At 37.5% G+C, this 238,448-nt stretch overlaps 2 protein-coding genes across 9 annotated transcripts; one reads left to right on the forward strand and one right to left on the reverse strand.

The window, feature by feature from the left end:
- Positions 1–1,190: 1,190 nt before the first annotated feature.
- On the forward strand, positions 1,191–202,262 carry GSK3B (glycogen synthase kinase 3 beta). 2 transcript variants are annotated; one of them, XM_045785098.2, is made up of 12 exons: positions 1,191–1,535; positions 58,489–58,682; positions 88,539–88,622; positions 117,370–117,480; positions 126,011–126,141; positions 129,557–129,663; positions 137,332–137,429; positions 159,535–159,630; positions 167,959–167,997; positions 170,695–170,881; positions 184,961–185,059; positions 197,822–202,262. In XM_045785098.2, exons 1-12 carry the CDS (start codon positions 1,448–1,450, stop codon positions 197,887–197,889), a joined length of 1,302 nt encoding a protein of 433 aa, XP_045641054.1. In that variant the 5' UTR covers positions 1,191–1,447; the 3' UTR covers positions 197,890–202,262. The 2 variants fall into 2 exon arrangements, with proteins under 2 accessions (XP_045641054.1, XP_045641057.1); XM_045785101.2 differs by lacking the exon at positions 167,959–167,997.
- Positions 202,263–205,550: 3,288 nt separating this feature from the next.
- NR1I2 (nuclear receptor subfamily 1 group I member 2) lies at positions 205,551–227,486 on the reverse strand. 7 transcript variants are annotated; one of them, XM_087861605.1, is made up of 12 exons: positions 226,927–227,484; positions 220,160–220,274; positions 216,537–216,733; positions 216,423–216,451; positions 214,922–215,140; positions 213,676–213,809; positions 212,066–212,253; positions 210,916–211,190; positions 208,867–209,009; positions 208,568–208,684; positions 208,104–208,209; positions 205,551–206,756 (listed from the first exon to the last, which is right to left on the reverse strand). In XM_087861605.1, exons 4-12 carry the CDS (start codon positions 216,440–216,442, stop codon positions 206,612–206,614), a joined length of 1,347 nt encoding a protein of 448 aa, XP_087717731.1. In that variant the 5' UTR covers positions 216,443–216,451; positions 216,537–216,733; positions 220,160–220,274; positions 226,927–227,484; the 3' UTR covers positions 205,551–206,611. The 7 variants fall into 7 exon arrangements, with proteins under 7 accessions (XP_087717731.1, XP_045641052.2, XP_087717733.1 ...); XM_045785093.2 differs by having other exon boundaries at positions 206,664–206,919; positions 216,423–216,733; positions 226,927–227,483; XM_045785096.2 differs by lacking the exons at positions 216,423–216,451; positions 216,537–216,733.
- Between the last annotated feature and the right edge of the window lie 10,962 nt (positions 227,487–238,448).

Here is a 238,448-nt window from a genome sequence, read left to right on the forward strand (position 1 = left end):
TCAAGCTTTTTTGCGAGGCCCGGCCACTGTGATTGGCCACTGCTGCCATTGTCGAATTTCTCCTCTAGCCAGCCACAGAACGAGAACCCACCTTCTTCTCGTTCGGCTATCTTCGGCATTTTTCGCTTTTTGGGCGTGGATTTCTAGCGACACTTTCTAATTGGTTTCTCAGTTCGATCGGCTTTTTCCGGGAGGAGTCGCAAATAATCGACGTCCGTGATTGGCTCTGCTCCGGCTTCGGCTCCGTAGCCGAAGCGGGCGGGCGCGGACCTCGGCCGGCGATTCCCAGACGCCTGTTACGCGGGTGGCGGGGCGCTGGGCGGTGTAAGGCTGGGTGGGGGAGGAAGGAGGCGGAGGACGAGTAGGAGGGGGGAGGGGGAGTGGGGAAGAGCTAAGCGGCTGCGCAGACGGCGCTCCTCACACAGAGCAGCCCCCGACCCGGTCGAATGCAGGCTTGTGCTGCTGCCGCCGCCACCGCCGCCGCCGCCGCCTCCCGGGCCGAGTGACAAAGGAAGGAAGGAAGCGAGGAGGAGCCGGCCCCGCAGCCGCTGACAGGGCTCCGGGCTGGGGGCAAAGCGCGGACACTTCCTGAGCGGGCACCGAGTAGAGGCGAGGGGCGGGAGGGCGGCCGCGCTGGTGCCGCGGACGGGGGAGGGGGCCCCAAGGGACGGAAGCGGTTGCCGGGTTCCCATGTCCCCGGCGTATGGGGAGCAGTCGAGGATCCGCTGCCTGGGGTCTGAAGGGAGCTGCCTCCGCCACAGCCGCCGCCATGGCCGCTGGATCCAGCCGCCGCCTGCAGCTGCTCCTGGCGCAATGAGAAGAGGAGCTGCCGCCACCGCCCGCCTCTGACTGACTCGCGACTCTGCCGCCCTCCAGTTCGCCGGGCCCCCGCCGTCAGCCCGCCGGATCCCGCCGCTGCCGGAGCCGCAGCGTTTCCCGTCGCATCTCCGAGCCACCCCCTCCCTCTCCCTCCCTCCTTCCCATCCCCCCATCTTTTCAAGCGTGAGACTCGTGATCCTTCCGCCGCTTCCCTTCTTCATTGACTCGGAAAAAAAATCCCCGAGGAAAATATAATATTCAAAGTACTTATTTTCAATCAAGTATTTGCGCCCGTTTCACGTGATATATTTTTTTTAAGACTCCCCCCTCCCTTTTTCCCCTCCAAGGAGAGGGAGGGGAAAGAATTGTATTTTTTTCCCCAGCCCCGAATCATCTATATGTTAAATATCCATACTGATCTGTCTTGAAGGAGAAATACATCGCTCGTTTTTTTTATAGCTGTACAAAAGGAGTGAAAAGCCAAGAGGACGAAGTCTTTTTTTTTTTTTTAATCTTCTTGTGGGAGAACTTAATGCTGCATTTATCATTAACCTAACACCCCAACATAAAACAAAAGGAAGAAAAGGAGGAAGGAAGGAAAAGAGGGTGATTCGGGAAGAGAGTGATCATGTCAGGGCGGCCCAGAACCACCTCCTTTGCGGAGAGCTGCAAGCCAGTGCAGCAGCCTTCAGCTTTTGGCAGCATGAAAGTTAGCAGTGAGTATCGATTTTATTTTACACCCCTTCTCCACCTCACCCTTAGAATAAGAAGCCTTAACTAACCAGGATCTTAAAATATTAGACCTCCTGATAAGAATAATCAGAGGTAGGGGAAAAGGGCAAAAACCTGTTTTCAGTCAAGGATGAGGCAGCTCCCTCTTTTCTCCTCCCATAACACCTCCCCCGGTCTCATTAACCTTGAATTGAGAGAATATGCTTTTTATTTGGATGATTTGATTTGAAACTTGTTTCTTTTCTTATACTTTTTGTGCTGTTGGTAGTCAGCTTTATCATGTGCTTGAGTATTTCCATGTTAAAATAGTGATGAAAGTATTTACTTGCTCATCCTTTTGAATAAAGAGAAGGACAAGACGATAAAAATCGTTATGTACATTTGCAGAGTATGTGTCTTTTTGGAATGAGACTTATTTAGCTCAGGTCTCAGGGGTTATCATAGTTTTGTATACTTTCTAGAAAGACTAAATGTCACAGTCTTCTAACATTTGTTTCTTGCTTGTGTGGCTACAAAGTATTTGTTCTTAATCCAGAGATGAACTTGCTCAGTACCTAGCATTCACGTTTGGAGGCGAGCCTTGAGTTCACCCTTTAGAGAGGGTCGGTGGGGGCTGGTAGAGACCCAGTAGCTGTAGTATCGCTTCAGGCATTGTTTTAATTGGACACATGATTTAATGTTATCTCTTAACCTTCCCGTTTTGACATTACCAGTTTACCACTATATAATTTATGTTTAATCAGAAGGTAACTAGGAAGTAGGTCCAAGTTTTGATTGAGGTTTGTATTGTCATGTTGCCAGATACTAAGTTGAATGTTAATTGTCACTGACTCATCATAAAGTTCGGTTTTGGGGTGCCATTGCATTCAGCACTTGTTAAATGATCTAGAGTTCAAGGGTCCCTTCTTAGGACTATGTAAAAAAATACTCTTGCGTTGGTTTCCTGCCGCATTTAGATAAAACAATGGGTTTTAGTTATAACAGTGTGAATTTAGACCTTTCTGTCATAGGTTTTGCAGAAGGCTGTAGTCCTGTATATAATAGGGGTATTTGAACTTGTGTTCAGGGTTGTTACTAGACTGTACTTTTGTCCCAGATTTGTGCTAAATAGTCTGTGTTCTTGAGGTGTTTGATATACTAAGTATCTACTGTTACGAAGTATCTCTATTTGTAGATATGTTTATATGGTATTTAGTGACAGCTTATTTAAACCATACTTCCAGAATTTGACAAAAATATCTACATTGTTTCCTTATTCCTTGAGAAAGGGGCACAATGAGGGCAAAGAAAAACTATTTTGTTGCCTAGGAGAAGGAGAGAACTGAAGAACCGAGATTTTAAAAAAATATATACATGCTGTTATGTGAAATTGATTATATCCTTAAGCAACCTAAAATTATCATTTTTATTGAGTTTAGGATTTCGATTCATGTTGGCTTTTGGACTTGACTGAAACAGGGTAGTCTAAGGTAGTAGCTGAATGGCAGATCAGTTTTAAAAGTTATTTATTATTTATTTTTGTGACTAGTACAGAATGCTGGGTATGTGAAGAGGGGAGCTGATGATGCATTTTTCAGAGAAGAGTCAAGCTTTCTAAGCACTTCATAGGGTCATTTGAAAGGAATATTTTAAAATTCTGGGGTAATTTTCAGCTATGATGAGGCAAATCTTATAATAGCTACTTAAGAGCCTCTTGTGGTACTGGAGTGTTTGTATGTTTTTCGTCTTGGTAATATAGTTTAAAAACCACTTGAAATCAATTTTAGGTAATTATTTTATTAGATCAATTTCAGAGAGCAAAATAGAATAGCTTATAATGTTAAGTTTTTGGACTTTCCATTTTGTTTCCGAGATTTTCTTTGAAAATGACTCCTTAATTCTTGGTAACGTTATTGACTGAGGATGGAGTAACTCTTGTAAAGTGCATAGGTTAAAGTGTTTAATTTTCTGTTCTCATATAGGTCAACTTAACATTTAAAAAACTGGAGTTCAATGCAGATTTTGTGTTTTTGACTACTTTGACTGTAAGGACACTTTAGAAGAAAAAGTATCATTAAACATTTGTTACAGTGCTACTGTTCTAAGGGACCCATGATCAAAAGAGAGATACATAAAGAAATTAAAGTCCTTGGCCTCCAAAAGCTTATCATTTAGTCATAGAGGCAGGTTATGGGACAAAATATGAAAACAATATCATGATTACTGCAAGATTACAAATACAAAAGAATGTTTTGTTAAGAGGGATGAAGAATACAGGGGTGGGGTGAGGCCTCTGGGTTGGAGAGGAAGGACTTCCTGCAGAGATGTGTTTTAAGACAGGTGTGAAAGGAGACAGTCGCTTGAATTGATAGAGAAGCATAAAGGATTCTGGATGGGAGGAATGGACAGAGGCACAGAGATGGTGATTTTTGTGTGGCAGGTAGATAATTTTTGTACTTACCGAGCAAGTTGGTAAATCTGAGTTACAGGGGCCTAAGTAGGAAAATAAGAGATAGAGTTTGGAAAATGTGTTAACCATAGCCGATGGAGGGAAGAGGGGGCCTGTAAGAGTTTGGTTGTGATTCAAGAGAGATTGGGATTTACTGTAGATTGGTGAACAAGATATCTGAAGGTGATTTGGGCAGCTGAGTTAATAGATAAATTAGAGCCCTTTCAGGGAGATAGTAGGGTATGTTGTGAACATGAGGAAGTATAAAATAAAATGTGAAAATGGTATGAAAATAACACATTTGAGAGAGTGTGAATGAGGAACTGGCAGGACTTTGGATTGGATCGAAGGGGAATATTTGGGAAGGAGTCAGGAGTTAAAAATAAATTCTGATGTTGTTGGTCTGGAAGACTTGACCGCCGAGTTATATTGTCGATTGTAATGGGAAAGTTGAGAAAGTGCTGAGATGAGAAGGTAGATGAGTTCACTTTTTAAAAATTTAATGTACAGTAGGTTCCCTTGAAGTTCAGCAGACAGCATTTGGTTACTGGAAATGATATTTAACTTTGCAGTCTATTAATTGCACAATTTCTAATTTTTCTTCACCTAAAAATATTGGGTTTATTTTTGGGAGCAGTAAACTAATGGTTTTTATTTAATGCTTTCTGTTAAAGTCTTAAAAAAGAAAGTAATTTTTTATGTAGGTTCAAAAACTTCACCCTTGACCCTAGTTGTAACAGTTCCGTGGTAATTTATCAAAAACCAGTGGAAATATTTTTTGGACTAAACTGTGACATAAAAACTTTAGGTATTTTATTTTTTATTTTTTTAAAGATTTTATTTATTTATTTGACAGAGACAGAGCGAGAGAGCACAAGCATGGGGAGCTGCAGGCTGAGGGAGAGGGAGAAGCAGGTTTCCCGCTGAGCGGGGTGCCAGACGTGGGGCTCTATCCTAGGACCCTGGGATCGTGACCTGAGTCGAAGGCAGATGCTTAACTGATTGAGCCACCCAGATGGCCCCAAACTGGATACTTTAAATAGCCTTTAGTTTAATCTTTGGTACGTTTAAAACCTGTTTTTCATAAATAATGGTTATTCTTAGGTAAACTTTGCACTTAAAATAAATGATAATAATAATAGTAGTCTTTATTTGGTTTGTGAAGGTTGAGTTAAGCATTCATCCCAATTTTGTTTGTTTATTTATTTTAAAGATTTATTTATTTAAAGAGAGGGAGAGCACAAGCAGGAGGGGCAGAGGGACAGGGAGAGAGAAACTCAAGCAGCAGAGGGCAGAGCCCGAAGTGGGGCTTGATCTCACAACCCTGAGATCAGGGCCTGAGCCCAAACCAAGAGTCAGGCCCTTAACAGACTGCACCACCCAGGCGCCCCACTCATCCCAAGTTTAAATCATGTATTTAAATTGTATATTTGAAATATTTCTTTTTACTTAACTATGGTGAAACCAGGGTTCTCTTTTTGGTTCACATTCAGACCCAAGTAAGTAAATGTTAGCAGCTATACAGTTCCCCCTGTAGCTTTGTAATATTTTATTACTCAAAGTTTTGAGTAATATTTTACTCAAAAAAGAGAAGGTAAAAGACTTCCTGTGGTGATTTTGGTTAAAATATTAGTAATAAATCCTTTTGGTGTACTGTTGGAAAAAATTTAGCTAATAGGCTAGGTTTAATTTTTAAATACAAGATTTAGAAAGAGGAAAGTAAATCAGTGAGTATCATTTATTTCCTCATATAAAACTTTTTACATCAGTTTTTTTAATGAAGAGAGAATAATTAATAGTAGTTGCATATTATTGTGCAGTATTTACTCATATTGTATTAAAACCAAAAACTATGTGGCAACTTAAGCGTTATCCTGTTCCCAAGGGAGTTTAACCTCCTTGTGACATCTAAAAATTAGCTTATTAGAATTTAGCCAATTTCTAGATCATCCATGTTTATGTGGATGAGAGCTCATATATGAGACTGAAAGCCTTACTCTCATTAAGTTTTCATTCTTTTCCCGACCAGACCTTTCCAGAGTTGTTAAAACACTAATACTTTCATATAAGAATTGCATACTCTTCTTGTTGCATGCATCTGTAGAATGCTAATTGTGAAATGATTATAAGGTACAAGTACTAGGACAAAACTTTAAGGGAACCCAAAGATTCATAAATCGATTTATGGCTGATTGAGAATGGCATTGAGAAAACGAGGTGACATTCATTTCACTGGCGTAGTTCACATGAAAATCAGTTCTTGTACTCTGTGCTGCCTGTCCCTTGTTTTGGCCTTCGGTTGCAGGTGTGAGATACTGTTTTGGAGAAACAGCAAGGCTGGTGAAGCCAGAGTTTTTTAAGTGTCAGCAGCAGATTCTGAGACTGGGGGAGCTCTGTTTTTTGCTTTATGTATGGAGAATGCTGTGAAACAGACACATGCTGACCTGATGCCACAGTTTCATACTTTTTAATAAGACTCATGGGATTGTGGGATAGGGATGGGGATGGGCAGGCTGTAAGTCTGTGGTGTCTCTTGTGATGCTCCACCCTACAATGGAGAATGGAGGGACAGCATGTGGGTGTGACTGGAGTATATGCTGGTACTAACAGGACCAACTGATTTCCCAGATACTGTTCTAAAAACATAATCATTGTAAGTACATGAATTTGTTGGAACAGTTAGCATCATTTTCTAGCATCTTTTTGGGCAGGGGGAGTGGTGGAAAAAGAATCTTAAATGATTTCAAGAATAGAGGTATTTTTATGGTTTACTGGTTTTAGAGTAGGGGTTGCAGTCTTTGGATTGTAATCTTGGTTTGTACAAATCTTCCTTGGTTATGTGAATTGTCTTTGAAATTGACTGAATGTGATGTAGAAGTGTATATTCAAATAAAGACCTGTGTGAATAGTATAAGGAAAAACCGACAATAGAGTTAAAGGAGAAAGCTTACTTATTTTTCCAAAAGTTTCTACCGTTAAATTGATTTTAAAAAGGGACATTTATTTTATTCTATTACTGAGTTTTCTGTTTTTAAAAATAAGTTAATACCCAGCACATAATGGACATTCAGAAAATTATTTCAATATATACTGTATCTGTAATGTGCTTGGTCTGGTATAAAATATAAAGATAAAACTTTGTAGATTTGGATTCTTAGTTTACAATCCCCCTGCCCCCTTTTGCTTATGTTTTAGGGAGAAAGGTCTACTTTTAAAGGGTATGCAAGTTAAAATTTTGTAAATAGTTGAATCTTATATTTTTGTATTGAATGGTTTTCTCAGAAGCATTCTGGTTTGATCAGATTGAGGCAATGATGTATTTTTTTGGTTTTCAGTTCTGCCAAATCAACTTTTCCTTTTGTCTCCAGGGTGCCATGGCCAACAATGGCATAAAATATAAATCCCTTAATGTGTTCTCTTTTCAACAAATTCTGGAGTCATTAATTTCTTGATTGTCCTTTGAAATTAATTTAATAACATTTCTGATAGAAGAGGAACTGTTTTTCTAGAAACTTGTATTTTAGATGGTGGTGAAATTTAAATGAACTTACAGGCCTAGGATTGAACAGCCGTGCCCGAAAGTCAAAAGTCAGAGAGATGGGTAGGCACGCAAAAATATTAGTAACACTGGTACAAAACACTAACGTTAGGACTCTTTTTCATTATCATGTGAAATCCTAGGCTTTTGAAGCTAAAAATAAATAGGTTACTTTAATAGAAAGTGGCCACAGATAGTGTGATTGACATGTGATATGTCTATTGAATATTTACTGTGTTCTAAATAAGCATTCTGCCAAGTTCTTTATATGCAATATTTCATTGTAATCATTACAGCAACTCTGCAAACTAGCTAATATATTATCCCCACTTTATAGATTAGGTAAATGAAATTTAGAGAGGTGAAACAATTTACCCAAGATTACTTGGACAAAAAAAAGTTGCTTTGCTAGAATTTAAACCCAGGCATTCTGATTCTAGAGCTCTCGCTCTATATTGTATATATTATAGAGAATTGTAATGCTGTTACCTGTTACTTGGATTCCAGAGGTAAGCTAAATTGCCTTTTGCTTTTAGGATAGTCTTTCATTGCTAATTAGTGTATGTGTAAGACTTTCATGATTAGGGGCGCCTGGCTCAGTCGTTAAGCGTCTGCCTTCTGGCTCAGGGCGTGATTCCAGCGTTCTGGGATCAAGCCCCCCATCAGGCTCCTCTGCTGGGAGCCTGCTTCTTCCTCTCCCGCTCCCCCTGCTTGTGTTCCCTCTCTCTCTGGCTGTCTCTCTCTGTCAAATAAATAAATAAAATCTTAAAAAAAAAAAAGACTTTCATGATTAATACTGCTTTTAAAATTAGTTTCAGGCATGCCTGTTAGCAAATATAGTACTTAAGTATTTAAAGTTATATTGAAAAAATGGTCCATTCTCTTAAGATTTCAGGAAAACTTAAGACAAACATGAAAATAGAAATATTAGGGATTATGCCGGTCAAAAAAGAAAAAAGTAATATATGGAATTTTTTTAATGTTCAGAAAACTGATTTTTTTAATTGAAAAGTAATGATCATACGTAAATCTGGTGTATTTATGTTTCCAGGTAGTATTAGACTGTGATTCTCCAAATAAGCTATTATTAAGGATTATTACTTCTGTCTCTTTCTATAGGTTGTGAAGTGTTCTGAGTGTTCTCTTTCTCCTTTCAGTATTTGACAGCAGACTTCATGAGTATATATACGTGTGTGTGTGTAGATTTGTGATGTTACGTATATACAATTAGTCAAATGTCTATTGGACATTTGTTATAACTGTGAGGCTTCAGGGTTTTTTGTTATTGTTTTTGTTTTTTTAAAGAAGAATAGCTATGCATCAACGTGGAATTGCGTTTTTTGGAAAATTGCCTTTTTTGGAATTGGTTTGTATTTGACAATCAGGAAGTAAACTAAAGAGGTTCCTGAACATCTGAAATCCCCAGACAAATGGTGCACTTTGTTCATATGTTTGTTTTTAGGCTGTTATTTACAATTCTTTATTATTATTTAACACATAGTTGTAATTCATTCAGTTGTCTGGTTTTTTAAAACTGCAAATTAGAAGAGAATGAATGGATACTGGTATTAAGCATTACACCTCCTAAAAAGAATAGAAGGAAAAGCAAGCATATTGGGATTACTTAGTGTAGGCTTACAAGCTCCAGGGGAAATCACTCTGATAATTGTTCAAAATGTTGACCTAGAGAAGTTTAAATTATATCTCTTTTAAAAGGGCAGGAGGATACCTGGGGTTCTGTAATAACTTCTCACTACATCAAACATTCTCTAATTTGTTGTTTACTGAAGTGATGAGGAAGAGAAATGGGTCATCACTGGTTGACCAACTTTATTTGCCTTCCAGTGGTATGGATAAAGGTTCTGAAGTTTTTAGTATGCTAGCCCAGATACGTTTATTATCCAGGAACAGCATTTTATCTGATTTAAGGTTTGTTGTCTTTTTTTCTTTTCTTTTGTGGTATTATAGAGTTGCTGTTTGGATTTTAACCTGCTCATAACTTCTATCTGTGGAATACTTGGAAGGCACTGCATAGGGTTATTAAGCTTTTTTATGAATTATGATTAGCTACTGGTAACTTTATCAAACACACTTAAGACCTATTAATGAGAATTTGAAAAGGTGGGTATCCTAATTGTTGATCTGAAGAAAAAGGACAATCATGGCCATCCAATCATCTTTTGGGAGTCTAAGAAATTCTTAAGGGCTTTATTGGTTAGTATAACTAAAAAATGTTGGGTGTTTTCGATTTCTTTCCAAGGAAGGGTAACCTAATCTTAAAAATGTGACTCCTTTTACTTTTCCTAATTCCATAAAGTCAGTTAATTCTTTTTTTTTTTAACTGCTTTTATTTTTTTATTATTTTTTTAGAGAGTGCACGTGTACACAAGTAGGGGAAGGGGTGGAGGGAGAGAAAGACTCTCAAACAGACTCCACATGGAGTCCCACACGAGGCTTGAGCTCAGGACCCTGAGATCATGACTTGAGCTGAAATCAAGAGTTGAACGCTCAACCAACTGAGCTACCCAGGCATCCCAGTTAATTCTTTTTAATGGATTAACCACTTTTTCATGACATGTGTTGAAGTCCTTGAGCTGAGTCAAATTGCTCCTCCTAGATTTTTAAGTCTGTAGAGGCATCATCTGAAGAATTTGTGGTGCTGGCGTAAATACCTGGCATCAGACTGCCAGTATTGCAGGTGTATTTGCTGCAGTTCCCTATTGGCATTTCAGTTTTCACACTATTTATTAAACTCTAAAGGGAAGGGGGAAACTTTGAGTTGGTAGGGTTTCAGTAGTAGTACATAACTGTATGCATATAGGTATATCATATTTATATAATTATAGCAATAACCACAATATTACTAATTGGATGCTGTATGGTAGACAATTACATGCTAGTCTTATTTACATATTTTGCTTTAAAAAATGGAATTTACTCATGTGATTAAAAATTTTCAAGGTTTTTAGTGATGTCTTTGTCTTGCTCCTGCTTTTTAACTACCAGTTCCCTTCCTGGAGACAGCATCCCAGTGTCTTAAGATTCCTTCTGTAGATACTCTGATTCTTTACATGTTATTTCTATTATGGAATTATATTTTGTGTATACATACCTAAGTGAACACAGCTTTAGCATAAGAGTGTTAGAATTAAAACAATTTAAATCAATAATTCTAGAAAATTGCTAATGTTTTCCTTTATAGTAGGTTACTAAGCCCTTATTTTACTGAATGTGAGTTAGATGGGGATTAAGTGCAAAGATGAGAGAGTGCTTCTCTTGGTAATAAGTAAAATGCTGATAGTCACAACCGGTGAATACTTAGCACGTTTAAAATATTTCCTACTCTGTATTTGAGAAATGATCCATAGCGTCAAGTAGGTATTATCATTCTTGCTGGAAGTAGTTGTCATGGTAAAGAAAAACGCAAAGGAAAACTCACCTTCTCCTTTAACTTTCCATTTTTCTAACATCTTAGATGAGAAAAACCTGTTCTCTTGAGAGATCAGAGGCGCAGAGTGCGTCAATGTCAATGAAGCCTGTGCCTTTTACCTCTTTAAGAGCGCACGGTTTCATTCTGCTTCTAAACCAAGCACTCGTTAGTCTTTTAAAAAATTTTTTTTATTTTTATAAAATAGTACATTCATACGATTTAAAGAAATCAGATTGTGCAGAAAGTCTTATGGAAGCCACTCTTTTCTCCTTTCTATTTCTCATAGGCAAACTTAACTCTGACAGCTGTTTTTCCCTATTAGTTTTTGTCATATTTTTAGTTAGTATACTTTTACCTATTTGTTAAAATTACTTTTTGATATTTGTTTTCTCATTATGATAGATATTATTTATTCTCATCGCCCTTTTGCTAGCATGCTAATATATTATTTTTAGCTAAATAATTCTTTAAATTACTATTCAAATGATTAACACTCAGTATCTAGACACTAAGCAGTATTCTTAACAGAAGCAGATAGTATGCAGTGATCACATAACCTTTTAAAAACGGCTTTATTGAGATATCGAATGATATCTCATACCATAAGATTTATTCATTTAAAGTGTACAGTGGTTTAGTATGTCTACAGAGTCGTGTAGCTATCAACTAATACTAGCACATTTTTGTATGTGCTATCACCCTGTATGCAATGATAGTCATTCCCCACATTCTCCTTCCTCTCAGCTCTAGGTAACTACTAAACTACTTTCTGTTTCTATGAATTTGCCTATTCTCAACATTTCTTATGAATGGACTCATACAATATGTAGCTTTTGTGACTGGCTTCTTTTATTTCATATAATGTCTTCTATGTCCATCTATGTTGTAGCATTTATCAGTACTTCATTTCTTTTTATTTTTGAATAATATTCCATTGTATGGAATTGCCATCATTTGTTTATCTATTCTTCAGTTGGTGGGTATTTGGATTGTTAGCTACTTTCTGGCTAGTATGAATAATACTGCTATGACCATTTGTGAACAAGTTTTTGTGTGGACATGTATTTTCTTATCTTTTGAGTATATTACCTAGGAGTGGAATTGCTGGATTGTATGATAACTGTTAAATATTTTAAGGAACTATCAAACTGTTTCCAAATCGGCAATCACATTTCCTTGCTTTTAATTTTTTTTTTACAGTTTATTGTTTCCATTTTCTTTTTTCTTGTACTGTTTGCAATTATCATAATCTTGATTTTTTTTTTTACCCCTCAAATTTTATCAAGGATTCTCTAGATTCTACTCCACCCTTTGTCCTTTTCCTGGAGTCCTCATCTTATTGCTGAGATCTGGCTTGGTAGTTCTCCAGGCTCCACTGTATAGCTGTCACCCTGACTTCATTGCTCTTCAGGGTCCACTCCTATTTCCCTGGATGCCATGTCTTTGTATCACAAAGTACTTATCTTAACATAATCTCATGACATCAGCCAGCAATGCCCCCCAAAATTAACTGCTTGGTAAATGTATCTAGAAAAGTTATTTGTTGGTTGTTTTTTTACACATTTGCTCCAACACAGTAGTTAAGCTGACACACATTTTTGGCATGTGTCTCATCTTTTCAGTGTCTAGACACTGAGGCATAGATGTTTGGGAGGTTACTTTATATCATTATGATCAAGTGATTACCATGCCATCATGAAGCGACAGCTAAAACAAGTACAGCTAAAACAAATATAGAAATCTGAACAATACTAATGCTAGACAATTGTTTAAGCCAGAGCTATTCAATATAATGTAAGCCACAAATGTGAGTCACATATGTAATATAAAATTTTCTTTTTTACATTAAAAAGAGTAAATAAATACAGGTGAACTTAATTTTAATAATATTTTTATTTAACCTATTGTATCCACAATATTATTTCAACATGTAATCAATATAAAATTTACTAATGAGATATATTACATTCTTTTTTTGGTACTATATCTTCACAACCTATTTTACATTTATAGCATATCCTAATTTGTAGTAGCCACATTTTAAGAGCTCAGTAGCCACATGTTGCTGTTGGTTATCCTATTGGACGGTGTAGGTTTAGAATTTTGTCCAGGAATTATGTTATCGTGTAATACTGTTGTCAGTCTGTTCAATCATATAGTCTATTTTCAAGGAACAGATAAGATGTATGTAGTTTAAACATACTTCGTTGATATGTCCTATTGCTTTGTTTTGTTTTTAGTCATGTCTTCAGTTAACTTTGAAATTTTATACCACATTAAAGGAGGTTGAGAGATTTATGTTCTTCAGAAAGGTGCTTGCTATAGGAGGTAATGATTTTCCCCCATGTTTTAGCACAACTATTAAAATGTATATTGAATTCTTATTGGTATGTTTGTTAAATGTTGTCATTGCCATGATTGTCCTGAACCCAATGGAATCTTATTAGTCTAAATAGTCTTTATCATACATTATTTCCCCTTGCTGTTTCAAAGACCTGCCCAGCTTTCAGAGACTCAAATGCCACTTCAACCACTTAACTTCCCATCCATGCCTTACCCCAAGGCATGAAATTCACTTGCATGTAACTCCTGTAGCACTCTCTATCACTGTTATATTCTGCCTTGCTTGCATTCTGGTTAACTTGTTTTGTCTCTCCCTAGGGGATTTTAGGCAAAAGGAGTATTTTAATTATTTTTGTATTTCCTGCAATGTGGAGCACAGTACCTTTTAAATTGGGTCACTTAATACATGTTTGAGTTGAAGGCAGTCTGTTACGGTAGTTATGTGTATACTATGAATGGTAGTTATGTGTATACTATGCATAGTAGTTACACGGTATAGAGTTTCCAGGTCACCAAACCATCACTGTTATTTCTAGGAACATTTAAGTTTTGATATAAGAAATTAATTTATAAAGTTAAATACGAATTTTTTAAAAAGATTTTATTTATTTGAGAGAGTGAGAGTGAGAGCGTGCGCACGCACGAGCGGGGGCGGGGAGGGGGAGACAGAGGGAGAAGCAGACTCTCTGTGGAGCAGGGAGCCCAATGCTGGCCTGATCCTAGGACCCTGGGATCATGACCTGAGCTAAAGGCAGATGCTTAACTGACTGAGCCCCCCAGACGCTCCTAAATATGAGTTTTTATTTAAAAATGAAGGAGCAATACCAGGGAAGGGTTAAAGACACAGAATTATAGACACTTTATACTATGTGCTTAGCACTGAATGGCTCTGAAACCTTTGGATGGGTAGCTGAATGAATGAAAGAACTTGGGTGCTAGGTTTCATTGGTTGGTGAGCACAGTACCTTTGAAACATTGAGCCTGTCCAGCCACTACAATACCCTTAAGCCTTCCAGGATTTTATTTGGAGTGGGTGAGGATAAAAGAGAAGATTTAGATCAAAGAAGTCTGACAAATCAATTTTTAAATTTTCACTGTAGCTTATCTACAGGAAATAAAGTGAAGAGACAATATTTAAATATTAACAGGCCCTTTCATCATGGATTACTTAGATGTCTAATCTGTATTATGGGGATTTATGAAAACTTTAATTTTTATAGGGCTTCTTTTTGTGTCTCTAAGATAATATTTGTTTGATATAGTAGTGCATATTAGTATATCAGTTGAAGAGAGAGAAATATTTGGGCTCTCTTGCTAAGTAATCCAACCTCGTAACTAGCTGTAAAATTTGGCTGTATTTGGTTTTGAGAAGTCATGTTGTCATAATAATAATTTGGATTCCACTGATCAACATGGTATCTGCCTCTGTGACTAATTGTGTACATCGTGAGATGTTTGGCTGGTTTTTAGACATGGAAAAGATTTGTTTTCTCTGTAACAATTGTTTGGTATGCCGTCCTTGAAATCCAAGAGGAGTTACTAAAGAAGAAAGTATAGTTCTATTTAAATTCAGTCGAACATCAGGGATAACCTTTCTTGAGAGACTTTTGAGACCTTAATATTATATTTTATTTATTATTTATTATTATTATAAAATATTATATTTTTCCTCTCATGAGCTTCTAGATACATTAAAGAGTGACTGTGTACATTCAAAGGATAGAGGGAATGTTCTAGTGTTATATTTCTGCCATAGTGGAGGATGAGTACCTAGTAGAAAATAAAGGGTGTGTGTCATGACCTAAAACTGGAGCAGATGGACCAATTCCTGGGGTCCTTAGAAAAGGAAGATCCCAAGAACCTGAGGATTCTCTGACTCTACTGCCTTGCATATAGCATTAGTGTAAATTGTACAGCATGTCAGCTACCAGCATTAGTTTAGGTATAAAATATTGTTTAAAAATCCAGTGTCCCAATTAAAAAAATCTTTTTATTTCTCACATATACCTGAGAAAGCCTGTGTACTTTCTAAAGTTTAGGGAAGAGATGAGCAAAGCTGTTGTGGACCATGACAGTGAGGGTTGGGAAGAAGTTAATTAGAAAAATGTTTATGGTTATGATGGATATTGAGTTTCTGTGGATGCTGTATTGATGGTACCCCAGATCTTAGAACTAGAGTAATTCAGATTCAGTTGCCCTTTGAGTATTTGCTGTGTCCCAAGCACTATCCTTTCATTTAACTTTCATAATGCTTTGAGACAAAAGTATCTCCATTTAATGGATGAAGAAGCTAAGTTAAAAATATTCTAATTGCTTTATTCAGGATCTTATAGGTAGTAGAGAATAGGTCCAGCATGTTGAACTCAGGACACCAGACTTAACATAAAAGAAAAAAACTTTTGAGAACTTACTATGTCATTGTACTGTACTAAGCCATTTATTTGTATCTCATTCAGCCTTTACAGCACCTGGTAAGGCAAATGTAGTTTATAAATGAGTAACCTTGAGGCTGAGAGTGTCTTACATAGCCAGCAAATTTTATCATCATACTTTGAATTTGTTCTCTTAACTCCTGCACTGTGTTGCCTTTATAATTTGGAAAGAGAATAGAACAATTGTGTAAAATTGGTTGAATTAAGGTTTCTGTGGATAAAGCTTTGGAACTTTCACTTTTTATAATGTTTCTTACCAAGAAGAACACAATTGTCAGTCGCGTACAAGTAAAGTTAAAATTTTAAATACCTTTTTGTGATAAAACTTTAAGAGCAAATACTTTGCTTTCAAAATTAATACAGGCTATCTATAAAACAGTGGCTATAAGAAATGGGTAAAAAATATAGTTGAAATCCATATCACAAAGTCAGTGTTGAGCCAGATCCCCTTATCTTTGAGGAAATTGAGGTTTATAGTGGTTAAGTAACTTTCACCAAAGTTTTAGAACCAGCAGATGGCAGAGCCTGTATTCCAATTTAGGTAATTTAGGCTAAAGCTCTTATTCTTAACTGCTTTTCTGGTCTAAGAGAATGTGAATGATTGTGCAGAAATGGAGCCTTGCTACCTCTGGTAACTTGAAGACAGTAATCTTAAGCGCAGATAACACATCATAGTTTTACTCAAGGCAAAAGTGTTAGACTTCACCTGCTTCCATCCTTATTATTTCCTGTGGTCATGTATCTCAGTATTTTTCTTGTTGCTTAATATTATTCTTGAACATAAAGATTCTCTTTATCAAGTTGGCACTTAATAAATGTTGAATGTTGAAAAATAAGTAAATTTAAAACAGTCAGTCTTAAGTATAGAGACCAAATTTTAACACATCCATTGATAATCATGTTTTTCTTTTTAAGAATTTCTGTAGTTTTTGAGAGTAGTTAAATATTAATTTAAAAGGTTGATTTAAGATTCCCCTGACTTGGAGAAAATTTTCTGTGCTTCTGAGCAACTTTTCTTAGTTGATGAGTGTTTTAAGTGTCAGATTATAATGAAATCCTGTGATGATACAAAATTCAGATAGAGTATAATTGGCTCCTACCCTCTGCCTTGTCCTATTGCCCGACAGTGAGGCCAGGTACACATTTTGTTCGTAATAATTGGTTTATTTCATACAATTCTGGTAATTGAAAACTGGTATATGAATTTTTCCTTTCTTGTCACCTTTATTCTGTAACTGGAAGACTATTGGAAAAAAAACATTTTCTGTTAACTTTCCAATAGTAAGTCCTGTTTTTCATCAGTTAGGTTTTTTGGATCATACTTATTAGAGGATATCTGGGTTTTAAAGTACAGTGTTTAATAAATGGAGTATTTATATATCCAGAAGGCACTTCTTTGCTGGCTTGACTGTACAGAATGAAGGCAGGAACTACATAGTGGATAAAAATGACACTAAAGGGGTGCCTGGGTGGCTCAGTCGTTAAGCATCTGCCTTCGGCTCAGGGCATGATCCCGGAGTCCTGGAATCAAGCCCCACGTCATGCTCCATGCTCCACTGGGAGCCTGCTTCTTCCTCTCCCACTCCCTCTGCTTGTGTTCCCTCTCTCGCTGGCTGTCTCTCTCTCTATTAAATAAATGAATAAAATCTTAAAACAAAAAAACAAGAAAAGAACACTGAAGAGCCAAAAGAGCTATCGTAGAATCTGAAACAAAGTTTTGGGTTTTTTTTTCTTTACCCTGTATGTAATTCCTTTGGTTAGTGTTTCCTACACTAATTACTCTAATTGGTGTTATGCTATAATAAATACTCTCTGGCCAGAGAAGTTTAGAAAATGTAGCTTTTAGGATCCCTGTATTCCTTGAATCATACTTGGAAGCCCTGCCTTTGGTATTTGGATCTTGCTTTTATTTTAGAAGAGAGGGAAGGGAGCCAGCATTTAAAAAGCATTATTTCATAGGGCCTAGGTAATGACTCCATTTTACAGACAAGGAACCCAAGGCACTTCTGGAGGGTAGAGGACACAAAATTATTCACAGGGCAGAACTGGGAATGTCCAGTGTTACCGTCTAAGCCCGGATCTCTCTGGTTCCTAAATCTTTGCTCTTTTGACTTTACTGTGCTACTATGTGATTGTAATGAACTTCTGGGTTTTACTTAGAAACAACAATTTAGCAGTAGTACTAGGAAAGAGTATAAACTGCTCTATTTAGGGAAGAAGGAAAGGAGAATAAATTGACTAGTCGAAGCATGTCCTGCATCCTTTGTTTTGCATACATGAGCTCCATGTCTGGGAGGGGAAGGTTTTAGAGAATACTCTGTAAATTAAAGTGCTGTTTGAGTGAGATTTGATACTGTCTTTAGGTATGTATAGTTTTATATCTATTTTTGACATCATAAGGTTAGAGCCCTCTCTTTGATCAGTTATAGTGAGCTTAGACAAGTTATTAATTTCAGTTACATACCTTTCTGGGTGGTTGTAAAGCTTAAAGGAGGTAATTATGAATGTCAGGTGCTTGGCACAGTGTCTGGACATGATCATCTTAGCTGCTATTATTAGTAGTAATAAAAATAATAAAGGCTTAGATGTAGGTTGTTACCTCTCTGTATCTGTTGTATGTTTATTATTTTTTTTAACAGGCATGTGTAGGGTGGTCATAAAGAAAGCCTCCAAATCTTTTTTTTTTTTAATTTGAGGAAAAATCGTCGCCAGATGCCTTTTAAGGTAATGGAAATTCCATCTTGAATGTAGTTATAGTGCATTAAGAAAGTTACAGTTCCCATTAGAGATCTGGCATTTTCAATGAATACTAGTTGTAATAAGTAGATTTTGGCCTAATGCCCATAATTTTTTTCTTTTTCTTTTTCTTTCTTTCTTTTTTTAATGTGAGATGTATATTTTAAGTTGATCCGGTGTCTGTGTTGTCAGTCTTTTTAGACTGCATATTTTTCTTCTGAAAACTATTTTTGTGTAGTCTGTATTTCAGGGACAGTTTGGTTTGCATTGACCATTAGATTATTAAATGTTTAACTATGATGGGCACACCAGAATACTATGGAATGTGAAGATCTTTCTTCCCCCAAAAGCAGGTGTCTGCAGTCTCCTTTGGTAGAATTAAATGGCCCGAGTACTCCCTGAAAATGTGGGTAACTATTTAGAACCATTCAAAACCACTAAGGCTGTTATTAGCTGTGAATTGAATTAAGCAGAATACTGTGTTCTTTTCCTTTAGTTTTGATTACTTCTCTATTTTGATGAAGCTGGGGAAAGAAACTCCTCCCCCCGCCAGAGTTTCTTCTTCCTTCCTCACTTTTTATTTACTGCTTTGAAACAGCCAGGATCTTTGGGGGCTCTAAGAATATCAGACAGTTTTCACAGCTTGAGGCAGAGTGATTTTCATGGGAAACCTTTTCTTAAAAAGTAAAATACTCTTTGTCCTTGCCAGGCATTCTTAAAGGAGCAGCCAGCAGCACCTCACGGCTTTTTCACTAACTAGAATGAGGGAAGGGGAGAATGAATCACAGATCCTTCTTTCTCCTTTTCCTTTTATCTTTTCCCTTTCCACTTAGCTCTTTGTGGGTACCGAACCTGGCTTCTAGTAGAATGGGGGTAATTTTCATTAAATTTTTTATTTTTAGGGAACCTAGTGTTCCCAAACAGGTGTTGAATATTTTTTTCCATTTTGGGGTGTTTCTTCATAAATTACTCATAAATTAAGTAGCTTTGATTATATAAAAGTAGATAGCGTTATGTAATGAACCACCATATATCCATTTCCAATTTCTGTATTATCTGTATGTGGTCAGTCTTAATTCACCCGTACCCTCACCACTACCCAGCATACTTACAAGGCAAATTTCAAACATCATGTAATTTTATTTTTTGGCAAATCTCTCCAAGGAAGCTTAAAATAAATAACATAACTACAGCACCGTGATTCTACCTTTAAAATATTTAAAAAATTCCTTAGGATAATCAGATTTCTAGTCATTGTTCACATTTCCTGATTGTATCTTTCTTTCCCTTAAAATAAAATTTGTTTGTTTGAGTTAGGACCCAAAGCAAGGTCCATACATTGCATTTGGTTGCTATTTTTAAATTTCTTTACAATTGGTGTTAATTTTTCTTTCACTCTTTTCCTTGCCATTTATTTATTGAAGAAATCAGATCATTTGTACTTTGGAATTTCCCACATTCTAGATTTTGCTGATTGTATTCCTGTGGTCATTTAACACATTTACACATTACCACATTTTGCTGATTGTATCCCTGTGGTCATTTAATAGAGGGGATGTTCATCTAATCCCTCCAGTGTTTCCTGTAAACTGTTAAGATTTTTTAATCAGATTACTTTATTAGATGGTGCTAAGTATCTCTTATTACATAATATCAGACTCTGACTCTCTTTTGTGATATTACGATCGATCACAGTAGGGGTGTATCCTTGTCAGCCTGGTTCACTATCCACAGTAAGGTTCCTCGTCAGCCTTTCATCTAATGGTTTATCAGTCATTGATGATTATTATATAGATCATGGGTTGGCAAACAGGCCAAGTTGCGCACAGGCCAAATCCTATTTGCTCCTTATTTTGTAAATAAAAGTTTATTGTAATGTTGCCACAATAGTTCTGTTATGTATTGTCTGTAGCTGCTTTTATGCTACACAGGCAGAATTGGTTGTTAATACAGAGGCTGTATGGCTTGTAAAGCTTAAGATATTTACTGTCTGATCGTTGATAAAAGTTTGCTGACTGGGATCTAGATCATCATATCTAGCGGTGGTGATATTCTATCATTCCTTCTGTTTTATATGCTGGAGTTCTATAAAAAAGAACATTTTAAACCTCAATTATATGATTATTCTGAAGAACAGCAGAATCTTTTCCTACTATTCGATAGAGGTGGCCAGCGAGATTGTTTAATTTTTTTTGTACCTATATGAACCCCTGGTTTTGAATATGTTTGATGTTTTAATCTGTTGTAGTATTCTTTTTAATTTTCAGGTTGTCCCATTTTAGCCATAGGAGCCCCTTCACGTTGATTCTGTATCTGTAGATATAACCTCAGTAATCTTTGGTAATTCTGTTTTCTAGTATAACAAGATATTTCAGGCTAGTTTCATGTATCACCTTCTTAGATCCACAATCAGTTACTTCTCCAAGGGGTTCTGATTCCTATTAGTGATAGTATTTAAAGGCCATAGTGTGGGTCTTTGTTGCTATGGGCTGATTGTTGTTTCTAGGCCCTTTTAGTGGACAGAGCTAGGGTCTTTATGGATATGTGTGTGTGTTGGATTTTTTTTTATTGTGGTGAAACAATACGTAACATAAAATTGATCATTTGAACCTTTATTTATTTAATTATTTTTAAGTAGCCTCAGGACGTGGAGCCCAACATGGGGAAGAGAGTTGGACGCTTAGCTGACTGAGCCACCCAGGCACCCCCATTTGAATCATATTAAAGTGTACAATTCAGTGGTATTAAGTACATTCCCAGTGTTGTGTGTTCATCACCACTATCTTGCTCTGGATAGTTCATATAAATAGAGTTATACAATATGGGCCTTTTGTGTCTGTCTTCTTTCACTTAACATAATGTTTTCAAGGTCATCCATATTGCAGTATGTATCAGTACTCCATTCCTTTTTACGGCTGAATAATATTCCATCGTATGGAAAACTACATTTTAAAAAAATCTGTTTAGTTGATTGGTATTTGAGTTTTGGCTACTGTGAATAGTTTGTGTAGGTTTTTGTTTGAATGCTTGTCAGTTTTTTGAAGGTATTTACTTAGGAGTGGAATTGCTGGGTCATACAGTAATTCTGTGTTTAGGAACTGTCAGTCAGTTTTCCACAGTGGTTGTACCATTTTGCATTCCCACCAGCAGTGTATGAGGGTTCCAGTTTTTCCCACAACCTCTCCAACCCTTGTTGTTTTCCATTTTTTGATAATGGCCATTCTGGTTGGTGTGAAATGGTACCTCATTGTGATTTTGATTTGCATTCTCTTAGTGACTAATGATGTTGAGCATCTTTTCATGGGCTTCTTGGCCTTTGTATATCTTCTTTGGAGGCATATCCATTCAAGTTCTTTGGCCGTTTTTAAATTGGGTTGTCTTTTTGTTGTTGAATTGTAAGGATTCTTTAAAAATTCTGTATCTAGACATTATCAGATATATGACTTGAATATATACTCCCATTCTGTGAATTGTCTTTTTTTCACTGTCTTGCTAGTATGCTTTGATGTACAAAAGTTTTAAATTTTGAACTCAAATGCATCCATTTCCTTTTTGTGCTTTTCATATTGTATCTGAAAAAGCACTCCAGATTTACCCATGTTTTCTTCTAAGTATTTTATAGTCTTATTTCTTATACTTAGGTCCCTGATCCATTTTGAGTTAATTTTTGTATATGGTGTGAGGTAAGGGTCCAATTTTCCAAGTTCCATTTGTTGAAGAAGCTGTTCTTTTCCCATTGAATGGTCATAGCACCCTTGTTGGCAATCAGTTGCCTATAGATAGCTGGCTTTATTCATGGACTCATGACATATATATACTTTTTTATGCCAGTACTACACTGTCTTGATTACTGTAGCTTTGTATTAAGTTTTGAAGTGGGGAAGTTTAAATAGTCCAATGTAGTTTTTTTAAGGATTATTTTGGCCGTTCAAAATTCTTTGTGGTTCCATATGAATTTTAGGATCCTCTTTTCCATATCTACAAGAAAGCCTTTTGGAGTTTGGATAAGGGTTGTGTTGAATCTGTAGATTGTTTTGGGTAGTATTTACATATTAATAGTATTAAGTTTTCTGACCCATGAATATGAAATGTCTTTCCATTTATTTAATTCTTTAATTTCTTTCAGTAATGTTTTGTAGTTTTCAAGTCAACCTCCCTGGTTAAATTTATTCCTGTTGCAAACTGAATTGTTTTTAAATACCCTTTTCAGATGGTTTATTGATAGTGTATAAAAATACAACTGATTTTTGTGTTGATCTTATATTCTACAACTTTGCTGAATTTGTTGTATGATTGAGAAGAAACACCATAGTTTGTACCAATATTTCCAAATCTGATACCATTTCAAGAGTAAGAGTTTAATATTATAAGATTTTTGCCTTTGACTTTTTTAAGCTTTGTATCTATAGCTCTTTTATGCTAAAAATCTTGAGAATAGCGCATTACTTGCTTGACTTATATATACATATTAGTGTTGTTATTTTGAGATTGTTGTAGAAAATGGTTGCTGCAAACAGTTTAAGAATTCTTGCATTTCATATAAATTCTATTAGAGATTTACAGTCAAATTACTATTCTAAAATTATTTGAGGGGTGCCTCCATTGGTTGGGCATCCAGCTCTTGGTTTCAACTCAGATCATGACCTATAGGTGGGGAGATCAAGCCCTGCATCAGGGCTCCACGCTCAGTGGGGAGTCTGCTTCCCCTAGCCCTCTGCCCTTCCCCCCACTCACGTGCGCACACATACATACACTCTCTCTCTCTCAAATAAATAAATCTTTAAAGAAAATAAGTAATTTGAAATGATTTCTCTCCGAGTTTAGAGCACCCATTTGATATATAGTTTCTTTTGTTCATTTTGCTGTCAGTTTTTGGGAGTAACTTATTTTCCTTTTGATTTAATTTTGTTTTATAATTATGTAAAATATTTACATTGTTCCAGGGGCGCCTGGGTGGCTCAGTCAGTTAGGCTTCCGACTATTGATTTCAGCTTGGGTAATCATCTCAGGGTCCTCAGATTGCCCTATGTCAGGCTCTGTGCTTAGCAGGGAGTCTCCTTGAGATTCTCTCTCTCCCTCTGCCCCTTTCCCTCTCACTGCATTCACTCTCTTTCTCTCTCAAATAAATAAATCTTAAAAAAATTTTTTTTACATTGTTCCAAAACCAAAACTACAATATGGAGTATAATCAGAACAGTCAGCTTTTATACTTTCCCTCCCCTATAGGTAACTTTTTTTTTTTTTTGGCCCCATAGTTAACCTTTCTTATTTGTTTTTGGTTATTTAAAAAAAAAAAAATATATATATATATATATTCATATTTCTCTCTTCATAGATAAAATTTATAATGTGTTTAGCATTTTGTATTTTTTACTTAACAAAAATCCCAGAAATTACTTGTAGTATATGAAGCTCTTCCTTACTGTTTTGTATACCTGCATAGCACTCTGATTTTTTATTCAGGCGGTTCCATATAGATGGAGATTAAGGTTTTACATAGGGAAATTTCGATGGGACCAATTGCCCAGTTCTTCTGGCACTGAAACTTTAAAAAGTATTTTATTTTTCATTTTTATCATGAAGATATTATTTTACCACAAATAAACAGTATAGAAACCATACAAAATAAAAAGTGTGAAGTTTTCTGATTCCCATCTGCCCAGTTTCCCTCTACTCTTATCTCCAGGAATTACTGCTAAGTTAGTTCAGCCATTTGTCAACATATCTACATATCACAAATGGTTTTTAAACAGAATTAGGATCATATCATGAATATTCTGCAACTTCATTTTATTATCATCAATTGAGCTTTAAATTTGGATAACAAAAAGAGATTCCTGGGTATAAATAAGACTTAAAAAATAGTTTTAGGACTTTTTTTTCCTTCTGTTTCATTAACACTAGGTAGTATATTTTGTGTGTGTGTTACTTCCTAAATTTTCTGTATTGTAATTACTGCTCTAAATCCAAAAAGTAGTAAAAAAAAAAAAATCAGAAAGTAGTGTGTGTAGTCAGATGTTATTGTTGTCATCTGTTGTGGCTTAATACTAAAAGTGAATGTAGGGGCACTTGGGTGGCTCAGTAGTTGTCTGCCTCTTGATTTTGGCTCCGGTCATGATCTCAGGGTCCTGAGATTGAGCCCGGCTTCAGGCTCTGTGCTGAGTGGGGAGTCTGCTTGTCCCCTCTCCTTTCTCCTGCTTGTGCTAGTGCGCGCGTGCTCTTTCAAATAAATAAAAAAATAAATAAATAAAATCTTTAAAAAAATACTAAAAGTGAATCTAAATAAAGTCAGGACACTTATTAACCAGGCTGAATGTAGGCTTTGTAAAAATAGGAAAAAAATTTGCCTTTCTTGTTCATTACTGGGTCCCTAGCACCTAGGACAACAACTTGTTCCTTGTTCTTCCCACTCTGTACTTGTTTTATTTTCACCATATAAATTATAAATGGATGGTGCTATACAAACTATTCTGTGTTCTTTTTTCACTTGTTAACATATCATGGACATTTTCCATGTCAGTTCTTAAGTCTTAAGTGTTTGTTCTGTTAATGTGTTAATGGAGATACCGTATGTTATATATTTAGGTAGTTTCAAGACTTTAATTTGAACCATTTTTCCCTCTTAGACTTGGGCAGTAGTGCTTTGTTTTTAAAATATTAGTGGAAGATACTAAGTTGGGGGTTATTATGGAGTGAAAGTATATAACTCCCTTTTTTCAAGTGTGTAACATAAACATGTATATGTAGAATGGCAGTATATGTAACATACCTTAAACAAATCTAATATGATTATTCCGACCATGAATGTTGGAGTAATTCACTTTGAAATATTTTGACAAGCAATTCACATAAGCAGAAATAATAGTTAACATGTTAAAGTGTTTATTTTAGTATAGTTGACAAAACACAAAAATAAAATGAGAAAAAATTGTACCCCTTGCTCCCCAGTCAAATTGGCAAAGCTTAGGAATATAATAGTTGGTGACAAGGGTTTTGGGAGTTGTGCTGCTGAAGAAAAATAAGTTTGTACGTTCTTTTTGGAAGGCAATTTGCAGAATTTCAGACGTTCTACTTCTAGGACTTTATTTTAAGGGTAAAAATTAAAGACAGGCTCACAAATTTAGATATATCTGAATTTTATGAACATTTTAATCCTGGGACTAATAATACTACTTAAATAATGCTTCCCCATGCCTTACTTTATATTTATTTTATCCTCTCAATAATCTTATGATATTCATGCACTAGGATTAAAAATGATATGACAATATTTAACACGGATATAAATTCATAATAAGAATGTGTGAAAATAGTGCATTACAAAGGAGGCTGTGAAGTGTGATTGCATTGACTGCGTCCAAACTGAGACTATTCTCCAAAATATTTATACTTGTACTTCTGTATTGTAATCTGTTACTCCAATATGTTAATTTTATTCTTTTTGCTATGTTTCTTTTATGGTTTTCTTCAGTGAACATATATTGTCTAACAAGAAGCCCAAGTTTTTTAATAAAGGTCCTTTGATTTTACAGGATTTACTTCAGGATTTCTGAACACAGCATTCCCTAAGTACCTTTAAAAAACAATTCCATTGGTAATATTTTAAATCTGTAAGTAACTTTAATCCTAGTAAGGTTTAAGAGCTCTGTTGCTCTCTGTGACTTTATGATTCATCCCAGGGATTTTGCGTTATTAAGTATATTTCTTTGGAAATAAGAAGAAGGAAGTGAGTGGATGAAACTTACTGCAAGATTGCTTTTTTGAAATCAAAACTGTTGTTGAATGTTAATTAGCACCACAGTTTTGTGTGAAGGCTTTTGGACTGAGTGATAATGAGACTCATTATTGGAGAGACAGTGTTAGGTGTTCCAACATCTCCACATTTACTCATCCCAGTGCTTAAGACCAACTATATGCTAGGCACTCTGCTAGACTCCTGAGGATACAAAAGTCAAATAGGACAGATTTTTAGTAATGAAGAGATGGTAAAAATGTTTGTTTCATACTGGTTTTCCTAAGCTTGGGGTTTCCCAAAAGGCAGGAGGATTTATTTTCTTGGGTATTTTTGGGTTTGATTTAATTTAAATTGAAAGTGAGAAGGAGCCATTAACTATAGAAAAGATACATAATTAGAATGTAATTTCTTTTATAGTGTAGCTTTCATATAACTTGCTATTCAGTTAGAGTTTATATGTATATATGTCTTTTTGAAGGAATTAGCATTTATTGAGTATTTATCTTTTACTTTTAACATGGTCCTTATGACAATCCCATGAGAGAGGAATTATTGTCAGTATTCAGTGAATAAGAAAATGGAGTTTTGGAAAGGTTAGGTGATTTGCTTAAGGTTCACAGCTTAAGAATTGTAAATTTTAAACCAAGTCTGTTGATGCTAAAGTCCATAAACTTTTTGTGATATTTGTACCAGAGAGAGAGAAAGCGCAGGAATGGGGGAGAGGGGCAGAGGGAGAGGGAGTGGGAGAGAATTGGACTGCCCCCTGAGTGCAGAGTTTGACTTAGCTCCATCTCAGGACCCTGAGATCATGACCTGAGCTGAAACCAAGAGTCAGACGCTTAACTAAGCCACCCAGGCCCCCCATAACTGCCTTTTTAAAAACCTATATATCAAAGATATCTTTCCATATAAATGCCAACATTTTAAATCTTCAAATAATAACTTATCTACATAATGGGATGCTGTAATATATTGTTATCCTCTTCTTGGTAGACATTTAATTGTTTCTAGTTTTCTCTTTTGCAGTTATAAATAATGTTTCAATAAATATTCTTGTAGTAGACCTTTGCACATGTTTTTATAGAGGTTGAAGAGTACATACACTTAAGATTTCTGATCCATGTTGCTGGATTGTCTTCTGAAGAAATTATTTAACTGTGTTCCTAACAGTAATATATGTGGTCACCGATTCTATATTTTTGCTGAATGACATATTGTAATTTTAAAACATCATAGTTGATTGGATTAGTTTTAATTTATGTTGTTTTGATTACTAAGTTTGAGGGTTATTTTTCTACATGCATATTGGCCCCTTGTCTATTATCCTGTTTTCCCTTAGTTTTCAAGCCCTCATTTCCATTTTGGAGGGTGTTTATCTTTTCCTTAGTGATGGAAAGAGCTTTTCATCTATGAATACTGTTAACTCATTGTTGTATGTTCGAAGTACTTTCCCCCAGATTATCAGTTTTTCTTGTGACTTTGCTTATGTTTATTTTTGGATGTATAGAAGTTTAAAAAATTTATGTCAACATATGTGTTGATATTCTAGCTTTGGGAATATGCTCCCCAAACTATATAAGTTGGCAGTTCTCAGATTTTTTGGTCTTAGGACCTCTTTATACTCTTAAAACTATTGAGGACCCTGAGTGTTCATGTGGATATTTGTAGATATTTGCCACATTAGAATTTAAAATTGAAAAATTTATTAAATATTTATTAATGTATTAGAAATAATAAGTTTTTGCATGTTAACATAAACACCATTTTTAATGAAAAAGAATTATATCTTTCCAAATAAAAAGAATGGAGAAATTTTGTATTTGTGTACATCTACTTCCCTACCTTCCAATTCATTAGCGTGGTTGGTCCTAGCAGTCATACCACTTGCTCCTTGTTCTCTGTTTTGGTATATTTATGTTTTCTTAGATTCCTGATGCATCTCCAAAACCCTGACTTCAGTTTCACAACCTGTTGCCCCAAAAACTTAAAGATGTTTTATTCATGTTGATTGTGGCATTTTACTCAAATACTGTTTCCTCACCAATTATGAAAGGGGTGCATGATCATTGTAGGAAATTTAAAATGTATATAGAAGCATAAACAAGAAAAGAGTATTTTGTCACATTGAATATGCAGAGTGCTGTTCATATGCTGTTATTACTGTACTTTGATGAAAGTTATTTTAATATTGAAAAATGCTATCAAGTTGAACTATACATAAATTCCTACTCCATAGTTAATAAATTATATAACTTTTGATATATTGCTTAGCTTCTTAGGATTCCTCACTAGAGTTAGGTTTACTACTCTTTGTATGTTTCTAGCTACTTTGGATAAAAAGAGACATGGTTTCCCCGTCACTGTTTGTAGGTTAATGAAGGAATATACATGTTCTGTGATAAGTATTACTATAGCCACAAGTAATTACTAATATTATGGGAGAGCCTAAAGAGGCTATTCTTGAGAAATGATGGGGGAACAAAGAGAAGGGAGTGGATTTGCCAAGATCAAGGTTATACAGTCTTCCTACAGTATTTGATTGGCTATCTGGTAAGAGACGGAAGGAGTCAAAAATGATTCCCAGCTCAATGACTGGGTGGATAAATGTTTACTAAAATAGTATGTCCCACTCCCAACAAAATAAAACTCCCTATACATCTACATTTTCCGAGGCTCTATTCTTTTGCTTTCTAAGATGAAGTTCACTTGTGGTCATGTTGGATTTGAGGGGCCTGGAAATACTCAGATGGAGGCATAAAGCTGCCAGGAGAGTGGTGTGGGCTAGAGTTAGCAGTATAACATATGCAGTTGAATAGAGATTAAGATCCTCTTTTGAGAATTCTTTTTTTTTTTTTTTAAAGATTTTATTTATTTATTTGACAGAGAAAGAGACAGCCAGCGAGAGAGGGAACACAAGCAGGGGGAGTGGGAGAGGAAGAAGCAGGCTCCCAGCGGAGGAGCCTGATGCGGGTCTCGATCTGAGGACCGCGGGATCACGCCCTGACCCGAAGGCAGACGCTTAATGACTGATCCACCCAGGCGTGCCTCTTTTGAGAATTCTTAACAGGAAAGAAGGCAGCCAGGGACCCTCTTGCATTTGAGGGTAGGCAAAGGAAAGTGAATCTAGCAAAAAGTTGTCAGAAGAGCGAAAACAGAAGGGTGGTGGTGTAAAAGGCAACTGACCAGAATTTAAAGAAGGAAGGGAGAAAGGGATCTGAAATGTTAAATCCTGCTTAAAAGGGCAAATAAGACCTGAAAATTGTTCATTAGATTTAGGAATAGGAGGTATTAATGACTTAGACAAATACAGCTTAACTGGGAAAGCTGGGTACAGAAGCTGTTAGCAAAGAGAGTAGAGGCAAGGAAATGGAATATAGTGAGTTTTGGCTACGTTTTGAGAAGCTTACCTATGATGCTGACAGAGTGGACAAAAACAGGGATTTAAGATGTTTATGTTCTAAGGAAGAAGAGAGACTAAGATTGAACGGGGAGATGGGGAAATAATGTCCTTTTAAACTTTCTAGAGAAATGATTTCAAAATTTTTTGTTTGCCTTTTTGTAAAACTTGTTTTAAAAGATACATTTTAGATAATACTGAATATGATTTTTGATACCTTCTTATGATACTTAAGTTGTCATGAATATCAGTTACTTTACTGTTCTACTGGAGGATTTAAAATAGCCTCATTCTAAAATATAACAGTTAAGGGATATTTAATCATGTGGTAGCTTTTTAATAGTCAATTTCATCTTTTCCTTGTGCACATCTACTCCCCTACCTCCCAGCTCATTAGTGTGGTTGGTCCTAGCAGTCATACCACTTGCTCCTTCAAGTGTGTGCTTACCTAAGTAACTGTGAACTGGGAAATCCATATTACCAATTGTTAGGGTTGTGCTCTCAATGAGATTACTAATTTTAATCCATAGGTTATAAAGCAGATCTGGGAGGTTGCTTCTATAAAGCTTAGTCTCTTATATGGTTTTTTGCTGCTGTGTTTCATTTAAAAAACGTACTGCTTTATAGTTAGGTTGCTTTAGAATCCTAACTCCCAACACTTACCAACTCTGAACATGAGCAAATGACTTTCAAAACTTGGCTTTCTTCATCTTTAAAATGACAATAGTACTTACCTCGCAGAACTATTGTGGAGGTTAAATGGTGTAATCCCTGAAAAACAGCTTGGCACAGAGTGGCTAGATTCAATAAATGTTAGCTGTTAATTATTTTCTGTCTTCAGGGTTTTGATTTTATAAGCTTGATGTTCCTGGTAGTCTTTGTGATTAGAGGGCTGTTACTATATTTGAAAAAGGAATAGATTCAAGTAGAGTCATACCATAGATTTTATATATATATGGGAGGGCAGTGAGAATTTGTAGCATGTAACAAGGAGATTTACTTCCTGGTATAGGTTGGTTGGTTGGTTGGTATAGCTGCTTAGGGAATGTTTTTCTTAGAGGCATTTGGAAACACTGTATTTCTTGAGGTGGTTCTGTAAGCGCTTAATTTTTGGATTGAATACTAAAAAGTATTTAAAAAAGGGGGGGGAGGTAAAAGATGACCTAAAATTATGGTATCGGATATTTTACTTGTGTGTGTAGGAGGGTAGGGGTTGTTGTAGACTAGCTATTTTAGGACAGGAAATTAATTAACCTGGTGAGGCTCTTGAATATTGCAGGCTTAGTATCAAAACTACTCTGTAACCTGTAATTTAACCTAGGGCAGTACTTGGAGGTCAGGAAGTTAGGTTTGTGCTGTGGTCTGAGAAAGCCCTTTATTCACCTTTTTTTTTTTTTTTTTAAGATTTATTTATTATTTGAAAGAGAGTGTGCATGGTAGGGAGGGGGCAGAGGGAGAGGGAGAGAGAGTCTTAAGCAGATTCTGCTTCAAGTGCAGAGCCTGACCTGGGGCTCGATCCCACGACCCTGAGATCATGACTGGAGCTGAAACCAAGAGTCAGATGTCCAACTGACTGTGCCACCCAGGCACCCACCTTATTCACCTTTTTATTTGAGACTTATATGCTTAAAATAGAGAGTGAAATTATTTAGGATATTTGATAACCATCAATTTAGTCGTTCTTTTCTTCTTTCTATCAAATGAATTGTACTATTCTTCTAAACATTTAGAGTCCTGTTGAATCAGTACCTTTTTGGTATAATAAAGCATTAATGAATGGAAAATCCTGTTTTCTAGCTTTTGTGAATGTAGGAGTACATTTGTAAGGTTGCCCTTGCCATTAAACTTCTTTAACACCCACAGACCCCCTTAATAAAGGAGAGAAGCATTTAGTATGTTTAAAAATAGTAAACTAAATTGTTTTCTTTTGAAAATTTCCCTGGGTGTTTTAATGATGTTTAAAGTTCATTGCTGCTAAACTCACACAGGAATTTTGACTTGTTTTAAATGCCATAAAAACAAATTTTATTTTTATTAATAACTGTGTTAGCAAAAAGGCCATGTTAAATTCAGGAATGATTTTAAAAACTAAAGTTTTCATTGTCTTTTTTTAAAAAGTACTTCCTATATGTAAGTCTCGCCATGTCTGCAGTCATACCAAATGCAAATGATTCATGAGTGCTTTATTTCTTGCTTTGTGTACAAAATTATCCTCTTAGCTATAGGTAGAGCTGGCATTGGCAGTAATAGGTCAGTGATTTGACAATTAACGCACTGCTGGTTTTTTGTTGAAGGGAAAAGAGATGAAGTCTCTGTCATTTGTTGAAATATGTTAGATGCCTGCAAGTTGAGAAAATGATTGATCATACTGTTTGTGGGAGGTGTTTAATTAATATGGCTTAGTATTTTTTATTTTTGACTTGCAAATAAGATTTTATTTTCTTGTATTTAAAAGTTGCTCTTATGGTATCATGCTTCTGAAAATTGAAAGTCAACAGTAGTAGCACCTGGAAAATTTAGAAACTCTTGGAGAATTTCTTTACTTAAACAACAACAACAACAACAAACCATAAAAACTCCAATTTTAGTTAGTTATAAAAATACCTCCCCTCTAAGTACAGTCAGTTGCTTTCATGTGATAGTTGTTTTCCAAAACACACCATGTTATCAAAAACTGCATTTATGTTTTTAATGGTTTTAAGATGCTGTGATTTTAGGGGAAAGGGTGGTGGTGGTTTAGATCAGTTTTCAGATTCCCAATCACAGAGTAGTCATAGGAATTTAATAATTAGGTTTCCCTTTTCTCTTTAAGTTACACGTGTGTATCTATAAAACCCAAACCACAGCGAACAAATTAGTATTTGATGACATAAATTTAGCTTTTATGCCAAATTAATGGTCTTTTCCTGTCATCAGTATTATTATTAGTATATGTTGGCTATTGATTTGTAACAAACCATTCTAAAACTTAGTTTAAAACAACCACCTTTTTTTATTGCTCATGAGTCTTTGGGTCAACTGGGTAGTTCTGCTGATCTGCGCCAGGCTTAAGTGATCTTATATGGGTTTGCTCGTATTTCTTGTGGCTTAGCTGGTAGATTGGCTAAAACTAGCTTGGCTAGGGTAGTCTCACTCTCATGTCTGGTGGTTGGCTGGGTGTCAGATGGACTAACGGGAACTGGGCAGTGTGTCTCTAGGTATCCAGCACACTGGCTTGGACTTGTTTCCTGGTAGCAGAACATATTTCTAAGAGAGAGGTTATGGAAGCATGCAGGAGTTCTTGAGGGCCATGCTCAAAACTGGCAAACTCATTTTCACAGCTTTCCATTGGCCAAAGCAGGTCATCAGTCCAGTTCAGATTCAAGAGGTGGGGAAAGACTACAAAGTCACTTTGCAAAAGGTGTAAATGTAGGGAGACCTGAAAAATTGGTGGAACTTTTGCATTCAATTTCCCACATTTAGTATAGTGGTTTTTTTCAATTACCCAATCATATACTTTTTAAAAACCCTTATTAATGATAAAGCGTATATTCACTCCACTGGGTAGCTGTGCTATACCTACAGCAGCTTTTGTCTTTATTTCTTTTATAGTTACAGCTTCCCTATATAATGCAGATTGGGTTCCCTAATTAAACAGTTAAGAAAACTGAAAGAGATACATAAAATTGTCTTCTGCTGGCTATTTTAATCTGATTAAGTTTTCTGCCTTTCTTGAAGCCTTTTAATAATCTCGTTTCTCATAGTCTATTCAGTTTTATTTCCCAGTGTTTTGTTTTCTGGCTTGCTCACGGATTTTTCTCCCTGTCATTTTTTTTTTCCAATTGAGATGAAATTGTTACAAAAACAACAAAAAAAGAGCCACTTTAAAGTGTACAGTTCAATGGTATTTACATTCACAATGTGCAACCAACACCCTTATCAAGTTCCAAAACATTTTCATCACCTCAAAAGAAAAATCTGTATCCATTAGCAGCCACTCTCCATTCCCTCCTCCCACAAGCCCCCCGACAACCACCAATCTGCTTTCTGTCCCTATGGATTTACCTGTTCTGGGCTGTCACTTGTTTTTAACCACTGTGCATCTGTTTATGTTCTTTCTCTCTAGAGTATCCTAAATCCTATTAGACTTCTTCAGTGTTGGCCCACTGATTTCTTCCTCCTCACAAATACTGTATCCTGTAGTTAAATTTGGCTGCAGTGACCCTTAGTACTGCACTACTGAAACTCTCTTTGTCTCTCAGATTGTTTCCTCTCAGTCTTTCCTGTAGGGTGGGGGGAGGGGGAAAGGCCCTCCCCCATAGTTAGTATTTGGACCTCATCCCTTTGTTCTTAGTCTTCCCACCTTCTTTCTCCCTCAGTGATCTTAACTGCTACTGTAATGACCCTAGATCTTTATTAACCCAGTTCTCTTCAGAATTCCAGACCTGCTGGAATTTCCACCTAGGTGTTTCCAATCTACTTTAAACTGAACGATAAAACTGAAATAATTTTCTCTCCTCACCCTTTCTCCTTCCTTAAACAAAATGAAACTTCAGTTACTGCTCTTCTTTGCAGTCTCTATCTTGGTAAATGGGACCATCATACATAGAGATCCTTGGGTTTGTGCCTAGGAATCAGAGTTTTTTCTTCCTTATGCCTGATTCTCTACCTGTAGTCATTCTTCAAGTCTACCGCATCCCTAAATCTCTCTGGGATGTCTATTCTTTTCCATTTCTATAGCCCTCACTTTAGGACCTTATCACTCTGCTTAGACAGGGGTTCACAAACTATAGCCCACAGGCCAAATACAGCCAGCTGCTAGTTTTTGTAGATCAAGTTTTATGGGAATAGAGCCTTGCTCATTAGTTTAGGTATTTGTTGTCTGTGGCTGCTTTTATGCTGAAAAGATGGAGTTGCATGTTTGCAACAGAGCCCACATGGCCTGCAAAGCCTAAAATATTTACTGCCTGACCCTTTACAGAAAAGCTTTGCCTACCCTTGAACTATAACTGATTTTCTGTCTCTAGTATTCTCTACCCTTCTCTCCCACCCTAGGTAATATTCAGAAGTCTGATCATACATCCTCTTGCATGAATCTTTTATTTACTATTCATTCCTTACAAAATAAAGTTTAAGACCCTTTCTTATCATAGCACGAAGTCCTTGCCTACTAGAAGTTGACATTTCAGATTATTCTCTGCTTTCTTCATACCTTCTGCAGCTTTTGCTGTACTTAACATACATGTTGTGCAGTTGTATCAATTTAACAGTATTCCCCTAGTAGACTTGAAAACCAACCTTTTGCCAGACCTGGAACCAGGCACTGAATACTCCTTCAAGAAGTGTTTGTTGATCGAATGGATTGGTTACTTTTCTATTAGAGTCTTCCTAACTAGTCTGCCAAGGCAGAAATTAAGTCTTTTTTTTTTTCAAAAAAATTTTTTTTTATTCATTTGACAGAGAGACAGCCAGCGAGAGAGGGAACACAAGCAGGGGGAGTGGGAGAGGAAGAAGCAGGCTCCCAGCGGAGGAGCCTGACGTGGGGCTCGATCCCGTAACGCCAGGATCACGCCCTGAGCCAAAGGCACTCGCTTAACGACTGAGCGCCCCAGAAATTAAGTCTTAAACTACTTTTACATCCTCTAATTATATCTAAGGAAATATTAGTTTCATAGTAGGTACATGCGTGGTTAAAATATTGATTTGAATTATCACCTAGATAAAGTGAGAAGGCACAAAGATTCCTTTTGGGGAGAGTTTGGCATTCATCAAAGTGAAACTAGCTAAGCCCATTGAAAAGAACTTGATTTGCCTTAATTACCAACTTTTCCACCTTGTCATATATAGACATTTTTTCCCCTCTGTACTTGAGAATTTGATTTTAATTGAATACTTTTCTGCCATCCATTAGGCATCATATAATCTCTTCTACACAGTACATTTATAAGGAAGGATTTTTAGATGGAATGTATTAAGTACTTTTATTCTAAAAGTACTGAGTTAGTCTGGGTGTAAATGGCAACAGAAATAGATTGTTACTCTTGCCATTAGCCGTTAGCTATCTGTATTTTTTCTTTACTGGATTAGTTTGCCTATTTGTGTTTACCTAGGTGCCAGTCCTTGGTAGGATTCCTAGCAGCAGCAGCAGCAGAAGTAACAGTAATAGTCGTCACTTGTCTAGTGCTTTTCATGTGCCAGCTGCTGTTTTAAGCACAATATATAGGTTAATTCATTTATAACCTGTGAGATATATCTTCTTATCACTATTTTATAGATGAGCAGCCTGAGGCATAGGGAAGTGAGGTAAATAAACTTGGCTAAGATAATATAGGTAGTAAGTGGTACAGCCAAGATTTAATCCCAGTTGTCTGGCTCTAGACTACACATTCTTGGTCACTATGCTGGATTTTCTCTTAATGGATCATGGAATGATTTAAGTGCTCAGTTCTTGCATTCGTTACATTTCTTTCTAAAACAGAAACTCTGAGTGGGATTTTGGGTCAGTGGGGAAAGGGGGAAGTACTAAATGGTTAAAAATAGATTTTTTTTTAAGATACATATATCCCGCTTTATATTTACCATGATTAGTTGTAGACTCCTTTATATTTACCATGATTAGTTGTAGACTCCTTTTTAGCACCATTCCATTTTTATCTTTTACTGGAAGATAAGGCAAGAGTGTGGTTTGCCTTAACATGTATGAATATAGTAGATGTTTATTAAATGATCTTTCTAAATGATCTGGCTTTAAGCAAAGAACTGTGGGGCAGTAGAGGCAAACACATTACAGTTGGAAAGTTAAATATATACAATGAAACAAAATTATGTATGTGGTTCTAGAAGATGTAATTTTATTTAGTGTGAGGATATATAGTCCCTTGACCTCTAATTATATTGTGGTAATTGAGAGGAAATCATCATTGGAGCTGGGTGGGGTTGGTCTTGTAGATGTTGCTTTTAGCAAACTTAAAAAAACACTTGGAGGTATAACTTACATATAGCAGATTGCATAAAGGCTAAGTGTACAGCTCAGTGAATACCCTACCCCTCAGATCAAGTGAAGTACAAAATATTTTCATCATTGTCGAGAAGGCTCTCTTATAGTCCCTCTCAATCAATAAATACCTCACCCCTTACCTTGCTTAATTTTTTGAAATTGCATTTATTGCCACTTGGTATGTATTAGTTTGTCTTTCCTGCTAGAGTATAAATAAAGTTCATGAGGATAGGGCCTTGATTTAGTTCTATTCCATTGCTCAGCGAGTGCTGGACATACAGTAAATGTTCAGCAACTATTAGATTGCTATAAATTAATTGAAAAATACTTGCTTGTCCACTACATACCATGTTATGTGGTATACAGGTACTGTTTTATGTACTACGTATTGAGGGTAGATGATGAATTATAGTTTTCTAGGAAAAGACTTTTGACATTGAGCATGATAGTAAGCCAATTTTAAGATAAGGAAATTGAAATTGGGTTTGGTGTGTACTGGCCTTTGCTCACGTGAATGTTAGGAAATAATGGCAGCCTATCTATTGGATTGCCTTCCTGAGAGTATCTGTTTTCTTACAGTTATCTCAGATTCTTAACTTACACCCTTGGTTTTCTCTTCAAACACCTCAAAGAGTTGCAAAAGACTAAATGCTCCTGTTTTTGTGAAGAGGGAATTGTAATAGAAAAAGCATTGGTTTATTTAATCAGGTAAGGCAGTTTAGTTGTAGTTTAAGGGTCTTTTGTAAGTAGAGGAGTTATGTGGTTTAGAAATCTTTTTAAGTTCAAACTTACATTCATATAGAGCAGATAGAAATTTTGAGCTGAAAGTGACTAATATTCTGGTTCATGCTTTTGTCTCTCAGGTTTAACCCTCTTCTTTTACATTTGAGGAAACTGGGGTGCAAAGAAGATGTGTAATGTGCTTGCTTAGTACAAAGCAGCAACCGAACCAGTCTGTTTACCTCAAAAGTTAAAAGGTTCTTTTGCATCATGTTGACAGTAGAATCATTTGGGAGTTTTTGTAAACATACGTGTCTTAGGGTCCAACTCCCAAAGCTTTTATTTTTATTAGATTTGGAATGGGGGTTAGGCATGTGTAATGAGATAACAGAAACAAAGCAAAATAAAAACTGAAACCGTGCTATCCCCTCAAATTTTAAATAATGAATTAATTTTCCAAGTGATACATGCTCTAGTGGCTTAGGGCCATTATGCTATAATGCCTCTTTTTTCTTTTCTTCTCTTCCCTTCTTTTCTTTCCTCTTTCCTCTTTCCCTTTTCCTTTCCCCTCTCTCCCTCCCTCCCTTCCTCCCTTCCTTCCTTCTAGATTTTATTTCTTAGACCAATTTCCATTTTACAGAAAAACTGAACAGAAAGTACAGAGAATTCTCATACACTCCCCCCTCCCCACACAGTTTCCCTTATGGTTGGCATTTTGCATTGTGTGGTAGCATTTGTGAAAACTGATGAACCAATACTGATACATTGTTATTAACTGGAGTCTATAGTTTATTATTCATAATTGCCATTAGGCTCACTCCTTTTGTTGGATAGTTCTGTGGCTTTTGACAAATACCAAATGTTTTGTATCCTTCATTGCAATATCATTCAGAATAGTTTCACTGTCCTAAAAATCCTCTGTGCTCCCCCTATTCATTCTTATCCCCCCATCCCTGCAGCCACTAGTCTTTTAAGTATCTCTGTGGTTTTGTCTTTTCCAGAATGTTATGTAGTTGGCATGATATAGCTTACAGCCTTTTCAGGCTTCCTTCTTTGACTTAGCAGTATGCATTTAAGGTTCCTCCATGTATTTTTGTGCCTCGATAGCTTATTTCTTTTTATTGCTAAATAGTATTCCATTGTATGAATATACCAAGGTTTGTTTATCCTTAGACTTATTGAAGGACATCTTGGGTGCTTCCACATTTTGACAAATATGAATAAAGCTACTATAAACATTTGTGTACAGGTTTCTGAGTGAGTGCACATGTTTTCAGCTCACATGCATAAATATCTTTGAGTGCAATTGCTGTATTGTATGGTAAGAGTATGTTTCATTTTGTAGAAAACTGCCAAACTGTCTTTCAAAGTAACCATACAGTTTTGCATTCCTATCAGCAGTCTGTGAGAGTTCCTCTTGTTCCACATTCTCACCAGCTTTCGGTGGTGCCAGTGTTTTGGATTTTAGTTATCCTAATAGGTTTGCAGCGGTAACTCATTGCATTTTTTGTGCATGTGGTTTTTTTTAAAAAAAGATTTTATTTATTTATTTATTTGAGGGAGCAAGCGTGCACATGTGAGTGGGGCAGGGGGGAGGGGTAGGGGGAGAGGGAGAGAGAGAATCTCAAGCCGACTCCCCGCTGAGCACAGAGCACTAAATTAGTGGTCTGTCTCTTGTTTATTCACATAAGAAAGTGTTTTAGAAATATTTTGAAAAGTGTTGAAAATTATAACTTTTTCAAAAATCCAGACCTTCTGTTAAATTTCTTAGTATTCTGATCCATGCAATTTTGCATTTTAAGATATTTTGAAACTTTACCATATCCTTTTATAATAAGGATTATTAAATCTAATATTAAATGTAGTTATATTATGTTTGAGATGAGTTGTGGGGACATTATTGTGTATTAAAAATACAGATTGGGCAGGTCTTTTTTGTGTTAGCTGTATGGTTGTGGGTAATCGCATTCATGTACTGATTTTTTATTGGTTCTGTAGTTTATATGTTTAATATGGTTAGGATATTATTTGTGTATTTACTTACTTACAAATTATGGTAAGTGTTTTGAAGGAAAAGAACGAGTTACTGTGAGAGGATAACAGAGGAAAATGACTTTAGATTTGGATAAAGAAGTCGTCTCTGAGGAAGTGACTTTGAAGCTGAGGCCTAAAGGGTAAAAAGGAATGGGCTAATGGGCTAGAAAAAGAACATATTAGGTAAAGTGAAACATCATATAAGAAGTCCTGAAGAGGCAAAGAGCTTTGTGTATTCGATAAATTGAAAGAAGTCTAGTGTGACTGAATGATAGTGAGCAAGAGGAAGAATGGTATGAAATGAGAATTAAATTAGATCTTGCAGAGTTTTGTAAAACATTTTGAAGCCTTTCAAGTGTTTTGATCAGAGGAATGAAATAGACAGGTGTTATTTATTTATTTATTTATTTATTTATTTATTGCGAGCATGCATATATGAGGGCAGGAGGGGAGGGCAGAGGGAGAGGGGGAGATAATTTTAAGCAGGCTCCATCCAGTGCAGAGCCTGACGCAGGGCTCAGTGTCATGACCCCTGAGATCATGAAACCAAGAGTCCGGTCTTTGACTGACTGAGCTACCAGGCGAATACCAAGTGAATGCTGAAGTGGGAAGTGGATTATAGAGGTCCCTAAAGGTTGAAAGAATAGTCTGGGCTACCGAAGTAAGTTGGAGAACCAGCAGGTCTCAAATGATAATAATTTACCAAATATTTAAAGTTCTGGGAATGCCTAAGATAATTTGGAGGAGAGTATAGAGGCAGAAGAGAAAGGGAATCAGGATCAAACTTAGAAAAACTCCAACATACAGAAGTTGGTAGAAGAGGAAGCAACATAGGGCCTCAAGTAATTAGGAGTGTTTGTTTTTTTTGAGGATGACCAAAGGTCCTGAAATGGCTGTAGGGAGCAAGGGGGACATTATTTTGAGATGTGTGGAGGAATTGAATGACCTTAGCCTTTGTGGAGTTTATGAAAGTAGTGTCCTTGAGGTAGTTATATTTTCCTTAAGTCCTGAAGGTGGAATATGCTGGTTACAGACTGGTAATTGAGAGGACATTCTAGAAGAGGTAGGGTTGAGGAGTTGACTCAGATAAGAAGGCGGTATAGAGTAGACGGAGGAATATATAATAACAAATGGGAAAGGTTTGCATTTTTGGTGAAGCCTCAGGTAAACAAGGATATGACATGATATATTTAGTCCTTGAAGTCTTTTGTAGGCTGGAGAGATCTATGGCCTTAGTGGTGGGACAGTTTTAAATAGTTTGTTGGGGGAAGAACAGTTTTTGGTGAGGTAGGTCAGCTTTAGCAAGTTCCACTTGTGATGTGATGAGGCTCTGGGCTGGCCTCTTTAATCTTCCATCTGCTAAATAGTAATACCTCCTTGACTGTTTTAGGATTTAAATGAACAGTCACAGGCATTTCATAAAAGTTGAATCTGAATACAGAAACAGCGCTTTAGGAAATCTTTTAGATATACATCATAATTCATGATTTATTAAGCTTATTTTCTTGTCATTGTTTTCTGTATTAAGTACAAGAATCAGTGCTTAACACTGACCGTGAATAAGGTACTCAATCCATTTCTTCATAATGCTTTTATGCTCAATTTTAGAACTTAGGATAAATCATTCAGGTAGTAAACATTTCCTCATTTTTACTTTTTTTTTTTTAAAGATTTTATTTATTTGTTTAAAAGAGAGAGAGACAGCCAGTGAGAGAGGGAACACAAGCAGGGGGAGTGGGAGAGGAAGAAGCAGGATCCCAGCGGAAGAGCCTGATGTGGGGCTCGATCCCAGAACTCCGGGATCACGCCCTGAGCCGAAGGCAGACGCTTAATGACTGAGCCACCCAGGCGCCCCTCATTTTTACTTTAAATAGTTCCTTAAGCATGCTTGAAATTTTTTAGAACCAGTGAAGAAATTTTAGATTATATTAATACTTTAATGAAAAGAGTTAACTTTTTAGAACTTTAAACAAATTCATCTTTAAAAAATTTATATAGTTAATTGTAGAGAATTTGAAAATTACAAAGAGGTACAAAAAAGAAAATAAAAATTTACCTGTATTCTCACTATCCAGAAAAAGCTCCTGTTTACTTTTTGGTGTATTTACTTATGTAACATTTGTTTTCAAAATCAGGATCATATAATACATATAATACATAACCTGCTTTTTCATGTAATCTTATATCATGAATATTTTCTTACAACTTCCTTAAGTATTCTTTGAAAATTTAATTTAATTTAATTTTTAAAAAGATTTATTTATTTATTTGAGACAGAGAGCACAAGTGGGGAGGAGTGTCAGAGGGAGAGGGAGAAGCAGACTCCCCACTGAGCAGGGAGCCCGATGCAGAGCTCTATCCCAGGACCCTGAAATCATGACCTGAGTCGAAGGCAGATGCTTAACTGACCAAGCCACCCAGGTGCCCCAAAAATATAATTTTAATGGCTGTTAAGTATTTTGTTCGGTGTAGACATATATTTACCTAATGATTCTGTTATTATTGGGCATCTAGATTGGTCCCAATTTAATGATACTATATATAGTGCTTCGTTGAATATTTATTACATAATTCAATCATTTTTTCTTAGTTTTTGATTACTTTTTTCCCCCCATCATATTCCTAGAAAGGGAAATACTGGGTGAAAGGCTTTGTAGTTTGTTGTTGTGACTACTGCTTTTTAGGAAAATTATACTTAATCAAAGCAGGCTCTAATATAAAACAGGACTTCACATTTAAGAGTATATGTATATGTACATATTTGTGAATATGACATTATTTATCGCTCTGTTCCAACAGTGGTTGATTTGTGTATGGACTTGGAGACCCCCTTGAATAGCAAGTCCTTACAGGGGCTCTTTGGCTCATATTGAAAACCATTACTCAGTTTTCTCCTTATCTACACCTTATCTTTTATGTCTCTTGCTCCAGCAGATACCTTCTTCTTGTTCCTAATACTTCCTTCTTCAGTGACATTTTTTTCTAATATCCTTGCTTGATATTTGGGAACTATGTTAAGGCATTTTTAGCAGTTTTTAGATATTAATTAGATATTAATCCTCCAACACTGAGAATAAAATTGTAAACTGATAAAACCTTTCTAAGAACTCAGTTGGCTTGAGCTAATTGTGTTTGAGAATGCCTAGTTTTATTTTGAGTATTTACTTTAAAAAAATATTTGCTAATTTGCTAGGTAAAATATGGTAGGTATATTTGGGGGTGGGAAGAATGACTAAAATAATAAGTTTCTTCTTTTCACCCTGTAACTGCATAGAAATTGGAAGGTGAGAACTAGGCTATAAAACCCAGTGTTTGAAATTTATCCTCTTCATGTACTGCCATAGAACTGTACATTTTTAGAGCTGATGGGGAAATAAAAGTTTATATTTTTTCAGTTCACAGAGGGTAACTGAGGTCTAGAAAGGAGGTTCCTTGACTTTCCCAAGGTCATAAGCCAAACAGTGGTAGAAAAAACTTGGCCTGCTTTTTCATAACTAGTCTTGTTTTTCCATATATGTCCCCTCCTTGCTTGTAGGTGACTAATTTTTTTTGTTTTGGATGCCTGATAGAATCTTCTTTTATCCATTTAACCGAGATACTTTGGTCATTCTGAGTCAGTTCTTCTTGGTATACACTGTATCTTTTTGTCCTGTAGATACAGTTTGCTCATTTTCAAGGAGATTTGTATCCTTGAATACTTTTTGTGTTCAGGTGTTGACGTCCATTCTTGGAACAATAATTACCATTATGTTCAATCGTCTTTGTTCTCTACATTTATTATCATCTCCATTATTTTAGTTTCTTCATTGAGTGCCTCTGCATTATGTGACTTCATTTCTTCTTCATTTCTGCATGTATTTTTCACTAAGTCTCTTCTGTCCATTACTGTCTAGTTTATTAGATCTCTGGTTGTTTTGGTAAGCTAAGAAACAAATTGAGAACTGTGGTAGGCTGAAAATGGCCCCCCAAAAGATATTCATGTCAGGTTCTAGCAACCTGTGAATGTTACCTGATTTGGAAAAAGGGTTTTTGCAATCTGGCCCCCCAAAAGATACTCACATCAAGTTCTAGGAACCTGTGAATGTTACTGGATTTGGAAAAAGCGTTTTTGCAGATTGCAATTAAATTAAGGATTTTGAAATGAGATCGTCCTGGATTATCCAGGTGGAATCTAAAGTCAACTGAAAGGTGTCCTTAATAAGAGGTACACAGAAGAGAACTGACACACAGAGGAGGAGGCTCTGTGACTACGGAGGCAGAGCTTGGAATGATGCATCCATGAGGCCACAAGTCAAGTAACATGGACAGTTACCTGAAGCTGGAAGAGACAAGGGATGGATTCTGTCAGCCTACAGAAGGAGTACAGCCCTGCCAACATCTTGATTTCAGACTTCTGGCCTCCAGGACTGTGAGAGAATAATTTCTGTTGTTTTAAGCAGCCCACTTTGTTGTAATTTGTTACTGCAAGCTATAGGAAACTAATACAAGGACCAAAACAATTTTCTTTTTTTTTTTTTCCTTTTTCTATTGTTTCATGGCCTTTGTATTGTTTTATTCATTTTGTGTTCTTACTAAGTTCTTTTGTAGCACTGAACTCTCAGAAGGAATGTTTTCTTGCCCTTCAGATGGTTTTCTTCCAGATACAGTTTTTGGTTTGGCTTTTGCATGTTTTTCCTGTAGTTGTGTTTGTGTCAGTGTTTTTGACTTTCTTATAGTTAAATTGGGTAGCTCTTTGTAGATCTTTTGTTGTGATATAGTGTCCATCAGTCAGTTCTTCCTCTTTTGCACCTTATTTTGGGTATCTTTTTGATCTAAGAATGTGGCTATTTTTTTAATTTGCTTCTCTGTAGCCTGAGGGGTGTGGTAGGAAGGTAAATAGAGAAGTTCCCTAGCCTGTGCGGTCCTTTCTGCACATCTTTTCCATCAACCAAGCCAGGGATCCATCCCACTTTTGTGGGTTTTGTTTCTTCTCTCAACTTAGTACATTAACCTAGGAGATGGGGCCTTTCTGCCTTTGCTGAAGTTCACTGGCTTTTTGGGATACAAACATTAGCCTTAGCCCCCCCCCCCTTTTTTAATCTTAACAGCTTTATTGAAATATAATTTACATACCATAAAGTTCACTGATTTAAAATATACAATTTGGTTACTTTTAATATATATACACATACACACACAATACAGGGTTGTACAACCGTCACCAGAATCTAATTTAGAACATTTTCATCATCCCCAAAAGAAATATCTTAACCCATTAGCAGTCACTCCCCATTTCCTCCCCATCTGCCTCCCCAGCCCTAGGTAACCACTAACTTACCTTCTGTCCCCATAGATTTGCTTATTCTGGACCTCATATAAACAGGGTCATGTAATAATATGGTCTTTTGTGACTGACTACCCTTCTTTTATTACCATATTTTGCTAAACTCCTTCAATGTCTTTCTTTTTCTGTGCCTTTGTTATTTTTTCCCACCTCATTGTCTCCAGGCCTGCTTCACACTTTTCAAATATCAACTGAAATATCATTTTTTCAAGGCAACCCAACCCTGATTAGATTCTAGATCCTTCATCATAGGCTTCCTTGCATCTTGTAATTCTCTTTTATACATTCTTACCTCAGTTAATACATAGCTGGGCAATTATTTGTATAAATAATATTGCTATTCTTACTAGGCTGTAGGTCCATGAGAGAGGGAGTTTAATAATTTATTTTTGAGTTTTCACAATCTAATCTAGGGAGAAATAAATACTTGGGTGAATATATTCAGGTGCTCAACTCAGTGGAAGGGGAAAGAAGTTTTCAGAGGAGAGGGTGGATGTATGTGTATTAACTGTTCATGTGGGAACACTGTTCATAGTTGAAAATGTAAGCTGGAAACTTAGAAATTAGTGATTAATTTGGCTTTGTGTATGTGTTTTGGACAGATACATTAAGAATTGTCTATTATACTCTCCCAGAAATATGAATCTGGGCAATTTCTTATTATAGGAAAACTTAAGACTCTCAGTTCCAGGTTAATTTCTGGAGTCTACTTATGTTGTTGTTCAGGTTATCTGGAATATTTGCTCTACCCAAGAAGTCGAATAACAGAACTAAAATATCTCTTTTTTATTTGGTTCAGTTTTCCAAGGGCGTTTGTAAGTTATCAGATCCTACTCTCTTCTTGGAACACAGTTAGTTTCAGGAGCGTGTTGCTTCACTTGCTTTGATGGATATATTAATGAAATTGGTGAAGTTCAGCTGCTGTTATGGACTTCCGAGCTTCACCATTTTTCTTATATCTGTCATGGTGCTTGGATTGTTAGGTACATTTGTTCTCTTCTCCCTTAATGTTTACTTTGTTCCTTTTTAGGTAATGTGGGTACTTGGACAGAGGAGCACAACTATGGGTTATGTGTTTGGGGTCTCAATTTAGGGTAAATAATATTTTTCTTCTTGATGGAATTCAAAGTGGCACTTTAAGAGTAATGGATTAGATGGCTTTCTATTGACCTTGTTGATCTGTAGAACTATTTACTATATCAAATCCCTGAAGCCTTAAACTGTATCTACTATAGAACTCTTCAGTGGGTATGTAGTTTCAGTTTTTATAATGGCAATTGGTTAGAAAATAGGATGGCTCTACAGCTAACTTTATTTAGTTTGTAACTAACTTTCATTAAAATATATTTTATCTGTGAAGCACAAATGTTTACAGAATGGAGGGCTATATTGGATGGAGTCTTGGAGGAGCTCAACTTGGAAAAGTTTTCAGTGAATTGTTGGTCCTGTTATTTGCCTATGTTTACATCAGAATATTTTTAAAGATTTTTATATTTTTATTTCTACACAGGAGTTCAAGTTCATTTAGTAATCTGGGCATCCACTAGTATTTTTTCCTGTTTGGCTTTTTCTTAGAAGCAGGTTGATACATTATAGTGGTAGAGTCGACCCTTGGAATTAGAACAGCTGTTTTAATGTGGCCTTTCTTATTTGTGATCTCTAATAAATCTCTTAACTTCTTGGAGCCTTAGTTTCCTCATCTGTGAGATGAAGGTAATTTCATGCACTTCACAGGATTGTTAAGATTAAGTGAGGTTTTAGTGAAAATAATTGGTAAGGTACCCAGCTCTATAATATTATAAGAGATACTGAACCCAGATTTTGAATAAATACTGAATCTGGATTTTATTAATAAATAAATTCTCTTTGAACAGAAATCTCCCATAAACGAAGGGGCCTTATTTGTCTTACCCATTTTTTGTGACCCTAATTCCTTGCACAGTCTGGTACACAGATAGCGCTTATTAAGCATGTGATGAATTAATCAATAATGACAATGTATTTGAACAAAAAATTCTATCGTATCTTCTTTCCTTTCCTTTCTCAGGATTTTTGAAACTTTTTTATCATCCTAATATTCACCATTAACATGAGAGAATACTTAAAAAATAGAAAGATTATGCATGGTATAAACATATATGCCAGAATCAATAATTTACAAAGCCACAGAGGAGTGATTTATGAAAGTACAAGTACTGGAAGTATAGGATTGCATCTCTTTCTCTCTCTTGCTTTCATTTTAAATGGAACTCACTTTTCCACTGATTTTCTTTTAACATAGCAGAAGCATTGTTGGAGGTATGGTTAAAAAAAGGAATTTAGCCAGCAGTCAGTGTTAGCTGACTCATGCTGGTCCTGTCCTGGTTTATCATTGGGTCAAGTAGGTAATAGTAGGAGGTGATAAAGACCATCTGAAAAGGCAAGGTTAGGAATGTAGTCATTTTCCAAGGATGAAAGTTCTTTGTTCAGAGAAAGTGTCTCCTACCTTTAAGTCCTCTCTACTTCTGTCACTTGAAGTAATGAGTCAGCAGTGTGGGAAGTACTCTGCCCTGGCATGGGGTGTACCCAGCATACTCTTCTATGATCCACTGGCAAGAGGATTGGCCATACTTCCTAGGCAGTGACAACAGGAACCAAGACTTAATATAGTCCCACTGTGAGTGTAGGACTATGTCATTCCAATGGCCTTTAACAGAGCCTAGTTAGCATCTCTTCTAGCAGAGCTTTGTAGGAAGAAATGCTAAGCGGACTCTGCTTTGTGAATTTACCCAGTTGATCTGTCAGTACTCTTCCGTGGAGAGATGGGCCTATGGCATGTCGTTTGCCCTATTTGAGCGGTACTGCTAGGTTCTCTAAAGTCCATCTTTACAGGGAGAGTATTAGGGGATGTTAAGCTAGTTTTTAGAGGGAGGAAGAGGGGGCAAATACAAAAACCAATATGGATTTGATTCCAACTGATTAGAATCAGTGGGGATGATGTTATTTAATATGTTTTTGTCATAAGCATATTCCTAATTAACTATAAACGTTGCATCATTACTCATATAGTTGTAACTGGAAGCTGAAAAATTAGTTAATCACTATTTGAAAATGTGTGTTGCCTCTTGGAGAAATGGAATTAATGACTGAATTCATACCTGGCTATTTTATTTTTCATTGTTAATAAGATTCTTATAAAGCTCTTAGGAGCCAACCTACCTCATTTCCACTTTAACAGTTAAATAAGTTAAAATGTAATATTTTAGGTGTATTTCCCCCCCAGATTATACAGAAAAATCTCAGCCTGTAAACAGATTGTCTTCTAAAAGTTCATCAGTTGTTTTGGAAATAAGAACATATTTTTCCTTTGAAAGTTTTGTTAAGTATGCAGAATAAAAATGAGGTTCCCAGGTAGGCTGTCCTACAAAAGCCTGAGTCATAACTTAGAACTTAGCTCAGATATCTACATATTTAAAGTGAAAAAAAATATTGCATATTATAGTAATAAAAAAAACTAACCCCCCCCCCCAAATTAGCTTTGAAAAAATTATCCTAAGTGTTGGTACTTGATCGATAAAGAGATTTAATTTGAAGGAAATAAGGAATAGAGAGAGACTTACATGAGGCTGACAGATCTTTCTGGTTATTTTCAGGAGCTTTATAGGTTGATGGCATTGGCTTTTCAACTCATGGCTTTTCTCTTAACTGGTATAGAGCAGAAGTGCTACCCTTTTGCTTACCAGCTGTATTTAAGGTTATTATGATTATTGGATTATTTTAGCTCTTGAGTGGAATGAAGAGAGTAGGGAAGAGGAAAAAAAAAAAAGTTTCCTCTAAGATTTGAGGGAAAAAAAAGGTGGAGTAACCTAGGATGTTGCCTGAGGTGGATTTAACTGGCAGAAGAATAATGCAAGTTTAAGGGAGGAGAGAACATAACAATTTGAAGACTGGGGAGAGAAGATAATAAGAAAGGGTGGTGGGTTAGACATCCTTGTATTGGTCAATTGCTGGTCCTGGTTATCTTTGGAAGCTGTTCAGAACTGGGTGTGAGGAACAGTGCGCTACTTTGGTGTTTATATAGGCATATATTTCAGAGTTAGTTTTTTGTGATGTGGGACAGCAACCACCACCCAAATATTATATACATTTGGAGTATTTTTATTTATTTTTATTTTAAAATTATTTTATTATTTATTTTTTAAAAGATTTTTAATTTATTTGAGATAGAGAGCATGCAAGCAGGAGTGGGGAAGCAGAGGGAGAGGGAGAAGCAAACTCCCCGCTGAGCAGGGAGCCTGATGCAGGGCTCTATCCCAGGACCTCAAGATCATGACCTAAGCCGAAGGCAGAGTATTAACTGACTGAACCACCCAGGCGCCCCATTTGGAGTATTTTTAAAAAAAGTAAATCCAGTTCTTCCTCCTCCTCATCTTCCTCCTCCTCCTCTTTTCCTCCCTACTCCCCCTTTCCTCCTCCTCCTCCTTCAACAAATATGCTCTATTATCTTTAAACTTTTGAGAAGTAAAATAATGTAGGTTAGCCAGATCAACAGGAGATTCCTAAAACTGTGTGATGTAGAGAGATTTAGTCTTCATATTCCTTTTTTGTTTATTGATTAGAAAAATCCTGCTTCCCTGCTTTTTCAGTTCCCAATATTTCCTATTTAGAGTAAACCAGGCCAGATAAATAAATAAAAGCAGGGAACATTCCTTGTATTCCTGCAAAAGTAGAAGCTGTTGGTAACCAGTGGATTATTACTTTGTATTCTGATACATCTGTTCAGGTACTTAGTTAAATGTATGCTGTCAGTTCATTGATTTGATTTTCCTCAGAATTCCAGCTCTTCTTTTACTCATTTTAAATTATTTGTCTCATGGAGCCTTATATCTCAGGCAAAATGAGGCAGTTTTATAGTATAAGATATTTTTGCAGTACATATTAAAAGGTGTGAGGACATTTACTTAAAATGTGTGGTTATATTGGACTTATTTTTGTGAATTTATTTTGAAATAGAAATAAATGGCTTGGTTTGCTTCCATTTTTATAGGTATTGCAAAGTGTACTAAACTTGGGAACTGGTTGAACTGGGTTGTAGTTTTCAATATCATTGTATAACCTAGAGCAATTTTACTTATTTTTTGAGCTTCAGTTCTCTCTTCTCCATTTAGTATTGGTTCTCCCTCCCTCAGAAGACTATTGCTTGGATAAAGGGAGGTAATAAACTGTAAAGTGATTCACAAATATATTATTTGTGATGATGATGGACGGTGATGGTGTACGGTGATCAAGGTTGGTCCCAGGGAAAATTGTCAGATATGTGAATTTGTTTTTACATTTGCTTCTCAGTCTGTTGAATGACCCAACCCTTTTGAGAGGTGACTACAGAGTCCTCCTGTGTCATCTTAGAGGAGGAGTTAGAGGTACTTACTTTAGTGACTTTCAGACCTTTAGCAGTTTCCAAAGTATAGTGGAATCCTGTAGGAATTTGTTCACTTATAAATGAACAAATATTTTACAGCCTGTGTGCATAAGGCATAAAAAGGGGCTACAAGCAACAAACATGAGATAAACATGATTGTTGCCCTGATAGATTGAATATTGTTAAATTGTAATTGGTAAAGCATGTAGGACCTACCTAGAATAAGCAAGTCTTCAGGGAGAGAAAATAAATCCCATCCTGCCTTCTTCCTCCCTACCACTGTTTGAAATTTAACAGAAAATTTTAGATTAATAACCTCCACTTTAAAATGCATATAAAATGTATATAAATTTGTATGTTGTGCTATAGGAAAAGCAATTTGGATTTGGGGGTGGGGATAACTTTGGTGCATAGGTTCAGAGGAAAGCAAGACTGAGCGAGCTGTTGCATTGCACAGATTTGGGTTGTTGGAAGGCAATATTGAGGATGAAGGAGGTGTGTGTGGTAGGCTGAAAACAGACCTAATTCATTAGAAAAGTTGTTGAGTGATGATTTTAATATTACACTCAAAGACTAGAATAAAATATATCAGCTCTGTTAGAGCTTGTTTTCTGGCTTTCTTCTGGATTTGTCGCTGCTTAAGACTGAAGTGGATAGAAGTGTGACCACTGGATCAGTGAGTCATTGTGTTTTTTAAAGTAATTACTTGTTTCTTTTGTCTAAGCATTTGCTATTTACTCTTTGCATCCATCTATAGTATACTATTATTTTTGGTAATATGGTAAACTTCCTCATTAAGAAAACTTTAAATATTCTGCCTACTCCCTCCACCTCCAAACTGGGCAGTTTGAAATCAAACAGGTAAATATGTTTCAAACTTAAAGATTCTCTTTTTTAAAAAGATTTTATTTAAGAGAGAGAGAGTGGGTGTGGGCATGCTAGAGCACCTTGGGGAGGCAGGGAGGAGGAGAGGAAGAAGCAGACTCCCCTGAGCAGGGAGCTCTACGCGGACAACCAGGTTCAACCCTAGGTCCCGGGGGATTAAGACCTGAGCCGAAGGCAGACGCTTAACCTACTAAGCCACCCAGGTGCCCCAAAACCTAAAGATTCTAATGTAAATCCTAAAAGCTGAAGCTCAGCTCTTTACATACATGCTGCAAAAGCCTTTTAGACTTTCATGGCAAATAAACCTGTTTCTAAAATGCATCTTGATATTATTTCAAGTGAGGGCTTAAGACCAAGTGAAGTATTTATTCATTTTGGGTTTGGTTTGATTTTATTCCAATTCACTAGAGTTAGAAAAAAGGAAAAATATACTTGATTCTATTTCATGGCTCATAAGTAAAATAATATTTAAGTTCAGGCTGTTGAAAATTAGCAGGGTTCATTCTGGTTTTGGTTTGGTTTAAGGTAAAACTTGTTTTTTAAGAGACTATAAAAAATTGAGTCAATTAAAATTAGTTCAAAAGGAATATGTAAATTTGAATTAGAACTTTTAACTATCTCATAGATACTTGTGTCAGAACCTTCTGTGAAGTATTTGAAATTTTCAGTTTTGCTGAAAATAGAAAAGTTGATTTTAGGACCCCAGCTCCTGTGTATTGTTTTTATGGCATGGTCTCAAAGCAAAGTAATGTAGTAGGGTATAGGTTTTAAACAGTTCTGAATCCTGTGGGTGCAACTTGTTGAAGGGAGTTACCTTGGGTAAATTATCAAAACTTTTTGGACACTTTAGTTTCTTCCATTTGTTAAATGATCATCATGAGTATGTCACAAGGTTATTGTAGGGATTAAATGGTATTATGGTGGTTGAAACTGCATTAAGAATTAGGGGGGTAGATGGGGTGCCTGAATGGCACAGTCACTTATGCCTCTGACTCTTGGTTCAGCTCAGGTCATGATCTCCAGTTCGTGAGATCTGTCCCTGTCCATCTCTGCACTCAATGTGGAGTATGCTTGAAATTCTCTCTCCCTCTCCCTGCTCCTCCCGCTTGTGCTCTCTCTCTCTGTCTTTCTCTTGCAAATAAATAACTATTTTAAAAGAAAGAATTACTGGGGATGGTTATTAAAAATGCAGTTTTCTGAGCGCCACTGCACACCTGGTGAGTCTCTCTGGCAGTGAAATTCTTCATTTTCAGTAAACTTTCCCAGGTGATTCTTGTCTGCTGTGTGTGGTTCTTACAAACTGTAAAACAGTACTCAGAGAATGTACTTACATGTAGGGGTGTCCGGGTGGTTCAGTCAGTTGAGCATCTGACTCTTGATTTTGGCTTGGGTCATGATCTCAGGGTGGTGGTATCAAGCCCAGGGTTGGGCTCTGTGCCCAGTCGGGAGTCTGCCTGAGATTCTCTCTCTCCTTCCCCCTCTGCCCCTCCCCCTACTCACACATGTGCGCCCACCCTCCCAAATAAATAAATAAATCTTAAAAAAAATATGTTCTTACTTATAAATTGATGTACATTGAACTTCAGACCTCAGAGGTGTTCCCTATCCCTGAAGGTGAACTTCAGATCTCAGAGTTCTTATCCATTGCTGCATATTGATGCTTCAAAGAAACCAAAATTATTTGGAAAATTGTTATGAAACATACTAATTCTCCTACCTTTAAGTGTGGCAAATTAGGTCATTTGTTTTGGCTGCATGTTGTCACTATATTTCCAGTAAGCACTCCATTCTATTTTACTACTGGTAAAGCCATTCTATATACCTTATCCCTGGGGATTTGTAACTGATCAATGGCAAGCATAAGAAAAAGTAAACACACTGCTTAATGTTTAGCATGAAATAGTTCCCAAATCCTAACAATTGTGCTTGAGTAATTCTACATAAATTCAACAGTAAACTATTGCCGAGCACCTGCATTGTGCTGAACCCTGTGCTAATAAGCACTAGGGAAATGTAAATGATTCAGATAATGTTTGGCTTTCCTAAGAGCTCCTTAGTCAAGTGAGGGGCTCAGACTCTTAATAATTATAGAACGTTGTGATAAGCACTGTAGTAGGGCATGTGCCAAGTGTTGAAAGAGCATAACAGGGCAAAAGAATGTTTTTTTTTTCCTATTTCCGTGGCCAATAATCAAAGTTCAGAGAAACTATAATTTATTGAGCTTCTCTGTGGGACACGCACTTAAAAAAATGCTCAACTTTTGTTATTTAATCATTACAACATGCCCTATGAAGTAGCAGCTATCTCCATTTTATAGATATTAAGTAGTAGAATATGTGATTCAAACTTTGATAAGACTTCAGAGCCCATATGATATCATTATGCCTCTAGCACAAAAACTTGACTTTTCCCTGCCTCTCCTTTTGTTTACTCTTCCACCCCCAAAGGAAATTTATTAATTCTTTGTTTTATTTTTCCCAGTCCTTTACATAGAATCATGTAGAGATGAATGGTGTCTAAGGGGAAAGTCTCTGCCGGAAAGATTTTTATCATATCAAGGTTTCATAGAAATTGCCTTAAACTATTTATCCTGCTGTTGATCATTGGGGTTGATTTGGCTGATTGAGCTGCTTGATTGGCATTCCTTTCTTTCATCCGTCTTGCTCCATGGTTGTGAGCAGATGCACTCTGGGTAGAACTTCCGGGTCATAGAGTAGAGTCCCTATTGTTTTTTTTTAATTTGTCCAACTCTCATTCTGTGGACCTCAGTTCCTTTTTATATGTTATGATTTTGCTTATTTTTATGTTGTTTTCATGTTTTTAAACTGTCTTGTTTATTTTGGGGAGAACATCTTGCCTTACTAGATATTCCTTAGCCAGTTACTTTAGAGTATTTGAACTTTGATATCAAAAGAAAATTTGACAGTAGTCAGTGTTTCCCCTTCAGACAGTCTTAATCATGCTTCAAAATGAGGTTCTTTTTGATTCTTTTGAGTAATTTATATATTTCTTAATAGAGTATTTGCCGTGGTGTTGTTAAATATAAGTTAAATTAGCTCTTTAAGATAGAGAAACAATAGGCAGTGCGTTTACCCTACTAATGCTGTTGTTTAGATAAAAAACAGCAACAAAAAACTTCTTAGCAATATTTCGTATCTTCCTTACAGTCACAGTGGTGTGCTAGTTTCTCTGTGCTTTTGTTGCAAACTTTTTACTTTCTGTTATTTCTAAATGGAGTGGTTATTCTTGAGTTAAAGGAGGATTTTTAGACAGTCATTATTGACTTTGTTCAGTTTGTGTCAGTAGTCTGGCTTATTAACAACTCTACGAGCCTCAGAGTTAAAAAGTGTTGTAGTTGTTGCTTAGTGTAACATTTGTTCCTCTCAAGGTGAATTGGTTTGAGGAGTGACTTCAGAAGACTTAAAAGATGTAACCACAAGGTGTTGCTTACAAGGTACAAACCTGTGTTTGAGAGATTGGGTACTAGCTCACACATACTATTTTAGGATATGCCTAAGGCTTTTAAAAAATTATATTCTGTATTTAGCACCTTCAATAGAAAATGGTTATTCTGTTGCATATCATCTTTCTATTGCTTTATAAGGAGTCTATTGTTTATATATTTAAGATTTAATTCTATTTTCTAATTATAATAGGAAATTTATATTCCCTGAGTGAATTTTAATTGTAATGGAGGATCCCAGGAGTCCTCCGGTAGGAGGCAGGGCCTCCTGGAGCTGAGCTGTTTCCACTGTTCTGTTGTACCTGCAAGACAGTGGCGTTTTTTAGGAGACAGTTTTGTTGTAATTGGTATAAGACTCACTATATCATGTGTTCTGGGAAATTTAGTATTGGGCAGAGTGGTAATTTTTTTTTTTTTTTAATGAGGCAGATTTGTTATTTCCAGCTTTTCATGAGGATTTTGGCCTGTTGGGAGCAGTGCTTATAATGCTCTCTTGCTAAGATCCAAAATTACAGTTTCTAGTAGCAGATGTTAAATTGTTTGAACATCACAGAATCGATTATTTTACATTTTTGTTTTCCCTATGCTTTTGCTTTGGGATAAGTTTCAAAATCTAAGGTTACCAAAGTATTTTTGGAAATAGCTCTTTAGTTATTAATAAGTGAATGATTGAGGCCTGAAAACTATAACAGATTATCATTTATTCTCTTATTTCTTACTGCTTTGGGGCTGATTTTTTTACATTATATTTTCAGAAACATATGCTTCGTGGGGGGGGCAATAGTATGTGAAGTGTTTCAGCTGTATTAGGAATATTGTAAAATATAGCAGAGGCAGTATGAGGCAAACGAGTTCTTGCTACTTAAAACTATGATAGTGAGTAAGTTAAACTCTTAGTTTTAATTTCTGTATTTGCGTAGTAATGTAATAATGTCTTCTGCATTTATTATGAGAGTAGATGAAACAGTGAATTGGATGGTTCTTTATACAGCGAAATTTTATACAGCTGTTTTATTGCTAAATCGGCAAATTACAATGCCAATTGGTGACATGCTTTTCCTTGGCACACTAGCTGCTGACTATCCCATGTGCTAATATTCATGCCAAGTCATCCCCAGTGTTATCTTGCCATTCTTTACAGCTCTGCTATTTCAGATCTGTGATGAAGCAGTCTGAAGAGCTTGATAATTTCTGAATAAAAATTCCAGAATGCTTGAGGTAGAAAGCCTGAGAACCATTGTTCTTAGTATACTTAGGGATTTCATATTAGTAGGGAATATAGCCTGTAAGAGTTCTTAGCAGTTTCTGAACTGCTCAAAAGAGAATGGAATAAATCTTTAATTTCTGCTAAGTCAGTAAGTATACTTTTTTTACTAAATGTACATGAGGGTGAAAGGATTGGTCCTTGTCCACATCCATTCGCAATTTAAAATTAAGAGGCCTTAAGAGTGTCTTCTAGTGATAGCATCTGTAGAATCTGTTTATCTTATTACCCCGCTTTAATATTTTTGCAGAATTTTTTCATTTATGCATTATAATTTATGTGTGAGAAAAAGCATAATTAGATGTTAGATGTTGCCTGGGCTTAGTAGTTGAGGTTGAAGAGATTTTAAGTCTCAGGGTTTTTTCTGATGGATACCTTTCATAGCTGGTTCTTGAAGTCCTGTTTCTGAAATGCTATGGTTTCTTTAGAAATGCAACCTGAGAAGACAAGTGGGGGAAAGTCATTACACATGCTTATGTTGTTTTAAGTTCTCTTATAGAGTCAAGTACAAAGCTGTGGCTACTGTTTTCTTTGTTGAAATATGGTTATACAGTAGAAAAGCATAATTTTTGTTTATACCTCAGCTTTTGTTTCTATTAAAATTGTGGAATACAACAGCCATTCTTAAAATCTGTTTATTTATTTTAATTAAAAAATAATGATGCTCTGTTTTGTGAATTAGACCGATGAGATTTTATAAGCAACTTGTCCAGGGGAATTATTAATAATTCTTGAAATATGTACTTTTTGGTGATATGGTTTTGACTTGGATGATCTAGGGAAGAGTCAGACTGTTGAAATCAATTCTGTTTTTTATTTTCTTTGGGCACTTGGATGATAAGAAAATGTATTCAATACCTTGGATTTTATTCTTTCTGAATCCAACCTTCCTAGATCTCTTCATTTAGAGTTTTAGTTCAGAAAACTGATTCTGTCTTTAGAGGAATGTTACAATACAAGTAGAGATAGGTTTATTTTATAAATGAAGAAGAAAATAACTTATAGTAAGGTTTATAGTCAACCTGAAAGGTTGTAGTTAACATTAACATGTTCAGAAATGAAAGTAATATGGAATATTTGGGGAGTTGAGCATGATGATTTAGAACTGAGATTCGATTAAACTAGGTTTTGCAAATATATTTGAGATTTATCTTACTAGGAAGTGAAATGTGAAGGGATCATTTGAAAACATCGAGAACTGCTATATATGTGTGGGCTTCTGCTGGGATTTGCATGCATTTCAAGTACATATAATAGTGTTATGAAAAAAATGGTGTTGATAAGATTAGAATTATCTTTCTACAAGTGGTGTTGGATTTGTGCTGTCATACCTGTTGGGTGTTATACCTTGGAACCAAAAACATACATATTTAAGGTAGTTAACCATGCTATAATATATAATATAGACTGCTGGTAATTCACCTAGCTCTTAAGTAGGAATCCTTCATTGCTTTTGTGTCTGTCATGAAGTCTGCCTTATAAGCAGTAGAATTAATCAGTCACAGGTATTGCTTATTGGTTTTTGTCTATATTAGTACCTCTGTGAACGAAAATAGCTATACACATTGGGTAAATATGTCAGTAACATTTGGACATTCATTTATCTGGTAATTTTATATTGGGGAAAAACTCAAACCATTGGAAAATGAGATTATTATATTTTTCATTCTTTTATATGTGAGTTACAAATGAATACTTCATAATCTAGGCTTGGTATCTAGAGCTAAAAACTACATTATTTTTTCTTATATTAGGTTAGTATGAATTCAGTTAGCATCATAAAAATGATAAAATTGAAGAGTCAAGAGGGAAAAAAAGGGAAAAATGCAGTTTAGTCAGTGAGCCTAAGGACTTATACTGAAAATTGGTTTTAGATTTCTCAGGGAAGAGAGAAGCACAAATCATCATTGCTACTGCACAATGATTGTACTCACTAGAACCTGTATGTATTCTGAAATCACTGAAAGAACAATTTAAAGTTCTTTAGAGTCAGGTTCTAGGTAGCGTAGTATGGTTTAGAATAGTTTAAGAATTTGGAGAACAAGGTGACTGTGAACCCTGCCTAGTCAAGTAGGTTCTTGAGCTTGAATTGAGGAGTCTTTGGATTGTTACTGGGAGGGGAGGGAAGGTACAGAAGGTAAGGCAAGAGCCATTGAGTGGACAGAGACCAGAGAATGTCAGTGAGCTACTTATGAATGAGGTTCAATTCAGAATGGATTTGGTTTTTCTTTTGTGTTTTACAACTCTTACCCCCAGTTCACACTCCATATTCCTTTTCCCCGTCTGACCTTTCTCTGAGAGGTATTCTGTTTTCTTAAAAAGAAATAATATGGCAGAGAAGCAAAAACTCAAAGCCTTCGCTTCCTAAAGGCAGAGTGGTCTGAATAGAGTCAACATATTTAGATATTTTCAGTTGCACATACTGTATTTTCAAGTAAAATAAGGAAACCTAGGGCCTTTAGAGTTGAACGGGTAAGGATTCAAACCCTGGTGGGTCCATCGTTCAACTTTTGACTTTGAGCAAATTTAACATTCTTTCCATTAATTTTGTATGGGAACAATACTATATACCTCATGGGGTTGTTGTTTTCATTAAGTGAAGTCATATAGATAAACTAAGCATGATGCCTGGTCTACACAATGACCGAATAAATGGTGGTTAAAAAAATTAATTATAATTGAAACAAATAGTTGAAGTAATTTTATATGATAAACTAAGATGAACATTTAAAAATAATTTGTAGTTAAGAATGTAGTTTACTTTGTGTATACTTCGGCAGTTTTCTCTGTTTAATTCTTTACAGTTCTCATTTTTGTATTTCATCTTTCTTTTAGGAGACAAGGATGGCAGCAAGGTGACCACAGTGGTGGCAACTCCTGGGCAGGGTCCAGATAGGCCACAAGAAGTCAGCTATACAGACACTAAAGTGATTGGAAATGGGTCATTTGGTGTGGTATATCAAGCCAAACTTTGTGATTCAGGAGAACTGGTTGCCATCAAGAAAGTATTACAGGACAAGAGATTTAAGGTAAGACCTTTGGTATTTCATGTATTTTGTTTCTATCAATAGATGTAAATGAGTATTTTTTTCATGCATTTCTCTTTGCTTCAGATTTCATTTACTGTGCAAATTTATTATAGAGACTTTATTTTCTGTTTTGTATTTTGTAGAGATAACGTTTACTAAAGATTGTAATAGTTTTGAACCACTGCTGAGTGATATATGATTTTTAAATGTTATGAAAGTAGATTAAAATTTCTTAATTTATACTTTTAAAAAGTCACCTGATCTCATTGGTATAGGAGACCAGAGAAACACTACCTGTGGTGTTTGATCGTTTGAACAATTGACTATACTTCCTTATCTTAAAATTTCCTTTGAATCTGTGATGCAACACCATCATTTATTTTTTCGCAAATAACTCTGACTTTTCTTTGCTATTTTCTTATGTCTTCCATCCGTCTACCCCAAGAAACCAGCCATCCCCACAGTTTTCGTTTATTTTCACTTTTTATACTAGCTCTTTACGGGATCCTATGCATGAATGTTCAGAGAGTCAGGACACCTGGGCTCTAATGTAGGCTTTGCCATTAACAAGCCAAACAGCTCTGTTCCGTTTTCTACTTCTCCCACCTGTGCAACATTTTACTGAGAGTCTCCCCTGTGCTAGCAACTATGCCAAACTTGAAGGGCTATAAACATAAATGAAATGATCACTCCTCTGAAACAGCACACAGTCTACTAGCTGTGTTCTCTAGAATGTCTCAAACATTCTAAAGAGGTTTTTTTGTTTGTTTGTTTTTGTTTTAGAAAAAATATTCTTACGCCTTTTGTCTTCAGTTCTCACTCTCTCCCCTAAGTACTAGTACCCTGTTGCCAAATGCCCATTGGATCTTGATTTGTTGTCTCAAATTGGCAAGGCTTCTTATCTAAATCTGACCTGACTTAAGATCCAATGGAAATCCTTTCCTTTTGGTTCCCATTCCTTTTTGCTTTTTCCTTCTAACAATTTTGTCATTCACCTTGTCATTTAGGCTTTTCTATTCTCTCATACCTCATATCTAGTTGTTCCCATACTTCATTGATTTTTTTTCCCCTCACTGCCTTGATGATCTGTGACTTCTTTCCCTTTTTTATCACTACTATTCTAGTTAGTCCCTTGCCATCATTTGGCTTACCCACTAGTAAGACTCTGCATATCTTCTGCATATCAGCACTAGAATAACCCCACAGTGCAGTTTGGTCATATTGCTTCCCCTACACACAATTCTTCTGTGGTTCCTCATAGTCTAGAAAATAAAGCCTGCTCAATTTAGTAGTGCGTTCAGGAACTTCCACAGTCTTGCCTTAACTCCAGATACTCAGCTTTCCAAACGGTCTTTAGTGAAATATATTGGTTTTTATGGCCTCTTTGCTTTTATTTAGCTTCCTTTATCACTCCCATTCTCTTGCTAATCTAAATCTTGTGCACAAGTAAAGACCCTTGTCAGATTGCTCCTTTATAAAATTTTTCACATGATTTCAGCCAGCCTGTAGGATCTTGTTCTAAATTCCTTGAACACTTATTGTCCATAAACTAGGAAATTCCAATTTTTTTTTCATGACAAGGACTCCATTTTTATTATGTGTATCCCAGGTGCCTACACATTGAGTGTTTTTTTTGAATTAGTAGTTGATGATAGCAAATGCTTAGCAAATTTTTGTTATATGTTCAGGGATTTACTAAGATTTTTACATAAGTAGTTTTATTTGCACCTTATCATTAGTTCTGTGAGACTGGTACTGTTATTATTTGGATAAGAAAACCTACGCACAGAGATTATAAATTAACTTGCCCAGGGTCACACAGTTAGCAAGTGGAAAATTGGGCAAGTATTTGAATCCAGGCATTCTGACTCCAGAGCACTTTACTAAACATTTTATCATCACTGCATCAGAACAGTGGATTTTGTTTAGAAGGTATTTGGTTAGTTCTTCTTTTTCTTGCTCTTTTTAATTAAAATTTTTTCCTTTGGTGTGATTAGGTTATTCCTTTGAAATGCAGTTTGGTTCATTTGTTTCTGTGTGTATCCCTTCTTAGAATGTTACCCCTGTTCTTGACTTAATTAAAAAAAAATTATTTATATTTTCAGTCTGTGAAACACACTAACATGGTTCCAAACATCACAAATATACAAATGTCGTTTCCTCTCTGTTCCGTCTTGTTTCCATTCACTCCCTCTAGATAGCCAATCTCTTTATGATTTGCTTCATTTTTTTCTGAGTTGCTTTTGCACAAATGAGTAATTAAGTATAATTTTCTTGTCTTTTTAGCGTAAAAAGTAATATATTAGGGATACTCTTTTGTACTTTGTCTTTTCTCTTAACTATGATTCTTAGAAATCATTACATATCAGTTCAGAGATTTTTCTCATCCAGCTGCATAGTATTTCAGAGTTCATTCAACCGTTCTTCAATGTATGGATATTTAATTTCTTTTCAATATTTTGTAATCTGTAAGAGGGCTGCTATGAAAAACCTTTTCATATATATATTTTTAATTAGATGTGTGTCTTCAGGGTAAATTAAGAGAAGTAGACTGCTGAGTCAAAACATAAACACTTACATAGCTTTGTTTGATATTGCTAAATTCCCCTATATAAGGGTTGATCCAATCATCATTCTCTTCAGTAATATGAGTGTCTATTGCCCCCCAGTGTGGACAACATGCATTGCCTAACTTTTTCAATTTTTGTCAATCTGATAGGTGAGAAGTGGTAGCTCATTGTAGTTTTAATTTATAATCTTATTATTATGAATGTAGTTTAACATCTTTTCACCTGTTCAGGGTCCATTTTGTTTGTTTTTGTGAGTGTTTGTGAATTGTCCTTTTTTTCTTTTTTCTCTTTTTGCCCATTTTTTAAATGGGCTTTTGGCCTTTTCCTCTCAACTCTGAACAGTTTTTTATTTTGGATTTAGCCTTTATCTGTGATATATGTAGTATTTTTACTTCATGTATTCTATTTTTCTACTATATGAAAGTTTCCCACTACCCCATGCAGTCATATTTATTGTTCTTTTCTTTTATCATATCTGGATTTTAAGTTATAAGTAGAAAGTGTTTCCTTATGGAAAGCCTTTTCCCCAGGTTAAAGAGAAATTCATCCACATTTTTTTCTGGTAGTTACAAGATTTCACTTTTTACATTTAAACTCCCTGATCCATTTAAAGTTTATTCCTGTTCATGGAGTTTATTCTTATGTATGGTATGAGTTTTTGATCTAATTTTATCCTAACTCATTAACCAGTTAGTTGCTCATTATAGTTATTAAAAGGTCTGTCTTTGCTCCAGTGACTTGTGGTGGTATTGTTATTATATGCTAAATTTCCACATGTACTTGGTCTATTTCTGGACTTTCTGTTCCACTAGGTCATTTGCATATTCCTATGTCATTATACCACCCTGTTTTAATTATAGAGCTTTATCGTATGTTTTAATGTCTCTTCGAGCTAGTGTACCCTTGTAGCCTTCCTTTTTTGTGTTTTCTAGCTATTCTTGAATGTTTGTTTTTCCATATGAACTTTGGCATCACTTTCACTAATTCCATAAAATAGCTTTTTGATATTTTTAATTGAAATATCATTAATTTATAAATTAATTTAGGGAGAACTATTTGTGATGTTGAATTATCCAGGAATAAGAGATATCTTTCTGTTTGTTCAAGTTTACTTTTGTGTCTTTCAGAAGTATTATTATATAGGCTTTTGACATTTCTAGTTAAGTTTATTCCTAAATATTTATTGCTTTTGTTGTGATTGTATGGTTTTGTTTTTGTTTTTATTTTTTTTCTTCTACATGCTAAAAAGTGGTAAGTTCAGTTCTTTCCACTGTATCACTTTCCTTTGTGAAACTTAAGTATTCTTTGTTCTCCTTGCTGAATGTTAACTATTTCCAAAAAAAAATAAAATTTGATATATTGGCCAATTCATTTTTCTTATTATCATAAAATAGTAGGAATTTTTATGACAACTTAAAATTCTGTAGTTTCACTTTTGTGATTTACATAGCTGCTGCCTAGGATCACATTAAATAATTATGTATTTCCAAAAAAGGTTGAAATAGGTTCTTCTCCTTCCCCAAAGAAATCGTCCTGCTGAACCTGCTAATATCAATGAGAGACAGTTTGTTTTGGTGAAAAAATGAGAGAGAAAATGGTCAGAGACAAAAAGAAAACCAAGAGTAATTATCCTTGCATACTAGTCACATAAACTATATCTAAGACACTGAGCTTTTCTATTAGGAATTTTTGGTATAATAAGCTTCATTTCAGTAGTGTTGTACGTATGATTTGAATGCTTTTTTTTCTTCTGTGAGCCATCATACCATGGCAAATTACTTAAACAGAAATTAAATTACTTCACTTGACTGGTTTGGAAGTGCTTGTGATAGAAAATGCTTTTGTGGTTTTGTAGGGGTAAAGTCCAGCTAGGTACCTTATGTAGGAGACCTTGATGTTAGAGCAGGGAGAAGATTAATCAGATTAGTCCCCAAAACTATTGACAGTTGTTGAGACTGGCTTTTCCAATCTGAAAATCGGTAAGTTGCATTTTTAATTAATTAGTGATCTTAGCCTCATTAACTATTAATTTCAGTTCTCTTTTGAACTGAGTCATAGGTTTCAGGTCTCCTGCTTGGTTTCACTTGTTCTGTGGTTAGGATATGGGGGTGGAGATGTGAAGTGTAACTGTCACCTATTGTGAATAGAGAGTGAATAGGGCCCTACTTTTAATATATACCATTTTCGAGAACGAGGAGAGAGAATGCCTGGTTTTGATCCTTGGGGTTATTATTATTCTCTGCATGGATATTGTGGAGACAGCATAGAAGAAAGAAGACCTTGGTTGTTCACTATTAGTAGTTTTGTAAGCTAGAGCATATTCATTAACTTTATGAGCCTCAGTTTTAGCATCTGTAAAATGAGGATGCTACTACTACAGCAATGCCCCAGCCACTGTTTGGCACAGAAAAGAACTCAATAAATATTGTGTTCCCTTTTTTTCTCCAATGTTGTGTGAATCAAATGAAACAACGTATTATGAGAACATTTTCTGAATTTTGAAACTCCTCGTAACTAAATTCTGGTTTTGCTTTTAGGCATCTGAATTACTGCAAATGGCTATTCACTTTGGATTTTTACCTGTTTTACTTAGTCTTAAATTTGGTAATCTTTTTTTTTTTTTTTATGTTTTTTTCTTTTTTAAAGAGGGATGGGGGAGTGGCAGAGGGAGAGGGAGGATCCTAAGCAGGCTTCATGCACAGCTCAGAGCCTGACGTGGGGCTCGATCTCACAACCCTGAGATCATGACCTGAGCTGAAATCAAGAGTCAGACACTTAACTGGCTGAGCCCCCCCCAGGTGTCCCTAAATTTGATAATCTTATTTTGAGGCACCTAATTGTTTATATTTATATAACTATTTTAAGTCATTTGTGGAAAATCTGTTTCCTGATAAAACTGGCAAACAACTTGAAAAGAAATAGTAATCTTTATTTATGCCATATGGAGTTATGTTCTTTGGGTCATAGAAACTTGTTATCAAGAGAAGCTAAAAACCAAGTCTTAGCCTCTGTGGAGGAGAGAGGGAAGGACAGTAGGTAGGAAAGATTTTATACTGCTATGCAACTCTAAGAAGGTTAAAGCAAAACCAATGAGGAAGTCTCAACCTGAGGTTGAATCATCAGAAGAGTACAGTGTCTCCTGGGAAAAGGTCTCCATTAAATATGTCTGCCATGCTTAGTCATTTTCTGGAACAGTTCATGGGAAGCTTGGCATGGCTTGGACAGAGGAATGGCTTGGAGAGCTCAGCAGCTGGGGTTGTGGGTTAATGATGCTCCTTGCAGTGGGAGATCTGAGAGGCACATTTTCATAATTACTAAACCAAGCCTTATAGGGATAGAGACCCTTTTATGCTACTTTCCCTAGTGTGTAGGTACTGACTAGTAAAATATTTTTTTAATTGAATTGAATTTTTAGAGCTTGTACAAAGGTTGCTGGGGAAGAGTTCTGTTGATTTTTCTTTTAAAATTATATATATTTTTATTGTATCTATTATTCCAGAGACACAAAAAATGGAGGTGTGATATTTGTGGTCTTAAATGTCCTTTTTCTGGCTTTCAGTGGCTTGAGTGAATGAGAAATAAAGCTTAATATAAGGCAGCCAGAGTAATTAGGCAAAAAAAAAAAAAAAAAGGAAAGAAAGAAAAAAGGAAAGGCATCCAAGTTGGAAAGGAAGAAGTACAACTGTCACTATTTGCAGATGACATGATATTATATATATAGAAACCCTAAAGACTCAATCAAAAAAACTTTTAGAACAAATGAATTCAGTGAACTTGCAGGATACACAAATCAGTACACAAAAATCTCTTGCATGTCTATACACTACTAATGAACTATGAGAAAGAGAAATGAAGAAAGCAGTCTCATTTACAGTTGCATTAAATCCTAGGAATAAATTTAACCACAAGGTGAAAGACTCAATATTGAAAATTATAAGATAATTATGAAAGAAATTAAAGAAGACACAAATAAATGGAATGATAATCTGTGCTCATGAATTGGAAGAAATCAATTTTGTTAAAATGTACATATCACCTGAGGTAATCTACAAATTTCATGCAATCCCTATAAAAATTTCAGTGGTATTTAAAAAAAAAAGATTGATTTGAGAGTGAGCACGAGCAGGGGAAGGGGCAGACAGAGAGGGAGAGAAAGGGAGAAAATCCCAAGCAGACTCTGTGCTGAGCACAAAGCCTGATGCGGGGCTTGATCTCATGACTCCCGAGATCACAGCCTGAGCCAAAACAAAGAGTCGGATGCTTAACTGACTGAGCCATCCAGATGCCCCTGCTATTTTTCAAAGAAATAGAGCAAATAATCCTCAAATTTGTATGGAACCACGAAAAACCCTGAATAGCCAAAGCAATCTTGAGAAAGAAGAACAAAGCTGAAGACATCCTACTCCCTGGTTTCAAATTCTACTACAGAGCTGTAGTAATCAAAACAGTATGGTATTGGCATAAAAAAAAAGATACATAGTTCAATGGAACAGAATAGAGAGAGCCCAGAAATTATGCATATGTGGTTAATTAATCTATGACAGAGGAGCTGAGAATATACAATGGGAGAAAAAAAGGATAGTCTCTTCAATAAATGGTGTTGAGGAAACTGGAGAGCTGCATGCAAAAGAATGGAACGGGATCACTGTCTTACACCAAACACAAAAATTAACTTAAAATGAATTAAAGACCTTAACATAAGGCCTGAAACCATAAAACTTCTAGAAGAAAACATAGTAAACTCCTTGACATAGGTCTTGGCAATAGGTTTTTGAGTCTGACACCAAAAGTAAAAGTGAACTAAAGCAAAAATAAATAAGTAGGACTACATCATACTTAAAAAGCTTTTGCAGAGCAAAGGAAAGGATCAACAAAATGAAAAGGCAACCTACTGAATGGGAGAAATGCACTGAATAATATCCCATTGTATCCATGTACTGCAGTTTGTTCATTCATTCACCTATTGAAGGACATCTTGGTTTTGGCAGTTATGAATAAAGCTGCTGTAAATATTCATTTGCAGGTTTTTGTGTGGATATAAGTTTTCAGTTCATTTGGATAAATACCACGTAGCACAATTGCTGGATTGTATGATAAGAGTTTGTTTAGTTTTGCAATAAATTGCCAAGCTATCCTCCAAAGTGACTGTACAGAATGATTTTATATTTCCAGCCAGCAGTGAAAGAGATTTTCTATTGCACCACATCCTCATCGGCCTTTGGTGTTGCCTGTGTTTTAAATTTTAGCCATCCTAATAGGAAAGCAGTAGTATCTCATTTTAATTTGCAGTTCTCTGATGATATATGATGTTGAACATCTTCTCATATACTTGTTATCTGTGTAACTTCTTTGATGAGGTGTCTAGTCAAGTCTTTGCTCATTTTTAATGGTTGCTTGTTTTCTTACTGTTGAGTTTTAAAAGTTCTTCATATATTTTAGATAACAGTGCTTTCTCAGATATGTGTTTTGCAGACATTTCTTTCAGTCTTTGACTTGTCTTTTCATTAGTAGAAGTTTAAATTTTAATCAGAAGTCCAATTTGTCAATTTTTTCTTTCATAGATTATGCTTTTGGTGTTGTATCTAAAAAGTCACTGCCAAACCCAAGGAGACCTAAATTGTCTTCTATGTTGTCTTCTGTGTTTTGTAGTTTTGCCTTTCTATGATCTATTTTAAATTAATATTTGTGATAAGTATAAAATCTGTGATTACATTCATTTCTTTGCATGTGGCTGTCTAGTTATTCCAGCACTATGTTGAAAAGACCATCCTTTCTTCATTGAAATGCCTTTGACCCTTTGTCACAGTTCAGTTGACTATATTTGGTAGCTGTTTCTGGGCTCTATGCTTTGTTCTAGTGATCTATTTGTTTGTATATCACACTGTTTTTTGTTTTTGTTTTTGTTTTTGTTTTTACTGTAGCTTTATGTTAAGTCTTGAGTCAGTTAGAGATAGTTTCTTGATTGTTTTTCAATATTGTGTTCTCTGTTGGATGTCCACAAAGTAACTTGCTGGGATTTTGATTGGGATTGTATTGAATCTATAGATCATGTTAGGAAGAACTGACATCTTGACAATATTAAGTCCTCCTATTCATGCACATGAATATATTTGTTTATTTAGATCTTTGGTTTCTTTCCTCAGAGTTTTACGGGTTTCTTCATGTAGATCTTATACATATTTTGTTGGATTTGTATAAGTATTTCTTTTTGGAGAAGTGCTGAAGTAAATTGTATTGTGTTTTTAATTCTAAATTCCAATTGTTCATTGCTGGTGTATAAGAAAGCTTTTGACTTTTGTACCTTAAACTTGTACCTGAAATCTTGTTGTGATCACTTATTAGTTCCAGCAGGTTTTGTTGTCGATTCCTTGAGATATTTTTACATAGACAATCAGGTCATTTGTAAACAAAGATAGTTTTATTTCTTCTTTTCCAATTTATATACCCTTTATTTTCTTTTTCTGTCTTACCGTATTCTGTACAATCTTGAATGGGAGTGGTAAGAAGCCTTTTTTTGTCTTGTTCCTATTCGTAGTCAGAAAACACCTAGTTTCTTCCCATTAAGTATGTTAGCTGTAGAATTTTGTAGATGTTCTTTATCAAGTTGAGGGTGTATCCTGCTGTTGTTGGGTAAAGTTTTCTGTAAATATTTATTAAATCCAATTGATCAATAGTGTCATTCAGTTCAGCTATGTCCTTACTGATTTTCTGCTTGCTGGATCTATCAATAGCTGATAAAGGGGTGTTTAAGTCTCTAAGTATAATAATGGATTTGTCTGCTTCTCCTTATGATTCTTTTTATTTTTGCCTCAAATATCTTGATACTCTTTTGTTAGGTGCATACACATTAAGAATTGTCTTCTTTGAGAATTGATGTCTTCTTCATCATGTAATGGCCCTCTTTAACCCTGATAATGATTCTTGCTCTGCAGTCTGCTTTGCCTGAAATTAATATAACTACTCCAGCATTCTTTTGATTAGTCTTCGTATGGTTTATCATTCTCCATCCCTTTACTTTAAAAAAATTTTTTATAAAAAATATAACGTTAAACTTACCATCTTAACATTTTTTCTAGGTTTGTTGGTTTTTGGTGAACTCTTTCTCCCCCAGCTTCATTGAGGTCTAGTAGACAAACAAATTGCATATATTTAAAGGGTACAGTGTGATGATCTATGTATACATTGTGAAATGATTGCCCCAGTCAGGTTAATTAACGTATTCATCACCTCACATAGTTTTTTTGCACATGCATCTGTGGTGAAATTACCGAAGATCTACTCTCTAAGCAAATATCAAGTATATAATATAGTGTTATTAACTATAGTTACCATGTTGTATATGACATCCCCAGAATGTTGTCTTCTTTTTACTGAAGACTTTCCATTTTCTCCACTCCCCCAGCCCCTTGTAAACACCATTCTACCCTCTGTTTCTAGGAGTTCGACTCTTTCTTTCTTTCTCTTTCTTTTCTTTTTCTTTTCCTTTTTCTTTTCCTTCTCCTTTTCCTTCTCCTTTTCCTTTTCCTTCTCCTTTTCCTTTTCCTTTTCCTTTCCAGGATTCCACATGTAAGTGAGTTTGTGCTTTTATTCCCATTGGCAATCTGAAGTTTTTAAGTTCGATGTGGTCTCATTTGTCTGTTTTGCTTTTAGTTGCTTGTGCTTTTTGGTGTCCACAAAAGAAGGAAATCCTGTCACTTGTCACAACAAGGTTGAGCCTTAAGGACATAGTGTGCTAAGTGAAATAAGTCAGTCACCAAAGGTTAAGTACATTGCCAACTCCAGTGTACTGAAGCTCTTCCCCTGTGTTTGCTTATAGGATTTTTATACTTTTAGGTTTCATGTTTAGGTCTTTAACTCATTTTGAGTTAATTTTTGTGTGTGGTGGAGGTAAGGGTTCATCTTCATTCTTTTGCTTCTTGGTCCAGTTTTTCCAACACCCATATGCTTAAGAGACTGTCTTTCCCCCATTTTATAGTCTTGGCACCATTGCTGAAAATTATTTGGCCATACATGAGGGTTTATTTCTGGTTTCTTCTGTTCCAGTGGTCTATATATTTGTTTTTATGCTAGTTCCATACTGTCTTGATTACAATTGGCTTGTAGTTTGTTTTTAAATCAAGAAGTATTAGATTTTCAACTTTGTTCTTCTTTCTCAAGATTGTTTTGGCTATTTGGGGTCCCTTGAGATTCTGTATAAATTTTAGGATTTTGTTTTTCTATTACTGCAAAAAAAATGCCATTGGAATTTTGATAGGGACTACATTGAATCTCTGTATGGCTTTGGGTAGTATGGACATTTTAATGTTATTAAGTCTTCTGAGCTACAAGCATGGGATGCCTTTCCATTTATTTCTATGTTCTTTGATTTCTTTTGGCAGTGTTTTATAGTTTTCGATGTACAATCTTCTGCCTCCTTGGTTAGTTTTTCCTTAAGCACTGTATCCTTTTTGGCACTATAGTAAGTGATTACTTTCTTTTTTGACTGGTCATTGTTAGTGTATCGAAGTACAACCAGTTTTTGTCCATTTTGTATCTGAAACTTTGCTGAAATTGTGTCTTCATTGTAACAGGCTTTAAAAAAAAGTCTTTAGGGTTTTCTACATATAAGATCATCTCCTCTGTGAACAGAGATAATTTTGCATCTTTTCCAGTTTGGATGCCTTTTGTTATTTATTTTTCTCGTCTAATTGCTCTGGCTATTATTTCAAGTACTATGTTGAATAGTAGTGGCAAAAATGAGCATCCTTGCCTTGTTCCTCATTTTAAAGGAAAGCTTTCAATTTCAGTTTTTCACCAATGAATATGATGTGAAGGTGGGTTTTTCATCATATACAGCTTATTATATTGAGGCAATTTCCTTCTATTACTAGTTTGTTGAGCATTCTTATCATGAAAGAGTGTTGAGTTTTGTTAAATGCTTTTTCTGCATCAGTTGAGATGACCTTTTGGTTTTTGTCCTTTATGTTGGTAATGTGGTGTGTTTACATTCATTGATATTTGTATGTAGAACCATCCTTGCATTTCAGTTATAAACCTTTCCATTGCAAGTATAAAGTTTGGTTGTATAATCATTTGGTGTATAATCATTTCAGCGTGCTGTTGTTTGGTTTGCTGGTATTTTGTTGATGATTTTTGTATCAATATTCATCAGGAATATTGGTCTGTAGTTTTCTCATTGTGTCCATCCTTTTATTTTTAAAGTATATGTCTTTTATATAAATGGGTTCCTTGTAGATTATATATAGTTGGGTCTTTTTAAAATTCATTTCTGAATTTTTATTTTTAAAAATTGAGATATAATCGACATATGACGTCATGTAAGTTCTCTGTCTTTCCTGTTGGTGTATTTAAGTCATTGATGTTCAAAGAGATTTTTGATATAGTTGGAGCATATTTTTGCCATATTTGTTACTGTTTCTATTTGTTGTCCTTGTTTCTTGTTTTTTCTTCCTCTCTTTTTCTGCTTCATCTATTTTTGAGCATTTTATATGATTCTATTTTTTCTCCTCTCTCACAGTATCTATTATACCTTTTTAAACCTTTTTCAGTGGTTGTAGTTGAGTCTACAGTGTACATTTACAATTTTTTGAAGTGCACTTTCAAGTAACACTATACTCTCTCACAGATAGTGCACTTACCTTACGACAGAGTATTCCTAGTTTCTGCTTCCCATTCCATATAACACTGCTGTCATTATTTTCACTAATCCATAAACTATAAACACCGAATACATTATCTCTGTTATTATTTTGACCTGTTGCTGCTAGATCAGTTAATTCTCTAATGCTCTTGCTTTCTTTACATAGATAATAGATTTCTTACCTATGTCATTTTCCTTCTTTCTGATGAACTTTTTATTTTAACATTTCTTGGATGCATGTCTGCTGTTGACAAATTCTGTCAATTTTTGTTATCTGAGAAAGTCTCAATTTCTCCCTCACATTTGAAGAATAATTTTACTGGGTGCAGAATTCTAGATTGGTTGTTTTTTTTCTTCCAACATTTTAAACATTTTACTTCACCCTGTTCTTGTTTGCATGACCTTTGAAGAGAACTTCAATGTTATTCTTACCTTTGCCTGTCTATGCGTAAGTTTTTTTTCCCCCTCCTTTGGCTTCTTTCAAAATTTTTTCTTTGTCTTTGATCTTTTGCATTTTGAATATGATGTGCCTAGATATAGATTTCTTTGGTATTAATCCTCTTTTATGTTTTTGAGCTTCCTGCATGTGTGGTTTGGTGTCTGATATTAATTTTGGGAAATTCTCATTTGTTGCTCCAGTACTTTTTCTGTTCCTTTTTCTCTTCTTCTTGTGGCATTCCCCTTATGCGTGTGTTACAACTTTGTAATTGCCTCAATAGTTCTTGGATATTCTCTTTTTCATTTTTTTTCTCATTGCATTTCAGTGTTGGAAATTTCTATTGACATTTCTTTAGGCTTTACTGATTGTCCCCTTGGCCATGTCCAGTGTATTGATCAGCCCATCAGAGGCATTGCTAATTTCTCTTACACTGGCTTTGATTTCTAGCATTTATTTTTAAATCTTTTTAAAGTTTCCATCTCTCTCAGCTTACATTACCCATCTGTTTTTGTGTGTTATCCAGTTTTTCCATTAGAGCCCTTAGTGTATTAATCAGTTGGCTTAAATTCCTAGTCTGATAATTTCAACATCCTCAATATGTTTCAGTGATTCTGATGCCTTGCTATGTGTATTCACACTTCGATTTTTGTCTTTTAGTATTCTTTGTAATTTTGTGTTAAAAGCTGGATATGATATATTCAGTAAACATTACTTAGGTAACACACTTTTATTTTGAGTTTTTGTTTATCTGGCAGGAGTTAAACTGTGTTTATTGTTTGTTGTAGCTGTATGTGTCCGAAGCTGCAATTTCCTCTGGTGTCTCTCTTATTTTTTCTCCTGTTGTTTTTGAATTTCCTGAGAGACTTCTTAAATAAATTCTGAGACGTGCATTTCTTTCCATTGTGTTTCCCCATTATTATAGAGGAATCCTATTGATCTGGTGGTAAGGTGTGACAGGAGAAAAAGTGTTCTGTAGTCTTAAAATCAGGTCTGAGTCTTAGTGATCTGTGCTGTGGGCTTGACCTTTATAAATGCTTTTCAGTTTTTTGCTCCTCTTCCTCCCTCATGGGTGAGATAAGAAAGATAGAGGGGGCTGAAGTTTTATATCTTCTTTCTTGCACATGGAAAGCTAGATGAGGTTAGAATTGGGTATTTCCCTTTCCCCACTTTTAAGTTTAAAGAAGGCTAGAGTTGGGTATTTCTTTCCCCCCAGTTCAGTTAGCTTTGGTAGAATAGTTTTCCTTGAAGGCAGGTGTTAAGAACAGAGTACTCTGTGCCTGTTTTATAAATGGCTACTTTTCCTCTTATCTGCTTCCAGCAGGTTTTCCCTAGATCTTCACTGTGAGTATCTGGTAGAGCTCCTAGAGATAAAATTGAGAAAAGCATGGTGGGGCCCTCTCTAGAACTCTTAACTCCCAGACTTGTTCATAACGCTCCTTTATCAATTACAGTTTTAAGTTTTCCTCTACTGGTACTAGCTCTGTAGGCAGTTTCTGCTCCTGGGCTTCTGTTCCAGTAAGCTGTAATTCTGTGTATCTACCTGTCTGTCTCTAGTTTTTAGGGCAGTGGTTTGCCATGTGACCTCAGTTCTTTTGTGGATTTAAGAAGAGTTGTTGATTTTTCCGTTTGTTCAGCTCCTTTCTTGTTGTGAAGATGAGAGGAATGACTCCCAAGCTCCTTACATACTAGACTGGAGACCAGAAGTACTTCCTTTGATCATTTTATTTGTCTTTTTATTGTTGAGTAGAGTTCTTTATTCTGGATACAGATCCCTTATCAGATAAATGGCTTACAAATGTTTTCTCCAGTGGGTAGGGCAGTCGGTAGAAGCCTTGTTGGTCATAGCACGGATTTTGGCTTTAAATCTCTTCAAAAGGGGGAGCCACTGGAGGTTTTAAGCAGAGAATCCCATTATCTATCTTATATTTTTAAAGGTAAGATCACTCTGCCTGCTTTCTTGAATGTAGATGGAAGGTTAACAGAGGGAAGCCGAAAGACCACATAGCTGAGCAGAGGTATGCTGAAAGACTTACACTAGAGGTGGTGAGAAATGATCATTTCTTGGAGATGCACGCACACACACCACACGTATTTTTATATTCAGATAATTGTAAATACAGCTGCAATTGTAAGAAATAATACAGAGATCCCATGTATCCTTTGCCCAGTTTCCCTCAGTGGTAACATCTTGCAAAATTATTATAGTTTAGTGTCACAACCAGGATATTGACATTAATACAATCCACCAGTCTTGTTGAGATTTCCCCAGTTATACTTGTACTCATTCGTGCATGTGTGTGTGTACTTTTATACAGTTTTATTACATATGTAGTTTTGTGTATTCACTAGAACAGTTCCTTCATCACAGGTATTCTTGTATTGCCCTTTTATAGCCATACCCATTTCTCTCCTTGCCATTCCTCCACTCTTAACCCCTAGTTTAAACCCTTGCAATAACTAGTAATCTGTTCCCCTTATCTATAATTTTGTTATTTCAAGAATGTTATATCAATGGATTCAAATACGGTATGTAACCTTTCGGGATTGGCTTTATTTGCTCAGCATAATTCTCTGGAGATTCATTAAAATTGTTGCATATATCAATAATTAGTTTTTTTCTTTTTCTGAGTAGTTTTTCATAGTGTGGTATATTATGGTTTGTTTATCCATTCACCTGTTGAAAGACATCTGGTAGCTATTCTGAATAATACGGCTATGAACATTCATTTATAGGTTTTTATGTGAACATAAATTTCCATGTCAGTGGGGTAAATGCCTAAGAGTGCAATTTCTGGAATCTTGGGGATAGACACACATGCACACCCATATTTTTAAGATTTTATTTTTATGTAATCTCTATACCCAAAGTGGGGCTCAAACTCAAAAGAGTCTCATGCTGTACTGGCCAAGCCAGCCACATGCCCTTTGGATATATTTTGAAGGTGGAACCAACAGTATTTCTTGACAGATTGAGTATGAGGTCAGAGAGAAAAAAGATTCAGGATTTGAAAATTTTTGACCTGCACAGTTGGAAGAGTCAAATTGTCAATAATTGAGATAGGATATGGGTCGAGCAGGTTTAAGGAAGATGGAATTTTGCTCAGGACATGTCAAGTTGAGATGCATATTAGACACAGAAAAATTGACATGTAGTTAGTTGGCTGAAAGTTTCTGGAGTACACAGGAGAGATCTAGTCTATAAAATTGGGAGTCATCAGCCTTTAAAGTCCTGAGGCTGGAAGAGATCATTGAGGTAGCTGAAAAGAGGTAAGACACCAAGTTCTGTTTACTCCATTGTTTAGAAAATAGATTAGGAAGAACTAGTAAAAGAGTGAATTTGGCCAGGGAGGAAGAGAAATTGTGGAGAAGGCATTTCAGAGAGTGACCAACTGATCATCTATTTTTGTGGAAGCCATAATTATAGCAGATAGGCGTAATCCCTGTAGTAACCTGAGATTTTAGTTGGGTTGTTTCTGGTGGTATATGGGATGATATGTCTCCTTTCTAGTTTCTTCTTAGGAAAAAAAGGGGTTTTGAGTTTTTGTTCATGTATTCAGAAAAGCTAATGGTCCCAGTTGCTAGTTAATACCCAACTTACTGTGTATGCTTTCATGAAAAAACTTTTAAATTTAATGAAGAAGTGTTCTTTATCTTTTCAAAACTCTCACATCATTTTTTAAAAACTTTTAAAAAATTTAATTATTTGACACACACAGAGAATACAAGCAAGGGGAGCAGCAGAGGGAGAGGGAGAAGCAGGCTCCCCACTGAGCAGGGAGCCTGATGCAGGGTTTGACCCCAGGACCCTGGGATCATGACGTGAGCTGAAGGCAGCCGCTTAACTGACGAGCCACCCAGGCACTCCTCACATCATCTTTTTTTTTTTGATACCTCTAAAGGCACTTAACGTTTTCTGTTATGTGGTATCATTATTTGATATTTGCATACTTGTCTCATTTTGAATTGTAAGTGCTTTCAATACTGAGGTCCTGCTTTATTGTCACTGTATTCCTCAAGCATATAGTAATAAATGAAGTTGATGGAATTGAGTACATTTTGTTGTGGTAGTTAAGAGCATGGGTTTAGGACTCTGACACACCTGGGTTAAATCTTGTCCCTCCTCTTTGCCAGCAAATTCCTTAACCTCACTATGCCTTCACCCCTTTTCTAAGTGGGGATTGATATTGTTGCCTAGTGAATTGGTTTGTGGAGAGGATTAAATGAAGTCAGGAAGATAAAGCTCTTAGCAGGGTTCCTGGCTCTTGATTTTCAGTAATCCTGTAGTTGTTGGCACCATCATTGTTATGCTAATAATAGTATCTATTATATTGACTTTCAAAGATACAGAGTTAAAGCAGTGTTGCATTTAAGTTACTCTGACTTACATGCTCAGGCCTCTGAAAACTAAGCATTTAGGAATCCTCATATTTATATTTACTTCAGGCCATATTAGCTGGCTGGGAATAGAAGTCCGTTAGGCTCTCCAGGTGTCCCTTCTGTTGTTTCCCTTTCCTTTCCCCTTTCTGTGCTGGGCAAGTTGCTTGTGGGACTGATTGGGAAAATTTGCATGCATGAATCCTGTTTATTATTCCTATAAAATCGGGATTTCTTTGTAGAAAATTTTAAGCCTGCCTGAGCAGTGTATATTTTATAAATGTAATTTACAATTTAGGTTTTTATTTATATACTATCTAATTATAGTAATGTAAAAAAAATGTTATTGTAAATTTCCAGAATGTTACTTGATACTAGAAAGTCCACTCTGTATATGATATATGCATATAATATATATTTTTTATATATATCAATGTATATATATACTAAGTGTGAAAGAGATTGAATATATAAGGAACTTTCCTTGGCTTCTAGAGCAAGAGATGCCATCTAGAGATGGCAAACTGTGCACCTGTTGACTATTTTTGTAAATAAAGTTTTATTGGAACATAGGCACACCCATTCCTTTACATATTGTTGTTGACTGCTTTTCCACCACAACTGTAAAGTAATTGCACCAGAGACTATGGCCTGTAAGCCAAAGTATTTATAGTCCGGCCCCTTATAGAAAATGTTTGCTGACCCTTATTCTAGGGTGTTATTTTGGTGGCTCATCTTTTACAGCCTTGCTCATTCTCATTTTCTTGTATGATTCCTTTTCATCTGTCTGCCTACATGTTGATATTCTCCAGGATCTTCTTGGGAATGTCTTACCTGTCTTGGGGCTTTTGTGATACCACTGTCCAGGTTATACGGCCTGACCAGTTTATTAGTGTCCTTTATAGACTTCTCTGCTGCTGGAGACTCTGGCTACTTATTTTTCTTATTTTACAGGCAATTTTATCTACTCCTGTGGCTTTAAGAACCATCTAGACCTCTTGCTAGAGGATAAGATGAACATATCAGCTTGCTTTCTGGACTTTTCCATTTCTGTGTCCTTCAGTCATTTCAATAAACGTGTCCCAAACTGAACTCATTCCTTTCCTCTTCCATAACAGTGAACTCTACTGTCATGTTAATAGTCACATGAGTCAGAAGCTTGATAGTAATCACTCCCCTCCTTCCAGTTACCAAACTAGGAGCAAGTGGTCAAATAACTGTTGATCTGCCTCTCAGTTGATCTGTCGTTCTCTTCCTCTGTCTTTACTTTTTCTACTTCAATGCAGGTCCTAATTTAATTTATCTTCTCTTCCTTAAAAAAGATTTTTTTCATACCCAGCAATCTTCCCAAATCAAATCTCTTGTTAGAGCAGATCAGTGTTTCTTTATGGCTTGTAGTATTCAGACTTTTTAGACTTTCCACCAGGCCCCTTTCCAGAATTTTTCAAGGTACAAATAAGCAAATTTTTCTTAGGTCCAATCCCCATTTACCTGTAGCACTTTCCGAGTGAGCTAGAGTTTTCACCTTGTATTGTAATTGTTGAGTTGGCTTACCCATTAGAATATGAAATCTTTAAGGACTATGAATTTTTACACACTCAGAGTCCTGGCTCTGACGCATATTTGGCTTCAAAATAATTGTTGTACACATGGAGTTATTTTGAGATGATATTCTAGCCAATTGTAGGGTCTCTGGGGGCCATCTGAATTTACTGTGTAATCAAAGGTTTAGAGATGGATTAAACAATTTTTCAGTCCTAGTGTGATTAAAGGAAAGGGTGATGGAACTCTGGCTTTTATTTTAAAAGATTTTGTTTATTTTATTTGAGAGAAAGAGCGCATGTGCGCATGCGTAGAGAGAATGGGGGAGGGAAAGAATCTCAAGCCGACTCTGCTGCATGTGAGCCCGACATGAGGCTCCATCTTAGGACCCTGAGATCATGACCTGAGCCAAAACCAAGAGTTGGACGTTTAACTGACTGAGCCACTCAGACACCCTTGGATAGTCTTTTTTTTGAAGAAGAAGATGTGTTTCAGAAAAATAGCCTTTAAAGCAAAACTTTAGAAGTCAGTCCTACTTTACTATATTTTATGGAAGTGGAGCTTTCTATGGTAGGAAAGATCTGGTAGAATGAAATTTGGTGAGGAAGAGAAGATGATAGCCATATGCTGCCTATCATACATCCACGGTATTATTAAGTTTGCTGATTGTTACTTCACCTAAAAGTTAGCTTTTCCTTTAATGAGCTTGACATAAGGGTACATAAAGTACCCTTTTGGGAATCCCTTGACTCAGTGCTTCTGGAAGGTTATTTTTTTCCCCTTTTCTTGAAGTGTGAGGTGTCAAATGATGTAAAAATGAATGTAGCCTCTGTCTATTTAGAGGAGGATATATGTTAATGACTATTGGTTAAACCAAAAGGATAACTTTTTTTTTAAATGTGGCTTTTAGGTTTTCTTATATCGGTGTGCTGTTTATTCCATCTTGAGCAGTTATTTTGTTTTTTTAGATGGGAATGGTAAATAAGAATTTAGTTTACCTATAATTTTTTATCTTTTCTATATTGGAAAAATATTACCTTTATATAGACAGGTTGTTTTTCTACAATGGATTTTAAGTTTTTAATTATGATCGTATAGTAAGAAATACGTTTTACATGCAACCCAGTGCACAGAAAAATAACAAATAAGTTTGGTTAAAAAGTCCAAAATCTCGATATAGTAAAGTCCTTATTCTTTTTTTTTTTTAAGATTTTTTTTATTTATTTATGTGACAGAGAGACAGCCAGTGAGAGAGGGAACACAAAGCAGGGGGAGTGGGAGAGGAAGAAGCAGGCTCCCAGCGAAGGAGCCCGATGTGGGACTCGATCCCGCAATGCTGGGATCACGCCCTGAGCCGAAGGCAGATGGTTAAGGACTGAGCTACCCAGGCGCCCCAAAGTTCTTATTCTTTTCTCTTCTCCTTACCACCCCCTTCTCAGTCCTGATTGTCTGAACCCACAATTTGGAAAATATGGGTTTATAGTAAGTTGTAAGGTAGAAGCAATTACAGAAACCGGGAATTTACTCTGTGAAAGACAAAGTAACCAGAGTATTGAGAGCTCTGTGGCTGATACACGAAGATATAAAATTCAGCTTTTCCTGTTAGGCATTTATATAGTGAGTTAGTTGGACAAGTGCTGTGGGTGTGGGTGTGTATGTTTCTCCTATAGTCACTGCAATGTAATACCTGATTTCTATAAGGTACTTTTTGAGAAGTATTCTTTTATATAATGCCATTGAACTCTAGTTTGAAGAAGAAGAAGAAAAAAAAAAGAACTGAGAGAGTATTTAATAAATTCCAAAATATTTCTAGGTGCTGCAGGAATTTAGAGATCAGAGAAGATTGGTGAGTTGGAGCAGCTGGGGATGGCCTCGTGAAAGAGGTGGGAGTTATATAGGAACTTTAAAGATGGGTAGAATGTGTGTAGGTGGGAGGGAGGGTGCAAACATTCCAGTGATGGTGTGATCAGTGGCTTAGAATTGGGAATGAAATAATAGAGTGAGAAGTGGAATCTAGTTATGATCACATTGGTTATGAATGGAAGTAAGATGAAGCTAATAAGAAGGAACTAGAATATGAAGTGATTTAGACTTTATCTGGTAGGACATGGGAAAATCTCTAACTCTCAGAATTTACTTTGTCTGCTAATAACATTACCACTCCAGATCTCTTTAGGTTGCTGTTTGCGTGGTGTATCTTTTTCCATCCTTTACTTTCAGGCTGTTTGAATCTTAAGTATGTGTACTGTAGGGATGCCTGGGTGGCTCAGTTGTTGAGCGTCTGCCTTCAGCTCAGGGCGTGATCCCGGAGTCCTGAGATCGAGCCCCACATCGGGCTCCTCTGCTGGGAGCCTGCTTCTCCCTCTCCCACTCCCCCTGCTTGTGTTCCCTCTCTCACTGGCTGTCTCTCTCTCTCTCTCTGTCAAATAAATAAATAAATAAATAAATAAATAAATAAATAAATAAATAAATAAAATCCTTAAAAAAAAAAAAAAGTATGTGTACTGTAGAAAAAATGTAGCTGGAGTTTTCTTTCTTATCCAGTCTGACAATCTCTGCTTTTGATTGTGTGCTTAATTACATATTTTGTAGTTTTTGTTATGATTCGAATTACCTCTGTCATGGTGCTCTTTATTTTGTTTCTCTCTCATGTTTTTGTTCCTCTGCTCGCATGTATTGCCTTCATTTTTTAAGGTACCGTTGTAGGTCCAGGGTTGGTTTTTTGTTTTGTTTTGTTTTGTTTTGTTTTGTTTTGTTTTTAGTAGTAGTACAAAAATTATTTTCTTAGTGGTTGCTTTAGGAATTACAGTGTACATTTCAGTTTATCAGTCTGCTTCAGGTTATACTAACTTAATACCAGTAAAACATAGCACCCTTCCACCAATACAGCTACTTTTTTCCCGTCCCTCTTTTCCTACCATTATTGTCATGTGTGTTACATCTATTTATGTTATAAACCTAATAATATACTGTTATTTTAATTGCTTTATTTAATATGTGTATTTGGTGAAATTAAGGGGAGAAAAGAAAAAATATATTTATACAGTCTTTATATTTTCTTAATTATATTTACCATTTCTGGTGCTCTCATTTCTCTTTGTAGATCAGATTATCTCCTGATGTCATTTATTTAATGCAAGTCTGAGAAGCTTGCATTAGTATTTTTTAAAGTCAGGTCTTCTCCTGTAGAATATTCTCCACTTAAAAATAAATCGGCGGGGGGGGGGCGCACCTGGGTGGTTCAGTTGGTTAAGGTCTGCCTTCAGCCCAGGTCATGATCCTGGGGTCCTGGGATCCATCCCCACATTGTCCTGCTGCTTGCTCAGCGGGGAGCCTGCTTCACCTCTCCCTTTGCTACTCCCCTGCTTGTATGCATTCTCTCTCTCTTTCAAATAAATAAGATCTTTAAAAAAATAAAAATAAATCTGTTAATGTATTTTTCCTTTCACATATGAAGAATAATTTTTCTGTATATAGCATTCTTGGTTGACAGGATATTTAGTTGTTTATTTTTTAAGATTTCATTTTTTCATTTGAGAGAGAGACAGAAACAGAGAGAGCACAAGCAGGGGAGAGGCAGAGGGAGAGGGAGAAGCAGACTCCCCACTGAGCTGGGAGTCCAACATGGGGCTTGGTCCCAGGACCTGGAGATCATGACCAGAGCCTAAGGCAGATGCTTAACCATCAGAGCCACCCAGGTGCCCCAGGATTTTAAAATTTTATCTTATTTTTTTGCCCTCTGGCCTTCATCAGTCTGATGATTAGTCAGCCGTTTATTGTATTATTTTTTCCATGTATGTTATAAACCATTTTTTGTTATTTCTTTCATGATTTTCTTCTTTATGGCTTCAGTTCAAAAGTGATGTGCCTAGATGTGAATCACTTTGTATGTATCCTTTTGGGGTTCATTTTGCTTAGGGTTCATTAAGCTTTATGGTCAGCAGATTAGTGTTTTTCATCAAATTTTGGGAATTTTCAGCAGTTATTTCTTCACATATTTTTTCTCCTCCTTTTTCTTTTTCCTCTTTTTTTTGATGCTGCCTTTGTACATATGTTGGTAGGTGTGCTGTTATCCTACATTAGGCCTTTGAGGCCCTGTTCATTTTTCTGCAGTCTTTTTTTCCTTTTGTTCTTTCAGTTGGATAATTTATTTCTGTTTTTAAGTTCACAGATTTTTTTTTAAATGTCATCTCAAATCTTATCTTGAGCCCATAGTGAATCTTTGACTTTGTTACACTTTTCAACTTGAGTATTTCCAGGTTTAAAAAGTTAGTATTTCTTTATTGAAATTTCCTACTTGCATAATTGTTGTATTTTTCTTTAATTTTAATATATGATTTCCCTTAACTCTTTGAACATATTTATTCTATATTTTAAAAAAGTTTCCCATCTTTATTGAGATATAATTGATATATAACGTTGTGTTTGTTTAAGGTGTGCAACATGTTCATTTGATGTACTTACATATTGCAAAATGATTACCACCATACCACTAACTAACATGTCACACCTTATAATTACCATTTCTTTTTGTGGTGAGAACATGTAAGATCTGCTCTTTTAGCAACTTTGAAATAAACGGTATGGTGTTATTAACTATAGTTGCCATGGCGAAGGTGAGATTCTCAGGACTTATTCATGTTATAACTAGAAGTTTGTACTCTGACCAACATCTCCCCTTTTCCGCACTCTTCAGCCCCTGGTAACAACCCTTCTTGTCTCTTTGTGTGAGTTTGGATTTTTAGACTCCACATATAAGTGATATATGCTATTTTGTCTTTTTCTGATTTATTTCACTTAGCATAATGACCTCAAGGTCCATCCGTGTTGCAAATGTCAGGATGTCCTTCTTCTGGCTGAATGATATTCCTGTCTGTCTATGTCACATTTTTTTAATCCATTCATCTGTTAATGGACACTTAGGTTGCTTCCATGTCTTGGCTATTGTGAATGATGTGCAGTGAATATGAGAGTAAGGTGTCTCTTCAAGATAATGGTCAGATATATATACCCAGATATATACCCACTTCTGGGATATATATCCAGAAGTGTAATTGCTGGATCATGGTAGTTCTGTTTTTAATATTTTGAAGAACCTCCGTACTAATTTTTGTAGTAGCTACATCAATTTAATTTACTACCATCAGTACACAAGGGTTCCCTTTTCTCCACATCCTCACCACCACTTCATCTCTTATCTTTTTGATGATAGCCATTCTAACAGGTGTGAAGTGATATCACATTGTGGTTTTGATTTGTATTTCCTTGATGATTAGTGATGTTGAACACTTTTTCATTTACCTGTTGGCTATTTGTATGTGTTCCTTGGAAAAATGCCCATTCGGGTCTTTGCACAGTTTTAATTGGCTTGTGTTTTTGCTGTTGAGTTGTATGAATTCTTTATATATTTTGGATATTAACCCCCATTGCATATATGATTTGAAAATATTTTCTCACCATTACATAGGTTGCCTTTCATTTTGTAGATGGTTTTATTTGCTGTACAAAAGCTTTTTAATTTGATGTAGTCCCACTTTTTAATTTTTGCTGTCAAATCTAAAATATCATTGCCAAGACCAATACCAGGAAGCTTATATACTCCCTATGTTTTCTCCTAGGAGTTTCGTGGTTTTAGGTCCTTATGTTTTTCAATAGAATAGCTGCTTTGTATTCTTGTCTGCTAAATCCAACAGTTGTGTCTACCTAGACTCACTTTCTATTAGCTGTTTTTTTTTTTTAACCTAAGAGTAGGTCAGCTCTTTCTGTTGTCTGTATGTCTCACATTTTCTTTTTTCTTTTCTTCCTTTTTTAAAAAAAATTTTAATATTTTTACAGTTGGACATTTCAGATAATATATTTGTAGCAACTCTGGATTCTGATTTTTTTTTAATCTTCCTGAAGGTTGTTATTTTGGAATTTTCCTTTTTTTTTCTTTTTTTGTAACTTACCTGCATCTAATCTGTAGGATCTTTTACCTTCACAGTTTGAATCCCCTAAATTCTGTGTTAAATTTTTTTATTCTAACTTTAATTTTTTAGCCTGATATTTTTCAGTGGCTGACTATGTCTGCATAGTTTAGTGGGCAGGCAGTTATTGGTTAGAGATTGTGCTCAAACATCTTGAATTTACAAGGCTTCCATCATTTTTTGATGATTCTGTACATGGGTGGGGGCGTCCATTTAAAATTTGGCCAGTTTTAAGTTGGCCTCAGCTTTTACTTTCTCTGAGGCCCTATTGGGTTTCCCCTGCATAAGTGCACAGCTTTTCAGTCAGCCAGGAATATGTGGAGAGCTTATTTAGCCCTTCTGTGCATCTCATGTCCAGGATCTTCCTGTTAAATATTTTAGTGTTCTGCCGAGTCTGTCATTTTCCTCAGCTGGGACTTTATCTTCAGGGTAACGGAGCTGTGAGCTTTCTCACTTTGTTTCCTATCAGATATGCCATTTTTACTGCCAGTGCCACTGGACATGGATTTTTCTCTCTTTTCTAAATGATGGTAGCTCCCTCTCCAGGCAAAATTCCTGGTTTTCGTGCGCAACCCTGCCTGGGTAAAACCTTCTCAATCTCTGAGCTGGGCAGTGGTGGTTGGAGATGGAAGCATCCCCTGGCAAAAAGGCCACTTATCCCCATTATCCCACTTCTGGTGTCTAGCAGCTTCTCAAGAGTAAATGCTACTTGATTTGTTGTCACCTTTGATTTCCAGAGCCTTGAAATGGTGTTTTCTACAGTGTAGTCCTTTAAAAAAAAAAAAAAAAGTTTATTTATTTCGAGAGGGGGGAAAGAGAGAGCTTGTGCCCGAATGTGTGGGTGGGGCAGAAGGAGGGAGAGTCTCTCAGGCGGACTCCCCACTGAGCGAGGAGCCCGACCCAGAGCTGGATCTCAGGACCCTGAGATCATGACCTGAACTGAGACTAAGAGTCAAACATTTAACCAATTAAGCCACCCAAGCACCCCTACAGTGTAGTCCTTTTTATAGGTGTTTTGAGGGGGAACGGATTTATCAATCTCTTTATTCCACTGTAGCTGGAAATACTGCCTCTTTTTAAACTTTCTAATTTCTTACACCTTCCCCTATGTCTTCCAAGCCCACCTTAATTCACTCTAGTCAGGCTTTTGATGCCACTGTTTACTGAAGCCACCTTTGCAAGTCACTGGCATCCTGCATTTACCCTTTCCAATGATCAGTTTTCTCTTTTCATCTTAATCAGCCTTTCAGCACCTTTTCACATAAGCGGTCACTGCCTTTTTCTGAAAACTTTTTTAAATTGGTTTTAAGATAACCTTCTCTCCTATTTTTCATCCTACTTCATTACTTCTCCGTGTGATCCACTTCTTGTACCTCTGAATATTTATTTATGTATTCTGGTCTAAACTTCTTCTCTAGGTGATGCCATTGGGTTCCCTTGCTTTAAGTTCCCTTTATGAAGATGACCCTCAGATGCGTATTTCCAGCTTCAACTTCTTCTACCTTGAGCCTCACAGTATTTGCACTTGGATGGCCAGTAAACATTTCAAACTTAATAGATGAAAACAGAAGTCTTGAACCACTTTCTCCATCAAATTTATTCTCTCAGTTTTTAGAATGATCTTTTTAAAAGGGTAAATCAGATTATGTCATTTTCCTGATCAAAATGACATTGGCTTTCCTTTACATTTAATATGAAACTCAGTTTCTTACCATGATTAAAAGAGTTTATAATTTTGGAAAACAGTGTGGAGGTCCCTTAAAAAGTTAAAAATTGAGCTACCCTATGATCCAGCAATTGCAGTACTGAATATTTACCCCAAAGATACAGACGTAGTGAAGAGAAGGGCCATATGCACCCCGATATTCATAGCAGCATTGTCCACAATAGCTAAATTGTGGAAGGAGCCAAGATGCCCTTCAACAGATGACTGGATTAAGAAGATGTGGTCCATATATACAATGGAATATTACTCAGCCATCAGAAAGAACAATTATACAACATTTGCAGCAACATGGACGGGACTGGAGGAGATTATGCTAAGTGAAATAAGTCAAGCAGAGAAAGGCAATTATCATATGGTTTCACTCATTTATGGAACATAAGAAATAGGAAGATCGGTAGGAGAAGGAAGGGAAGAATGAAGGGGGGGGGGGAGAAGGGGGAATGAACCATGAGAGACTATGGACTCTGGGAAACAAACTGAGGGCTTCAGAGGGGAGGGAGGGTGGGGGATTGGGATAGGCTGGTTATGGGTATTAAGGAGGGCACATATTGCATGGTGCACTGGGTATTATATGCAAATAATGAGTCATAGAATATTACATCAAAAACGGGGGGTGTACTGTACGGTGACTAATATAACAAAATAAAAATTATTAAAAAAAAAGTTTATAGACATACCCCCTGCCTGCCTTTTCTGAACTTTTCTTCTCTTCCTTTACTCAGTGTGCTGCAATCACATTATTCTTCTAGCTTTTTCTTGAATATGTCATGTCCACCTCTAGCCATTTACATTTGGAGGTTCCTATAAACTGCAGTGCTCTTCCCCCGTATCTTCACGTGGTTGTCATCATCCTATCATTCAGGTTTGCGTTCAGATCTTACCTCCTTTGTGAGGTGTTTTCTGACTTCCCTATCCAAAATATAGCTCCTTGTCTATATCATGCTCTGTCTCCTTAAGGTATGTGAAAATAATACTGCTTCTTCCTCACTGTCCTCAATAGACTGTAAGTTTCATGAAGATAGGAACTTAGTTTTGTTCACTGCCATATCCTTAACATTATGAATGATGCCTGGCATAGAACAGGTGTACAATATTTGTAGAATAACGGTGTTTTTTATGGAATTAGTATTTCATTAGTGAATTAATAAAGAATGACTTAGAAACAATGGCTAGGCTTGTAATAGTTGTATATTTAAATGCAGTCAGGCATTAACTTTGCCTAATGTTGGCATGATTAATACTTATAAATGTTGCTCTGTGAAATTTATATTTTAGACCTTTTAGGGAATTTTAAGATGAGAAAATTTAAGACTTTAAAAAGAATAGAATATGTCAAAAGAGTAAGGGTAGATGAATATTTAGGTCCATGTATTTGCTTCACTTATGCATTCTTTCTGGTAAAATATAGTATGCATAAACTTATATAACTTCTGTTATCTGAGAATTTAATAGTTCTCTTTTATAACTTGGTTAATGAGTCTGGAAAAAGAGCTTATTTTAACATAGTTGGCTATGTTGAAAAACAATCTTAATGTCTGTGTATCATGAGAGCAGAGTCTTAGCTTACTAGCAGTTCTTCCACAAAACTGGCTATATAGATGTGAACTGGCAAAGTATAGACATACTTCCAGACTTAGCATCAGTTTAAAATGCAAATAGACACAGTTTTGAAGTTGGTAGTTTTTTGTGTTCTCCTCTGTCACAGTTAGAACTCAGAATGTGACTTGAGTTATCTTTATTAAAGCAATTATACTGTACTGAGTTTTTGTTTATTGCTTCAGCTATAAACATTTTATAACAAGTAATGGGATGAAAGATTGATGTTCTATAAAAGAATTTTTTTTTATTTTTTAAAAAAGATTTACTTATTTGAGAGAGAGCACGAGTGGAGGGAAGGGCAGAGGGAGAGGGAGAGGGAGAGAGAGAATCCTTAAGCCGACTTCCCACTGAGTGCAGAGCCTGACGTGGGGCTCCATCCCAGGACCCTGAGATCATGACCTGAGCTGATACCAGGAGTCATCTGTTTAACCAGCTGAGCCACCCAGGTGCCCCTATGAAAGAATTTTAAATATCACTGTACATGAACCCAGCTCTCACGGTCAATTTAAAGGGATAGAGGAAAGTCCTTTCGAGTTTCCAGTTTCCCTGAGATGACATGCTAGAACAATTATAGAGACAGTTGAAAGTTTCTAGAGGAGGAGAAACGTTTGCATATTTCTGGTACCATCTTCTAAAAACTGGAGCCCGCTCTGCTCTAGGACAGTTCTGCTTTTTAGGCTCCTCATCTGCTGTGCAATCCTCAACCCCTCTTTTTTTGGCCTTTTTTCTGACCATAAAGCATTTTTCCTTGCAGATTCCCAGGTATATAACTTTATGTTTTGTAGCTCTTCCAGAATTTTGAAATTTTATATTTCCTGTCCATATAGCTAGTACTTTGTAATATTTTCTCTGTGTTATGTAATTTGGCCTTTATTTACTGGACTTCTGATAGTCAAGTATACTTTTGGAATTTATCTTCTTTGTTAATATATACTCTGCACATTTATTACTGCAAAAACTTATGTTGTTAAGAAGTCATCGTATTATTTAATGCTTTCTTTTCACGAAGAATGACATAACTTTGAAATTCCCCAAAGGAAAAAATGATTTGTGTGGTCTGTAAATTTGTCAGGACCATACAATTTCTAGTATGCCATATTTTAACTTAGCAACTGAGCCCTTCTTATGGGCTCTCAGATTTTTTTTTTTTTTACTGTATCGTGGAAGATAGTATGGCTTGTAAGAGCTCTTTGCACCCAAATTCATTTGTTTAGTGAGAAGTTAGATTTTTATTATAGTTGCGAAAGATTACAGTAGTAATAGCTCATTCCAGATATCTCTTACATACTATACACACTGCTTCTCAAACAGTGGTGAAATATTAGTTTTAAAGATTTCCAGTTCATCGAAGACTGATATTTTTGTAAAATATAATACAAATCAGTTACTAGAAAAGTGAAATTTAAAAAAATACAAAATATAGGCCCCATTCTTTATTATAAAATTCACAGATATGAAATTATTCTATCAAATTGCTATAAAACATTCTAAGTACTTATTCTCAATTTCTGTAGTTATCTTATTTCAGAGTAGTAGAAAGTAGTAGACTAGTAACATAGACTAGTAACAAATAGGTTGCAGGTCAGCATTGGTCTATAGGCCATACTTTTTATTTTGTTTAAAATTTTTTTGTTATTTTTTTAATTTTTAAAAATTTTAATTGAACTATAGTGGACATATAATATTAAATTAATTTTAGGTGTACAATGTAGTGATTCAACAGTTATGAAATTACCATGATAAGTGTATTACAGTATTATAGACTATATTCCCTATGCTTTACTTTTCATCCCCATGACTTATTTTACAGTCGGCAGTTTGTACCTCTTAATCCCCTTCACCTATTTTGCCCAGGCCCCTACTCCCTAGACCATAATTTTTAGTAACATACCCATAGCCTGCTCTTTGTAGTGTTTAATGTAATGAGATCTTAGAATCTTAGTCAATATGGTGAATAGCATTTATCCTTTAAAAAATATTTTCATGTGTTTCCTTTTCAGAACCGAGAGCTCCAAATCATGAGAAAGCTAGATCACTGTAACATAGTCCGATTGCGTTATTTCTTCTACTCAAGTGGTGAGAAGGTAGGTCTTGCAGAAAGTGTGTACTGAATATTGTGATAGACTTGTTATTCTTCTAAAAATAGTCATCATTCTCCACCCCACCCCCCACCCTAGCCCAACTAGCAGAACAGTTTTGCTAATTAAATGGAAGAATTCTAAAACACAGGCCATAGTGATTCTGAGCTCAAGATATAATCATTGAATATCATTAGTTATATCAGAAATTGTTTATGAAATAATAAAGGGAATGAATTTTTAAGAATTTTCTTTTTTTAGAATATTTGTCTTTAGTTCTTTATATATATACATACATATTTTAAATCTTCTGTGTTCCTTATGTGCTTCTGGAGCCCCATGATAGTTCCACCTGTTCATTAGAGGTGGAAAATGATGTCATTTTAAGTGGAAGTATTGGAGGGAAAGGGGCAACAGGAATGGTTAGGACCAGAATGAGACTTAAACATAAGGAGGCAAGTTTAACCTATTTTTGGCAAGGGAAAAAGTTAGAAAGGTATAATATTACAGAGCTTGTTGTAAGTGGTCACTATTTATGATCATATTTAATTTTGTGAAAGCAAAAGATAATTAAAGGAGACTTTGTGCTGTGCATTCCCGTCCCTTTTTGTCTTTCTGTTCAGATGATGAAAGTAACTAATGTCGTTGTGCTCACTGGAGTTTGGAAGCACAGAAAGTCAGTTTCTTCTGTTTTACCTGCTTCTTTCTGCCTGTTCACTCTCCTTTCTTCCCAGATTCAATATTTTCCTTACATTTTTTACTTCATTGGTTTGGGTGAGAAGGCAGGGCAAATAATAAACCACTTAATCTTTTTGGCTGAACAAATATGACTTTGGATAAGTCCATTTGATATTTTGGACCTCAGACTTCTGGTATATACTATCTAAAGTTCCTAAATCCATAATTCCTCTTGATTTCTAAGCCCGGTATTCTTTTTACTTCATATAACTATTGCCCAGTGTACCAGTGTTTAATCATTTTCCATTAAATTTTATTTAGATTATTTCCTTACAAGTTCTTTTTTTCATGTCAGAGCCTGTAATATGGGAAGGTACCTATGTATTAAGCCATGATTGTGATATACTTCCTGTAGATACATAAATGTTAAATATTTGTATGTGTTTGTGTCAGTCATAGCTAATGTTTTAGCAACTGTAATTAGCAAATTGGCTCCTTAGTGACTCTTGTTTCTCAGGTGCTTGTATCAGGGACTGTAAGCCCTTGTAAGTATTTGAGCACTTTTGTTTCTAAAGCACGTTATGAGGTTCATGCTACCTTTTTTTTTTTTTTTTTTAAGCCTAGCAAACTGCCTGTTATGTCTTTAATCTTATCTGTTTTGACATGTCTTTACTTTTTCCTGTCCCTTCCCAAATAAAATTATGGAACATCTGTTATGTTCACAGCACTCTTATAATGGAATTTTGCATCCTCATGACTTTTTGTTATTAGATGCAAGACATTATAATACCCCAGGGAGGAAAGTAAAGGTCAGAATTATTTGTTCTGTGAACCACTGGATTACATGGAGATTGGCTTGCAAAGGCCTCCTTACAAATCACCTAAACATTTTCTCATGATTACTTTATTTATATAGCTTTCCCTGTATAGGAGACACTGTTTTTAGTACTTTACAAACATTAACTCATTTAATGCTTACCAAGATAAAGAGCAGAAAAGGAAGAATGTCAAACTTTTGAATATAAGACTCTATTTGTGGCAGCATCAAAAGGTTTATCTAGTTTTGGTCTGGTGAAAGCCTTGATCACAGTCTTTCCTCACCCTCACTTAATCCTGCCTTGGGAGTGACGGTGGACTGTTATCTGTGTACCCCAGAGGATGGATTTTCCTCCCTGCTGCTATTCAGAGCTGCTTATCATAAATGGTCTACAGATACAGAGCAATTGAGAAGACATTAAGGGAGGTTAACCAGAAGGACACTGAACCTCTGTCTACTATGAAAAAGAAATGTACTTTCTAATGTTTTATTTATCTCAGAACTTTCTCTTGAGCTTTCTAAATTTTCCAAAGTGAAAAAAAAAATTCCTCTTAATTTTGGATAGCTTTGTTAAAAAAAAAAAAATAGAAAGAAAAGTTGTGATATATTGCTGAAAATAACGATCCTTCCTTAACAAAAAAGAAAGGTTTTCTGAACATATGCAGAAATACACAGGTTCAGGACCTCCCATAATCTTCTAGCCACCAAAAAAATGATCTCTTCTTGCCCTACTCATGGTCTCTACTTCCGTTCTTCTGAATTGTTCTGGCAGGGCTGACATCACTCAAGAGACCAGGTAGTAAATTAATATGTCCCATATGTGAAGATGGGTTCAGCTCTCGAGTTGAGAGCTCAGGTTTGTAGTTACCTGTTCTAACTCTTATGAGTAGGTTACTGAGAATGAACTTGGAACTATGTTTTAGAAAAGGATCTAAATGTCTTAGGAAATTCTTACAAATCTTTAAAGATGATTTCTCTCTGAATATGACAGTCCTGTATTAGGTAGGCATTTTTCTAACAGAAGCATTATGTACTGCCTATATGTATATATTAGAAGAGTTTGGGGGGAGGAAATAATAATAGTTCGAGATGCCTCTGGGACATACAAATAGAAATTCCCATTAAGTAGATGCACGTATGATTTCATAGGTGGTAGTCTAGGTGGCAGTGGGGAGTGCGGTGCTAAGTAGAGAAAGGATACTGACAAGATTGCTTTGATGGAGTTGTGTAGCCATGTGGTAGAGCTCTTAGGAGTTCTGGGAGAAGGGAGAAGGGATGTTTGAAACCAGGACAGTAAAGAGCCAGCAGTAAGTATTGCCTGCTGATCCTAGGATGTGAGAACAGTCTCCATTTGGGAGAGCTGCAAAGAAGCCAGTGCCTTTGGGTGGGATCCAGGTTTTTGTCTAGGGCAAAGCAGTAAAAACAACAAAAAAACCTCTGTGAAGAGACTGGGATTCAAAACTCCATGAAGAGTTTCTTTTCGGAGTTGTCAGAGAGCTTAGGGGAATGTCCGGACAGGAAATCAATGGTCAGAACATGAGCCTAAAGGAGATGTGAGGAGGCAATTACGGGGACGATTTTAGAAATTGTAAGGAGGAGAAAGAGAAGAATTCAGTGTTTCAGGATTATAAGGGTGAAAGACTTAGTTGATGTATATGGGAATATTTCATAACTCTCTTATTGTCATCCTCATCTCTCCCTCTCTACCATTTTCTCAGTCTCTTCGATGCCTTTGTCTCTGTTTACTTTCTGGTTTCTGCTTCTTTCACTCTGGGTTCTGGGTCTCTATCTCTTGGTCTTTGGTGTTCTGTCCCTCTCTTTTGGTCTATGTCACCCCCTCAGATTTCTTTTCCCTCTTCAACTCTGGTATCTGTCTCTCTCTCTCTCTCTCTCTCGTTTACTTCCTATATGGATTTCAACCTCATTCTCTGGGTTTTCTGTACCCCTCTTTTATTGGGTTTCTACCCATTTTTCTTTGAATATCTGATCTTTCTGAGTCTTTGTATGAATTCTCATCTGTCCTGAGTGACCTTCATTCTCTTTCTTGGTGTTTCTTCTTTCTGAACCTATATTACTCCCTTTTTGGAAAATTCTAAAGAAGAAAAAATTTTCACTCACTATCCTGACTTTTGACTTCTACATTATCCATCTATCTGTCTATCTTATTTCATTTGTACATGTTTTACATAGTTGCATGAGTAATTATTTATGACTTATAAACTTTGAAGATCTCATAGAATTTTCCATTTTGCCTCATAGTATTTATAGTTATTGGCTATATAATATTCCATTGAGTTTTTGAACTGCATAATACTCCCTAACAATTCCCCCACTGTTATTTTTAATTTTAAAATGGTAGCTAAGCTACCCCAGGGCTTCATCATAATTTTTGTCTGTAAGCACTCTTCAGCTCTGGGTGAAGTAAGAGTAGGATTACTGCAATATTTGGCAAATATTTCCACTGACAACAGATTAACTGAAGGCTTATGTCTATTTTGGTGAACTTGTCTTTATTTTGCTCCACTCTGCCATTTTAAAGACTATTTTTCTTTAGGGTTTGTAAATAATCAGCTTTTAGCATGTAACTGGGGAAAGGACTAACCAGGGTAACTAAAAGAAGGGGGAATTAAGTCAGGACAGAGACCAGAGGTGTGACCTAATTATAATTAGTCTTAGTCATAGTCTTCTGGTTTGAATTATTAGTGTTTGCTATAGTAACTAGAGCATCTTGTAGTCAATTAGTATACTTTAGATTACCCAGTAGGTTTTAGTAACTCTGATTTAGTTCAGAAAAATTAGCACTCTTTCTCCTTGACCAGACAAAAATGGGGATTTTTGAATGTTTGGAAAGTCTAGGCTTATGATACTTTTGTGAGTTCTGAGTTTGTGTGTTTTTTCAATATCAATATTTGGCAGTAGAAGCTCCTTTTCCCCTAAACAAAATTTTATGAAGAACCCTATTCTATAAATAGAACAGATAAAAAGCAAAGTTGCTTTGGTTGAAACTAGGGTATGGGACCAGCTGACATTGTCTTTGCTGAGTTGCACCTCACCTCTGCTAGGATTCTGAAGGACGGATATAGTATGTAAACCACATTGTGTCTTTACAGGAGCCTCAAATTTTATTTAAATTAATTTTTTTTTTAAGAAAAATTTCTGTAAGTAACCTTACATGTGAAAATATTTTACCTGTGTTCATCATAGATTGATTACTTGAATAATAAAGAAATAGCCTTCCTTAAAAAAAACTCTCATCTACTTGCATGAGAGGCAGTAAATAGCAAGAATGACAAACTGATTTCATTCCTCATACCAACTTTGTTCTATTGATAGTAACTGTGTAGAGGGCTGTGTGCAGAAGCAGAAGATTCTACCACTGCTTCTGGGATCAGAGAGAACAATGCTGTGCTTGATTATGCCTATTTGTCACTAGCCTTGGAGAGGAAAGGGTAGGGGTGAATCTATTCTGAAAATTAAAGAACTCTGGCTTTGTAGCTTGGTTTACATCCCAGTTCTGCCACTTGATAGCAGTATGACTAGGCAAGATACTTACCTTAGTAAGCCTTTTTCCCCTTGTCATCTGTACAGTAGGGATTTTGTTAGAAAAAAAGTATAATAATGTTTAAGTGCTTTATCGTAGCACTTGGCATATAATTAACACTTAATAAACATTAACTTACTACTTTACAAATTGTTATTTAATAATAGCAAATACATATTGCACTTCCTATGCATCAGATATTGCTCTCAGCACTTTACATGTAATTATAACTCACTTAAAACTTATAGCCGCCCAGTGAAGAATGGGCACTGTTATTATCCCCCGTTTTATAGAAGAAACAGGCACTTGTAGTTAAGTAAGTACCTGAGAGTCATACAGCTACTGAGTGGCAAAGTTAGGAGTCTGGGCAGTCTTTCTCCAGGGTCTGTATAGTATGCTGTACTGTTTAGCATAGAATGTCTATTTCTCCAGGAGCAGTGTATTAGAAATATAACATTTAAAAATAACTCAGTAATTATTGCTAAACAAGGAGAGGTTGTACAGTGTCTACTTTGGAGAATTTTTAGAAAAGAATAAATAGCCTTTTGTTTTAGGACAATAATAGTAGTAGTAGTGATGATAATAGCCAAAATTTGTGTGATGCTTACTGTACACCAGGCATTAATCTAAACACTTAAACTCTTCTGTTTTTTTTGGAATAGCTTGTGAAGAATTGTTAATTCTTTATATGTTTGTTAGAATTTACCATTGAAACTATCTGGTCCTAGACTTTACTTTTTTTAAGTTTTTGATTACTGATTGATACAGTCTCTCCTTCTTACGTAGGTTTGTTGAGGTTTTGTATTTTGTTTTGAGTTAGTTTAATATTTGATGTGTTTCCTTGAATTTGTTGATTTCATGTAGGCTATCTAATTTGTTGGCACACATTCGTTCATAGTATTCTGCTTTGGTCCTTTTTATTTCTGTAAGGTCAGTAGTAATGTCCTCATTTTCAGTTCTGATGTTAGTTTTTTGTGTCTTTTTTGTCAGTCTAGCTAAAGGTTTGTAAGTTTTTTTGAGCTTTCGAAGAATCAGCTTTTGATTTTCTTGAATTTTTTTGGTCTCTATTTTATTTGTTTCTGGTCTATATTATTTCCTTCCTTTAGCTAGCTTTAGGTTTAGTTTCCTCTTCTTTTCTAGTTCTTCAGGATGTAAAGTTAGGTTATTGACTTGAAATCTTCTTTCTTAATGTAGGCATTTACAGCTCTCAATTTCCCACTGAGTGCAGTGAAGATAGCACTCAGAGGGTGGTATGTTGGATTTTTGTTTTTATGTATCCCAAGTGTATTCTAATGTTTCATTTTTCAGAGTGTGTTGTTTAATTTTCTTTGTCCTGTTGGTTAGAGTGATGTTTATTTTCCACACATTTGTTATTTTTTTCCTTCTGTTATTTATTTCTAGTTTCTGTTATGGTTGGAGAAGATACTTCATATGATTTCATCCATTTTAAATTTATTGAGATTTGTTTTGTTGCCTAATATATGGCCTATTCTGGATAATATCCAATGTGCACTTGAGAATAATGTGTATTTTTCTGTTTGGGGATGTAAATATAGATAGATAGATAGATAGATAGATAGATAGATAGATAGATAGATATCGTTTTGGTTTATAATGTTCAGATCTTTTATTTCTTTATTGCTCTTATATCTAGATGTGCTGTCCATTATTGAAAGGGTGTATTAAAGTCTCCATCTATTGTAGAATTGTCCATTACTTCCTTCAATTCTGTTTTTGCTTTATATATTTGAGATTCTGTTGTTGATACATTATATGTGCATAGTAGTTATATCTAAGTGATGAATTGACCTTTTTATCAAAATATAATGTCTTGGATGCCTATTATTTTTTTTTTTGCCACTGCCCCAGCTAGAACCTCCAGGACAAGGTTGAGAAGAGATGAAAGCAGACATCCTTATTTTGTTCTTGATTTTAGAAGGGAAAAAGTATTTAGTCTTTCTTTTTAAGTATGGTGTTAGCTGTGGGTTTTTTATAGATGTCACTTATCAGGTTTAAAGCAGTTCCCTTTTATTCCTAGTTTGTTTAGCATTTCATGGAATGTTGAATTTTGTCAAATTACATTAATTTTTTGAATGCTAAAACCTACTCGGCATTTCTGAAATTAATCTCATTGGGTCATGGTGTATATTCATTTTATACATTGCTGAGTAGTAGTTTTTTAGAGGAGTTTTGCATTCATAAGGGATATTGATTAGTAGTCTCTTATGAGTCCATCTCCCCCCCCCTCCCCACCCCATGATGGTTTTGGTATCAAGGTAATACTGGCTTCTTAGAATGAATTGGGAAGTGTTTTCCTCCTCCTCCTCTTCTTCTTCTTCTTCTTCTTTTCTTTTCTTTCTTTCTTTCTTTCTTTCTTTCTTTCTTTCTTTCTTTCTTTCCTTCCTTCCTTCCTTCCTTCCTTCCTTCCTTCTTTCTTTCTTTCTTTCTTTTTCTTCTTCTTCTTCTTCTTCTTCTTCTTCTTCTTCTTCTTCTGAAGGTTTTTGTGAGCTGGTATTAATTCTTTCTTGAAAGTTTGGTAGGTTTCTCCAATGAAGCCGTCTATATACTGGGGTACTTTCTGTGAGAAGTTTTAAAATTACTAATTTAGTTTCTTTACTTGTAATAGGTATATTTAGATTTTCTGTTTTTTCTTTTGTCCACTTTGGTATTTTGTCCATTTTATCTAAGTTATTTTACTTATTGACACGAAGTGTTTCATACTTTCCCCTTATTTTATTATTTTTTTTATTTCTATAAGGTCAGCTGTGATGTCCCCTCTTTCATTCCTGATTTTCATAATTTGAGTCTTTTTTTCCCCCTCGGTCAGTCTAGCCAAAAGTTTGTCAGTTTTCTCGTCGTTGTTGTTCTTGTTGTTTTATTTTTATATGAATCAACTTTTGGTTTCATTGATTTTTTTTTTCAATTGTTTTCCTGTTCTGTAAATCACCCATTTCTGTTCTGTTCTCTTTTATCATTTCCTTCCTGCAGTTTGCTGTGGGTTTATTTTACCCTTTCTTTCCTAGTTTCTTAAGTTAAGATTCTTGATTTGAGATCTTCTTTTTAATGTCACTGATTGGTCAAAGGTTGTACTTTGAGTTCCCTTAGCCAGTTATATTTTTATCCTTTACTATTGCATGTGTGAGTGACGTGGGTGCCGCTTCTCAGTTCTAAGAGTCTTGAGGGCGCCTGAGTGGCTCAGTCGTTAAGCGTCTGCCTTCGACTCAGGGCGTGATCCCGGAGTTCTGGGATCGAGCCCCACGTCAGGCTCTTCCGCTGGGAGCCTGCTTCTTTCTCTGCCACTCCCCCTGTTTGTGTTCCCTTTCTCTCTTTGTTAAATAAATAAATTAAATCTTTAATTAAAAAAAAAAAAAAACCAGAGTCTATATTTGCCACAGATCGAACCAGCTACGAGTGGCTTAGAATTTCTCCTCTGATTGCTCCTGAGAAGGTGCAGCCTTGGGCATTCACGTTCTTTCTGACTGCCAGGGATGAATATGATTTTATTTCCTGGAAGTTGCTCTTGGATCAGAGTAGCTTATTGTTCCGTGTTTGATTTGAGGTTGCTTGTAAATCCCTTATGCCAGTAATGCTTTTACTCTGTGTTGATATATCTGTGTACAACTTGGGGAATGCTTCAAGTCTCCCCCACATCCTGCACAACCTAGCACCTGTGCATATCCTTAATGACCTCCAGAGATGACTGTTGCCAGGTAGGCTCTTTTGGCTCTCTCTTTTCTTGTTTCTCTTCAACTTCTGGTGCCTTGCCTATTTGCAGGGACCTACCCATCCTCCACAAGGATCCCCATTGTTTTTAGACAATGCCCATAGGCATGACGTTTTCCCTACTGTGTGACAAATAAAAGTCTCTGTAGGCAGAGCTAGCCTGTCTTTCCCTCTGGACAGAATCCCTATTCTACTGCACTAGAACTCGGTGTGAAGACTCACTTTTTCTAGAGTAACACCCCCACTTTATCAGTGGGCAGTGGAGGATGGGCAGTGGCAGCCCCTGTTCTTCAACCTTGCCATTCCCAGCATGGGCGCTCTGCTGTATGAGCAAGTTAAAGGTGAGACTCTCAGGTCCCCAGCCTGCTATGCCTGGAGTAGAGCTTCTGACTTACTTTTGGGGAGTGGGTGGGGAAAGGGAGACACAGTCCTCTTGGCTCTGCCCAACTTGAATAGATCTTTTGCATCTTGGGACACAGCCTGTCCCTCCCGGGGTGAGACCATAGCCCCAGACTAGAGCTGAGAGGAGAGGAAGCTACCCATCTTATTGACCATACCTGTCTGGAGTAAGTACTGAATAGAGCTTCTCAGACATGGAAGTAGGATATTAGGGTAAGGGAGCAGGTCTTTACTAAAATGCCACAGACTCTTGCTGTTCTTATTGAGATTTGTTTCTTCATTTGCTGTATGCCCTTATAAAAATTACCAGATACTTCAAATGATTGTTTTTTATTCATTTTACCAGTTAAATTTTTGTTCTGCTGAGGAGACCTCATGTGCTCTCTACTCTGCCATTCCAGAAGTCCTGCTCTCCACTTTCTTTCTACATTTTGTGGACTGCTTAGTGAAGTTGTTATGCTGGGTAGAAAAAATGAATAAAATAGAGACTTCCAGCTATAGTGGGTGCATATTGTATTGTAGAGGGATAGACTGAAAAGTAATGATTGAACATATGCTGATTGTCTTCTGTTTTGTTTACTTCATCAGTAAATAAATTTTAAGTAAGCACAATAAATTAGTACTATTGTACTAAAATATTATAAAACATATATCAAAATAGATACTTAAAAACATCAAATAAATATAATATACCATATATATGATAATTTTTATCAGATTCATATTCTTAGAGATATTCTTTTGATTACTGTAGAGATTATTATATAATGTCTTAAATCATGAATAAAAACACTAAACTTTTTGTCAAATCTTATGATTCATAAAGTGCTTTTTTCTATGTATATTTTGCATTTTTCTCATTTAGTCATCTTGGTGCTTACAAGGTAGGTAATAGTACTATTTTATTATAAGTTTATCTTTGAGAATATCAAAGTCTAGTGTAATTAAATAATTCGCTCAAAGTTCCATAGTTAGTAACGAACCACAGGAGCCAATTTCAAATGTAGACTCTTCATCTATAAAGTCTGTGTTCTTCCAATCACCTACTCTCTCTGGATTCTTGAAGTTCATTTCGGTTTACTGGCACTATATAGTGTTTTACGTACAAGACGAAGTATAAGGTTTGTTTAAATGAGTTTGAAAAAGACAGGAAAAGAAATACACTGTAGAATGACACATGGAGTAACAATTATTTGGACTATGAACCGAAGTACTATAGAGAAAAGGAATAAATTATCCAGAAGCGTCAGCAAAGGAATTACGTAGGAGAAGTGATACTTATTCAGGAATTCTTTAGATAATAGGTATGTGTCAAATTAGAAGTAGAAGATGTTCAAGGGCACCTGGGTTAAGGGTCTGCCTCAGCTCAGGTCATGATCTCAGGGTCCTAGGATCGAGCCCCACTTCGGGCTCCCTGCCCAGCAGGGAGTCTGCTTCCTCTCCCTCTGCCCCTCCCACCTCCCTAGCTTGTGCTCTCTCTCTCTCTCTCAAATAAATAAATTAAAAAAAAAAATAGATGTACAGAATGTTTGAAAGGCTTGGTGAGGTTAAACAACATAGTCTGTGTAGAAGAAATACAAGTATTTTGAAATTTCTGGTACATAAATTATAGGAGTATGGTGATAGTAGTGGGAGGTGAGGCTGGGGATGTAGAAGTGGGTTCTTAAGTGATTGTTTGGGTCAAGTCAGCTCCCCTAGATGAAAAGAATTTTTTGTTGTTATTTTTTAATTAAATGAAATCTCAAGTTACGGAAATGGTGTACATATAGAAATGCTGTACAGAGTTATAGCTAAGTGTATACATGGTCTGGTTTACAAAATACAACTCCATTTCTTTTCCTTCTCTCTTACCTTCCTTTGTGAAAATCACTGATAGCAGAGAATTTTATTTACAGAAATAAAAAGGTTGCCTAAATAACCCCAATTTATTTCTTCTTTAAAATTGTATTCTATTAAAGTGGTATTTTCATTCTGTATGAACATTTTGCTGATGAAATGCTGACATTTTAGGTGAGAGTGAGACCTAGAGAATGAATATATAGGTAATGTAAAATTCTTGAGGTAGATGAATTATCAAGACCTCTTCATGAATTATAAAGGTTATAATACCAAATATGATGATAACTGTTGTTTGCTTGAAGATGTAAATCTAGGAGTTTCTTTTGAATATCAATTACCACCTTGTTTTTATATTATTGTAATATTTTAGTGACACTAAAATATTATTACAATGCATATTGTAAAAAAATTGAAATAACACGGGACGGGTAGATAGAAGTAAAATCTTTACCCTGATCACTAAATCCTCAAATCCTTCCTATAGAGGTAAATTTCCTGTATGCAAACATATGCCACATGTTAATGTAATAATATTCATATCATTTTTAACATGTTGCCCCTCTTTTCCCCAAAATATAACAATATGGCATTTTATGTCTATATGCACAGACACTGCACCCAATTTTCCCCTATTGTTAACATATTAGTAAGGTTACATTTATTACAATTAAATCAATATCAGTACATTATTATTAACTAAATTCCATAGTTTATTTAGATTTCCCTAGTTTTTATCTAATGTCTTTTTTCTCTTCCATGATCCCATTTAGGTTACCACATTATGTTTAGTTAACTATGTCTGTTAGGCTCCTCTTGACTGGCAGTTTTTCAGACATTCTTGTTTTTGATGATCTTGACAGTTTTGAGGAGTACTGGTAGGCTGCCTCACTATTGGAGTTTGTTTAATGTTTATCTCATAATAAACTGGTTATTTGGAAAAAGTCCACAGTGCCATTTCATCACATCATATCAAGGGCACATAGTATCAGCACAACTTGTAGCTGTTATTATTAGCCTTGACCACCTGGCTGATTTCACATTTTTCAGTTTTTTCCACTGTAAAGTTACTCCCCCTACCCACCCCCTCTGCATGCTCTATCCTCTGGAAGGAAGTCACTGTGCACAGCCCACACCTAAAAGGGAGGAGTTCGTTCTCCTTAAGAGCAGATTGGCTACATAAATTATTTGGATTTCTTCTGGTTAAGAGATTGTCTTTTCTCCCCATCTTTTAATCTTTTAGTCATTAATTTATATCATGTGGACTCATTTGTTTTATACTTCGGGTTATAATTGAATACTATATTTTATTGATCAGATTGTTTCAGCTTTGGCCTTTGGGAGCTCTTTTCAGTTAGCTTCTGTGCTGCTTTGGCATATCCCATTAATGTGGGCTTTTGTTTTGTTTTGTTTTTGAGCATGTCTTTACTTCCTGGCTTGTAGATTATTATTAATTTCTTGCTCTCCACAAATATTCAACAGTCTTTGTGTGTTCATATGAATAGACACACATTTTCATACACGTGATTCCTAGAAATGGCACTGCTGAGTTGAGTTGGATGTCCGTATGTCTTTGCTTTGGGATGAATATATTAGCCCATTGATTTCCCAAAAGGTTGTAAGAGTTTGGGTTTTCACCAGAAGTGTGTGACGGTGCATATTGGACGTGGCCCCATTCCAATACCTAGTTTTCTCATACTGAATTTTCTTTTTTTTTTTTTTTTTAAGATTTTATTTATTTGACAGAGATAGAGACAGCCAGCGAGAGAGGGAACACAAGCAGGGGGAATGGGAGAGGAAGAAGCAGGCTCACAGCGGAGGAGCCTGATGTGGGGCTCGATCCCGTAACGCCGGGATCACGCCCTGAGCCGAAGGCAGGCGCTTAACCGCTGTGCCACCCAGGTGCCCCCTCTCATACTGAATTTTCTTTTCCAATTTGATAGGTGAACAGTGGTAGCTCATTGTTATTTTTATTATGTATCTTTAATTATGAATGGGGTTACATATCTTAATTTTTATTGGCCATTGGTAGGACCATTATTGGCCATTTGTTTATGTCCTTTTTCAGTTTTTTTCTGTTGGAATGTTACTCTTTTTATATTGACTTACGTCATAATTAATGAGCTGTTTGTATTTTAAACAAAAATTAGTCCTTTGTCATATGTAAGCAGAAATATTTTTGCTAAATGTCAAATTTTTTTTAAAGATTTTATTTATTTATTTGACAGAGATAGAGACAGCCAGCGAGAGAGGGAACACAAGCAAGGGGAGTGGGAGAGGAAGAAGCAGGCTCTCCCAGCGGAGGAGCCTGATGTGGGGCTCGATCCCAGAACACCGGGATCACACCCTGAGCCGAAGGTAGAAGCTTAACGACTGAGCCACCCACGCGCCCCCACTAAATGTCAAATTTTTAAAATTATAGTTGACATACAGTGTTATATTAGTTTCAGTGTACAACGTAGTGACTCTTATATGCACTACAACATGCTCACTACACCTGTCACCATACAAAGTTATTACAATATTATTGGCTATTTTATAGTTGAAGTTTGTACCTCCTTATCCCCTTCACCTATTTCACCTGTCTCCCCATTCCCCTCCCATATGGCAGCCATCAGTTTGTTCTCTGTATTTATGAGTCCATTTCTGTTTTGTTTGTTCGTTTGTTTTATTTTTTAAATTCCACGTTTAAGTGAAATCATATGGTATTTGTCTTTCTCAGTCTGACTTACTTCACTTAGCATAGTACTTTCTAGGCCCATCCATGTTGTCATGAATGGCAAGATTTCATTTTTTTTTTTAATGGCTGAGAAATATTCCATTGTGTATATGTACCACATCTTCTTAATCCATTCATCTACTTATTGATGGACACTTAGGTTGCTTCCGTATCCTGGCTGTGGTAAATACTGCTGCAATAAACATAGGGATACATGTATCTTTTTAAATTTGCGTTTTCATTTTCTTCAAGTAAATACCCAGAAATGGAATTGCTGGATTGTATGGCAGTGCTTTTAATTTTTTGAGGAATCTCCATACTGTTTTCCACAATGGTTGCACCAGTTTACATTCCCACCAACAGTGCACGAGGATTTCCTTTTCTCCACATCTTTGCCAATACTTGTTATTTCTTGTCTTTTTGATACTGACTGGTGTGAGGTGATATCTCATTGTGGTTTTGATTTGCATTTCCCTGATGATTAGTGATGTTGAGCATCTTTTCATGTGCCTGTATGCCATCTGTATGTCTTCTTTGGAAAAATACCGATTCAGGTTTTTCGCCCATTTTTAATTGGACTATCTGGGTTTTTTGGTGTTGAGTTGTTGTATGAAGTCTTTATATATTTGGGATATTAACCCCTTCTCAGATCATTGCATATATCTTCTCCTGTTCAGTAGTTTGCCTTTTTGTTTCATTGAGGGTTTCCTAGTCCCAGTTGTTTATTTTTTCTATTGTTGCCCTTGCCTGAGGAGATGGATCCGGAAAAATTTTGCTAAGGTTGATATCCAAGAATGTATTGCCTATGTTTTCTTTTAGGAGTTTTAATGATTTCTGTAAGAAAGTAGTTTAGTTTCATTCTTTTTCATGTCCAGATTTCCCAGCATCATTTATTGAAGAGTTTGTCTTTTCCCCAATGTATATTTTCACCTCCTTCATCATAGATTAATTGACCACATAGGGCAGGTTTATTTCTGGGCTCCCTGTTTTTTAAAACCATTGATCTATGTGTTTATTTTTGTACCAGTATCATACTGTTTTATTAAAGCTTTGTACAAAGTACAGTTTGAAATCTGGGATTCTGATACCTTCAGCCTTATTCTTCTTTATCAAGATTGCTTTGGCTATTCGGGATATTTTGTGGTTCCATAAAAATGTTAGGATTATTTCTTCTAGTTCTTTGAAAAAACACTCTTGGTATTTTGATAGAGATTACAGTGAATCTGTAGATTGCTTTGGGTAGCATAGACATTTTAACAGTATTCATTCTTCCAGTCCTTGAGCATGATCTGTCTTTCCATTGTTTGTGTTGTCTTTAATTTCCTTTATCAGTATTTTATAGTTTTCAAAGTACACGTCTTTTACCTCCTTGGTTAAATTTATTCCTAGGTATTTTATTCTTTTTGATACAATTATAAATGGGATTGTTTTCTTAATTTCTCTTTCTGCTACTTTGTTATTAGTGAATAGAAATGCAACAGATTTCTGTATATTAATTTTGTACCCTGCAACTTTACTGAATTCATTGATTCTAATACTTTTTGATGGACAAAAATATTGTCATTTTTAAAATTTGGCTCTGGTTTTGTTGTTGTTTTCTCAGAAAGTAGTGTAAAAGTTTTACATTTTTTGTGATCTAATTGGCATCATTTTCCTTAATAGCTTATAGATATTTTGTCCTCCAAGATTGCAAACACACTCATGTTTTCTTCTGGTAGATTTAATTAAAAAAAAAAAAACTTTTGATAGTTTGGTATTTATTTTGCGTTAATGGTGTGAGATGAGGATGAAGCTTGCCATAATCTTGTTGTATGCCAAGTATTTATCTCCCTTTCCCCATCCCAAGCAAAAGAATATTTCCCTTTTCCTACTCCACACCCACTTTATTGTTAGTGTTATTCCCATCTCTAGCCAGCCTGGCACACATATTGGAGAAAAGGTATCTATTTTCAGGTTTTTTGTTTTTTGTTTGTTGGGGTTTTTGCTAGTCCAAGTTCCCTCAATTCTGAGGAGAATCCTCGGCTATCATGATACTAGGTTGAATGTCTTATTGCTGGGTTCTATGATATGCTGCTTCATATCCCATCACATTTTTAGAATTATAGCATGATTCTACTTAAAACTGTAGCCTCGAGTAATTTTGTTTCTTTGACCTCAAAAATCATCTGAGGATAAGAGTGTAATAGTAGTATCTGTTATCCAAATGTAGAATGAAGTTGTTCCAGTTCTTGTTTAATTGTTGTCAAGTGTGATTGAAATATTGTTATTTAAATTTCTTCTTGAATGAATACTTTAGAGTGAAGTTCATAGAGGAGTGGTTAAGAGCAGCTAAAGAGTAGTTTATTAATAGAAGTGATAACTAGGAAAACTGAACCACTGAGAGAAAGACTCCCTAAATTGTACCTTATGCAATTTTTTGGAGATTTTTTTTTTTAAAGATTTATTTATTTGAGAGAGAGAGAGCATGAGCAGGGGGAAAGGGAGAAGCAGACTCCCTGCTGAGTGCAGAGCCTGATGTGGGGATTGACCCCAGGACCCTGAGATCATGATCTGAGGCAAAGGCAGATGTTTAACTGACTAAGCCACCCAGGTGCCCCCAAAATGACATCTTTTAAATGTATATGGTCATTTACACTGTGCCTACAAAATGGACAGAGCTTCTCTATGGTTCTAAAGAAATTGCAAGTTTTTGGTAAGAAATGGACTGAATAAACAAAGTATGAGCAAAGAGATAGGTTTATGTTAATCTGCAAAGTAGTAGTCTAAATATCATTTAAGCCCCCCATATTTCTCATAGGGTAGTATTTTAGTATTTCAACCTATAGCAGACATGGTTTCTTTAATCTTCCTTTGAGGTATTCTGCTTTGTTAATATTATAAATAAAATACATTGCCTAAAAATGGATATCATCAATATGTCAAATGAAGCCTGAACTGTGCAAAGCAGAGTGGAATTATCTTTACTGATCCGAACACAGTACTTGAGCTGTAACCTAATATTGCACTAAGGTTTTCATTAACTGCAGCTCAATGTTGAATGCCTTTTAAGTTCTCTTCAGTTAACACCTCTCATTTATTTTTCAGCTGAATTACTGTCAAGTCTTATCTGTCATTCTACATAATAAATTGATACTCTGAGTTTAATCATAGGGTTTTGTATTATATTGAAGGTTTGGCTTAGGTTTCCAGACTATTAGAGTTCTTTAAATTCTTATTTGGTCTTCCATTTTAAGCCATTCATAGGTTTGTGTCACTCTTTGGTGGTTATGTTAAAGTCAGAAATTATAAACTGACTGCCAAATTTATCCCCTGGCGTGTTTTATTTGGCTAGCACATTCTGTTAATATTTTTATGAATTAGGATACTTTTAGTTATGTTTTGTACTGTCTATCTGATTTATCAACCACTACCCCTTACTGTACTACACACTTTGGCTTCACACATTTACATTTGTTGCTTAGCCAGTGAAGGCATTTGCTTTCGCAACCCCTAATATATGAAATCATTTGAAAATATTGATTGGGACAAGAGAAGGACAGAGCTTGTAGTCCTACAACTGGAAACCTTCCTTGAACTTGACATTTATGTTTTCAACTTTTTATTCTTCATTTTTGGTATGATTGTTTAGCAAATGAATTAAATTATAATACAGTGCTATACTACACATCTTCAGGTCATTCATAAATATATTGTGATTAACTTTGTCAAATGATTTATTAAAATCAGGTTTCTTGATTTTCAGCATTTGTGTTAATGATCTTTCTGAAACCCAGGACTAACCATTCCTTCATTTCTCTGTACATACCCTTCGGTACCAGTTTGGTATTCTATTTATGTATTCCTTTTAGTAGACCTCATCTTCGCTGGGATCTTCTTGTCTAAATCTTGATCTCTGAAATTTTCTTCTCTTAGCTTGCAGCATTACTTTTGCTGCCTTTAGTTCTGCGTATGACCTTATTTCTTATTTTACAAGAAGGAGGGTCATCAGACATACACTCACTTTACTTACATTTCTTTCTAACCTAATCGCTTATTTTAGATGTACAGGAAGAAAAACGTGGTATCATTTCCTTCTAAAGATGATAACTGTGAAAATCTGAATCTTTACAATTTGCCAGGTAATGTGCTTAAAGAGCTTTTTATAGATTATTATAATCTCAAGACAGTCTTTTAAAATAGATGCCATTGTTAGCATAATTTTTTTTATTTTAATGTTTTTTTATTATGTTAGTCACCATACAGTACATCCCTGGTTTCTGATGTAAAGTTCGATGATTCATTAGTTGCGTATAACACCCAGTGCACCATGCAATACGTGCCCTCCTTACTACCCATCACCAGTCTGTCCCATTCCCCCACACCCCTCCCCTCTGAAGTCCTCAGTTTGTTTCTCATAGTCCATAGTCTCTCATGCTTCATTCCCCCTTCTGATTACCCCCCTTTCTTTATCTCTTTCTTCCCCTACTGATCTTCCTAGTTCTTATGTTCCATAGATGAGAGAAATCATATGATAATTGTCTTTCTCTGCTTGACTTATTTCACTTAGCATTATCTCCTCCAGTGCCGTCCATGTTGTAGCAAATGTTGAGAATTCGTTCTTTCTGATAGCTGAGTAATATTCCATCGTATATATGGACCACAACTTCTTAATCCAGTCATCTGTTGAAGGGCATCTCGGTTCCTTCCACAATTTGGCTATTGTGGATAATGCTGCTAGGAACATTGGGGTGCATATGGCCCTTCTCTTCACTACGTCTGTATTTTTGGGGTAAATACCCAGTAGTGCAATGGCTGGGTCATAGGGTAGCTCAATTTTTAACTTTTTAAGGGACCTCCACACTGTTTTCCAGAGTGGCTGTACCAACTTGCATTCCCACCAACAATGTAGGAGGGATTCCCTTTCTCCACGTCCTCTCCAGCAATTGTTGTTTCTTGCCTTGTCAATTTTTGCCATTCTAACTGGCGTGAGGTGGTATCTTAGTGTGGTTTTGATTTGAATTTCCCTGATGGCTAATGATTTTGAACATTTTTTTCACGTGTCTGTTAGCCATTTGTATGTCATCATTGGAAAAGTGTCTGTTCGTATCTTCTGCCCATTTTATGATTTATTTGTTTCTCGCATACTGAGTTTGAGAAGTTCTTTGTAGATCTTGGATACCAGTCTTTTATCTGTAGCATCACTTGCAAATATATTCTCCCATTCGGTGGGCTGCCTCTTAGTTTTTTTCACTGTTTCCTTGGCTGTGCAGAAGCTTTTTATCTTGATGAAGTCCCACAAGTTCATTTTATCTTTTGTTTCTCTTGCCTTTGGAGATGTGTCATGAAAAAGGTTGCTTTGCGGGGTGCCTGGGTGGTGCAGTCGTTAAGTGTTTGCCTTCGGCTCAGGGCGTGATCCTGGCGTTCTGGGATCGAGCCCCACATCAGGCTCCTCCACTAGGAGCCTGCTTCTTCCTCTCCCACTCCCCCTGCTTGTGTTCCCTCTCTCACTGGCTGTCTGTCTCTCTGTCAAATAAATAAATAAAATCTTAAAAAAAAAAAAAAAAGAAAAAGAAAAAGGTTGCTTTGGCCGATGTCGTAGAGGTTGTTGCTTATGTTCTCCTCTAGGATTTTGATGGATTCCTGTCTCACATCGAGGTCTTTCATCCGTTTGGAGTTTATCTTTGTGTATGGTGTGAGAGAGTGGTCAAGTTTCATTCTTTTGCATGTAGCTGTCCAATTTTCCCAGCACCATTTATTGAAGAGACTGTCTTTTTTGCACCAGATGTTTTTTCCTGCTTTATCAAAGATTAGTTGCCCAAAGACCCGAAGGTCCATTTCTGGGTTCTCTATTCTGTTCCATTGGTCTATGTGTCTGTTTTTGTGCCAGTACCATGCTGTCTTTGTGATCACAGCTTTGTAGGACAGCTTGAAATCCGGCAACGTGATGCCCCCAGCTTTGTTTTTCCTTTTCAACAATTCCTTGGCGATTTGGGGCCTTTACTGGTTCCATACAAATTTAAGGACTATTTGTTCCAGTTCTTTGAAAAATGTCCTCGGTATTTTGATCGGGATAGCATTGAAAGTGTAGATTGCTCTGGGTAGCATGGACATCTTAACTATGTTAATTCTTCCGATCCATGAGCATGGAATATTTTTCCATCTTTTTGTGTCTTCCTCAATGTCTTTCAAGAGTGACTTATATAGTTTCTAGAATATAGATCCTTTACGTCTCTGGTTAAGTTAATTCCAAGGTAATGTATGGTTTTTGGTGCTATTGTAAATGGGATGGATTCCCTAATTTCTCTTTCTTCAGTCTCATTATTCGTGTATAGAAATGCAACTGATCTCTGAGCATTGATTTTGTATCCCGCCACATTACTGAATTGCTCTATAACTTCTAATAGTTTGGGCGTGGATTCTTTTGGGTTTTCCATATAGAGTATCATGTCATCTGCGAAGAGAGACATTTTGACTTCTTCTTTGCCGATTTGGATACCTTTTATCCCTTTTTGTTGTCTGATTGCTGTTGCAAGGACTTCTAGTACTATGTTGAATAATAGTGCGAGAGTGGGCATCCTTGTCGTGTTCCTGATCTTAAGGGAAAGGCTTCCAGCTTTTCCCCATTGAGAATGATATTTGCTGTAGGCTTTTCATAGATGGTTTTTATGAGATTGAGGAATGTACCCACTATCCCTACACTCTGAATGGTTTTAATCAGGAAAGGATGCTGTATTTTTGTCAAATGCTTTTTCTCCATCAATTGAGAGGATCATATGGTTCCTGAGTCTTTTCTTGTTGATATGATGTATCACGCTGATCGATTTGCAAATGTTGAACCACGCTTGCATCCCAGGTATGAATCCCACTTGGTCATGATGGATAATCCTTTTAATGTACTGTTGGAGTCTGTTAGCCAGGATCTTGTTGAGGATTTTGTCGTCCATATTCTTTAGGGAAATCGGTCTGTAATTCTCCTTTTTGAGGGGGTCTTTGCCTGGTTTGGGGATCAAGGTAATATTGGCCTCATAGAATGAGTTTGGTAGCTTTCCTTCTGTTTCTATTTTTTGAAATAGCTTTAGGAGAATAGGTATTATTTCTTCTTTGAATGTTTGGTAGAATTCCCCAGGAATACCGTCCGGGCCTGGAGTTTTGTTATTTGGAAGGTTGTTTATCACTGACTCAATCTCTTCATAATTAATTGGCCTGTTTAAAAAATCAATTTATTCCTGTTTCAGTCTTAGTAGTTTATAGGATTCCAGGAAGGCCTCCATCTCTTCCAGATTGCTTAATTTATTGGCATATAGCTGTTGATAAATGTTTCTAATAATCCTTCCAATTTCATTGGTGTTGGTCGTGACCTCTCCTTTTTCATTCATAATTTTATTAATTTGGGTCCTTTCACTATTCTTTTGGATAACTCTTGCCAGTGGTTTGTCAATTTTATTGATTCTCTCAAAGAACCAGCTTCTAGTTCTGTTGATCTGCTCTGCTGTACTCCTGGTTTCTAATTCATTGATTTCTGCTCTAATCTTGGTCAGCTGCTTCCTCGTGAGTGGATTAGGCCTGTCCCTCTGTTGCTGTTCCAGCTTCTTGAGGTGAGAATATAAAAACTGCATTTTAGATTTTTCTGTTCCTTTGAGTGAGGCTTGGATGGCTATGTATTTCCCCCTTAGGACTGCCTTTGCAGTATCCCATAGGTTTTGGACCATTGTGTTTTCATTCTCGTTGGTCTCCATAAATTGTTTAAATTGATTTTTGATTTCCTGGTTTATCGAGTCATTCCTGAGCAGGATGGTTCTTAGTTTCCAAGTGTTTGAGTTTCTTCCAAATTTTTCCTTGTGGTTGAGTTCCAATTTCAGAGCGTTGTGGTCTGAGAATATGCAGGGAATAATTTCAGTCTTTCGGTATCAGTTGAGACCTGTTTTGTGACCCAGAACATGGTCTATTCTTGAGAATGTTCCATGGGCATCAGAATAGAATGAGTATTCTTTGGTTCTGGGGTGTAGTGTTCTATATATATCTATGAGGTCCAACTCGTCGAGTATGGCATTCAAAGCTCTTGTTTCTTTGCTGATTTCTTGCTTAGGTGATCTGTCTATTGCGGATAGTGGAGGGTTGAGGTCTCCTACTATTAGTGTATTTTTATCTATATGTCTCTTTATTGTGGTTAAGAGTTGGCTTGTGTATCTTGCTGCTCCCCTGTTGGGGGCATATATATTTATAATTGTCATATCCACTTGTTGGATACATCCTTTAAGAATAATATAGTGCCCTTCTGTGTCTCTAACTATAGTCTTTAGTTTAATTTCCAATCTGTCTGATATGAGAATTGCTACCCCAGCTTTCTTTTGAGGTCCATTGGCGTGAAAGATGGTATTCCATCCCTTTACTTTCAGTCTGAATGTATCTTTAGGTTCAAAATGAGTCTCTTGTAGACAGCAAATGGATGGGTCATGTCTTTTTATCCAATCTGCAACCCTGTGGCGTTTATGGGAGCATTTAGGCCATTTACATTGAGACTGATTATTGAGAGAGATGATTTTAATGATGCCATGTTGCCAGTAAAGTCTTTGTTTTTATAGGTTGTGACTTTCTTTTCTGTATCACTCTTGGGGCCTTTTTACTTTTATAGAACCCCCCTTAATATCTCCTGTAGGGCTGGTTTCGTGGTTACGAAATTGGTCAGTGACTGGCGATTCTGGGAGGTCTTTATTTTTCCCATCAATTCTGAATGACAGACTTGCTGGATAAAGGATCTTTGGCTGCATGTTTTTCTCTGAAAGAGCTTTAAAAATGCCCCCCCCCCAACCCTTTCTCTCATTCCAGGTCTGTGTAGACAGGTCTGACGTAATTCTGATACCTTTGCCTTGGTATGTGAGAAATTTCTTTGCCCTCGCCGCTTTCAATACTGTATCCTTGGATCTAATATTTGTGAAATGCACTATGACGTGACGTGGTGTAGGTTTGTCGTGGTTGAGCTTGGGAGGGGTCCTCTATGCCTCTTGGACACGAATGTTTGTTTCCCTTGCTAGATTAGGGAAGTTTTCAGCTACAGTTTGTTCAAATATCTCTTTTAGACGTCTACTCTGTTTTTCTCCACCCCGTTGGGGATGCCGATGATTCTTACATTGGAACGTTTCATTGAGTCAGTAATCTCCTGTAACCTACATTCCTGAGTGTGGATTGTTTTGAGTCCAGATTCTATTTTAGCTTTTTCTTCTACTAACCCATCCTCCAATTCGCTGATAACGTTGTTCTGCCTCATTCACCCTGGCCGTCAGAGCCTCTAGTTTTGACTGCATTTGGCTCATAGAATTTTTAATTTCTGCCAGATTCGCTCTCATTTCCTCCCTTAGAGATTCTATATTCTCATTAACATTTTCGTTAATACTTTTTTCAAGTCTACACATCATCTTGACCATTGTTACTCTGAATTCCATTTCTGATAATTTGGTTATATCCATATCTATTAGTTCTTTGGCAGAGGCCACAGACTCATTGTCTTTTCTTTGCTGGGGGGGATTTCTCCTTCTTGTCATTCTGATGAGGAGAGGTTGCGGGGTTGTCCAGAGGCCAAATTATTGACCAGGACCCAGGCCGTGCGCCCTTGTTTTATAGGGATCTTAGGGATGTGGGCTTCTTGATTTTTCAGCCTGTCTTCTGGCGAAGGGGCCTGCCTTGCCGATACTCAGGCAACCCTGTTTGAGTAGAGTCTCCGTGTCCCCTGCGAGGGGGGATGGGGATTGGCACACTGTGAGCCGGTATTTCCAGGCTTTTGTTCTCTGGCGGCTTTCCCTGGCGGTTTGCTGTGCCTCTTCTGAGAGTCAGAGCAGCAGTGGCCGAATCTCAGCCTCTGTCTCAGAACAGAGGGATCTCGGACCGTTCTCCACTGATGTTCTGGCCACTTTAACTCTGTTTCTGTTGGTGATGCTCAGCCCTGCAGCGTCCCGGGATGTGTGCCCCACACCCGGCGTCCCAGCCCTCACTTCCAGGGCTGGCGCGTCTCTGTCCTTTGTGTTTCTAACACCGCCAGCTGCCAGCTGCCCCCGTGCTCTGAAGCTCCGGCCCTCAGTCTGGTCGCTCGCGTTCCCCAGCTCACGGTCTCAGTCTGCTGTCTCGCAGGTGCCGTTGGCGAGTCCACCCGCTCCCCCGTGCAGGTGGCTACCGCTTCCTGGCGCCCGAACACGGCGGCTCCCTCCCCCTTCCGTTTATCTTCCGATATCTGTGCACGGTTTCACGGCTCCCTGCTTCGAACCTCAGTACTCAGCGCTGGAGATGTTCATTTGTAGAGATCCAGATGTATCTTCCTGCATCTCAGGCTGATTCCGTGGATATTCAGGCTGGTCTGGTACCTATCCAGCTCGACTCAGGGGACCGGCTGAAAAAGGGGTCCCCTACTCCTCTGCCATCTTAACTCCCCTCCATTGTTAGCATAATTTTGTAGGAAACTGAGTCTGAAAGAAGTTAAGTAACTTGCTTGTGGTCACAGAACTTGTACTATCAGAGTTTGGCCTTACATACTTTGTGCGACTAATGCTAACCTTGCCTTTTAATTGCACTGTCTACTACTCTGTGTTCTTGTTTCTCATTTCTCATGATGTTTTAGAACATTGCTTTATCAGTTATCCCTTTTCTTTCCTTTCTTATCACTTTATTCCATCCTTTTATTCCATCCTTATCCATTCAGCCTACAAATAAATTTGGGTCTCTTTTAGCCATTTAAAAAATAAAATGAAAAACACACCAACAATTCTCTACAGTCTCTCTTCGATTTTGCCTCTCCTCAAGTTACCAGCTCTGGGCTTTCTTTTTACTTTCACCATGAGGGATTTTGTAAGAACAAACTAAATTAGCTGCCTCGTATTCCTCACCTGTCATCTGCACACTCTTGATCTCATTATAGGTTGGTTGCTACTGACACCATGGTCTGAAACTACTCTTTCCAGGACCATCACTGAACCATGATATACCAGATCTAACAACCTTTTCAGTCCTTATCTCCTGCCAATGAAACACTTCGCTGTTCCACATCTCGTCATTATTGAAATTTCCTTGCTAAAAAGCAAGGCATTAAAAAATGCCTCTTAGTTCTCTTTCTTAGTCTTTACAAAGTTGTCCCCTAATGTAATCTCCTTAAGTTTGTGTTTTCCAGGATTCCACACTCAGTCTTTTCTCACTCTCTTACTGTACACATTCTTCTGAGGTGAGTGAGGCTGTTCTCATCGTTTTAGCTATTGTCTAAATCTCTAGACATAACTCCATTCTTCTTTTCTTTGTTCTGACTTGACCTGTGTTTCTAGCTACCTGTGGAGCATAGCCACCTAAAATGTTCTGAGATCCGAGATCCATTAAGTAAAAGTTAAAACTTTTTCCTTCACACCTTTTTTCCTTTTTATGCTTTCCTTGTTTCCTTACCTGCCCAGTCGCCCAAGTTTAGAGACTGTTTAATTAATCCAATTTTTTTGTTTCTCAGGTTCTCTATTATTCTGATGTTTAGGTAACCAATATACCTGCCCCTCCCAACCTCCCTTTTCTTTCCGTCCTTACTGCCTAAGCCCTAGTTTAGGTCTTGGGTACTTGCAGGAGGTTTCTAGAAGCTCACACTGTTTTCACTGTCACCTTCCGTCTTACCCCCTCTCCATACTCACTTTTCATAGTGCTGTTTGAGTTAAAGCAGACCTGTAAAACTGCCATCCTAATTCTTAAATAATATTCATTGCTTTTGAGCTTAATTTATTCAGCAAATATTTATTGAGTGCCTACTGTGTGCTAGGCAGTATTCTAGGTGGAGAAGAATGGTGAACAAAACAGACAAAAACCTTACCTCTCATTGAGCTTAGTCTAGTTGGGGGGAAGCAGCATTTTCTATGTGGTTAGAAAATGATAAGTATCATGGGGAAAAATTAAGTAGGGAGGGCAGGTAGGAGTGTGGGGTGGAGAAATTGGGGAAAGCCCAATTAGGGAAAGCCATCTAAAGCAGTAACATTTTAGCAAAGATTTGAAGGAGTTGAGGCAAGTGAGCAGTGTGTATATCTGAGGGGGGAGAACATTCCAGGCTGAAGGAGTGATCAGTATAGAGGCCTTGAATGGGAAAGCCTGCCAAATGTTTTCAAGAAACAGCAGGAAGCTATTGTCAGTAGAGATGAGCAAGCAACGGGGCAGCAGTAGAGTAGAGGACAGAGAAATAAGGAAGTGTGTGTGGAGGACCTTGTAGACGACTTATAAGAATAAATCTTGATGAGGTGGAGTGGAAGAGCTGGCATCTAACTTCTGTTTTGTTGATATGGACCAAAGGGGTAAAGGTAGAAGCAGAAAGACCTTTTAAGAGGACATTGCAATAATCCAGGTGAGCAGTGACGGTGTTTCAGACTAGGGTTGTAGCAGTGACGATGGTAAGGAATGGTTGGATCCTGAGTAAATTTTAAAGGTAGAACCATTAATACTTTTTTTGGTGTATGTATATGTGTGAGAGAAAGAGGAGGTTGGGAATTATGATTCTAAGGTTTTTGGCCTGAGCAATGTCAAGTACACAATTTGACATACTAGTCTGGAGTTAAAGTCAGAAAGGTCCAGCGTATATATGAATTTGGGAGTCATCAATGTAGAGTATTATCGAAACCACCTGACTGGATGAGATCATCACAGGAGTGAGCTTACATAAAGAACAGAAATCTGACTGAGCCCTGGGATCCTCCATTCCTTAAGAGAGAAAGGGTAATAGAATGAGCCAGAAATGGAGAGCAAGAAGAGCGGTCTTTGAGGTAGGATGAAAACCAGAAGAATATAGTGTTTTAGAACCCAAGTAAAGCAAGTATTCGAAAGAAGGGAACATGATCCAACTATGTTAAATAGTAGTGCTCAGTCAAGTAAAAAGGAGAGATAAGATGATGACTGAAAATTGACATTGGATTCAGCAACAAGGAGATTACTGATCTTAAGGAACAATTCTGGTGGAGCAGTGGTGCTGAAGTCTTATTTGGAATAAGTTTCAGAGAGAATTAGAAGAGACTGGTATTGGGGAATGTCCATTTAGACACCTTTTTGGAGGAATTTTACTGTTAAAGGAGAGCAGAAAATATGGTGGTAATTAGTGCAGTTAGAGTTTTCTTTTTAACGATGGGAGAAATAACAGTGAGTTTGTGTGCAGATTGTAATGCTCCCACAGAGAGAGAATAATTAATGAAGAGAGATAGGAAAATAACTGAAGTGTTGGTTGTGATTAGGAAAAGCAGAATAGTATCATTGTTTTTTACATGTAGCAGGGTTTACCTTAAAAAGGAGCTTAGTCACTTTATCCCTAGTTAGAGAAGGGAAGGAGGAGCATATGGGGTTAGATGCTGTAGATAGGCACATGTAGTGGTACAAGCAAGGTCATCAGCTGAGGGTGAGGATGGGAAAACAGGTATTGGAGGCAAAGTAAAAGAAGAAATGAAGTACTTGGGGAAAGTGAATAGAGTAGGCAAATATATGATTGTTGGGCCAATTGAATTTCTTGATGATGAATTTACTGTGAAACCAAGCAGCAGTTTTTGTAGCCGTGTTCAGCAGTTTGGATACAGACATGGAATAAATAGGCAGCTGGATTTAACCAGGGTTGTGGTTTATCAAACAGGTATGATATAAGAGAAGGATATATGCTAGAGCAGACTTGGCACACTTTTTCATAAAGGGCCAGATAGTAAATATTTTTGGTTTTGCAGGCTATGGTCTCAGTTGTAACTACTTGGCTCTTCCCCAAAACAGCCATAGACAATACTTAGATGAATGAGCATTGTTATGTTCCTATAAAACTTTTTTATAAAAACAGGCAGCAGGCCTTTGTTGTTGTTTACTGACCACGTGTTAGAGAATCAGGGTAATGGTAGACCTCGTAACTTAAGCTGGATATGGAGAGAAGAGAGGAGAATGTGGAAGAGAGAGGGATAATGAAAAGGTAGTAGAGTCAATGGCATGCCATCTCACTAAACTGTTTCCTGAGCTCTGCTGTTTTCATTGACCCCGCATCTTGAATGTAGTTTTTCTATGCCTTAAATGCTCCTTTCATACTCAATTTAGATGTCGTCTCTTTTATACCTCCACCTTTACTTCCTCTGCAGTGGCTACTGACATATAGAAAATGCTCAATAAATGCTGAAAATTGAAATTCTTCACTTCATTTTGGTAGGTAACATGATTTCAAATTGAGAAGACTGTGAAAGTTTGTTTACCTACAGATTTTTCCCCTTCAGTAGCCAATCCTAGACTTGAAGTGATTCTCAACTTTGTTTTCTGCCTCAGTTTACCTATATTGTTCACATGAACAGAGTAAAGGTAGCGCTCTATTCCTCTTTCCAACTTGGTATTTAGTTGGAATTCCCTTCTTTCTATCTACTGATCTTGGATTGGTGTCTTTAGGCTGCTGAGAAAGGATGTTTAAACATATGACCTGCAATAAACTTGTGAGTATGGTAACTCGCTGCCTTATTATTCTTTTTCTTTCAATTACTTGTAGAAGACAAGTGGTTATTCTACTAATTATAGACTATCAGATAACCAGAGAATCTTTTTTGTAGAGGTTAGAGAAATTTTGAAGAACATCTAGTCCAATCATATTCTAGTTGAAGGAACTGGAGCCTGGAAAGATTAAGTGTCTTGCATACATTAGTTAGTGGAAGAGCAAGGGCTGGAAATCTTTGCTCCCAATTTAGTATTCACTCTACTATTATGACAGCTTTCCTGATAGGATATGAGGGTACTGATTCTCAAACTAGAAAATAGGAAATTTTGTGACCGGTGAGATCCTCTAAAATCTAATTACCAAAATAATAGCTTAAATATAATTGGGAATCTTAGCAGATTGAAATGGCTGGTTTTTTCCATGAAATTATTAGTAAAAAGGTACAGTAGACTTGTTTTTACTATTATGATTATATTCTGAATTAATTTTGTATAATTAAAATTGAATGCATGAATCTTAAAAATGTGAATAAGTGAAACTAAATGTATAGAGATTTTACTCTGGATATTTAAAAGACTAGTTTCTGATTTTGTTTTTCTGTTTGTTTTTAATAAACTCTTTCAGAAAGATGAGGTCTATCTTAATCTGGTGCTGGACTATGTTCCGGAAACAGTATACAGAGTTGCCAGACACTATAGTCGAGCCAAACAGACGCTCCCTGTGATCTATGTCAAGGTATGTAAAAGTGGAGCAATTTCCCATTTTAAAAAGTACGTAATATGAGCCAAGGAATGTGCTGAATGTGTTTTAACTGTATTATTGCATATAATGCCAGGGAGCGAGGGGAGCTGCGAAGTTGGTATTGCTAGAGCTTCATTAAATTCTTGTATAATTTTAAAGTATAAAACCTTTACCTTTTAAACTTTCATGACTCTCATATTAAAGATATCTTGTCATGTTCTGAAAAGTGAATTTTTTCACAGACATTTGTGGATTTTAATTTTGCTGGCCGTGACACCTTTTTATTTAATTTCTAATACCCTTATTATGGCATAGACTGAAAAAGGAGCAGGCATTATCATATAAAATTATAAAATATATATATGATCAGATTAAACATTATATTGCCATTTATAGATATACCATAACTGTAGCTAAAGTTTAAACTTTCTATAATTTTAAATATGTACAGACTTTATGAAGTTGTTACTTAATTTTTAGTACCTAATGTCATCTGTGAAAGAACTCATAAGAAAGTGGCTAGGAATTTATCCAGCATAATTCTGATTAAAGTTGTGATTGCTGATTAGAAACATTGTTGTCATTTTTATTGTTATTAGATTGTTCAGATCTTTAAAAAGAATTTTATTGAAGTATGGTTGACACACAGATTACTATTTTTTAACTATGACATTGTGAAAATGAGGTGTTAAGTTTCAAAGTCTACCTTAATCTAAATATAATTTTTGCATTTTATGCTTTATGGAAATGACTCTAGAAAATAAAATGGCATTGACTAAATGTTCTCAGATTGAGTATTAAATTTTACTTAATAGTTAAAATTTTTAACTTTATAGTAATAAAATGGGTACCAAAGCAGAAATTTGGTAGCTAGATAATTATGACAAGGAGTCAGGATTCCTATTGAATTCAGTTCTAGGAATTTAAAAATCTGATTCCAGTATAATTTTATTTGGACTTATCAGACTTGGTTGAGGTTGGTGGTTAAATTGATCATAGTAGGAACTAAAAGACATAGTTTTTGTACTACATATTTACTTTAGTACTTTATTTTGGTTTTAAGATAGTAGGGTCCTATTGAAGGGTAAACTGCACAATAGAATATCCCTTTGAAGTCCCTAAATCTCTTAAAGTAATCTTTGAACTTCGCAGTTTAGAATGGTGATGGATTTATGAAGCAGAAGAAACCCTAGATTTAGTTCCTGAAGACCTAGTTTCGAGACCCAACTTTGCCACTAAGTTAAGTGCTTTGGGGGAGTTACTGATCTATTTTCTACTTAGCTCCCATGTTGATAAAATTGTACTTGTTTCTTTCCTGCTCACAATATAGCACTGTTGTTCTATAAGGTGAAATTAACATAGGAGAAAACATTTTTGGGACTGTAAAATAAAAGTAATAGATCTTAACACTAGATTAAAAAACGACATGTTGTGGACATTTAATAAGAGGTTCACAGTGGCTAGACCAGTTTTTTGTTTCAACTCTAATTCAGCAAACAAATGCTGATTGCAGAATAATGTGAAGCTTAATAAAATATTTTATTCCTCTTCTAATAAGGAGAAAAAAAGATTACGCAAATAACTGTAAAGCAAGAAAAAAATATAGTGTTATCAAAGTGGTTAGATAGGTCATATTCTTTTGAATTGGCAAAATTCCCAAGAGAGGGTTGTTAGTAATATCTCTGTTGAATCTACCCTTCAAGTTTACTTACCTCCTAGCAGATCTGTATTGCTCCATAGCTGAGCCAGTTTTCCCACCACTTAACATAAAATGTGTCAAATGATTTTCTTTTCCTATATCTGTCTACAAAAATTTTAGTTGTTTCAGGATCTTTTCTTTGGTCACTCTAAACATTTGTTTTTACTATTAAAGATTTCACATAGAGGGGCGCCTGGGTGGCACAGCAGTTAAGCGTCTGCCTTCGGCTCAGGGCGTGATCCCGGTGTTATGGGATTGAGCCCCACATCAGGCTCCTCTGCTATGAGCCTGCTTCTTCCTCTCCCACTCCCCCTGCTTGTGTTCCCTCTCTCGCTGGCTGTCTCTATCTCTGTCAAATAAATAAATAAAATCTTAAACAAGAAAAAAGATTTCACATAGAAATAAAAGAGAAAATGGAATAATGAACCCCCATGTACCCATTATACAGTTTGAGCAATGGTCAGTTCATGGCTACTCTTGTTTCATATATACCACCATCTACTCCCCACTTCCTTATTTTGAAGCAAATCACAGGTACTATTTTCATCCGTAACTCTTTCAGTATATATGTGTAAACGATAGGGATTTTCTTTTTAAAAGCTTAGTTTCGATACCATTGTCTTTACCTATACAAATAAATAATAAATCATTAATACCATTAAATATCTACTATTTTTATTCCTTGTGTGTGTGTGTGTGTGTGTGTGTGTGTTTAAGTTTCTTTGTTAGAATTGGGATCTAAGTAAGGTCCATGTATTATAATTGGCTGATGGATGTCTAATGTTTCTTTTAATTTATAGACCACTCTCTCTTAAACTCCAGTATTAAAGAAACTGGGTCAGTTGATGTGTAGTTTCTTGGTCTGAATTTTGCTGATTAGATTACTGTAGTGTTAGTATGTTGCTCTGTCTTCTGTATTTCCTGCAAATTCGTGATTAGATACATTTTTATAAAATTCAAGACTACTTCGTATGTATTGTTGAGTGCTTTCCTAAGGAAGAACATAATGTCTGTCTTTTTGTGATGCTTGTAACCATTGATCATTGCCTAAATCCATTAATTTATCAAGGGTTATAAAATATGGATATTCTAATGTTATTACTCCTTAATTTATAAGCTGGGGGACGCCTGGGTGTCCTACTTGGTTGAGCATCCAACTCTTGGTTTCGGCTTCAGGTCATTGGATCCACCCTACATTAGGCTCTGCTCTTCACGTGGAGTCTGCTTGAGATTCTTTCCCCTTTCCCTTCTTGCCCCCCGCCCAACTCGCCCTATCTCTCTCTCTCCCTCTCAAATAAATAAGCAAACAAATAAATAAATGAAATCTTTAACCAAAAAAATTTATAAGCTGATATAGTTTCCCATGTCAACTATTTGATTACCCCGAGGTGCATTTTATATAATAAATACAGGATATATATTTGATTATATCCCTTTATTTACCAAAGTTTATAATAATTAGTTGGTTCATAACTTCCTCCAGAAGTGACCAACAAGGTATTTTTTGTTGTTGTATGTTTGTTTTAAAACTTTAGTCTCAGTAATCTAATGTTTGATAGCTTCTTCACTTTCTAGCATGGTAGTATTCTAAGTTCATCTTACACATTTTTCCCCAGACTTGGAATCACTCTTTTCTTCAAGGAGGACCTTACTCTTTTAGTGAGAAATGATATTTAGGGACCACAGTCTGGATGTTAGGAGTGGTAATTGCTACAGGGTTGGTTACTCTTTCTGGGTTTTTTAGTGGACAGAGCTAGAAAATATTTTGATAATTTATCTCAAAGGTTAATATTTATTGACATTGCTCATTCAATATTGGGGTGTTTAACAATCTTACATCTAATATTTTCTTTCTCTTACACTAAAAAATTCCATTTTTCAATGATAGTATAATTATTTGTTCTGTCCTACACTCTATGTACAATAGTCTTAGAATAATAATACTGACACTACCACCACCAAGTGAAAGTAATTTGAGATCTCTTTGCATTTCTTTTTATTCCCGTGGTATATTTTATTAGGTATGAACAGTAAAATTTCTACCCTAAAAAAGCATTGAGTATTTCTCTCTGTGATTATGCCTCATTAAGCTTTTTAAATTTTTTTATATATATTTTATATATTTGAGGGAGAAAGAGAGGGAGCACGTATGAGAGAGCACAAGTGGTGGAGAGGAAGAAGCAGGTTGCCCATTAATCAGGGAGCCCGATGTGGGACTTGATCCCAGGACACTGGAATCATGACCTGAGCTGAAGGCAGACATGTAACCGACTGAGCTGCCCAGGCGACCCAAGCTTTGTTTATTTCATTTTACTTGTATTATAGATTGCATTCAAAAATTTTTAAATTAATGGGGTGCCTGGGTGGCACAGTCAGTTAAGAGTCTGACTCTTGATTTTGGCTCAGGTCATGATCTGAGGATTGTGAGGAGCCCCACATCAGGCTCCCTGCTGGGCATGGAGTCTGCTTAAGATTCTCTCTCTCCCACTCCCTTGGGCCCCACCCCCTCTCAAAAACATTTTTTAAATTAATTTTACTTTAAATTTTATGTCAACAGTAATATAAAATATTTACATAGTTCCAAAGTAAAATCTACAAAACGAGGAATACAGTCAAATAAGTTTAACTTTTTTTTTTTTTTTTAAGATTTTATTTATTTGACAGAGATAGAGACAGCCAGCGAGAGAGGGAACACAAGCAGGGGGAGTGGGAGAGGAAGAAGCAGGCTCATAGCAGAAGAGCCTGATGTGGGGCTTGATCCCAGATCGCCGGGATCACGCCCTGAGCCGGAGGCAGACACTTAACCGCTGTGCCACCCAGGCGCCCCAAATAAGTTTAAGTTTTATACCTGTTTCTTCTACCCACCCTATTTCTTCTCTCCCCCAGAGTTAAATATTTAAATTTTTTATAGTCCTACCATTTTTAAAATAAGCAAATGTATATAGTTATTCCTCTACCTCCTTTTTATGTAAATGGTTACATAATATGTACATTTTCCTCCATCATACTTTTTAAAGTTAAACATATATTCTGGAGGGGTGCCTGGGTGGCCCTGTCAGTTAAAGCGTCTGCCTTCAGTTCAGGCCACGATCCCAGGGTCCTGGGATCGAGCCCCGCGTTGGGCTCCCTGCTCAGCGGGGATCCTGTTTCTGCCTCTCCTGCTTCCTCTGCTTGTACACTCCTTTCTCTCTCTCTTTCTCTCTCTAATAAATAAATAAAATCTTTATATATATCTATATCTATATCTATATATATCTGGAGATCACTCTTTATTAATATAGATACACAGCTATTCCATCTTTCTTTTTATAGCTGCACATTAGGGTATTATATGGCTGTATCCTAATTTATTCAGCTGGTCACCTATTAATGGTGTATTGTTTTCCCTTCAGGTGTTTTTGTTTTTGCTATTACAAATAATGTTGTAGTGAAGAGTCTTGTTTTTTCTGTGGTTTGTTTTGTTTAAAACATTCTATTTATTTTTAGAGAGGGGGAGGCATGAGCGGAGAGGAGGGGCAGAGGGAGAGGGAGAGAATCTCAAGCACACTCTGTCCTGAGTGGGGAGCCCAACGTGGGGTTCAGTCCCTGGATCCTGAGATTATGAAACCAAGTCAGATGGTCAACTGACTAAACCACCCAGCGCCCAATGTTTTCTGTGTTTTTGACAGCATATATTTGGAGGAGATCTCCATCCTGGCATCCTGTATTGTAAAAAACAAAGTAAGGTTATTGTGCGTACTGAAGTCGGCATACAAAGAAAGATCTAACACTCCTTTTTCTGCTTTGTGGGAAAAGGATGGTTCTTTTATATAATCACAGCCCTTCCAGAGTCTGAGCTGTTGGCCTGTTGTTCTTTTACGACACAAATCTGTTCTTATGTTTAAGAGTCTAAAAAAGATAAAAACATTATCTGAAATTGATAAGTTGATCTCATTCACTTATTCATTCTACCTAGTTTTATAAAAACTATTTTCTGTGAAAAATACTGGATTGGGAGATGGAAGTAAAAGCAATAAGCACATATACTCTTGCCTTCATGGACCTCACCATCTAATAAGGACTTGTTTAGCGCACATGTCATCAGAATGGCAGCTGCAAGCCTTCATAATTGTTTGATGTCCACTTTTTCACTTTTTCTGGAGAAGTTGAGTATATTATTGTTTCAAACCTTTCTTCAGTTTTTATAGTACAGGTCACTTTGTAGTTGATGGTGGTTAATATACAAGTTAAGACGTTTTTAGCACCTTTGCTTTTCGATGTGCATCTTTTATAACTAAGTAGGTTTCAGAATTCAAGTCTGAAACAGATGCCAGGAAAATCATCATTGTGAACTTGAATTTTTTTTTAATTGAAAAGACAGATTTAAGAACATGGTCCAAATGTACAAGAAACCTGACTGCATTTTTGTGAATCATAAACAGAATTGTTATTTTGTTATTTGTTTTAAACAGGTTTAGTAGCAAAGAGGAAAGAACATTGGACTGAGTTAGATTTGATAACTTTATAACTGATCAAACTATTCATTGGGCTTCAGTTACCATGCCTATAAAAATGAGGATAAATGTGCATCTCACAGAGTGATTGCAAGAATTAAATAAACAAAAGAGTAAAACAGGGTTGGTTTGACAGTACATATTAAATAAATCTTGAATTTCAAAATGTGCTAAATATCTCTTGAGTTTCTAAGAGTTTATCATTCTTATTTTTATTTAGTGATCAAGCTATTTAATGGTTACATTTTTACACTTTAATAGAATAAAAATATGAAAAAATACAGAAATCATTATTAAAGAGGTATACTTACCCAAGCCACTATAGAATATTTAGTATCTGATTTGGATAAATTGCTTAACTTCTGTGCCTCAGGTACTTTATATGTAAAATAAAAATAATAGTAGTACCTATTACATAAAGGTTAAATGAAAATACATGCACAGCACTTAGAATAGTGGCTGGCACATGATAAGTTATTTTTCTTGTTATTGTTATTGCTATCTTTAGAGTATAGAAGGCCTCTCCATTTTCCTATAAATATGCTTTTACAGAGTCAAAAACAAAATAAAGAGATATGAAATTGTATATTTCTTCTTTATCTTTTCAAAAGATTAAGTGAGGAGAATGGATACAGAGTAGATCTTTCAGATCAATGAATGTAGTAAAAAGACACCTCAACCTTATTTAAGCTCTTAAGCAATTTTGACAAAGAAAACATTTTTTTCCCCACTGATTATTGCTGACCCAGAGACATTAGTGCCCTGACATAGAGTTAGTAAAATCTCTCCTTTAGTAAATTAATGCCTCTGAACTTAATTTCTTATTGGAGCTTATTTTCTTAATGGTAGTAAATTAAACTTTTAGAACTCTCAGAGTAAGCTTTAGGACTTGGAGATAGATTCTGTGAACAATAATACCGTGATAGAATTAAGGAAGCTTTTAAAGAGTTATATGGATACCTAAATCCCTTAATTCTAACTTTGGGGACAAAATGCTGACCTTATCGAAGATCTCATTTATACATTTTACATCATGCTTCATTTTTAAAAAGACAAACTTTTCCAGCTTTAGTTCAGTATAACATTAAGGATGTACTGAAATTCAGCTGTATGTACTGAAATTCAGCTGTCTATAGTTTTCATCCATGCCTTTTTGAAGGAAAGTAGGCCTCATATTAACTTCAAGAAACTAATAAGTCTTAGCAGTAGCTCTGAAGGTGCCTTCTATCAGCACTTCTTCTGAACTTTGACTGTCTTTGTCGTTGTTTTAACCAAGATACTGGTTACCTTGATTTGGATCATTTCAAAAATTCTTTCTGTGATATATAACTTTGAGGTAGAGGTCAGAAGGTGAGTAGTCAGAAAAATTTAAACACCAACCTTAGGATAAACAGGTTTAAGATATACTCACTTTCTTCATAGAGTCCCTGTGTTCCCCAGCTAGAGTCTGAGTCTCTCTTCCATGCAGAGTCAGTTTCTTAGTGTATTTTTTAAATAATAGAATTGAAATAAATATTCCTTTAATTTGATGTCAGTAATCAGCAAGGATGTGTTCCTAAATGGCATTTTGAAGTCTACTTATTTCTGAAGGATAATACAGGAAGAGTGGTATAGTCACTGATGTCTTAATAGATCATTGATTATAGATTTTCTCAGTTCACATGTGAGTTTTCTCAGTCCCCTGTATCAATAAGCTCTAGGGCTGACATCTCAGAAAAATACTGTTCTAAAGATGAAATTGTCATAAAGAATGGTGAACTTAAAAAAACAGAAGACTTGGGGCACCTGGGTGGCACAGCGGTTAGGCGTCTGCCTTTGGCTCAGGGCGTGATCCCAGCGTTGTGGGATCGAGCCCCACATCAGGCTCCTCCGCTATGAGCCTGCTTCTTCCTCTCCTACTCCCCCTGCTTGTGTTCCCTCTCTCGCTGGCTGTCTCTATCTGTGTTAAATAAATAAATAAAACCTTTAAAAAAAAAAAAAACATAAGACTTGGCTTCTAAACATTGTTACTTGTTAGCCACATGATCTGGAATACCTTTCTGGGTTTTCCATCTGTATTTTTTTTAAAAGCCTGTCTTAGGAGGCTTGAGGTAAGGTGTCAGTAAAATAAAAATTATAAAGCGCATTGTGACATTTCCTTTTTTAATTTATTAAAGGATGGTGCAAATATAACATGGTTAATGCAACTTTAATTAGCTAATTAATATATAAATGACATGAAACTCTTGAAGATTGAGTGATGTTCTTTTCTGAAAATCTGTTACTTTATGTACTGCTTAAGGATTCTGACTTATTTGGGACAGAGTCTTCAATTTTTACTGTTTTTTTCCAGTTGTATATGTATCAGCTGTTCCGAAGTTTAGCCTATATCCATTCCTTTGGAATATGCCACCGGGATATTAAACCACAGAACCTCTTGTTGGATCCTGATACAGCTGTCTTAAAACTCTGTGACTTTGGAAGGTAAGCTAGCTTTCTTTTCTTCTCCCTTCTTTCACTCCTCCCCAGTCCCACCCCCCTCCTACTCTATATGCTCTTTTAAAACTATATGCCTTTCACAATATCAGTCTAAAAATATCATAGTCCTTATTCAGGGAGTATGCACTAGTTACAGATTCTTGTGAGAGTAGTTTGGTAAATTCTGTCAGAATTATAAATATGTATTTTATCTAGCATTTTAATTCGTAGGAATTAATTCCTTAGAAATACTTTAAAATAGTGTATATACAGAGATTTTTATCATAACATTGTTTATAAATCTCAGTAGGAAAATGACCAGATAAATTATAGTGTGTACACATTTAATGTAATACATGCAACTGTAAAAAGAGTGAGGTTTTCTATGAATTTAAAAAGAATGTAAGTAAAATAAAAGGAATGATGTTTAAGAAATATTAAATTAAAACAAGGTCAAGACTATATAAAGTATGTTCCTTTTTGTGTTTTAAAAACATAGTATAGCCATGTGTATATAGATATATGATTATTTATTTCTGGAATGATATGTAATAAACCCATAACATTGACTGCCCCTAGGAAGGAAAACTGGGGGTATGGTGTGGTTGGGAAACTGCTTTTTCATTGATGGTACTTTGTATTGTTTGAATTTTTTATTATGTGTTTATATTCCTTTCTTAATAAGAACTAATTTTTTTAAAGGTTTTGTTTATTTTTTAGAGAGAAAGGAGGGGAGAGAGGATGCCAGGGGGTAGGGAGGGAGAGGCAGAGGGACAGAATCTCAAGCAGATTCTGATCTGAGCCGGGGGGCCCAAGGCGGGACTTAATCTCACGACCTCGAGACCATGACCTGAGCTAGAACCAAGAGTCTGCTGCTCAACCTGCTGAGCCACGCAGGCGCCCCAGAACTAATTTTTAAAAAAATATTAGCATTCGTTACTGCATTCTTTTCACTTCAATGTTAACCTTAGTAGCAGTGTTTTCTTCCTTTTTCCTCTGTAATTGAGTCTTTTATTCTCCTTTTCCGCAAAGTCCAGTGCACTTTGTTTTCTTAAACTAATTCCTTGGTAATATTATTTTGTGTGATAAGACTTCATCCTCTTTATCTTCACAGTATTCAGCATCTTGTGCTTCTTTGATCTATCCTTTCAACATGAAACCAAGCTTATATCCTCATGTAACTCAGTTAACCTTCTTCCACCTAGGTTAGTCTCTCTCTTCTGAGTCCCTAATACATTGCCATATAACTTGGATTCTCTCCAATTTTTTTCATCCTCCCAAATCCTTTTCAGTTCAGCTCTTTATAGATATTGACGCACATCTCCTAATATCTCTATTTCCACCTCTTTGTAATACTTTTGTATCAACCCACAGTTTAAATTTTCGGTTTAATGTAAGATATATTTTCCATAGGCTGTCTCTTGAGTGTGTCAGAGAAACAGGCACATGTGCTCTGTCAGAGTCAATTCTTAGTCTCATGATGGTGTGCTCCTTCAGACCATCCCCTTTTTACAGTTAACTGATCTTAGACACCTGTTGTAGGATTCAGCTCATTTTGCAGGCTATAACTCTTCCTTCAACTATAAGAAAAGCTGAAGGATATTAAATCAAAACCCTTACCTGATGCATGAAACAAAGTGGACATACTGCTGAAATCAGATGAGTTCTATTATTACGGGGGTTCCCCACTGACAGTGACTGACTAGTATGAACTGTAAAAAGACTGTGAGACATCAAGTTTAGTGGAGTTTCTGTTCTCACCATAGTGTCAAAACACTGCTGCTATGGACCATTTTATTGGGACATAGGAATTGCTTTTTTCTAATATATTTAGAATAGGGATTTCAGTTCTATGATAACAGGTCATTTTTAATAGCTCCAATAAATAACAAAGTTGCCTTTGTTTGTTTGTTTGTTTGTTTGTTTGTTTTTAACAGTTGGTTTGGGCAAGTAGGGTTTTAGATACACTTTAGATTCCTAGTGCCAGTTTGGTGGTGACTTGAACAAAACAGTATTACTCTCTTCTAGTGATTTTTTTTACTGGATGAAACAAGGCCTAGAAGTAGCTAAAGGGCTAGCTTGGCTTTCTCAGAACTATCTGTGGTCATTATATTGGATGCTGTCATCTTTCAGAGGGTGGGATGTACGTACCTTCCAAACTCATCTGAAGAGAAGAAAAGTAGCTTCATCAAGTATTGAGGAAATCTACAGGGTGTGGAGTTTCCAATATTACCTTCTTTATCTTAGACTGAATTTTCTGACTATATATTTGGCATCTGTCTTGGTAATACAGAAAACCCTTTATAAAGTAGAAAGGCTTAATCACTTAAGCTGAAAAGGTATCTTAATATTCATGCAACCTAAAAACAAGGATTGATATTTATTAATTTATAAAATTGGTGCTGTGTGTCAGTACTTGGGGAGAATGTTTAAAAATAAACTGCCTCCCCCCTTCAAAACTTGTAGTGAAGGAAGAAAGAACAGGTTAAGGTGAGGGTTATCATTGACCAGAAATAAATGGAAGAAAAGAAAGCCCAAACTTTGAAACCTTTGTGACTACTTTCATTTGTCTGTACTCTGATTTCCTGTACCTTTACCTCAAAATTTTCCCCTTCCTTGTTACTTATGTTCTTACTATTTTGATTTTGTTGTTTGTGTTTATTGCCTGTATTTATCTTTGCTGTCCTCATATACCAAAGTAGTTAGCTTTTACAGGAGTTTATTTCAGTGTATCTTTAAATTATCTTGAGAGACATCTTAAAAGAAACTGATCTTAATTTACTTTAATGTTTAAAATACATGCCACAACGTATTTTGAAGAAAAGTTAGATTAGAGAACATGTAACTAAATTTACAACAGCAGAGTTAGAATTCAGAGGCTGTGAGTCATCTCTGACCTACGGGGAGGAGATTGTATACTGGGTAAGCCTTGGGATGTTTACTCTGGTGCAGAAGTCAAATTATAAGAGAGTGATTAATTTCTGTTAAAAACAAAAATCGGGTAAGAAGTATTCATTCTTATATTATAATCCTTTACTGTGCTTTTTGGTGGGTGGAGGTACTTGTTACTTTTCCTGCCCTTCCTTCATATTTTAGAGGTAGTATTCAAGGAACAAAGGATAACAAGAAATTCAGCATTTGTCCTGTCCTTTTATGACTTTCTATCTCTTTTTCCTTAGGTAACAGTTGACAAATGCATTCTTTAAAAGCTACCGTTTTGGGCTTTTTTTAATTACTTTTATGTTTAAATTTTAAGATTCTTTTGTCAGGTAGTTATGGTTCATATTTTTCTTTTTTGCATGTTGTGTGATTTAATTGTGTGAATCTTAGATAAATGTTTAGTGTTGTGAATGATAGTTTAGGTTCTTTTAAGGTTTATACTTAAAGAATTTATGCTTTTTTTTTTTTTTTTTTTTTTTAGTGCAAAGCAGCTGGTCCGAGGAGAACCCAATGTTTCGTATATCTGTTCTCGGTACTATAGGGCACCAGAGTTGATCTTTGGAGCCACTGATTATACCTCCAGTATAGGTAAGTACTGAATACGAATGTGATGGCTTGCAATTATTACTTACATCTTGTTTTTAGTAATTTAGTATTACTAGTCTATACTTCCACTTAAATATAAAAATAGGAATGACCTAAAGTCTATTTCTCCTTAAAGACTGATGTACAAAAATGTGTAGAGTATTTTAAATTTCAAGTCTCAGAATTTAAGGTATATTTACCATTTCATATTAAGGTTTCTGGGATTTTTCGAGAGAATAATAAAGCTATTCCTTTATGATTGCATGGTTCCACTATGATTATATTTGTTTTTAACATAAAATTTCAAATAAATCCTAAGTGTATCTTTTCTTTTTTAAAATTTTAATTCTCCTGAAATACTAACTTCTGAGCTTCATCCCTAGTTGGAGAATTTGCATCCATATGTTAATGATGAAAATGATAGGGTGGCCATATTGTTGACATTCCCACTGTGCTGTCCCAGTTGGTTATTTACTTTTAAGTCAGGTTAGGGTTAGGTTATCATTGACCAGACCATCTGACTTTTTCATTTGTTTGGCTAAACCCACTGATTCTATAGAAGTCTTCACAAAAGATCTTTAGTAATAGCATGAATTGAATAGGGATGATTTGCTTCAGTCTTCAGTAACCTCCTCTTCTACACCATTTTAGCCCACTAATAGAAGTGAACATAGTACTGTCAGCTGCACATCAAGAGTAAAGCTAAGAAAGGAGGAGCAACCTTAGGCTAGGTGTACAGGTGGATGTCAGAATTATTTTATTGTTATTTACTGTTTCTGAAGAGAATTCCTTAGTCCAAAAACAGAAACAAGAGCATGCAAATACCAAACCAACCAACCAAAAAGAACGACCATGGTTACAGAACACTAAGAAAAACCAGAATGTGGACAGTTTTTCTCTTTTAATACCAGTGGAAATTATCTGATATGAACACAGGCCTCTAAACAGAAACACATTACCATTTTTATTTTGTGTAAAGGACAAAATGCCCAAGAGCAATTTGATTTGTGCCGAGGGACCCACAGTTTTACCCATCATTTCTTTTGCACCATCAGTGCAAATGTCAATACAGTGAAAAAGGTAGATAACATCTTAGTATTCTTATGAAGATAGTTTTACCCGTTAGGACCTCTGTAAAGGTCCAGGAGGCCCAGGGATCTGCAGACCATACTTTGAGACCTGCTATACTGGAGGATAGAGAGTATAATCTCGTGTGTGTGTGTGTGTGTGTGTGTGTGTGTGTGTGTGTGTGTGTAAGTGTGTGTAATGCTTAAAGTTTCATCATGGCTGTTACATAGCCTATGTTAAGGGACAAATGAGAAATAGCAAAAAGGGCATTTTGGCTGGAGTAGAACTAGATTTGAGTTCTAGGTTTGTTACTACTTAGCTAAGCTATGAAGTGGAGATTGCTAACAGTTCTACCTATCTGAGTGACCGTGAAGCTTATATAAAATATTAGTGAAAGTACTATAGAAATATAAGATGGCATTCGTTTCGTGCTATTTGTTAACTTGACTCTCCGCAAGAGCAAACTGTAGCCCTTTATCTTTGGAAATGTTGTTGGATTTTTCAGCTGCTTTATATTTTATTCAAATATATGATACTGATCATCTGCATACCAGACATTGGGTGAGTTTTGCCAGGGTCACCTAAAATAAATGCAGTTTGCTTCTTTTTAAAAAGTCATGACCATATCATCTGACACATTAATAAGGCATGTTTATCAAAACTTGTAACCTGCTTAAGAGTGCATTACTGCTATAAATGTCCATATGCCTTAGCAGTTCTTTGGAATCATCTCGCAAAAGAAGAGCATTTTAGTCCATTTCGTCTATTAGGAATCACTTCTCTGGATATTATGAGTGTCTGCTTTCCAGTAGCCTCTTTTGTATGCCTAACACCAGAATCTGACTTCCTGGGCTTAGGACTCGCCATATGCCACTGATTCAACTTTGGTCTTTTGAATCCTAATAAGCCTGGATTTGACCTCCCTTTTTAGACTTGGATATTTCCTCTCATGACTCTGTATGATTTGTAGACAGACAGAAACAAAAGTATTTAGAAGTGTACTAATGCAGATACATTTTAGAAATATTTTTAACAGTGATGTTTGAAATGAAAGAGTAGTGGTTCTGAGTAGATTATTGTCCTATTTGGATATAACCAGAGCTCAGGCTGATGGCTCTGATTATATTGTCTTACTGAGAAATGGCAGAGGACAAATGGCTTCTTCAGGACAAAGAACTGAGTTTATAGACCCTCGAAAAAGCAGTTGGTTATTCTCTGACAGTGAGGCATTTATTCAAGACTGTGGTCTCTTGGTTGGAAATTGAAATTGGGTTCCAAGCCTAGCTCTGCTATTCAGTAGCTTTACGTTGGACAAGTTCCTGATCTTTATTGTGCCTCAATTTCCTTATCTGTGTATTAAATATGTTAAAGTAAATGGTCTTGAAAGATCACTTTTACCAGGAATTAGAGTTAAGTATGAAGCAGAACACTGTTTTGGTTGAAATCCCCAAATAATCAGATAAGTCAATGGGCCAAAGTGCTTATTTTATTGTACCTCCTGTTTTATTCTATTTGGAGAGTATCATTCATTTGTCCCATTTAGTATGAACAGAAGATATTTTGGTATCTCCCAGAGAGTAAATGATAAATACCTTGATTTTTGTAGTTTGCCTGAGTTTTAACATTGAGGACCACTTATATAGTTGCCTCCTGAATTTTAGGATTATTAGTCTGTGGCAACCACTAAGCAAGTGTTCTTCAATTGTTTACTCCTTGTCTCCCATATTTGTACCTAAATCCAGCCTAAGAAAGTATTTCCCATGGTTTTTTAATGAAAATTTAATTATTTCCCTGCAGTTTTTCCAGCCTTGTCTTCTGAGATGAATTATTCTCTGTTATAGAGGAAAAAAATGAGTGAATATTACCTTCCATCTAATAGGCTAGGTAAAGGCATATTTTTAAACTTAGATCAAAATAAAGCATTTACATTAATGAAGATATATATCTTTTCCACTTCCATCGTAAGAGTTAGTATTACTTGGCTTTGAATGAAGTAAAGTTTTCTTAGCAGGTTTCGATATTTGCTTCATTTAGCAATTACCTAGTATATCGAGGAGGGCTCTTTTTGGTCAGTGTTTGTTTATCATTGCTTGGAACTGGACAAAATCAACTTGAATTTCTTAAATAAATTTTTTGTCATCATTTTCCTATGTCAGTAAAAAGTTAGTCACTGGAGCAGGGATTTCTAATCCCTCTTGATAGTGCATCTCACCGTATCAGACCTCTTAAATTATTTATTGACCCCATGCCATTCACCATTCTTCTCCTTTCTTACTGGTAGATGAGAAAGCCCAGCAAAGATTTATGCTCATCTTCCGAAGCACTTGATTGTTGGTTCATACAAAACCCAGGAATCTCAGGCATCCAGAAACAGAAAATTAGCCTTTCGTTGCAGAAAGTCTTAATGATGGGCTATAAATAGATCAACCATATAATTTAACTTCTTATTTGGTAATACTTTTCAAAGAGAAAGAGAATGCTATTGGTAATTATCCCAGGACAGTAAATCTAAACCAGGACTGTCTTGGGTAAGCAAGGATTGTATACTTTAAATTATTTTTCAATTAATTAATTAAATTTATTTATAAATTATTAAAACTTTATTAATTAAATTATTTTAAAAGTTTACTCTCAGGATTGAGGCATCCAGTTTGACTTAAAAGTGAATTATTTTAGGGGTGCCTGGGTAGCGCAGTCGTTAAGCGTCTGCCGTCGGCTCAGGGCGTGATCCCGGCGTTCCGGGATCCAGTCCCACATCGTGTTCCTCCGCTGGGAGCCTGCTTCTTCGTCTCCCACTCCCCTGCTTTTCCCTCTCTCGCTGGCTGTCTCTCTGTCACATAAATAAATAAAATCTTTAAAAAAAAAAAAACTGGATTATTTTGTTTGGGATTTTTTCCGTAAAATGTTTTAATTTTACAACAAAATAATACACTGGCAGGCTCATATCTCACATTCCCATCCAAATTTGGACTTATTATCCCTCAACTTCATTTTTTTCTTTCCTCATCTGTATTTCCAATTTTTTTCTCTCTTTATCTTGCTGCTTGGTTTCTGACTCTGCTTGCTTTCTGACTCTGCTTGCTTTCATGTACCCTGATACTCGTTCTCACATCTCTTATTTTCCTTTGCTGTCATGCAGCTCTTCTTCTTTTCCCAAACCTCCTGTCACCTTGTAATTTTTTTTTAACATGAAAAATTCATTTATTGAAAAACTAAGTACAGAAAACTTCTAGTTGGCTAAAATAAGCAATTCACACTTAAATAAATTTTATTTTATAGATACTATATATAGTCAGCTTCTTATCCAAATTACTACCTGGATATGCCATAACAGCATCAAAATTTACAGTTTGAAAATTAATGATTCTCTCTCTAGTCTTAACCTTGACCTCTTCAAGTATTTTCCCTATTTTTGGTCTTTTTTAAAGTTTTTATTTAAATTCCAGTTATTTAACATACAGTGTAATGTTAGTTTCAGGTGTACAATACAGTGATTCAACACTAACATACAACCCCGGTGTTCATCACAAGTACACTCCTTAAATCCCATCACCTATTTGACCCATCCCCCCCCCCACTTCACCTCTGATAACCATCAGTTTTTTCTTTGTAGTTGGAGGTCTCTTCTTTGTTTGCCTCTCTCTCTTTGCCCCCTTTGCTCATTTGTTTTGTTTCTTAAATTCCACATATGAGTGGAATCATATGGTATTTTTCTTTCTCTGACTTATTTCGCTTAGTGTAATACTCTCTTGGTCCATCAATGTCTTTGCAAATGGAAAGATTTTTGTTCTTTTTTATGGCTGAGTAATGTTCCATCATATATATGTATATATGTGTGTATATATACATGTATATGTGCATACGTGTGTCTTTGTGTGCACATCTTCTTTATCCGTTCATCAGTGGTTCCATAATTTGGCTATTGTAGATAATGCTGCTATAAACACTGGAGTGTGTGTATCCCCTTGAATTAGTATTTTTGTATTCTTTAGGTAAATACCTAGGCTGCAGTTGCTGGAACTTGGGGTAGTTCTTTCTATTTTAGACTTTTTGAGGAAACTCCATGCTGTTTTCCAGTGTGGCTGCACCAGTGTGCATTGTTACCAGCAGTGCAGGTAACACTTCTTTCTCCACATCCTCGCGGTCACCTGTTGTTTCTTGTGTTGTTTTTTTTAGCTATTCTGACAGATGTGAGGTGATACCTCATTGTAGTTTTTGATTTGTATTTTCCTGATGAGCAGTGATGTTGGGCATTTTTTCATGTGTCTTTTGGCCATCTGTATGTCTTCTTTGGGAAAATGTCTGTTCATATCTTCTGCCCGTTTTTTAATTGGAGTATTTATTTTGTGTGTGTGTTGTTTTATAAGTTCTTTATATATTTTAGATACTGACCTTTTGTCAGATCTGTCATTTGCAAATATCTTTCCCATTCTATAAGCTGCCTTTTAATTTTGCTGATTGTTTCCTTCGCTGTGCAGAAGCTTTTTATTTTGATGAAGTCAAATTTTATTCTATTTTTAAATAGTTATAACTATTTATTAGTAAAAAAAATAGTTTATTTTTGCTTTTGTTTACCTTGCCTTAGGAGATATATCTAGAAAGAAGTTGCTATGGCTGATGTCAAAGAGGTTACTGCCTATGTTTTCCTCTAGGATTTTTATGGTTTCAGGTCTCACATTTAGGTCTTTAATCCATTTTGAATTTATTTTTGTGTTTGATGTAGGAAAGTCCAATTTCATTCTTCATGTTGCTCTCCAGTTTTCCCAACACCATTTGTTGAAGAGACTGTCTTTTTCCCATTGGATATTCTTTCCTGCTTTGTTCAGATTAATTGATCATATAATTGTGGTTCATTTCTGGGTTTTCTGTTCTGTTGATGTATGTGCCTATTTTTGTGTAAGTACCATAATGTTTTGGTCGTTTCAGCTTTATAATATAACTTAAAGTCTGGAATTGTGATGCCTCCAGCTTTGCTTTTCTTTTTCAAGTTTGCTTTAGCTATTTGGGGTTTTTTATGGTCCCTACAAATTTTAGGATTGTTTCTTCTAGCTCTGTGAAAAATGCTGGTGGTATTTTGATAGGGATTGTACTGAATGTTGATTTGGGTAGTATAGACATTTCAACAATATTTGTTCTTCTGATCCATGAGCAGGGGATGTCTTTTCTTTGTGTCATCTTTGGTTTCTTTTCTCAGTGTTCTATAGTTTTTGGAGTACAGATCTTTTACGTCTTTGGTTAGGTTTATTCTTCTGGTTTTTGGAGCAATCGTAAATGGGACTGATTCCTTAATTTCTCTTTCTGCTATTTCATTATTGGTGCGTAGAAATGCAACAGATTGTGGTACATTGATTTTTTTTATCCTGTGAGTTTACTGAATTCCTTCATCAGTTCTAGCACTTTTTGGTGGAATCTTTTGAGTTTTCTATATGGAGTATCATGTCATCTGCAAATAATGAAAGTTTTAGTTCTTCCTTGCCAATGTGGATGCCTTTTAGTTCTTTTTGTTGTCTGATTGCTGTGGCTAGGACTTCCAGTGCTGTGTTAAATACCAGTGGTGAGAGTGGTTATCCCTGTCTTGTTCTTCACTATAGGGGAAAAGCTCCCAGTTTTTCCCCATTGAGGATGATATTAGCTGTGGGTTTTTCATATATGGCCTTTATTGTGTTGAGGTATGTTCCCTCTAAACCTACTTTATTGAGAGTTTTTATCATGAATGGATGTTAAACATTGTCACATGCTTTTGCTGCATCTATTGAAATGATCATATGGTTCTTAACCTTTCATTAATGTAGTGTATCAAGTTGATTGATATGTGAATATTGAACTGTACTTGCAACCCAGGAATAAATCCCACTTGATTGTGGGGAATTATCTTTTTAATATATTGTTGGATTTGGTTTGCTAGTATTTTATTGAGAATTTTTATATCCATGTTCATTGGGGATATTGTCCTGTAGTTCTCTTTTTTATTGGAGTCTTTATGTGGTTTTGGTATCAAGATGATGCTGGCCTCATCAAACGAGTTCAGAAGTTTTCCTTCCTTTTCTTTTGGATTTGTGAAATAAAATTTATTCCTCTGTGCATTTAAAAATTATAATATATTTAAATGCATTTTCCATCAATCATATTACAACACAAAAGCCAACCATTTAAGGCTTAAAATTTTTTATCAGAATGCACATTGGTTTAAAACTCTATGTATAGAGATTGAACCCTTGTTTGTGGCTATTTTGTAAGCACTGCCAGTGTACAGAGGTTGTATCACTTTGACTTATTTTAAGTTGTGATAAGTAGATAATCATGCCCTAAGTGTTGGTGCTATAATCCCTTGTCTTGGTTGTTGAAGATTTGAACACCTGATATTTGATAATTAAATGGACTTAACCCTTTGTTAGAATTTTCTTACTGGCCTTGTTTCCTCTTTGGTAAGTTTAACACTTTAGGGATAATTTGATGACTTTCCTCCCTTGGTTTTGGATTGTGTAGTGTTTTGCTTGTGATATTTACCCTGTGATCAAAGTAAAATTAGGAAACATATACGAATAGTTTTCAATGCAACTTAAGCTACAAGCATTAGTAATTCTTGTTTTCTTTTCTTTACAGATGTATGGTCTGCAGGCTGTGTGTTGGCTGAGCTGTTACTAGGACAACCAATATTTCCAGGGGACAGTGGTGTGGATCAATTGGTGGAAATAATCAAGGTGAGAAGTTTGAATCAGAATTTTTGAACTGCAGTGAATTTTGTTGTTATTCTAAGAATCCATATCACCCACACCCATGAAAAGCTTTAAAAATGGAGAAAGTGATCCAGAGTCACATAAAAAGGTCAGCTATAGAGGAAGTATAAGAACACAGCTTTTTGGTTTCTAACTGAATTACTCTTCTGTTATATGATCCTATAAAAGGTATTTTAGATACCTGATGCAAAAAAAATGGATATATCTGTTATTTAAAGTACTTAAAAGCCGTAAGATCGCTAAAATGTATATAAACCAGATAAAAGCACAAGTTGTGTGTATTTTTGCTCACTATGCTCTCTGCTCCTAATATTCTGCTGAGCACATGATGCTTATATTTTTCAATATGTAAATATTTATAAAATTAAAGAATGACTGTCTATTGGTACAAGCAGACCACTAACAGAAGCGGAATTTCGACTTATGTGTTTAATATAATTTTATTTATTAGATCTTATCAGCACTTTTATTAACAACACCAGATTTAAAATATTATTACCTTGGAATTAATATTGTCTCCTAAGAATGCTAAGGCTGAGATTTTAATTGATTTTTAAATGTAATTTTTAAAAGTTTTTAATATTTGAGACCTTAGAGTTCCCACCCCCTTAAAAAAAAATCAAGTGTCTGTATATTTAGACCACTAGATTGCTTCATTCTACGGCTAATGTTTGTCCAAAGCAACAACACATGCTGTCTTTTGGGTTTTAGTCTTGATTTTCTAAATATTTCTTAGAAATGTAAAATTGAAAATCTCCTTAGAGGTCATGTAGTCCAATGCTCCAGTCAATGAAAGAACCATTTTGGTTCTATTCCTGGCAGATGGATTTCCAGTGTCTCCTTAAATTCTTCCAACATCAAAGCACTACTTTAGGATTCAGTCTGCTCTGTATCTAGACACCTTGAATTTAGTTTTTCTTTGCCAAACCATAACTCCTCAGTAGCTTTTATCAGTTGCACATAGGACTATGGTTACGATACTTAAAACTCCTTGTGCTTCATTCTATAAAAATATGTTACTTTTGGTGGGGTGATTTTGCTAAATATTAATGTGTGCAAGTATGGTTGAAAAGACCAGCGTGTGATCAGAAATCTTCCTTACTATTCATATGATTCTTTTATGATTTGCACCTGAGACCTCTGTAGTATTTGCAGTCTTTTTGGTGTAACCATCTTTAGTTTCAAATTAAACTTTAACCTTTGTTCATCAGATCTACTTTCTGATTCCCACACTACACTCAGATCTAAGTTCAAATAGTTTGGTCATTTGGTTTCCTAAAAGCCCATTCCCCATTATTCAAATTAATATTCTAATTCAGGGGTTGGCAGACTTTTTCTTCCAAGGGCTACATAAAATATTTTAGGCTTTGTAGGCTAAAACACAAATCAAGGATGTCATAGAGATATGCCACAAAAGAAAACAAATTTCCGCAGATTTTTCATTGAGGAAATTAAAAATACAATAATTGAGTACAATTTTTTTGTAATACAAATTACTAATTAGATTAGAGTTCCTTGGAGGGGGACTGTAACATTTCTTTTAATTGGGGTTCAAAGTTAGTATTCTCTATCATGAAATTGATTGCAGATTATTATCTGTAAAATCAATTCTTAGTTCAAAGGCCCAACAAAAACAGGAGATTGGGCCATAGTTTGACCTATACTATGGTGCAACCATTCAGCATTTCTTTTATACCCAGGCTTTCACTTGACGTACTTGAGCTCACCATACTATAATTCTCTGGGCATATTGCTCTTCTATTTGTCATTTATGTTTAGCTTATTAGAATTGTGTTGCTTTTCTATGGGTTATAGTTTAGAACTTTGTGATGATTTATTCTTTGTCACTAATTTCAGTTCATACATGATACAAATGAAATTATTCATGAAGCAAAGTAGCCATCTGTGATAAGTCTGTATCCCATGCTTGCCATCATATCTTATAAACCTTTATATCTAGAGCTTTTTGTACCACCACTGTTATAATCCTTTTAATTCAGTTTTCTCCTTGGTTTGTACTTGTTTAATAGTAGAAACTACCAGTTTGTTATTGATGGTTTAAGACTTCATTTTCATTTAGGGCTTATTGTTGTAAGTTGTCCATGATCAATTTGTAGTAGTAGACCAACTCTAAAATAAAACACTCTTTTCATTTATGGTTATCTTGTCATCTTGCATTTATATGTAAGGAACATAGTCACGACCCTGGTGTAGTTCCAAGATCACTGTCTATAGATGTTTTGAAGGTGATATGAACTAAGGGAATTAGGATCCCAAGGCATCTTGATCTGTTTTACAGTTTTAAGCGTACCTGCCCAGAATAAATGAAATTCCGGTATTAGTTTACCACCCCTTTGGTGACCTGAAGTTTATACATTACATAGAGGTTAATAGACAATTTGTTGTGGTGTGTGTGAGTAGCATGACTCTAAATCTTATTGCATGGAGGTTAATAAACATTGTACAGGTCTTGTGTATGTGTTTAATATAGCTCTAAAATCTTGTTGATCCTGTATTTCTGTTCCCTAAATTTTAATATCTGTGACGTTTCATTGAAATAAAAATTCATAACTAGTTCTGATGTAACTGTTCTAGTCTTCTTGACCTAAGTTGTAAATTAGAAAAGAAGTTGTGTAGGTTAACTTTCAAAGTTAAGTGTTGCTAAACACATTTTACATCTTAGATATTGTCATTATTGCTAATTAGGAGTTCAAGAATAGATTTGAATTTTACATGAAATATGGTCTTGTGGGTGCCTAATTCAATTCTCAGTTTTTTTTGAGGTGATAGTAATTAGGGAATCCATGAAAATCTGTTATTTTCTGATACTTTCTCCCTTTAAAATTTCATGGGGATTCCTTTGGAGTATCTGGAGATAGCTGAACTCCCCAGTAAAATACTCTTCTCTCTGAATCTGAGTTTATGCAAAAAATGAACAGTCATCCAGCAGACTTCAAGTATTTTATATGTGGTAGATTTGCCTCATTACTGTATAAACTTTCTGAGCAGGGACTTTTTTTATTGTTGTGTTTCATTATCCAAGGGCACCAGAATAGTTTCCAGTAAAGATTTAAATTGAATTAAGCTGCAAGACAATCCTTGTTCATTCATGAATTTGGAATTACCTAGGAATTAATAAAGTAAGTTGTGATTGTTCTATATGTTCATTAAATTTTATTGGCTCAGATGTCCATGTCCATTTTATAAACTGAGCTAACTTCATCTCATTCTAACCAGCCTTTTTAATTTCCTCTCTTCCTACCCTCTAATAAGAAGACTTTTACAAAATATTTGGAATAAATCCAATAATGTTATCTTGGAATAAGTTAAAATTATAAAGCAGAATAGAATTGAAAGTCTTGAAAAATCATTTCTAAGCATGAAGTACACTTAACTTTCTGAGGTTGATTTCATAGATAGGATTGTTAGATCAGGATTTCATTATGCCAGGGACTTCTCAAATAAGATTTTTTTTTTCTTTATAACCTCAAGAAATATCTGATGTGGTTTCAGATATCTGATGAAAAATACAGTATTTTGGGAGACTCTCTACCAGGAGTTTCACAAACATAGGTTCAGTGACATAGCATTGTCCTCTGGCACCTCTGCTATCAGTCATAGCAATACAGTTATTTAGAAAAGAGTCTTCTGAAGACTTGGAGGAGGTAGCTTTTTTTAATGGCAATAACTTTGTTTTATGATTACGCTGTATTTTCTATGCTCCGTTCAGAAGACTGAGAAGACACAGGCATAAAATACAAAGAAAAGAACAAAAACAGTCACTGTTCTGGCACATCATGAAAAATAACTTCTATAAATATTTTTATATCCTTTTCTGTGCATATATATGTTTAAACAAAAATCTGTTTTGTAGACTTTTTTACTAAGTCATTTCATTTCTCGTAAGAAGTATATTTTGACTTAAGTGATTTTTGAAAATGTATAGATTCTGGTGTATGATCGTATTCTGAATTACATAATTGATATTGAGAAGAATAGCATTGTGAAGGTAAAGTGATATATTACTGCCTTGAAAAGAAATTACAGGATATATTTGAGTTCTCAAAGATTTGATCATTAACTTACGTAAATGACAAATGTACCCTGTATTCCCCAAATGTATTGAAGTGGCAGCGCTCTATGAAGCTCTGGGCCTGGGAATGCTATAAATTTTACTAATAGTTTCTTTTCCCCCTCCAAATTCTAAAATACAAATTTCAAGTAAGGAAAGGTGAACTCAGTGCAAAGTTCAATTTCTGGATTAAAATACCACAAAACTAAAAGCTTGAAAGAAACCAATTTTTTTTTGTAGAATTTCAAATTTTAAATTAATTAGTGTTCCCAGAGATATTATTGCCTTTATTTATTCCAGAAACATTTATTTATGCTTAGTAATAATTTGACCATTGCTCTCTAATGGAAGAGTTTTAGAGCAGAATTAGAGTCGCACCTCTTGATGGTAGAATTTCGGTGTAGCTTCCGTAGTTTTAGATTTGGATATATCTCTTTCAGAAAAACATGACACTAAACATATAGATACTTAAATTATTTGTAGTAATAAAATTGTTATAAGACAATTAAAGTTACTTAATTTATCTTGTAAAGCAACTTTACTAAATTGTTGTTTAATTTAGCAATAATTACTCAATTTAGATATCTGGCTAGCTAGCTAGCTCTTACATAGGTTAAGAGCTAATAAAATCTTATCTCTGATAGAAGTTTTATTTAAGAATTTGAAAGTATTCCTACTTTCCTACATTAAGATCCAAATAATCTTTGATTATGCTATTACAGCTAAGTAGATGGAATTCATTTCTTATGATGCCTATCAGTAGAGAAAGATTTAGAAGAAAAAAGTTTTAGCAGTGGAGAGTGGAATTAAGGGGCGAGGAAAAGGAGAGGATTTTCACTTTTTATTGTTCTGTGATGTTGATTTTTTCAGTCTTTTAGTAGTCACAGAAACTATGAAAACAAAGATGTTTTCAATTGTTTTGTTCTGGAATCTTTTGTTAGCAAACAAAAACATACTGAGTTAAGAGAGCCACATTTTATTATAAATGCTTGTCTAAATAATTGTTTTCCTGGTCTTCCAGTTTGACTGATTGCTGCTTATAGTATAATTTAAACAAAAAGATCAGTGATTACTTGGCTTCTCAAAAGTCTCCATTTTCAAATATTGGGAAACTACTGCTAATCACAAAAGCTGCCACTCATTGAGACTTTACTTTGCATCAGGCCCTGAGCTAAGCACTGGACATACAATACCACTTTAATCCTTTCATTAATCCTAGGAAAATGATGATGATTACCACCACCACCATATCCGGGAGAGGCTGGGTGATAGAAAAATTCTATCTGATTCATCTTTAGTAAATTGGTGTCCTCTGCTTATGGAATTTTATAGCTCTGGGGAGAAAATACGATCCTTATGTCAACTTGATATCCAGAACCGATTGAACCATATTTATTATATATTGGTGTTAAAAAAAAATGTGATCACGAACTAAAGGAAAAAGCCCCTAAATCTTATTGTAATGAATATACCAGATCAATTTGAGATGTCATTTGGACTAGGTCTAATTGTGCTTCATCTAAAGTAATCAGTTATAATGGGAGATTTCTTTGCTTTCAGGTACAGCTCAACCTTAACTTTCACTATCTTTGTTTAGCAAATGTTTTAGATTTTCAGTTATCCTATCCCCATATTATGGCTTGTTCAGCACCTGTATGCATACACTCTTCTTCCCTGGCTTAACATTTTCACTATCAAATAGTCTCTCAGTCAGAGCTTTAAGATATTAGTTAAACCAGAGTTTAATAAGTATAAAAAATACTTATTTTCCTAAGATTTTTGATGGATCCATGATGTGTTTTTGCTAACGTGAATTTGGAGTTTAATCATATGTTACCTGGTGACATTTCTTATATTATAGAGCTCTTGTGTTGGTAACAGACCATAGGAACAATATATTAAATTTAATTCTGTCTCTTTTTTCCACTTTCCAGAACATCTGAGTATACCCCGTTATATGTTGTTATACACTTTTACTTGTAATATATATTATATGTAATTATAAACCAAATATTTGATTCCTTAATTCATTCTTTTATTATTTAAATTTTTCCATGTCTGTTACTGACTGGAGCAGCAATTTTTAATAACTTTTGGATCGTGGACCACTTTGCAAATCTGTTTATAGCAATAGACTGTCCTCCAGAAAAATGCATACATAGCAGGATTTTACATACAGGTGATTCTTGGGCTTTCTAAAGCTCATCCAGGAACCCTAGGTTAAATATCCCTATACTAGTACAAGGTACTATGGTTACTCTTTTTGGTGACTGTCTACAGTAAATATGATGTCAGCATTTTTTAAAGTAAGTGAATGGGTAAAGGAGGCATTTAATAATTATTTTAATGTAATTGCTTGTCTGCATTTTTACATTAAGTAATGTTTTCTATAGACCAAGAGAAACATCAGTTTTAACTTACTACTATGAAATTTTACTGACTCTACAGTAACTTACTCGTCGTACTTGGTTAAATCTCTGTGCACTATAGGTATGAAAAGTGGTTTCCTGGCAATGTGACCCCATTCATCTTTTGACTTGAGAATGACATCTATTTGAAATCTTTACATTCCCCAGAACAAGCAGTGTGAGATAATTTAATAAGTTGCCAGTAGTTTTATTTAAAGAAATTTTTACACACAAATGAAGTTTCATGACATTGTCACCTCAAAACCAATTTACTGATAGTCATATTTTAGGATCTGTGTCAAAAAACCATTCATAGGATTACTCATCTTGGGACATAAGTACCCTTCACTTAGCAACTGCACATTCTTATGCACAGTTGCATTTTTAGTTCTTGTGTGTATTTGCTTAATCTCAGGGCCCTGGTGTAGTATATTATTTTTCTTTGGCATAATCTATAAAGTATGTAAAGAGGCAGGTGAGAAATGGGACAGGGTCAGAAATCTTTCAGGTTAACGGTATTCATAATCCAGACCCTGATTTCAAGACCAATGTTTACTGAGAAATCTCTGCTTCCTTTTTTAGCAAAAGATGAGAAATTTTGAGAGCAATGATTCTTAACAGTTGAGCAGTGAAAAACATAAAAAGAAACACTGGAATCTTGGAGAGGGTCATTTATAGTTTGTAAAAGTGTACTGAGTGCTGTATCATGTTTTGTTTTATTGATAACATGATAGAAAGAAAATATGAAAAAAATCACTGTAGTGTTAGTGATTCTCAAAGGAAGCAAGAGTTGGGTGATGTGTGAATAAAATATTTACATGTCTCAGGGCGCCTGGGTGCTCAGTTGGTTAAGCCTCTGCCTTAGGCTCAGGTCATGATCTTGGGGTCCTAGGATAGAGCCGCATCTGGCTCCCTGCCCAGCAGGGAGTCTGCTTCTCCCTCTCCCTTTGCTTCTCCCCTGGCTTATGCTCTCTCTTGGTCACTCTCTCTCAAATAAATAAATAAATAAATAAATAAATAAATAAATAAATAAATAAATAAAATCTTTAGAAAATATATTTACGTGTCTCGAAAGGGGGTGTGATATTTTAAAAGTTAGAGCAATAAAGTGGGTTTTTTTTAAACTGAAGAGATTCTGATCTCCCCCCTGCCCCCATCCCCCACCACACATACCACTGCCACCCCTTTCCTTTCTTTATTCCTTTGTTGAGCATACTACTTTGGTTGAGGGAAAAAAGGTCTTTTGACTTCTGTGAGTATGTGTCAGCCAAGAATGACTGTTATACTTACGTTCAATAGTTTGCTTAATCAAAATAGCTACCTTTTTGGGGGAGGACGAGGGGCCTTGTTTCCAAGTATAAAATTTTATTCAAGAAATAATGAGAGTCAAAGCAATCTTTAAAAAGCATAATGAAACTGGAGGCATTGTACTTCCGATTTTAGAAACTTATTATGTAACTCTAGTAATCAAGACAAGTGCATATACAATGGGATAGTATTTGGCTATAAGAAAGAAGGAAATCCTGCCATTTTCGACAACATGGTTGGATTTTGAGGGCATTTCCCTGAGATACACCTGGCAGAGAAAGACAAATACCGCATGGTATCACTTTATGTGAAATTAAAAAAAAAAAAAAAAGGAAAGAAAGAAGTCAAAATCATAGAAATAGAGAGTAGAAGAGTGGTTTCCAAGGCCTGGGGAGTGGGGAGAAATGAGGAAAGGTTGTTAAAGGGTACAGACTTTCAGCTATGAGTAAGGCCTAAAGATCTGATGTAAAACATGATAACACTGCATTATTTAATTGAAATTTGCTAAGGGAGTATAACTTAAATGTTCTCACCAAAAAAAAGATGAAAGTGTGTGGTGATGTATGTGTTAGATGGTAGGAATCCTTTCACGATGTATATGTACATGAGATCACCAGGATATACACTTAATGTCTTACAAATTTGTCAGTCATGCTAAAAAAAAAAGAGGAAAAAAAAGACATAGTGGCACAAGCATAGCCCTATAGATCAATAAATTAGAATTGAGAGTCCAGAAATAAACCTTTACACTTATGGTGATAAGACAAGGGTTCCAAGGCAATTCAGTGGGGGAAAGAACAGTCTTTTTAGAGCTTGGAACTAAATATCCATACGCAAAAGAGTGAAGTTGGACTCCCACCTCATACCACATCAAAAAAATTAACTCAAAATGGATCAAAGACCTAAAGGCAAGAGCCACAACTGTAAAACTCTTAGAAGGAAACCTTTGTGGCCTTCAGTTAAGCAGTGATTTCTTAGATATGACACAGAAGATACAAGCGATAATAGAAAAAAGATACATTGAACTTCATCAAAATTTTAAAACTTTTTCAAAAAAGTTAAAAATCCACAGAATGGGAGAAAAATTTTACAAATCCTGTATATTATAAGGGACATTCAGAATATATAAGGAACTTTTACAACTCAACAATAATAAGACAGCCCAATAAAAAAGTGGGCAAAGAGTCTGAATAAACATTTCTTTAAAAACATAAAATGACCCGGAAGCAGAAGAAAAGATGCATAACATCCTTAGTCATTAGAGAAATGCAGATCAACCATAATGAATACATCATGTTCATTAGGATAGGTAGAACAAAAAGACAAACAATAACAGTGTTAGTGAGGCTATGGAGAAATTGAAACCCTTATACGTTGCTGGTGGGACTGTAAAATGGTGCAAACCAAAAATGGTTGGCTAAATGTTTAAAATATTAATCATAGAATTACCATATGACCCAGCAGTTCCATTCATAAGTCCGTACCTCAGAACATTGAAAACACATGTCCACACAAAAACTTTTACACAAATGTTCATAGCAGCATTATTTATAGCCAAATAGTGGAAACATTTCAAATGTCCATCATCTGTCGAATGGATAAAGAAAATGTCAAGCACAAAAGGCCCCATGTGTGTGATTCCATTTATATGAAATGTTCAAAATAAACAGATCTGTTTAGATCTGTTAGGCAGAGGTAGATTAGTGGTTGTCAGGAGCTTGGGAGGAGTGGGGAATGAAAGTGATTGTTCTTGAGTACAGTGTTTCATTTTGGGGTGATGAACATGTTATAAAATTAGATGACAGTGATGGTTGTACACCTCTGGGAATATACTATCAAACCACTGGGTTATATACTTTAAAGGAGTAAATTTCATGATATGTGAAGTATATCTCAATAAAGATGTTATTTTTAAAAAGGAATACTGGCATCTATCTGTGTAACTGTGTTGCTAAGGTAGCTTTGTTGTTTCCACCATATTTTAAGGAAGGCAATAAGCTCTGACCGTAGTTTTGCAAAAGACTCTAGAAGACTTCTTATATTTATATGTCTATCCCCTGGCTTCCAGAAGGGGAGGGGGAACATCAAGTTAAGTGACAGATGGTGTAAGAGTGAATGGACTAGAGCACAGACACATAAAGGGACCCTCCTACACTAGTTCATTCTCCCTAGGCTGAATACTTTAAACTAGCCACGTCATTTAGTTGTGTTCAAATAACATGATAACTTGCTGCCCTTTTCAATGAAATTCTCATGAGATTTAAAAATACGTGCTGCTCTTTTTACGGCTTTTTATTCCTTGCCTTTTGGAATTTGGAAGGGAGAAACATTGCACCCAAAAACAAGGGTTTCTTATACCAAAATTTCAATCATATATTATAGGAAAGACATAGAAATTGGATAAAATCTACAAATGTTGAAAGTTAAGTATTACAGTGAATTTTTTTTTAAAGATTTTATTTACTTGAGGGAGAGAGCAAGCGAGAGAGAGCACGAATGGGGGAGAGGGGCAGATGGTGAGGAAGTCTGCTGAGCAGGGAACCCAACATGGGGCTTGATCCCAGGACCCCAAGACCATGAACTGAGCTGAAGGCAGACGCTTAACTGAGTGAGCTACCCAGGCACTCCTACCTAGTGGATTTTAAAAAGGAAAACCTTCAAATTGTAGGGAAATGCCAGAGGAAATGACATTTTATGTTAGTTTCCTGGCAGCAAAAATGTAGTGATTCCAATATCATTAGAATACTGATATTTTGAAATAGAATAGTTCAGTGACGTGCTTTCTAGTTTTTAAATCAGAGACATTTGTCAAGCTTATGGTATAGGCAGCCAACCTGAGAGTTACCAAAACTGAAAAACAGTTCTTTTTTGCAGAAGTGAAGATGTTTCATTATTCAACCATGGTACATATAATCTCTCTTGCCTCTATGTTAATTCAGTTTTTATCCACTTATTTAAAAAGTTTCATTATATATAGGCCTAGCCATGTGTCCCTTTAGTCTTTCAGGGTGCATATCACTTTAACTACTACTGTTGTTTTTGTTAGGTGCTGGACTAGAACATAGAGGGTCCTTGCTCTCAGCGAGTTCAGAGACTAAGGGAAAGAGAGGAACAAAGAGTACAAAGTATTCTGTGTGGAGGTAGTGCTGTCTGGAAAGGCATCATAGGACAGGTAACAAGCTAAATCTTGAAACATGAAAAGATATTCACCATTTAGAGAGAGGAAGGAAATGGAGGACATATGTATGAATTTGGGCAGATGCTTATTGGAAATGGTTCTGTTGTGTGTTTATGGTTTGAGCTTAAGGTTCTGAATTGTGGGTATAGTAGAATATGAGTTTAGTGGAGCAGAGAAGGCTAGAGTTGTGGGCAGTGGCCCGACCACATTAGCCTGTAGGTGATTGGAAACCACTGCAGATTTTTAAGCAGAAGAATAACAGCTTTCTAACAGGATTTCTTTTACTTCACCCTTGCTCTTAAGGCTGTACATGCAGCCTTCTATTGCTGAAGTTTGGCGACCTCTGGTGTTGAGCTATTAAAAATAAAGCTGTGAAAACTGTTTTCTTAGCTTTTGTCAGATGATTCCAGCTTTATGTCTTTGAAGAAGTAAATCCTAATTCCTAATTTAATATTTGTCAGTGTCTACATACATATGTAACTAAATGAACGAGAAAATGTTAGAACAAATGTGGATGGGACCTGGGTACAAATGAAATGATGAATTTAACCATGCACGGCATCCCAGAGGAGTGTGACCGACTTGATTTCTGATTCTTTGGATCTTTTCACCACCTAACCCCTCATGATCTAGGATGATGGGCCAAAGAAAAGGTGCTTTTTTGCAATAAATGGAAAGGTCTTATTCTAATAATAGCTAACTGAGAATATATACTTTTTCCAATGGTGTGATAATTTTTAACATCCCCTCCTTTTTTTAAAGAATATATTTTTTAAAGATTTTATTTATTTATTTTACAGAGATAGAGACAGCGAGAGAGGGAACAGAAGCAGGGGGAGTGGGAGAGGAAGAAGCAGGCTCATAGCGGAGGAGCCTGACGTGGGGCTCGATCCCATAACGCCGGGATCACACCCTGAGCCGAAGGCAGACGCTTAACCGCTGTGCCACCCAGGCACCCCCTCCCCTCCTTTTTTTAATTGTGTGGACTATCATACTTACAGAAAATACATACAACATTTATATGCAGTTTCATTTCCTTTAAGTCGAGGAACTCAGTTTTGAGGAAATCCAGAAATAAGGTTTTGTTTTTGGGTTGGTTGGTTGTTTTGTTTTGTTTTTTAAGTATATCTGTAGTCTAAAAGTTTGGGGGAAAATATTTTTCTGTCTTTTAAAATTCAAGGGAACTCTAACACTTGATTTGTATCTGAAATGATGAGGTCCATTTCAAACATATTTTTTAATCCATAAAATGAAAAGGTTCAATTTATATAATTTGAAAGATTCCAAATACATAATTCAGCTGGAGTAAATCAGGTAGAAGTATACTCTTCATAGAGTAAGTCAGGTAGAAATACACTCTGCATATAATAAAACATAATATAAAACCTAAAGATATACTCAAATAGAAATAGGACAGTTTGTTAAATTGTCCTATATTTATTATGTTGATTACAGATAGTGATGCATTTAGAATCTTTGCTCTTCATAACCTGTCAGCCACTTACCTTTCAGCCTTTAACATTGCTTTCCCTCCATTATCCAATTCTTAGTCTCTGTCAACACTCAGCTGTTACTTTATCCAAATCAGGCCATTTTCTACTTCACACTTAGTGTGTAGAGAATATGCTTCTGACTCATTTACTTCCTAGACTCCTTACATAAAATCAGCTCTTGTCTTTCCTTCCAGAGCCTTTCCTGAATCCCTTCCTCACTCGTGCAGGGTAGCACTTTTACCTCACACGTATCTACACTTAAACTTTGTTGTACTGATCTTTGCAGATTTTATAAGTCTCTCTGCCCTAGAGTTCTTTGAAGATAGAAACTCAGTAAATGTCTTGAATGAATGAATGACTTAAGAGGCTGATCAAAAATCTTTAAATGCCTGTTGATTGTCTTACCTTTCTTACATTCCTTTGCATCTTAAATCATACCTTCGCTTTCTTCAAGACTATTCATATTGTATATAAAATAATTCTGATTGTAGGGTTTGATATAGACTCTGATACTTTTAATGCTAGCCTTAACAGAGCAACATAAGAAAGATAAACATCTGGTATTATTTAGTGTAGTAAATGCATCACAAATTACATAATGGTCTGTTTTACTTTTTAAATCAATATCATCAGGATGTAATTTACGTAAAATAAAAGTAGCTATTTTAAGTATTCAGTTTAATAAGCTTCAACAAATATACATAACCACTGTCTAATTAAGATTTAGAACATGTCCCCCACCCCAAAAATGTTCCTCTGTACAGCCTGAGGTGAGTAAACATCCCAGTGTGCCCAGGACCTGAGGGCTCTTCCAGAATAGCACCAGGCAAAACCAGGACAGTTGATCATTCTGTTCATGCCCCTTTGTAGTCATTACCCCATCTTCTGTGTCAGGTGACTGTTGGTCTGCTTTCTGTCACTACAGATTAGTTTTTCCTATTCTATAATTTATATGAATGTATATTTCTTTTGTATTTGGCCTTTTTAGCTCAACATGTTTTTGAGATTCATCCATGTTATTGCTTGTATCACCTGTTTATTCCATTTTATGCCGGGTTGTATTCTATTAGAACATATCACAATTATTAATTATCACAAACACGGATGTTTGACTCTGGTTCTTAGTTATTACAAGTAAAACTGCTATGAATGTTTGTTTATAAGTCTTTTTGCAGGTATGTGTTTATATTTCTCTTCAAGAAAGGACTATGACTAAAGTTGCCTGTCATGTAATAAGTGTATGTTAACTTTATGAAAAGTTACCAAATTGTTTTCCAAAGCAGTTCTATTTTTCACTCCCACCCACAACATATGAGAGTTCGTGTGTTCTACATTCTTATCTACACATGGTATTCACATTAATTTCAAGTATAGTCGTAAAATTACTGTTATAAATAGGAAATGACCCTCTTTATTTTAATTTCCTTGCCCTGAAGTCTCCATTTTCTGATATTAATGTAGGCACTCCATCTTTCATATGATAAGTGTTTGTATAGTATAACTTTCTGCATTTTAACCTGGGTGTCTTTATAGTTAAAGTTTATTTCTCACAGACAACATATGCTTACTGTCTTTTTTTATAGAGTCTTAACAATTTCTGCCTTTAATTGGAGTGTTTAGACCATTTACATTCAATGTAATTATCAGTATGGTTGAGTTTAAGTATTTTACTTTGATATTTATTTTTCATTCCATTTTTTTTTCTCCTTTACTGCCACCTTACGGATATAATGAGCCTTTTTTATTTCCCCAATGGGCAGTTTAAGCTATACATCCTTATTGTATTTTTTAAGTTATTCTAGGATTGAAAATAGGCATGTTTATTTTATCACAGTCTATAAATAATAATATACTACTTCACATATAAAGTAAGAACCTTGCAATAGTATATTTCTATTTCCCCTTCCTGTCCTTCATGTTAGTGTGTAATACATTTTACTTCTATAATACTTTTATAATACTTTGTTATTGTTTTGCTTTAAGCACTCAGTTTCTTCTGAAGAAATTTAAAAGCAAGGGATAAATATACATTTAGCCACATATTTACTGTTTCTGGTGGTCTTTATTCCTCTGTATAGGGAGGAATCCTCTTCTTCCATCCTGAAGTACTTTCTTATAGTGAAAATCTGATGACAAACTCTCTTAACTTTTGTTTGCCTGATAATGTCTTTTGAAGGTTTTTTTCACCAGATATACAATTTCTTGGTTTCCAGCTTTTCTTTTAATTTCATTCTTTAGAACAGTCTCTAGTTTCTTCTGGCTTGAATTGTTTCTGATGTGAAGTCAGCTGTCATTCCTATTGTTGATACCCTGTGTATATAATGTGTCTCTTTTTAGAGTTGTGGGAAAGATTTTCCCTTTATCAATGGCTTTTACTAGTTGACTATAACTCCGTATGGTATGTTTTGTATTGTACTGCTTGAGATTCATTGAGCTTTTCAGTGAATTTTCATCAAATTCGGAAGAATTTCAGCCACTGTTTCCTTAGTTTTTTTGCATTTGTTTCCCCGTTGCCCTTCTCAGACTTGAATCATATGTACATATGTTTTTCTGGCCTTTTTTACCTTCATGCTTCAGCTTTTTAGTTTGTGGTGTTGTTTTTAGATTATTTATTTATTTATTTTTCAGTGGGGGGGGGGGAGAGTGCACGAGCCAGGGGAGGGGCAGAGGGAGAAGCAGACTCCCTGCTGAACAGGGAGCTGACGTGGGACTCAATCCCAGGACCCCGGGATCATGACCTAAGCCAAAGGCAGACGCTTAACTGACTGAGCCACCCAGGCACCCCTATGTTGACCGTCTTTAAGCAGTTATGGCTCCCAAAGTAATTCAATAAGAGCAGTAGTTTCTGTAACTTAGGTCTTACAATAAAAAAAATTCTTGCAGTACATTTGCAACATGGATGGAACTATAGAAGGTATTATGCTGAGCGAAATAAGTCAGTCAGAGAAAGACAAATACCATATGATTTTACTCGTGGAATTTAAGAAACAAAACTGATGAACATAGGGGAAGGGAAGGAAAAATACAATAAGATAAAAACAGAGAGGGAGGCAAACCAGAAGAGGCTCTTAACTATAGGGAACAAACTGAGGGTTGATGGAGGAGCGGTGGGTGGAGGGTTGGGGTGACTGGGGGCCATTAAAGAGGGCACTTGATGTAATGAGCGCTGGGTGTTATATGCAACTGATGAATCACTAAATTCTACCCCTGAAACTATATGTTAACTAAATTGAATTTAAATTAATAAGAATTAAAATTGAGATAGAAATTCATGCTACTTACAATATGCACAGCTATATTGCCCACCATTTAACGTTCAAACCAAGATTTTACACATGTGAAACAATCACAACAGACAAAAATATTAAAAGTTGTGTCCTTCATATTGCACATATACTTAAGCATGAGTAAGCATGGGATTTACAGTGAAAATCTACAATTCAGACTGAAAGTGATTTATCAAAATTGCTAAATCATAAGAATTCTTGCAAGAATTTGTAAAATAAGTTTGAGATTTGTTAAACTTCCTAATTTTCTTTAGCTAATTAGATGCTTGCATTTCTTCATGTAATTCTTCTGTTGCCTTAAATCTATAATATTAACAGTACACAATATTCTTTTTATTAAGTTGAATTATTAGATATGGGTAGATTTTATTTAAATTATGGAGGGTTTTTGTTAAGTCTGTTTTTTAAACTTACAGCCTTGTGATCTTATAAAATCTTAGTATATCCTGCACAATTCAAAAGGATTTAGATTTCATCTTATGGTATAACCAGTGGAGTTTAAGAAAATGATTTTTTAAAAATTAGTTTTAAAAAATCTTTTCCCTGTTTTTGCCCTTAATGTTGGGTAGACTTTAGGAAGTCAACGGCACATGCGTTTGAATCCCATATTTACAACTGACAAACTGTAGCTTTGAGAAGTCAATTTACCTCCATCAACTATAGGTTTCTTTTAAGTGTAAAATGGGTAACCAAGTATTATAAAGTTTAAATGAGAAAAGAAGATTGATATACCTCACACAGAGCCTTTACATACTGAGTGCTCCGTAAATATTTCTTCTCTTTGTTCTCCCCTTTTCCTCACTGTTGGACCTTTTGAAAGGAGAACTTAATATATACTGTTTCTGCTTACTTATTTCAGGTGATTATGGTCTGCTTGTTCTTTTCAGATGATTATGGTCTGCTTGCTCTTTTCATGGTTGATCTCACCATGATCAGAAAGGAAGTCACTTCCTGGCCAGATATAGTGAACACCTTTATTTTATCTGAGCTAATTATGTCATAAGTTACTCAACTCTCTGTCCTTTAAATGTTTACTTTCTTTGGCTTCCATGGTATCATTGTCTATAGAACTTCTTCCAGTTTCTTGGACTTCTGTCTCTGTTTTCTTTTTAAATTTCTCTTTTTCCACATATTTGTGTCCTGTGGGTCCCCATCTTTAGTACTCTTCTCCTTCAACCTGCTTTACCTGTTACACACTTTTGCAGCCACCTAGCATCTGCACATCAGGTACTACCAAACCTGTTTTTCTACCCTCAAGCCCTCTCCCAAATGATATGTCCATTATTTATCACTTAGTTCTTCTTGATTGTCTTAAATATTATTTTCTCTTCCAGCTCTGTGCCTTCATGCTTAATAGCATCAGCATCTTCCACAACTACCAAAATTAGAAATAGAAATTGTTCATTTTGCAACCAAGTCCAATAAACAGATTCTTTGATACCATCTCCTAAAATTGGTTTGCCACTGATGAGATTTGAATTACGTCCTAGCTCTGGCTCTAATTAGTTCTGACCTCTGAAAAGTTGCTCCTTCTGGGCCTCAGTTTTTCTTATCTTTAAAAATGTTTGAACTAGGTCAGAGGTTGGCAACTAGGGCCTAGGAGCCAAATGCACTCTGCTACCTATTTTTATAAATAAATTTTTGTTTACAGCTGCCTTGTGCTACAACAGCAGAGTTGATTAGTGACTGAGGCTCTATGGCCTACAAAGCCTAAAGTATTTACTCTCTGGCCCTTTACAGAAAAAGTTTGCTGACCCCCTGTTCTAGAGGGTCTTCCATTTAGTTCCATCTCTATTAGCCAGCCTGGGAAGAACCTGGTTTTAAGATTTAAAAAAATAATAAGAAAAAGAATAGAGAAATGATTATAGTAGTTGAGTATTTGGCAAGAGAAATTAAACATAGAAAGTCCTGTGACATTAGAATCTTTGTTTTCCCATCTAATGGCCTTAATGATTCAAGATCATGTGGCTGTAACAAAGGAATAAGAAGATCTCCATTGCTGCTTTGTGGTGACAGACTAATTTATTTGGTTAATTGTTTTAAATGATTGATAGTGTATAGATCAGAGATTCCATTTACTGGTTAGTAATTAGCTTCTTAAAAGTCACAAATACACGTATTTTGAAAGAAAAGGACACAGTTAAACTCTGACCATCAATCAGAATTATAATCAAGAGTCTTTTTGATATCACTGTTTGTTGAAGCAGATTATTTTCCACATGTACATACTGTGTATATTGAAGGAAGATTCCAAGTATGTAAAAAAATGCTTAAATAAAAGTCATAAATATTTAACCTGAATTATATATATGCTGACATGTGCTAATGTCTGCAGCTGACTTTGAAATGTATCAAAAAAATAAGGTGGATTGATATATGGATAGATGGATGGAAATGTGATGAACCAAACATAGTAAAACAATCGTGGAATCCAGGTAGTTGGTATAAAGGAAGAGGGTTTTCACTGAAAAAAAAAATTGTGACTTTTCTCTGTGTTTGAAATTTTTCATTTTAAAATTTTGGGTACATGTTTAAATGTGAGTGGCTGTGAGACATGAATTTAGGGAGAAGATATGAGAGTGAAAACACACATATACACCTTATTAAAAGTTCGTATTAAGTAAACCTTGTGTATATTGCATATGTTTCTCAGCTGTTTTATTGTGTATTTCACAGATATACTTCAATTGGAAATATCCTTCTATTGGGAATGTTCTTAGGATGTAATAAAAAACAATAAGAATTATAATATTCACTTCAAGTAGTGTCCTGCCTTTTTATTATACAGTTTGTAACTTGAATTCTCTCACATAGCCCCTATCAGAAAGTTAACCAAAGGGCTGATAAGTCCATGTGATCTCTGTCCATACAGTAAAAGGATGCCTTTACTAATGGACATCATACAATTCTCATTTTTTTAGCATTCTTACCAACTTGTGGGGAGTTAGAAACATGTCTTGTGTTAACAAAGTACTGAATAAATAGAGGGGGACTGCACAGCAAATACTCACTGATTCAAAAGTGGGCATTTCTTTTTTTTTTTAATTTATTTTTTTAATAATAATTTTTATTATGTTATGTTAGTCACCATACAGTATATCCTTAGTTTTTGATGTAATGTTCCATGATTCATTATTTGTGTATAACAAAAGTGGGCATTTCTTAAGTGTCATTTTGTTTATTGTGATATATGTCATAATCCAAAATATATTAAAATGTGTTCAGTGTAAAGCACAATAATAAGGCAAATATCCGTGTAATTATCACTCATACTAAGAATTAGAGGAATTACTTAAGTCCCATCCCAGTCACAATCTCTCTTATATCTTCCTATTAAGCTGAATAATCTATACTTGAATTTTTCTAATAAATATTCCCGTGTCTATTTTTAGTTTTACAATTTTACTATATTTACTATACAATTTTACTAAAATATAGTTTAGTCTTGCCTGTTTTTAAGCTTTATATAAGGCAGTCCTTATGTATGTATTTATTTATGTATGTATTTAGTATGTATTTATTGCTGAGTGAAAACTCACCATTTTGTGAGATTCATCAGAAGGTATGTGTAGCTCTGCTTCATTCATTTTCATTGCTAGTTAGTGTACCATTTTATGACTACACTACAGTTTATTTACTAATTCTACTTTTGGATTTTTGCTTGTGCCTGTAGTATTTTATTATGAACAATGTTGCCTTGGATATATAAAAAGTTCCTCTAGACTAGAGTATATACCTTAAAATGGAATTGTTAAGTTGTAGAGTCATTGAAGGTATACATTTTTAAATACTCATTTATTCATGTCAGTGCTGTTGGGTTTTTTGTTCAGCAGTTAAAAGAATCCAGTGGGGTTGTATTTGGGGGGTAGAATTATTGATTAGCTCACTCTCCCTTTTTCACTCCTCTCCCTCTTTCCCAGTACATATAGACACACACACAGACACACAAGCGTGCACACACACACCCTTCATCAAGGGGTAAAATAGGATGTGTCTGCTTTATTATTTAAAAGTAAAAATTAAGATTCCTTTTTAGCCTTCATATTTTAAGTGTGAGATTTCCTGGCTTAAAAGTGTCTGTTATCTACAGCAACAAAGGCCAGAGGCTTCCCTTCCCAATACTAGATAATACCTTGCTCCTCTCTATAAAGCTGGATTTCTGCTGCTGCAAGAAGGAAGGGAGATACGTGTTTCCAGTGCCCAAAAGCAAGCTCTCCACAGAATGATGTGTTATAATTTAGATTATTTTTATACATATTTTCTTTTCTTTCCAGTAAAATCAGGGGTTTGCTCAGAAATTGTCTTTTAGAGATAAAGGTCAGTTTATAGTTAACTAGATTCCTTTTATTGACAAATAATACTACAGCTCTATAGCTCAGAATGTCCTTTCCACTTATCTTACTTAAACTTTATGTATTCAGATATTTAAATGATTCCTGAAAGATGTAATTGGCATACAATAAAGTACACATACTTAAAGTATACAGTTTGGGAAGTTTTGGCATATGCATGTACACATGAAACTACCACCATGAAATCAAGATAATGAACATATTCCTCACCCCCAGTAATTTCCTGGTGCTCTTTGTAATACTTCTCTCCAGCCTTTCACTATCATGGCTTTTCTTTCTGTTGCTGTAGACAAAATTTTCTAGAATTCCATATGAATGAAATTATACAGTAGGTGCTCTTTTGGGTCTGGCTTCTTTACTAGGTATAATTATTTTTAGATTCATCCATGTTCTTTTTTTATTACTGAGTAGCATTCCATCGTATGGATATACCACCATTTGTTTATTCATTCATCTGTTGTGGACATTTGTGGACATTTAAGTTCTGCTTTTTGGCAGTTGCAAAAAAGATGCTTTGCACATTTTTGTTAAAGTTTTTGTATGAACATATGCTTTCATTTTTCTTGGGTAAATACTTAGGAGTGGGAGTGATGGATGTATGGTAAGTATATGTTTAACTTTTTAACATACTGCCAAAGTGTTTTCTAAGGTGCCATACAATTTTACATTTCCACTAGCAGTGGGTGAGAGCCTCAGTTGCTCTACACCCTCACCAAGGCTTGGTATACACAATCTTTTTTTTAACTTTATTCTTCTGAGTAGGTATGTGGGTGGTGTCTTACGGTTTTAACTAGCATATCCCTGTTGATAATGATGTTGAGTATTTTTTCATGTGCTTATTTACTATCTGTGTCTTGGGTAAAGTGTCTAGTTATAGCTTTTGCCCATTTTGGGGGGGTTGTTTGTCTTTTTGTTTTTGAATTATAGGAGTCTTCTGTATATTCTAGATAGAAGTCCTTTGTAGAATGTATGTTTTACAAATGTTTTCTTTCAGTCTGTAGCTTGCCTTTGTGTTTTCTTAAGAGTGTCTTTTGAAGAACAAAACTCTTAAAATCTTGATTAAGTTCTGGTTTTAGTGAATTCTAGAGAATTAGAACCAAAGAACAAACAAGCAAAAAAATCCCTGAAATTCTTACTTTGCCCTGATCACTGGTTGCTACCACAAATCAAGTACTTATTACATTACACTCCTTTTGTGTCACTATTTTTGAATTGTAAATGTCTGAAAATTTTAACATTTTATATCAGGCTTTAAAATTATAAAGATGAGTAATATATGTCATCTTTCTTCAAAGTGCTCATTTTTAGTAATTAATGTTTCTTCCCATCATCTGTCTTATGCAGTCAGTTCTGTATGCTTTCCTTTGTCCAGTGCATACTATATCTCTAGAGGCAATGAAGTAATCAATATATTTTTATCTTGTATTATATTTATACTTTTTCCCACACACAAACATGTGAGTTCATTATAACAAGAAATCTCTTGTTCTTTGTATTCTTCATTTGTCATCGCATAGTTCCTTTACACAGGTAGCAGTCACTAAATATTCACTGATTGAATGGAGTTATTGATGACAGTGTCTGAGTAAGGTTCTCCTGATTAATTTACTGATAATAAAACCTTTGGCTATACTTTACTAAATGAATAAAGATCCCATTTCAGATGCCCATGATTGCAATAGATGGTTTTTCTCGATAGAACAAAGATGTTTGATTTTTACTTGAATGTTTTTAAGTGATCTTTTTTTATAACCCTGGTTTAAGATGATTATCATAAAAGTCTGTGTAAGGTAGTATAGCATAAGATCTATAGTCAGTTAAAAATCTTTTGTGAAGTCTGCTCTATTTAATGCGTTACAGACTTCATGACTTTGGAATTCTTTTTTCCAATGAAACCAATACATTAAAACGTAAAGACTGTATTTGTAAGTATATATAAAAATACGGCAATAACTTGCTTTCTCTGTCTAGGTCCTGGGGACACCAACAAGGGAGCAAATTAGAGAAATGAACCCCAACTACACAGAATTCAAATTCCCTCAAATTAAGGCACATCCTTGGACTAAGGTGAGTCAAAATGAGTTTTTTAAAAAGCAATTAACCAATAGTTAAACTTGGGTTTCTCATTGTTCTTAAACTGAACTATTTTGGTACTAGATAGCTGCCTGAGTAAAAGTACACTGCAGTTCTGCATGTAAAGATAGTTGGGAGGTTGTACTTTAGTGTTTCATTGGCTGTATAGTTTTGTTCCCACTGATTTCCTGTAGACCGTTTTCAGCCGGGGTTTTTATTTGTAGGTTGAGGACCTTTAAAATATAGAATTTCATTAGGAGTAGTATTGTATATATAAATTTTGACTACTTAAAAACTCAAAAGTTAATTTCTTTACACAGTTAGTAGTGCTTACTCAATATCATATAGCATATGAAAACATGTATTTCATGTATTTTCTTTATTCTTTTTTGAAACAGTTTATAGGCCTTATAAGTGATACTGTGTGCATTTTTCTTCTTTTGTTTGCCTTCCTCTTGGTATTTTGGGAGGGGAATAAAAAGATTTGATCTTGCTTGGAGTATACATTGAAAGCATCAATATGTTAACGGGATGTCATTAGCCATTGGATAGCCTGACCAATTCTTAGAGCATAGATGGAACCAATTTGAAGAGCATAAGTACTAATTTACCAGAAAACTTTGTTTTTTGCTTTGATCCTTAATTGAAATGATTTAAGAGAGCTTTTGTTTAAAATTTTTTTCATTTCAGTTTAATTTGTGACATTAAGGGCAGAGAACAAAAAGTCTCATTAGGGCTTATTGCTAGAGTGAATCTCTAGCATCCTTATTCTACAGATTCAGAAACTCTGGTCAGAGATACCAAGTGACTTATTCTAGATTACATAGGTGGCCATGACAAAAAACTAGGATTAAATTTCTATTCGTGTGTGTGTGTATGTGTGTGTGATGCCAGACTTATAGTTATGTACCATGCACCTCCTCTCATATTCACTTATATTTTTGTGAGTTAATAAATTTAGTTCAACTCTTGTGTAGTTCAAGCAGAGATTTTCTGTACTGAAAAAGGTACATATAACAGTTTGTTTTGAGCATTGATAGGTTCATTTAATTGGTTATAGATCTTTTATAATAAGAGGTGAAATAATTGAGAGCTATAGATGAAATAGTTTATATTCCCAGGTTCAAAGTATGTCTTTTTCTCTCTCTAAATTGTATTATGATTCTAGTTACTTCCTTCAAGTTCTCACAATCTTATTATCTCTCTTCATTGCAGAAGATCCTTTTATTACTAATTACTTATCAGAGACCTTGGTATTTTAGTTCCATAATTATAAGTTAGCTTTCACTGACCATGATGTTGCCTTCCCCACCTCACTTAAAATTTATAATAAACACTCGATGTTCTGAGATAAATCATTCTTTGATCTTTACACTTAAAAGTATATTTTGAATCTCGGTCAGAAGGTACTTAGGGTCTCTTACCTGGCTCTAAATTCAGAGAATCCTAGGTGGCCTATTGGGATTTAAAGGTTGAGTTGCAGTTTGAATCCACTGAAGTTTTTATAAGTTAAAGTGCTTATAAGTGATTTGTGGTATACTATGATTTCAGTCATGTTAAAGAAAAAAAACAAAGACAATTCTGTATAATGAATAAATATAGGAAAATATTCCAAAATGCTAATGGTAGTTTGGGTGAGAAGAATGTAAGTGATTTTATTTTTGTTTTGCATTTCCATATTTTCATTAATAAGTATGTCATTTTTATGAAGAAAGGAAAATAAAGCTCTTTTTTGGTGTAATCTAAGTATTCCTCACATGCTACCCTTAATATAGAGTATCCGACCAATATAATGCTGAAAATGAGGTCATGAAATTTTATTTAACAGTCCCTATCACTTTTTTTTTTTTTTTAATATCAAGACTGCTACCAGTATTAGTGTGTGTCATAGTCGACATCCTCCCCCCGCCCCTGGATTATATCTTTTCAAGTATTAGCCAAGATGGAATGTGAGGAATGGTAGGTTATAATTAAAATGCAGTCAATAGAAGATTTGTGGTCAATTTGTATGCTTTGCTCATGTGGATTCCTGATGTTTTATATCTTACACTAATGCTCTTCAAACTTGAATAATCTACACAAAGCCCTTTTATTTGTTTTATTTAGGCTTCCATTCCTATTTCATGTGTAGAATGAGGACTCCATTCTCCCACCTGTTTTTCTGATGAAAGTACTGTGAACTCTTCATTTATATAGTGTGCATTGAAATAATTTGATTTTCACTTGGTACAAATATATTTATTATATAATAAGCACACTTATGTTAATTTCTCATTAGTGTACACAGCTAGGTTGATGTTATTGTGGTTGTAAACATAAAACCAAATTCAGAACAGAAATTCCATGGTACTGTTCTGTCATCTGGATGAATCTAAATGATCCAAGATATGCTTATATTGTTTTTTAAAATAGGTTATTATCAAAATGAAAATACAAAATTCTTAATTTCTAGAAGGAACACAGCCCCCTCTCCCCTCTGTTATGATAGTAGACACCAACTTGAGAGGGCTGTCTTATGCTAGGCAGCCAATGAAGTTATTTTTTAAGAAATACATACTACTTTTCTCTAAGAAAAGAGCTTCTTGCTCTTTGAGGGCAGGTAAACAGAGTCTGGAAACATAAGCTGTTTTGCCTTTATTTTGGTCTTCTCGTAGAACCCACTTTAGCCCCATTTCCTAAAGCTGTGGACATGTGAACCCTGCTTCTCTGTGCTGCAATGTAGTACAGCTGTATCCCCAAGGATAGGAAGCTGGTGTACTCAAAAACATAGGCAGACATAAAGATCAAGAGATAAAATGTCTTCCATGGAAACATTGAGGTGAAGGGATTCAGGTGTCTAGGAAAGATAGCAAACAGAAGAACTAAACAGTGGGATGAATCTAGTGTGGTTTATGGCAAGAATCTTGAGAATTTAGAAATCCAGTCAGTTGCCCTTAACTATTACTTAATAGCCAGAGTAATCTAATTCATTGATAAAGGAAACTGGTGCTAATGTTTTGAAACAGGGACTGTTATTGGATCCAGTATAGGAGGATAAAGACCTTCTGCATTGGTGTTTACGCTGTAAACTTCAATGAATAAAAAGCCAGAAAGAAAGCAAAACAAATGATGCATAGGAAATTTGAGAAGTAAATAGAGATGGAGATTCATTTGGCAGAAGAGAGGAAGCTTAAATTCTGCATTTAGTATATGGAGGTATGGTTAAATCACAGTCTACTAGGTATGAAGTGAGGATCTAGTTTGAGTACTGCTTATACTCTTTGTGCATCAAGTTTTTTCTTTTGTAAGGTAGTAGTTAGCTACTGTCTTTCTGATTCTTTTGTAATATGCATATAAAGGGATATTTTATTTTAGTTTTAAATAAATATAAAGATCCTGCCTCCAGTATAGTTCTATGATTTGTCTTATCTCCACTGCCCTGACTTTAGGCCATCGTCATATCTTAGAATTTGTTAAAACAACTTCCTAACCAATTTCCCTCTTTCAGTTTAACATCTTTTATAATCCTTATTGCTCTCAAAGTTAGTTTTCTTAAAAGCACATGTAATACTGTCACTCCTACGTAAAAATCTTCTCTGTTTACGTATTGCCTTTAGGAAAATCTGACATAATGTGCGTATAAGGACAAGGGTGATTGTATGTTCCACTTAATGCTTGTTCAGTGTAATTATTAATTGAATGCCCTTTCACTCTCAAAAGTGTCCCATTTCTGGGTAAAGGTTGTATAGTCATTCTATCACTTACTGTTTCTGTCTTTTCTTTCCAGAGAAGCAAGAGGCTTATTCTTGTCCTGTTCCTAACCTTTCTAACCTCTTATTTTTGCCCAGAGAAGCCATGTATGTTTCTTTTTTACTAGTGTCTTCTTTTCACACTTAGAATGACCTTCTTCTTCTCTGCTTACCAGATCTTAACCTTTTCTCAAGACCTCAAATCTTAGTTCTCCCATGAAATACTTTCTAATTATTTGAGTTCTCCATGATTAATTCCCACCATGTAACTCTTATAATACCTTCCAAGTCATACCATATGTATTATAGCAGTTCCTAATTTCTTTTTCATAGTGGTAATAATAAGATGGATATCAATTACTTTAAAATGTTTGTTACTAAGTTTTTGGCATACATGATAAGTTTATTTAATAGTTAAATACATGTTAAATGTTTATGGGATATGTGGGACCATAGATTAAGTATCCTAGAAAGCAGTATCCACAAGTCAGTCCTTACATACTCAATTTCTTAGAACAGTAGCCACATACTTGAAAATGAATGAATTTAGTACTATTTACAGCTAGCTAAGAGTAATCAGGAAGTTGAAGTTGAGGTCAGTTCAGCTGTTAAGGTACCAGACTAGACAGGACAGGTTATATTTATTATTCTCTATGCTTAAAGCTAAACATAAAACCCTACTATACTTATTTTTTTTCCTACTAATTTTTTAAGACGTTCTTTATAATCTTACCTTTTTTTCTGAGCCTTTCAATACAAGATTTTTCACTTGGTAAACTTACCTATTTCAACTATACATATTTATAGTTTAAAAAATGCCTTCAGGGTGCTGGGTGGTTCAGTTGGTTGAGCTTGGTTTCGGCTCAGATGGTGATCTCATGGGTTGTAAGGTGGAGCCCTGCATTGGGCTCCATGCTCAGCACGGACTCTGCTTGAAGATTCTCTCTCTCTCAAATACATAAATCTTTAAAAAATTGTTTTAATAATTAGAAATGTCTTCAGAGGGGTCAAGAGAGCACAAAACAAAACTTGTCAGACTTCTTTTTTGCAGGTAAACTCTATCAGCCTTTTCTGGTTTTGCTCACATGTGCTCCAGAAAGCATACAACTATGTTGGGACTTTAACTGGTTCCTAAGATTGTACTTGTCTGTTTTGTTCTATTGCTTAGGTAAATTAGTTTCTATATTATTACTTAACATCCCTCGACCCTGAACATTCTACTAATCCATTGTCACTTGTCTCGTTAAATACACTGTGTTCTCTACTGAATTTTCTACCTACATCTTTGTTAGTGTTAGAATGATCACTTTTCCTTGTCTAACATTTATTTTCCTATGTGAGTAGACTTCCTCACTTTTCTGGTTGTACTGGCTACAATCCCATTTCTTTGCTGGGAACTATACACTTTAAAATCTAGCTACTTGGGTGGCTAATTCCTATGTAAGAGGAACAATATAAAAAAGAAAGAACACTAAGGTTTAAGTTTCAAGATCACTTGTGGGGAGCAGAGGGATAGGGTTGGGGTGGATTAAAAAAGAAAGCAAAAAATCTGCTTTTAATATATCATTTGTTCCTTAAAACCCGTATCTCCTATGTACCCAGCACTGTGCCAGATACTATAAAGGATGCAAAAAAAAGTAAAATATATAGCCCTTGTTTTTGAAAAGCTTACAGGCGATATAACTGACTCAGTTGAAGCAAGTATTGAATAATATAACATAACCACATACTTGATTGTGCTCTGTAGGTGTTCAAAGGTGTTTCACATGCAGTAGGTCTAAGTCAGATCTCCAGTGAGGGTAGTGGAGTAAAAAAGGAAGCCTCCCTAAAGGTGATAGAAGGACTAGGTGGGGTGGGCTGTTGAAGGAGGATTTAGATTTGCTTAGATGTTGGTAAGGTCAGGAATTGTTGTAGCCTAGGGGACTGTCCCTTAAGATGAGGAGGTGTGGATGAAAAGAAAATGTTCCTATATTCCTAAGAAGGTCAGTCTGACTATAGTAACTATTTTATGAACAATAAGAGATTAAATTGAGTAAGTGGACATTTGGTAAATCAGACTTCTATGTAAGCCTGCAGTACTATTTTATTAGTGAATGAAGTTAGAGGAGGAGATTACATTGCATAGTTAACTGCTGATATCAACACATATAATATTTATGTGTAGTAGAGTTCAGGAAAACTCGGTAAGCCTTTTAATAAGTACAGATGAAATTTATTGAATGCTGGCTCTGTTGTGGCTAAGGAAAGGATGTTTGTGTTTCTTATGAATTATGTACCTCGTATCAGCTGTTTAGTAGACTTAGGTTCTTTTTGTAGCTACTTAACCTGGTTAATTAACATACTATTCAACAAATCCATGGCATTGTCTCACTTTTAATCCTGTATTTAGGTTTACAAATTGCAAATAATTTTAGATGATTAATCCATTACTTGAGAGCCAGCATTGGGGTTGCTCCTTAAGAGTTCATGGTTTATCAGTTTTTAACATTGGGTGTTTGTGTATTTTGTTTATAACCAGAGAACAGTGTCTGTTTATTTATCACAATGAAATCTAGGGAGCAGTAGCTGTTCGGAACTGGCACAGCACTTGTTCTGTGTTCTACTTAGATTATCATTGCCCTTAGGTATTTTACATTGCTCTGGTTGGCTGTTTAATACAGTAGAATTGTTGAGAGCTGATGCTGCAAGAATCAACTGTAGGCCTTGATATTGTATATATGATTTGCAAATGGTAATTTTAAAAGGCTTAAGATTCAGTCGTAACAGTTAGCTCCAGGTTGAAATTTGATACTGATGGCGAAAGTCTGTCCTAGGCCATGTAAGGGGAAAATTGCCTCTGTCATTTTTGAGTTATCCAAATGCAAATTTATTTTGAATAATTCTTCATTTAAGGACTCATTTGCATTTGTTCAATACCATAGAGACTTTCTTTTTGAAAAATGAACTGTTTCTCTTAGTTTCTTCTATGGACTAGTATTTGTGGTGACAGTTTGTTTCAATTTAAGAAAATGAGTTGCTGCACAGGTGAGGTAGTATTTGAATCACTTAAAAGTTCATGTCAGTGTTTTGGTTCTTTTCAATTTTTCCTTTCTGTTCTCTTTCTTTCTTTTGTTTATTTATTTATTTTTTGCTTTGTTCTGTTTTGTTTTATTAATTTTATTTTGTTTTTAGTTTTTACAGGGGGGTGTTTTGGGCTCTTCATGGCCTTGCTGACATACTTGGCTGGCCATATTTAGTCTGCGCACTAATTGTTAGTTGGCCCAGTTGAGTCTTACTTTGTGCTTTCAGTTTTTTTAGTCTCGCTTTCTATTTTTGTCCACCTGACTGTGTTTTAGTTCATGAGAGATTTTTATTCTGATGGGCCGGATTTTAATCCGTGTACTAAATTTTAGTCTGCAGACTAAAAGTAATCCGCGGATTATTTATTTTTGCAAAATATTAATTCCCCCACTGGAAACTATCCTAAAAGAATGTTAAATTCTCTTAGAATAGCCAAGGGAATTCACAGCTACTGGTGAGTTCTGCCATTTTTTGTTCTCAATACCTAGACATAATAGATCCTGCTACCTCCCTTGCATATTTGGCTCCGTTGTGCCTAGGTGTTGGTGTACATTACTATGCATGTCACCTATAACTGTGACTGTCCCTTAGTTGTATTGTTTATTGTATATATTTTTTGTTTAGCTTTTGGTGGGTGAATTGGGCATATTTGCACATGGAACTGTGTTGAATTTGTAGTGCTCAAAGATACAGGATTTTTTTTCAGTGAGTTTTTCCAAAAAGGAAAGAATGTTCTATATTTATTTTTACTAAGTAATGGGTGCAAGGGTATGAGGGGGCAAAGCCCACAATAGAAAAAGTAAGTTATACCCGCACTCCTGAGGTGATATGTCAATTGCCTGAAGAATCCTAAAATAATGAGAATGTCAGCAAATATCTTTTAGCAGGGAAGTCAATCCAAAATGGAGAATAATCCGCGGTGGCCTGATCCTTCTTAGCTCACACAAATTGAAAATATCTGGCTTGAAATCTGTAGTAATATAAATTAAATCTATTTATTACTTTCCTCTCATCACTAATAATTAAGCAAAAATGTTTATACTGTCTAACTGGAATATATTAATAGATAAAAATTAGCATATTGGGAACGGATATCTTTAAAAGCAGGCTAATATGCCCCCTCCCAGCCATGTCAATGGATGATGAATCCAGGTCGTAGAAGACCAAACACTTTACTTTGGGAAGTTTACTTCTAGATTTCATTTTGATTTTAACTTTTTTTGGTTTTGTATTTTTTTAATAAACGCACTGGCATTGGAACATAATAAATTAAAATTAAAATGTTTCTTTATTGTGCCTCACCATTGCGCAATCAAAATTTTTTTTGCATACACTGTGGTGAAATAATTTTTAAAACTTGGACTTGCTACTGTGGAGACTGATGTTTAAAGTTTATAACTGTATAAACATTTTCTATGTCCCCCCCCCACACCATGGATTTCTTATAACACTGGATATATTTTTCCTTGCTGGACTATTCTCTTTTGGATTGACTTCCCCTGTTTGGATTATTTCACTGCATTATCATCTTTAGGATTCGTCAGGAACAGGACATTTCACCTCAGGAGTGCGGGTATGTACTTAATTTTTTTTTCCCAAAATTTCAGGGCAAGTCTATAAAACTAGGGGGAAAACTTTTTTTAGAAAGGCTAAACCGTTATTCATTCTAGAAATGTAATAGTAAAAACAATGTAGGTAGCTGTGATTTTTTTTTTTTTTTAAATCCACTGTGTGGGATAGGTTTTATGTATGGTATATTTAGATTATCAGTCTCCTGAGTGGTTTATTAACATCTAGACTGAAGTTTAGGAACTGTGGGGTTTAAAAATTATTTTTACAGGAGTAAATAGTATCAAAGATCCACAGAACTAAAGGTTCTGAATGTTAATTTAAATGAGTAAGGATTAAAATGGATTAGAAACTTCGTTATTAAAAGCCATATTTCCGTTGTTATTGGTTTCCTTTTCTTTAGAAACAAAGATAAGTCAGAAGAGCTATTTTCTAGTTTGGCCTGTAATTTTTTGAAGTTGCATGCTACCACAAACGGTCACAAATCTGCAGCTTAGAAGACACTGGGCTTTGACTCCACATAATTTCCCACTTAACTTTTATCCATAGAGTACTAAACCAAGGCTTTGCTCATCAGGAATCTCTCAAAGGGTTTAAAATAATAATGGCTATTTTTTAAAAGGCAGATTAAGTCTTGATTTTAATGTGGGCTCTTAGAATGAATTCTTCTCTATTGTTTTTAACTCTTTGATTCCATGAGTTAGGATTCCCTGGCAAAATGGGCTAATATGTGTCTTAGTGCCAATATGGATGGTTACTTGTAGCCAGTAAGATACCAAATGGATGTGGACAATTTTTTTTAAAAATAATTAGAGATAAGCTTACAATAGTAGTTTATTAATAGCTTTAATACAATATCCTCATTAATGTAACATGAAATTTTTTCACTTAAAATACATTCACTGTCCAGCTACCCTACATTTGAATGTTGGCAAGAGATATTTATTACTACTTTTGGTGGTAGTTTTAATTTTAATTTAATTTAATTTTAATTTAACCCATATTGGTGCAAAAGCATTTTTCCTTAGACTAGCTAGCAAAATAAATCCATATGCTGTGAAATAAATACAAACAGCCCTCAGGGATCAAATATGTCGTAATGCTTAATATTTTTGTGAAAAATTTTCTGAGTTTTCCCACTGATTATTTTCTTTTACATTTGGAGTTTGATTATGGACCTGGCTAGGAAGCAAGAGAGGGAAAAATTACCGAGAACAGTGGAAGATCTAAGCATTTCAAATAATACAGTACCTTTAAGGTTTCCTTGACTGAGGTGAATCAGATCACTCAAAAGAATAAAGATAAAGCAACTTTTGACCATACAGAAGGTTTTCTAATATAGTCAAATAAATAATTAAGGTCTTTGGTGTTCTGAAACAAATTCCTAGGATCCTACTCAAACCAGTTTCTCAATTTCCATGGAAAATATCTTTATTAATAATAAACTTTGTGTAAAAACAAAAGAAAAAAAAAAGGTTTTCACTGTAGAAAGTTCTCTTATAGCCTCTTGAAAAGTAATGAGCTCTGTAGTAGTAACTAGTTCTGCTGCCTTCAGCCTAAGTGATAGTCAGATGTTATATGAGCCATTCTCATTAGGAAACCTTACTCCCAGTCTCCTCCATCCTCATCACAATCTACATGTCCTTCCCTCACTATTTCCCTCACTTTATACACTTCTGCCTCTCTCTTATATGTCTGTCCACTACCACTACCACACTTTGTTTGTTTTCCCCATCAAGGGATATATGTTTCATTTTTCTTTAGTTTCAAAGGCTTTCTGTCCATCTGTTTATGTTTATTTCTGTTTTTCCCCTTTCTGCTTTTATTCTTCAACTGTCCATAATTTAGAACAAAATTATTTTCATAGTTTTATGTATCGATTTGGAGTTTAAGACATAGATGTGTAGAAAGCTTTCTATTCTTTTAAGCAGACTAATTTATTTGCATTTTGCTTCAACACAGCCTTCAGTTGACTTTTTCTATGAGTTAATGGCGCTTAATGAAAAGTACATTTCTCTCTTCCTAATTAAGACCCTAGAATATTCATTCAAATGAGGGTAATCTGGCCATGTTTGTGATAACAGCTGTTCTTTGAGAAAACAGTTTTGGATATTTTGTCAAGTTCTGGGTATTCAAGAATTTCTTCAAATAAGATGGGCTCTGTTTATTGAAGAGATAATACCAAATCATTAGCATTTCTAGACCTAAAGTGAATAGCTTTTCTTTTTCAAAAATACTGATTGCCAAATTTGAGTAGTGCTGTCCGCTACTAACAATTATTCTGCTAAAAATCACACACAAGAGGCAGCCTTTTATTCTATTGCCACAGTAGTCAAAACTTTTAGAAAATTTTAATATTCTTCTAGTTATGCCTTCCTCCAGAACTCAGCCTTTCTCTTGTGCCTATCATATCATATTTTGTGTACATATTTAATTGTACTGCTCTATGATTAGCAAATGTAGAATTTTTTTTTAATTTCCCCTAGTTTTTTCTCTGAGTTTTTCTCATATAGTTCGTAATTAGCTGTTCACCCCAGTGTGGTGAATCATATGGAGTTAACTCTTTTCATTCTAGAAGGTTCTTTTCACAAATGCAACCATGTTGTTGTACATGGTGGGAATTAACTCATACTCAAAAGATAATTTGCTACAGTTCTTACAATAAAGCATTAATTGTTCTTTGCCCTTTTTTGTACTGCAGGTCTTCCGACCCCGGACGCCACCGGAGGCAATTGCACTGTGTAGCCGTCTGCTGGAGTATACACCAACTGCCCGATTGACACCACTGGAAGCTTGTGCACATTCATTTTTTGATGAATTAAGGGACCCAAATGTCAAACTACCAAATGGGCGAGACACACCTGCACTCTTCAACTTCACCACTCAAGGTAATTCCAAACACTTAGTTTTGTTTTTTACCATTTCTGAGAAAGCTACATATGTGTGTGAAGTGATATTCTTTTAATTAAAATCTGATAGGACAAAAGTGGACATGTTAAGTACTTATACAGGTAGGAAACATCCTTTCTAACCACTTATTAGGCTACTACTTGTATGGTTTTGAACAAAATAGTGGCAGATAAAATTTTTCCAGTAGAGGTAGCTTTTCTCATTTTTGGCAGATTATAATAAATCTTGGCACATGAGAAGTAATAGAGATTTCACTATTAAGACTAATGTACAATTTAACCTTCAAGTTTGTATTTGAAACTTAGAATATTAGCATTTCTTTTACTTTCCAGGATTTATATCAAATTTTTTAAACATGGAAATAAATTGGTGGCTATATTTGTATAAAGCCAGATATCTTACAAACAGAAGGAAAACTGGAATTCTAGTACTCTCTTTCTTAGAACTTACATAAGGGATGTAGATAGGGAAATTCTCTTGCCTTCTGGGGCTTGGCACCATTGATGCTGCTGAGAAAATGTTGAGAGGGAAAACGGAGTTTGTGCACTGATGGTTTCTAGGGAGAGTCATTATTTCTTAATCACTTTAGTGTTTGCTTTTCTTTCCTCTCTGATTCAGACCCTAAGTGATTCATTTAATCAACTACACTGCCTTTGATGCTGATTTTCTTCATAAACTGAACATTAAAAGTATGCAATTTCCTATAGATAAAACAAGCAATAAATAGCCGATGGATTGATTAGCAGCTTAGTCAAGCTAAAAATATAGAAGGGAGATGGAGAGCTTTCTGTGACCAGGAAATAGATATATTTCCTTTATTCTAAGATGAATTTTCCTCCCATATTTAAACTTTTCTAAAATTGAAGGTGGGAAAATGCATCGCTTAAGTAGTAGATTTGGAAGACATGAGTTGCTAGTAAAATAGACTTGGATGATTCCATTGACTATCATCTTATGCAGTCAATAACATGTGACTACTAGCAGTGCTGATATAGTCTTAAACTACATTCATAAAGGAAAAATGTTCAGATATCCTGGGATTAATTCTATTTAGGGCTGATCAGAAATCATTTGGAATGTTGTTTTAGGTCCTGGCTACACCATTTTAAGATTAACGTTAATGAATGGCTAGTAGGGTATACAAAGGAACAGAATTGACAATAGATCCTGGGAAAGTGAAGACTTAAGGAGCTTTTGAGACTGGTCTAAACATACCTCATGAATAATCTTCTAACGAAAGGTGTAGACCTGTATTCTTTCTCCTGATCATAAAATTGAAAATAGTAGTAGCAGAAAATTAGAGAACAGTACGTATTTTAGTTTATTATACAAACCTCAGCCCCTGGCATAGATCTATAGAGACTAAATAAAATTATTGATTCAATGAAGTTTTCACTTGTTTAACAGTGAAACAAGTTTTTGTTTGTTTGTTTCCAAAATACCGATCTTTATATCGGGAAAAAGCTGGATGATGTCAAATGTTATAGATAAGATTATTCCAGTTTGGCCATAGGTTAGACTCTTTTAGAGCAAAGATTCTATGATTTTGTATCATTAAGAAAATAAGTTTTATTTTCAATTTTTACTGCTTTGTTTTAATCAAGAGTGGTGCATATGTATTGAGGAAAATGTTGAAAATGCAAAAGAAGTATAGAGAAAATTAAAATCACAGTCCCCAAATAATCACTTTTTAGCATTCGAATTAATCACTGTAAGATTTTATAGTGTAGCTCTTTTCAGTCTTTCCTCTAATGCATATACTGATAATCCTTGAGTATAAAGTGATACTCTACTTTCCCATTAAGAATATCCCAAAAAGGTTTCTTTTGGTTAACTCAAATGTATTTAAAATTATGCATTATAGTCTCTCATGCTTAACTGAGGGCTTCAGAGGGGAGGGGGGTGGGGGAATGGGATAGGCTGGTGATGGGTAGTAAGGAGGGCACGTATTGCATGGTGCATTGGGTGTTATATGCAACTAATGAATCATCGAACTTTACATCAAAAACTGGGGATGTACTGTATGGTGACTAACATAATATAACAAAAAAATATTATAATAAAAAAAAGATGATTTCTTTCTCCAAAATCTATACAATAATTTCTATGCTTACTTTTGTTTTATCTATGAATACAACTTCAACTATGAAATTCAGTTCAATATTCTGTGTATGTCAGGTAGCAGAGAAGCATGCCACAAATCCTTTGTATTTCTCTCCTATTTAGCTGTGAAAGGGAAAAGAATAAAATTTTTAAATAAAAAAATTATGCATTATATAAAATTAATATTTAGAAACTTTACATTTTTTACCTCTCAAATTTCGTAAAACAATTTTATTAATACTTTTTATATGTATCTTTTATATCTGTGTCTTTGTCATAGTAGAGCTGCATTTTGAGCTACCATAAATTTTTTTATTTGAAGCAGTTTTTGAGTCTATATGAGGCCACCACTGGAAATTCTACAAGTATCCATTTTCATAGGTTGTTTTGTTTTTGTACTCTAGGTATCTGTTTATTATCTGTACATATAACTATCTTCTGAGTTGCTTTTTAAAGTGGTCTCTAAAAGGCTGTGTATCCAGTGACATGCAACACTTGGCAACTGCAGAATCTTGGCATCAGAAACTAAGTTAATGTTAAATTTATTTGTCTCCCTTTTTTTAACCAGTTCTGTCAGGTGAACTTTAGAGTTTCCCAAACCAGTATTGATTGTGGTTTTATTCACACTAAGTATCTTCTCCAATAAGTACTTTGTTTCTCAAAATACATGAATCAAGGAAGCCTTTTGTCAAGTAAGCAACTTGGTAGAACCCCAAACACAACAAGATATTTATGCTGGATACATTTTGGAGAATAATTCTCCCTATATTCAGACATATTAGGTATGTACTCTGTAATGTATGTGTTAAACATTTTATTTAATCAGATTTTAAAATCCAGGATTCCGGGGCGCCTGGGTAGCGCAGTCATTAAGCGTCTGCCTTCGGCTCAGGGCGTGATCCCGGCGTTCCGGGATCGAGTCCCACATCAGGCTCCTCCGCTGGGAGCCTGCTTCTTCCTCTCCCACTCCCCCTGCTTGTGTTCCCTCTCTCTCTGGCTGTCTCTGTCAAATAAATAAATAAAATCTTTAAAAAAAAAATCTTTAAAATCCAGGATTCCATTTCAGTGCTCATGTGTACCATTTTAAAAATAACTGCGTTTGATTCTTTAGTCATTGACTAATAATTTTTCATTATTACTAAGAAAATAAAATTTTAAAAACAACTAAATTTGTTTTTCTATGAATTTCTAAACTTTTTTGAAAACTGAGAATTCATATAACATAAGGTGAGCCATTTTAAAGTAAGCAATTCAGTTTACTTAGTATATTCACAATGTTTTACCACTACTGCCTCAATCAAGTTCCAAAACATTTTCATTGCTCCTAAAGAAAACTCCATACCCATTAAACAATCAGTCTCCATTAACTCCTCCTCCAACCCCTGGAAACCACCAGTGTGTTTCCTGCTTCTGGACTTAACCTATTCTGGATATTTTATATAAATGAAATAATATCATGTGACCTTTTGTGTATGGCTTCTTTCACTTAGCATAACGTTTTCAAGGTTCATCCATGTTGTAGCGCTGTATTAGTATTTTATTCCTTTTTATGGCTGAATAATATTCCACTGTATTATGTCTTAATCAGTACAGGCTCCTGTAACAAAATACCAGAGGCTCTGTGGCTTAAACAGTAAACATTTTTATCTCAGAGTTCTGGAGACTGGGAAGTTCAAGATCAAGGTGCTGGTAGACTCAGTGTCTGATGAGGGCCTACTTCCTGGTTTGCAAATGGCTACTTTCTTACCGTATCCTCATATGGTAGAAAGAGATTACCTCTCTTGTTTTCTCTTACAGGGCCACTAATCCCAATCAAGGGGGTTCTACCCTCATGACCTAGTTACCTCTTAAGGGCCCCATTTCCAAATACTATTACATTGGGGAGTAGGACTTAAGCATATGAATTCTAGGGGGGTACATTCAGTCCACAGTGTATGGATACACCACATTTTTGTTTATCCATCATCTTTTGATGGATATTTGGTTTGTTTCTACCTTTTGACTATTGTGAATGGTGCTGCTAGGACCATTTGTGTACAAGTATTTATTTGAATACTTATTTTTAATTCTTTTGGGTATTGCTGAGTCATATGGTAATTCTATGTTTAACTTTTTGAGGAACTGCCAGACTATTTTCCACAGTGGTTTGCATGTTTTACATTCTCACCAGCAATGTACAAGAGTTCCAGTTTCTCCATATCCTTGCCAATACTTATTTTCCTCCTCTTCTTCTCCTTCTCCTTCTCCTTTTTTTTTTTTTTTTAATAGCCATCCTAGTGAGTGTGAAGTGGTGTTTCATTGGGCATTGTGGTCCTGAGTTTATTGCAATATAATGAATCATGACCTGGTAAATGTTATTTACCTATTCTATAGTAAATTACACTCAGACAAATGGACATGAAAATAAATTGGCTTAGATTTTAGAATATGGTCTTGAAAATATTGGAAAGACTTGTGAACAGGCAGTTTTCATATTGTAAACTAATAGAATCAATAACTTTAATGTCCTTGAAAGTCCCTAAAGATTTTATTAACTTCAGCTTTGACACGTGCCTTTTAAAGTAAAGGCTCAATTTGAAGAAGAATAAATAATGTGGTTCAAACTTTATACATGTCTGATATTTACATATTTTTAAAAGGTGTGAAGATTGTTTTATTTTGAGATTTCAAATTGTTATATTTGCCCAGAATATCAAACATAACTATGGTTTTCTGTATGTCTGGATGTACATATGTATCTTTGGAGGACTTAAAGAATATGTATATATTTGGATTTGGTGTGTGTAGATGTAGTATGCAATCTCTACAGCTCCAAGTATTTCTGTGACTCTGCAAGCAATGAAAAGGATGTACATGAATGAACTCTGTAAATATGTCCTTGAAATTATTTTCCATAAAACTAAATGTATTAAATTGAAAGTTCCATCATTTTGAGAGATAGCCCTTGTTTTTTAAGCATTAAAATGCCTTATCTTAGCAGCTATTCTGAAACTGGGTTATGATCACCTGTAGTACTTTCTTCCTTTCCTTCTACATCAGTAGTACACTTGAAAAGTGTTTCTGTGTAAGGGCACAGCTGTCCAGGAAAGAAGTATTATTTGATGTTGTTATATTTGATCCTCTATATTCTGATTTTGGATCAATGCTTCCAAATGATGATCTTGTTTACCAAGGCAAAGATGTAACTGTTGTGCAGATACAACTTCAAAGCACATATTACTTAATTGCAATTAATAAATGATCAGAATAAAACTGGGTAATACAAGAGTTTGAAAAAAGGAGAATCAATCACCCAATTGGTTGTATAGCTAGAGAGAGTCCAGAGATAAGAAACACTAAGGGTGGGAGGGTGTTAGTCAAGTTCTGCTATAAAACACTCCTCCATCCTCACAAATTTTTGTGAAGTCTGTACTAATCCCCCCCAAATGGAATAAAGATAATTCCTTGACTGCATGTAGTAGGTACTTAATGAATGTTTGAGTGACACATGCCACTTTTAAATAAACCCAGTGTTGATTCATGCAACCAATATTTATTAGACATTTCTAATGTTCTTTATAGTTGCTGTTAGTGTTGGGGTTTTTTTGAGAGAGAGAGAGAAAGAGAGACAGAGATAACGAGAGAGCACAAGCCAGGAGGAGAGGCAGAAGCAGGCTCTGCACTGAGCAGGGAGCCCGATGCGGGGCTCAACCCCAGGACTCCGGGATCATGACCTGAGCCTAACCGACTGAGACACCCAGGCGCCCCTAGTGTTGTTTTAATTAGTAAAGTAAACCTACATTTTGAATAGAACTATGAAGATTAAACACTTGAATAAAACACAGGGTTGTATTAAGGTAAAGCTTAACAACAAAGCTAATTGCACTTTGATGTTTATTACTGTGCCATGAGTAATTAGCTATAAATGATAATTAGTATTACACTCATATAATTAAAACAAGTATTTCTGTGATGAGCTAGAGGAGGAAGAGAGATGAGCAGATATGAGACAGAAAACTTGGAGATCCTTTTGACCTCCTGGATCCACAAGTCAGGTTATCAGATGTCTCATTTTTCTGGCACTGGTTCTTCAGTGTTCTGGGACCCCCTGACTGATACTGTCTGCATCTAGACATTGGAAACCTGGACAGACCTTTGGCACGCCCTCTTTTCCTTCGGTGTTTGGATCTCAAAGGTGGGACATAACTGAATCAGACCTTAGGAAGCAGGTGGAATCAGGAAATTCCAACAGGGATCATTATTTTCTATATTCACCAATTCCTTGCCTATTCCAAGGCTGGAATATATTGGGAAATAGGTTGCTTTGTATGTTTAAACGTGAGTCTCCCATTAATCCCACCACACATTCCCAATACCAATTTTCTACCTAATTTATAAGAAATTCTGCCAAGTGAAGTTATTTTAGCAAACATTATCCCCTGAGGGCAAAGGACAAGTTGGGAGTTGAGCAAAGATGAATAGAGATTATCAAAACATTAAAATGATTTAGTTTGAAGATTACTGTTTTATTACTTAGTTGGGTTATCTTGAGGGATTGGTAGATTTGTGGGGATATATAGAGGAGTGGTGGCTTATTGGCTGGACCAGAAGAAGGGGGAACTGCTTAAATGAGAGTTAAAATAGGATGTTTGAGGCTGCCAGAGAGCACCATGCAAACTCAGGCAAATTGGATGTCTTGGGGTAAAACGGCAAGAGTATCTGCACATGAGGAAAGCAGATGAAATAGCAAAGAGGTTCCAGAAAGCAAGTGAAAAAAAGGACAATAATAGAGAAAACAAAAAAATAGGGGAAAAGGGGTGCCTGGGTGGCGCAGTCAGTTAAGCGTCTGACTCTTGGTTTCAGCTCAGGTCATGATCTCAGAGTCCTGGGATCCAGCCCCGAGTCGGGCTCCACACTTAGCATGGAGTCTGCTTGAGATTATCTCTCTCTCTCTCTCTCTCTCTCTCTTAAATAAGTAAATAAAATCTTAAAAAAAAATAGGAAAGGGATCAGAGAGATTTTATTTTATATGTTACAGAATAGGACGTAATGAAAATGGAATTGAGATTAAGTTGGGGATAAGCAATAAAAGCAAGTGTTCTAGAATCCCAGTTCATCAATGGGTTATACTTCCTTCATTTGAAAGCAGATTACTTATTTATAAAACTTGTTATATGGAATTAAAAATTTTTTTTAATCATTGTAAGTCATTATCATTATTTAGGGGGTTCCATGATCTTTGTAGCAATGAATTTTAAACCAATTTTCCTGTTACAGAATAGTGATACACATAAATATGGTCAGCTACCTGCTTATCTGCCTTTCTATGTCCTGGGCAGTTTCTTTTAGCCTCCCTTATCCTTAGCTACATCTAAAATGGCCACAGTAGGGGCGCCTGAGAGGCGCAGTGGGCTAATCATCCAACTCTTGATTTCGGCTCAACGTGATCTCAGGGTCATGAGATAGAGCTCCGCATCAGGCTCTGCACTCAGTGTAGAGTCTGCTCCAGATTCTCTTTTCCTCTCCCTCTGCTCCTTCCACTCATGCTCATGCTCATGCTCATTCTCTCTCTCTCTAAAATAAATAAATAAATCCTTAAAAATTAATTAATTAAATAGCCACAGTATTTCAACAACTTGAGGTAATGATGATTCTTCCAATATTATTCTCAAATTACTATAAATCCCTGAGTTGGGATTTTTTGGTTTAGACTTATTATAATTATTACATATTATTATAATTTACAATAGCAAGGATAAATTTACATAAGATAGAAACTCTTGTTTTACATGTGGGATATGAACCAGATCACAAAGTGAAACTCATAGACTGTTCTAATTTGCAATGCCTCTGTACGTTCTGTTTTTTTTTAAACTGAACTGTAAACTTTTTATGTGGCTATCCCTGTTTCCTATTGTGTGTTCTTTTGAGTGAAAATGACTATAAAAGGCCTTTATAGAACAATGGACTTGAGGAAATTTGGTTTTAAATTAAGTGGATTATTCTGGTAAATAGAAGTGGAGTTGTTCATACTTATCAAGGGAGTTGATGTCAGAATTATTCTTTAATATTTCATAAAAAACCTAGAAGAGTAAATTTTCTAGGTAAGCAAGTTGTACTCTTCTAGGTGTTAAAATGCTAAACCAATGGAAATACACTACAGGGAGAACTTGAGAAAATTCTTGAGTGACTGAAAGGAGGCAGATAAGTCTCTTAGTTCAGGTAGCTAAAGAACCAATGACAAAAATGTTGACTGTATTCAAGATATTAGGATCTAAATTATTAATTATTTATGAGAATTAATTGTCATTTTTCCCTGAGGTGATTTTGTCCACTGTTTGACCATACTACAGGGAAGAATGTGGAATGGTATAGGAACAAACAATCAAAAATTAATATCTTAAAGTTCTGTGTGTGGTTTGGACAGATATACTTCCAGGAAGACCAGAACACTAGTAGTATATGATTTATAACCAAGGCAATAAAGATATGCAGTATTGCATATGAAAGGAGGTAAGTCAGACAGACCTAAAGTCTAGTTCTCAGTCTTTAAACTAGTTGTAGACCTTGGCCAAGGTACTATCTCTGAGTTTCCTCACTTAAAAAAAAAAAAAAAAATTGGAGTAAAGAATATTCAAGGACACTTTCAGCTCCCAAATGCTGATTATTATAAAAATGAATTTACTTCAGAAAGATGAAGGAAGGAAGGAAGAGAGGGAGGGAAGGAAGCGGGAGGGAGCTAAAAACCACGATAGGGTGAGAATGTAAAATCATGGTATAAGTGGATACAGAAAACACAGACTCACTTTCTCAGGATGCAGAATATTAGCAGTATTATTTTTAGATGCCACAAAAGGTTATTAGCCAGCTAGATAAAATAATTCATATGCTACATTTATTATACTTCATCAAAAATGGAGTTGGTTAGGTTTGTAGGTTATTAAGACCTATTCTTTTTAATCACCAGAACTTTTAAAATACTAGCATTTTGCTAGATAACTTTCAAAGTCTATCACTTCTATAAATGTAGTATACTAAACGCATTCAGACATTTTTGGGTGACTGGTATAAATTGTGATACTCCCTCTTGGGCAGTTCCAAGGCAAAGTAGTCATGGATTTGTGTAGATATTATGTAGTCCTCACATTAAACATCGTTAATATCACCAAGAAACAGTAGTGAGCCTTGTAATTATTTGTTTACTATTTGTCTGATCTTCTAATTAATTTAGTTATTTGTTTAATTTTAGGATTTAGTTAGAAACTTAGGGATTTTCTGGGCACTTTGAAATTGTTAGGAGAGGAGAGGAGCCATTGTGATAGGGTTGTTTATCTTTAAAAAAAATCCAAATAAGCAACATTAGAATTTAGTAATGTGTGAAATCAAGTTGCACATCCCAGCATTTGAATTATTACTCAAAAAAAGTACACAAATAAAATGGACATGCCATTCTGAAAATCATCTAAACCTTTCTGTAGAGAAATACCACTTTGTATAGACAACCACCGGCAATTTTCATACATAGATAGGAAGCCTGATACACACAGGAAGACTTCAGACTAACTGTAGAAGAAAAAGTAAGTCTGCCTCTTTTAGTGACTCCTTTCAGGAGATCTGCAGGTTCGGTTTCACAGCTAATGAAGAATGTAACTTTCTACCTGATGACTGGCATTTTATTATATCACTGTAAGAGAAGGTCTGGTAAACAAAGGGATTGATTTCTTCCCTCTGGTTAACACATTGATCGCTTCTCCCAAATGTATTATCTTTATTATCAGCTTTCCCAATATCCACAGTTTGAACAAACATATATACCCTACATACCCACTGACCCACTGCTCCCCCCCCCCCCACAAAAAAAAACCCAGGAAGGTTTCTTATCTACCTCTTATCCTTAAAATTGGGACTCATATATTTGGAAGAATAGAAACTTTAAGGAGTACTCAAGGTTTTGTCAACTAGATTTATGTTTTATTTTAATATTTTAAAAGATTGTTTTATCAGGCAGTCCAGTATGGTTAAATTTATTCAGTTTATCTTTTCATGGGAATGTTTCCTCTTTCATTTGCAATTCTAAACAACAGTGCAGCAAAATTCAATTAAATGAATTTGGTCTGCCTTTTGGCTGATAGATATCTATCTTGGTTTTATTGATAACTTTTTAAATTCATTTGGCTTTTCTTTAAACTGTCCATTAAAATGTTTGGTTATGGAGCACATAATGATTGATACACTATCAAAAGATTCTTGATATTCCCCGATAAACTATTGTGTGGTTTTTTTTTTTTTAAGAGACTTTTTTTTTTTAAAAGATTTTATTTATTTGACAGAGAGAGAGACAGCCAGTGAAAGAGGGAACACAAGCAGGGGGAGTGGGAAAGGAAGAAGCAGGCTCCCAGCCAAGGAGCCTGATGTGGGGCTCGATCCCAGAACACCGGGAGCCGAAGGCAGACGCTTAACGACTGAGCCACCCAGCCGCCCCTACTGTGTGGTTTTTGATGTCATCTGTTTCATGTCATCTGCAGTTGGTTAAAGAAACCTTCACCATTGTTAACTTTTCTAAAACCTTGTGAACCTGTTGCCATGTTATTTTGAGCCACGTCTCTGAGATAGCATGGTCTGTCTTGTTCTTCCTACCTCTTCTCCAAAGCTAGCCCCACTTCAGTATTATGGACCTCATTGTTCCTTAATTATCTCCCTACTCTCAAGCCTAGCACACATATTTATTCAATAAGTATTAGCTTGCTTTTTATTTTCAGTCTCTTCTACACTCCTTATTCTTTGTCTTCAAGAATACATGCATTCTCCCTGATCCTGAAAGGCTCTTTTGCTCTGCTGTTCCTGTCCTCTAAGATACCATCCTTTTTTACATTCTTTGCCCACCCTGTAGTTTGTATCCACACTCACTGACTCAGTTTCTTTACTGAGTACTCACTGTCATGGATAGGGAGACTGGGAGTAATTGTCATGAGCAAAAAATCATTTCAACCATTTTGTGCCAGCCCCATAGGAATGCCCGTGATCTGTCCCCACAAAAGGGACAGACTTTAGTGTAGAGAACAGGACTATAGCAAGAGTTTAAGGAGCCTTCCTCTTCCACATAGGCGAAAGTTATGACAACAACCTTTCTGAAGTAGAGGAAAGGTAATAGATGGAAAGCAGTGGACCTCAAGAAATTCCTATAATTAGGGAAGAGAAGGACAGTGAGTTTATAGAGGTTGGGGGCGGGGGTTAGCATTCCTTAACTTTTAGAATGTTAAATTCAAACAAATTTGCAAAAGCCCTCCCCTCCACCCAAAGGCTACTCATTGACTCTAGGTTAAGAATCTAGTCCTTTTAGTTATTTTGTGGACTTTACTCTCCTCTTTGTCTTTGAAAATGGCAAAACCTCCAGGATCTCATAGGTTCTCCTTTTCTTGCCTCTTATTTTCTTCACTTTTCTCCTTCTTTCCTCTCACTAGTTACCTCTCTCTCCCTATCCAAGACCAAAATGGCTGTCTCCTCTCTAAGGAAAAAGAAGCTGCTTTTTTTTCAAGCCCTGCCCGTGTGTGTGTGTGTGTGTGTGTGTGTGTCACATAAAACCACCATGCCCCCACAACTGGGCATACAGATACATAGAAAGATAAGTGATCTGATAAAAGAGAGTAAATGAATGGGAGAAAGTGGGTAGCATGGACCACAAGTGAAGGGACGATATTCAGTTTATTTTAAAGATTATCTTAAAAGTGGCTGTGTCAAAATGTCTTATCTTAAAATCTCTGATCATCTTTTCCTTTTTTAGATTTTCTTTTAGATGTTGGGCACTTACTTGGTCATAGAGATTTTTTAATTTAAAAAGTGCTCCTATCCTGAATAGGTTAAATGCCTTTCTTGCTAGCTTATTTGTGCAGTTGTCCTTCCATTTTCAATTTCTGTTGATCAGACAAAGACAGTTATCTTTTTCTGTCCTGGGACCTAACTCACTGTTTCATGCTCAGTATTGATAGATAGATGGGAGCATGGATGGATGGATGGATGGATGGATGGATGGATGGATGGATGGATGGATGTTTAAAGAAGGCTTTCTATTTTAGCAGATTTTAATTGTTACTGGGTTGGTAAATCTTCCTTTTAGGTTAATGAAGAGTAACTGCCACATTCATTAATTTTTATTCTAGAACCATGGAGTCATCAGCCATGGTAATTGGGATTCTCTTGCTTTCCTAGGTATAAGATTATGGGTTGAAATTGGACTAATTTGAATAAAACAACCTAGGATCTTCCTATTCCTCAGTGAGAACCAATACAGCTACTAAAGCTGATTTTGAGAAAACATTATCTCTTCAAACCTGATAAGTAGGGCCGTGATTTTCCAACTGTCTTCCACCTGTTAATTTGAGGAGCTTCCCTACATCTTCTCACTTAAGGGGAAAAAATAATGAATAGTCTTCTCTCAGTTTTAGGCTTTTGGTCCCATTCATTTTTCACAAATCTTGGCATGAGCTTGTTGGTTTTTGGTTTTTTGGTGTTTTTTTTTTTTTTTAAACCAGAATCTGGTATCATTTAGCACAAAATTTAGGTGCCAGTTCAAATAAGTCAACGGGGCTTTGCAACAAAAAACATTTTTATTTTTTTAAATTTGTTTTTAAAGATTTTATTTATTTGAGAGAGAGGGGGAGGAGCAGACCCCACACTGAGTGTGGAGCCCAGCGCAGGGCTCAGTCACACAACCCTGAGATCATGACCTGAGCTGAAATCAAGAGTCGGACACCCAACCGACTGAGCTACCCAGGCACCCCCAGAAGACATTTAAACTACAGTATTAAAACACTCTTTCACTTGCTAGGGGCTGGTGGGAGAGATGAATGGGGAGTGACTGCTGAAAGGTTTCCCTTTGAGTAATGACAGTGCTTTGAAACTAGACAGAGGTGATGGATGGTTGTACAACATTGTGAATGTATGAAATGCCACTGAACTGGGCACTTTAAAATGGTTAATTTGATGTTATGCAAATTTACTTTAAGATTGTACTATTTCTTATTTTTTTTATTCCATGCTATGTCTGTGAATTGTCAAAATGTATGTTTTAGCACAGGGAATAAAGTCTTCCTGTAGCTAGTATGGTTGTATAATTATCCCTTCGAATTATAGCACTTATTTGAGTGAAAATGAAGTTACTGGGTAAATGCTCGAATAACAAGAATTAACCAGGGTTATCCTGAGAAGACCAGGAGAACGGTCACATTACCTAAAGCTAACACCAGATTCTTACATGTAAAAGCTTACCACACTCCTTGCTATCTGTCTACATCATTAGATCCAATATCATCTTAAATTATTTCTTAAGGCTTATATATAGAACTTGATTCTCTGAAGAAAGCCACTCTGTATAGTATTGACAGAAACTTCTGCGTGCAGGTAAAAAGCCTATTTCAAACTAACAAAGTAACAATCTTACTGAGTTAAAAAGCAAAATAGAATGGAATAAGAGCATTCTTATTTTTAATAAAGCAATGAAACTTTAACTGTTGGGTAGGTTGGTCCATGCATGCGGTGGTGCATACATACATATACACACACAGACATTAGCCCTGTTCTCTTTTCTATAACACCATCACTCTCAATTCCTGTAGTCAAACATTGTCAGAGTAGTGTGGGAAAACCTAGTATATTTAAGTTAATGAAAGATGGAAATATATCTTAGTAATATGCTTATTCTCAAACTTTTGGCCAGTACGTTCCCCAAACTACCTTTAGTTCTCAGACATATTCTAAGTTTAGCAGGTAATGCCTTAGTTATATGTAAACATTTCTGTGGACTTTCTGTGTAAGTTGATTACTAGCTCATTGATTTAGTTTTAGGTGTAGGTTTATTGTGTCTTTTTTTCTTTTAAGCCAGTGTTTAAATGCACTTTTATGTTTATTGTTACCAATAAAAGTAGTTTCACCTACAAAGTTAAGAATGACCTCTAATGTGTGTCTTACCTTTTCTTTAGAACTGTCAAGTAATCCACCTCTAGCTACCATCCTTATTCCTCCTCATGCTCGGATTCAAGCAGCTGCTTCAACCCCTACAAATGCCACAGCAGCCTCAGGTGAGAACATAAGTCTCTTCTCTAAAAACATTTTATTTTTTTAGAAAGATGCGACTACATCTATTTTATTTCATGCGTTGCATATGAACATTTAATACCCTCCAAGCTTCAAAAACATAGTACAGCCAAATGAATAAATGTGAATAAAATGTTGCTTTGTTTCCAAAAAGCACAAATGGACTCCATAAATACTTTATATATAAATTGTAAATATCTTATTATAATGTTAAATTCTGTCATCTTAGTTATCTTTAAAGTCATAATTTCTTGATAAATACACATCAGATGAGATGCCCATAGCAGAAAGCAATCTGTACAAATGCAAAATTATTGAAGATAATTTACTTTTGTTTCATCATTCTGAGTATAAATTATATTTGTATATTGGGGAGGCAAACTTTCAAGAAGTATAAAATATAGATTGGTGTAATTTAATCATTTGAAAGGACTAAAACTGTAACGCAAATACATTTAAGATTTATACCAGAATGTGACTAGATGTTGTCTATCTTAAAAAAAAAAAAAAATGCCTTTATAGTCTCCCAGGTTAGAGCTCTGGTATACTGCTGGTCTCTTAGCCAGCTAATGGGGCCTGATTTAGTGAGAATTACAGATATTCTGAAAATAATCCAACCTTTGAATGAATTTAAAAGTTCTTCAAAGAATGGCTGGATGCCGTTTAAAATCAAGTTAGAAATATATAACAGCATAATTGGGCTCAGAATTTGGTACCCTTTTTTATCCCCCTCTAAAAAGCAGATGTCAGGAGCTGGCTCCGTTTTCATTAAATCATCTATTACATCGAAGTGAGTTGGATTAGACTCATTTTTGCCTAAGGGTATTGATGCTGCAGAAGATAAAATCTTTCACTATTAGTTCTTGGAATTCCTCGGTAAGGTCATAATCCATCTTCTGTTGCCTGATGCACAGTTGTTTGTTCCCGTGCAGAGATTTTTTAGAGCGTTGCTAATAAAGATGAGAAACATTTCTAGTCTATGTCCTGCCTTTGTTCCAGAAAAAGTCTGGAAAGAAAGGTTTCTTTTCTAGTTCTAGTTCCATCAGCACATGCTACTTTGAGAAAGTCATTTGAACTTTATTAGTTTTAGTAATGTCTTACTAGTTTTCTCGATCTGTAAAATGAGTGGCATTGCTCTCCTAGAATAATGTAAAACTCAAATATGTGCTGAATTGTGCTTTAAATTTTTTAAATAATAAGATTTTTAAAACTATGGCCAATTCATTTAGAAGGAAGATAGAATTGCTTATGTGAGCTATTAATAAACCTAAATAAATCCCTAACCCAAGTTAGATTTTAGATTACGTTTATTGTTCAAACCATGAAATAGTCCCTAGCCCTGAACTAATGCAGTTACTTATTGAGCTTAGTTTCCAGGACTTTTATTAAAATTGCTTTAGGGGCGCCTGGGTGGCATAGCAGTTAAGCGTCTGCCTTCGGCTCAGGGCGTGATCCTGGCGTTGCGTGATCCTGGCGTTACGGGATCGAGCCCCACATCAGGCTCTTCCGCTATGAGCCTGCTTCTCCCTCTACCACTCCCCCTGCTTGTGTTCCCTCTCTCGCTGGCTGTCTCTCTCTGTCGAATAAGTAAATAAAATCTTTAATTAATAAATAAATAAATAAATAAATAAATAAATAAAATTGCTTTAGACTATGAATAAAAATGAAGTTAGAGATATAATAGCACCAGTTATGATTGGTAAGTTTTGGGTAATTTTAAATGATTTCCTTAGTATGAGATACTAAACAAGTTAAAGTAAGGTTTTTGGGCAAATTGCCTAGTATGACCTGATTTTTATGTTGCTTCAATACAAGTTACAGCAGATCCCCAAAAATATTTCATTGCTATGTATATATTCTTAAAGCCATTTAAATCAGATTTCAACATGAATATTCAAAATGACATTGGACTCTGATCCTAAGAGTTTACTTCACAGTTGAAATACATTAGAGTTTGAGAAATTTAGTAGAGGAATAGCAGGCTGAGGCTAAGGTCAGAAATTAAAACTAGTTGAGAAAAATGCCTGCCTTGGGTATCTTGATAAATAGTTACCAAAGAGGATATCAGTTACTGCTTTGAGCTTCCTAATGGCTAAAGTAAATAAAGGAATATTAACTGTTAAAATTTCCCATTGTTCATTAGATAAGCATTCTGATGGCTTAGGAGAAGCAGAATGTTTCTGGGCCTGCTGTTTGAGAAGTACTTCTCCCTTAGGGCCTCAGATTTGGTACCGTAAGAGATAGTTTAAATGAAGTTCCCTTTACCAGTCCAGCAATAAATGTAATAATGAGCCTCATGTGGATACTTTTTTAAGTGCTCCTCTGTGTGAGCCAATGGCAAAACACCACAGTATAGTCAGGGGAAAAGTTTTCTTTAGGGCCAAAGTAGTGAGAACCAAGTATGTTACCAAACATATCTCAGGAAATGCTGATCTAGATGTAGGAATTGACTGTGCGACATTAATGGCTGTCTGTATTTAAATATGTACATATGTATGCATATATATATGTTTTAAATAACAATCTGGCAGTGTGGGTTATATTCTTTAATAAGACCTTAAAATATACATGTTCTTGTTGTCCCTCTTAGCTTCAGTTTCCTTATCCATAAAACAGGAATAGTAAATACCCACTGCATAGACTTGTGAAAAGTAAGATGTAAAGTGTACAAAGTACTTAGCTCTTGTGTTACGTTCAGAGTTCAGATAGTGACTGCAGGTGAATTGATTAAGACCTGTTAGAAGGCATTACTATATACAATAAGAACTATAAGAGTTCATACTTTTTAGCTCACTAATCCCACTTTAGAGATCTTAACTTCAGGATACTTCTGATAACAAAAAGCCACCATGTACAGAGATGGAAATAGAAATAATTATATATTAACGAAAAGGAGAGCCAATCTGATCTGAATGGTCAACAGGAAGAAGTTGTTTTGATACATTATGGAATCTCCATCTTTATATAATCATAAAAAAATCGATTATGTAGTTTATAGACATTTGTAGAAATATATACCTGATCTTATGTACCATGTTGGGAACTGCCAAAATGAATATTTGCATGTGGGTAGGGACAAGATAAAAACGGTTGTATTAAATTAGTGGGTGTGGATGTTGATTTTTTTTTTTCTCATAACCTTTCATATTCTTTCTAAATTGTTTTTAAAAAGTACCTCAGTATCAGGAGGCATTATGGTTGATCATGGCTCTGATGAGAAATTCTTGAAAATTACATATACTATTCTCAGTCCATAAAGTATAATTTTACATATGTATAATATATAATTTTAGTATATAACCTTAGTATATATAATATGTAATATTAACACATATACATTTAATATATATAAAAATTCTGATTTTCTCCACACCCCCAACAGATCCTCTCATGTACTCCATTTGAGAAACCATTCATCTAAGCAATTTAAAGTAGTAAATCTTGAGAAACTGTAGTTTTACTGATCAAATATGAACCACTTTAGAGATTATGTGGTCCAGTGCCATGTGAGTTAAGTGTGAGATGTGGTAGGGAATTTCAAGTAGAGCAGTTTTCTCTGTTTTATCTGTTTTGTATATCAGTCTTCTGGGTAAGGTTTCTTTCAGTGCAATGGTTCCACTATTAAATTTAAAAAACACTGATTGCAGCTCATGTTTCTTACTCTCTGCTGAGAAGTAGCCATCTATCCCATGCTTACGTATATTCAGTATCTGGAAGCTCATTACTGCAAAAATAAACACATTCCATCTTTGTATCATTCTGTTAGAAAGTTTCTCTTTTTTTCACCCTGAAATTTGTCCCCCTATAACTTTCTTCCATTCAGTGATCCTATGCTGGGGTTACACACTCAAGTCCTTCCAATTTTAATGATAGCTAACTGCCTTCCATATTAATGAGGGTTTCAAATTCTAATCCTGAATATGTTCTAAGTGTCAGGGTGGGTTTTCTATACAGTTATATATCATCTGCACATTTCATAAACATAACAATTTTTTGCCTCTATTTAAGCAACTAATAAAACATCAACAGTACAAGGCAGGGCCTACTTAGAGATGTTTTTGCCTTTTCCCAAGTTACTGATAAAATAAGTTAAATGGTACTAGGCAGGGCTTACTGGAGATTATTCTTCTGGTGATTTCTGAGTGATTGTTTACCCCTCTTGTTCACTGAGCTACAGCAAAACCTTACAATATTTCATTTGTATAATAATGTTTTGAAAAACTTTGTAAAATGCTTTGTTGTTGTCAAGAAAACTTTCAAGAAAGTTTTTCCATCCAAAAGGTAACTCTGTCAAAAATGGAAATTAAAAAATTTTTTAAGACTTAGGGAAATTTCTGATGTCTGCTATTTGTCCACTGTGAGTTTCTGTAATCCATTTTAGAATTTGTTTCTTGGAGTTTGGATCCTGGGTTTAAAGACATTTAAAATGTGTAGATTGCCCTCACCTTCCTTGGGCTGCATTTTGTTTATTAGGATTTTTGTTATATCCTTTCCAGGTTGAAAACCCTTCTAACAGAAAAGGGAATCATGATAGGAGTTGGACAAGGTCTGTCTTCTCTTTTTACCTGGTCAGGGGGTTTAACTTTTTTTGACCTTGCTTTGACAACCTTATGCTGTTATTTAAACCAAATCTGGCCTGTTCTTACAGGTTCCCATTGTTTTCTATTCTTCCTTAAATGTGTGCCCCTCTTCTTAAAGTTATCTGTATTTAAAATGATAAGCTCATCAAAGAAAACCCTTTTGTTGGTTTCTTTGGTTCTTCTCCCTTTACTTTGCATTGAGATTATTTACAATTGCTTGGTCAGAGTTTTGTTTTTTTCTAATTTTCTATTTCTTGTCAGTTTTGAGCTCCTTTTGAAGACTATAGCCACAAAATCATACGTATTGTTCCCTGAACTTTTTGAAATGCGTTATACTGAAGTCATGGCTCAGATTTAGCCAGGGCCTGTGGTTCCCTTTACTTACTGTACTACAGTTACTTTACCCCAGAATTCCTGTCACCTACATCACCAGCCAGTCCTTTCTAGTTGGGTAGAATTAAACCCAGAATAATTTCTCCCATTGTTTATTTGTTTCCACTAGTTTTGAGAGTTGAAATGTTAGACAAATTAAGTCCATGGATCAAATACTTTCTAAAATCACAGTTACCATCCTTTCATCCCTTCCCCAAGTACTATTATCCTTTGACTCTTTACCACTCTACAGTGTTCTCTGGGAAGGCTGTATCCGTATCTTGTCTGGTTTTAGAATCTTCATGGTATTGCCCTCAAGTGTTCCTTTTCCTAACCCTTTCCTTTCTGTTGTCTCTTTATCTTAACCCAAATAGATATGGAATTTCTAAAAATACATAGCTTTTAAAAATGGGGATGTTTTTCCATTAAAAACATATAGTTATTTTGGAAAATTAAAGTCTCCCATATTCTCAATTCTAAAAATAATGAAAGGTAACATCATTTTATATTTTAGTCTGTATATGAATGGGCAGAGAGACACGCCTTTTGTTTGTTTGTTTGTTTGTTTTAATGGGCCCTGCTGTTCAGGGGATGGGGTATATAACTATGCATCCTAAGCCTGTACTATAATTTATTTAACTTAATTTCTTATTCTTAGACATTTGTATTGTATCTCAGTCTTCAGAAGTGTAATTGCCTTCCAGAAAGCTTGTCCCAGTTTATACTGCCACTGGCAGTGCACATATTTTTCCATTTCTCCATTACCTTAACATTAGCCAGCCCAGAGTGGGGGTGGAGAAGGTGCTGCATGCATGTGTGCACATATATTTTTAGGTGTTACCAACTTGGTAGCCAAAGAATGTGGGTGTCTTTTTTAGGTACAGTGCTATACCCATTTCCTCTTTTTGGCTCTGTGTTTGAAATACAGACTTCCATCCACATATGCCAATTTGATAGACTGACACCAATGAGGATGTATCTATCCTGAGTTAAGGTTTCAAGTTTGCTTGGCAACTTATGTGTGTAGATACCTAAAGTTAAGCCAGCTCAGTCATTATTTTCCTCAGAGCAGCGTTAAGTATCACTTCGAGGAAATGTTTCTTTTTATTCAAAACATGTTTTCTCCTATTGAGTCAAAATTTTTGCCTGAATTTCTCCCCCTCCAAAAGTAATGTAAAATCATCTTGATTAAGTCGATAAGTGTTCTAACAAACATTCTTCTAGATGTTCTTCAAATGTTCCATAGTTCCTTGCTTAAAGTCACCTGCTTACAATCATATGGCTTTTCTTATTCTTTTTTCCTAAATTAGATCTTTTAACTTAAAAGGTGAAAATGTTTCCTGTGTCCTCATAGCCTTTAGTTACCTACCCTGAACAACCAACCCTCAGAATTAAAATATGCTCTACCCCGGAGCCCAAAGCACCTAAGATCTCTCCGCTGCTGGCAGATAAGAGATAAAGTCTTATTGACAAGCCCTCCAACTTTGTTAGTTTTTTGGTTGGCTTACTGGCATCTGAGTTTTATTTCTATTTTTGAAATGACTGAAGCTACTTTGGTGTCTTGTGTCACACCTTTTCCTCAGAAAAACAAGAGAAGAGAGTAATGATGCTTTGCTAAGGAGGGGCCACCCTTCCTCTCCCTCATTATTATACACCCCAAATTGTCAAAGTCATAGTAGATACTATAAAGAGAAGAATGAAAATTGAGTCCTTCTCCTTATAGGTGATAATTTTACTTCATTAATGTAGATTATGATTTCAATTAAAATGTAAATTTAGGATGTACAATTGTTTCTCTGTGAAAATGGTCGTTTGTTCCTGTGTCAGTTAATAACACTAATACCAGAAACATAGTTTTTTAATAAAGACATTTCTACTTGGAACAACTTGAATAGGAACTTCCTGAGTATAAATAACATATCCCAAGCTGCCAAAATTTTATTTTTTAGAGGAGTTGACCTGTCATGAGACATTTGTAACTATTACAGAATGAGATAGTAGAAATAGAAACATAAAATGAGCTCGGAGAGCTTAAAGGAAATAAGGAAATAAAAGTATACTTAAAGTTAACCAAATATAAAGTCCTTGTAAAATACAAAAAGGATTTGATATCTGAAATATGCTCTTTTACTAATCTGCCAGTAATAAAAGTATTAAAAATTTAAGGATTTTGTAGCTTTTGAGAACTTGAAACATGTTTAGGATAAATAGGGAACGGAGTTTTTATTTTTGTTTAATTTCAGTTAAATTTAACTAACCATATGTAGTTAGCAGCCACCCTATTAAGACAGTACAGATAGAACATTTCCATCATTGCTGCTGGGCCAAACAGTGAACACTCCTATCACTCAGAAGGCTTTATCTTTTAGATAGATCCATAGTTGCAGAATACTGATTCATGGTGGCAGAACGTTTGGAACCCCAGCCTCCTATTTTTACCCACTGTGCTTTCCTCCCAGCCTGTTTTTCTTACTTGCTACTCTCTTTTTATTTAAACACTTTGGCAACAGATTATAAATGTAGGACCTTCCATTCACTCTCCTTCCCTCCCCATTGGCACATTTGATTAAACACATTTTGAGGCATAATGGACAGGACTTGCTGATGCATTAAATGTAGGAGGGTAGAGAAAGGAAAGAATCAGGTGACAACTTTTGGTTTATGACCTGAGCAAGTAGGTGGGGCATTTTCCTCAGTACTGAGACAGCTGCTCAGCAAATCCATGACTCACTTATCTAGCAACTCTTACAGATATCTGAGAATCTAGGAGGTGGAGAAGAAACTATGGGTCCAATCCTAGAAAAATGTATGTATATCATATATGGAATTTTACACATCAAAATTTTCTCTAGGACAAAAATTGCAGCCTCATGGATTCTGTTGGGAACCTGATACCTTAGGGGGCTTCACCCTTGGCTCCACTATGGGGTTGCCCTACTTGTCATTTTTATCTCTGAATTCACACAGAATAAAATTGGTTTCAGTAACTATATGTACAAATTCCCTTTGCCATATCCAGCACAAAAGCTGTAGAACCATAGACTCTTCTTAGAATTAGGGAAAAAACGTGATCATCTGATGCAATTTTCCTTATCTTTTGTTTATTTTATTAGGAGCATACCTACATATCTTGTAGAGGGAGTTGTTCAGGGATGGTCTCATGGGCTTGTGGGCATAAATTCTACCTGGCATTTAATTTATTTGGCCTATATGTATGTGTTACTTAAATGTTGCTACAGATCAAAATACCCCAAAATTTAACAGCTTAAAACAAGAATAAACATTTATTATCTCACATAATTTATGTGGGTCAGGAATTCAGAAGCAGCCTAGCTGGATGGTTCTAGGTCACGGTCTTTTATGAGGTTGTAGTCAAATATCAGCTAAGGCTACAGACCTGGGAAGGCTTACCTGTGGCTGGAAGATCTACTTCCAGAATGACTCATTTATGTGCTTAGTGAATCAGTCCTGGCTGCAAGAGGCCTCAGTCCCTTACCATTTTTGTACCTCTCCCTAGGGCCACTTAGGTGTCTCACATGGTGGCAGCTGGTTGTCCCTGGACCAACTGATCCAAGAAAGAGGACAAGGTAGAAGCCGCAGTATCTTTTATGTCGTAACCTGAAAGTCATACCCCATTGTCTCTGCAAATATCCTATTGGTTTCATAGGTCAGCCCTATTACTAGGGGAAGGAACTACATTAGGGCATGGACACCCAAGAGACATGACTCATTGGGGCCATCTTGGAAAGGGGCTAGCTACCACAGTGTATAAGAATGATCTTATACCTTTGTCCCTCAAAGCTGATTATTCTGTCTATTCCTCCTCAAGTCCATCTTTGGGTGGTTGGTTGCTTGGTTCTGAAGTAGCATCAGAAGGATGGTAATGGGCATTGGTTTCTAGGAAGCTTGGAAGTCAGTGAAATATCACCTCTGTAGTGGTTTCCAAAACACTTATTATCTCTGCATACCCCATACAGACTGTTTGAGAAGTAGGAAATAAAATAACTGTACTTTTAATTCTTATCATAAATTCACAGATCTGTTTTATGTAGTAACCCTTTTGGACAATAAAAATCGGCTTCTAGAAATCATAGTGGATTATGTAGGCGTTAGGTCTGAATGAAAGTCCCCTTAATTTCTTTTCTTCCTTTGCTAGGAAATCTTCTCTGCTGTCACTTGTAGTACCCATAAAGGCCATCATTCTCTTCCTCTAATACTTCTGTGGTCAGTTCTCCCATTTGTTAGCTCTACAACCATGGTCACATTGCTTGATTTCTTTGTGCCTCTATTTTCCCATTTGCAAGATGGGGGCAATAATTGTACTTATCGTTTGGGGTTGCTCTATGGGTATGCAGTGTACATAGTATGATGTCTGGCGCATTGGTAAGCATTCAGATGTTAACAGTTGCTGCCACTGACATTATGGTGGTGATGATGGTTATTGCAGTCACACTAAACTATACAATTTATGTGTTTTTAGATGTCTCTTTTGCCTTTCCACTTATTGAACAATTACTATAACCCAGGTACTGTGCTAAGCCCTTCCTAGGCCTTATTTCATAGGCAGGTGGTGTAGGTGGTACCGTCTCCATTTTACAGATGAGGAAATTGAGGCATAGAGAGGTTAAATAACTTGTTCCGTGTCACATAGCTATTAAGGAGTACAGCTGGGTCTCATACTCAGTGTTTGTGGAGTTGGATCAGATTGAAGAAAGAAACATCATTGTGAATTTCAGGATAGCATCTCAAGACTAAAAATGAGATTATACAGTCTTTGGTTATTCATTGTTGAATTGGATGCTTTATAATCAAAAGATGTTAGCTGTCCTTTAAACCACAATGCCAAGTAGCATCACTTTTACCAGTATGAATGTAAAGGGAAGGGAATGCAGGATCTAGGAGCAAAATGAATTGTGCTGCTTTTAAGGAGTTACGGTTTAAATATTTGAGAATAGAAATTACAGTAAACATCCAAATCCAGTGACAGTTTTTAATTAATGAACATTTTTATTATAAAAAGCCCATATTAATTCAACTATGTAAGGTAAGTTTACAGAATTGGCAGTAGGAGCAAAGTAAGTATGTACCAAGAAGAACTTACGAAATGTAGTTTTATTCAGTCAGTAACCCGGGTGTTCTGTGGGAGCTACTCTTGAATTTGTAGAACTTTACATTTTCTCTGTTGTGTGTTTCTCCTCCCTGTACTTTGCCTCTGAAAAACAGATCTCTCTGTTGTTTTTCTCACAAAGGACATAGATAATTTGATTTTAAATGTAATTTGTTGCAGTAGGCAAAAGTTTTTTTGTTTTTGTTTGATGAATGAATGCAGTGCTGTGACTTTAGCTTTCAAGGATATTTGTAATCAAAATATTTAGCAGTTAAAATTTTACTTAACCGGGGATATGGAGATAATTCAGAGAAAAAAATATGAAGTCATTAAATTACAAACCTGAGGAAAATAAGTGTCTTTTCAGATTTTATTTCAGAAGTTGAATTTGGTTCTTCAAATTCATGCACACAGTAGGATTTTGCTGAAGAGTAAATTAACATAATGAACTGGATGGCTATATAAATGAACCTTAGTGGGTATCCTCCAGTGTAGCTGATGCCTGCCATGCCTGTCATGGTCAAGCAGGTAAATTCCTCAGGATTGGTAAATCTCTTAAGTCTGGAAGACCAGAACATGAAAGTTTTACCTGTCCTCTTCATATACGAAGAATGAGAGAGAAGTGCTGCTGAATGATGATCGGCATAGGTTCTGAGTGCCGTCCAACGCGGGGGAAACGCCACGATGAGTTCGCATTTGGGAGGGTCGTTATCATTCTGAAGTAGCTCTGCGGCCTTTCAGGCTTTTTCTAGACTTGTTTTTGAAGCACCCTGTGCCTGGATTATGAAAATGATTGTTTTTCTTGAGAAAGGCTTACAGGAACATGTGACCTGGACAGAAATTGATGTTCTCATTGATGACAGAATTTGGATGATCATTGAAGAATAAAATTCCCGCTAAGAAGGGCATATCTAAGAAAGACCAGGAGTCATGAATGAAGTATTAGACATAGTTATGTAGTGATTATTGGAAAAGGCATACACCTGCCCTTGGAGAAAGGTTCTGTGTCATATACCTTGCCACCTGTCCCATGGGCCATACCGAGGAGTTAATATGACTCCATGCATGGACCCTGATGCTGTAATGTTTGCACTTATTTTTGTGAAAACAGGATTAGAAGCAGCTATAAGTGTTTTTGAAGGAAATTAAATGAATTAAACATAACCAGTCAAATCGAGAGATATAAACATTTCTTCCCCAAGGGCTGAGTTAAGTGTATATAAGGGCAGATTATTTTGAGGGCAGGAAAATCAGGAATTTAGAAAAGAAGTTTTTATAGAGTGGCCATTGGAATGATAAAACGAATAGCTAATTCTTAAGTAAAGAGTTCCTGTGTATCTTTGGGGTCTTTTGTTTCTTGCTCTAATTAAAAAATTCAAACAAAAAAGATCCAAGGACAAATGTTGCATTCAGTCATGACAGTTGTTTACTCATCAGAGGATATAGGAGAACTTCAGTCTCTAGGGAGACAAAACTTCTGAACTTGTTTTTTTAGTGTCACCAGCTTTGATGGTCAAGAGCAGTATGACTTCTAGGAAGATGGCTCTTCGAAGTTACCCATCTCAGTCAAGCCACTTCTTTTCTTGCTCAGGGCTCAGTGTGAGGTGTTTGGGGGAAAATACACCCAGCAGTGTGAATTAGCAGTCACATGCATGATGACACAGGGACGCGGCTGGACTAGCCAACTGAAACAGCGGCCTGTTGCCTACCTGAGATGCAGTGCTGATCCAGGTGCAGCCGAATGCCCACTTAAATATGACTAGATGCTGTGGAATAGTAATGGACCTTTAAAGGGGGGGTAGGGAGTTGAAGTTAATTATAAAGTTATACATACTTCCAAAAGGTTAGGCAAAGTAAGCTCAGTGCCAAGATACTTAACTACAAGATGCTTTGTTGAATAAGTGAATCAGTCCTGCACTGGCTGTTTCTTTTTTTGCTCATTGTCTTCCATTTCTACGGATAATGAAGAAGAACTGTACTTAGAAAGTAAGCAGCTGAGGTTGATTTACGCATAGTGCTTCTGCCTCTCAGTGCTGACCCATGTAACGTTCAGTGCCTCCACGCATTTCACCCACTTAAGCAGGTGGCATACATACTGTAACCTGGTTCAGAATGATTAGCAAGTTTTCCCAGCTGTGCACTGTTCACTTATTTTCAAGTGATCCAGGCTCGCAGCTGGGTATTCGTGCCCGCACTGCTAATCCTAGCTGTAGCAGGAATTTTTTTTTTTTTAAGATTTTATTTATTTATTCGACAGAGGTAGAGACAGCCAGCGAGAGAGGGAACACAAGCAGGGGGAGTGGGAAAGGAAGAAGCAGGCTCATAGCAGAGGAGCCTGATGTGGGGCTCGATCCCATAACACCGGGATCACGCCCTGAGCCGAAGGCAGACGCTTAACCGCTGTGCCACCCAGGCGCCCCTGTAGCAGGAATTTTGACAGAGTGGTCTCTGGCCCCAACTTATTCAAAGACACTTATCTTCCCTGCACCAGGTCCAGGCCAAGGCATGGACTCAGCTTTAAGCAGAAAGAAATTCAGATTTCATAGTATTGGCCATATTTAAAACAACCTTTTCAGATACAGCTTGGAAGACCACACAGCTCACAGTCTGCAGTTGAGGCAGTGTACTTTTCTCTTTGGGGGGATAAAGCATTGCTCATGCTCTCTCTTGGGACTTTTGATTTGCAGATGCTAATGCCGGAGACCGTGGACAGACCAACAATGCCGCTTCTGCATCAGCTTCCAACTCCACCTGAACAGTCCCGAGCAGCCAGCTGCACAGGAAAAACCACCAGTTACTTGAGTGTCACTCAGCAACACTGGTCACGTTTGGAAAGAAAATTAAAAAGAAAAAAACCTGCTCATTTTAGTGTTCAATTTTTTTATTATTATTGTTGTTCTTATTTAACCTTGTAAAATATCTATAAATACAAACCAATTTCATTGTATTCTCACTTTGAGGGAGATCCAGGGGTGGGAGGGGTTGTGGGGAGGGGAAAGCGGAGCACTAGAACACACAATCTCTTTCCCACGACAATCTTTTTTTATCAAAAGTCTGCTGTTGTATACTTTGAAAACAGGACTCCTGCCTCATGCCCCTTCCACAAAAGAAGACTTTGTTCTGTGCTGAAGTTTTTTTGAACTTTGTTTTCTTTTAAAGTCAAGTGTAAGACTTTGGTATAGTGCACAGCTTGAAATTGGTTGGGAGCTTAGCAGGTGTAACTCAATGGGGACTTCAGTGTCACTTGTAAAATTAATCCATATCCTCGGGTATTTGAAGACTTGCCTTTGGCATGTTGGTGGCAGGTGTGGCAGACAAAAAAAGAAATGTGTATCATTTGTATGTAACCCAGGGAGGTCAATAAAGTTTGAAGATTCTTAATTGACTCGATAAGGTTTTGTTTTGCTCTTAATCAGTGCTAGTGGTGAAGAAACTTAAATTGGAGGCTATCAAAGGAAGAGCATGCGTGCTCTGAGGGTGGATCTTTGTGTGCCTGACCAAAGCTTCCCTGCAAATCTTAGTACAGTTTTAAACTAGTGACCAGAAGACTGAAAAGGATGTTGAGCCAGTCACTCTGGCTGCGGAGGTCAAAGCTGATGAACCTGGAGGAAGGGGACAGGCCAAGAGGAGATCTCACCACTGTGAATGAATTTGTCCACATTTGTTTCTAAAGTTGCTTCCCTTGGAAAGATACACTTGAGAGGACATTATAGTTAAATAATGTGAACTGTAACAGTCTACTGGTTTATTTTTCATATTTTTAATTACAAATTGAGCTTGTAGAAATTGCCACATTCTGCACATAGTTCTAATTTTAAATCCAAATCTAGAATCTGTATTTAATTTTAGCTTTTTTTTTTAACCTCATGCTTTTAAAATTTTATTTATTGATGTATGTCAGATAGACCATTGTGATTTTAGGTGGTAGAAATATTAAGAACTACACATCAGAATGGTATAAACAGTCACGTGTACCTGCTGACTTTATAGGAAAGCTGATTATATAAATGTGTGTATGTATATATGTTATATATACATAGATTCAATACTGCCTTTTATTTTTGTTTTTGTCCACAGTATCAAAATCAACTGGTTGAAGCATGAGAAGAATGTTTCCTCCCACACCCAGTTAAGAGTTTTTGTTTCTGTTTTCTTTGTGTATCAGTGAATGGTGTAAGACTCAGTTTCTGTTTTTGAAGAAAAAGCAATATTCCTTGGAAAGCAAAGAGGATTGAAGGATTATGTTTGCAGTGAGGAAATAGATTTTCACAACTAGTTTGTTTTATACTTTTAAGGTTGACATCTTTGTGGGCCTTATATACTCTAAAATGAACCTTAGTCACCTTGGTGCTTATGGGCCATTACTTGACCTATGAATCTTTAAGGCACAATCAGTTGTACTTTACATATAAAGATCACTTGAGTGATGGCCGCCTTTCCCTTCTACCCACTCTTTCCCTACACACCTTCCAAGGTTAGTTGATAACTGTAGGGCTGTAGAGCTGAGCCCTTGATCGTGTGTAACCTCCCTTCACCTTCATCATTGCCACCTTAGGTCGTGTTAGGGGTCTTGCCCTCCAGGTAATTTGGAAGTGGAGTCTCTTGGCAGCCCTCAGCGCAGGTCCCAGTACCCTGTCCTGCTTCTTTACCAAGTGTGTGTGACTCTCCAAGAGAGTCCTACTGCCTGCTGACGTGAACCAGTACCCAGAAGGGCAACTGTGAGCCATCTTAGTTTTCACTCACTGTTCAGCTAAGCTCTTAGGCCACAAAAGGGGTTTCTCAGACCCCTGGTTATATCAGAGTTCATGAGAAAGGAAATAACGCTCAAACCAAATCGAACAAATTGACTTTTACATTTCACGATGCGCTTCTGAGAGCTAATTAAGCTTTGAAAGAAGTCTGAATCAAAGTATTTGGCCGGGTAATTCCTAAAGGGAATGGCTTTGGTAGACCATTTTCAGACAGGATTTATAAAGCTGAACAGCAGGTCTATGACAGAGAAATGGACCTCCTTTCACACCAAACTGCCCAGCCAAACATTTGGACACAGACACTACTCTGGACTTGGTATATTTGCTAGAGTCTGTAAAAATCTTCTTGTTTTAGGAAACACTCCCCCTCCTTTGCCCCCATAAATGGGGTAAGAGAAGAAGAGAGAAAAGTCCGTTGCTTTTCTCTCACTTCTGTGTGTGTGTGTGAGGGCTGAGGTGCGTGATTTTTCTTTCTCAAGGATCATGGCGGTATCACAGAACTCTTTTATACAAGTGAGATCCAGGTCTCTGAATATCTTTTTGTAAATAATGATAATAATAATAATAATAATAAAAAGCTCCTCACCAAATTCAAGCTTGTACATTATATTTTCTTTCAATGTTTTTAAATTTAAGTTTTATTGTTTTGTATGTAAATATGTGGACCCAGGAACTGTTAATTAATGAGCAAAAAGTTACTGTTCAGGGCAGTGATTCTGTTTAATAATCAGACAAAATGTAGACGAGCTTTTTAAAGCCATATAGTTTTAACTCTGTACAGTAGGTACCGGCCTGTATTATTGTAACAATAACTCTAGCAATGTATAGTGTATCTATATAGTTTGGAGTGCCTTCGCTTCCATGTGTTTGTTTTTTGTTTTTGTTTTTCATTTTTCAAATTTTAATTGGTTTTTAAATCCATGTCTCCCTGTCCTACCCCTTTCCCTTTGAAATAATAACTCACTCCTAACAGTGTCTTTGCCCCTTCCACAGTTAATTTCAGTGATACCATGCTCAGGAGTGGAAAGAGGAAACCGTGTTCATGAACTGACTTCATTTAAGCCCTGCCTTTATTTTGGTTCTGAGCAGCTGTTTCCTCCTCAGTCAGTAGCAGTGACCGGTTTCATTTCATACTTAGTCCATCCAGGGACTTTGTGTCATGCCAGGGAGCCCTAGAGCTGGAAGAGACCGAATCGATGCGAGTTTGCTCATCTCTTCCCCAAATCCCAACCATGGGTCTTAACAAACAGCAGATTCAGGAGTCTTCCATGCTCCCCCTTTATCTACTTCCTTCCCAAATGAAAGACAGAGAGAGACAGTGGGTTTTTATAAATCCAAGTTTCTTAATAGTACCAGGTTTTGCTCCATTGATCTAAAATGCTGTCATGTGATTACTAGCAGTTACTGCGCCCAGTGCTACCCAGCGGAGAGAGGACTGTTGTGTTAACGAGGGAACTCAGCCCATCCCCTCCCTCCTGCCACCTCTACCCCTGTTCAGTGAAATGTCATTTTCATTTCCTTCTTAAAAAATAAGTTTAATTCTTACTGTGTGCCCATCATGAAGGCCTTTTTTGAAAGAAAAAAAATCAAAATCATTTGTTTTGCCTCCAAGTACTCCATATAAGATGTCTTGAGTAGAAGAAAACACAAACTTTACCAAACCAAAGGTTGCTATTTTTGAAACATCGTGTGTTCATTCCAGCAAGGCAGAAGACTGCACCTTCTTTCCAGTGACATGTCGTGTCCGTTCTTTAAGTCCTCTTACTTTTTAAACACATATTTTTGGTTTGTGTTTTAACAAAGCCTGCCAACCAGTCATCTTGTCTGCACCAATGCAAAGGTTTCTGAGAGGACTATTGTATTCTCTATCCCTGTGGATATAAAGACACTGGCATTTCATTTCTTTTTCCCTTTCCTTTTTAAGGGATTTAACTTTGGAATCTTCCAAAGGAAGCTTGGCCAATGCCAGATCCCCAGGAGTTTGGGGGTTTTTCCTTTGTTTTAAACCAAAATTATATCTGATTTCTGTTGTTCTCATGTTAGTGATCATCTAATCACAGAGCCGAACACTTTCTCCCCTATATAGAAAATTAAACTAAGCATGCTTTACAATAAAATATGTCTTTTCTGGTAGAAACCTGAGCCACTAAAAATAAGACAACTAGAAGCAGAGTAGAGTCCCAGACTAAGGTCTATGTTTGAGAGGCTTGAAAGTAATCCCTGGGGTTTGGATTATTTTCACAAGGGTTATGACGTTGTATTCAAGTTTGTTGCTCCGTTTTGCACCTCTGCAATAAAAGCAAAATGACAACCAGTACATAAGGGGTTAGCTTGACAAAGCAGACTTCCTTATGTTCATTTTTAAGTTTTTTTTTTTCTGATTATATCTGTCTACAGGCAGATACAGATAGATGTATGAAAATGTGCTTGCCTGTAAAATTTGCATTTATAAATGTGTTGCCGATGGATCACTTGGGCCTGTACACATACCAATTAGCGTGACCACTTCCATCTTAAAAACAAATCTAAACAAAATTTATTATATATATATATATATATATAAAGGACTGTGGGTTGTATACAAACTATTGCAAACACTTGTGCAAATCTGTCTTGATATAAAGGAAAAGCAAAATCTGTATAACATTATTACTACTTGAATGCCTCTGTGACTGATTTTTTTTTTCATTTTAAATATAAACTTTTTTGTGAAAAGTATGCTCAATGTTTTTTTTTCCCTTTCCCCATTCCCTTGTAAATACATTTCGTTCTATGTGACTTGGTTTGGAAATAGTTAACTGGTACTGTAATTTGCATTAAATAAAAAGTAGGTTAGCCTGGAAATGAAATTAAAATTCACAAGTGTGTGGTCTTTATTTCAGTACCCAACCCTCTTTTCTTTACCCTACCTATTTTGCTACTGCAATATGTAGTCACATCACCATTTCCATTCCTCCAATTAGAGAAACATGGATCTTTGTTATAAAATCAAGACATGAACACTAGTTCCCGTTCTTTAAATGATCTTACTCCATTGTATAGCCCCAAGAGGTGCAGCTTCCATCTTGGAAACCTTTGGATTTGATGTAGAGGAAGCTTTGCAGACACTGCTTTGAAAAGAAAGAAAATGTCCTTGAAAGGGACGAATTTTTAAAACGTGTATAAGCTGCTGTCTTTGATTACTGTGTTCATGGTTTGGTGTAGCTGTATTTTCTTTTAACTTTCATCCCATTAGTAATGGTCTTTGGGAGTATCTGTAAAATATATGAACACCACAAACCGTGGGGCTGTACCTCCCAGGTAACGAACACATGTTGTGTTTGAATCTGCTCATTTCCAATACTGGATGATGTATGTAAACATGTTATGTCTCTTAGTGCAAAAAGAAACATCATTTTTTTAGGGCTGGCTCACTCTGTCAGGCCTAATCTAAAGGCTAGATATAAAGTCATGTGACTGCTGCTTCAATAAAAACAAATTTATATTGGATAAAGTCTGCTCCTCTGTTTATTGCTCATTTTATTTATTGTGGCGGTGGGGTTGGCTAGTATTTGAAAGATAGTTAAACATGTTTACCAGTTGCAGGGGGTTGGGGGGAAGGAGGGAAAAATGCAAACATAAAGATGGCACCTGTGGGATGGGCCTCCTGATGGCATTTGAAGTGCATTTGTTTGGGATTCACTACTATTCTATTTCCTGCCCTATTTGAGTTGGAATTGAGCAAGGATACCCTTTTAACTTAAAAGCCTGAAAGACTGTGTTTTTAGTTTTGAAGGTTTTCCAAAGAGTACCGACCAACCTGTCCTTTGGACCACATTTCAGGAAAACAGTGATAGTGAATGCCATTTCATAGGAGTTCTAGAAAGAGTAGTGAGGAAAGGGAGGGGTCAGGTTGCAGAGCTCTTCATGGAGAAGTTTGAGAAAGGAAGTAACCCAAAGTGATGAGATGAGCACCCATTTCTCTGGTGCAGAATACTCATCCGCTCTCCAGCACCCTCAGACCTGGGAGCACCATGGCATGGTAAGGGAGCATGTCCGGAGGAAACTGAAGCTGCTGTGTAACATGCCATGATGCGGCCCACAGTTGTCAGAAGCTGGGAAGGGATGGCCAATCAAATGTCTGTTTCTCTTTACATCCTCTTCTCCAGAAAGGAGAGGCCACACACACACACACACACACACACACACACACACACACACATGCCGCAGCCTTCCCACAAGAAAACTTGTTGACGTCAATGCTTTAATTGGGTCCTTAATGTCTGGGCCGGTTAGAGCTTGGCTGTTGAGTGTCTCTGGCTCATGAGGGGGCCAGAAGGCAAGCAGTACTTACTTAGAAGGGCTTTTCTCCTGAGCTTTGGAGACGGACTCCATCCTCACCTAAGACAAGACCTCGAAAATGAACAGCCGCCACAGGGATGCCTAGAAACTGACACTTAGTTCTATGTGTTCAAAGGCACAGGAAAGGGAGTAATGGAGCAATCCAAATGTTTGAGAGTAGCTAAGTGGAATCCAGCTCCTAGCCCTATAAAGTCAAGAGCCACAAAATTATTGAAGTATCCCTGTGTGAGCAATTTGGTGTATCTCACCTTGAATCTTAACTACACTTGGACTACAATAATTTTGATAAGATATATAAATCCTATGTACATATCAACTCAGCTACCCAGGTATTTTTAAAGTCAATACTAGGACATGGGAGTTGATATCCCACCTTAATTTTGCCTTACTGTAGCCTATATTTAACAATCATTTCGGGCTCTTGAGTGAATAGCACACTCAAAATTATTTCAGTAGGGAAGAGGAGATGCATATGATTTATGAATACAGTTGAATAAAATGTATATTTCCCAATGAGTGTAATTAGACAAAATTCCTGGGAACAAAACCTGTATTCATTGTATTTGGAGAGAGAAGCTCCCCCCTCCCCAGTTTCTTTTCTAAAAATGAGTGTGTTCTATATCCTTAATGCAGAGGAGGCTGGGAAATCTGGGGAAATAGCAAGGAATATGTCTGCTTGCTTTCACCTAGAGTGTCAATGATTTCTTACGTTCTCAAAGTCGGGCCTGCTTCTTGTGAAATGGTAAAAGCTAAACAAGTCTCTGTTCCTTAAAATTCAGTTGACTTATAGCTTCATTTGCCTCAAAACATTAGACATTAAAAATTAATTCAATTACTGCATTTTTAATTTTGGTATATACACACCAACACATATACCATATTGTGGGGTGTGTCATTTTTATATGGATTTTTATATGGAATAATTTTATGAGCTAAACCAAGTTAAATCATTTTTGTTTTTACTCCAACAGCCTTCGGATGTGTAAAGGGCAATAGTAAAACAAGTAATGAAGAAATAGATAAGTATATTATATAATAATATTTCTGTTTTCCCACACCCACATTTCTTTTTTTCCCCAGAAAAGAAGGCCCAAAAAAAGGTTTAAATCTTTAGCCAAAAATTAATTATTCAAGTCCTCTGGCCTTGATTTGCCACTAACTCAGGAACATATTTGCTAAGTCTTGTCTTAGGTGTAGGATGCCTTAAAATTAGTCAAAATGTAATTTGCACAAAAGGCAAAAACGTTCTTACTCAAAATGGCTATAAACAAAGCAACCACTTTCATATTCTTTAGCTTTCAAAGGAGATGTGCAAACAGGAACCTAGAGTGCATGCATAGCTAGCATGTTTATTAACTGCCTGTCATGTTATTAACTGCAGAGAGCACCCCAGTGTTCCAGCCTCAGGGGCAAACCCAAGCCCCAGGTCAGACGTGGAGCAGACCTACACTAAGTCACACATATGTGCACACAGCCAGTTAGTGCCCTTCCTCCCACCAACACATGTTCCAGAGATCCCTCACTTGGGTCGCCCGGTGCATTCAGAACCCCACATAGCTCAGCATTCACAGGAAGAAATTCCTTGTGCTTCTTCTGGCCCTTACCACGCCTTTAGATCAAAGCTCTTTGTGTGTCTGCTTTGTTTTCTTAAGTTGAACTTGAAAGTCTTGGCGGTCAGGAACTATGTCTGAGTCGGCGTATACCCCATAGCAGGCTGCATATTGTTGGTGCTTACTAATGTGTTTGCATGGATGCAAAGACACAGAATGAAGGACTCAGAAGGAAGAAAGAATAGACACAGAGGTCATGACAAGCCTCTGACGTTTGCTGTAGACCTTCTGGCTTCTCTCACAGACACGAATGCACCTGCTGATGGACACAGGCCTGGAACTCACTGAGCAGCTCAGGATAGGAGGCTGCGGGTTGGGGAATGACTGGAGTGGGGAACACAGGGGAACTTAGTGAAAACATCCAGGAGCTAATGAACTTGGGTGTGGGCACAGACTCTCGGATGGTCCAGCCTCAGTCACCCCTTCCCCTCTCCCACCATGACACTAGATGCCCAGACCACAGGGCCATTTCTAAGGGGAGGGTGGTCTTGCCTCTGGATGGGCCTGACCTATAGGCCAGTGCACTCTCCATCAAAGTGTCTATGGCCTCACTCTCCCCAGACTGCGGTGGGGCCTGGTGAGACGCTCGTCCCTTTCCTGAGGAATGCTAGGCAGCACTGTCGGAGCTGCGGCTGTGAGTTCCCCGGGAAGGCAGGGCCTGAAGGGCACCGTCAGCTCTCGGCGGCATCCGTCACTCTGGTCCCAGGAATGGCAGCTCCAAGGGCAGGACTCTGGCTCCGGCTGCCCCTCGGAGCTCTCCCAAGGCGGCAGCTGCTCAGCCATCTGTGATGTTGAACAACTCCCGCATGAGGGGGCTAGCGAAGGGGTGTATGTCCTGGATGCGCAGCAGCCTCTGGGTGTGCTGGGCGTTGATGCTGCGAAGCTCGGTGAGCACGGCCATGATCTTCAGGAACAGGAAGCTGCAGGCCGCCAGAGGACAAGTTGGGGGTGCGGTCCACCCTCACCCCATCCCCCAACCCTGGGACTGTGTTGAAGTCGCACAAGTTTGGCCGTATTACTCTTAGAACATCTCCGGCAAGCCAAGAGACAAGGCTCGGTTGAATTCCTTAAGCTTCTCTTCGTCTGCGGGTGAGAAGGGCAGAGCAGCCTTGGGGGGACTGAGGCGCGGACTTGCACCCCTCGCTTGCCCCTCATGCCCTGGGCTGGAGTCCTTGGGCACAGACACCTCCATGGGAAAATCCAGGCATTGCTGGAGCCGGGTACAGAGGACGGTCTCGGGGGCGGGGTGGACTCCCTGCCCTGGCAGATGGCCGAGGGCCAGGACCAAGCAGAGCCGTTGTGGAGGCAGGGACTACAGGCTGCCTGGCGGACCCTTCCTGGGTCCAACCTGGGATCCAGTGTCTGCCTGATGCCTCCTGGCTCCACACAGGGGAGGACCCCGCAAATCAAGACATGGCCCAGAGGCTGAGCTCACAATAAAGTCGAAGTGGGCCAAGGAAGGCCTTGAGGTTTGAAGTTCAGCCGGCATACCCTGTGCGGCCTTCACCCCTCAAGGCCCGGGCCTGTGGGACTGCTGAGAGCCAGTGGAGGGGTGGAAAGCCCTGTTGGGCCGAGCCCTGAGCAGCCTTCCTCCTTTGGCCACGACCAGAACAAACTAAGGAGTTTCCTACCCTGTCTGCTCGTGTTTGCTCCTGCAGGAGATCAGGTAGCACTCAGAGGCATGGGCTCTGGATGTGTCTGCCCGGGGCCACCTCTAGATCCCACCGATCTGGCTGGGGACCCTGAGGCAGTCGCCCTGAGCCTCCAGACCCTGGCGGGGGAGTGGCGGCACCCATCTCGTGGGGCTGTGTTCACGATTAAAGGGGACAATACGTGTAAACTGCTTGGTACCTGGGCAGGCACTTCTCCATGCAAACTGATTTGTTATTACCATCATCGTTGTCACGGTTATCTTTACTACCGCGCTAGTTACTGCGGGCTATTGTCAGAAGAGCCTGTAGGAGCCTCGGGGAGTACCTGGCTGCACCCGTCCCTTGCCGACAGGAGTGGAAAAGGGCAGACAGGAGCTGTGCCTCAGGAAGCAACGTCCTTGGCTGGGCTTGGCCTCCGGCCCCCCTCAGCTTTCTCCGTTGTTAGGCTGGAGCTCAGACTGACTGGGCTGGAGGCCTCAGTGGAGGCCCCAGAATAGGGCCCCAAAGCCCTGGGAATCAGAGGCTGCCCTCTCCGAGAGGCCCAGAACAGGCGGGGGGCCTAGAGGACGGGGCTGCTGGAGCGACCCCCTCACACCCTCCCTGCTTGCTGCTCACCGGTAGGCAGGCTGGGGCCGATTGCACTCAATGTAGGCCTTCAAGGCGATGGCGAACCTCTCCTGCAGCTGGTCCACCACGCTGCACTGCACTACCCCTGGGCGGTCTGGAGGGGAGGGAAGACGGCATGGTGCCAGCAAGGCCACGGGGCAAAGACAAGATCAGCCCGGCCCAGAGAGAGCCAATTGCCAGCCAACCACCTTCCGGAGCCAGAGGCGCCCAGGCAGGGAACGGAGGGTAGCCCTCCGAGGGTGCGTCAGCCCACCAAGCCAAGGAGAAGCCAGCCGGAGGGCCCCCTCCTGGCCATGCAATGAATGGGGGCAAGGCCACCGACTGGGCCCTTCCCTGGGGAGGGCAGGGGTGGGCCTGCCGCCTCCTCCAGCTACAGCTGAGGGGGTGCAAGCAAGCCGGGGGCGGGGGGCGGGGGGGAGGGAGTGGCCAGGCAGGACAGGTGGGGTTCTCACCTGGGGAGAAAAGGGAGATGGCCTGCATCAGCACGTACTCCTCCTGATGCAGCTGCAGCTTCTTCAGCCTGTAGTGGAACTTCAGCATGGGCTCCAGGAGAAGCTGCTGGAAGCCACCTGTAGGTGGGTGTAGGATAGAGGGGCCAACTTCTCAGCCTTCCCTCAAGGGGGTCTTTTTTCCCATTGCCCAGTCTCTGCCCTGCAACTCCAGGACCCGCAGATCCTGGTGTGGCTCCTCTCCTCCCTCCACGCGTGTGTTTCCTTCCCTCCACCGGGGCCGGCAGGCCTCTCGCAGGCACCTGCGGGGTCTTCCAGGCAGTAGGACAGCCGGCCGCACTCCCAGGTTCCCGTCTCTGCATTGAACACCGTGTTGAATCTCAGCTGGCACAGCTCAAAGGTGGCCCCCTTCAGCAGGGAGATCTGGTCCTCGATGGGCAAGTCCCTGGCGGCAAGGACGGGTGGGTGCCAGCTTCCACGCGGGGTGCTACAGGCCAGCCCCCTCCCATATCCAGAAATGGGGCCGGGGCGGGGGGCGGGAGCGGGCTGCAGTGGCTTTCAGATCGCCTCCGATGCCTCCCCTCACAGCAGCCAGGCAGGCTGCTCCTCCCCGCCCCCTCCCTGTAGGCGCCTGTTGCCACGGGGGTCCGCACTGCCAGTGCAGCATGGCACCCCGTCTCCTCCAACTCCCCACACAGCCTCTGGCCCACGGTGCATGCCTCGGCTCCTCGTCCCCAGCCTCCTACTTTCTGCCTCAATGTCCCCACTTGGGATGACTGCCCCTTTAGCTACCCGTAAGTAAATCCTGCTGGTCCTTCAAGCCACACTGTCTTTGCACCTCCCAGAAGTCCTTCCTCAGGTGCCACTCCCTTGGCAGGAGGTCCACACTGAAGGCATAGCTGCTTCCTGCCATCCGTTTTGGATTTAATATTTCTACTGCTTCTCTCCAGGCAGCCCAGATGCCGTGAACCCCCTCTCCGGGCACTGAGGACAGGCCTAGCCACAGTGGCTACCTCTGACATTCGTGGTTAGGCTGAGCCCCCTCCCAATCTGAGAGGCCTGACTCCCCACTGAGGGACATTCCCAGTAGGAGCCCAGAAGGAGGACATTGAGGCTGGCTCTTGAGGGGCCCTCTGCCTGGCTTTGGTCTCCTTGGAAATTCGGTCCCTTGTTTTCTGCACCACCCCCTCTCCATTCAGATCCATAATCGCAGGAAGTTGATCTTATTCTCTCAGGTTTCCCAGCGCCTGGCTCAGGACCTGGCGGGTAGCTGGCTTTGAACTCTGTGCTCCCTGCTTCCAAATCCGGCCCCTCTGATGAACTGCGACCCTGTGCAAGTTCCTTGACCTCGGTGAACCTGTTTTCTACTTGTAGAATGAAGGCGGTGGTAATGCATACCTCCGGAGGCATTGTGCTCACAACTGCGCTCCCAAGAAATGCAAGTAACCTCATACCTTGATGTTACACTCTGGGTCATCAGATGTCAGGGGGAGTCTGCCAAGATCCACACACGTAAGCAGGCCTTCTCTTACTGCCTTGACCTAATTCGCTACCATCTGACCCGTGGCCACCCTCACCCCATTAAATAAGGCCTGCGTGTCACAGGGCAACTGTGGGCTCCTGGACTATAACCTGCCCTCTGTCTACTGATGGAATCAGGGGTTCCTTGTGTGTGTGATTCAGCTGTACCTGTCCAGGCCTGGAAAGGCCAGTGGCCAGACCCAGGAAAAATATACCATGGCCATGTCCATACCAGGCAGACTACGTATCATGGGGCTATGGCTGCCACCACGCCACAGGTCCCAGGGTTCCTGCCAACTCCAGCCGCCCATCGTGGCCCCCACACCCAGGTCTCAGGAGCCCAACCTTTGGTTCTCAGGACCCTTCACAACCTTCTCTTTGAGTCTATTCCTGTCTCTCCCCTTCTCCCTCTGGACTTCTTCCCTGTCCTTCCTACTCCTTCTTTGCTCTGGAACTGTCAACTTGTGATTCCTGCCCTTCCACGGGAAAACAGGAAAGAGGTTCACTATCTGAATGTCCACTGTGTATGTGCCGGACGTTCCCAAGACGTTTTCTCATCTCATACAACAGCCTTGCAGCTGGGCATCATCGCAGACGCGGAGGCCGGGCACAGATGGCTTACGTGGCAGGCCCAAGCTAATGAGCCTACAGCCAGGGCTCCACTCCCCAGCAGCACCAGCTGCCCTGACGCGGCAGGGTAGGTAGAGATAAAGGAACGTCTTTTGGCACCAATATCCCCCAGATTTAGGGGAATGCACCCTAGACCCTTTGCACCTGCTGGCCACTGCCCGCTCCTCTCCACACGCATCCAGCCAGCCACTGTGTCCTACCTGAAGTGGGAGATGACTTTGGCAAAGTTGATGATGCCTTTGAACATGTAGGTTGACATGTCGGCCATGTGGGGCAGCAGGGAGAAGATCTCTCTCCCGCAGCTGTCAGCCTGGGGTTTGTAGTTCCAGATGCTGCCGTCTTCTGCCCGCAGCCGCAGAGAGACCTTCAGTGAGCACAGGTCTTCCCTGATCTGGCTCCACTTGGCAGCTTCTTCCCCCACCGGAGTCTGCAGAGATTCCGGAACCTCGCCACCACTGCTGAGCGCTTCTGGAAGCTGAGACAGGAGCCGGGAGGTGGAGAGGGGACAGGAGAGACAGCATGTATTCTCCCAAACAGGTTCCTACACAGGCCACTGCTGCAGCCCGAGCAGATGCACACTAGTGCAGGCATACACACGAGCGCACGCACACGCATGCACACTCAGACACACACACATGCGCGTGTGCATGCACACACACGTCAGGTGGTGCACTGTCTGGATCTGTACGTCAACATTCCCTCGCATCTCTGCCTGGTCAGAAATGGGTTTGCTCTCTGCCCAGGGGAACGTAAGGGGTCTCCACCTATGGGTGTGTCCCAAGCATCCCTGACTTAAAAAGGAGGTTGTGGGAGCCACGGATAGAAAGAACAGACTTCCGGGGTCACTGGCTGACAGCTCTCTGAGCAGAACTGGTCACCTGCATGCCTGTGAGCAGAAAGCAGGAAGAGAGCACCGGCGTCAGACGCGGCTATTGTTGCTGAGATGACAAATGTGTCTCTGTTCACAAATGCCAGACCCCCAACAGGTCCTGACCCTGTCCTCACAAAGCCCTGAAGGCCGACCACCCTGGAGTAACTCAGCTTCCAAAACTCTGTTTCTGGCTCAGCTCCACTTGCTACCTGCCATGGAGGGAGAGAGCAGAGATTCTCAAACCTGAGCATGTGTCAGAATCACCCAGGGGTTCTTGTCGAAACACCAACCGCTGGGCCCCACGGTCAGTGTTTCTGATTCGGCAAGTCTAGAGTGATCCGAGAACTGGCATTTCTAATGATTTCCCAGGGCCCCTACTGCTGTGCGGACTGGGGCCACTCTTTGAGAACCCCTGGGAATGAGACTAGGGTTTTGAGGAGCTAGCATAATGGCTGAGCCAACTCGGGAAATCCTCATACCCGGAAATTCTTGAAATTGGAGAAGGTGGTGTCGAAGGTTCTCGTCTGAGCATCCATCAGCTCTCTGATCATTGTCTGCTGCTCCTCAGTCAGACCCTTGGCTCCCACCAGCTGGGTGCCCATCCGTTCTCTCTTTTTCCTCCTGATCAGAGCCCGCCTCTGCTCCACAGCCGCATCGGACATGATCACTGCAGCGACAGCCGGGAACAGGCTCAAGCACCTGCAGGAGCTTGGCTGCACCTGGTGACCCTCCCCAGGCAGCAGGAGGGGACGTGCTGGTGACAAAAAAACCCACCCTGTCCTCGACTGTGGGCTCCCCTGGAGAAACCCTGGGTTAAGGACAGAGAACGAGGTGCAGCTGGTGTGCTGCCCGAGGCAGTAGTTTTGTGACAACTTTGTGGCACGGTGGGAAGAGTCAGGCTGCAGAATCAAAAGGTGCTGGTTTTGAGTGACAGCTTTGCCACTCTCTAGCAGTGACCTTGAGCAAGCTCCTTAACCTCTCCAGTTTCCTTAACCTCTTTCAGTTTCCTTCTTCATAATCTGGAGCGACAGTGCTCCCCTCACGCTGCTGCCACAATGAGGCATGGTGTGCCTAGCTGGGCTCCAGGCACATGGTAAGTGGTCAGTCAGCAGCACCTGATAGTAATCTTCTTTGGTGGATTAGATACCAGCCAGACTCCTCAGAGCCCACCCCCGCCAAGGCATCTGGGACCCTAGAGAGCCGGGGCTACTGCTTAGCAAGAAATATCTACTCCAGCCACTTTCTATGTAGCCTGGAGCCTTAGGGTCTTCCTTGGATTTCTGGAACCTGCTTACATGTGCTGAGCAAAGAGGTGGGGGTTGGTACGAGGAACAGCAGGGACAGCCAGGTGAGGGCCTGACTCTGAGCTGGCCTGCAGGAAAGGCCCTCTGTCCACGCGCCCAGGGAACTTGTCCCCTGAAAGAGGCTGCCCACTCTGTGATCCATGGAGACAAATATGCACTGGAAGCTTCCAGCATTTTCCCCATCAGCTTTAATCTCAGAGTGACCTGGGAGCATAAGCGTACACCAGAGATCGACAGGTAGAATGAGAGCATCCTATGTCACCTGTCGCCTGTCTGCAAATGGTTCCTCTGTAGGACACCAGGTTTGGGAGACTGATGGGCACTAGCTGCTGGAAAGTTGGGGGTCATATCACACCACGTGTCTCTGGCTTCCTTCTCCCCAGTTCACCTCATTCAATTTGGCTAAACCACCTTTAGGACAATTATGACGGCGACATAAAGAATCACGCAGGGACATCTGCGGAGGAAAAGGAGCCTGAGATGCCAACCACACCTCCCGGAGCAGAGAATAAAGATGCGCCGGCATCTGTCAAGTCCCTCCGGGATGGGCCCGTGGTTGTGGGGCGGGCAGCTTGCGCGTGTGGCCCACAAGCTCTCCTCCCTGAGTCAGCCTGTTGCACACAGGCCACACGCTGACAGAGGCCCCTGTGCGTGTCTGCACACGTGCGCATACACGTCCCCACGCTTCCTTCCTACTTGAGCCCCGGTACACCTGTCCCAGGCTCACGGTGCACCTGCGCCCCAGGCCGCGCCCCTGCCCGCCCAGGGCACTTCCCGCTGCTCACTCTCCTTCTTCATGCCGCTCTCCAGGCACTTGCGGAGGCGGCAGGCCTGGCATTGGCGCCGGGTCTTCCGTGTGATTTCGCAGGTGCCCTTCCGGAAGGGACACCTCAGCCGGGTGTTGCGTTTCATGGCTCTCCTGCGAGAAAACAAAGAGCGAAAGTAAGGTTCGGGGAACACCCGGGCTTCCTAGGTCGGGGGTGGGGTGGGGGCTCCAAGCTACACTTGTCCCTGGACCCTGTTGTACTCCACACGACACAGATGTTCATCTCTTGCTGGAACGTGGCCGCCGACGTGGTTGCTTTTGGACCTGCACTAGTCCCACCGAAGCCCGTGGGACCGGAGAGCCCCTGAGGCTTCGCCACATCAGCCCCAAAGCGGGGCTTCTTCACTTAGGAGACGCCGAGCTGCCGCAGTGCCTCCCTGGAGGTCCTCCTGTGGGTTTGGCCCCCCAGCTGCTGACTGGCAGCCCAACTTACGGATTGTAGGGTGGGTCCTGGCTCTAGGGTCCATTTCCAGTCACATGTCCAGGCACCAAGAACTCTGCAGACGGCCAAGTCATGCTGGCTGCCCCGGGACCTCCTGAGGGTCTCAAGTGGGCCCCTAGGTGGGAGCTGCTCTCCGCATACCCGGCCCTCCCTGAGGGCAGACGCCAGCTCCTCACACATTCTTTCTCTGCTTCCCTCCTTTTCTGGCCTGCTTCTTTTCCTCTTGATCTGAGCCCCGCATTGGGCTTTGGTCTTCATTTGGACAATGTGAACCCTTCTGTGCAGGTCTGTCTTCCTGTGAGCTGGTACTTTTCAGTCCTTAATTTTTTGACCTCCCTGTTTGCCTGTTTCTAGGTGAGACTGTTTTGTCCTATTCTTCTTTTATGCCATTCTTTGCTTAACAACCACTCCCTGAAGCTGATTTGAGCACTTGTGTTTTGGCTTTTCAAATTCTTTCCTCTTTTATGAACTGATTTTCCATTTTATTCAAGAGCACATGGAGGAACAAAAGGGGTATCTTAATGGAAGGGGCCCTTTCCCAGGTAAGATAGGAAGATGGAAGATGAAACAATCCTCTGAGATATTCATGGCTCTCCTGAAACAGTAGGAGGCTTTTGAATTGGCCACTGCCCCACATTCTGAACCCAGGAATAGGTCAAGCTGAGGCCCCGAAGCAGTGCCCAGTGGGCCAGTGGCAGAAGCTGTTAGACGTGACCCAGTGTGTTGGGGTGACAGGTGGGTGAAGGCTGGAAGGTAACTCTACCTGAAAAAGCCCTTGCATCCTTCACATGTCATGACATTGAAGTGGTAACCAGTCGCCTTATCCCCGCATACACGGCAGATTTGGGGACCCCCATCTCCCTCATCTGCACTGATGGCTGGCTTCCCAGGAGCTGAATCTGCTTCTTTGTAGGACACAGGGTCAGCATGCTTCCAGCTTTCTCCAGGTCTCACCTCCAGGTTTGCTTCCAGGCCTCTTGGTCTAGAAGTGAAGAAAACCACAGGGAATGAAGGGGCTGGACAGGGATGTGCTGAGACACTCCTCCCTGTGAGCCGTTCACATTCGGTCCGCTGAACCATGGGAGAACTGGGGGTGGGGTTAGACTCGTTATCGGGAGAGATGTCACACTGGCTGTGTGTGTAATAATAGGGCCTTGCAGGAACACATGTGAACAAGAACATGGCAAGAGAAGGTTACGAGGAAGAAATGAGAAGGAAAAAGAAAAGCCTGCCTGGGTGAGCAATTCTTGAATGGACTGAGATTAGCCTATGACCTGGTCAGAGGCCCAGGGGACAGGCCGCTTGTTGGAGATGGTTCTGGGAATGGGGAGACCTAGGGGAGACAGCCTCTCAGGCATGTGGTGGCCCAAGCTCCCAGAGAAAGCTGAAAAGGCTGGGAAGAAAGGGTAACCAAGCAAATGGGGAGAAAGAGAGGAGCCAGGCTCCCAGAACACTGGAAGATAGTGGCCCACGTCCCAGTCAAGCTGGGGCATAAGTGCGTAATCAAAGAACTGGCAGCCGTTTGGTAGACTTGTGTTTGAGATGCTCGCCCCGGGGAACGTTCACCTTGACAGTATGCCTTGAACTCTATACTTGGAATGAGCACGGAGGATGGTGAGCAGAAATGGGGATCTGTCCTGTTCATGATGCCTCCCGAAGGCCTCTGGGCGCTGATTGCCCAGGGCCACCACACCACTGATGATGTTGCCCTTTCTTAACCTCAAATAAAACTTTTAGTAAAATTTCAACACGAAAGTTTCTATTTCCAGCAGCATGAAAGATGAAAGCAAACAGTTTTGCCTGTAAATATGAATTAGAAATTAATCTGTCTGCAACACTGCCCCTCCAGAAAACTGCATATAAAATAGGCTGACTGGGAAACTTGAACTGAGCAGATGTGGGGGGAATCCCCCCTGATTTTTCAAATCATAATCCCAACCTCATGTGGGCTTGCAGACAAAATGCATACTTAGAGTGTTCCCAAAAATCTGAAGCTACGGATTTGGTGTAAAGAGATCTCGAGTGGGCAGTGCTCCCGGACACCCACAGAAGCAGACACACTCCTGCTCTTTAGGGGAACTTTCCACCAAGGCACAAAGAATCACACAAGTAATTTTCAAGAAATATGAGTAAAAAATCACAAATCATGAAGCAAACACCAACATGGCACCATAAGCAAGAGCCAGCAGAAACAACTTAACAGCAGAATTCAACATGCAAAGAATTGTCTGCCAAAGGACAAAGGGGAGGAGATGTTTACTTACACTGTGTCTGACTGATACATTCTCCAACTCTGTAATGAGGAGGTATTAGGATTAATGCCAGAGTCTCACCTCATAGCATTTGTGTAACTTTTACTTTGTTTTGCCTAAGTTTACCGTTAAGTAAACAGATCTGGTACATTCTGTAGTTCATTCTCTCATATCCTTATGAAGCCGCAGTTGGAGAACCCATGACAGCTTTGCTCCGAAGTCAGCTTCCAGCAAACCACACCTCCTGGGATCCACACCCTAGTGCGTCCTCTCGCATGAGGAATCTGGGATGGCCTGTGACCGATAGAATTGTGGAGAACCAACTGTGGGGAAATGACACTGTGTCAGTTGTGGGCCAAAGCCACAAGAAGGCCTGGTAGCTTCTGCTTCTGCTCTTTGGGGGAGCCCTAACCTACCGTGTGAGAAAGTTTAGCTATGCTGCTGGGGTGACCACCCAAAGGGACCATGGAGAGAGGCCATGTCAAGAGGGAAAGCCCTGAGAGGACAAGATGAGAAAGGCCCATATGCGCCAGTGCTCCAGCCCTCCCCACCAAGCCCCAGACAAGTGAGCAAGCCCTCGTGGACGTCCCAGCCCAGGTAAGCATCCAGCTGATGCCATGGAGCAGGACCCCTAGCTGAGCTCTGGCAGCACGGAATCATGGCAGAAAATAAAATGGTGGCTGGTTTAACCCATAAGTTTTGGGGAGGCTTATTACGTGGCAAGAGATCATGGAAACAGAACTCCGAGAGTTTCATTAGAGCTGACCTGGGGTGGATGGGGGTGCCATCTGATGCCTGCAGTTCTACCCTACTCCCCCCTTACATCAGTCCTGCCGGCATGGTGCCCTGTGGACAGGAAAATGACAGTGCCTGGGTGACTGGTATGTGCCAGCCACATCTCTTGTACATGTGAATTTAATAAGACTAATTAAACATGCAGTTTTAACTGAATCCAGCTGGGCTCGCTCTGATGGTCGCACCTGTTCCTCACCGAGCTTGGTCATCTGAGCATGCTGGAGAACATGCACTGCAGGGAGGACACGTCTGAACTTGGGGAGAAAGGAAGGAAGGAGAGTGGTGAATCCCAGGGTGATAATGGAGGGAAATTCTAAAGGAAACGTGGAGTTAAGTTTCTGCCATGGAAGGAGCCAGGATCCCCAAGTGGGGCCGGGGGAGGACTCCGGGCTGCCCAGGAACCGGGGAAGGACTGCAGAGGCAGCCTTGGAGGATGAGAACTGCATGGCCCCTGGGTGGGCTTTGACCGTGGAGGACAGTGGCTACAGGAGGCTCACACAGACACCCGCGCAGAGCACCTGCATGGTGCTGGCTGAGCAGCTTCAGGCTCCAAAAGGAGGCCAAATGAGGCCCTATCCACAGACCTGGCACCTGCTGATCAAGGGGGATTGAGCTGTGAGAGGCAGCACACTAGGCGTGAGTGTTTACACGACCTGGATGGTATGGGGTAGATGGCTGATCATGACAAAAGACCAAGAAAATCAGAAAAGTGTGTGAATATTCACGCTCCTCCCCAGCAGAAGGAATGTGTGAAAAGGAGGTGCCGAGAAGAGAGTCTACTTTGGGGAAGAGGGGGGTGGGAAGCCATCCACTAGTGACCCTTGGAGTCAGATATTGAGAGACTGTGTGTGAGAACATCGTGAGCCATGCTGTGGATACATCCAGGCCAGATACCTGGTATAGACGTGGGAAGCAGCTTTGTGTGCAGGGAAGAAGGAAATGCCCAGTAGAAAGCCCATGATGTCGCCTGTTGTGTTGCCAAGTTTAGCAGAGATGTCTGGAGGTGGAGAAAATTCTCACCAGAGCAGGAAGAGGAAAATGCTAGAAGGGGAAAGAGCAGGAGAGACACCCTCGCCTGGGTGCCGAAGTAGATTTGGGAAAGAGACAACACTAAGGAAGTGAGAGTGGAGATTGTCGTTGAGGAAGAGTCAAGAGCAGAGAGAACAAAGTTCAGGGACCCGCATGACCAGTGGCACAGGTGGCAAGGTGGGAGGAGCATGAAGACATGGAGAGGAGAGAGTAAATGGCCAAAGGGAGACTCTGATGATGGGTGTTTTTCGTAAGACAGCGGGAGAGAAGAGAGACTTTAGTTAATCCTGGGGCCAGAAAAGAATCCCAGAGAGAAAGCCAGCCATGATCGTCTTGGAGCCACAAGGCAGAAAGAGCAGACTGGCTGAACCAAAAAGCATTGTGGCAGTTGCCAAAGCAGGACATTTACTGAGCTCCCAGTGCAACGGTTCAGGGGCTCTCCCACCTCCCCCCACAACGTGCACCCACAGAGCTTGGCGTTCATCGGACCACCCCTTACAGCACATGGGCACGCTGCACTTTGCTCCGTGATTCTCCAGAGTCACTGAGTGAGACACGGGCACTCTCCTCTTAGGCTCTTGCCCAGCTCCCTTGCCGGCCAGTGAGCAGAACCACCCCAGCCAACAGCACACCCTGCCCAGCTAGTGCGGGAGAAATTTCATTAAGTTCTCGACTTAGTCAGTGGGCAAGTGGAGGTGCCATGAGTCAGCTTATGTGAGGTCTCAGCTTGTACAATTGGAGGGGTCTTCTTCAAGAAAAAGAACGCACGTTGCAAACACAGAATTAGGTACCAAAGAGAAGATGTCCTTGTGAGAAAGACTGAGAAAAGAAATCACAAAAAATTACAACTATTAATATTGTCCTTTGTGGGAGACAGAATAATGGCTGCCAGAGATATTCACATCCTAATCACTAGGACATGTAAATGTGTTTCCTTATATGGCAAAAGGGTCATTTACAGATGTGATTGAGGAAACAGACCTTGAGAATCAGAGAAACTCTCCTAGGTCTGGTCAGAGAAGGAGATGTGATAATGGAAAAGTGGTCAGATGCTACGTTACTGGCTTTGAAGATGGAGGAAGGGGCCGTGAACCTAGGAATCCAGGCAGTCTCTAGAAGCTGGAAAAGGCAGGAAACAGATTCTCCCCTAGACCTTCCAGGAGGCACCAGCCTGACAACATCTTGGTTTCTCCCCAGTGATACTGACTTTGGACCTCTGACATGTAGAGCTATAAGATAATAAATTTTGTATTAAGCCACCTAGTTTGTGGTAATATGGCAGCAGCAGTAGAAAACAAATTATTCCCCTCATATAACAATGATATGGTAATGTCATTTTGCATGTGAAGAACCGAAAAATAATGAAGTTTTTTGTCCAGTATCATTGACCAAAATTTGCTTTTTATTATGATAATGAGAACATTTTCATCTTCACTTCTAGTTGAGGACTATTGTCAAACATAAGAAAACCTCTATCAAGATTCTTCCATATAAGACTTCATATTTGGAAGAACTTTCCGTGGCCGAGGTTCTGGCTCCACACATTTCAAACCTCACTCCCCTCCTTTAGCCCGTGCTGCCACCTGCAAGGACGGTGGATGAGCAGCAGAGCTGGGCATTCCTGGGACCCGTGGCTACACTGGGTGGTTAGCGGTAACTCCACATGCAAGTAACCGCCACCACATGCATACTCAACTGCATGTACCCCAACCCCATCTCCAGTGAGCCCATGGCCATTCTGCCAACACCTGACTTTAGGGAAAATAGGACAGTGGAGTAGAAACCGTCTAAAAACACCCGTGCTTGAATATCTTACTTTTGAAAATGTTACAAAGCATCACTGTGGGAGGGAGCCCATGTACGGAAGGGCCCAGAGGCCTAAACTTCATTCGCTAGAATCAGTGTCTGCTCTGGTTCCGCTGTACCTGTCAACGAAGGGGCACAAGCCGCTGGAGTCTCCAGGAGAGATCACGTCTCAGACTGGCCGACAGAGCCTTTCCTGCTCAGTCTCCTCTGTGTGGCAGCCCGATGCCAAACGCCCTGACAAACACGGCAAAAGGAAGTCTTCAGAGAAGCCCCTTCCACTGGTCAGGCAGAGCGGGGCTGCCTCGCCTGCGGTTGACCCCGTCCTGCCTCTCTGCTGCACTGTTAACTCTTTAATCTCCTTCAGTGACAAGGACTGAGGCTTCTTTTTCTATCTGGCCACTGTGAAGGGGGAAGAGCTGGCTTTGGCTAGGGTCGGCAGCAAGGTGGGAGTTCCAGTGAGATCTGGGGCTTTGAAAGGAGACCCATCAAACAATGTTTTTGGTTTTTTTTTTTTTAAAGCACAGAGATCAAGGAAAGCTTTTGATAGAAAAAAGCATTACCCCCCTCCCTTGTCCCCTCACATCAGAAGACAGGATGTGTCAGATAAAATGCCAACATTTGTGAGACAATTACATGAGAAGAACCGGCGTGGCAGACGAGTATGCACAGCCTCCCATCTCTGTCCTCCTAAAGGAGACTCACAAATTCACTGAGCCTGACCTTGTGGGAAGAGGACACTCAGTCAACCTGCCCCACCCACGGCCACCCTCAGAGGGGCGCCTGGCTGGACCAGGCTCTGCAGGCCTGTGAGGATGGTGTGACTGCTCTCTCTAAGGGACAAGTGACCCACCGACCCACTGAGACCCTCTCCTAGTGCTACTGGATGTCAGATATACAGACAGAGCCAACTTAAAGGGCTGACGGGCTGAGCTGCTGCCTTGGGAGCCACCGTATTCAAAGGGTATCAAAACATTGCTGGAATAACTCAGAAACGAAGTAAACCATCAATTGTTTCCTTTCCTATGCTCCTTGACAGTGTAGACTAGTCTCTGTGGAGTGACCAGGGGCACTCCTATGCCTGTCACACTGGGCCACTCCAGCCAGCCGCCTGAGGATAAGGCTCTGACAACCCTGAGTAGCCTGCGAAAATTGGCAGACAGACCCAGAAACAGAATGATGTGCGGTGCAGGGCTGTTTGCAGGCAGTGAGTAGACTATTTTATTACCTAAACACTTAAACATCCCTTCTAAGAAGTTGTCTGGCTTGGAAAATGGCACAGAATAAATTACTTATTTTGGCCATGGAGGAAATGATACACATTTTGCATTAAAAAAGCATCACTTGCCAATAAATATATGAAAAGATGCTCAATGTTACTAATCATTAGACAAATGCAATGAGACCTCACTCTACACCAATTGGGGGGCTGCTGTCACAGAAACGGAAAATAACACGTGCTGACGAGGATGTGGAGAAATTAGAATCCTCGAGCACCGTGGGTGGGAAGGCAAAATGGCACAGCCACTGTGGAAAACAGGATGGTGGGTCCTCAAAAATTTAAAAATAAAACCACATGATCCAGCAATTCTACTTCTGGATTGAAAGCAGGGCCTTGAAGAGGTATTTGCACACCGATGTTCACAGCAGCATTATTCACAACAGCCAGAAGATGGAAGCAACCAAATTGGCCACCAAATGATAAAGGGTATACACATATAATGTAATTTTATCAGCCTTGAAAAGGAAGGAAATCCTAGCACATACTGCAACACAGATGAACCTTGGGGACATTATGCTAATGAAGAACCCATCACAAAAGGACAAGTACTGTATGGGTTCGGTTGTAGGCACCTAGAGCGGTTAAACTCATAGAAACACAAAGTCAACTGGTGGCAATGTACAGTCATTAGAGTTGATAATACAGTATTGCTAACGTAGTTAATCAGCTAGTAATGTTGTTTATTGGAAAGTTGCTGGGGTAGAAATTAAGCATTCTTCTCACACACACACACACACACACACACACGCAGTTAACTGTCTACTGTGTGGGGTGATGGATGAGTTAATTATTTTGACGTTGGTAATCATTCTAAAATATATATGTCTATCAAATCATCACATTGTACTTTTTTGGTATTATTTATTTGAGAGAGAGAGAGAAAGGGAGAGTGAGAGGGAGAAGCAGACTCCCCACTGAGCCGAGAGCGTGATGTGGGACTCGATCCCAGGAACCCGAGATCATGACCTGAGCTGAAGGCAGACGCTTAACTGACTAAGCCACCCATGTGCCCCACATTGTACATTTTAAATATATACAACTATATTTGTAGTTACTTCTCAATAAAGTTTTAAAAGGTAGGAGAGTGGCTGCCAGGGCCTGGGGTGAGAGAGTAATAAGGAGTTGTTTAATGGGTAGAGTTTCAGTTTTACAAGATGAAAAAGTTCTGGAGATCAGTTGCACAACAATCTAAATATACTTAATGTTACTGAACCCTACGCTTAAAAATGGCTAAGATGGTAAATTTTATGTTATGTGTATTTTACCACAATTTAAAAATATACCATCACTTGTCACTAAATAAATGTTAATCAGATATTTAAAGAATATTAAAAGGGAAGCCAAAATATTAGACTGAAGCGGGTGACCACATATCTCAGTCCCGCTTCGCCTGGGCAGCCCTAACGCCCACAGAGAAGGCAGCCGGTGGAGCCAGGTGCCGGGCGGGGCTGCGAGGAAGCAGATGGCCAGGAGGCAGACGAAGCTGGAGGAAAGTAGTTAAAGAAGCAAAGGAAAGAAGGAGCAACAGTGGTTCAAAGCACTAGAATAATGAATAAAAAGATAACCAGGTCACAATCCAGCTGCACTGGAGCTTGGAGGACCTTCGCTTTCCAACCACATCGGAATCTCCGTGACAGTTAAGATTGCTGCCTGCTTCAGAATCCGCACCAGGTAACTCAGAGCACGTGCTTATAATCGAAGATCGGGATTCTGCAACGTTAAACAATGTGCAAACAGATCACCTGGGGAGCTTGTTAAATGCACGTTCCAAGCCCTGGGTCTGGGGTGAGTCCCGGAGTCTGCTGGCACCTCTGGTCTGCCTCCCCACTTGGAGTAGCAAGGACCTACGAAATCCAGCTAATCCAGACCGAAAATCGGCTGTCCACCAAAGGCACGCGATGGAGAAGGTGACCGAGCGGCAGGCAGAGGGTAAGGCAATTCAAACATTTTTAGGGGTCGAGAAAATAGAGGAAGTAATCAAACACACATGTGAAATCACTGGCATCGTCAATTGTTGTTTAAAGTCGATACGCGTTTGGGGGTGAGATAGACAGCTCCTTCCCAGGGAAAAGGTGTGGGGAAGAGATGAATATATATTTAATCTTCAAATAAGCCAAATCAAACAGCTTTGAAGCCAGGTCACCAAGATTATGGGGAGGCAAGAGTGGGAAACTTGGAGTCGAAGCTGCAAGGGGTCTAAGTGGAGAGGGAAATTATAGAAAGCTCATGATTTTAGGGATAGAAACTATTGGAAACAGCAGGATTGTAATATATATGTATGTTTTATATGTAGTATGTCTTATGTGTGTAGATACACATATATGTATCTACACCCGTAAGTGTATAAAATCAGAAATGTATGGATGTGTGTGTATATATGTCAGAACTGACCAGAGGGTAAAGAGGGGGAAAAAGCAGGTAAAGGGAAATTATAAAAGAATTGAGTTTCTGGGGCGACTGGGTGGCTCAGTCAGTTAAGTGTCTGCCTTTGGCTCAGGTCATGATCCCAGGGTCCTGGGACTGAGTTCTGCTCAGCAGGAAGCCTGCTTCTCCCTCTTCCTAGGCCTGCCGCTCTCCCTGCTTGTGCGCCCTCTAGCTCTCTCTTGCTCTCTCTCTGTCAAATAAAAAAAAAAAATTGAGTTTCTACGAAGTTGACGGTGACGCTTATAAACTATTGGCTTTGTTCAATGAAGGGAAAAGGTTGGCAAATTTTAACTCATGGTACAGTTTTATTATTTATGAAGTGATTGCCAAATCATCATCTCAGGTGGGAGCGCCTGTGAGGTCTGCAGAGAAGGGTCTCTGCGAGGTTGAGCAGGGCCAGACAAGTCTTATTATCCCCTTTATGACTGAAGACTCTGGGGCTGTGTGTCCAAGGTCACAAAGGCAACAAATGATACAACTTTTCCCTTGATTCTGATTCTTTCTCTAGTGTGAAGGGATACACTACATACTATGTAAGTCGCATTTTGTAACAAAAGTCACAGGGATAAAATGAGATCATATATTTAAAGTTTTTTGAAATGGATCAAATATTGTGAACACAAGTGTCCCCCCTCCTTGGCCCTGGCATGGGACAGGCACCCAGAGGAAACTCAGACAGGAAACATCACATTGCATAAATTCAAGCGAGCAGTCAGCTGCTATCTTCAGGTGGCCATAAATGCAATTTGGCCTTTGTGCTTCCTAGGATGCAGTCATCAGATCCAAAGGGTCAGAAAATTTGTTCCCAGACACAGATCAGGGTTGAGATCTGGTGTCAGCCCAAGTCAAAAGTACACCCAGTACTATCTTTCAATATTTAACCGAGCACGATGACCTCTGAGTCAACTGCCTGTCTCTTCCATGTGTTTGCAGTGTTCCTGCTGCCTAGGGTTTCAGAGTGTGGCTCTGTTTGGAATTCATAGAGACCCAGGAGAATTGTTTCAGACAGTACATGAGGAATTTGGATGTATCTCTTTACGTTAATTTTCATTTGGATATTGTTATTTCAGTGTTTCACAGAAGTTTAGGAGATATGGCGGGTGGATGAGCAGGTGTTGGGTGGCAGGGAACTCTTCCCAGTCTCCTTCAAATCCTAGCATTTAGAAGGCCCCTGTAAGCCAGAAGAGTCCCCCACACACTCCTATGTCAAAGAGTCCTATAGAGAAGTCTCCAAGAAATAGGAGTTCACAGCATGAAATAATAATTAAAATCAGAAACATTGGGGCGCCTGTGTGGGCTCAGTAAGTTAAGCGTCTGGCTCTTGGTTTTGGCTTAGGTCATGATCTCATGGGTTGTGGGATTAAGCCCCACATCGAGCTCCCTGCTCAGTGCAGAATCTCCTTGTCCCTCTCCCTCTGCTCCTCCCCCAACTCACTCTCTCTCTCCCCCCACTCTCTCAAATAAATAAATAAAATCTTTAAAAACAAAAATCAGAAACATAAAAATACCTAGACATCAAAGGTTTTGTGAATGGTATCCCTAGAATTGTGCAGTGTACAACTCCTACAACTGTATACATCAGCCCTGAGATTATCCTCAGTCATAACTAGTACTCTGCATTGTGCTGGAAGGCCAAGAAAAGACAATAAGACCAAAAAAAAAAAAAATCTGACTCTGTAAAGGTGAGGAAGGAAAGAATAAAACTCATTTTACATATATAATATGGTTGTCCACCAAGAAATTCCAACAGAATTAACTGATAAAGTTTTACAAGTATTAAGAGAATTCAGTAAGGTGACCAGACAAAATATCAAAACACAAAATAGATTTTGGGGTGTCTGGGTGGCTCAGTTGGTTAAGCATACAACTCTTGGTTTTGGTTCAGGTCATGACCTCAGGGTGATGAGATCGAGCCCCATGTCGTGCTCAGTGCAGAATCTGCTTGAGTTTCTCTCTCCCTCTTCCTCTTCCCCCTCTCACTCTCTATCTAAAATAAATAAATAAATCTTTAAAAAACAAAACACAAAATAGATTTTGTATATATCAGTAAAGATCAATTAGAACAAGTAAAACTATAATAGAAGTTGGCTCTATAATATTTCCTATGTTAGAATAGGAAATAAATTTAAAAAAAAATCCAGCAGCAGACATGTAAAAATGAGAATTTAGTACACAATAGAGGCAACTTTCTTTTTTTTTTTTTAAAGATTTTATTTATTTATTCAGCAGAGATAGAGACAGCCAGCGAGAGAGGGAGCACAAGCAGGGGGAGTGGGAGAGGAAGAAGCAGGCTCATAGTGGAGGAGGCTGATGTGGGGCTCGATCCCAGAACGCCGGGATCACGCCCTGAGCCAGACGCTTAACCGCTGTGCCACCCAGGCGCCCCTAGAGGCAACTTTCAAATGAATGGGAAAGGGCAGAATTAATTTGGAAGAAAGGACTAAAGGCCTATTTTTTTTTAGGTGATAAAGTTATTAAAAGAAAGTGTGCTAATACTTTATTATCATCATCATCTTGGGAGGTTGAGAAGGCTTCCTTAAATAAGCCCCAAAGAACAAAATCCGTAAAGGATTTTGAGCGCATGTAGAAGAGGTTGTGTCCTGTGGGACAGGCTGCCTACAATAAAGGTAGAACACTCACGGGGCCCAAGCCCCAAGGGCTGGAGAGGGGGTTGGAAGAGCCTCTGAGGGACCCCTTGCAGAGATGATGAGGCCCTGTGACTGTCGTGCTGCTGTCTCAGCCCTGGCCCCGAGGGCTGCCAACAGGAACTCAGCGACTGAGAGCAACTGGGGCTGAGTTGTTCCCAGCCCCCACCGGCCCGCACCTTGGTATTTTTCTAGATCAGGAGACTCCCAACTCTGCAACAGAGAGGGGGGCCGATTGTATGTATGACTCATTGTGGCTGATATAAAATTGAGATTTCCGCTGTGATTATTTCTTTAGGAGGCAAGCGCATGATCAGGAAGCGTGGTTAATGGAACTCAGTATTAAGCGACCATCTTCATGGTTCTTCCCATCCTGGAAATGCGAACAGCTAAGGCCAACATGACACACAACCCTCTAGGCTGCTGGCCTCAAATGTTAAGATCCATTTGTGTTCCCACACTTTTTTTTTTTGCAGGGAGCTGGGGAGGCAATCTGCCCCCGGCAAAAGAGAAAGAAAGAAAGAAAGAAAATCCATACCTGCTTGGTGGCAACTTCTTTGCTGTGACTTCTCCTTTGGGGTCCGCTTCGAATAAGCAGGAACAAAGGATCAATCAGTACCCCTGAAGTCCTTGCCTTGGTGAAGACTGGAGCATTACCTTAATCTTTTGTCTTGCAGTAGTGAACACTTTGGGCAGAGGCTCTGGCTCCTGCTGGAGTGAAGCAGTGCTTCCTCTTCCCTAGTCGTAGGTTGTTTCCCAGGATGTGAGCCAATCTTGTCTCTCCCCTACATTTCAGTCCAGGTCAGAGGTAGGCTCTGCGTGGCCCCCATCCGGCACTCCTAAGTCCCAAGTCCAGAGCTCCAACTAGCAAATGAACCGATTACCGTATTTACTCTCATTACATGCCCCCACTTTTTTCTCTCATGTCTTCACTGTAGAGCTGGAGAAGGGGAGGAATGCTGCTAGTATCTGCTTTGTCTAACTGGTTCTGTGCAAATTCATGCATCTGACGCTCTCTGTGCTATGGCCTCTGGGGCTAAGTTAATTCGAACCTAGATCTCCTAACATGTCTTCCTTTGTCTAAGCCACCTTCTTGGACAGTGTTACTTGACTGGGTGATGAGTGAGGGCCAGCGTGTGGAGGTGAGAGGGGGCATGCAGGGAGAGCGGAAGAGGGAGGGGTGAAGGGGCTGAGCCTACTGCAGGGGAGTGTGACCTGCAGCTCTAGCCTTAGGACTGACGGCTGACCGGGAGCCAGAGAATGGGTCTGAGACTCTGTCCTCCTCCAGGCCTGCCAGGAACCAGCAGCCCCTCAGTCCACAGCCTGATCCTTCACGTTCCCAGGGGGGAGCTTGATGGCTGTTCTAGCTCTCAAGTCAAGTGAAAAGAGTAGACAAAAGCCAAAAGCAGTGGGTTTCACAGTATCTGTTTCTTCTACTTGCTTTTTTAAAAAGCTGCTCTGTGGCAGACGTGGGGAGTGGACTAGGCACGTGCTTCTGACAACAGTACAGCTGGGTCTTGGCGGAAGGAAAGAGGGGAGGAGGAGGGGGTGGGGGGAAGGAAACTAATCAGTTTCCCTGGACAGGGATAAGAATTAGAGCTTTCCAAACAATTAGTACCATCTTCTTGGGAAAATTTGGACTTCCTTACATTTGCTTCTGATTTAAATTGTTTTTATTTTGAATTAGATATTTTAATCCAGCCCTCCTGATAAGAAAAGCAGGAGTAAGTATGGTTTTCTTGTTTTTTAGTTAAACTGGTTTCTTCTCTTCCCCTCAATTTTCCCGTCCTGGATGTGAGAACAATTGGAGTCTAGGGTTAACGTTTATCAAGCAGTTGCTCAACTTGCTGTCCTCAACCAAATGCAGAAATACAACAGTACACACGTCTCACTGTTACGGGGCTGCAGCCAGCAGCGGTGACTGTGACCCATGGCCATGGGACTCCTTTCTTTCAGTCCCGTTTCTGTCTGTCCACAGGGGATTCTGCTAGCGCTGGGGAGCACTGGATTATAAATCCCACTGGTTGGGAGGTTGGCTTGGGCCTTGGACAGGGAGGACCTGGGAGAGATGAAATACTGGCTTGGGCTCACGGTGGAAGCAGCCTGTCTAGGGCGCCCTGGGGGCTATATTCTGGGCCCAGCAAAGCTATGACCAACAGGCCAGGACCACAGCCGGGGGTGGAAGGCTGAAAAGGGTTAGGAGCTGACTCCAGGAAACCTTTATTCCTGAGATTAAAAGTAGGCCTCTCTGGGAGCACAGAGGATTTTTAAGACAGAGAAAACACTCCTGTATGATACTGTAATGGTGGCTACATGTCATCAAACAAACATTTATCCAAACCCATGGAATGGACATCACCAAGAGTGAACTCTAATGTAAACTATAGACTTTGAGTGATTATGATGTGTCCGTGTTGGTTCACTGATTGCAGCAAACGTACCGTTCTGCTGGGGGACGTCGGAAACGGGCAGGCTGCGAGGCTGAGCCTGTGCAAGGACGGAGAGCAGATGGGCAGTGCTGTACCTTTCTCTCCATTTTTCTCTGAACCTATAACCACTCTAAAAAAAAAGTCTCAAAAAAAAAAAAAAAGTAGACCTTTGTAAAGAAAGGCATTTCTGTGCCTAGGGGCACAAAGGGGGGCAGGATCCCAGCTCAGGTGGGGCAGCTTGGCAGAAGTCCTTGGGCTGTGGGCAAAATACACAGCTTTTATCATCTCTCGAATCTCTCCCGGCTCACAAGGGCCTGGCCTTATCTTGCCTATAAAAATGGTGAATTATTTACAGCAGAAACGGGAGACTAAGAACAGGGCAAAGACACTCTTCTCAGGGATCTTCTGGGGCTCTTGGGAGCCCGTGGACCAGCAGGCGGGAGGAAGGCTGCGGGGCAACAGCCGGGAAAGGCGCCACCCTGGGTAAGCGCGGCACAGGGATGCCCGCGACGAGGGTCTGAGTCGGCCTCGGCGCAGCTGGCGAGTCCCCGCCCTCCGCTCTGCACGGCTTCCGTGGCAGCCCCGAAACGTGGAGCTCCTGAGCCACTCGTCAGGGGAGAACAGATCTGACCACCCGCGGGAGTTTCCCCAGGGTGAGTTCACGGAATGTGTTACCTGGTCAAGGAATATTTATATTTGGAAAGAACAGCAGCGCAGGGGTGGTGGAGCGTGAGAACAGGTGTGTGTTTCACCCAGACAAGGGGTCCTCCTTACGATCTCTTCCGATTCCTCTGGGGGGCGCTCATGTAGGCGGCACATGTTTCTGAACACGTGTCCCCACCCGGGCAAGCAGGTTCCTTTCTAAATCTTTCTTTGTGGTCGTGTTTGTTATTTCTCCTCTTTCATTTCCGGTTTTGTTGGAGCCCTCTTTCTCTCTTCTTTTAGGAGGAGTCTGGCTAAAGGTTTATCAATTTTGTTGATCTTTTCAAATAAGCTGCTTCTGTTTTCACTGATCTTTTTTTTTTTTTTTTTGGTTTTGTGTTGTTTCTATTTTGTTTATTTCTGCTCTAATATTTATTATTTCCTTCCTTCTGCTGGTATGGGGTTTTGTTCTTTTTCTCCTTTAGGTATAAGGTAAGGTTGTTGGTGATTTTTCTTCTTGAAGTAGGCCTGTATTGCTATAAACTTCCCTCTCTTTTTTAAAGTTTTCATTTAAATTCTAGTTAACATGCAGTGTAATATTAGTTTTAGGTGTACAGTAACTCAACATTGCCGTACGACACAAGGTGTTCATCAGGGACAGGCGCACTCCTTAATCCCCATCACCTCTTTAAGCCGTCCCCCCACCGACCTCCCTTCCGGTAACCATCAGTAAACCAGCAAAGGGGCGGGGGGGGGGGGGGGGGAGGCAAACCAAGAAATAGACTCCTAACTATAGAGTAGAATTCCCTCTTAGAACCCCTTTTGCTGCATCCCAAAGATTTTGGACCATTGTGTTTTCCTTTGTCTCCATGTATTTTTTGATTTCCTCTTTGATTTCCTGGTTGACCCATTCATTGTTTAGTAGCCTGTTATTTAACCTTTATGGATGTATGTTCTTTCCAGATTTTGTTTATGGTTGTTTTTTGGTTTCATGGTGTTGTAGATGGAAAAGATGCATAATACGACTGCAGATTTTTTTAATGTGTTGAGGCTTGTTTTGTGGCCCAACATGTGATCTCTTCTGGAGAATGCTCCACGTGTACTTGATAAGAATGTGTATTCCACTGTTTTAGGATGTGATGTTCTGAATGTATCTCTTAGATCCAACTGGTCCAGTGTGTCATTCAAAGCCCCCGATTTCTTGTTGATTTTCTGTTTGGATGATCTGTCCATTGTTGTAAGTGGGGCGGTAACGTGCCCTACTAGTATCGTATTACTATTGATCACTTGTATGTTTATTATTAGCAGCTCTATGTATTTGGGTGCTCTCGTGTTGGGTGTATAAATATTTACAATTGTTATATCTTATTGTTGGATTGTTCCCTTTATGATTACATAGCATCCTTCTTTATTTCTTGTTACAGTCTTTGTTTTAAAGTCTATTTTGTCTGATAGAAATATTGCTAACTTGGCTTTCTTTTCACTTCCATTTGCATGAGAAATGTTTTCCATCTCTTTACTTTCAATCTGCTTGTGCCGTTAGATCTGAAATGAGTCTCTTTTAAGCAGCATATGGATGGATGGTTTTTTTTAAAGTTATTTTTATTTATTTAAGTAATCTCTACACCCAACATGGGGCTCGATCTTCCTTTTTTTATCCATTCCATCACCCTATGTCTTTTGACTGGAGCATTTAATCCATTTACATTCAAAGTAATTATGGATAAGTCTGTATTTATTTCCATTTGTTACTTATTTATGATTATTTTTGTAGTTCTTCTCTGTTCTTTTACTCTCCTCTCATGGTTTGCGGACTTTTTTTAGTGATGTTCTTGGGTTCCTTTCTCTTTATTTTTTTGTGTATCTATTACTGGTTTTGGATTTGTGGTTACCATTAGGTCTATATGTAACGTCGTACGCACATAGCAGTCTATATTAAAGTTGGTGGTCGCTTAAGTTTGAACCCATTCTAAAAGCACTAAATGTTTATTCCTCTTCCCCTCACATTTTAGGTATATGGAGCCATAATTTACATCCTTTTATTTTGTGAATCCCTTGATTGATTTTTATAGACATACTTAATTTCACTGCTTCTGGGCTTCCTACTTTTCTTACTCCTGCTTATGGTGTTTCCTTTCCACTCAGAGTCCCCTTAACATCTCTTGTAAGACTGGTTTTTAGTGGTGATGAATTCCTTTAACTTTTATTTGTCTGGGAAACTCTTCTCTCCTATTCTGAATGATAGCCTTGATGGATAGAGTATTCTTGGCTGCAGGTTTTGTTTTTTTTTTTTTTTTTCAGTACTTTGATGATATCATGTCTCTCTTCTGGCCTGTTTTCTGCTGAAAAACCAATTGATATCTTTATGTGGTTTCTCTTATATGTAACTGTTTTCTTGTGCTGCTTTATCACTACTTTTTACCATTTTTTACTATGTGTCTTGGTGTGGACCTCCTTGGGTTTATTTTGGGGGGGGCTCTCCGTGCCTCCTGGATCTGAATTTGTGTTTCCTTCCCCAGATTTGGGAAGGTTTTAGCTATTATTTCTTCAAATAAAGTTTTCTCCCCCCTTTTCTCTCTCTTTTCCTATTTGGATCTCTATAATGTGAATGTTATTATGCTTGATGGTGTGGCTAAGTTCCCTTAATCTATTTTTATTTTTTATTTTTTTCTCTCTCCTGTTCATTCAGCTTGATTGCTTTCCACTAATCTGTCCTCCAGGTCACTGACCTGTTCTGCTTCCTCCAGTTTACTATTTATTCCCTCTAGTGCATTTGAAATTTCAATGATTGAGTTCTTCATCTCTGATTGGTTCTTTTTTATGTTTTCTCTTTGTTGAAGGTGTCACTGAGATCCTCCATTCTTTTCACAAGTCCAGCAAGTATCTTTATGGCCATTTCTTTAAATTCTCTATTAGACATGTCATTTATCTCCATTTCACTTAACTCTCTTGTGATTTTTGTCTTGTTCTTTCATTTGGGACATATTCCTCTGTCTCCTCATTTTGCGTAACTCTGTGTCTGTTTCTGTGTGTTAGGGAAGTCAGCTATATGTCCTCCTCTTGAAAGTCACGGACTTATGAAGAAGAGGTCCTATAATGCCCTGTGGTGCAATATCCCCTCTTTACCAGAACCTGGCACTTCGGGGGTGTCTGTGTGTGTCGTGTGTGCCCGACTATTGTGGCAGAGTTATATTTGCCTTCAGTCCAGTCATCTGCATTTTGTGGGCAAGGCTTGGTCCCTGTGCTATTAATGAGCTAGTCTGGGCTGCCTTGGCTTGAGTTGAGGCACAGAACTGCAGGGCGCTCTCCCTCTGTTGTCCCCTGGGAAGCTTTCCTTGGTGGGTGGGGCCTGTAGTTAGACCAGATGTCTGCCTCGGCCCACTGCTGGGGCTGCAGTCAAATTGGTATGTGTGGTTTTCTTCCCTTCTCTCTGGGGCAGAAGTCACTTTAGAGTGGGCTGACCCTGGTCAGGCCTACTTGCACGCTGCCAGGCTTGTGGCGCTGCTTTGGATGGACTCCTGCCAAGGGCGTGTTTGATGGGGTGGATCTGCAGGAGAATATGGGGCCTCGGGGGTGTGGTGCCAGCAAGGTCCCACCTGGTCTGCTGCGGGAGGGAAACTGCAGCCACCTAGGAAGACTCCTGCTAAGGCTGGGCTGGAGAGGGCAGTCTGCAGAAGGGGGTGGGGGTGACGGTGCATTGTTAGCAAGCTAGGTGAGAGTGTTCACATTGTGCTGGTACCCTGCAGGCAGGCGAGAGGGCAGGGGAGGGAAATGGTATCCACCAGCTCTTTTGTTCTTGCTGAAGTCTCCCAAAGATCCCTGCCCCTCCAGCATATGCTCTGAGATTCCTGAGCAAATCTCCTTCCCCTATATGCCAAGTATTTTTCATTCAAACAGCTGCTTCTATGCTGTATCTCCATGGGGCTGTTTGTTTCATTGTCTCTTTAAGGGCAGGGACTCCGTTTCCTATCACCCTCCAGCTGTCCCAGGGGTGGGCCACTAATTTTTAACGTTCCAGCTGTTAAGCCCCACTGATTGTAAGAATGCACGGTTAGGTCATATGGTTTCCAAAGCCGAATGTTATGAGGATTCGTCTTCCCAGTACAGGTCCCTTGTGCCTGGGGTGCCTGGTCTGGGGTCTGCTCCTCTCCTTTCCCCAACCAGTGGGTCCCTCCCTCCTGCAGACCATCCTTAGGTCAGTTTAGTTCCCGATCACGTCATCGCCCTTCCTGCCATTTTCACTGTGGCCTCTCCTCTACATTTAGCTGTGGACAGTCTGTTCTGCCAGTCTTTGAGTCATGTTCTGGGCTATTTATACTGATGTGGGTGTTATATATGTGTATCTGTGGGATGAGGTGAGCCTAGGCCCCTCCTACTCTGCCATCCTCCCCAGAAGTCCCGTGATCACTTTCCTACCATTTTTAAGTTGTCCTTTTCTTGGTTCAGCATCTGCTTGGTTGTTATAAACCTTTGACTTTTCTCAAGAGTTCTGGCAATGTTGGTTCTAATAGTTGCTGTTTGTTCCTCAGTGTTTCTGCGGAGGGGCAGGACTTCGGAGCTGGCCACTCTGCCATTTTGCTGAGTATCCCCAGTGCGAGTGGATGCCTCACTTCTTAACTTCGTAGTGCACATCTCTGCTCCCTGCACTGTGCAAGGAAGTGAGACGGGAGGTTTGTAGTAAGACTTTCCTTTTGAGAAAAGTGTTCAATGAAACACGAAAGCCTATTTCAGAAGCCCGAGACCTTGCTGTGTTGGGTTTTGTGTCCATATTGGTCATAATGGTAAAAAAAACCTCTCCTCAGAAGAATCTGTAGGCATATTAGGCTTTTTTTTTTTTTTATGATTAGTATCTTTTGGGTCCTCTGCAGATAAGTCATGAAGACATTCTCCAATGTTTTATTGAAGGAAATTTATTGTTTAAGCTTTTAATTCTGAGATCCAACCCAAATTAATTTTTGTGTTTGGTGTGATGTAGATATCAAGACTCATTTCCCCCCCTTTATTTATTCAGTTTTTCTAGCACCATTTATTGAAAAGACTTTCCTTTCCCCATTACACAGCTTTGCTACCGTAGTCAAAAGTCAATTAACTGTAAATGTATGGGCCTATATCTGGGCCCCATATTCTGTAACATTTATCCATTTACCTATCCTTATGCTAACATTATGCTGTCTTTATAGCAAGTTCTGGAATCAGCTTTATAGCAAGTTTTGAAATCAGGTAGCATGAGCCATTGAACTTTGCTCAAAATTGTTTTGACTTTTTCATAGCCCTTTGTTTTACCATGTAAACTTTAAAATCAATTTATCAGAGTTAAAATGCCTGTGTTGTTGGTGATTGCATTGAATCTATAGATCTATTTGGGGAGAGTTAACATCATAATAATGATGTATGTTCCAGTTCACAAACATTGTATATCTCTTCATTTAGGTCATTAATTTTTTTTCATGGTGTTTTGTAGTTTTCAGTGCAGCAGTCTTCTATGTCTTTTGTTAAATCTATTAAGTTTTAAGTGTTTAGGTCTTTTGATACTACTGTAAATAGAACTTAACTTTTCTTTGTATCTTCCAATTATTGGTAGTATGTAGAAATACGTATTTTTCTGTATATTGCCCTGTGTCCTTTGACTTTATTAAATAAGTCTAGTAGTTTTTCTTTAGTATTTCTTAGGTTGTTCTGTATAAACAATTGTTTTCTGCAAAATGTTTTTAGTTTTGTTTCTTTCCAATCTTTATGCTTTTTTTCCCCCTTACCTTATTGCATCACTTAGAAGCAATCTTGAGTAGAAAGGTGGTTGTGAATATCCCTACTTTGTTACCAGTTCTGAGGTGGGTGGCATTCAGTAGTTCACCATTAGCTATTATGCTAGCTGTAGGATTTGTATGGATTCTTTTGTTAGATTGAAGAAGTTCCTTTCTAGTCCTAGTTTTTTGAGAATTTCTAGTCCTAAAAGAGTATGGGATTTTAAATTTTTCTTCAATTATTATGATCATAATGCTTTTATCCTTTTTTTTCTATTAATATATTTCTATTAATAATATATTGATTTTTTTAAAAGATTTTATTTATTTATTTGATAGAGATAGAGATAGCCAGCGAGAGAGGGAACACAAGCAGGGGGAGTGGGAGAGGAAGAAGCAGGCTCATAGCGGAGGAGCCTGATGTGGGGCTCGATCCCACAACGCCGGGATCACGCCCTGAGCCGAAGGCAGACGTTTAACCGCGGTGCCACCCAGGCGCCCCTAGCTTTTTATCAATAATATATTGATTTTTGAATGTTAAACCAACCTTGCATCTTTGGAATAAATCCACTGGTCCCGATGTAGTGTCCTGGTTTTTGTTTCATTTGTGTAGTGCTGGATTTGATTTGGTAACATTTTGTTAATGACTTTCAGCATCTCTATTCATGAAGGACATAGATCTTTAACCTTATTTTCTTATCTTTGTTAGGTTTTGGTATCATGATTTTACTGGCCTCTTAAGGTGGGATGGGAAGTGTTTCCTCTTTACTTTCTGAGTTTGTATAAAATTGATATCAGTATCCTTAAATGTTTGATGAATTTATGGGATTGAATTTATTTATTTGATTGATTGATGAATTCACCACTGAAACCATCTGGTCCTGAAGGTTTCTTTGAGGGAAAATTTTTTGATAAACAATTTAATTTACTTAACAGGTATTGAGCTATTCAGATATTGTATTTTATTCTTATATCTGTTTTGGTAAATTCTGTGTTTCAAGGACTTTGTCCATTCCATGTAAGCTATCAAATTTACTGTTACAAGTTTTCCAAATATTCCCTTATTTTTTAATGCCTGTAGGACCTGTAGTGACATACCTTCTTTCATCGTGGTGATACCACTCTCATTTTGACATTGATAATTTGTTCCCTTTTTAAAACTAGTTTTGCTAGGAATTAATTTTATTAATCTTTTCAAAGAACTAATTTTTTTTTATTGTTTGTAAGTCTTCTATTCATTGATTTCTGTTCTTACCTTAAAAATCCCCCTTACTACTTAACTTTGGGTTTACTTTTTCTTTTTGTATCTTTCCTATTGTGGAAACTTACTTGGTTTTAAACCTCTTTTCTCATATGAGTATATAAAATTATTTCTCTCTAAGCATTGCTTTAGCTGCATCCCATAAATTTCAAAGTTGTATTTTCTCAATCATTCAGGTCAAAGTTTTTTCTAACTTCCATTGTGATTTATTTGATCCAAAGTTTATTTAGAAATATATTAATGTCCAAACGTTTGGGAATTTTCTTACCTTATTTTTTTCTTTTGATTTCAATTTCAATTCTTTGTGGCCAGAAAATATATTTCATAAGATTTCAATTTTTTGAAATTTGCTGAGACTTGTTTTACAGCACAGGATATGGCCTATCTCAGCAAATGTCCTGTGTACACTTGAAAAGAATGTATACCCTGTGGTAGTTAGGTGTCGTGTTCTGATTAGCATTAGGTCAAGACAGTGAGGAGTGTTGTTCAAATCGTCTGAAACTTTACTGATGTCTTCTTAAATGTTCTGTCAACCACTGAGAAGAAGGTGCTACCTTTAGCATGTAATGTCATAAGATTTCTCTCCATTTCCCCCTCCCTAAGTCAAGTCTTTCTTCTGTGGCAGCAAAGCTGCTGGACTGGAGGACTGCCATTGTTGCAGATTGAGCACGGGGGTTGGGGAGTGGGTGGTGTGTAGACCTGTGCTGTTCTAACCTGAATCTTAAATAGGTTTTCAATGTGTTGGCCATCTCTGATCAATTTCTAGTGCCCTAAAATGGGCGCTTTTGACAATTTTTCTAGTCTGTCTATCTATCTATCATCTATCTATCATCTATCTATCTATCTATCTATCTATCTATCTATCTATCTATTAGTGGAGGAGAATTGCTGGCCCCTTCTTTCTGTAATAATTAGAAGCTGATTTTATGGTAATGTTTTAATATGATGTCTTTAACCTTTATTAAAAATATTGAGAAGAACATTTCTGCGTCTTCTCTAAAACCTTTGTTGGAGGTTTTTTAAGTTATTAATGTTGTTTGTCCAGAAGAAGTGGGATAAACTCCCTTCGGGATGCAGGAGAGATGGCCCCTACGCCCTTTATGACTTACTTAGTTCCTTCGTAATACTCACCAGTTGAATCATAAGGACTTAAATATTTATTTGCTAGAAATGAATATTATAAATTAGAATTTTATTCTTGAAAACTCCTTTCATACCATAAAATACCAAGACATCACAAATGTTCTTCAAAATCATACAAGTGTTTGCTTTTACAAACATTATATAGAATTTCATTCAGTAAATACTTATTGAGAGATTCCCATGTGCCAGAGACTGTGCAGGCCCCAGGAATAATAACAAATGTACTCAGGAGGCATAGCCCTGCCCTCCCCGCAAAGCTAACAGTCCAGTTGGTGACAAAGATGGTTACGCAGGCAATTACAACCAAGTGTGATCTGGGCCATGGCAGAGGAAGTACAAGTGTTATGATTGTGCCCAGTATCTGTGTTTGCTCCTACAATTTTTTTTTCTGGTCTTTGGAATCCTTGAGGCTTTAGAAATAAAATACCATTAAAGCCTAGACTAGAGACATGTCTCCTATGGTACGTTTCTGAATGGTAAATACTTGGGGAGGGACATCCTATTCTAAATCTGGAATGTACATTAGATCACTTGGGAAGCTTTAAAAAAATACCCTTGCCTAGCTCCGCTTCTGAAGATTCTGTCTTAATTGACCTGGTGAGGTCCAAGAACCAATTTGTTAAAGTACTCCATGATTTTAGCATGCAGCCATAGTTCTGAACTATTAGGGCATTGGTTTCCAGTTTCCTCAACATTTGACACCTATAATAAAAGAAGCCTCCTTCAATGTTGTAGTTAAGTTTTCTGGGAAATCCTTCTTCACAATACTTATGGCTTCCTTCTACTGCTCTGGTGTCTGGTAGAGAGTGAGCCCTTATTGTCAACACTTCGAGATTCTAAAGAA

The sequence above is a fragment of the Ursus americanus genome, chromosome 4 (assembly GCF_024610735.1).
Source record: "Ursus americanus isolate L20-20 chromosome 4, mUrsAme1.1.p, whole genome shotgun sequence".
Classification (NCBI taxonomy): Eukaryota; Metazoa; Chordata; class Mammalia; order Carnivora; family Ursidae; genus Ursus; species Ursus americanus.

What these genes read in the sequence shown, in the direction of transcription:
- GSK3B (XM_045785098.2), top strand. Translation starts at nt 1,448, where the DNA reads ATGTCAGGGCGGCCCAGAACCACCTCCTTTGCGGAGAGCTGCAAGCCA. An exon ending in TCCCTGTGATCTATGTCAAG is followed by an intron (nt 117,481 to 126,010) that starts GTATGTAAAAGT and finishes GTTTTTTTCCAG; the next exon opens with TTGTATATGTATCAGCTGTT. An exon ending in TGATTATACCTCCAGTATAG is followed by an intron (nt 129,664 to 137,331) that starts GTAAGTACTGAA and finishes TTTTCTTTACAG; the next exon opens with ATGTATGGTCTGCAGGCTGT.
- NR1I2 (XM_087861605.1), bottom strand. Translation starts at nt 216,442, where the DNA reads ATGTATCAGTCAGACACAGT. An exon ending in ATGTATCAGTCAGACACAGT is followed by an intron (nt 215,141 to 216,422) that starts GTAAGTAAACAT and finishes CTTCACTTCTAG; the next exon opens with ACCAAGAGGCCTGGAAGCAA. An exon ending in CATCTCCCTTTTCTCCCCAG is followed by an intron (nt 208,210 to 208,567) that starts GTGAGAACCCCA and finishes CCTCCCCTCCAG; the next exon opens with ACCGCCCAGGGGTAGTGCAG.